The sequence below is a fragment of the Apteryx mantelli genome, chromosome 3 (assembly GCF_036417845.1).
Source record: "Apteryx mantelli isolate bAptMan1 chromosome 3, bAptMan1.hap1, whole genome shotgun sequence".
NCBI classification, from domain to species: Eukaryota; Metazoa; Chordata; class Aves; order Apterygiformes; family Apterygidae; genus Apteryx; species Apteryx mantelli.
This window is the reverse complement of record NC_089980.1, coordinates 50809018-51055895: the sequence shown is the minus strand read 5'-3', so window position 1 is coordinate 51055895 and position 246878 is coordinate 50809018. Positions and strand designations below refer to the sequence as shown.

The following is a 246878-nucleotide window of genomic DNA, read 5'->3' as shown; positions in this document are numbered from 1 at the left end:
AGAATAGTGCTGGGCTTTTTCTCTGCCTTCATCTAAGCAAATGTGTCGGAGATTTCCTGGATCTGTGTGGTTCCAGCATAGCATGCTGCTAGGAAAGCCTAATAGAGGAGAATGCGAAGACATGTGAAGAAACTGGTGAGCCTCAGGTCACCGTGCTGAGATGTGGTGCATCAGCACCTGGAACAAACACAGACCAAAGGCTCTGGCATTCTTGGAGCACCTGACTTGACAAGTGCTGGCCCAGACTTTAGCATATAACCCGAGGAACCACTGTCACTTGTGGCCAGACAGACTGGGCACAGGGAGGAGAGCAAGCTTGCGTAAACCTTGTCTCTGCCCTATCACTGTGCACAGGTGTAGGGAGTGGAACCAGACCACTTCTTGGACAGAGTTGTGGGAAGGGGATTATACCTCTGTCTTCTTCAGTTTATTTGCCTGAAAAGGAGTCAAGTGCAGCTGTGGAACAGATCTGTCTGTGGAAACATGTTCGAGCTTGCAAAGGTCTAAGATGCCATTTCTTCTGCTTGTACTCAAGGCTGCTCTGCAGTGAATGAGCATGCTTTGCATTAAAGCAAATAGTTGATATCTGTAACAATGCAAAACAACTGAGTCAAACTGAGCAATTTCACAGCTGTTTCAACACATTTTTTCTCTGAAAAGCTCAAGCCTCTTTTTCAGTATAGAAGAAATCAGCTTTCCTTGATGAGAAAAACAAAAGCTTTGAGCTAATCTAAAATAAAGACTTCTTTTTAATTAGTTAAAGATCATCCTGAACTAGCTGAACAACTGCCCAGTGTGCCCATTACATGAGGAGGATATGTAAATACAGTCTGTGAACGACCAGATCACATGTGTGCATGTGCCTATTAGATGACAGTGTAATCCTGCTCAAAATGTGCCTGCTGTGGCAGGTCCTTAGAGGGTGGGAATCTATTTCACAGGCTGGCTAAGGGCTCTATTTTTTCACTTCAACAAAAAGTGTTCATGTTTGTAGCACTGTTTAAACCAGCAAGGTTTTAGCTTTCTCACCATGTCCCCCACATAATTCTCAAGACACTATTTACATGATATAAATACAAAAATTCTCTGTATACCAGCTTATAGCTTCCTGGAGGATGCCAGCAAATTTTCTACCTCCTTCTTCAAATTTCAGTCCTACCTACTTTCCCTCTGCCTTTTTTGAAAATAAATACATTAAGCTATTGGGAAATGCTAAGACCCTGTACATTCCTTCAAGCGCCTTCATACTCTGATCTAGCTTTTAGACCATGCCTGAAATATGAAATTAGCTTTAGCTGATGTGTTTTAAGTAGTTGTAATTTCCCCTTTTAAAATGGATTTAATGTAGGTGTTTAAGAACACTTATTTATTGAGGTCAACAGTTTTCTATAAAGGATTGTTCTTCCTTGATACTTTCCCTAGAGGTGAGCAGCATGATTGTGCAGAGCAGAATTCCTCCTCAAAACACATTCAGCCACGTACTGACACTATATCAGGGAAAGGATCCCCCCAAACATGTCAGACCTTTCTGAATGTGTAATTCTGCCATGAATCAGAGGCTCAGGCATCTTTACAGCTTCTCTGGGCATGCTTCTGTCAAGACAGCAAGGTTCAGCTGCTCCTGCAATTCTCATGGCTTAGTTTTTACACCTGTGCTAAGGGATATTTATTTCTTCATTTTCCACATATCGGAAAGCAGGAGGCAGCAGAAAGCTAACTGGAACAAACTAAATCTTCTGTTCACTTGGAGGCTGAAACTCTGCAAGCAGACAAGGCAAGCAATAGATGATGTAACTGCAACATTTTTCCATCTGGAAAAATAGATAGTGTTGGTGTCTGTTCAGGCAAAGGTGAAGCTGTTGGCTCAATTAAGACCTGCAAAATCATGAAAACTACAATGCTGAGCATCACTGCCAGCTATTTTAACTGCAGAAGCAGACTGGAGAAGTGAAAGCTATTTTTAACGGAGTCCAGTACAAATAGCATGACTCTGACCACAGTGACTCATGCAGCCCTGGAGGTTTCTCACCTGCAGCCCAGGAGTTCAGGAGAACTCCTAAACTCACTTAAACAGGTGCCAACATGAGGATCCATTTCTGCTTTAAATGTAGAGGAAACCCAATGTCTGACCCTCAAGTACTGACCTTTTACAAGGTGATGACGTAATACTGTCTCTGTCTTCAGTGGAAATAGGAGTAAGACTGCTGTGTGACTGTCTTTTCTGCTTCTGTTCAATTAATCTCACTGGCAATACTTATTACTAGACTTTTTTATTTTATGTAATTTCTCAGGGTATTAAAGCATTCAAGTAAATATTATAAAGTAATGCTGAAGCATAACTTTCAGTAAACAGCACAGGTTCAATGTTCAAATTTATCAAGTTAGACAGTGAGATGACAATCTTTTACAGAAATTAAATATATGGTCAAGAGTGGCTGTAAATTAGCAGCCATTCATCTTTATTCTTCAGTACACTTTGCAATCATCTGTATAAAATTAGAAGACTTGTCTTTCAGAGAGATCCAACCATTTGATTTATTTAATGAAATGGTGCAAAAGAGACATAATTTACAATGTTTCACCATGATTTTTGTTTCAATCAAGGAAAAAAAAGCATTATGTTGGGAGTATATAATATTTATTTCATTATATATATTGCTTGGTTGGGTCTGGCAAGAAAAGATCTCTATAAATCAACAATAAAAAAGTGACATTTAGAAACTGCAAATCTGAAGGAGAAATATGTTGCTGTTCTATTAAGGAGCTATGCTAGCTGCCAAATCTTGCAAAATCTGGAAAGTTGCCACTCCACACACTTTAGTGTCATACAAGCATTGAAATAATTTATATTGCTGTTAAAAAGATCACTGAAAGTCTCTTCTGTCTGTCTTGTGTAGAAGACCAATAAGACCCTTAGATAACAAATGAGAATACACTAATCCCTTCAGAACCTTTAGGAAATGCAAAACAAACTATCAAAGATGAAAACTGAAAGGAATGAACAAATCGTGTAGGTGAAAGGCACCCAAAGAAACTAGGAAGTGCAATCCTGAACCAAATGGCAAAATTTCCTGAATGAATAGGCTGGTCAAGTCAAGATGAATGCCCCTGCTTTCATCTGTCACTGGAATAATTTCACTTTTCATTCATTCTGCTGTACGTTCAAACTAGAAAAGGCAATCGTGGCCTTGTCATAGAGTAGTAGAATTCTCATTATGAGCAATGCTTCTGTTCTCTAAGCATTTCATAAATATATGGTTTGTATTTATCATATTGGGCAACTCTTTTATGTACCATATATATTAAAAACTCAACCTCACAATTAAATAGATGGCTATGTAAAGCAAAATTAAACAGGCAGGAAAATAATCTATAACTCTCTCACTGCTCTCACCTTCCAGTTTTCCATTCCCCATGGTGCTTGAGAAAATGACTCGGAGCCAAATATTTCTTTGGGCTTTGTTGCTGATCAGACTGTTCCTATCTAAGGAATCCAAACTTGACAGCTGTTTTTGATGCTATCCCTTCATTTGCTTTCTTGGCAATCTGGTCTGCTTTGTAATATCCTGTAGAAGAAAGAAGGAAGGAAACAAGAAATTACTCATGACTGTGGGCTAGAAAAGAGATAGCAGGTGCAAAGTGCTTTTGCATGATCAGTCTGTTAGATGCTACTGTTAACAGATTTCACCTGATTGAAGGTCCATTTGGGTCAGTTTTGCTACCAGCCAGCCTTGTGAAACTCTTCATGAGACAATAAGGATGTAGAGATGTGATTCTGAACAGAAGGGAGGCCTTTCTTTCTTGACTGTGAGCTGTTCTTATTACCTCCCTTAGTCCTTATGTTGCTGAAGTTTGTTTTGAAAAATAATTTACACAGTTACTTTCAAACATGCAGTGATGCTACACAGACCTCTTGTTCACTATGGTTTTTTTCCTCACGAGCATCAGTCAGAGTGTGAAAATTCTGTTTCATGACAAATGTAAAGGTTTTGATGCTAGTGTGAAACCAAAAGATCTGCTTGAAGAGATGTTTGGAATATTTGGGGAGGTGGGAGGAGAAAGGCAGACAAGATAGTGAGCATGACCATTAGTGCTCTCTGAAGAAATTCATTAGCCTTGAAAGTAGAGAAATCCCTTGGATATCAGATTCAGAATTCAGCGTAAAAAAATTAACAGAGCTCTCTTGTGTATGGAAGGGGAGAAAGGGACATGCCTGCTCTCACCATGGGACATTGATTTATTGCCTCCTCCTGGTCGTAGCCTCATCCTAACCATGCCAACTCATATCCCTATCACTCTCCTGCTCCCCCCAGAGAAACCTTCTCTCCAGAAAGTTTCGTTGAAAACTCCCTGTCTTTTCTAGTTGTTCTGATGTAATTCCTTCCATGCCTTATTCTGATCTAGCATTTGCAGGGGTGTTGTCAGGTCATTTTTTTGTCAACAGGGGAGTATAAACATAGTCTTATAAAATCTAAGCACAACATTATATTGGTTATTTTTAGCTCTGCTATATAAGAAAAGCATGAAGGAGCCCATGCTGTCACTTCTGTGAAATTCGTGCATGGTCACCAGTTTAACAACTTTATTTTTACCTACCCAGGGAATCAAATAATGAAATCATTTTTCTTCCCTCACTTTTTGTTATTTAGAGGAGAGAACTATGCACTCAACAGATTTATTAACAGGGGAGAGGAAAGATAGAAAGAGTGGGGAAGGGTGTTCTCTAAAGAGTATAACCTCATGGACACTGTTCTATATGAAACTTCTGCTTCTCGTCATATGACACAGGAGTGTTCCTGCAGCTGTCCTGGTGCCTTACCCCTCCAACACTGCCTGGATCCACATCTACCCAGATGAAGTTCATTTTTAAAGTAACCCTGCCTGATTTTCACTTACACAGAGGTCATATGTCACTGTTCTCTCTGGTACTCTGGCAATATAAAAGGGCCTTGAAGTGTGTGTGAATGTAAATAACGCCCTTTAAGGCCACTTTATGCTATGCAAAAGTACTTACATATAAATTAGAATCAGATGTAACTGTTTTCAAACAGATATAATATGACTAGCAGTAATGAAAAGTGGAAACTCATTCCATTGATTTTTATTGCCTGGGTTCAGAGTAGTGGAAAAAAACATGATGAAAGTGAGGGTTTTATGTTTCTTTAATGCTTAATAATTTACAGAAAGATGTGCTTAGTGCAATTCAAGGAAGCTTCTTGATTATAATAATTCAAGCTACCTATCTTTATGTCTTCCAGGCTATCATTCTATTAACGTGAGGTTAGCACCCTAGCAAGACTCTTTGTTGTAGGCACAAATTCTGTTCAAAATAAACGTACTTCCCTTCTAGGATGTGAAGATAAGTCAAACAATGCTGCAGAGGAACAGTCTGGCCCCTGACCTGCACAGCCTCTGTCACATGGATTCAGGACTCCCTTTCCATCCTCCATAGTAGCATTTCCTTGGGGATTCCCAAGATAAAAGGTCATTAACACAAGCTGCCCATTCCTATTGCTAAGAAACAACTCCCCAGCAGTGTGTACTCAGTATTTTTCACCTGGCTGGGATATTCAGCAACAGGGTATTACCACCTGTTTGGCATTTACAAGAGGGTTTGCCTGTGTGCTACCCTGGCAACGTTTCTGTGGAAGCCTCTGGTGTGCTGCTGCTGCTCCCCACCTGGAGAGTCTGTCTTCAGTCTAGTTCCTGGGGCTCCATTGATTTATTACTCTGTGTTTTAGGAATGCCTCTTATAACAGATTCTCATCTCAGAACCCAGCTTTCATGCATTCTTGCTACAAAACTTCCTACTGTGGTGTATGGACAATTGTTGTTGCTGTGTTCCTCTTGTGTGTGTTCTTCCTTGAAGTTTCTTTCCACTAAGGTATTTTCTGAAATTGTCTGGGTTATTAATCTGACTCTATTCCAGTTCAGTGATAATATACTTTCCTGGAAAGAGAGATACTTTTCTAAAATGTCTCTCTCAGAGATTTCTTTTTGTCCATGTCAAGTAGCCCTGGGTAGCATTTACCTTTTCCCCAGCTGGAAGACAACTAACTGCTATCAGCTTTCTGTTCTAGCTGTTTTACTTTGGTTCAGATGGATTCTACATTTGCTTCCTCAAAATTCACTTTTGTATCTTCTCTTCCAGTATACTGATCTTCCCAGCCTTGAGCATGGAAATGAAATTCCAGATAAAAATAACCTACCAGGTTCCCTCTGAAGCTTTTTCACAGTAATTTGAAAACTCGATTTCTGCAGATTTTCTTCTAAAACCGCTCTGTATCTTTGCCAAATTAGCTTGCTTTGCAGTGTCTTTATAGGCTTTATCTGTCACTAAGTCCTTCTGCTTATCTGATTCAGCAGCTCTGACCTCAAAATGCTGTACTTGGCTTCAGATCCATAAGCTCTATGCACAAGGTAAACAGTCAAACGTGCAGCACCTTCCCCAATAAATTAGGTAGCCTCAGTGGTAATCGTTTTACACCTACACAATTAAACTGAATGGTTTTTTTGCTCACTCTGTATCCTTGATGGAACTAGGTTTGAGCTGAACATTTGGAAGCAGTGTGATCATTTAGGAGATTAAAAATCCCATTTCCAAAGTAAACCATAAGTCTCACCAAGTCCTGACTTCTTAAGCTGTTTTTGAGAATTGGCTTAAAGTCTCCCAAGCCACCTGTTGGGCAAACCCACTGGATCCTAGTGTGCATTGCTGTCTAGAGATCCCAAGCTATTTCAGAGACTGAAAAAAATAAAGCTTTTATACTGCGGTATTCCATCTCAGCTAATTTAGAAGGCCAGATGTAGGTGGGCCACCGTACATATGGCTTAACTACATCCAGTCTTTGTGCCAGTTTGGATATTTCTACACTACACTGCTGTAAGGAAACACTTCTGATTACACTCTTCTGAAAAGCTGACCCTTGATCTTCAACTCTCAAGTTAGAAGCTACAAGCTTTCATTTTTTAACTTCCTGTGGCACATTGATGAATTTGGATGCCTGTTCCCACCCTGTGCTAGAAACTATGCCAAAGCCCTTCAGTCTGCTCATGTCTGTCTTTACTCTCTCTCTGCTATGTTGCTTTCTCTGAAAAAAATCTGTAGTTCTATCTTATAAGGGAAAAACAGAGGGGTTTAGTAGTCTCAGATTGGTTGTGTAATCATCTGTGGCAGTGTCCTTTCTTTATGAAACAGCACGTTCGTCTCACTGAACAGCATTTTGGAAAATAAACAGCCTTTCTGGGCCAAGAGAACTAAAGATTTCTAACTGTGTGAAAAGCAGCTCTCCTTTTCTCTACTGGACCTTTGTAATTTCATTGGTCATATTAGAAATTCCTTAATTGTTGAAATACATATATACTTCAGGAGATTCATGAGATCATTGCCTTTTTATTTACATCCTAGATAGGTTTCCAGGGTATTTTGTTACATAGTAAAGCAATGCTTTTGTGTGTCTGGCTCCCAGTTTTTAGACAGGACATCTTGAGGGGTGTATTCTATTGAATGAGAATGACAGGTATCTAGTAGAATTATCTGATTAATTTATGATTCTCTTTGAATGAGTAGTTTTTATTGATTGATACCCATTGGTATCCATTGACATCCAATGAGACTTAGGTAGTAGCCCCTTTTTTTTTTACTGTATTCATCATGAACATTTTCATTTGGCTACTTTTCCAGTCATGGAAAGAAAATTGTATATAGGAAGGTACATGCAAACCTTCTCTCCAGTTTGCCTTGGGAGGAAACAAAATCTTCTTCCTACCACTGATCTGTTTTTAATAATTCTGTACTGTTTTCCACCTAAATGATTGCAGTGAGTTCAAGGCAGTACACCTAATCCAAAACCAAACATCATTTTGTCTACTAATACATCTACTCACATGTCTCCTCACAGAATAAGGTTAGCTTGCTCCCACTGATCCTATTTATTTTATTTTGCTGATCCTTCCACCTATTAGCTGCTGAATATTCTGCATGGCATTTTGATTCCCTGACACTGAATTACAAAAAAAGGGGGCAGACAGGATTAGGGGAGGAGGAGACAGATTTTCAGCTGTGTCAGATAGATGTTCTCAAAGAGAACAGTAAGTAACCCTCCTGATCCTAGTGCTGTTTTTTCTTTTCTTTAAATTCTTTTTATGCCAGCTGGTTTGGGAATCCAGAACAATTGAATTTAGAGAGCAATCTGAGGGGGTTTCTGAACTACATTGGCTTACTACATTGGCCCCACAAAGCACTTCTGTCAGCCCAAGAACCAGGAGAGCAGGGGCTCTGTACCTGAGCTCCAAGGCACCCTAAATAAGATGCTAAGTGAGGGAGAAGAAAACTGGCTATATCAGCTCTACACAGGCTGGGTGCTACCCTTTCCTGGAGGAATCACTGACAGGGAAGGCCCAGCAGCTCTTCAATCTCTGCACAAGCAACATCCCAGAGGTTTGCACCAAGAACCTGGCATCACATTAGCACTTGGACTCAGGGATGCTCATCCTTCATTCTTTCCTCATGCTGGCTATTCCCAAATTTCCTTCCTCTGGAATTAGAATTTAAAGTAAACACATATATACATAAATTGAAAGGGTTATTGAACAAGATGCAAGAATGGAAAATCAGCAACAGTGTGTTCCTCAGCCCTCTTCTTGAGCTTTTCCTTCCCCCTTACTCTGAGGCGCTCCTCTGCCCTGCTAGATGCATCCAGAGGATAGTGGCAGCTGGCCAGAAGGGCAACTGGGGAGCAAGCACCTGTGAACGCACTGCACAAGTACAGGCTTATTACAACTGTGTAATTTTAAATAGATGCTGATGGGCAGAAATCTTAATAAAGAAGAATTTATTCAATTTCATCCTCTTCTCACCCTCTGTAAAACCATAAACTGCAGCTGATTAGGTAGCAAAAAAAGCAAGAAACAGAAGGACTACACTCCAAAGAGAAATACTGAAAAATTGCATATTTTAGTTTTCAAGATTATACAAAATAAAGGACATGGTTACTGTCAGATCTAGCCACAGCATAATGTTTGCTATTTTTTCTAGTGACATAGTGGTATTTAACACAGTCCAAATTATGAAGAGGTCTGCAGGCAGAAATCATAGGGCATAAGAAAACACAGTCTAGAACACCTTGGCATTTTAAAAATACATATTGCAGTATATCAATAAGTATTTTTATCCCCACCCCATCATGAAGAGAAGACTTCCTGTTCCTCTGCATGACATCTCTAGGAGCTGGCTTTTGTCTGTGAAAGAATTCACTTCTCCGTCAGGTGCAGGACATTGCTGAAGGAAACCAGTGGACCCTGAACAATACTCACTGTCTAGCTTCCTGTTCAAAAACACTTTTACCTCTTTGACATTTGCCCACATTTCTAATCTGAACTGGAATAAAGGTAATTGGACAAGAAAAGCTGGTCAGCATTCAAGCCACATGTTCATGCAAGCAAGGCGGTGACTGGAAAAGGTTTTCTTGAGGAACTTTTGTTCATGAGCCAAAACGATGAGTATAATAGTGTGTTTGATACAATACAAGCTTGGTAAACAGCACCCTAGCTCAGTTGTATGGAAGAACAAGCAGATATCTAATAAAAAAGCAAAACTGTGATCTACGTGGTTTTCATATGCAATGTAATTCATTAGTCCATCAGCTGTAGTTTAATATTTCTCTATAATTCCTTTAGCCTAACCAGTGAATAGGTGGCTTGCACCTCCAAAAGGCTGGACCTACAGCTCTCTTCAAGCTCCTACTCCATACTGATAGTGTTCACCCTGTAATCTGTACAGTACACAGTTTGTTTTTCTGTACTGTAAATTAGCCTTGGAGATGTTCACCATGAATCACAAGTAGGGAAGCAGTTAGTAGTTAGCAAAAAAAGTTATCATCCCCTTTGTGATCTAACCTGTTTTTGAACATGGTGAAACTAATCACTGGTCACATACTGGCATGAATCCCCTATCCAAATAAATATATTGCAGAGGGGAGGGGAGCGGAGAAGGAGAAAGGGGTGATGAGAAAATGTTTGTAACAAAGGCCAATTTAGAAGTAATTTATTATTTAGTTCACTCATGGTATGTCTTGTTTTTGAAGTAGATGCATGCTGTACACTCAGACTAACAGGCACCTGCCTCAGGCCTTTACTTACGTGGGCATTCAGTTCTGTCACCTCCATCAAAAGACTTTCTCATTAGTTTTTTGATCCCCTGTTGGCTTAGATTCTGACCACACAGCTGTCAGTGAGGGAAATGCAGACATCTCCTAAGAGCTTTTAGGAGTTTAATGCATTTTTAATCTAAAGAACATGTATGTTATCAAAAGCAGTGATTAGCATTTTCAGGTTTCAAAACATCAATTCTGATATAAAATACCTAACACAGTATGGTAGTTCAACAGATACAACTCCTTAACTAAGGGTCATGTTCTACACCATCAGTTTCCCTTTGCTCTGTATATGTGTACATGTGTTTCTCCCTTCTTTCTGCACATATACACATGCTCATAGGCACATAGTACTATTTACTGTGTCCTCTGAAACTGGGCCATATCAAAAACTACGGAAATTTTTAATAGTATGGTTATCCAGATCAGCATGCATTAGAGTATTTTGCGAACTGTTCTGAACTCTCTGCATGAAACATTCCATGAGAGGGCTATGATTACTACTATTGCTAAGTAAACTGAAGATTTCATGAATGATATTCAGGCTATATGTGCCACTAGAAGGCATTTAAACTCTATGTGGCTTCACAATTAAAACACTTTTGGCACAATGTGGCTACAATGTGCAGCTGATGGCAATAAAGCAAAAATCAAAGATTTCTGCAAAACTGGACATTTTCATCTCCTGTTGGGAATATTATTATGCCTTTTCAATATGCTAATCTGACTCACACAAAGTTAGTCCTGCCAAAGGCTTTTAACAAGCTGCTTTAGTCATTTAGAAATGTGCTTTGTTAGTTCTGCTTAAGATATGCAAAAGCAACCTATATATTTTTTTAAAGCTTTTACTTGAGAGGTATTTGTTGTCATTTCTATTTTTAAACAAGTTGATCAAACTGAAATAGTATTAGAAGTATTGCCTACCAATCAAATAGATGTTTGGGACAAAATCTTGCTTAACCTTTTGTATCCCTTTACTGTTCAAATGGTCCCAGCCTCTGTTATTTTCTATCTGTTATTTTCTAATTCTGTCCATTTGCATCATTTTTTTCCCTTAAAAATCACATTGCTTCAGTTTTTTCCTCATTTTCCTCCTTTATCTGGATATTCTTCTCTTATCGACCGTTTTGTTCTATTCTTTTCCCTTTTACTTTTTCTGCAGCTTGTTCTCCCTTTCCCCACACTGTTTACTAGAATCAAGACATATATTCCCTACAAAGAACCAGAATTATTTGTGAGGTGGGAGAAAAGGGTTTCATATGAAAAGGAAGTGGGAAAAGTGGAGATCTACTCTTATTTTCTCTTTCCATTTCTCTTCCAATTTCTACTCAAAAAATGGTGCCAGAAGAACCCCAGAAACAGACCAGTCTATTCAAAAAAATGTTTGCCAGTCAACCTGTACAACCATTTGTTAGTTGTCAAAATGGGAAGTGCAGCCTTCTGAGGATTTGATTGAAGTCTTCCAGCAATGACCTAGAACTGAAGGAAGTCTGATCCTTCTCCTCCTTTGAAATCCACAAGCAAGATCATTACAGTTTGCTATAATTTTTTAATTTATTTCTCTCCTATCCTCTGATTCTCTAGCTTTCACACTTGCCCTTTTCTCTGACCCCTGCTTCTCTCCTTTTATCTTTATTGTGAATTTGCCTTCAAGGCTCTTTCATTCCTCAGTGATTACTGAAGCAAATTCCTTTTTCCTCCTATTGCCTACTGAAAGTCACTTTTGTGACTGAAAGTCACACAGCTAAGGAAGTGATTCAGACAGTGCAACTGTATCCCTTATACGGGTTTGACATGACTGGTGCTCACCACAGTAAGTGTGGTCTTCCTCCAGGGACAGTAAGGGAAGGTCCACAAAACCCCACTCAAGCTCAATCTGGTAAAAACAGTAGTGAGGATATGACTTCTGAGCCCAGAGCACGCTTCTGTAATGCAACCTAAAGATTAGAATAACACATGTTCAATGCAATTAATAGCTTAGGCTATTCCAGGTGACAGTGCTGTAGATAAAAATCCTGGTGGATGTCCGTTTTGGAATATGAATAGGTTTGCAATAAGAGACACCTGCTAAGCAACAGACTTCTTAATGGCTTTATTTGACTGGTCTCTCTGTAACAAGTCTTACAGCTGTCCTGTCTCCAGGATACAAAAACAAGGCCACAGCCTTTTGTAAAACCAGTAAGAAAGTTTGGGATCACATGCTTGAGTTTAAAAAGGGAAACCTGTCATATTAGGTACCAAAGGCATCTAACCCATTGGGGAAAACATTCAGCACACCAACTGTGATAGTTAACAGAGTTCCTGGTACTGCTATTTTTAAAGGCTACTTTTGCGATTGCATATTGCTTTTGTATTTCCTATGAATTTCAGTTTGATGTGCATTACTGCACAGATTACTTCTATAGGGCAACCTTCATCAAAAACAAGCAGAACCATCAGCTTGTACATATGCCACTTTCTTACCTGGCATTACAAGTACAAGTGTTTTTAATTTTACAGTGGTTATTTAGCACATCAGGGATTATAAAGAGGTTTTTGAATCAAAGTATTGCTATGAAAAAAGCATTCTGTTTCTGAAGTTCAAGTCAACTTTTCTTGATGTAATTACAAGGAGGGACTGGGATCCTAAATTAGACACACAGTGCCCAAGAGTCTTAGCATTTTAGTATAATCAAGAGCATTTCTTTTGGGCTACAGGAATGTATACCAGTTTATGGTGCCATCACTGATGTACATACAGAGGTATATTTACTTTAATTAAAAGTCCTCCTCAGAAAAGTTTGGCTCAATGTCTGTTGTTTCCCAGTTACTGTGCCAGTGTATCAAACAGCTACAACTTTAGAGATGGCTTATCTTAAACAGAAGGAATCAGTTACACTGTGCAAATTGCATACCAGTTATATCTCATATGTATGGGAATACTAGATACATTTTTTCTGTTAAAAGGATAATAGGCACTCCAGCCCTCTTTGTTTATTCACTAGCGCTCAGCAAAGCTCTTGAAATCTGTTTGAAGCAGGCCTGGGAAGACACAGAGGAACTGAGTTTTTCATGGGAATCTGTCCTCAGCCAACTCTCACCATGGATGCAAAGGAAAAGGAGAGAGTGTACCCAAAAGTGCCGAGTTATGCTGTGCTTGCCTGTGGCCAAACTGGAGTAAGTGCCCAGCTGCTGGCTCAGGACCCCTCATTGATCTACATGTGTGGGAGCCTCTCCAACATCTAAAAAGAAGCTGCACATGCTTCAGGACAAGATGCATCCGTGACTAAAGTGACCATGCCTGTATGGCTTGGGAGGATACTATGGGAGCTGTGGGGGCAAGTGGGGCAGGAGCAGGAATGCTCTGAGCACAGGCTTGAAGATCATGCTTTCCAACATTAGCTTGGGCATAGATTTTCTCTCTGGCTTCAAGCAAGCAAGCTGACCTTGCTGGCTCAGTATCTGCGCTGCTCTCTTTCCCAGATGATGAAATTAGCTCTTTGTAAAGCACTTCAGAGATTTAAAGTGCCCCATAAGCGCTATGCACTGAATTTCTGGTTATATCAAGGCCCCTTTTTAATGCTTCAAGGCCCCTTTATGCAGCCAGTGATGTAAAGGTCTTTCATCAAAGTGACAGTTGGTGTCTATATATCTGGGATACCCTGTTGTATCACTGAATCCTGTTATTTGATAACTGTTATCATCAGGGATTCAGCTTTCTTCTAATACAAGGGTCCCTCAGCTTCTCTGGTGTTGGTGTGGCCCAATTACTGAGTGTGTTCTTTTCTCACTGACATTTGTTCTGTGAGAAATACAATAACACAATCCATCTTCAAAGCCAAAGCTTAATAAATGAAAATGGCTCAAGCTTCCAGTCATGGACTTGAAAACGTTCAGCTCAGAGTGTCCATTTCCACCTCCTACTGTAAAAACAGCATCATTTTTTTTCCAGTGATTAGTTCTGCTACCATGGTTACAGCTTCACACAGAGTAGGGTCACCTTTCCTTTCAAGAAAAATCAATGAAAGATTTCATTTTCACTAGCTCCATTATTCCCAATATCTGTTACTTTTTGCACCGTTTTTTACTGCCTTAATGTTAAATTCTCAGAAATGAAAAAGTAGACATGATGTCAACAAACAGTGGGATGGAGACAAGGGAAGCAGCTGTCAGGTTGTTAAATAGACACATGTACTGATTTATTAAACAGCTCTGCATATTAATAAAACCTTCAAGCAGCATTTCCTGTTCTCTTCTTCCTTTCCCTTTCACTAGTAAGCTTGCAGCTATCATGGAGTTTAGTATTTCTAAGGGGAGGAACTTTTCTAATAATTACACTGGAAGTCTTGTGCTGCGAGAAACCTTTCAATTCTGTCACTGAAATCTACCTTTCATGTCCTTGACAGCTCTATGCCTTCCAACATGCTCAATTACAGAAGACAAGCACGTGTAAGTCAAAAAGCTCCCTCTCTTTTTCTAGCTCTTCTTCCTGAAACTTATTTTCCTGACTCACCAAGTTCACCCACAAAAGTGAAGACCACAGAACCAGTTTTTGTGGAACATGCCTCTGATTCAGGGAAAAGAAGAGGGGAAAATGTGGAAGTGACTGAGCAGTCATGTTTTAAAACATGTCTGCACATGTTATTAAATTGAGGATGCCATTAATGACTTCCCATGTCCTTGAGGCTGTGCTAGCTTTCTTTCATCTAGGAATTCATTAATGAAGTGGGATCCTTTCACTACAGGTCTAAGGTGGATTTATGTCACCCCAGTCATGCAGAATGACTGGAATTAGGACCTGACTGTTCACCTGACTTCACTTAGTGGCTCTATTCCCAAGATGAAATTTCTGAGTAAACGTTTGTATCATTAAGGCAGTCACCAGTCAATGCACATATGCTGCAAAGGAGCTTGTTCCTCTGGGACAGGCTGCAAGGTATTGGACATTTTGGTAAAAGTGTCTGTTTTTAAGTATGTATTGGAGCTCATGGAAGCTGCCAAACAGGCATAAGCAGGCTCCTTCTGCAACAGAGCAGAGTTAGCAGTTCCCTCATGTTATCAATGCAGGGCTGCGTTGAGGCCTAAGGTAACAGGGAAGATGGCAGAACTGCTGAAAAGCCGGGCTTGCCGCCAAGGGCAGGTACCACTTACCACCAAAGGGTAATGTAGGACATGAGCTACTGCTGAGGACAGGGATGGGGGGTGGAGGAGGAGGAAGAGAGGGAACCCAAGTCCCCCTGGTTGCTGCTGATCCTCCCAGTCTCCTGGCAGCAGCAGAAAAAGCGAAGTGGTTTCTCCGCACCTTTCCTCTGGCTCTGGATCCTAGCTCTGTCTCTTCTATTGCCTTCTCTTCCCATAACATGAGCAATCAGGCCTCTGCCTACAATGCTTCAAGCTTAGGATTTCAAAATTTAGTTTTAGCCATGCTGCTGAGTGTGGAGGGTCATGACAGGGTTAAACTGGTGGAAAGTTGCAAGTAGCAAGCAACAGGAGTCTCAGACAAACGTACCCAAGGACACTGGTGCAGCTGGAAATGATACATCCTGAGAAAGTATAGATAAACTAGCAGAAGCCAGTGGGAACCAAGGTTAAGGGTAAGATAGCTTTGCTAAATAAGTAGCAAGGTACAAGGCATGACCGCTGCGTGCGTGATCGGTGCCGTGATTGGCTCCCTGTGACATAATCTGTATGAACCACCAATCAAAGAGACCAAGGCGCCGCGTGCCTGCACCTATAATATGGGTAAATTGCCGAATAAAGTTGGAATTGAATCTGCATTCTGTGAGTGCGTATGATTCTTTCCCGTCACTCCCACGGACCGCAACAGCTGAGCAGCATTGTGTTCCACCTGTGCCAGGGAGGAAAGTTCAATCTGCAGGCCACTTCAATTCATGACATCTCTGATGTGGCTGCCAGCAAAATGCTACCTGTGAAGGCTTTATAACATCTCTCCACTGAGAGCTGACAACCCATTCATCAGGGTTTAACTGCCACACATCTGCTTGATAGAAAAGAGTTGAGGGAATACCACCCTACCTCTGACTTAAGACATTAAAAACTGAAAAAACAGTTTCTCAATACTATTACCCAGAGTCAGCCAACATTTTTTCCCCACAGGATACTTTCACAGTTGGGAGCAGAGAAACATGCTAACACTTCCGGTTGTTTTGTCACCAAAACTGAACACATTTCCTGCAACAAAATGCTGGCATCCTCATCAGTCTTTTGTAGTTGAAGATAACCCTAACAAAGCACAATCCAGAGTGACTGTAAATTGACTTTGACATGAAGAACATAATACCCTCAGACTTGAAGGATCAGATGTATTGATTGATCTTCCAGGACACATTTTTTAAATACTGGATTCAGCACTGGTGTGTCTTTAAAGACCTGCATCAGGTACAAGCCTGCCCAATTTTCACTTCTGCAAAGGCCATCCCTGTATTCCACTCAGAAGAATATATTCTCATGTATAACAAGCTGAAATCTCAGCAAGAGCTCAAAAGGGAAACCTGGCCTTAAAGGCAATATGTTTCATTTCGGCTTTTGCAGGTAGAAAGAGACAATCAGGACTGCAAAAAGTTATTAAAGTTTCCTAACTGAAGACACTCCTCACTTATTTTCCTTTTCAGCTTAAACCTTCCATGCTTTGTCTCTGTCTAAGGGAACTATGGTGTGAGAGTAAAGTCTTTTCTGACATTTGCAGTTTGAGAAGGAAGCTCAGGAGCAGGGTACACTAGTCCTAGGGCAAAAGAGAAAGTGTTGACATGGAGATAAATGCAGACAGGAAGGGAGTTAGTGGAATGAGTTGGGGAGATGTCATTACAGCACCCAAGAGCTACAAACCAACTGTGCACCTTTCATCATGTGTTACAAACGGCATATGCCAGGAAAGTGTGACCCTGTTGCTAAGGATTACGGTATTTGCCATTGCTAATAACAGACCACAGGCTTTGTATTGAATTTGCAAGGACTCGGGACTGAGGCTTGTCAGGCTGACTCTGTCTGAACTTGTCTTGACCTGCCTGCAGCTTTGCTTTTACTTGGTTTAGCTGTAACAGTAATTTTTCTAATGGTCAGGTGACTGTGGCTCATTTGTTTTATTTTTGCTTAACTTTGTATGGTACAACCAAAATTCTTATATAGATAATAGTAACAAGTAACAAATAACAACCTGCAATGCCAGATTTGGGTGAAGACAAAGGAAGCAGGGCACCACTGCACACCTTAGCAGGGCTGCTTAACTACCACCTCTCTCAGCCTGGCAGGTCCTCTGCTGATTTTGCCTGTGTACACGACTGGCCCTGGTTCTGCACTCCAGCCCATTAACTTCTAGAAGTTTCTGATTCAGCCTGAGGAGATTTGCTCACAGCAATTTGCTCTCTTCATTGAGCAAGAAACAGGCTAGAAGGAAATGCAAGGTTCATTTGTCTATTTCCCCAAAACTCTCTTCCTTCAGATCTCAGATACTGCAGGCCCAGTCATGCAAATGTATTACTTTGTTCAGAGGAAACCCCACAGGACCAAGATGCCTGTGCACGTAACTGCTGATTTCTTGATAGGAAAAAAAAAATTGCCAGGTTCACTACTGCCTAAGGAGTATGAGCATGAAAGGAAAGGAAATAAAATGTTCATGTACAAAGCCAGAAGCCAACATGGAGCATTGATAGTTTTGCATTTCCTTGTGGGTGAATTACACACCCTGCTGAGAAGGCTTATGGCCCATGACAGCTGGAAAACTGTTGACACTTGCTGTTTTTCTTCTGTCTCCTGTGTCGTCGTAGTCTGGCAGCAATTTAGCATTTTCAAGTGAGATTGTTGCATCAAAATTAGGCCTGGGGTTGTCCTGTGCCCAGATTGGCTCAGCACTAGAAGGAGCAGGAAAGGGCAGCTGGGGAGCAGCCTAATTCTCCTTAATGCTAATGCAAAATTATGCCAACTTGGGTCAGAGCTTGGTGTTACAGATTGCTTTGAGGAGTTTAATCTCAGTTTAATTTGTTCTACTGAGAGTGTCACAGCCAGCCCACCGTATTTCATACACCTGTCTCTCACTGGGTCTTCTTGTTGCTACTGTTGTGTTTAAATCTCCAAATTTCATTCAGCTGAAATATATGTGGCTCCAAAATATGTGGGTTTCACGGTTCATGATGTAATTTTTCTGCCCTTGATTCTGGTGCTTCTTTGTGATATCCCAGCATATTTATGTACTAGTTTGAAACTCATACTAACTGCTTTTCAGTGCTTGTGCAAACCAAAGATAGTAGCAGAAGTGAAGCTCTGATTCTGTGGCTTGATAAGGCCTTGATTTACCTCCCAGTTACCCTTAATAGAAAGTGGCAGTAGCTGAGAAGAAAAAGCCATGAACCTTGACAGCCTATGCACAATGCTGTCTGTTTATAGACAACTGCTACATAGTAGCTGACCTTGAGGAACTCTACTGGGTCTATAGCCTAGCTTCTTTCTTAACACTTCCTATAAACAACAGCAGCTGTCAAACCCAATGCAAAGAAAGGGAGGAGGAATGGTATAGATTGATTTAAAAAAGAAGAAAAACCACGGATAATTAAGGCAATATCGGTTGTTAAAGAATTATTCTTAACTCTAAAGAGCACTGCCTACCCCCACCTCCCACTGACTTTAACCTCGTCTGCTCTGAGCAAGCATTGCTGTTATCAACAAACTGGCCTCTGAGATTTATTCTCCTCTGACTGAGCAAACTCAATTGTAACAACTAATTGTCATTCAGCCCATGTTAAATAGAGTTTCTTATCTCTTTTTGGTAGAGATTTCAGGTTTTTTGAGTCACATCTCTGGAATATCAGCCTCTGAAATACTGTTTCTGTATTTCATCAGCAGAAGAGCTACACTATAAGTAGCTGTCCTATCTTTCAGGGGGATTGCCTGAGAAAAAGACAGTTCTTTCTACAGATATCAGATTCCTGCCAAATTCTTTAAGTTTCCTGTGCACCTTCTGTCCAGATCTCTGCCATAGACCTTTCTCCCCAATTTCTGGGTTGCACCTTCATTGTAATGTCCCTTTTGCCCTGCCCTAGCTACAGCCCTGATGCCTCCTAACTCACTGCCAATCAATGGCTTTGTCCAGGCCAAAACCTTCCTTACAGCTACAGTGAGATTTTGCTCTCTCATCCTCTTTTCTCTGTGTTGTGTTTCATCCAAGTGTCTACAACACATAGCTTCAAACTACACTTACTTCCTTAGTTAATTACACACTTACTTGCATATCCACCCTGCGTGGGCTGAAGCATTGCTCCTAGCATTGCCCACAAGGCTTTTCACAGTGAAGTTCATGTCCTTGCAGCATGACATGATGTTTTATTATCCAAAGTCACTTCTAGAGCATCTGAAGAATGTCTGTGATTATCCATTTTGTCCATTTGGAGCTATGACTCCATGCACCAAAATTTGCTCCATCTGGAATTCTTGCATAGAAGATTATGAGAGTGCAAACACTGTTCCTTCCCACATGAGACATCAAGGTTCGTAATGTAAGCTGTCATATGGTTAGGGTCACTACTGGCCAGGAGAGGCACATCATGAACACAAAACAAAAAGTTCAGCCCCAGACAACTTAAATTTGTCATCTTGCTAATAATTTTCCCCATTTTACTGCTGTTAGAGGTGCAGTATAATACAGATGGCCAAGTGCAAGAATGACTGTAGGGAAACCTGACAAATGATGAAGTCTGACTAAGACTATGAGCTGGGAAGGCACTCAGACTCTGTGCTCTGTTTTCACAAAATTAAGGGAATGTCTGTCTCCAGGAGAGACAAAGCTAGCTCTTATCTGTTCAGAATTTTAAAGGATTAAACTTCTAATAATGACTTATTTTGTGCTTCACTATGGAAAAAGACAGCCACTATGTTTGCCAGTGTCCCCTGAAACTAAGTCATTAGCTGATAAAAAGAAATGTCTAGCATTGCTATTACTGTTAAAAGGATTTTTTTATCAACTCAGTGATCACACTAAGCTACAGAAAATGTCTACAAAATCATTATGCCCTATGAGGTTCATGTTTACCAGGATAGTAGGAGTAAAAACATATTTGGGGATACTTAATCCATATTACTGTCATAACATTTTTACTCATTCTAGCAACAGCCAATGAAAGGCAGTGACCTGGGAAATTTACAGTTGGCATTTTGTGACCTTTATTTCAATGGCCTTTTAAAATGAAGATTAAAAAAATAATTAGACACTAGAATTAAATGTAACTTTCAAATGTTCTTGACTCCCAAAATAGCTGCTAAGAAAAGCAGTGCTGAAGGTTGGGATTGCAGATTATTTAATGAAAGACAATTACTTTCACCACCAGAAAAATCACCCTCCTGTGACTCTCTGCGCAGGAACTGCTTTCTTCTCCTTCCTTGTTAGCAGCAGTAAATATATCTTCTTCCCAGGCAGGAAAAGCCGTTCAAATCTCTGTTGGAAGGGTTGTCTTTCCAAGAGTAAGAGAGACCAGAGAGCACTAACCTACAGGAAAACATTCCTTCTGCAGCTGCAGACTTTCCTGTGTGACCTTTTTGTACCTTGGTTACTTGGATGATACTGTCCTACTGCAGAGAAATGTGAGGATGATTTGGGGGTGATCGGGCAGTATGGTGATGGAGGATCCATATGAAGATGTCCACTGTTTCAGATCTCAAGGTAGATTCTGTTGGAAAAGTTTTATGCTGGAGTCCCTTTTGCCTTGCATCTCATGCAGTCAGTTTCCCCAGAATGCCAAATGTATGCAAATCCCTGCTATCTTGATTTGGCAGCATTTTGCTTCTCCTTGCCACTGGTCACCAATGAACTGATAAAAACAAGTTGAAAACTATTTTATATTCAGGTCACTGCTAAAAGTCTGAAGGAACAGACAGCATTGGACTGAAAGATTCTCAGGAATAGTAAGTTTGTCAATTGACAGTGCCTCACTCCTTTTTCAGAAGTCAAAGTTGTCTTTTTCAGACTAATGATCTGTTCCTAAGGAAAGTGATATATCTTAGAACATGGCTTTCAGAGCTAATATTTTCAACAGTTTCACTCTATCTCTTCTGCTGCTTTTATAGTAGCATTAACTGTCTCTGGATCAAGCCCATAATACTTCAGCAGCTGCTCACTTTGAAATGACAAAAACCCTTACAGACTTAGGATGACATAAATATGTTTAAAGACAGGCACTTTTTATTTATAGAAAAGACTGAAAGACCTTTCTTTGCCTCATTCCTCTCAAGTAGCACTAGCCAAAAATATTTCAATAGAATGCTTTTCAGTCAGAAAGCATGATTCCAAGAAGATCATGCTGTTTAGTGGAATTGTGTTCATTAGTGTCAAACTCTTTTATGAGAAATTAGCAATGATCATGATACACAGAGCACGCTCCAGACAACAGTTTGCCTCAAGCTGCCAGTCATCTGACATAATCATAAAGAATTGGGCCATATCATGCATCTGGATAAAGCATTATTACATCTGACAGCCTGAATGTTAGGTGATTAGCTGCCATGGAACTAAGCAGTCCAGAAAAAGTTCAGAGTATTCCGATCAAGAGGGAAAGGAAGAGATAACGAAGGAAGAGAGAAAGGGGAAGGAAACAAGAATCCTCAGCCTGACTGACTTACAAAGCAAAGTGACAGAGTCTTTCTGCTTAAGAACCAAGAGGGGGAAGATTCACATCCAGATTCAGAAATCTCTATTTGAGTATATAAAATGTAGATATCTATGTGTGAACTAAATGTTTTATTATCTGACAACAGCTTCCGCTGTAGTCAGTGGAGGTCTAGACCTCCATACTTTTACACCCGCATAGGTGTCTACTGCCATCTGAGATGCCCTAGAGTATTAAAGACATCCACAGGTGGATGATAAATTTGATGTAGGTCCAACAGGAGACCTTGTAGAGCAGCAACTTCAGGCCAGGCAGTTGTGATGAGCAGGGATCACAGTCAATACAGTTCTCAGTTGATACAGACAGAGGGAACCAGAGAACTTGTCATTTGATCAGATGCATAAATCTGCTTCAAGATGAGCTGAATAACTCTCTAGACTCCAAAAATCATGAAATATCCTATTAAAAGTTAGTTAGGGTAGGTCCATGCGCACACATGGCTATCAATGGCTTAATGATGGCCATGGCAGCCTCAGCTGCTGTTTGAAGAAGCATTCCTGTTTCAGAAATGTGTTAGACAACTCTGTAGGGATGAGCCTGTTCACTCAGCAACATAACTCAGGCGAGGCTGGAAAAGTGAATGCCCATTCTAGCAGCAACCCCTGATTTCTCAGCACTAACTAGGCAGTAACTTGTTGGCCATGGGGTATAAGATCTAAGCAACCAGTTACCTGGAGATAGAAAAACATTGTTACCCACTTTATGGAACAGTGTCTTTGAGGTACAGTGTTGAGATAGGCCCCCAATTTATTCTCATTCCCCATCTTCAGGTAATCCCATAGTTATGGTTCTTGATTTTGGTGAAGGAACTGAGGATAGATAGGCCCACTTCACTCTGACATTTCAAATTGTTATGAGGTCCAAAGGCCATAGGACCACATTGTAACCCCATGGACATTGCTGGCCACAAATTAATCCAGATTAGTAACCATGGAGCTCCTGTGCACCAGTGTTGGAACCTGTATCTTTAGTGATACCCTCTTGCTTTCTGTGAGCAGCCCCGTAAAACAGCACAGAAACAGGCCTCTTCCAGCTAACACTTGCTCTGGACTGTCCATCCCTAGGGGTCAGTTAGATGCTGGTTTTCACACTCTCTAGCCAGTGTTTCAGACCATTTGTCTGCCTTGTTCAGACCCAGCTGCACTGACCCCTTGTTCACAGTCTACTCTTGAACAAAAAGCTGTCCCCTTGGCTCCTCAGCCCCACTCAGCTTCATAAGCCCAGGTCTTGGTGATTCTGCTCTTGGCAACCCGCACCAATGCTGCAATGTCTACCTGAACCTCCTTTGCCAAAGACTCTGATTCTGTCTCATGCCTGCTACATCTTCCCCCTGCAGTGATTGTGGAGCTCTGGTTTGTCTGGGCATTACCTGGCCAGCCAGTTGGCTCCTTCCAATCAGTCCTATGGCTTTGGTGAAGATAAACCTTACCTCCAGTTTCACTCTGTCCATATTTTAGTGCAATGTTAAAAATTCTAGCTATAACCTTCTAGGTCAGAAAAGAGGATGACCATTCATTCAGCAACCTGAATTGTCTGAATTGGCAAGTGATTGACTATTGATAATAGTGCAGATAGATAGATTTATAAATACACTTGCACTGAGATTACCAATGGCAGAAAAGAATAAAGACCAAGCAAAAGCAGTTCATCACTTCATCCTGCAATACCTATGGTATGATGAGAAGATAAATACGGTGGGAAACGTAGTATGAATGCCATCTATAGCTATACCACCTGTATCTACCCATTTGCCTGGGAGAGACCAGAGAAGAGTCTATAGAAATCAGTGCAAAACCTGAACTCAGTACTTGGTCAGTGCATTTTGGACAGTCAGGCTACAGGCATGATACTAAACCACCTTTATGTAACATACTGCAAAATGTGCCTACGAATCAAGTCTGAGATTGCTAGTGCCCAATCTGTAGAGAGGGTGACTGGTTTACTTGGCAAAAGTCATGAGGTTCCCTTCTAGCCTCTTCAGAGAAAGCTCTGAAACCTGCTAACAACTACAAACACCAGGGCAGTCTTTGACAGTAGCTGTACCACAGGGACCATGGCTGCAACTGAGGAAATACCTGTGTGTTGTGCTGATATTACAGAGGACGTTATTTTACAGAGGATTAGGCTTTTTTAAGGAGTACATTGTAGAGAGGAAGTGAGCCAATACTTCTGTTTAGTAATCTTGCTGCTTTACAAGAATGCTATGTAGATGGTCAATACCTGAAGCCTCAGGTGAGAACTAAGTATCATCAGAGCTTTGCAGATTCTTGCTGTAGGCCTCCTGGACAGCAATGGACTGACATTGTCCATACTAAGTATGTTTGCCTGAACACTAATGTGAGATCATACAAGTCAGGGAATGTTACAATTTGCTTCTACTTGGCAGATCTGTCAGAAGAATATTTCTGTATCTTCAGGACTTCCAGACATGCAGTAGAAAGGACTGTCATTAACGGACACATATGGAAGTCTCCAAGACAAACAGACTTACCTTGTTTGGGGATATTTTGTCCAAGGCCACTAACAATAGCAATGAGATGTCTCTGAGCTAAAGAAACATATGAGGACTGAGGAAAAACAACAAAACAAAACAAAAAAACAACCAGAGTGCTATCATGGAGTTTTATAGGAGTGTGAATTTGTTGTGAAAGATGTCCATGTTTTCACAGTGAATTGGAGTATAGTACAAGGAGTATGTACTGTATTGAATCCATCAAAGATGTGGAACAAGGTTTACTTAGCCTTTATGAATTATTAATTTTAACTGGGGCAGAAAGTGACCTAGTAGAGAAAAGGAGGCAGGAGAAGTGTGTGTTTTGCAGGATGGGAGGGGAATAAAGAGAATAATTTGCAGCAGGGATACTGCTTCCTGGTCTCCCCATCCTACTGATATTTTCTTCTCTCCCAGCACACTTTCCAGAACTCCAATGAATATACTACAGCTTGGGAAAATATTAACAATATGTCCTTAATTTTAAGCAAGACAGATTTGGGATACTGTTGGTGGGGAAGATGCTATCAGCTAATAAGTCTTATTATGACTAGGCCAAACTTTAGCCACATTTGAAAACTTTGGGCTGAAAATACAACCTGTTGGGGAAAAAACAGTGGAACATAAACATGCTCCCCTCTCCTGTAGGAGAGAAGAATGCAACAGAGAGACAGCTCTCCAATATTATCTAAACTGGAGTGTAGAAGAGCTAGTGGAGAGCTATTTCAAAAAGGATGTGGCAAGAAGACTTTAGGAAGACTGGGAAAGAATGGCAAGGATAAGCCAGCAAGCATAGGAAATAGTTTTCTGGGCAAAATAAAGTTACAATAGACTAAAGCATCTAATGTCTGGACCTGTGAAAGAATTGAGGCTCTCCTTGGACTCACACTGACACCACAAAAGATACTGTGACCCTCTGTAATAACACATGAAGTCCTGCAGATCACAGATACATGCTGCTCAAGGTTGCTAAATGGCTCCAGAAACAAGGGAAAGGTTTCATGGACAACTAGGAAGTGGGCTTCAATGGGTAAAGTGAAAATTACTCAATGTCTTCTTCAGACTTATACTGTTCTGAAATGAGTGGAGTTCCTAATTTGGTGATACATTTACTAATGAAGAAAGCAGAGTAACTACCTTAACTGACAGTGAGAGGTGGGATGTTCACTTACAAGCAGTATGATGCTCTAGCCTAAAATATCTCTCAAAGCTCTATTTGCAATTAAAAACATCTTAGAATAGATTTATCTCTTCCAATTGAATCAAAATATAATATAAATGGAACAGCATTAATTTTCCAAGAGGAATTGTCAGTCTGATATAATCACAATTCAGCAGGTATCTACAGCCAACCTCCGAGACAATGGCGGGCACAGTCACCTCAGCAGATTGGCAAAGAATCAGCAGGGTAGCAGCTCTCCAGTTTTGGGGAAGTCTAGCAATGTACAAAATACACACTAATACAATAGTAAAGTATAATTAAAACCAGAAACAGCAACAAATAAAATTCTGTAAGTGAAAACCTGCTTGTCTTTCTGCATGTTACAACAGACTGTCCCTGGTGGTAAGTGCCTTCTTTCCCATGAAAGTAACTCGATTCTCATTTCCTCTTTCACAGCAGAATGCTGCTCTCATTTGCACGGATCACTGTACACCCAGTTCTGATGTCTGAGCAGTTTGTACCTTGTGAGATCCACTGCATCTTACACAGATTAAGTATTGTCCTTGGTACTTTGGAACTGAGTACCAACTCTGGTAGGATGGACCTCTTTTCCTATCCTGTTTCACTGCAGAGAAAGCAGTAAGCATGAAATTGCCATCCTTAGAAAGGACATACGGTTTAAGAGATGGGCTTCTGCAAAATGTAGCAAAGTCAACAGAAAACTAAAACCATAAGCATTTGTGCAAGTTCACTATACAAAAGAAAAAAACACAAAAACACAAAAAAACACAAAAAAAGCCAAAGTTCAACAATAAAAATACCATAGTTATGTTCGGCTTGATAACCCAATGGCTCCTTCTGCAGGGTGACACCTTATTCAGATAAAAAGGTTCTTGCTATTTAATTGATGTACCTCTCAAGCTGTTTCCAGAAAAGAAAACTGACATATTCTTAGGACCAATGAATTCCTTATATTTGGACATAAATGTGAATTATGTGCAAAATGAATACATGGATACACTGGATTTAAAGTACTTACCAGTGCTGTCTCACTACATCACTCTCTAAACTTTCTGTAGATCTCAGTTCAGTCCCCTTCCCCACTGCCAAGTTGATGGCTATCTTCACATGCCTCCTTAAAATAAGGTAGAGATCTCACATATGTAGTGCTTCCCTCTTTACTCACCAGAATTCATTTATTTGAGTTTTTTTGTTTGTCAAGAGTTCATTATTTTCTAGAGAATATTCTGACTGGTTGAATAATAGAAAAATAGGAACACAGAAGGACCTTCAGTCAGAAAAAAATAATGCCTTGTTAGTCTAAAAATTCAATTCCAAAAAAGAATAAGTGAGTATATAAAGGAAGAAATTGTTACTGACTCTTCCTATATTTGAAATGTTAGAATACAATTTTTGTTGTTGTTCATTATCTTTCTGAGAAAGATAAGAGCATTTATATTCTTCTTTGTAAAGTCTCAAGGACCAGTCATTAGGAGATGGTGTTTAAAAGGTAAAACTTGGGACATACTGTTCCTGGGAAAGATTCTACCCACTGGAAGCAGCAATATGTCCATTTCTAATTACTGATTTCTCACTTCACCTTGGAAATTGGCAGCATCTGTTCACTCAAATTCCTTTTAAAAGCCAAGTGTCTTTTACAACAGTACGCTGATCTGGATGTTTAAAACATAGTTAGAGAAAACTCAGAGTAAATATGAATATTATTCTATCACACATTATGGTAACATCGGTACCAATAAGCTGTTTCAATACAGTTATTGAAGCAATTGTTCCCAACTGTCAGTACAATTCATAGCAATTCTCTGGAAACCAGACATGCTATTAACTTTAATGGAAGTAGCATCAGTCCAGGAGGAAGACAGTTATATCTAAGCTTTTAGTTAAAATTTTAAACACATCTAAAATTCATGAGTTGGACTATTTTGTGTAGCCATAAATAGCTATATTAGTGGAACTATTTATTTACTGAGCATTTTTAGATGCTATTTTACACTCCAAACATCCTAAATATGTACTAGTCATATGGCTACCACCTTCTCATCACACTAGAAGAAACATGTCAGGCTTTATTCTAGTATTTATGTAAAGGAAAGAATGCTTTTCTCTATCTTTCTTTGCCTTCTCTTTTCTCCTTTTTCATATCCCTCTCCCGTCCTACTATCCCCTCATATACAAGCTTTCAGACAACTGGAAAACTGTAAAATAAACATATTTCCATGATTTGTACAGTCATTTTCATTGTTTTCTAAGTAGTTCACAGAAAACATTTATTTGCCAACTATCTGTACAAATGGTTGAGTTATGATTAACAGAAGCTGCCATGGGAATCAGAGGTGTAGAATGGTGTTGTGTGTCATGATGCAGGATATGTAGATACTGTCCCAACACTGTCTAACCAAAAGACAATATGAACTCAGTGCTGAAAGAGAGCTCAGAAGTGGACAGAAACCTCCTCTAAATTTTACCCCATGGAGGATAATCAGAATTCAGATTCAGCAGCCCATGAAACATACTTTAAGCTCTCCTCAGACCCAACTGTCAGATATGTATTACTGAAACTGTAATGAAACAGGTTTTATTATCTAGGCAGTGTATTTACTGCATATCTGGCATATGGAAGGAAAATGTTGCCTGATTTTGTAAGTAAGTGCCTCTTTCTGGAGCTTTCAGCAGGCCTTAGAAAAAGATAACTGCAAATGGAATTAGCATAGATACAGTTCATGATATCAGTCATGGCCTACCCCATGTACTCAGTACCCAACTCACACTAGCAGAGCAAGCCAAACAAAAGGCCCAGTGTAGTGAGTGTGTATTGCTGCTAGTCATTTAGATAAGCCGTGAAGACAATGGCATATGTAAAGATGAAGAGTACTTTCTCATTTCTGGTCTGAAATCCATTCATCATAGAAACAGAATTCAATTTTATCTACCCTGGAAGCTTGCTAAAGTAACAGAAATTTTGTGAACATGAAGAAGAAGATGGCAACAAGTGTCACTTCAGTTACATAACAGGCCTATTAAACAGAGTTTAGTAATTTTACAGAATATCCTGGCCTCAGGCTCAATTATGTACAAAGAAAGACTAGTGAAAAACTAGTATGGCTAATTGGTGTATATCCAATTTTTTTCTTCCTCGCAGCAGACCTCAAACTGCTTTGAGAAGTACCACATGGAATTTTACCTTCAGTTGGAGAAAGTTTCAACAACTCAGAAAATGGATTTAGAAGTACTCTCATACACTGCTCCAGCAGCATAGCTATATATCTATATAAACCAACATTCTGTCTGGATGTATTTTCCAGAATATGCACATAAGCTCCTGGAATTATAACAGTAATAGTTGCTAGATTTCCTATATAATTCCATATATATATTATCCCATAATTTGTCAAACACAGAAGTATGTGCAATATAAATAAAATACAATCAGACATGAAACAGCGAATCTTCCCACATGCAGCAGAAATGTGTAATGAAAAAAGGCTTTTATGAAACCATGCTCTCCTGTCAGTAGGCTTTGGGGGCAGAACTAGCCACAAGAGGGAGCTCAAACACTATTGAAAAAAACAGTGAAATGCGACTGATAGAAGAGCCAGATCGGAGGAAGAATTTGATATTGAATCTGTAGCTAATAACCTGCATTCTGATTCGTAGTGAAAATCAGTTTCATTTCCCGTTCAGCTTTAATTCAATACACGTAATTCTTCAATACTAACCTGGTAAATGAGAGAGAAAGAGGAAGCATTCATAATGTTCAGCTTTGGTTGGATAAATTACATGCAGCGCCAGGTCAAAGCAGTGAGCAAAGTGGCCTCTGGTGTCAGACAATTGGGAATGAAAGGCTGCTCTATTTGCCTTTGTCAGAAGAAAGGCAGATGAGCTATTGCAATTTAAACAGCTGCATCTACTCCCACTTTTGACCCTGTTATTGCTGCCACGGAGGGAAGGCATGTGGAAGTACCAGTCCAATTCGAAAGGGGCAGCTAGCTCTCAACCTTTAATAACAGCAGAACAGTCATCCCTGCCATCTGGGACTCTTCTCAGTTTCAGCCTAACTCCTCCTCCTCCTCTTTCCCTTCATGAGAGTCAAAAAATCAGTGTTGTATTGTATGGGCTCCTTAACTGCAGTGAAATAGGCTACATTACTTCTCAGTACAGTTTACATTAATGCCATAGAATACCATTAATGCAAGTTGTATTGTGCAAGCTGTCCATTTGTCTTCTAGTTTCAACCTAGTACATACGTTTTGCTGCTCAGGATTCATATAATTCTCAGATGCTTCAGTGCTCTGCCCTTCTGTCCACACCATGTAGGCCTCCAAAACTGTTGCTCTGCTTTATATTCTTGAGCCTTTTCCATTAAGGTATTAATTTATACTTTTCTTACCTGAAAAGAACATATTTTCTCTAATTTTCTGCAAAGACAGATACCAAAAGCTCTATACTGTTTATCACTTCTTCCATTGCTGTTCTATTCACCACCATCTGAAAAAACTAGCCAATTGCTTTTCTGGCTTCCACTTTGTGGTACCTTCCAAAATATTTTGTCAAATTTTTGGGTCTTGATTTTTCAAAATCTTTTCTTCTAACAGCTGGATACACTGTTCTTCGATTTTACAGAAGAGACTTTCCAAAGCACATTGGCAGCAATGGATACTATTCTTGATGAAATTACTGAATGTTTGTATTGCCAAACATAAAGGCACCAGCACTTTCCAGCCTTGTGTTTCAAGCACAGGAGAAAGAATACCTCTACTCCTTCTCCTCTTTCTTCACACCTTCAGTCCCCCAAACCACAAACCTCATTTTATGCTCCCATCCCCTATCTGCCTCAGCATCCCAAACTGGACCTCCCAATTCCCTGCCTCCCAAACTCCACACCATGCTTTCTACTTCATCAGCCTTGACACTGCTTTTCTGTCTAGAACAGACGTGCAAGTTCCAGCACAGGCTGAGTTTCTGCAGATGCCTTTTACTCCTTGAAAGAGATTCATAATATCTAACAACCAATATTTTCAAACTAAGCCGGTATATGTGGGTCAAATAGAAGTTCCTGAAATCTTCCATCATCACTATTAGATTTTTTTTTTGTTCCTTTTACCTCTGAATGCTATACAGTCAAATTTTGTTCTTGAGCTGAAGGCTGTTTATATAAGCCAAGGGTAAGTGTATTATTAAAGACTGATCTTTCTGGATTGTTTAGCACAATACAGTGCTTGAATATACACTTCACTTAGCTGTTGCTGTGAGGTATTTTAGCAGGACACAACATCCTCTAATACTGCAGTTATGCAAAGGACAGGAGCACTAATGGATAATGCTTGTGATAACTGATTTCATGACTGATGTAATCATTGTTACAAAAGGTTATGTCTCAGCAGTATAAAACCTGTCTCTTCTGAATAAATTCAGGTAAATTCAGCATAGATCTAGCTTCCTCTGGGAGCTGAAAAAGGAGAAAGGCCATAAGCCTGTGGAGCAGATCTGCACCACAGATCCATTGGTTTCTAGCCTCCTTGAAAACCAGGGCACTGTGCTGGCAGGAGTATAGAAATGCACTGTCAGGTTTCAGGGTTGCCTCAGAAGTACAGGACGGGAGGGGACCCCTTCTGCAGCATGCAGGACATGCGGAGATGCCTCCCAACAGAGTCCTGATGCATGAGCTGCAGAGAGTCAATTTTACTGTCTGAGGCTCCTGCATTTGCAGGGTTACCGATAGTTTTCTAGCTAAATTGTCAGATGTATTTTTCCAGTAATGCTCAAATCAATGAAACAACGTTGTTAAAAGAATGGAGTTGGCTCCGAGGCTGTCACGTACTCACCATTCCTGTCACTTTCCTTTGAAGGAAGGGATCAGGAAAGTTCTTATCAACTAGTGTATTTAAAACCTCTATCTGTAGTGTACCCTTCTCATCTCTTCTCATCTTTTTGCCTTTCACACTTTGTCCTTCTCCCTTCCCTCTTTCTTTGTCTGTACTTCTGTTACCTTAGGTATAGCTAATTGTCCAAATGTACCACATGCTAAGCATCTTCCTATTCCATTGCCTGTAAAGGAAGAGAAAGGTTCCAGATAAGCATCTGCATCTCCACTGGAACGTATTAACCAGTTATGACTCATCCCCAAAATAGACTGAAAAAAACTTGAGATTAAGAAAGAAGACAAATCTGTAAATAACCTCGTGATACACTAAAACTGACAATTACAATTCCTAAATTCTGTAGCTGGCTCCGAATTTTGCATCAGTGCTGCAGTTAACCACAGAAACTAATCTATCTTAAAAGATGGGCAAATGGGACAGCAGTATGCTAACTGCACATGGCCAAGGAATTAGAATGCCCACACTTTTAAAGCTAGTGACACTTTACAGGGCTATAAGAACAAATTACTTTAAACTGGTTATAAAATTTATCATTTCAGGCCACTGATTTAGACAAAGTAGCTAAAATAACCAATTTGCAATAATTATTACTGTTTGATTTTCCCATATTATTACATAGTTGTAATTGTGCTGTGTATTGCAGTAAATGTCATGTATGACATCAACTATAAAATGTTTTCATATAATGTCATTATTAATTACTAAAATTTTACCTTCAGAAAATCTGAACAGCAGACAGTTTCTCTTTAAGGGAGATTCACTGTATGCTCATTCTTTACAAAAATTAACTGGAATCTTGAAATGCTTTTGTTTTCCCAGTACCTAATGATACCCTCCTCCAAGCTGTCTCCAACAGGTGCTGATACTAAATCATCTCCCTCTCAGTGGGAAAAAATATTTCCCTGAAAACACATCAATATAAATAAAGTAAATGTAATCTCTCATCAAAGGGCCAATATACAGAAAATGCTAAAATATCAATCACACAATTTGTTAAAAGGATGCAGTGTTACATGGAACTACATGGTTACATGGTACATCCTTCTCCCTTTGGTAAATATAAATGTGCATAGATGTAGTGATAAATGGCTGCAGATGCAGTCCTTGACATTGAAATGAATAAGCTTTGTAAGGGCAGATCTTTGAAATTATAGACAATTTATTTATGCATCTGTAGCAAAACAAAAATAACATGAAACATAAACAAAACATAGCAAAAAACATGAAAGAAACACAGACAAGTATTTATCTTCTGTTTTCTCTCAGATGATTTAATTCAATCTAGAAAACAGAGTGGACTCTGTATGTGTTTTTAAACATGACACACGGAGCCAGGTTACCAGCGCTGATGCTATAGACAGGTGCATGTATTAGGAATCAGCCTCTTCAAAAGCACAGGCACAAACACAGTCAGTCACTTGTTCTGAGCTGAAGTCACTCACTACTCCCAGGAACTAGCTGAAAGCTTCTGTATTTGGACTGTTAATTTTTTTAATTTTTATTCTTGGCCACGATGTCAATTGTTGTTGGTGCTGATAGTTATTCAGCCTGTCCCCCTGTATCTCTTTGCTTCCTCTGGAAGCAAACCATTTTTAGTTGCTTTTCTCACAGTTTTCACCAAGATGGAAAAGCTGCATGTTAAAGGGCACACTGCCCTTTTAGCAGACTGAGGCAGAAGAATAACATCAGTGTAATGGATGTGGTGGAGAATCAAACCCCATAATTCAAAGTAGATCTCTAACTCACTAATCCAACACTGGCAGGTAGCTGTGTTTGGGGCAAAATTGTGTTGCCATTTTCTACCAGCAACACTTACAAAGGTGAGAAAAACTTCTGTAACTGTTCTATCTACTGAGCTCCAAGTAGGACAATTATTACTCATACTGCAACTTAGGAAAAAGCTACCTTGCTTTTCTCTGTTACATTTGCTGAAGTGCCACAGCAGGTTCAATATACCCATGATTAGTATCAGACAAGGCTCCTGCTCCATGTACAGAAAAAAAAGATGTAAGAGGAAGATGCATAAAGCACTATATTGTAATATAAAACTTCTGATTCTCCCTTTTCACTGACCTTTTTTCATTGGTGCTTTGATTTGTATGATTGTCCTCACAACATAGCTGAGGGTTGCCACCAGGTAGCACCAAGATAATGGCTTGCAGAGCACACAGGGGCAGCTTTCTGGTGGCTTCTGGTTTTAACCACAACCCCAGTCATTGTGGACATCACTTTTTTTTCTGTAAAGCTCAGACTGAGGCCAACAAAACCCCAGGCAACTTTAAACATTCCTGCCTCTTTCCTAGTAACTCTGTGCACTGGGAGTGCTTGCAGATCAGAGAATCATAGGATAACTCAGGTTGGAAGGGGCCTCAGGAAATCTCTAGTCTAACCCATTCCTCAAAATAGGGTCAGCTCTGAGGTCAGCCCAGGGTGCTCAAGGCTTTATGCAGTCAGGTCTTGAAACTCTACAAGGATGGAGATGGTGCAACATCCCTGGGCAGTTCCACTGCTTGGCTGTCCTCAGGGTGAAAAGGCTTTTCCTTATATCCTGTCTGAACTTCTCTTGTTTCAGTTTATGCCTGTTGTCTCTCGTCCTTCCACCATGCATCGCCCCCAAGAGCCTGGCTCCATCATCTTAAAATCTCTTCATAGGTATTGGAAGGCTGCTATTAGGTTCCTCTGAAGGCTTTTCTTCTCCACGCTGACCAAGCCCAGCTCCCCCAGCCTCTTCTCACAGGGCAAGTGCTCCAGCCCCCAATCATCTTGGTGGCCCTCTGCTGAACTCACTCCAGTTTATAAATGTCTGTTTTGTACTGGGGAGCCCAACACTGGATGCACTATCTAGATGTGGTCTAACAAGCGCTGAGTCAAAGTAGATAATCACTTCTCTCACTCTGCTGGCTACACTCCTGTTAGTGCAGCCCAGGATGCTGTTGCCCTTCTTTGCTGCCAGGGCGCACTGTGGGCTCATGCCCAGCTCCCTGCCCAACATGACCTGGGGTCCTTTTCTGCAGAGCTGCCCCCAGGCAGTCAGGCCCCAGCCTATATTTTTGCACATGCTGCTTCCTTCCCAGGGGCAAGACTTCACACTTGTCCTTGTTGAATTTCATAAGGTTTACGTTGGCCCATTCATGTTGGTCCAGATTCTTCTGAACAGCAGCCCTGCCCTCCAGCCTACCAATTGGTCCCTCCCAGTTTGGTGTCATCTTCAAACTTGACAATAGTGCACTGTCAGCTTCTTCAGGTCATTGATAAAGATGTTAAATAGGACAGATCTCAGGATAGACCGCTGTGGTACTCCACTTGTTACTGGCCTCCAGACAGAGTACAACCCATTAACCACTATGATACGTTTTCAGAAAATTCAGAGTAAAAACATCCACCAACAAGTTAGGTACAGATGTAAAGATTTCAGTACTGTGACCACAACTGAACTGCCTGCAGGGCTTCAGATGAAGAATTTCTTCAATACTTCTCAGCTTACAAATATGGTTTCCTTTGGTAGCCCACAGACACTATCACTGAAACCAGTTTTAGTCCAAACAGTCCACTGGCTGAAGACCATCAGAGTCTAATGTCTCTTTAGTTCATCCCTATAGTGGCTTTACTTGGATGACATTTACTTTTGTCCCACTGTGTTTACTGTTGTCATCTATTTGCTGAGTGTCATCACTGGTGATAATAAAAATGATAGAGGAGGAGCTGAAAGTTACTTTCTTCTTTGGCCTGTCCCCTACTTTCTGAGACATAACTATTGGTCTTATTGGTTTGTCATTCCCTGTTGCTGGTTTCTCTTTCACAGCCCTTTGGAATCTCATCAGGCGAAAGCACAGGAGTTGCAAAAGGCATCGTCGAAACTGCAGAACAGAATACATAGAATCAAGTTAAAGTTACAACTTCTGATCACTATCATGTGTGATCCAGTGAAGACAGCGATACAGAAAATACCTAAAAATAACCAATTTCTGTATATCTCCAACTTGTTCTGAGTTATCCTCAGTGCTGTAATGAATGTGCTGGCTTTTTTTTTTAGTGAGTGATTTTTTTCCCCACACTGGAGAGTTCAATAGGGTCACCTGACCAGTAGAGGGCACTAAAATGCAATTTTAATATTTTATCAAGAGCAGGTTCTGCAATCTCCAAGGACAAGAGATTAGCCTCCAGAATGTGCCATAGTATTGTTGCTACCTTAAAGTATTAAAATATCACAAGTTTTATCTAGGAGGGGAAGAATATTCTCAGAACCACTTCATAGGAGGATGCAGAGGGAAGGAAGAAAGGGGGGAAAAAAAGAAAATGACTTTTTCTTCCATTAATATAACTCCAGGAGGTGGTATTTTAACAAAAGCATTGAATGTCATAGGTGTAAAATAAAATTTCAGAAGTGGGCAACACAGAACTAAAATGTTCCCTTTGAATAAGAATAAGGAAGGAATGGAAGTCTTTCAGCTAACTAGAAGTCACTTATGATACAGGCAGTTCTGTTCTACTTTGTGGTTCAGTAACGCAAGGTATTCAGTGACAGGTCTAACCAGTAGACAGAATAAAAATTCCAGCAGCAGAGCAGTGTTAAATGCTCCAATTACGGTCTGACATTCACAAAGCAAAGTACTCAAGTGTGAGGGTTAAAGGATGCACTCATTCAGTGGTTCTACGTCTGTGCATATCTAAAGTTCAGATATGATCCTTTGGGGAAATGTTCTGGTTTATAAGAAATAAATAATCGGTAGACTTCCTTCTCTTTTACTAACCCATAACAAGATAAGCCTGAAATGCTTGGAGAGCACTTCAAAAACAAACAAACAGGAAAAAAAAAACACTTTTACCTGAGAAGGTTGTAGAACACCTTTCTCAACAGTCTGCCATTTAGTGATTTTAAGGATTACTTTGTATTACCCCACATGGTCACTGTTTTTTCTAGCTATTATGCAAGAAGCTCTGGCATACCAGTTTGGACAAAGTAGGTTTTGTTATAGCAAATCAGTCCTACTCTGACAGGGGGGAGGCAGCAGATCCAGTTGGAAGGGGACCTAGAAAGTTACAGGATGATAGAGAAAGGTCATCTGATGCTAAGTGAAAACACAAGAGAATGGTCAAGTGGAGGCCTTGAAGATTTCAGAGATAACGTGGTACTTCTGAGTAGCACGAAGGTGAGAAAGCACAAGCATGCTGGAATAGGCTAGAGATAGAAGCATGATATTATAGGGAAGAACAGGCTTTAGGATTCCTTCTGAGGACAAAATAACCCAGAAGACAGGCAAAAATATTAATGTTTTGGTCTTCATCTGGAATAAGCGGTGAGTGAAAAGTACTTCATGATGCACCTCCAATAAGCATATTTAGCTGATCCATTCCTATCATGGGTATGGCTTTACTGACCTTGTGCCTGATACCAGTTCAATTTGCTTCTGGGTATCAGAACCTACAAAACCTTTTTCAGATTAAGCTAATCAGTCTGACATCTAGAGACAAAGTCAGAGCCACTATATCAAAATTACTCTGTTGAAAAATACACTTTTTGAATATGATCATTATCAAGGCCCTAATTGAGGTGCAGAGGCTCTGCAACCTCTTCCTTCCCCCTCCATCCCTGGGGTTTAGCTCCCCATATTCAGGGCCAGCTCTGATATGGCACAGCTGTATAACTGGATCAGGCTGCTGTGAAATGAGCTGCCTGAGAAAAAGCTGTGAGAAGGCATGCTGGTGGCCTCCTGCCTTCCCTCAGGACCAGCATTTAAGCTCAGACCCTTGTGCTTGGTCCTTGCCTGAGCTACGCTGCAACAATGCTTGTGCCTGGCCATGCACCCCACTGATCCGGACCCACTGACTTGGCTGCCTGGCTCAGCTCCAGTCCTGCCTTGTCACTACAGATGGTTGGCTGGTTCTGGCTGTTCCCTGATAATTGTAAACCAGTGTAGGAAGTCACAGAAAATTCCACTTCTATAATGACCTCAAAGGTAATGAAAATACAAGGAGATCCTTCTAGAAATCATTCATATTTCTTTATCCTTTCTCAAGTGATTCTATTATACTGACACTCCAGATTACTGCTACACAATCTTGGTTTCAGAGGTTTACAATATGCATGCTACATTTCCAATTAATGTTTTGTGTTATGGTGAAGCAATTTTAATGTCTAAATGAATTCACCAGTACAGCTGAACTGCATTTAGTGTTTGTCTTCATAGTACTAATGATTTACAGAAAGATGCACACTTTTCTAGCTTTCACATCTTTATTGACATGTTTTGCTCTGTAAACATTGAGATGAGCTGGTAACTACCATTAAATGAGCAGTCTACTTCTCATAAAGAAGACTACAAAAGTAAAACCTAAAAGAGATATTTATCTGTGAGAAAATTCTTAATTTTATGTAGTTTATCTCCAAAATACATTTTACTGTCAATCACATGAGATTCTAGCTTATAGTAAAATAAAGCTTTGAGAAATGTTATTGGTGCAGTATTTTTTTACCCAAAGTTGCAAATTCATTAAGATGGAAACGGTCCACAAGAATGCACCAAGGTTTTTAAAATGTTCATTTAAAAAAATTTAAATGACATTTTAAAAATACATTTAAGTTTTCTACTTTAAAATGAGTTTTTTAGTATTTTACACTTTAACATTTTTAAATTCACAAAAAGATACATGTCTGTCTCCATTTGAGATTAAACAAAATTTCAAAATGTCACTTTTCTTTTTAATCTTTCTTCGAGATGCCTACTGATTAGACACACACTTTTGCTTGCAATGTTCTTTCTTTTTCATGGCTGAGCTCCTGGGAGTTAACATATCAGGAATGCGTCTTCCCATAATCTTTCTAGGCTTAAGTAGAACTAGAGTATGTATACAACAGTTTCATTCCTTGCTGTTATTTCACCATACTGAAACATCCTACTTATATCTTTTCCTAGCAAAACCCTAGTCTTTCTGAAATCCTAAACAGGTTGTCTCCTATGTATTTTGTAAGCAAAACATACTTATTTCAAACACTATGCTGAGTTGTACAGTCCTCGTGTTGCCATAATGGAAAAATCAGAGGCAAGGTTTTATGGAAAACAGATGTAGGATAGTCTGAATTTCATCTGATGGACTTCTCCTGTAGTATGGGGGTGATTCAGATCAGATTTTCCAGTTGTAACCCACTTCACTGGTAAACTGTCAAAATTGGATGCTTAAAATTTCAACACTCTGTCCCCTCCTTTTCACATGAGTACTCATGCATATATTCAGACACCTAAAAGCCGATTTCTGATAGTGTAGTACTTTAACCACTGTATGGGATTTTAATTCTACTAAATCCTTCCCCTTTATCCTTGCTGTTCAAATAAAAAATCTGGGCATTACAGATTAAAGTAAATCAGATCTAAACTCCAAAACTGTGCCATAGGCACAGTTCAAATATAATTGTTCATTAAGAAAGTCTGTGATGTACCTACCTTTCTACTCATGAAGACGTAGATGACTGGATTATAAGCAGTGCTTGATTTGGCAAAGAAAGATGGGATGATAGCTACTGTTGGAGTTACAAGGTTGCCATAGCCGTATGTTACCAGCAGGGAGACCACTGCATAAGGCATCCAACAAATAAGGAATGTGAAAATCATTAAGAAACACATTTTAGCCACCTTCTTTTCATATTTTAGAAGTTTGATCACTTGAACAGTCTGAAAATCTTCTACACAGCGAAGCTGTACAAGAAAAGGAAAAAAAGGTAAAGTAAAAGCATCAAACAATTTTACATTTATTTGTAAACAACTAACTCCCTAACTTAGTTTTAGGCACAGAGACCATGCACCTTATTTTAAGAACCATAGTTCTTCTGAAAGCTTGTATCATGCTTCCCAAACTTTTATTGTGTATAGTAAATAACATAAAAATGTAATCTCAGGAGAAACAGAGAAGTAAATTCACTAGAAAACGGCCAATCCAATGGTGTATCAAAATATATTGCACTTTCATTCCAAGTATTTTAGAAAACTAATTTGCCCTTATCCATCAATATAAATAAGTTCAATCTATATCTAGTGGTCCCTATTTTCCCAATCTTTGTCTGAATGTGTAGACAATCTCGGAGATTTGTTTCTTCCCTCTAAAGATTGCTGATGACAATTTGATAAATACAGATTTCTCTGTATTGCTCTACCAATTAGTTTGTAACCCTGAAATTATGAAATCTTGGTTTGAAGCAGAATTCTGTGCAGCAGATTCCAAAATTCATCTGAGTGAATCTGATCAAATGGGAAAAGATGGGATGTGTATGTCAATGTTCTCCCTAATTGCTATCTGTTGTGCTGATACTGTTGACTACAAACTTAAATGGCTCCATCAGACTGATTATCCATAGGTTATGAAGCATTAACACTTTCTAAAACTTAAGATCTGGACTGAATTAGAACGGGTTGACTCAGGGTGGAAAACCGTTTTCACTGGACTTAATCTCCCTTTGGAAGAGTTTTACAGGGTTATTGTCTCAAGAGTGACATTCACAAAATACACACAGTATACAGAATAAATGCTTAACTATTCAGTGTCTTCCTATTGTTCTAAAAAACTGTAGACCTGACATTTTATATTATCACGATACTTTTCAGGTCGCATGAGGCATTTTTCATATTGCCTTTTTGCCACTGAAAAAAGTAGAATCACAGTGTGAATCACTACAGAATGAGTATGACCAAAATAATTTCTCCAAGGAACATCTTTCTCCTAGAGATACTGAAGTAAAAGTGAGTCACATAAATGGAAAACATGATATTGCATTAATAAAGATAACTAATTTGGGCTGAAATAGTAAGTAGTACCCGAGGGATTTTGATGTCCAATTTTCATCAAAAGTCAGTGGGAGCCAGCCAAGAAGCTCTTAGCCTTTCCAGATTAGTTCAAGGATATAATATCAGTACGATCTTTACAAGTCTGACTGTATTTACATTAGGCACTGTTTTTTGGCCTAACAGGCCAACTGATGACTGCTGTCGTGTCCATGGGGAAGCCTACATCTCAGCAAGGCAAACAGCAATGCCCCCCAGCTGAAATGGAGCCTGACTAAAGAGTTTTCTGTGTTCCTCTTTGCTCACATCACATCGGGGTGCTGTTAGATGCCACTGCTCAGATGTGAGAAAATCCTGCTTCTCAGGAAGGAGAGGAGTTCTTTTCCAGTGACAACTACAACCAGTTTTCTTTTTCCCCTGTTTTAAGGAAGGCTCTGCTCCCTGTTGAGCAGTGGGTAGGAGCAGCTCCCCAACCTGCCTTTTATCTGTGACTCACCTCCCAGGAAAACTACACAATAAATAGATCTTGGTAGCTCTACGTTGCTTCACCTCCAAGCCTACATCCTTTCTAGTGTTTCCAGACACAGATGAACATTAAAGGTTGAAAAGTTTGAACAGAAAGTGAGGGTGCAAATTTAGGCTCTGATCCACGCTTAATATACAACATTGGCCTATCTTGTGTCAACATTCAACGACTATTATGCATTTTATTTTTCACTGAAAATATTCATTAAGGGTAGTCTTTTACTTGCATCAACTTACCATCCTCACTGCATATAGAATATGGCCATAGCAATAGGCCATGATCCCAACAGGTGCTACTAGACAGCCAAGGAAGAAAAGGAGCACAAAGGAGGTATCATTGGGGTCTTTTGACTTCCAGTCCACTGAACAACCTAATCCATGAATTTCCAGTGTGTATCTGTTCCAGCCCAAAAGAGGTGCTCCAGTCCAGGCTAATGAATAGAGCCAGATATATGTGATAGCTCGCCAAGACCAAGAGAAGTCAATCACTTTTGCATGGACTACTCGAATGTAGCGCTCATAAGCAAGAACAGTGAAAGTCATAATTGAAACAATTCCTGCAAGGAAAATAAAGAAAATCAATTTAATAATTCACAAACATTGCAAATTGGACTGAAGTCCTCTTAATAACTTGTCAGCAGAGGAAACATCTCAAAATCAGCTAGTGCACATTATGAATCTAACATTGATGAGCTTCCCAGGTGACATCTCACTACTCACTAAGTACTAACTCAAACGGTACTACTAACTTCAGAACTACTCAGGGTAGGGTACTGGAATCTGACCCATGGTGTATGATGGCCAAAAAGTAGGACAAGAAAGAAGAACGACCCAGTTAATACTTCTTCCTAAACATAACTCAGTTAAGTGAGAGTTTGTGTTCCAAGGTTTTTTAAAGAAAAAGTTGCCATATAAAGATGAGATGGTTCACAATAACAAAATCTGTTAGGGAACCTAAGGGATTCAGAGTAAAGACTGAGGTGAAAGAAAGCCTTCAACAATTGAAAGTGCAGAAATGCACCTTTAATGAGAACACAACGACTAGTAGAATTCTGACTTCTCTTACAATTTACTGAAAGGTTTGTGCTCCAAATAACGACCTATAAAGCAACGTGTTATATTGCTGAACAAATCCCAGCCGGAAGAGATCGGCTTATTTTGACTGTCCTTTTTAATCTTGCTGCTACCATATAAATACCATAGTCTTCAATTCAATTATTTATGTATTTTCTTTCTTTCCTGTCTGTCTCAACCCCACTTCACACTTATTATTAATATGTCATGACAGAAATTTCAGGTTATTGTCAGCTCTCAGCACTGCCCTAGCCAGATACTTTTGTAATTTAATGAAGTCAAGGCGATTCTGTCTTAATTAGGATATAAGGATTTTGGTTTCAATGGTCTGTGAAAGTTAATGATCAAGAACTAATCTGCCCATCATGCATGTGTCAGTCAACTAAAATCTCTGCTATGATTCAGTAATCAAGCTTGTATACATTGTCTCTTAAACAACACATCCTAAATACAAATGGATTTATTTCTCAGCACTCTATGAGGTTATGCAAATATCTGTCTCTATATTAGTGTATATTATTTCTAATAAGAAGCATAGGTATTTTAGCATACATACATATGTTATTTCATTTCTTCAAGTAGATAAATATTTTTCATAACCTGCATTTCTACAGCTGTGAGAAGGTGAAACATGCAGATCTTACTGTTAAAAAGAAAATACCCATTATACCTGGCAGATACCTTCAAAGGATATCACAGATATTTGAAGCTCTGTTTCACTTTGAAAAAGGATAAGCATCAAGGAAGACAAATTAACAATACCATCCTCAAGCACCAGTAACAAGAATTTTAGGAAGACAACTGAGAATAACAAAATCTAGAGAATCACTTAACCTCAATACTTGAGTCTCTGTGTCAATGTATCCATCAGCAAAGCCAGTATATTATTAACAGAGTACTTCACAGGGGGATATGCTTTAAGATCACTGCAAGAATGTTGCTTCATCTGGCAAGTATTAGAAGAGCATCTTCTTTGAAGGTGATGAGTTTATAAAGCTTTCTTGATTAATTTTATTGAACAGAAAGATTTCTCACTCTGAAGGACAAAGTGCCACGTTGTTGTCATGGCTCTTTGAAATGAAACAATGAACTTTTTTTTAATACGTACATTTTTGGCATCTGTTATCTTTAAAAGTTCATCACAAAGAGAAGTGGATATTGCTAGATATGCAGAAAGTAAGGCATACTGTTTTCACTATGAGTTTTGTATAGTTTACTCTTTTTGTGGATAAGTCACTGCTGTAAGACTTTCTTTTTCATGGCCTGAGGGAGAAACTGGACTAGCAAATATGGGCTTGAGGGTTTCCAAAAGACTTGAGGGTTTTTTTATACCAAGCCGACAGGAAGCCCTTCATGGCAGCATCCTTTTTAAGGACCTAATATGCTGAAATTACATTGAAGAGCTTGGATCTAAGCAAGATCTTAGCAGGAAAGAGAAGAGGATTACAGAATTATATATATAATATTCTATGCTGTTATACTAGCTCATCTAAATGTTTTGTGCAATCGAATGCAATCTACTTCCTGAACACTGGGTAAGTCAAGAAATTTACCTCTTGTTTCTCTGTACACACAAACAAGTGATTACAAAATTTTACTTGATGGGTACTAAAGTCATCCACAGACGTGTTTATGGGGCATATTCACATCACTCAGTTCTAGGCTCAGTTTGCTTACGTAGTGCACTGAGGCTTTGTGATCAGTGGAGAGAAAGAAGAGCTCCTCAGCAAAGTGGTCAAAATTCCTATATTAATCCCTTGCTCTTATCACCCTCTGGATAATTCTTTCTTTCCTACCAGAAGCCCAGGGAGACTAACTGGATAAATAAGGTTCTACAGTTGTATTTAAAGAATAACATCTCCATGTACTCTTAGTATTTCCCATCTATTTTTTACATGAGTATGGAGTTCTGGCTGTACAAAATAATCAAAAGCACACATGCTTGGTTGAATAGTCTGAAAGTACAGGTGTGCAGAAGCCATAGTTTACTGAGCCGTTGGCATTCTCAGGAAAGTCAGTGAGAGCACGGTACCTCTAAATATTGGCACTTACGCACTGATAGATCAGTTTTAGACCAAGCCCCTTGCAGTCTGAAACAAACACTCTTAAATGAGATACTTGAGTTTTCTACTTGAATCATAAAAGGGACCTTGGTCAGCCTGTTGGGCAGTTCGTATTGAAATGCAAATACTTGTTCTGTCGGAAATCAGGAAATGCCTGGTAGCAAGCAGGCATGAGGCAAGAAATGCAGGTCACAGATCGCATATTACGCTGAATTCCTCTCTTAGATGTAGGATCTCTGCTGTAACTAGGTTGTAGCTATACGAGGAGAGGTTGAAGTAGTTAACTGTAGAAATACAGAAGTTTGAAACAACACGCATTTGCAGGATGATACAAAATGTGTCTTTGTGGGGGTGTCCAAAAAAGCCCCTTACGTGCTGTGGAGCCATGGCTGCCTGCCTATTTGTGGTAGACAGCACGCAGAAGTACCTGTAAGAACAGGAATAATGAGATCTGTCCTAGGGGAGTGAGTTTTAACATACATATTAGAAAGATAAAGCCCACAACTCCTGGGGGAAAAAAAAAACATCAATTCTGGTGGAGGGTGCTGTAGATAGCGCTGTTCAGGAGTCATTTGGGTTTTGCTGTTCTTGTTATTTCTGTGATGAGTTACATTACAGATGAGTTTGTAAGAAAACAAACTTTCAGTGTGTTCAAAGGGCAGAAGCTACCTTGAGAGCGTGCATTGTATCTAAGTAAATGAGTTTTTAAACAGAAAAAAAAGCAGCTTTTAACTCTCAGGTGAGGGATACCAATAAACTAGTTCCACCGAATGAGCTGAACTGAACTACAGGCAGCCTCTCTCAACAGTAAGACACTGCTGAGTGGAACAAAAACAGCCACAGGGACAACTTCTGGGTAATATCATGAGCATTTCAGAAGCAATTTAACTCACAGGAACCTTTTTACAATTGTATTGCCTTTTTGCTCTCCCCCTTTTTAATGTTACAAAAAAGATATTCTTTTAACTTCACTGAAAATTTTCCATTTTTCATTAAGAGCAGTAGATGAACAGGGGTGGGTGGGTGTCAGCACAACTTAAAATAAACAAGTAAACATAATTAGGAGCAGCTGCCATCTGGAAGGCCAAAATGAAAAACTGTGAGTTAGCCACTGCCCACCTCAGCTAGTGGAACTTAAAGGAGAAAGAGCACAGTTATAAACAGAATTCAGAGTAATACATAAGGCACGTTTTGAACATGATTATCTTCTTTACCTTCTTAATATTAAGCTTATGCAATGTTTGCTATATTTGTAATATAAATCACATCAGACTGGAGAAGATTATAAATGTACGAAACACTATTGTACTCACATCAAATGCACACAACTTCATTACACTTGTAAAGTTGCTTGCCCATATTTTTGTATAAAAATACTATAGAGTAACTCTTTTGTGACCTAAGTTAAATAGCGATTACTCTATAAGGATCTATTTGTTCTTTTTTTAGAACTGTTCCAATGTACTTCATGTTAATAAGTTAATTAGTCTATTTTCACTAGAGAAGAGAAATAAAGCTTACAAAAATCTGTATAAAACACAATTTATTTTGTTTTTGCCATTTAAAGTCTATGCAATTTTAAGTGTAGGCCTGTGATTTCAAGTTTTCAAATATTATTACCACAAGCTCTTTAATTCTTCAAAATACAAGCAGCTGTACAACTCACAGTTACACCACAAACTGGGGAGTTCTTGCTTTTGATAGGAATAATGACTAATTCTTGGCAATAGTTTTCCAGCTTGTAAACATTTCAAATATTTATTTTACAGCTAACTCTAAAGCATAAATAATGCTCAGTGGGTACAATTTTGAAAAGTATCAAAACTATTTTGGAGCTTATGTTCCACTCAAAGCCAGTGAAGCATAAGGTCCGAACTGTTTTGCGTTTTTGCATTTTGTGAGTTTTTTCCTTATTATTAAATAGGACTTCAGTACAGGTAAGGGCAAGAGTAGAATGGAAAAAAATTTAAAGTTTTCACCATCTTGCATTTTTTCCCATTCTGCATCAATATGGAACCAAAACATGCTCAATGTCATTAACACAAACTTTGAGAAAGAGAGAGCCTAGAAAAGCTCATGTAACTCTAGAATAGCCTTGTGGATAGACCATTAAAGTGGATATCAACTGAAGGTCTTATCTGTGACTGATCTTAAGCAAAGACTGGAAATCTTGTATCTTATTTGACTGTCCTAACTATTGGGAATGTCAGCTATTCTGCATGTGCAACTTCTTCTCAAATGAGGAAATTATAATTAAATTGAAGAGGGTAAGGGAAAATCCACACATTTTGGTAAGTGAAATTAATACAATCGGAAATTAGCTCTGATGTCAAGGGAAGGTTTCAAGCACCTGCTATGGTATATTCAACATTCTAGAAAGAAAGCACTGCCGAGACTTCTACAGCTCTTGATTATGATTAACAAATGAGAAAGTTGTATTTCCCTTTGAGATTTTAAGTTACTGTTAAGTTACTGTTGAGATTTTAAATTACTGACTTCTTTTTCATGCTTTTTCAGGCCACTTGGGAGGAATACAGGAACGTTGTCAGAGCATGCAGGGATGCGACGAGGAAGGCTAAGGCCCATTTGGAATCAAATCTGGCAAGAGATGTCAAGGACAACAAGAAGGGCTTCTTCAAATACATCAGCAGCAAGAAGAAGACTAGGGAAAATGTGGGGCCTTTGCTGAATGGGGTGGGTGCCCTGGTGACGAAGGATGCAGAGAAGGCAGAGTTACTGAATGCCTTCTTTGCTTGAGTCTTTACTGCTCAGGCCAGCCCTCAGGAACCCCAAACCCTGGAGGCAAGAGAGAAAGTCTGGAGAAAGGAAGACTTTCCCTTGGTGGAGGAGGATCAGGTTAGAGATCATTTAAAGCAAACTTGACACCCACAAATCCATGGGCCCGGATGGGATGCACCCACGAGTGCTGAGGGAGCTGGCGGATGTCATTGCTAAGCCACTCTCCATCATCTTTGAAAGGTCATGGAGAACAGGAGAGGTGCCTGAGGACTGGAAGAAAGCCAATGTCACCCCAGTCTTCAAAAAGGGCAAGAAGGAGGACCCAGGGAGCTACAGGCCAGTCAGCCTCACCTCCATCCCTGGAAAGGTGATGGAGCAGCTCATCCTGGAGGCCATCTCCAAGCATGTGGAGGACAAGAAAGTGATCAGGAGTAGTCAGCATGGCTTCACCAAGGGCAAATCATGCTTAACCAACCTGATAGCCTTCTATGATGGAATGACTGGCTGGGCAGATGAGGGGAGAGCCGTGGATGTTGTCTACCTTGACTTCAGCAAGGTTTTTGACACTGTCTCCCATAACATCCTCAGAGACAAGCTCAGGAAGTGTGGGTTAGATGAGTGGACAGTGAGGTGGACTGAGAACTAGCTGAATGGCAGAGCTCAGAGAGTTGTGATCAGCGGTGCAGAGTCTAGTTGGAGGCCTGTAGCTAGTGGTATCCCCCAGGGGTCAGTCCTGGGTCCAGTCTTGTTCAACTTCTTCATCAATGACCTGGATGAAGGCACAGAGTGCACCCTCAGCAGGTTTGCTGACGATACAAAACTGGGAGGAGTGGCTGATACGCCAGAGGGCTGTGCTGCCATTCGGAGAGACCTGGACAGGCTGGAGAGGTGGGCGGAGAGGAACCGCATGAAGTTCAACAAAGGCAAGTGCAGGGTCCTGCACCTAGGGAGGACTAACCCCATGCACCAGTACAGGTTGGGGGTTGACCCGCTGGAAAGCAGCTCTGCGGAGAAGGACCTGGGAGTGCTGGTGGACACCAAGTTAAGCATGAGGCAGCAATGTGCCCTTGTGGCCAAAAAGGCCAATGGTATCCTGGGGTGCATCAGGAAGAGTGTTGCCAGCAGGTCGAGGGAGGTGATCCTCCTCCTTTACTCAGCCCTCGTGAGGCCACATCTGGAGTACTGCATCCAGTTCTGGGCTCCTCAGTACAAGAGGGATGTGGAGCTACTGGAGCAAGTCCAGCAAAGGGCTACAAAGATGATTAGGGGACTGGAGCATCTCTCTTATGAGGAAAGGCTGAGAGAGCTGGGACTGTTTAGCCTAGAGAAGAGAAGGCTGAGAGGAGATCTTATTAATGTGTACAAGTATCTGAAGGGAGGGTGTCAAGAGGATGGGACCAGACTCTTTTCAGTGGTGCCCAGCAACAGGACGCGAGGAAATGGGCACAAACTGAAACACAGACAGTTCCATCTGAACGTGAGGAAAAACTTCTTCACTGTGAGGGTGACAGAGCACTGGAAGAGGTTGCCCAGAGGGGTTGTGGAGTCTCCTTCTCTGGAGATATTCAAAACCCGCCTGGATGCGATGCTGTGCAACGTGCTCTAGGTGACCCTCCTTGAGCAGGGGGGTTGGACTAGATAACCTCCAGAAGTCCCTTCCAACCTCAACCGTTCTGTAATTCTGTAATCTAGGATCCTATTAATCTACTCTATTAACCTATTAATGCAAAGAATAAGATAACCGGAAAATATGACATCTAAAGATGCAGCTAAAGAGTAATTGCTAATTCTGCATATATACAAAAAAAGTCATAGCTTTTGTCAAATAGACCAGAGTTTTTCTCAAGAACTGTCTAGTTGTATAGTTCAAAGGGTTCAGTAAGAAGTCATTCATTTTGAAAGAGCTCACAAATGGATTCAAGCTCTCACTTTATTAAGGGAGCTGCTTCCAATGAATTCCTGTCCAAAACAGACATACTCGCAGAGGTCTACAAGTCAGTCTGTAATCAGACAGCATGCTTTCCATCTTTAGAGAAAACAATTTTTCAATCAATAGCTATCAATTAATCTTGCAATGTACACACTTAAGAGTTTGCCCTTGAATACAGAGCTGTTAAATCAAAATAATTTCTATAAATGTTAATCCTCTCTTCTTTTTTTTCTGCGAGATAATTAACTGAAGTGTAAAAGTGGTTTCAGATATACAGTTAAAACTTGAAACAAATATATAACTCTTCTGAAGATTCTGAAATGGCAATTTTTAAAACGTTGTCTGAAAGAGTTATCTTGCATCCTAAGAGGTCATTCTTTATGGCCAGTTCACAGTTCTGTATCTTTGCCCAATATTACCACTAAATCCTTATGTCAGGAAGGATGGATGGAGGGGATGGAAGGTCACAGCTAAGAAGCTTAAATACAGGATTGTGTATGAAGCAATGAAAGACATTTGTTATTTGTAGTTCAGAGAAACCTGCTAAATTCATTGCAAAGAGAAATGAAGTACCTCTGAAATATGATGCTGAACTAACTAGTGGAACCATCAAATAACTATACACATGCTGGATCTAATGGGAAATCCACCCTGGGCATTAAAGATCCTCTGCTTTTTTTGTGGTCATTAAACCTTCTTGGCATAACCCCTATTTAAAAACAGTTAAGGATAATATAATTAATTGTTAATTGTAGCCACCTTGATTTTTAAACAGAATGCAAACCTCCACAAGGATCACAATCTAGTTTAGATGCTGTTTGAATTTTTAAGTTAGAGAAAAATTGGCATAGCCTGCTATATCTGGAAGCCAAAACAAAACACTTAAAAGCAGCACCACTTACTTTACCCAGCAGTTTATAAACAAATCCTACTATTGTCTCCTCATTAATTCAATTCTAGGCAAATTTGAGCAGTAGTGGTATGGTATTAATTACTCTACTTCCAGTCACAGTTGCATATTCAGATCCAAGCATTACAGGGAGACTTGAAAGTTTGCTTCTACTGTAAAACTTATAATGAATTCAGGATGGCTAATCTCAGTTAGCTAATTCATATTAAAATAGAAGCGAGGACAAGGTTTCAATTTGTATTATCAGCTTGAATTCCATACTACAGAGAAGCCAAGGGCTGAAAAAAACTTGTTAACAGGAGTTAAAACATAACCTCCTCATTATGGATCTCACAGAGCAAAACATAGTATTTTTTGTAGTAGGGATTACTTAATACTAATACTGATAGGGATACTTAATATTGATTCCTTTGTGTTGAATACAGCTGTGGTGTCAATCTTCAAAAAGATCTCAGTTCTTGAATACTAAAGAACAAGGTTGGAGGTAAAGGTTTGTTCTTTATCTGCTCATATGCTGAAACACAGAGACTGGTAATCATGTAACTGGTGACACTGTGGATACTATTCCTAGTACTGATGGTCTCATGTTATGAAATTAAGCAAATTATGAGCCTTCATATCCTGTGAGGTTGAGGTCTTCTGATTTTCTGAGGAGGAGGGTAGGGATGTTTAAGTGTTCTCCTCGACATTATCTCTTTATGAATGGCTGCATGCAGCAGGTATTTAACTTTGTGGTGGCTAATCATCACCTTTTCATAGATTCTTTTGCATATGTGATAACATAGTGTGGATCATCTCTTTGCAATGCTAGATCCTGGGCATTTCATATGTCAAGTAAACAGAATATTCTTCAGCTATGTAGTGTGCCTCTTCTGATGCTATAATTTCCTCATAAGCACTGAGCTGGCAGTTTCTGAGTGGAACAATACCTCTGTTGAGCAGCAGGAGTTGACAATTGACTCCTAAAATTTTGAGATAGTACTGCAGATAAAAAGGAACCTTAGACTTGGAGTACCTCAAACTAGACAAAAAAAAATCATAAAAAGTGAATTTGTCAGATTCTCAAAGATTCTCCAGAGTCTGTTCTCAGAGCTGTCCCTGTCCTGTTTCCACACTTCAACATATGTAGCCTGGCTCGTCTTCTGAATTCCCCATCTTCTGTGTTTCTTTTCCATCCTGCTGCCTATGAACACATTCTTTCATATTACACATTTTGCAGGGGAAGGATGACATGGAAATACATGGCAGTAGGAAATGTACATCTGCTAATTTTCTTCTTTGCATGCTCAGAAATCAAATTGGAAGGCAAATCTAGGATCAAAAGGGTCTTAAGTCACAGTTTTTTCCGTGTTTTGTCCTGCTGTTAAAAATGCAAGAATACAGCCCATTTGGCCAAGGATAAAGAATCCCCAAAGCATCTACATAATAATACATATGCTGATTGACACATCTCTATCACAACTCTATCACTATGCCTAAATGCCACTTTCTGGTGCCAGTCCTTTCAATAAATCCATCTATTACAGCCTCTATGAAGTAACCATGAATCTTTGGTTTCAAGCGATTTTAAGGTAAACAGAGGCTTCTACCTTCCTCCCTTCTTCCACCATCAAAATACATAGATTTTTGGGTCAGGTTTGGTTGGCTGGTGAACAGCAGGTTAGAACAACCATACTCAGGGACTAGAGTTAAGCTGAGTCTTGATGGAGATTTGCCAAGGACCTTCTATAAGCACAGAGATGTGAGGTTTCTTGTGCTGTCCCCAGAGAAATGCAGTGCTTTGTATAATGCCAGACTTTGGTTGGGAACAACAGTGGCAGTTCTAACCTGCAAAAAACCTGCCTGCTTTAGCCAGTAGGTATGCACATCATCTGTGTTCTTGGGCTGCTTCCAAAAACCTTATATATGGTTTCGGTATGTGAATGACTCCATTCATCTTCCAGGTATGATTCAGTCTTGTGTGGCTTAGGGCAGAGGAAAGCACATTTTGCATATTTTTTGTTTTTTTCTGTAAGCAGCTTTTTTAGAAATGATATAAATTTCACCCTGAATGAGTTGCATGTTTTAATATGATGAAATATGTGCAGCTTTTAAAAATACCAGTTACAGAAATCCATTATGGTTATTTTCTGGGTATTAGCCTCTGGTACGACAAACTATATTTTTCTATCCATAAATGTGAGGCAAATAAGGGAATTCATTACTTTGACTCTCTTAGCAAAAATACGCATTTCAAAAGAATTTTTTGGTATTTTATCTGAAATGAATTTTGCTAAGCTTAAAGCTATTTATTCTTGAGATCCATGTATTTTGATTCAAGAATAAGGCCCAAAGTTTTGAGGCCTGCTTTAACCTATTACCAGATCAAAGACTTCCAAACTCCCTTTGAAAGACTTGATTGCTCCGTGTTTACAGATAATGCTCATCTGATCTATAGGTTTTCATCTCAGAGAATCTTTTTTTTCAAGAGTACTGATTATAAATGCTCTTCAGGCTTCCACTGTTTAGGAAATACAGATGATAATTTTAGCTCTGATTTAAGCCTTGGCAATTATGCTGGCATGAATGGGGTCATTCCCAATTAAACTGTGTAGGTCAAGTGTACCAAAATAAAAAATGTCTTCTGTTTGAGCCTGTAGCATACAATATCTATGTTGCGGTTCTTTCTCTCCCCCTGCTGACAACCACTCAATATTAGAGAAGAACGGATAACTATTATTTGATGAAGAAATTTCTTAATTTTTTTAACAGAAAGATCTCATTTTTGTCATTTTTATTACTTTCCTATTGAAATACTTTAATTGGGGTAGGTTTGATTACGTCTCATGTGTGGCACTATTTCTTCTGTACCTTGTGTTTTTTCAGAGAAGTCACGAGTGTTGATATATCATGAAATACTTCCAGCTACACAATGTAGGTCAACAGGGAGGACAGCACAAGACACATCTGAACCGCAGTGTATTGTCCCATTCAATACGTGTACATTCTGACTTTATAATCCCTAATTAGAACAACATATTGCAAAGCCTTCAGAACACTGTTAGTTTTCAACCAGTCCTAACAATAACAACTACAATTGTTTCTGTCCTCTCTATGCAATATATAACTTAGTTGGCTTCTATCTGCCACACTGTCCCCAAAATGTGGCTTATAATTTGGACAGGTGAAGATATGAGATATGTTTTCCTGAAGACTGAATATCTCTACAGAGAAACTGCAACATAGTGTAGCAAATAGGATTCAACTCTGAGACAGACCAAGATTTCCACCAAAGGGCATATAATTCTTTATATCAATTGATCCTTGACCTGTGTCCAAGTGCTGTAACAGTATTTTGCATATCTAATCACAGAGGGGGAAAGAACCTCTTCTGCAATCCCTCATCGCCTCCCTCCACATTTGAAAAGCTAAGTAAAAAACATTTAGTAGAAGCAACTTCTTGTCAATGGCAAAAGAACAAGGTGCCACTATACTCTGTTTTATATTACCTTAGTAATATATAACCAGTCCATTTGAATTCAGCAATGAAGGGTTATAATATACTTAAGACGACAGCTATGTATCACTTCTAATTTTGCAACAAATTTTAGCATCTGCAGCCAAATCTAGAGAGGTGAAAATCACTTTTACTAGACACAACAAACTTTAAATATATAAACACTGTTCTACTCTAAAGCTACATAGGATTAAGTATCTCTTACAAGTTCAACCCTGCAAGTGATTAATTCATTTCAAATAAATTGCTAAAGCTGAAAGCATACTGACTGAGTCTCCTGCTCTCTGTAAGACAAGATCCTAAAACTGTCTGATGGGTAACCTTATCAAATGCTCTTAGTGAGATTAAACCAATGTATATAACATACACTTGTAGTGCAAGAGGATGGTATAGGGCATCATTCTTTCACAGTGTGTGGAAAAGAGCTTTAGATGAAGTAGCTAATAATTATATACGGTTAAATGTTTGGGGAGGGGGGGTTCCTAGACTGTAACTGAAGCCAGTACCACAGAATAATCTTTGGCAACTAATACTTACTTTAGCATTGTTGGGAAAAATTCAGCTTGTTTAAAAACAAGAACAACAAAAAACACCTCTGTGAATTTTTTCCCCTCAGCACTGAATGAACCTCTTCCGTTGCAAACAGATGCTCTATCAGTTGTGCACTCCAAAGCTTTCTACAGGAAATTAAAGTCTGTAAAACAGCCTAAAAATTCTCCCTTTCTCCAGTTCATACTACTGGAAGGAGTCTCAGGTCTCTGGATCTTAACATTTACTAGGTAGTTCATCAAGATCTAGCTGTTGCATACAGATTGTGACTTGTTCAAAAGTGTCATTATACTTGTGATCAATTTGACATTAACAGTTGGTGTAGTTTATTTACCTCTACAAGAACAGCTTACAGTTAAGAAAGACAGAGGTCTCTAATCACAGTTTAGTAATGCCATTCCTTCAATCACAAACAATTAAGGTTCAATAATGTAAAGCCTACCCCAGACTACACCCTTTCTAGGCAACCTCTTGTCAAGAGATGGCCTCAGATGTACAATTTTGGCTCCTCTTCTTCAAGACCATTCCTGTTATCAACCACTTCTTCATTCCTTTTATCCCTTGCTTAATTAAGTGTATCAAAAAACATTAGGAGAACACAACTGGCAGATGGTAGAATTGCCATTACTTGTGGCTGAAGTGATTTATGCTTAAAGGGTACGGGGGTCAGATGAACTTACTTCTGAACCCTTGGGACCTATTCCCATATACAGAAGGCATTAAAGCAGACAGCTACGGATCTGCCTATGGATGGTCAAGGACACATGCTTCTTTTGCACATGTCAAACTCTGTGACAGTCACTGTAATTTAAAAATCTTGTTCCTCTGTGAAAAGCTAGCAGATGCACATATGGGTTATTATGTTCTGAGCCTGTAGTCCGTCAAACAAATCCTTGTTTCAGATAAGTTTATCTCTCTCTTTCTCTCTTATCTTTAACTGTTAATAAAGATAGTTGGGTGTGTTTAGCTGTCAGGCATCTTCTCTAGCACTTGTAACCAAAATCTATGCTCCAAGTGATAGACAGAAAACCTTCCAGGTATAAGTTGTATTACTAAATCAGATAAAGGGATCACACAGTTATCTTTATTACCTGCAGCCAGATCAACTACTACAGACAGGAAAAGAGGTACAACCTGTTACATAAAGAATGGGTGGCAGGCTCAGAGGGACCAATACAGAGTCGACCTCACAGCTCCATGGAAATGTAACCCCAAAGCTTAAATACCTCTTAACTGAAGTAATTATTTTATTCCATCAGGATAGAGCACCTATTAGTCCACTGAGTTCTGGTATTTATTCATTAAATTAGAGGGGGGTTACAGTCCAAGACACACAACAATATCATAGAAACGTAAACATTTGTCAGTAGTCACTAAGTCCATGCTGTTTTCCCCATGCTAGTATATGATGTGCTGAGAATGGCTTTGTAATGGCATATAGAAGCTCTTTCCATAGCCTCTGTTGTGAAAACATACGCATCTAAACTATATCTGACTTCAAAATCCAATCGGAAAAAGAAAATTGGGATTATTACTTGTGTGACAAGGATAAATATTCAACAGTCTAAATGGTTATACACTTTTGCATTCTAGCAGGCAGACTATCTCCACTCTGTCCCAATGCCTGTGTATTTTAAAGACTAAATGCAAAATTTTTAAGTCTCAGAGAAAACAGCCAGCAGTAGTATGAACAGTAAGTCCTGAGGAGTACAACTTTGAGAATTTACTCAAAACTTCTGAGAACTTTTGAGAACAATTGTTGAGAATTTACTCTGATTAAAAATAAAAATCAAATTTGTTTAAAGCAGCTTTTATCAGGTGTCCCAAACTTGCTCACCATCAGTGAAAACTGCAGCTTAAATCACTACAAAGCTATCTTGGCCAAGAGTGAAGTGCTCAGAAGATATCAAGGATGAATATAATTCCACTGTTTAAAATGGTCTCCATCCATCTTTCACATGCAGGCAGTCTGAGTTCATGACAGGAATATATTTGTGAACTAAAGCAGTGGAACAGATCTGGGAGAGGGTCTGCAACTCAGTAGGAAATCAAGTTCTTGGCATAAGCTGCAGTGCAGGCACAAAGCAGGGTGGTGCTTTTCAACCTCATACACCTCAAAATCAGAAGATTTGCTCTGATATCTCATTTTTATGTCAACTCAGGACAAAGGTTAACAACTGAGGAAGGTAGCTGATGTTGTACACTGGGGCTTGGGGGTTGTTCTTCTATTAAAAAGTGCATTGGGATCATCATACTTGAACTCAAAGTTGAACAGCCTTCAGTGCTGAAGGGCCAGTACTGAAAGGCCACAGAGCAATGTCCGAGTTCATACTCAAGAATGTAATTATATAGCTGTAACTAAACAAGTTTTGGTCATTCAGTACAAAATGAGTTGGACTGAGTCTGATTCCAGCCGACAAATATCCACAGTAGTAAATGCTAGGATTCAACAGACTCCACATCCATGGCAACAGAACTACGCCCACTTTATTCTAGAAATATCTTTATTAGGTTACTGTGTTATACTGAGAGACTGAGGTCTGCACAGCTGTACCTATTCTGCAGGGTTAATGAGGAGCTTACTTTCAAGAGATGTCCATTTTGTATTTCTTCTGATTGCTGAATGCATTTTTTATTCCCCAAAGTTCTCAAAGGATAAGTGAGAGCTACGAGTTAAGAGTCACTACCAAGCAACGTGCATATGAGACTTCATTACACAGTCCATATTTTTTCTGCCCGAGATTGCTGACATCAGCTTTTATAATATAAGAGAAGTGTATTTGTGAATATAATATCTGATTACTCTGAATAAAATCTCAATCAGTGGTCTCTTACCCCCATCCCCCTCTCAAAAAAAAAAAAGAAAAAAACCCACTGAGGTCACTGGTCTCTTCATAGACATTAAAAAATCAAAATAGAAACCAACGTGGCAATGGCCCAGACGGCAAAGAGCAAGTATGATGCTGTCTGCAGGCCACTATTTTTTCCAGTACCAGTGTGCCCTGGCAGGGAAATACTTATCCTCACATGCAGAAAAAAGAACAATCTTTTTATTTCCTATTGAGAATGTGGAAACAACAGTCTGTGCAAAAGGAAAGCTTAAAAATTAGAAGTAACTTTATTAGGTTAGCTTCAAACTATAATATCCAAGTGAAATATTTTCAATTACTTTCTGTAGCAGCTGAACAAAGTAAATTCAGGCATCAGATATTCCTGAACAGTAGGGTGGTTTATTTGAACCTCTACATCCATGTGACATCCTGTACATACAAACACGTACTCTTCTAGTACCTCATGGAAAATTCTTCCCACTGAAACATACTGTGGAATAGGAAAATAATGGCAGCAAGAATCTGAGGATGCAATTTTGCGAACCAGTGATGCTATCTGGAGATTGGACCATTTCACAGATAAGGCTCATGAATTGCCTACATTTCTTTGGAAATAAATTATATTTAATAAAGAGATGCAGAAAAGTGTCAACACTGAACATATCTACAATGACTAAGTATGCAGCACACCCAAAGCAAGAAATGAAAATTGTGTGTGATCATGCATTTTGCTTGCCAATTTATATCTCATTGTTTCCATTTGTTTCATCTTTGGAACATGATAAAAGATGATTATAGTCTGTTTTTCACATGACCCCTACTGTGCATCATATTTTTTGACCCCATATATAAAACACCTTCTTCAAAGAAGGTATCTTCAAATCATAACATATAAGGGAAAACAGGAGCAGAACCACACCTAGAAAAAACTTCTCCTATGTAAGCTTAATGTTCAACTGTCCAGAAGAATCTGGGTGCAAGACAGATGTTGGCAGATGCTTGAGTTTCTTAAGTATTTGACATGTCTGACTGACACAGACAGTGTTATGTTAGATCACTTCTCTAGTACTGCAGACACTAGGAAATTAGAGAACTGTGCACCATAAATGCAATACCAAACCTTGCACAAAAGTCTAAATGTATCCTGCATCCACCATGCCTTCCAAGACCCAAGATTTTTGCTGCACCATCCAGCAGCAGCCAAATCTATCATGAGGAACCATGCACCTTTCTACCAGCGGCCCAAAAGCATATTATAGTGCCACGTAAAACAAAAATGATGCAGGAAAGCTGCAAAGCTTACAAAGGTCTTACCTTAAATTACCTTAGCAGAGACAACTTCTAGAGTACACACATTGTTTGCATGTGCACAGTGATCCATTTGTCTCTAATTTATAAGCCTGTGCCAGAAAAAAAGATCTGATACAAACTTTAAGTTTGGTTATTGACCTGCCAAACACTTACTTTCACCATTAAAATCATAATAACATTTTTACAACATGATTTGTCATTAAAAATATATCTATATTCGCTTCAACAGACTGCATGCATATAGCTGGACTGCATACGGTTCTTTTGCAGACTTCTGTAAAGGGTATGTAAGAATTTCAGAAGAGCAAACATTAAAGATTTTGTAGTTTTTTAAAAGTGGAAACAGTGGAAGCACTCCTGCATTGCTTAAAAAAAAAAAAAAAAAAAATCACAAGACACAGTGGTTTCCTAAATGTCAGCTGTGAAACTGTCGTGCCTGAAAGCTAATACTTGAATTTCATTTATGGATAAAGAAATTCACGATACTTCCACGTTTTGGATGACTTTCTCGGTAGAAATCTGACTGCTTACGGCAGGAGTGCTCTCCTGCAGCAAGAGCAATGCAGCCTCCCCACTCATCAGACTCAGAAATCTACGTTCCACGATGAGGGGCACTTTTGATCGTACAACTGAAGTAGTACGGATTCCTTATCCATAGGTTTTAGCATTTCCTTATATCAAATACGATCTTTTATGCTTATGAAATCTGTACAATACTCAATAAACCCAGGAGCCCCTTTAAAAAAACGCTCCTGTGTTTTCCCAGGTAAATTTACTGTTTGCTCCGGCTGGTTTCCGCAGCACTGTTGATTTGCTTACGAGAAGTCTGTCATGGGGCGCTACGCGGGAGCACCCCGCCACCGAGGCGGCTCGTTGCCGGGCCGCGCGGCCGTTACGTGGCCGTTACCCCGCCGCCTCCCCACGGCGCCGCGGCGGGAAGCGCCTCCTCCCCCGCAAGGACCCCAAGCACCAGGACCCCTAAGAGGGAGGGCGAGTAGCAGAAACGAGGTTGAAGCTCTCCGGACGGCGGAGGACTCGTTGATAAAGGGAAGAATCTAGCGGGGCGAGGTCGCGAGGGACACGGCGGCGGCGGTGGGCCTGAGGGGACGGGGCGGCTTGGGGGGGGGGGGGGACAGGGTGTGGGACTCCGGGAAAAGGGGGCGAGGAGGCTGCGGGGAGCGCAGAGGAGGGACCTAACGGGAAGCGGTTGGCTGAGAGGGGACAGGAAGGGAAGGGAGAGCCACCCTGGGGGCCGCGCCCCCGGCACCCACCGAAGAGGCTGTTGCTGAAGCCGTCCCAGACGCAGCCGGCCGCGTCCCACACCCAGCGGCTCCTCAGGCAGGACATGAAGGTGAGGCTCACGCCGAAGACGGACACCAGCAGGTCGCTGAGGCTGATGTTGACGAGGAAGAGGTTGGTGGGCGTGCGGAGCCGCTTGAACTTGTAGTAGAGCACGAGCACCAGCAAGTTGTTGCACAAGCCCAGCATGCCGATGGTGGCGATGAGCAGCGCCAGCAGCTCGTAGGTGCTGGCGCTGAAGAGGGGCCGCTCGCCCGGCGCCTCCTGCTCGGCCGCCGCGGGCTCCAGGCGGCTTGTCGTGCCCGTGCTGTTCCCGGAGTGCATGGCTCACGGCTCGCCGCTCCTAGCCTGGCGGCGTCCGGCCGGAGCGGGGCTAAGCCTCTCCCCTCGCTCCTAACCCCATCGCAGCCCGCGGAGGAGGACGGGAGGAGGAGCCGCCCGCCTCCTTCCCGCCCAGGGAGGGCGCGCCGCGGGCGGCTTCGCCCCCGTCTCCGCTGAGGTGCTTCCTTGTCCTGCCGGACACTCCGGCCGTTTATGCCGCTGGGGAAAACCCTTCGAGTGCTTTTTCACCGCCACCCAACGCCTGCGTGATTGCTGCATGGCCCCTTCTCAAAAAATACCTCAACTTGCCCTGTCGCTCCCTGTGGTGAACAGCCGGGTCGTGTTCGGGATGTGTCTCTCCGTGGCTGTCTTCTCGTCCTTAAAATCCTCGGTGTGTTTTGGCTCGGTGAAGCTGCCTTCATCAGCATTTCCAGCCAGGTAGCCCCGTTCAGGGCAGGCGTCCGTTGTGCCGTGCTTCAGGAAGGGATAGAAACTGCTAAATCAATAGTTAGCCTTTTTCGTCCTGGCAATGAAAGCTCTTGCTTTGGAGCTAGTTTCTTCTAAGATTGATTTTTATATTTTGGGGGGGGGGGGGGTTGTTTGTTTTGTTTTGTTTTTTCCAGTGAATTTGAGAGAGTAGTTACCAGTCTTGCACATGTTTAGAGGAGCAGCCTTTTTTCTTCCAAAGGAGTAAGGTGTTTCCCTACAGTGCTCTGAGGTGACTCTTTTTGTTTCATCCTCACAAAACAACTGGCAGCATCCAGTCCCAGGTAAATTTGCGGTGCAAGTGAACACTTTTTTTGTCAGACAAGGAGCAAATAAGTCATGTCAGACACTAAAGCTCACACTATGAAGTCATCTATGTTTACACCTTTGTCTCCAGTACATGGAATGGTACAGGGACATGCAAGCTGGCTCTGCACAGCTCTAGCTGGTGTTAGTCAGGATGTTGCACTGATCCTTGGCTGTGCCGGGGTAGCTGTACTGTCTCCAAACCTAACCTGTCCCTGAATATATGCCCGTGATTTTTGCATAGCATGGCTTTGGGCCTGATACACCTTGCCATGCCACCCATGAATCTTCCTCACAGGAAGACCTCTAGTTTTTGTTCTTAGAATGCATGCCCAGGCAGGTAGCAGTTTGGAGGGTGCACAGAGGACACTGTACATGCCGATGTGTGACAGCCTTCACAGGGGCCAAGTAAAACCACTCTCAGTTTAGGTCTTCTCTTAGGTAAGGTGAAAAAATTATTTCAGGTATGTCAGCTATGGAAGCAGCAGAATTTTCTTGAAAATGTCGCCTGTCAAACAAACAATACCTGGGATTTTTTTCATCTTTTAATATAAAGAGTGGAATGAAGAGGGCTGGTCTAAAAGTGTGATTCCTTGTGGACTGAGAATGGAAACATGGGTAGTTAAACCTGTTTTGATGTTTTTCAAAATACATATCTGTATACAAATTATGGGCTTGCTGTGGGAATTATATGACAAACTACTGTCGGGAAACAGGTTAGGAGCAGAGAAAGTCATAAGTCAGGAAAATAAAACACTGCTTAAAGTAACTATTTTCATCAACAGAAACTTTATTTACAAATAATGTTTTCAAATCCATCAAATATGATTTAGTAAGTAACTGAAAGCTACTTAAAACATCCAGTTCAGTCTGTTTCTTCATCACTGGTCTTCTGTCTTTCCTGTTTACAAAGGCAGCAGGAGCAGCTGCCTTTCTCAAATCAGTTATATTTTTTCCCCCTAAAAGCTGGATTAATAGAAAAATGCATGACCTCCTTCCAAATTTTCCAGTAACAGACCAGTAGCACTTCAGCATGGCCTTTAGGGTCAGTAGAAGTGATTTACTTGTGCATGCAGACCATGTGCAAAAATACTTCAATACACAACCATAGGTTACTTTAGGACCAGTTGCTGCCTGGTGAGAGTCTAACAATAGTATTAAGACATGGCTGGGCCAAATTAATGCTACGCCTCATTGAGAAGAAGGCATCTCTAGCTTCTGCCCTTGAAGGAAAATGTTAAACTAGTGTGTACCTCTTATTTTCCTGCAAAATTAAAAGAGAGAAAAGCTGGTAAGGAGGAACTGGAGAGAGATGCAACTTAGTGAGCAAAACAGTACATGTAAGACAAGGCACTGTCCAGTGGCAAATTCTGTGATATACTTGGGATTTCTAAGTAGTTTTTCACTACAGCACCTGACCAAAAGAGCTCTCTCTAGACACCTGGCTTTCTAGAAAATAAGAGAAAGAGAAACTGTAAGTTATATTTGACAAAGATCATGTCTCGGAATTCCTGATTTTGTATTTTCATTGCAAAATTAAATAGATCGATAAAGAGGCAGTCTGCTCACTGCTTGATTTGAAAGTGACCACATTATTAATATAGTCAAACTACTAACCTTATTTAAGTGATCTTGAATACTTCACAAAGAGATTTCTACATGCCCTTTGGGGAAATGCAGAATCACTATTCATGTGAGGCACAATAAAAAGAAACGCTATGTTTCTGTGTCATACCAGGTCGAAGGCAAAGTTAGAAACAGAACCCAGACTCCTAACTCCCAGTCCAGCGCCTGTCTTACCTAACAGAGTCTAGAGCCAATGCGGTTTGGATCTTCTAATTAATTCATTAGCCAATCCTTTTCTAAATTTTCAGCCTATTAAAAAGCTGCAATATTTATTAAGAAACACAGGCATCTACTTTGCAATGTTTCATGTTTGCACTATTTTATATTTGGATCAGACCCTGCTCATCAAACATGCATGTATATTAATGGTAATGCTGCAAAAAGGATTTTACCTTTACTTTTGTAGTTGCATGAAAGGAGAAACCACAACCCATTATTTGCATTTCTGGAAGCGTATGTGTGTGGATTACTGGAAGTGTATCTAAACTCAGAGGACTAAATATATGCGTAGCTGAGTTTATGGGATTAAAACAGTGGAACAACAAGCTAGAATACAAGTTCCCTAGGCCTCTATTATAAAAACAGTCTTTGAAACTCCCTAGCACTCCCTGGATCACTTCTGCAACTGTCCTTTAAATAGGTTGTTAGTTATGCACAATGTCCATGGGATGGCAGAATCCCTTGGCTGTAAATTTTAAGGAGGCTTGACAAGTATGTGTGTATATATATACTCATATATGTATTAAGAAAAAAAAACCTTAAAAAGCCAGCTATGGAAACAATATTTCAAAACTGGAACGTCTGCAGATGATTTGCTATACTTGGCCTTTCGCAATGTTTCAGGACATCAGAGCATTGAGCATTGCACCTATTTTATAGGTGAGGAATCTGAAGCAGAGTAATAAAGTGCCAAAGTCTCTGCTACTCTCTAACCTTGTGTAGAATTAGAAATACAAGCCAGAATCCATGGCTCTCTGTTCTAACTATACCATCAAAAATGTCAGGGCTCCTGCAGTGAGAATAGTTTGCAGTGGAAGAAAGAGTTTTTTAAGGCACTTAGACCTATTTTCCCATTTGTTCTTTCTCTTACACTTTGCTTTCACTCATTTTCTCTCTCTTCTCTTCTTTATTTTCTTCAAGCATGCCTTTCAATTCACAGGCTGTCTCCCATCTTAAGGTGCATTTCTCAGTCTCTTTACCAGCAGAAGAGTAACCAGAGACTTGTGTCCGTACTCGATACATTAATTTCAGGAATTAGATGATACCAACACCATCAAATTGTTTTGAACTCTGGAAAACAAGAGGCCTCATATTTCAAAGGGTGTGTTAGACAGCCAGACTGCAATACTCTTTCAAAAAAAAAAAATTACCTGGCTTCAGTGTTTTAATTAGGATTTTTACAGCCTTCTCCTGGCATTTATTACCTGCTGTCTTTGACATCCTGTAGCCTTAGAGGCTGATGAAAGCCAAGTGATTATTCACTGTATCTATATATAGCTACAGCATATATAGAGAGAGCAAAGGAAAGTTTATGGACAGAAGAAACCTTTCATCTGTTCCCAACCACTGGGCATTAAAAAAAAGCTTTTAAAATAGATGTAAACCTGTTGATAATGCAGTATAAAATATCCATGAGCCTAATGGCAAAGATCAAAATTAGGGCTTGATGCTGCAGAATTTGTAATCCTAGGTATATAATGTAGTCCGTATTGGGATATGAACTTTAAGGTAGAAAAGTTGAAAAAACCTGAGAATGCTCTGAGTTGAGAAAAGAGTTTGGCTCAAACCCAATTCATTGAAGTAAGCACAAATATTTGCAGCAGGGAGGGAACCCAAATGGGCAATGCTGGGAGGTGGTGAGATGTTGTGGGAACATCTGTGCTGCAGTTGGAAGTTGACTGCAACATGTTCAGTGCCATCTGAGATAGCTCTAGTATACCTGGCGTGTGTACAAGTAACTGTACCAGCTTCAGGTGTGATTCATCTCACCTAAATTACGTATTTAAAAGTTAATCACCTAAGACCAGGAAGATGAATCACTCTCCAAAAATGCTTATTTTTGTCACCATGGACTGGAGTATAAGGTGACTTGGATGATTAATTTTTAGATGCCTAGGTTAGGTGAGATGAACTTCATCTTGACTATACAAACCTGTGTGGGACTGTGGTGCCTGCTCAGGTGGCAGATGCGTATTGATGCCTGCGTGGTGCCTTCTTTCTTGATAAACAGATTAAAGCAAGTGATGCATACCTGTAACCTGCTATCATCAGACCTCCCTCTGGTCTATAAACACAGCTCTTAGGGAAGCTTGAATCCTAAACACCAGCTTTGTAAAACCAAGCCAGACCAGTAGCACCAGGTATTGTAACAGTGACCCTGTGCATTTCAATTGTGATATAAATTGTTTATTTTAAAGGAATAGCCTTCCATAGGAGCTAATCCCCATGCTGTAGCTTCTTGTTAGTGTGACAAGCAGAAAGTGAAGTGATTTCAAACTGACTAACCTATTTTCATTGTCCAGAGTCCAACATATAAATGAATAAATAGTACATAGGAAACACAATTTTTAAAATTCTCACTTCATCATTCCAGCTTTTGTTAGTGACAAAGGAGCAAATGCACTTCATAGCAGGGAGTGTGATACTGCTTCTGTGGCAATAATATGGCAAAAGCAAGTGGAGGGGGAAGTGAGTAGAAAAGGTAGATATGAGCTTGGTAGCACCCCTTCAACACTGTTTCATGTGAGAACCTCAATTTTTGCATTTCTACAGTTTGGTAAGATTTGACTTACCCAATTCCATGCTGGCCAGAAAAGAGTTCAGCTGCACTGAACTGAAGCGATTCAGTGCTGATTGATCTGCAAAGGTGGTCAGGCTTAAGGAAATGCTTAAAAGGATGAAATAGCAAAGAAGTTAGGAGCTTAGTTCATCAAGAGAAGGCAGCTTTAGGCTCTGGTTATTTTGTGGCTGGGCTTGCTCTGGACCAAAAACAAAGTCTGCTATGTGCCAGGGCCTCCTTCAGGACAGCTGGGGCCATTTTAGGACTACTGTGTTTTCTCGGGCTCTTCTGGACCATCATTTTACTTGGGGCCAATTTGTCTTGAATGAGACTACCAAAAGAGGTGGCTGGCAACCCAGTAGAAGGCAGGGAGTAATATCTATTACCCTTTGCTGATTTGTCTTCTGCAGTAGCCTAGGGTTATTTGTTATGAGCTGTCAAGCTACATGGTCAGAATTTAAAAAATAACATAGAATCTCACAGAGTTATGATAGTTCTTGAGAAATAGATTGAAAATGATTGATTTTTCAAATAAGCTGCCAATCCTGCAATGAGTTTGCTGTGGCTGTTCTTCTCATCTGTATAGAGCATCATTAACTTTGCACTGATCCAAGAATTTATCAATAATTAAGCCTAATATGATTATGTATTAAGAAGATAAGAGTTAGGAGATTCAGGCTGACACTTCTGAACAGATATTAACTCTGCCATATTCCATTCAAATGCTTTTCATGGTATCAGTAAGGGAGACAGGAAAGAAAATGCTTTTCATTCAGTTAATGCTACTGCAGACTTCCTAATGCAAGGACTTCCTGGCTGTTGCCCATCAATTTAATATTGAATTTCCATTTTAGCCTTTGCTTATCTTCTAATGCAATTCCTGTCTTCTCTGCTTTGTTTGTCATACCACTCAGTTATCACATCTTATTTTTAATTTGGATTGTACATGTTTTGGAGTTTAAACATCCAAGACAACAGTCTTCCCGCCACTGAAAACAATGGGTCCTTACTGGGGCTTCTGTGCATTTTCGTTTTGCTATATAGCAAGAAGTCTCTTCATGGGTGAATGCAAGAAAACAAAACTCAGCTTTCTATTATTAACCTTTCCATTCTAAGGATGTTAATTTATTTTATAAAGGTAAACACCTTAAAACACTGTTGCTAATGGGGAAATGAGAATATAGCCTCATGTCACATAAGATTAGGTGACACAAACTGTTTAAAATTAGTCAGTAGGGCAGAGAGGTCATATTGTAGTTAAAATGTTTTGTGCATGTTCTCTCTCTTACGTGGTCTTTAAGAACAACAGGATACTAAGCAGTTTTAAATACTTCCCCTTTATGAAATAACTATTATGTTTAGTCAATTTGAACAAGGTTAGAAGTAGTAGGAAAGGTGTGTGAAACTTGAATTAGTCAGCTCTGTAGTATAATAAATGCTCTTCAACTGAAGCAGTGTACAGAGTATTCAGTATTTTGCAGAAGAAAACCTACAGCTACAAGCTACGGTGAATAAAGTTGAGAAAATTTCAGTTTGAGTTCAGGAGGCAAAACCTATGTGATCTCACTGAAAGTAGTTGGAATACTCATGTGAGTAAATGAGGTAGAAACACCACTTTTCCCAAAGACTGGCTATTTCATGCAGACTTACATGCATTATTTTTAGTAACTTTGTTTATTATCAAATTTTTGTTTTCTCAGTATATCTCAAAACTATTGCTCAGCTGGTTTTTCCAAGCATATGTGATGCCTATGGTCTTTATTTGTTTTTTTGAAGAAACAGTTTTGATAATCTTGAAAAATGCCTGGTCAGTGTCAAGCCTTTAGATAGCCACAAAAGATATAAAATATAATTTCTCATTTTTGTTCAGTCACAGTACCTCCACAGAGTAGAGATTCTATACACAGCAATTCAAGTAAGTCTTGACCAATGAGCTTGTCATCAGTCTGGGGTGAAGTAGTAGTAAAGCTGATCTGGAAATCAATAGCTATATAAACAATACAAAGAAATTGTTCAATATGGTCTAAAGAAAAGTGGGTTTAACAAACTGAAGTTCATTACTTGATCAGAGTACCAATTTGCTTATTATGGTATTGCACAACTATGTGGTATCAGCATTTTTAAAGATACTGAAAAGCTGAAAATTCAGAAAAGAATCACAAACATTCTTTTGATGCCTGAAGAAAAACCTTGCCATTGGAGGCATAGAGTTCAATCTGCTTTAATAAACAAGGGAAAAAAATGGAGAAGTAATTCAGGTAGAAAGGCCCTTAGTGGGAGAATATACCTAGTATTACTCTCTACATTAGTGAAGACATTCCAAGTACTGCTGAATGGAAGCTGAAGCCATACAAATTCAAATGAGAGGCTTAAATTTTAACAGTGCGAACAATTAACCTTTGGAACTAACATGATGGATTCTCCATCTCTCAGTGTCTGCAAATCAAAACTCACCTTTCTGCAAGTTATGCTGTAGAACAAATTGTTGGGCTCATTATAGTGATAAATGGCTGGAATTTAATGATCTGCAGAGGAGGTTAAAGTAGAAGATCTAATGGTCTCTTCTGGATTTAAGCGCTATGAATTCATGGTGCTTCTGTTAAATTTGGGAACAAGAACATGAATTAGGGTCAAAGGTGATCTTGTAGATGTTTTTGGCCTGCCTGTTCTCGTTGGATTTTCTCGTCCATAATTTAGTCACCAGATAAAGCAGTAATGTCTGTACTGGAATAAGAAGTGAAAAGAATCTAGGATTATGCAAGTTAGCTGGGGAAAAGGGAATAAAAAGTGGGACACTAAAACTTCTTGTGACTTCTCTAAAAGCTCTATTTTCTTCTGGGTTTTTTTGGAATGACGAGAGATACCAGCCCCTAATCATTATCACTAATGTACCTCTCTGAAGTACTTTGGAATTTGGTTGATCACGGAAATACCTGACTGTGTTACTGAATGTGAATTAATGACTTCACTAACTGAAAGATCAGTGAACAAATGAACATGCATGTTTGTTTAAGCACAACTAATGCCATGAACAGTTTTGTTCACCTTCAGTTATAGTTTAGTAATGTTTATTATGCCAATAATATTCATGTAAATGTACAGCAGACATGGGAGAAGTGTAGTAATGGGAAAGGCACCAGAATTTAATGTCAGCATATTGTATGATATGAAAGGAACTGTGGATATGGCACACATTATAAAATATGGAGATTAATGAATATGGATTAGTAGTACTTTAATGCAAATAATTCAGGGTTGGGTGTGTTATTCCTGTTTTACAGGTATATTTTAGTAACTTGCTATGGTCACCAAAAAAAAAAAAAGTGGCAAAACCAACAAAAGAGCAGAGCTTTTTAGATTAGACAGTAGAACATGCTGCCTCACTCTGCCATGTCAGCAAATGGTAAGTCTTTACAATTTACAAAAATATAGTCAAGCATAAGGAGTCAGATTCAGTAAATGGTCATAGAAGCTGAAAGTTGAACATCTGAGGTGTAGAGTAGAATCCATAACCTTGAGCAAGATAACTAGTTTCCATATACAAAGAATCTATGATCATAACATGATCCAAAGTAATTAACAAACTAATTAGTGACACTCATAGCCATTTTTTTTAACTGTAGATGTCTAGTCAATAGAAAACTACTGATCACAGGGGCAAATTTTAAACCTCCTCTTTCAAACACGTTATTTTTTCAGGAAAATGCTTCCAGCCACTTAAAATTCACAATACTGAACCATAGTTTGAAGACAGCTTTTTACACCATTCCTGTCCAAAGAATAAATGAAGCTTCACCCTTTAGAATATTCCCACAAGAAGTGGTACTTGCCCCTTCTTCAGTAGTCACTGTGGTATTCATTCAGGAAACAGATTTAGATTTAATTCTGTTTCAAAGAGAGGAAAGTAAATTCACTTCTCCAGCACTCCAGTAGGATACCCTAGGGTACCACAATTCAGTAAAGAATTTAAGATGTGGTGGAGTAGAAAGGAAACACAGGTATTACACAGGGACTGGTGCTCTCACAAGGCAATTTTTTTTTCTGATCTCAAGACATTGGTTAGCTTATCAAACAATTTTGGTAAGTCAGTAAGTGTTCTGGGCTGCCACTTTTAAAATAAAGTGGTACCTGCAATTTTGTTTTCTGAACAGCCAGTCCTGCTGGTATTTAAGTATGCTCTCAGAACAACTATGGACTGAGGTTCTTGGAGTACTTTGGTATAGGAATATCTGACTTTAAGGTCATGACTGAACCTGGTGTAAGTTAAATGCTGACCCTTTTCACAGCAGGAACCGTTAAAGAGACACACAAAGATAGCTGGCTTTTTCCCAGACCACCACTTAATCTCTGAGACTAAAGCTCTTTACTTGTCTGGCTCTGGAGGTGAAAAAGTTCATGCCTGTTTGACTGCCAGTCATACCAGACACAAAGAGCAAGTCTCATTTGCCAGGTTATCGCTGATCCTGGTTTGTAACCTGGGCCTGCTCAGCAGCAAGCTAGGATTCCCTGATGTAACGCGGGGGTTGTGACATCGACAGTTCCCTGGAAGGTTTGCCAGTTGGAGATGCTAAACAAGAGTGACCTCCCTCTTATTATGTAGCACCTGGTGTTCCTGTCATGCAGTTGCATCTCATACAAACTCATGTGGGAGTTTAAGATTTAGGGCAGAAAACAAGGCTTGGACTAGGCTATAAGAAGAAGAGCACTCCCTCTTACCTTGTTGTTCCTCTGTTAATGAAGGATGTCTGATAAGGATTGTGATAAAGGGAGTTGCTCTGCTCTTGATGTGGCACACTTCAAGAATGCTTTGAAGCAGTTCCAGAAACTAGTTGAAAAAAAAGTAACCCAGAAGACAGAGGAGAGATTAGGACTGTACGTTAAAGATGATGGTAAGAGGTACTCTGTCAGATTGGAAGGATGTGTAATTTTCAAATTGAGAGAAGGTGTCATGGAGACAAGACTTTAAGAAAGACCTCAAATTAATGTTCAAACAAGGCAGTGACTTCTTGACTTTTACAAGAAATAGGTAAATTGCTCTGTGAGAGTGCTTTTTACCTCCTGCTAGGACTTCTGGTCAAATTATAATGCTATGCTAATTGTTCACAAAATCATGGTTAGCAGAGTTGCCACGTATACAAGTTATCACTTCTAGGATGCTTTATGCTTCTAGTGATCTGAAAAAGCACAAAGCCAATGAATTATGTAAATCCAGCTTCTTTATTGTAAATAATCAGGCTAGGTTTTGCTCTTTTTAATACAAGTGGCTGTTACTGCATGAAAGGATCAGCTTTATCCCAGGACATCTTTTGGCTTCAGATCAACAAACGAGAGTTGTGGGATGGGAGTAAGGGAAGAAGGAAGAGCTGAAAATTTTCCAGCTTTTGTTTTATCTCTGTTTCTTGCCATTCATTGCAAATCAGGTGATTCTGAAAGTAAGACTGAATAATTTTTTGGCAAAGTACTTTAATGAATACAGCATGAGGAGATGGAACTTTCATGCTATTGATGTAGAAGGAGAAATAGAACAGGAGCTAGGGGAGATTAAGAAAGAAGCTATAGCTTGCCAGTTTTTGACTCTGTGGATATTGTTCCTTCCATACAGATGAGATAGACTATGATAAGTTCTGTGAAACCGTACAAGCGCTTTTTGGTCCAGAAATAAAGGATTATAATGTTAAGGCCTTTTTCAGGAAGATTAGCAGCAACCTTGATGCAAAGACAGAATGGTGTGAGGTAAGGATTTATTTTATTTTATTTTATTTTATTTTATTTTATTAAATATAAGCAATTAGTTAGAATCTTAAAAGGTAGCAGTATTTAGCTGTTGGTTATGCATGTTGTATATGAGTCTGTTATCTTTCCATGGCACAATGGGGCACTCATGTTATTCTTTATTCTGTCCATCATTTTTCTGCTAAAAGCCAAGTGATATGGAAGATAGATCTGCCTTTGAGGTTAGAAAATTACATTAAAAGTATTGTTTTGGTTGATCTAGACAAAAAGTAAATTAAAGAACTGGCTTAGAGTATCTTACTTGTTACTGTGTTGTGCTATTTAAAAAGCAATGTTCAATTTTAACAAGCTGAGAAAGAAGGGGGCTCCATGTTTATTTTTAGTCTGATAGTGAACAATTTAAAAACTTGCATGCATCCACTTATTGATTAAATGTAAGTTTCTATCGAAGAAAATTGAAGAGAGGAGGGTAAAATCTGTCCATTGGAATTTTTCATGTGAAATATAAATGGTGATATCCATTCTGGTAAGTGCTGATGTGCTTTCATCAGTGAGTTGAGAGCTGAAGGAGTTAACATTGTAAAATTTAGCTCTTTCTAGATATTATTAATGTTGTTTTATATAAGAAAAACCCTGTGCTCCTAGTGAAGAAATCTGGAATGTGAAGCTTGAGCATTGAGATGTGTCTTCAGTATAGGTGGAACTTGTAAATATGAAAATGTCCCCAGAGGTGTCCCTACCCTATTTCACTAGTTCATCCAGGCCATCATGTCAGTGAAAGATTAAGTATGGCAGAGTTTTGCTGAGCCCTGCCTTTCCTCTCTTCCTTCATGTGAGTAAATAGATGGGTATTTTGGAAATGACAGAGTTATCTCTACAAGCTTCCTGTACTGGATTTTCTGCTGACTATCCCTGGCTAATTTCAGACTTCTAAATGTATCATGTAAAACGGCTTAACACATAGGAGAATCCATGCTGCTAATTCTAGCAGGTTTTTAAGAGCAAGATTTGCTCATACTGTGCTGGTAAAATACATTTTTATTTGTAGAGGAACTCCCTTCCTACCCCTATCTGTGCAGTACATCAGCTGAGCTTGCAAATCAAAAGTCTTAAACATTTAATTTTGCTACACTGATTTATGTGAGTTGAGGAACTTGGCCCTTGTTCTCTCTGAACCAAGTTCCATGAGCCTATTATGTGGATGCACATGAATTCATATTAAAGAACATCACAACTGAACAAAATTATATTTTTCCTGCTTGTTTTGTGAAAGAGCACTGAGCTGTCTACCAGAACTGCTTATCCTCAAGCAAAGTTTGATATATTAGATTACTGACAAGGCAGCTGGATCTGGGGGATGGAGTCTGAGGGCCAAAGTCAGTATGTCCAGGTCTTCTCCTGAATTGTTTCACTGATACACATTGGCCTCAGGCATCTTGACAAAATGCAAAGTCTCTTATGACTGCGGTATGCAGTTTGTGCCTTGAGGATGAGTCTATCTTTATCTAGGCTATGAGAAATTCTTTCTTTCTTTAGATATGTATCAAGGATAAATTTGTCTTTTAAATGCAAAACATTATAGGCATGGCAACATTTCAGTAGAGTTTTGTTACCAGGGAATTACATGGGTATTCTTTGACTCTGTAGCTGGGTGAGATCCATGTAATCCATTTTTCTGTCTCTAACAATGATAAATAGCAAATCTTTGGGAAAAGTGTACAAGAATGAGGCAACTATGAAATTGTAAATCTCTCTGGTTTACCCCTCTCAGCTTCTGGTAATATATAGAATTGTGCAGAATTGTACAGACAAGACATAACTTCTAGCACACAGTGACTTCCCTGTGACAGCATAGGTGGCATTGCATATATGGAAAGTCCTTGGTGAACTCACCATATAGCCAAAAGGCAAGGTATTACCAAGTGACATGAACTATAAATTCTTTAGCATATTTCCATTTTACTTTATAGTGGAACATCATGTTGCTTTTGTGAAGCTTGAAGACACCTATCTCCTGTTATTTACACATTATCAAGGTTAATATCAAGTAAATTCCTACCACCATGAGAGCAGTGTGTTCAAGCCATTCAATTTAATAAGCTTCTGTATGGTAGCATTTCTCGTTAATACCTCTCTTAACATTGTTTTTACCTGTGATGTCATATTGCCCCCAAACTCACTTAGATCAGACATTAAAGATTTTCTTCTAAGAGGGCTTGGGGGAAATCTGTGAAATATTTAGCTGAAGAGGGCTTAAACATCACATAACTATCTGCTAGTGAATTTGCCTATAAAGTCTCTTTATCAGATAAAACTTTAGGCCACATCCAATCCCTTTGTTACTAAATTCACCTACTGAGAGCTGTATTTGAAATCTGTATCTTTGCATGTCACCTACTTGCATGTAGACCTTTCTTCCTTACTTCCTCTTTCAAAATGAGAGGATACTTAAATATGAAGTCCTGTTGTTACCAGGCTTTGCTCAACTTTTCTTTGAAACTCTCTAAAAAAATAGAAAAAAGTCCTTTCCAGAACTGCTGGTACATGATGCTCAAGCTTAGTTCTTGGGAAACAGCCAGCTGCCATCAAATGTGCTGATGTTCTGGCTTCATTGTAACACTAGTCAAATTCTTGTACGATTCAAAATCCTCTACTTCATTTCAAAGTTCTTGCTGCTCTTTGTATGGGAGAGGAGAGAGAGATGGCATAATCTCTTGTGTAGATGTGGCAAGCTCAATACATATCCTGTAGAGAGTAAGATATGCTCTGTGGGTATGAAGAAGAGACCCATTGGGAAAACTGCTTCTGAATTCATGGTGACTGTTAGACTGAGCCAACCCCTCATTCAGGAAAGTAGAGCAGTAGCAAGGTATCTTTAGATCCCTTAGCTAATAGGATAACTGAAGGAAGGTCTGTTTATTAGTGGAGTGAATATCTTTCACTCTAAAACCTTACCTGAGTTTCCAATGCAATCAGACTAGTTACCTGGGTTTGAAGATTATTTCTAATTTCTGGAAACATTGTCTGAGTTAATCATATGCTTAAGTAATGTTATAAAAGACTGCATGAAAAACAGAAATGTCAACTACTGTTACAGTTTTATTTAACATCCATGAGTAAAATGCTCAGTCTCTTGTGCACTCTGCCTTTATGACAGCTGGGAGAAATATGATTTGAGGTACAATAATTTTAGTATTATTAAGCACCAGAATGGGTAGTAACAGCTAATGTACTCAGCATCTTTATGAACAGGGAAACTAAAGGAACTAAAGAAGCAAAGAAACTTGGAAATGTCATAGAAAGTTTCTTCATTAGCCAGTCCTTGTTCAGGATAGTAAAATGATCAAGACCATCAACTGATTGCATACTGCTATAGCAGTATGATGTTTTTAGGAAGAAACACCTGCAGGAAACAAGCTCAGAATGAAAAAGAAAACTATTCAGTTGATACAATTGAAATACTTTTGTCAAACTGCTTCATCCATCCCCAAAAATAGGTTTTAGACCAAACAAAAATTTCACAGAAAGTATTTCATTTTCTTTCTGTTTTTCTTTCTGTTTTCAATTGTTACACTCTGAATTTGCTTTCATTTTAAGGATTTTTAATCAAAACATCTTCAGGGAAATCAAAAATTTCATTCTAAGCTGTCCAGAAAGTATAGCCTTTTTGTTTAAAGCATCTGTAACTGCAAATAGTTCTATCAAAGTTCTCTCTGAAATTCCTGGAAGAATTATGATGACCAGTAAGAGAGCAAAACCCCAATATCAAAAGGCAAAGAGGACCCTTAACCTGCTGCATGCAGTCAGGCATTTCAGTTCACAAGGATATGGAGCTCAGTGTGGTATAGCACTCTGCATATGTCCCTAGGATGGAGAAGAGAACCATTGAGAGCAGTAGAGAGAGTCCTGGAAAACTCCTGCTCCCTGAAACATAGCACCTACTGTTTGAGTGTTCTCCTGCAGTCCATGTCTAGCACAAATCTGAGCAGATCGATTCTCCTCAAGAAAGGACTGTGTTATACAGAAATACTAGTCTGGATAATCATATTTCAGCATGTATAGAACAATATACATGTTCTATGATAAAGCTGTTCAATGACAAGTCACATCCCTAGCCTTTTCACCAGTGTGGGCGGTGGCCCACAGAAATCGAGAATGGGTATCGACTGTGACATGTACATATTTGAGGCGACCAAATTCCAAAATATGCGTAACGTCTGTTTGCCACAATTCATTAGCCTTCAAACCTCTAGGGTTTGCCCCTTCCTTCGAAGGCATTGGGGCGAACTGCTCACAGTCCGGACAAGACAGAATAATATCTCTGGCCTGCTGGATGGGTAGTTGAAACTGCCTCTTCAGCGAGCGGGCGTTTTTGATGAAAGAAGGAGTGAGACAGCCTGGCTTGTTCCAGAAGGTTGGGTACCACCACTGGCATGGCTGCAACATCAGCGCATCGATTTCCCTCAGTGATGGGTCCAGCCAGGTCCGTGTGTGAGCGTACATGCAAAACATAAGTGTCATGCTTTCTGCAATTAATAAGAGTCCAAAGAGCATAAAGTTCTGCAAAGAGCAAGGGATTAGAGACCTCGCAAAGATAGGAGGCCTCTAACCTTTTCACAAGGCCCGCGGCATAACAGAAATCCCAGTTCTTGCCCAGTTCTCCATTTCCTTAAATTATTTTGAAATTGCGGAGTTTGCAATTGCAGACTATTTATTTATGCAGTTCTTTTTTGCCTTTCTCTATTGTTCTTAAATATTGTAGAAAGGTGTAGATGATGTATAACTGCATTGGTGACCTCCTGTAAGAGTTGTGGTTGGCTAGTAGGCATCAGAATATCATCCATATAAAGATATATGATAGCATCTGGAAACTGTTGCCGGGCTGATTGCAGAGCCCTTGCCACTGTTAGCTGACATATTGTAGGGCTATTTTTCATTCCTTGCGGTAAAACCACCCAATGATATCGTAACATCAGCGCAGCATGATTTATAGAAGGTACAGAAAAGGCAAACCGGGGGGCATCCTCAGGATGCAGGGGAATGGAGAAAAAGCAATCCTTAATGTCAATTATTGTCAAAGGCCAATTGGCAGGTAACATAGTTGGGGATGGCAATCCTGGTTGTAACACACCCATCGGTTCAATTACAGCATTAAGAGCTCTAAGATCATGTAGCATTCGCAATTTACCACTCTTTTTCGGTATACAAAAAGCAGGGGTATTCCAGGGGCTAGTAGTTGGTACTACATGCCCCATTTGTAACTGTTCTTTCACTAACTGTTGTAATTGGTCCAGCCGTTCCTTCTTTAGAGGCCATTGATCAACCCACACGGGGACGTCCGTTTTCCAATTGAGTCTCAGAGGTTGCAGTACAGTTTGTCGGAAGGGCAGATCCAGCACCTGGATCTGCTCGTGCTTAGCCAGAGCCCCAGCGGCCGCCATCTCGCTCGCTCGCTCGCTACCGCAGGAGGAGGAGGGGGGGGAGGAGGAGCGGGAGGGGGAGGCGGGTCGGTGCTGGTGCTGAGGGGCGGCCGCCGCGTCGCACCCCCCTCCCGCCCCGCACGGTGCTGCCCCACAACGGAAACATCCTTTTTTCTTTCTGTTCCCCCTTGACTCTCCTGCACATACAACTGAGCTGCCAGCGCAGTAGCCAGAGATTCAGTGTGATGGTGTACAGAACCTATGTTTTGACAAGCCCGTACCATATCAACAATAGTACAATTCGATCGATTCTCAATTGTCTGCAAGGCTCTTACAATCCGCATTTGCATTCTCAAAAGCAAGCTGCTTCAACAATAACGCTCGAGCGTCCCCATTCTCAATCTGCCGCTCGGTTACCGCAAATAATCGATCAACAAATGCGGAGTATGATTCCATAGGACCTTGCATTACTTTCACAAAGGACAAACTTGAGTTGGCGCTTACACCCGGCACCTTGTGCAAAGCTTGTAAAGCGAATTTAGCAATCCTGTCATATGTCTCTCTATCACAATCCACTTGGGTTGCCGGGAGTGCATGCTGCCCTTCTCCTGCCGATCGGTGGTAATCTACTCCCTGTCGGTTTTGCACATTGTTGAAAGCATGAATAGTACACTTTTCTCAAAAGTCTGAAAGCCATACAGTGTACTGAGTGGGAGTCAAGACCATTTTGAATAACATTCTCCAGTCATAGGGAGTCAGCTCATACGAAGTAGGAAGTGCCTCCAAAAAGGTAACAGTATGACTGGACTGGACTCTGCTCTCCTTTGCCAATTTCCGCAATTCTTTAACTGTCTCATAACTGAAAGTCTGATGAGTCGGACGTGCCCCTGGGTTATAGACGACTGGAAATGCAGTGACAGTTTGTAAATCCCCTGCCTGTAAGGCTTCCCGGTGGCGTATCTCCCATCCATCTTTCCCTTGTTCCGCCCGCAACTCCCGTCCGTTAGTGGGGGGCATAAGTTGGGCTCCTGCTCTGAAGCTATAATCCCCGGATCGGAGGGGTTAATTTCGTCACTGCCATCGGCTTCTCCAGGAAGAGCTTTGAAACGTGAGTCGCCAGAGGACGGGGCCGTGTTACAAGCACCTTTCTCGCCTTCCTCATTCCCCAATTCAGGGGTCAATTGGGCAGGATCCAGGTCGTGGGGGGATGCCACGACTACCGGGGGTGGCTCCTCAAGGGAAGGTGCTGAGGGTAAAGACGTATCAGAGGCGGGGGTGGGAGGGGGGGGCAGAAGGCAAACTTTTTTGCATGCCTTTAAGAGTACTCATAATCGTCCCCCATGTAGCCAGATGTTTACATACAGCAACATTTCCAGTCCCTACTTCTTCATGTAATCTTTGACCTACTTTCACCCATTCATCAAGTTGAAATATCCCATTTACAGGGAAGTCAGGTACATTTCTCATAATCCAGTCCAAAAATGTTAGTAATTTGCTGTCTGAAAGGACCCGATTCTGTCTGTCCAGAAGCCGTCTCAATACGTCGAGACTTTGTTTCTGTTCTAGGGATAACCTTCCCCCCATGATTCCCGACAGCTCACCTTCATCGAGGTGATGGACGTGTCACACTGGTAAGGCCCTGGGTCCTGGTTTTGTTTCTGGTCCAGTCTCCTGGTCCAGTCCCCGTACGGGTCTCCTGGTTCAGTCGGGTTTCGCTACCGGATTGGCGTCGTCTTCTTACGCCACACTGAGTCCGGATCAACGTCTTCTGCTTATGTTGAATCAGGTCCCTGTTCAGGCGCCATTTGTAGCGAATGATGGCACAGACTCAAGAAGTGGTGCATCTTGAGACCTTTATTGTTTGTTTCTGAGCATATTTATACTAAGAAGTTAGCTGCTTCAGTGGTTTCACAGATACACTTTGCTAAGCCAATCACCATGCTGATTATGTCACAGGTAGCCAATCATTACACCGATCACGCACGCAGTGATCATGCCTTGTACCTGCTACTTGTTTAGAAAAGCTGTCTTGCTCTTAACCTTGGTTCCCACTGGCTTCTGCTGGTTTATCTGTACTTTCTCAGGATGTATCATTCCCAGCTGCACCAGTGTCCTCGAGTATGTTTGTCTGAGGCTCCTGTTGCTTGCTACTTGCAACTTTCCACCAGTTTAACCCTGTCATGACCCTCCACAAGGAAGAGGGAATTTTGTTGTATAGCATGAAAAACATCAAACTAGAAAAAAAGAGCAAAGTTTTCTTTTGCAACCAATTGGTCTTTGTTTTCAGAACTTAAGAGAGAAAGTGAATATTTATAATGTCCACAATATGAGAGAGGAGAAGAAAAAATATCTGTTCAGCTGAGTGGGATTGAACTCATTTCCTGAGGAAATGGCTATCCTACTCTTGGGCCCAGAGCTTGAAGACTGAAGAGCATTTTAGTTAAAGTATTTCAACACCCTAGAATAGAAATGAGCTGCCCATCTGAATCCGCTATCTTGAGATCATAAAGTATAAATGAGACATTTCAAGGCTTAGAGAGAGAGTTGAAAAAGAATTTTAAGAATGGAATTTTTCTTCTTTTTTTTTTCAGGCAAAAAGAAATCTAGGTACCTTAAAGGAAAAGGTCTTCTGCTGTATAGGCTAACCACTATGCTACTTTGAATCTCTCGGTTTATAAACATAGTGAAATCTGCTTTGTCTGCCTTTTACTGTTTTTCCTTCTAGCTAAGGTCCTTAATAAGAAGCACAAATAGGTAAAACTGTAAAAAAGAAATTCAAGAGGATTGTTTATAAACAGTGATGACCAACCAAAGTTGTACTAGCAGCTTTATGAGTTAGATTTTTTTTATTTCTAGTACCCCCTGTGTATGCTGGCTTCTTTCCAAACACTGAGGGAAGATTGTGCCTGACCAGCAGATCTCTGCAATCTAAAGTCATATTGATAGCTAGTGATTAAGGGAAATAACACTAGGAAATTTATACAAAGAATATGAAATAATAATAAAAATGTCAGATAAATATTTGATTTAATGCATGTAAACATATATTCCAGAAGTAGTTTTGTTGTAAGTTTTGCTCTGTTCTGTTTTGTCTTATTTAGATTTTTGGCTATTTCATAGTAGAAAGTGATGCCATTTCTTCCCAGCTGAATGAAGAAAACACAGTTTTCCTTGTATCCCAAAAACAGCAGATCACTCATGAAGGTGACATACTTCATCTCATATCTAAAACAACAATTTCAATCTGTTTAATGCTTTGTGATGCACACTTTATTGAAAGCGCAGTGATAAGATCACGTAGCTGCCTTTGTTTATTATTCATGATACTTCTTCCTATGTGTTCCATAGGATATCTTTTTTACTAACCTCATTGTGTCTGAACATTCCACTGCTGCCTTGCCCAGTTCTCCATTTCCTTAAATTATTTTGAAATTGCGGAGTTTGCAATTGCAGACTATTTATTTATGCAGTTCTTTTTTGCCTTTCTCTGTTGTTCTTAAATATTGTAGAAAGAACCAGCACATCCACAGTGTATTAATTATATTTAAAAATGAAGTATGATTATTTAAATCAAGTATAGGATATTCTACGACACTATGCATTACTGCCTTGAACTTGGTACCAATACATATTTCAGGAAGAGAAACCATTCTTGGCATTTTGGTTTTGTTTGTTTATTTTTTCTATATTTGTGAGATGAACAGTAATATTGTGTCATTGACAGGTGTCAAGAGGCGAGATGTGATTAAGGGTATAGTGAAGGTGCCCCATCTGGATTTCACAGTAATATCATCTCAGAAAGGAGTGCTAACTATTTTTAACAACCAGGTAATTCTGACTCATACTAACTTTTTCATTATTCCACTAGGTAGTACATTTGTGAAGTGAGTGAATAGAGATCTAGAGTGCAAACTTTACCTTATTAAAAATATATTTGTATATATAGCTTTTTCTTTAAATGGGTAACTAACTATATTTTTAGGTATGGAGAGAAATATATATGTTATTTTAAATTATAAACCTATTGAACAGTCCATAAAATTTGCCTGATAAATAGGAAAAAAAATCTTATTAAAAAAAGAAATTCTTATTAGAAGCCTCTTTAATAGAAAATATCAATATTTCTTTTTCTAAAAACTTTTCTTTAATACAAAATATGCTTTTGGCCTGTGGAATTAACTTGTGCATAAAGGTGGAAACTAGAGAATTAACTATTTTATACAGTTACTGAGGACATCTAGAATGGAAAAAAAATATTTTTCAGAGGTTTGCAAAAAACAATTATTTAATACAATAAAATCATAAAGCTTGCTGATCTCAAATTTTTTGGCCGGTCTGCACGACTGCTTCAGAATCACTCCTCTCATCAATGAACTGTAAGGAGAGCTGTACTGTTTTAAGTAGGAGTTCAGACACAAGATGCTATTAAAGTAGAATTTGTATATGAGTCTCCCAGATTTTTATACTACTGTTTAGAGGAATATACTTCTAGATATGATGTGAGGTACATCACACATCTATGCTCATTGGCACTTTAAGTTTCTACAATTTTAATGCAGCCAGTTTATTAAAATTTTTTTAAACAATGCAGTAAAGCTTTAAAGGAGCAATAATGCTCACCAGGGGTTTAAACTAATTAGTACATAACGCTCATGACAGGAGTGTATAAGGCAATAAAGGACTCCTGTGGATGATTAAAAAAAACAACAATGCTGAGGCTTTGGTAACAACTGAAATAATTTATTTGAAAGCCTAGTTCTCTGTCCTCCAGAGCGTTATCCCTCTTAGGTAGCTAGGAAAAATAATTCCATAAAGTATAATGTTAAAAATAGCTCTCCACCCTGCCCCCTGCCATTTTGAAGTTCTGAGCTGCTGCCTCGTCATAGCCCAGACTGGTGTCACTCTGACATCAGTGACTGCAGTGTAAGTGATTCCACACCCAGCTGCTTAAAGCAGTACATTAGAGACCTCAAATCCCACTGCTAAAATGGTATGTTCTGAAAATGACTAAGGTGTTACAGCAGTCATTTAGTCATGATGTGACCCTCTGATCTCAGCTGGTCTTAGCAAAGGGCCTTTGACTTCATTAGAGTCGCTCTGATGTACCCTGGTGCAAGCAAGAGAAAAATCTCATTCTTTAGCATTGCAGTCACTTGAATCCTGTTACTAGAAGATGACTTCACCTCACAAAGCCAAATATAGAGCTGACATCTTTTACATCATTCTTCTCCCAGAGCCCAAGGATTTAAAGAGACCTGGCCTTAAAATTTCAGTGTGAGTTGTTTCCTCTAGTTCAGCTTTGCAGCATATTGGTAAGGGATTATGAAGATGCTTGCCCTGAAGTTGATTCTTGGTGGGACTTATGCACTAGCTAGAGGGGCCAGAATATGAGTTCATGAGTAGTGTATTGACAACTAGACAGAGAGGCTTATTTCTGTATATTTCTTGCATTTTTAAAGCACAGATTGTTGAACATACGGTGTTCTTGGATGCACGTATATCACACAGAAGTCAGTGTGTTCCATTTACATGAATGGATAATATTTTTTCTGATATAATTAGTAAATCTAGTATAATACAGATTTTAATTTTGCCTCTTCTGGGACATTTGGCTACTGAAAAGCATATATGTGGGGGAAGAGAGTGGGGCAAATTCTGTTCATTCACCCTCGTGTAAATTGCATGTCCAGTTTGACCAAGCTTTCCACAAGATCAACTGGGTATTCTCTTTGGAAAGCAAATACAACTTGACAGTCTTCTTAATGGTTTTATTATATCTCTGAAATCATCCCAGTTGACTACTTTCATAAGGTGTGGGGTTTTTTGGTTTTTTTTGATACAGGGTTACATTGCACTAGAAACTGAGAATAATTAAAAACTGTAAAAAAAAAAGGCCCTATTTTACAAATAAGAATAGGAACAATAAAGAGGATGCAAGCCATCACACAGCTTAACTATTATACTTCAGTTAAATAAGAGTTAATCAGATTATTTACAGCAAATAATTAGTATCCGTCATGTTAGCTGGCATTCGGAATGCTTGCTTTAGACTGGGTACATCAAGATAGCTTTCAAGATAGTCTCTTAGTTCACCTCTGACAGTCTTCCGTCAACCACTATGTGAATTACTATTGAATCTAATTATTGCCTAAAGGAGGGCTTGCAGGCTTTTGCAAACCTTGATTGCTGTGACAGGAACTCCCGTGTTCTCTTGCAGCTATTGGAAGTTGAAGTGAAGGCAAAGAAATAATTATTTATTTCTAAACCAGTGGATTCTTTATTTGAGGGCCAAACATTGCCTTCTGCAATAAATGTGGATCTAATGTGCTTCAATACCTGTATGAAGCGCTCTGCATTACCAACCATTTCCTGCTTATTCTAGAACATGAGCCAGATAGTTATCCCCCTCAGGACCTCAGGCAAGGACTCTGCCTTCGTCCGCTCAAAAGAGCTTTCGGAGTAGGCAGCCTTAAGAAAAATTCTCTGTGCAGGTACTAGTTAATATTGCTATAGATAATGTTATTTATTTAACAGTGCTCTGCTTTAAAGACTCTCCATGATGGACACTGGATATCACACTTACATGGGAACGAAGACTTTGGCCCCAGCTTCTCAGTTTATGAAATGTGGAATTGCTGGGATGTGACTGAGAACCACTGATATATTATTACTGATGATAGGTAGTTGCGAGAGGAGGTGAAAAAGCAGCTGTGGGAGCTTCAGGGGGGAAAAATTTTAAACATATTAGTTCTAGTGGTATGTGCTATGCTGTCCACCAATTATTAAACTTTGGTGAAACTTGAGCTACCAACATAGGTATTCCTCTTTTGAACCTAAGATGTTGCCTGTACCTGGTATTTTGCTGGCACTAGTTGACAGGGCATTTTGGCCAGCATTAGCTTGGGTTTGTTTATACCACATCCTAACTCTCACACGATGTGGAGCTGTTCTAGCTATGAAGAACTATTAGAAACACACTTCCATCAGGAGAACTCTGATCCTGTACTCCACTATAAAAATGGGTATTTTGTACTTACTTTGCTTACTCCAACATCTCCAAATTAAAAAAAAAAAAAGAAACAGCAACCGTGAGAGAATGAAATGGTTAAAGTTCCTCATTTTACCTCTAGGACAACAGAAATAGGGGAACATACGGTCGGCAGGCTAAAAGATGAACTCTAACCCAAAACTGGTGCTATCTCCTCTTGAAGAGTTGAAACTGTTGCTTTCTGGAATATCTTTCCTGGAAGATCTCAACAGCCAACTCTCTCTGTTGCTTATTATTGTTCTGTTCTGGTGGTGATAAAGGAGAGCTGACTGTGTTCAGACTTTTAAATTAATTAATTAAAATAATAAAAATAATTAAATTAATTGCCAACTAGTTATTGCTACAACTTTTTATTTTTTTTGCAGATGAGGGTTCTGGCAACCACCCATTTTAAAGTAAGTTCATTTTCCTCCTTCTATTAAATGGTTTGAATTAAAAATCAGCAGGTACTAAAGTGAATTAATTAGAAACTGAACATTATTCTAATGTTACTTCCATCCTTGAGACTGCTGCATAATTTTGCATAGAGTGCAATAAGTCAGACAGGTTCAATTGTTTCCTTTCAATTATAGAAACATTTCGGTAACTTGATTTCTTTCCTCTGGTAAATGTTGTCCTTCACCCATCACCCTTCAAGGATTTTTTTCTTCTAGGTAGGATCTAAGACTTAATTTGTGACTGTAAAATTTAAATAAGGAAAAAAAGATTGTAAGTTCTCTAGTGGAAAAACAGTTCTACATGTTGCTGGTTAGATTGGCCAGCTACACGGTATATACTTTTAAAGTTCATCTTTACCCTGGGAGTATCACTGCAGGTTTTAGGTAGCAAGCTTTCTTCAGACAACCTGCAGACAAGAGAACTGTCATAAGTCTTAAAAAATGATGTGGCCTATTGCCCTAAAAGTCAGTGCTTGCGTCTTGTGCTGGGGCAGTGCATTTTGCTGACTGATATCTCAGATGTTATGGATGCTCTAAAAGGAGATGGAAATACTCCAAGACACAGGCCCAATGACTTCAACTTAAAAAGAGTTTGCATTTACGGTATTGCAAGGGCTAGTATGACCTCTGGAATCAATGCAGAGAGGTACCTAAGAAGTGAACTAACTATGTGACTGAAGGATAAGTAAGAACGATCTGACCTCTGCAACCTGGTTAGATTAAACTGTGGAAAACCACTGATGGTTTGCACCATCTGCTACTTTGAACTCTGGCACTGTCCTAACTTCATATACTGTATTCCTATGTTGTTTCCCATTTTGTGCAGGTATTAAAGTAAGCTCAGCCAAGAAGTGGTCACACTGTTTATAGCACATCTGTCAGTAAGTGACTGACCAAATACTTGCCTGTGTCAAGTATCAGATGGGTGTCATACTCAAAACAAGGCTTTTTAAAATTATTTCCTTAGTTTGGCATGTGCCGCAAAATCCTTTTGGCCCAAGTGTTGTGCTGAATGATGCAGTAAAACTAAATCTAAATGTGATTTGGTAAAATATCCAGTGCACAGTAAGTAGGAATAACAAGTTATTTGACTCTTTATTAGATGTAGCACTTCTGGAAAATATTGTTTAGGAAAGGGTAGTCTGTATCAAATCATTACCTGAAATTACACCCATGTTTTTCCTAAGGTAATGCAGTAAGTTTTCTGTATTGTTAGTAACCTGTAGGAAGATTTGCTTCTGGTTAGAAAAATGTTAGCATGGAAATGAACATGTAAGCCTATGAGGAGGGAACAAGTCATTTCCAAGTGGTACAGCTGATAGTTCTCTCTGGCACTCCCTACAAGGAGTGAACTGAGAGAAATGTTCTTGGGACCTACTGATTTTTGGAAACTTTGACTAGAATCAGGTTAGAGCTTCTCCAACTGCTGTGTCACAAGAGTGGATTTTAATAGTTTGCTGCTGCCTCACTTGCAGGAACAACTGACCGAGTCCAAATGTGCAAAGGTAGGATCAGAGCAAGGTTTGATGGTTGTCCTTGGAAACACCAAGGGGAAGAAGGCCAGACACCAGCCTGACTGCAGTGGTCAGTAGGTGGCTGAAGGTTCCTCTTCTTCTTCTGGGCACTGGCACTAAGCACTAATCTTAGAATGATTCGTTGGTGGGTGTGGAGTTCCTTTCACTGTGGCAGCCATGGCAGCATTAGGAATGTTCAAGGACATCTGAGCACCTCTGCCCTAAAAAGTGTGAAAGGAGGATCTGTTTAATATAATGATATCCCTCAGTATTATGGTAGGATCATGATTCCAAAAGGATACAATACCAAAACTGGTACACTGTTGCAGTATCTGCCAGCGCAGACTTCTGTTCAGCTCTGTACCAGTCTGTGTGGCCAAGTCTGGTCTGCTGTCTCTTTTGTAATGTGCAGTCCTCTTTCCCCCATCCCTCCCTCTCATCCTTTCCCAGCTGAGGTGCTTTCACTTACTCAGCCTTCTCTCTGGCAAAGGGAAAAGGAGGTTAGAAATAGTTTACATTCCTCCTCCTTCACTGAAGGTTGGGATCATTGCTGCTGTGTGTGACAGTCTCCACCACAGGGTAAAGTCTTTCAGGGGAAAATCCTTGGCCTCCCAGAAACATTTAATTGACTGGAGAGCTGAGGGTTAATGAAGAGAAAAGAGAAACCCATGCCACAACGCTATGAAATCCTTTTGGCCCCGTGTCTGAAAGACTTAATGGAATTTGGCGATGTCGTGTTACTTTTTTTTTTTTTTTTTTGGTATCAGAATTATGAAATTTTCAGATAGTCTAGTTAAAAACATCCCTCTTGTGGTTACTGCTCTACCTCATCTTAGGAAACGTAACCACAAGCTGGACAAGAGAGGGTCGGATACCAGTGGAGAGAGACACTCAAGGTTCATAAGGGGTTAAACAGGATAGATTTAATGAAGGACTTGCACTCCAAGCTGCATGGGGAGCCCCGGGAACCACACAGAGGGGTCACTGATGGGAGGCTGCTGGAGGTATGGGTCAGACGCACGGGTCGGACACCCAGGCGGGACTCGACTCGTTCTTAAGGGCCCCTTAAATGTACTAGAACTATTTCCTTATCTCAGCTGGGCTAACCTTGAGAGACTACTGCCTGGAAAGCAGCTAGGCGTTGTTGGCAAAACAGAATATACATGCCTGGCCCTGATGGGAATTCGGTCAGTGTGTAGTTTCACATGCTGGGACTGCTACCATGTACTCTGCCAGTCGCTGGCTCCTTGCCAGATCTTCCGCAGGTGTTCTCACTACAGGAGATAGGCTATTTTATTTAGCATTTTTATTTAGGTGTTTGTACTGAACAGTCCTCTCATTAGCTCCCTCTCATCCTTCCCCTAATTATTGCACTGAATATATAATTTAAATGGCTGTTACTGGACTTGAGGTTCCTGAACTTTTTGACTGTTGTTAAAACATTTTGATATTTACAGAACAGACTTTTAAGCTGTTCTTTTCTGCAAAAAAATGAAATTCCATCTCCTTATCCTCAATTACAATGAAATAAAATTCTGAATTGTTTTGAGAGAATGAATTCCATTTTCCAGGCAGCTGAAATGTAAGATGCCATTAAATTTATTAACTTGGACATTCTTTGCAGGATATATCTCTAAAATTGGCCTTTGTTTTTTTAAGTATGCTTATTAAAACTGCAGGTTTTCATTTCAGTAGCTTTTGTCTAAACACTTATTAAAAATCAAGGGCCAGTATCTTAAGTGGATGTAAATCATCATCATTGACTTATTAAAGCTATGGTGAACTACACTAGTTGAAAACTTAAGCACTAAATATTATAATGTAGAACTACAAATAATGCATTCCTCTACCTCATGATTAATTTCAGAATAGTTAGAGAGAGAAGACTGCCTTTGCCTTGCCGGGCTTACATTTCTTACATTTCTCTTCCCCAGATCTGTAGATATAGCAGTCCATTTTTTGCTCACTGCAGTAATCAGCCATTTTCATCTGCTTCAATATCATCATCAGTTCTGGCATTAGCTAATCGATCAAGCTGTCTATTTTTATGCAAATGAAGTAGGATACTGAATTCAGGGAGAAGTTTTCAGGCTCCAGACCTTCTGTCTATTGATTGACAATTATCCACAATGAAGCAAGTGGCTAAGGAATTGCAGAACAATCCTTAGGTTCCTCTACCTTCCTTCATTCAGTGTTCTCATTCTTAAGGTGGTAAAGAACAGAGACTTACTCAACCAGGGTGACAGAGGTCTTGGCCCTTTATCGAGGTGTTGAGCCAGAAAGGCTGTGAAATACAGTAATTTTAGGAATAAAAAACAGTCAATTTGAGCCATCAGAATTTCCCAGACTCATGATGGTGTAAACAGAACATGAACTATGAGTACAGATCATTTCCTATTTTGTTCCAGGGATTTTATGGAAAACAGGTCCCCTGATTTCATTCCATGATGAGATTATGTGACTGAGTGAAAAGAATAGAAGCATAAAAATAATACACTTAAAATCTCTGTGCAGTATTTGACTTAGTACCATATGACTTTCTGATTTAAAATACGACCACTGCACTATATAGAGTGCATGTTAAATGAATTAAGCACTGTCCAACTGACGGATCGCAAAATATTAGTCAGCGTGGAATCAGCACTTGAATGGGGATACCAGTAGCAAACAAGTCACTTCTTCTGGAGAATGGAAATGTCTTTTAAATATGGCAAAGAATAGCTTCCATCCCTTGGTTCTGTTTATGCTTGAGCCAAACAAGCTGAAATCAGAAACTGTACTGGAAATGAGGGAGTGAAGAGAGGGCCCATGAACAGGAGGATGGAACAAGGAAATAATAAAAAGGGTTGAACTGGTATAGCTGCCTGGTTTGTTTGTCCATCAAATGCTGCAGTGCTAAGAGGAAGAAGGCTTATGGCCTTTGCTCTAAAGCTGGAGTCAGACAGCACATTCTGCTTATAGCCTCTGGCAGACTGTTCCCTGCATGAGCCACTTCTCAGTGTGTCAAACTAATCTGTTAATTTGCACATTACTCTCTTCAGGACTCCATGCTATTAGTTTCTGAGCACTCTCAAGCCCCACTAGGAGTTTACTTTGGTGAAGAGCTTTCGTTTTGGATATTAAGGATGGAGTACCATGCTCTGCTGTTTACACAGCCCTTTTACTCCAGAGGCTGAGGTCCTTGAACATAAAACCTTCCTTGAAGGTAATGTTAGCTAACTTTAACAATCTCCCTGTATCTATTAGGCTGTGAACATCTCTGTGGACATTTTCTGGAACATTCTATCCAGGAAGTCAGATTGGGTTATTACAGTGGTCTCTCCTGGCCTTTTTATTCACCGATCTTTGGTGTAATTCAAATAATTTCACTGGAATTATCAAAGACAAATTCAGTACAATCTGTCTTAAGAGGTCACTCTTTCTGTTATATACATGAAAACAATTCTATTGCTGCCTGTTCCAGAAAACTTTAATTTTTCTGTGCTGGACTTTTCCCTGAATGACAACTGCTAATAAACTGGTGTGGAGGAATGGTTAAGCGAGAGAGGGCATGATCTGATTGGGATGAGCAATCCCGTCTTCGGGGTAGAGGAAGGAATCTAGGCCAAGGCAAGCGAACCTGCTGAGGCCTGCTGAACTGGCCGTATAGCGGCCTTGAGCACTACAAAAGAAGGTATTCATGAAACTGGTAAACAAGTCTGGACGGAACTCGGTTCCATAAATGTCGATGGAGCACAATCAGCAACTTTGCACCAATCATGTATCCGCTTTATACGTATGGACAGAGACTGTAACCAATCATGTAACTATTGCTAACGCATGCGTATTGCTTGATGATATATATACTTTGTGTAAGCTCTAATAAAGGGAGAACGACCATACTCATATTGAGACTCATCGTTACTCCGGGGTCCCCTCCCTCACTCCAACATCTGGTAGCAGAGGATGGTTCGCCGCGTCTACCAAGAGGCTTGACCTCGGCTGATGGTCCGTGACTGCGGTAAGCAGCGAGAGGACTGGGAGTGGGGGATAGAAGGGGCTGGGGGAAGTGCTGGCAAAAAAAAGGCTGCCGCCAGACACGGTCCGGGGTCGCGCCCCGTCTCCCAGACAGCGGCATGGAAGCAGATGCCGCGGCCACCTTGCTAGCCGGTATACTCTCCAAGAGAGGAATTGACGCACCGGTGAAGCAGTTACAGAGGTTGATTAAACTGGGGCAGCAATGGGAACCTTTTTCGGATACACACTTGTTATTTTCCGTATCGGAATGGCGAGATTTCGGAGAAACAATGTGGCATAAGACCATCGAGGGTGGAGGCAAGGACAAGAAGGAGGTTAAGGTGGTGCGAGCTCAACCGTCGGTCCCTCCGCCACCGCCCCCCCCCGCAGCCCTTGCCTCCGTCCGCTCCTGAGGGAGCCGGCAGTGCGCCGTGCCCAGGGCCCCCGTCACCGCCCGTACCAGGGGAGGGCAGCACAGCCCCGCCAAGGTCATGGCGGGAGCCCCTGACGTTGTTATCTCCGGAGTCGTCAGGCACAGCCTCGCCTACCACCCCCGTGGGGACAAAGCCGTTCACGGCTCAACTATTAAAAATGTTTGAGCAGCTGTCAGTAAAACTGGAAAAGCTGGAACTGAGGGACGGGAAAGCTGTTCGCGCACTTTGCAACACCGTACTAGAGACTTTAACGGCAGTGAGCCGGTCTGTCAGGGAGGCACTGCAAAGGGCGCGGGAGAACTCCGAGGGGGGGGCATCGTCAGCGCCGTCACCCGCTGCGTCCCAGAAAGCGGAGGTTTCCCCAGAGCCGGCTGGTCCGAGCTCTGAGGCAAACGCGGAAGTGCGCCCGGAGGAGGCTCAAAGAGGGGCGGTGGCCGCGCCCCTTGCTGACCTCAGAGACTCGGGCGGAAAGGAGTGCCGACCCCCTCCTAGTGCTCCCCCCCCGCCGCTGCCTAGCAACAGTCCCCTGCATCCACCGTTGCCGCTGCCTATGCCACCTCAGCGGCCGCCTCTACCCTCCTTCAACGAGACCACCCGCTCACGCCAGACTCCATCAGAGCACCCCCCACTGCTTTCGTCCAGCGAGTCTTCGGGGGACAACACGCCTGGCACCAGAAATAAAGTACCACCGTCACCAGAAGAAACCGTAAGAGTGCTACAGGAGCTATCGGAACGCCTGAAAAAAGTGGAGCTGCAGGCGCAAGAGAAAAGAGGGAGGAGTACCTCCCTGCTTAATAAATCCCCTCGCCGGACTTCCAAGGGAGTCCCGCTGGAGTGGCTTTATCAAGGACGCTATAAAAGAAGGTGAACAATGGAAACAGCACGTTATGGAGGGACAGCCTCAGGATTCCCTTCAGACTTTGGAATTAAGTGCGGTAGTTTGGGCTCTAACTCATTGGTTAAATACCCCTCTAAACGTAGTGACTGACTCCATGTATGTAGCAGGGGTAGTACCACGACTGGAGAATGCCTTAATAAGGGAAACATCCAACCCGAGGTTGGGAAGTCTGTTCATTACCTTGCGCTCTGTGCTGGGTCAACGAACAGCAGCTTGTTGTGTTATCCACATTCGTAGTCACCAGCTAGACGTGGGGCTAGGCCAAGGCAATCAGCTCGCTGACAGCCTGGTTAGCTCAGCGTGTCATCTACCCCCTATGGACAAGTTTCAACAGGCTAGACAAAGTCACGACATGTTTCATCACAATGCCAAGGGCTTAAAAAGGCAATTTGGCCTAACAGAGAGTGAGGCCCGAGGTATTGTGCAGGCTTGCCCAAGGTGTGGGAACCACGGCCCGGGTATTGGGCTTGGGGTAAATCCAAGAGGGTTAAAAGCCCTAGAATTATGGCAGATGGACGTCACACATATTCCCGAGTTCGGCCGATTAAGGTATGTGCATGTAACCATTGATACCTTTTCGAAAATGATATGGGCAACTGCATTACCCGGAGAAAAGGCACAGCATGTGTGCAAGCATCTGTTGGCCTGCTTTGCCATATTGGGCGTGCCTGAGCGCATAAAAACGGATAATGGACCTGCCTATGTCAGTCAAAAGCTTAGGACGTTTCTCTCTCGATGGGGGGTTGAGCATGTCACCGGAATTCCACATTCACCGACCGGGCAAGGGTTAATAGAACGTACCCACCAAGTATTAAAAGACTATCTCAGAAAACAAAAAGGTGAGGAGACGGACGCACAGCAGAGGCTGCACCGCGCACTCTTCACCCTGAATTATCTCTGTCTCATGGGCGACCGTGAGGAGCCCCCGGTGATCATTCACCATCAACAGCTTAAATTCAATAGTACAACAACGTTACCCCAGTTTAAAGTAATGTATAGGGACCCAGCCTCCGGAATATGGACTGGGCCCGCCCCTGTTATTTTTAATGGTCGAGGTTATATGTGTGTTTCCACAGATCGTGGTCCAGTGTGGGTACCCAGCAAGAACGTGAAGCCTGTCTTGACTCGCCATGACTCATCAACCGAACAAGAGGGCGAAAAGCCTGATTCTGGGGATACTGTTCCCAGTGGTAATGGCGCTCTACAAGATTGAGCCCAGACACAACATGTGGGTTACCTGGGCGAATAAGACAGGGCAACACGCTTTCTGTTTGTCTCTAGCTTCTGCTACCCAACCTTTTCGAACCTGTCTAATAGGGATCCCCAGCTATAATGTCAACAGCTTCCAGGAATACAGCACGGCAAGCTGCAGTAGCAGTCTGTCAACTGCTAACTGCAGTGCCACCCTCATTGCAGGCCTAAACAGAACACTGCCATGGGACCCACAGGAGCTAAACCTGCTGGGGTCCATGAGAATTGGGAACACATCAGGCAATTGGACTCAAACCTGTATCTATTTTGGGGAACGCGTACAGCCTTACCGGTTATTTAACTGGACAGGGTGGACAAACGTCACCCCAGCAGCAGTCTATTATGATTATCAAAACCGTGATTCCTTCTGTGGCACCAATGGCACCAGCCGTCAGAGGCTGGGAGCCCTTGGGGCTGAGGCAAAGAAAGGGCACTTAATTTGGAACAATGGTACCCCAAAGGCCTTGCCACCAGACGTCTTTTTGATATGTGGTGACAGGGCCTGGCAGGGAATCCCGAAAAGGGTAATGGGTGGTCCCTGTTATCTTGGTAAGCTGACATTACTGGCACCGGATCAAAATTGGTGGAAACATATCACGAAGAATGCGACCGCCGTCCGCAGTAAACGAGCAGCCATAGGGCTCTCACCTGATTGTAATGATCAAGTTTCCCTACGTAGTCCCACTGAAAGAGTGTTTTTGTCCTTCTTCGTGCCTGGAGCAGCGGCAGGCAACGCCCTGAATCAGATCGGCCGGTTAGCGTGCTGGGCTGAGAAGCAAGCTAACGTCACCACTGAGATAATAGAGAACCTCTTAGAGGATCAAGGTAGTTTGCGACATGCTATTCTACAAAATAGAGCTGCAATTGATTTTTTGCTATTAGCTCAAGGCCACGGTTGTGAGGATTTTGAAGGTATGTGTTGCATGAATTTGTCTAATCATGGTGAATCAATTCACAAACAATTGCAGTGGTTGAAGGAACATACCGGCAAGATCCGTCAGCACCATGGGCTATTCGATGACTGGCTAACTAACCTGTTTGGAACTCTACCACAATGGCTAACGAGCTTACTTACTGAAGGCTTACGCATTTTACTAATCCTTATAGTTGTCGGTTTGTGCTTATGCGTAGTCCTGAGCTGCTTTAAGAACGCTCTGCTAAAGGTAGTGAACCAAGCCTGGATTGCTCACAAACAAGAAGGGGGAATTGTGGAGGAATGGTTAAGCGAGAGAGGGCATGATCTGATTGGGATGAGCAATCCCGTCTTCGGGGTAGAGGAAGGAATCTAGGCCAAGGCAAGCGAACCTGCTGAGGCCTGCTGAACTGGCCGTATAGCGGCCTTGAGCACTACAAAAGAAGGTATTCATGAAACTGGTAAACAAGTCTGGACGGAACTCGGTTCCATAAATGTCGATGGAGCACAATCAGCAACTTTGCACCAATCATGTATCCGCTTTATACGTATGGACAGAGACTGTAACCAATCATGTAACTATTGCTAACGCATGCGTATTGCTTGATGATATATATACTTTGTGTAAGCTCTAATAAAGGGAGAACGACCATACTCATATTGAGACTCATCGTTACTCCGGGGTCCCCTCCCTCACTCCAACAAACTGGTGCAATATTTATCTTTTATTTCTACTTTTGCAGTTGTACTGTGCAATATGACTGTGCCTATAAATAATGCTAAAGGAAATAAGAGGATAAATCAGGAGTTTGTTTTATTTATTCTTGCTTTCCGCTGTTGCATACAAATAGCAGATGTCATGTGTTGCAACCTGATTTTTTCAGATACTTTTTTTATTCTGTCAGTCTGTAGTCTGCAGTCTGTCACTGCTAATTCTTTAGAGGGATTGATAGTCCTCGACCTTATGAGAGAAATGTTTTCACTGAGAACATACTAAACATTAGGGTCCCTTTACACAGCAATGTATGGGTGCACATTCCTTGTTTCATTTACCTAGAGAGTAACCGCTGACAAGTTCTCATCTGACAGTCTGATTTTCTAGTCACAGATACTGTGATGAGAGAGGGAAGCTGAAACCTATGCTCAGAGCCTATTTGGTGGCTCAGCACCACACGGAGAGAACAAGGAGGGAGAAACCAATACCCAGAATTGCCTAATAAAAATGAAACTAAAGTTATTCCATAGATTGGTGGGAAGAAGACACTTAAGGCCCTGTAAAATATAAATATATAGGCTCCAATGTAATTAAGACACTAACTTGCTAAAAAGCTCAATTGTTTAGCTGTGGAAACTTAAATGTTTTCCTTTTTTTTCTGAATGTGAAAGGCTGAATCTCATTTATATGTGCCTATGAAAATCTAAAAATAAATTCACTGACTCCAGTGACTGTATCAGATTTTCAAAGGAGAAAATGAGAGTAAAATTCATTCATAAATTACTTACAGCAAGATTTTGCATTCTTGCTTCTGAAAAGTTTGAAGTGTTAAACTTACAAAGCTCAGTTATATCTATTAAAAAATCCTATTAATTTCATCATCAGTTTAATTCTGTAGCAACAATGCTTTCTGGATTTGAATGATATATATGTATGTATGTATGCAAGAGATATTCAGGATTTTTTTCCCCTAAGGTTTTTGCAAATGTGGTGCTTGGCTATTAATGTTAGGTTTACACAGAGATAATATTTTGAGGTTTTCACTTATCTTTTTCCTGTAACACAGACCAGTTAGAAAGAGGGAAGAAAAATATCTCCCCTAACTGGGTTAATATTATTTTCCATCTCTGTTGGCTTTTTATAAAGCCTGTGTCATACTGCCTGTCATGATCTGTAGATTGAAACACAGAAGAACATGAGTGTAACAGTTCTGCTTTTACCAGTGGTGTTGGTGTTGAAATACCAACTTGAGAACTATCTACTACAAAACAGAGATTGCCATGTAAATGTGCTCCCGTTGCATCTAAGAAAGAAAATCTTCAAGGTAAAACATAAAATGTTGTTATTCTTGGCTTACATTTTAAGTTCATTGCAACTTACTGGGAGTTCCTGTATAATTTAGTCTATACCCCTTGCCTGGCCCCACTTGCTGTTTTCGATTTACAGGATAACCCTGGAGGCAATGTCTTTGTGCTTTATCCCTCAGATTTCTGATTGCATAGACACTACCTTGCCATTACTTTGTCTTCTTCTGACTGAATGGGATATTCCACCTCCCTTGACCACTTGCTGATCTTACAAGCAATTGAGCTAGCAAAATTCAGTATTTACACCTAGTCCAGACTCTTTTGAGACTTCTGCAACCTTAATACCTTCTACAATCAACATAGAATAACTCCTTAAAAGATAATAAAGGATAAAGCTATGTTTTGTAGCATAATTATAATGCCACCTGATAATAGGACTAGTGTGGTATCTTTGCAGCTCATAAAATATATAAAATGCAGTTACATATGTCACTTCATTACACTCACCATTAATCTGGATTTCCCAGCCTAGCCTTCTCATTCTTCTTATTTGATGATGCAGAACTTTTGCACATCCTGGGAACATTTGGTGCTAATCCCTCAAACCAAGCATGTTCATAAGACTACTCTGATAATCTAAATCAGTATAGTCAGATCCCAGATAATGAATATAACAGTTCTAGGGCACTGGGTTTTCCTTCCCTGAAATAGTTTTCCAGGAGAAAGGACATTAGGTACTTCTATAGTATCTGTCGATTTATGTATGGCTATTAACAATGTAACATTTGCTTATCTTTTACCAAAGGTTTTATGGCCTTTGACAGTGGTATGTTACAAAAAAAATCTGCAAATGAACAGAATCTTGGATAAAACTATAGCCACCTGTTGGTGCATTCACTCATTTCCACTAGATTCTTTGTACAATATGAATATTTCTTGCTGTAGCTAATGAATTGTTTTTCAGTAATATCTATCATTCTTCTGCTCCAGTCTCCACACATCTCCTTTCCATAAAATTTTTATATCAAATCAGACTGTGGAACTTTTCTTTCATTTAGCTCAGCTGAGTTCCCTTCCAGATCTAGCTGTTAGTTTGCCTCTTGCTTTCAGCTGAGAACTACACAAAGCAGAAGAGGTTCAGTCAAATCTTTTTCTATATCATTTTCCAAAGAGTGCAGCCTGAGGTAAATTTTCAGGCAGGCAATAACAATTGAAACAAGATTTTACTAGAGAAACTCTTTCATAAATTCCTCTGTTTACTGCTTCTATCTGTCATTGAGTCCTTTGGTAATTGTGCAGAAGCCTGTATCTGTTCATGAAAATTGTTTCTTCATGAAAACACACGGGCACACAGACAGACACACACACACACACACATATGTGTATGTATGTACATATGTGTGTATACATATGTCTTAAATATCTCATATAACAATTCAAAACAAATCTAAATTTCCTTTAAAGTAATTAGTCCACTCAGTCCACACAGATTTTTCTAAAGACTATTCTAAAAATCAAGCTGTTTTGGGGTAGTTGGTCTTTCTGTTCATGTTGTTACTCTTGTTTTGTCTTTTTATGATATTTCCAAGGTGAAAATTCTCATCTCCTGATGAGCATTTCTCGGTTTTCCTGTGTGGTTTTGTTCAGGAATACTTTTGATGAACCTGATTCCTCTAGAGATGTGCTTCCAATATCTTCAAGAAGTGGGTTCTGGAAGCTCATCTGAATTCAGTCTAAATACTGCTTGCAGCTGTTGGCTCAGAGAGTGGTTTTCATGCAGAATATGTTCATGTTGCTTAAGTTTTATTTCAGCATCTTGTTTTGAAATTTGCTTCAGGTCAGACCACTTAAAATTTAAGTTGTATCTGTGCCACAGGAAGAGATAACTTTCTTCTACCAGCCTTTAGAAGTTTCTTAGGTGAAAGTTAGAGATAAATGTCAGCCAGCAGGCCAAAAAATACTATGTCAGAGTACAAATTTTTATTTATTTATCTATCTATTTATTTATTTATTTATTGCAAAGGTCTTTAAGTAGACATTGCATTTTGTACTTTCGCATTGGCTTAGATATAATGGGGACTACTGGAATGATGTTAAAATTTAAGCTCTGTGCAAATGCTAAAAATGTCTAATAGGCACATGATTTGGAAGAACTTCAGGAACTCTGTATCTTGCAAATCCATGAGATAGTTGTGATTGTTTAAGAAAAGTAGTATATTTGCCTACCTCATGTCAGTAGGTAGAAAGGCATCTGAAATTTGCCTAAATCTAATGGAGAATGGAAAGTGGAATTTCACATGTTTTTACTATTTACTAGATTGATAATGTCTTGCATAACTAATGTTTTGTGTACCAGAAAAATAACCTTCAGATTTATTGTGCCAGTTTAAATATTTATGAGCAGTGACAAACAGAATATGTGCATACCATTTTTTGTATTACTAAGCATGTTCCATTTCTGCATAAACAAAAGAAAAGATAGAATTTGAATGTTTTATGATCTTTTTTATTGCAGGAGGGAATGATTTCTGGCTGTCCAAAGTCCATAGCATTCCAGCAAATACTAGAAACACATATGAAATCATCTATAAGACTGAAAAGTTACGTTGATTTTAGAACTTGTTCTGCTATGTCATTTGTGTAGGTTTGAAAATTTCTCTCCAGAACTAATTAACATATATGAGGATGTACAAAGAAGTAACCAAGGGACATGTTTGTTTATCTCCACATGGAATAGGGAGAGCTGATCTTTCACAAGCCAAGAGACCTGGGAATTGGATCTAGCTTTCTCTCTTCAGTTACTCTATGCTGTGAAAAGGGCTCAGATCTCAGCTGAAAGAAAAACTTAAATTCTCTGAGTGTCAGGTGCCAGGACCTGGTAAATACCTTCACAGAATGTCGAAGAGGTGACCCATAACTCCATTAGAGGAAGGCTTCAGGAGAGTAGACTTCAGATAGTAGGCCTTGAGGCAGAGAGATTAAAGGGAAATGTTTGCCTTATGAGACATTTAAGGAAAAAATGATTGGAAACGGTAGCTAACTGTTGAAGACATAAACAACATTATTCTGACACTGCTTAGTTCCTGTCAGAATTAGTAAATTGTGCCCTGAGAGAAGATCCCGCGCACACCCAGAATGATACAACAATTTTCATTCTGTCGTATGCTCTAAAAGTATTTGAATTTGATCCTCAGTATGGGAAATCAGAATAGTAGCCCACTGCTAATATGCCTAAAAGAAGTTTAAGTATCATGAAGGCATTTCCCTTGAGCTGCCAAGCTTAGTCCCTAGCCTTTCCCATTCGTTCTTCCTTAACTGTTAACAGACATCTTGCTATCTTCTACCCTACAACCTTATCCTGTTCTTGTACTTTAACTGAGTTGCTTCTCCTAACCAGGTTAGGAGAACTGAGAAATACTTGACATTCAGTTGTCACCTTGAGAGGTAAGTCACCTCTCAAGGCATATACTGACTGATTTGGGAAGATTCAGTTACCATGAGAGCATCTATGGGGGATAGAACTTCTCAAGGGAGCAAGACATTTAATATGTAAATAATGGCTAGCTGTGTCTTCCCAAATCACTGTCCTGTAATGTGATTTGTTTTGTTTTACTGTTTCAAACTAATACCTGAGATTCTTGGCTGTATTTCTAGGTAAAGATATGAAATGAAGCCTTAGATACCAATGTTTAGAGTCCTTTCATCAGGGCTTGTTTTATTGTCTAGTATTCAACTACAACATAAAAAAGAAAGCAAGTGGATATCTATCACTTAGACTGCCTCTGTGAGCAGTCAGGAATTGCTAAGATTCTTCTTTCTGCTTGGTTTTGGTCTTCCTTTTGCCTCCATACCATCTCACTATGTGTGATATCCTGTTAAACCTTTGCAAGATGCAGCTCCTTTACTTTGACTATGTAATCACAAACCAGCACTACAAAATAGTAATTTAATTTCAAATGTAAAACCAGCTTTTTCACACTGGTTAGTCATTGTTCTGGCATTATTGTAAGAATCCTAAAAAGCCATAGATAAAAACATCTTCTGTAAGAATTTCTGAGCAATCCCAATAGCCTCTGCAGGACTGACATTTTCCACTTGTCTACCATAGAAAGCAACACAAGAAATCCTTATAAATGGATTAATGCTTGCCCACAGGCCATTAGGAAGGAATGAAGTTTTCTCCTGCAATAAAGAGTGTTGACATCACTCTGTCAGGATTTCAGATCCTTTAAACTAATGGCAAAATCAATATTGTGTACAACAATGGAAATAAAAGTAGGAGCATCAGCAGCTGCCTTCTGTTCACCGTGGTCTTAATCTTCTGCTTTTTGCTTCCTAACTCCTGTCATGGATGAAGATTATTTCTTTGGCAACATAGATCCCTGTTTTAGCTGCTTACCAAATACTTCTACTGGAACTACTATTTTTTAGAGGTTGTAGGTAGGTAGAGCATGCTTGAAGAACTATGAAAACTGTGTTGTTTAAGTCTGTGTCAGACAGTTTCTTTTGTAAATTTATGTTAGAAGAAAAGATAAGGTGTTTTACTCAGTGCTATTTTATAGATGTTCTGAATTATTTTAAAATAATAGATAATTGTGCCATTGCAGGTATAGCAGAAAATATCCTGTATTTCAATACATGAACCTAATACAGTAATATGAAAAAAGTATGAAACTCTATATAATAACCTGTGAAATGAGATTTCTGAAATGAGATTTGAAAAATTTTCAGAAATGGCAATCCCACTCTCCTTTTAGGACTGTCCATTACATTTTGGGAAAAAAAAAATCAAACAGCCATTTATGTTTCAACAGAAAACAAATTTCTGGCCAGCATGGTGGTGAAGTTGAGTCCTTAACCTTACACTTTGCAAAAAAATATATTTTACATTAAGGCTTGTATAATAGTAGGTATACTTGACATATGGGTGAATATGGACAAAGGCACCATATATATTTGTAAATATTTGATCTATCTATTGGGAGTATGTGCTTAAATTATTTCATGCAAGAGGTGAATTATTTATCTTCGTTAACATTCATTTCAAAAGGGTTCATACTATCATAGCTGAAATTTTTACTGCCTTGACCTTTCTTTTATTTTGAACCAAAGTATACCCGTGTAGCAATTTAATTTGCTTCACCGTGGATGTACAAGCTAATACCTTTTAGCTTAAAAGTTTGCTGTTCTCTGTCAGAGTGCTTATTCAGAGGTTCATCACAGTTCAGCTAACAGTATATATGTTTTGTGTCCTCTCCTAAGCAACACCCATGTATCTGAGGTGAGCCACTGATAACAGAGGTTGAACCTGGGACCTCTGTAACTTCAGGTATGAGCTACTCCTGGAGTTACAACACTTGATTCCATTAGCTAGGGCTGGAGCAAGTGGATCATTCGTCTTAACTGGGGATTGAGCAGCCACTAATGAAGAATACATGGAATTCTGTGTGGAAATGGTTTATAATATGTATTTTAATAACAGAGAAGGGTATACATTTACACAGAAAAGCCTTCTTTAGCTAGCCTTTTTTATTTTCCATCAGGATACTGCTTGGGTCACTGGATGTGACTTCCTAACTCAGCTGAAACGCGTCATGGCTGTCACTGAAAGGACAGTCATCGTCTGGGACTATAAATCAAAAGGGAGTCAGGTAGTATGTTGGATCAGGCAAAGGTTAAAGAAGAAAAAATATTTCTCTGTTTTCAGCGTACATTGTATTCCTTTTGTCCAATGGGATGAAGTCCTTAAATTTGTCTTTATAGGAACTCAGTGAAACAGTGGAATTCATACTATGAAAGGAGTACCCCTTCCACACCAAATGTTTTTTTTTAGACTGTCTAAAAACTTTCAAGAAAGATGAAAAGCTTGTCCTATTCTGCAAAAAAACCCTCCAAAGCATGTATATCTAATGCGCATGTGTGAGCACATGTATCTAATGTGTGTGCGTCCATATACGTATATCGGAATCTATTGTTTAAGAATCAGGGGACAGGTCTTTAAAAGGAATATAACATACACTCCTTTCGGATAACTTCCCAATTTAAAGAAAATCTTTCTTCACATCCTGCATTTTGTTCAGGGCTTTCCAAGAGCAAAAGCATCTTGATGTTTGTAATGTATGTTCTAACATTTGAAGTTTTCTTGAATGCCAAGAATTTCTGATCCATTCCTTTGCTTTTTTCTCCTATTCTGGGGGCTTCTCTCAGCAATTATGAGTTGGCTGAGAAGATGAGATGAAGCAAAGTAAATATTTTTAGGATAAGATCAAGCCTTAGGATTTTTTCTTTGTTCTCTTAAAATTCAAAGACCTGTTCCCAAGCTCATACAAATCAGTGGATGTCTTTCTGTTAATTCTGTGGGACTCCTCAGAAGGAAGGCTCAAAAATGCATTCTCATGGAGGTTTCTCCCGGTCATTATATCAATGAGAGTTGAACCTGTCCTGTGGCTGAATAGGAGCAGTTATCTTTCAAGACAACAGGAATAATATACATACAGTCCTATATCTGTGCTGTTTCTCTTCACCATTTCTGTGCTACCTGCTCCCCTGCATCCCTGTTGTTGTTTTACTTCCTGAGTTGTGGTATCCAGAGAACCATGTGGTACACAGAGAACCATGAAGCAGTTAATTCCTGTGGCATGTGGAAAGTTGCCAATTTAGATTGGCAAGGATGCTTTAGTCAAATAACACATAGAGTCAAGAAGTAGAAGCAATACAGTGGAATACGAATGACCCCAAATTCCATTTCCAGGCCTTCTCAGTCTAGCACAATACCACAATGACTTGCACTTGTATTCATTCCCTCTATCTCGATTCCTGAAAACCTAGACACCTGCCCATGTAAGTACACTTGGTATTCCCAGGCTATAATGCTAACCAGGACTCTAGTATAATTTCTGGACGTGTGTTTCTGCTGCATTTTATGGCTTGAACAATTCTATAATTCTGCTATTTCACATTTTCTTGGTAGACAGCATTTTATTTTGAGCAGGATGCCTTGTAATGTCTTACTAAACATACCATACCACTTAGTATGGTGAAATCTTCCCTAAAATTTGTAATTAATTTTTCCTCACTCAAATTGCAACAGGCTGTGTATGAAATAAAGCCTCACTTAAATCTTTGAAGTTAAAAGTTTCCTTTTAACTTCACTCAGTGATCTTCTTCCATGAGTTTCTAATACCAGAAAACAGCTATCACAGAGGAACTTTGAAAAGCCAAAGAAAAGATTTGGATGCTGATTTAAGTAGATAAGCATGATATGTTCAGTCTATTTAAGGGCTCGTGCAATATCTGATAAACTATTTACTGTATTTCACAGAGTAATTGCTTTGTCATCAAACCAATGGAAAATGGTTTGCTCTGTGTTTGCACGGTGACTGCATCAGATCATCTGGCTAAGGATAACATCCTAATGGGAGATGATGGGGGTTATGTCAACCTACTTACAGTGACCAGTGATGACTTTGGATTGAAACAATCTAAAGACAAAAAAAAATCGCAATTTTATGTCTTGGACTCCAAAAATTTTAAGATGTAGGTTGCTTATGATAAAATATTGTAAGTCTGGCGGTTTTTGTTAATTTGGGGTTTTCTCTGGCTTGAATGGAGGATTAGCTTTTGTTTATAAATTAACCCCACCTAAAAAAAACAAAGAAAATAGTTTTTAAGACTGTGGTGAGTATGATTTGCTTGTTGTTGTGTGGAAGAAATGCATCATTTTTAGTGAGAGATTTTACTACAGAGAGACTGCAGAGTAGAACTCCAGGGAAGAATTCACAATTGCATTTGTCCAGTTTGACATAGGCACAGCTCTATTGTGCCCTTTTAAATGGAAGCATAATTGCTACTATAGCAGTGCATGAGTCAACCTTAACCTTAACTCTGCTCTAAGATCTGCTGACTTTTAAACTGGAAGAGCAGTTCTGCATCTGCCCTGGATATTAAATGCGATCATTTGTTGTGTATAATCTCACTGACAAAATCCCTATCCAGCTATGGGCATATTACACTAAATGCAAATATATCCTATTAACCTCTCAATTTATATCCCTAGTGTTAAACGCAAGCTACATGATGACTGGGTTATGAAGGTTAAGTATATTTCTGACCTGAAGTGTTTTGGATCCTGCTCTATAGACAGCATTCATTCATTTGTTTTGGGTGACATAAAGCGACTAGAGGACAACATGGCGCGTTCTGAAAAAACAACTTTTTGCTTTATAATGCTTCCTGAGATCAGTGCCTTGCAAATCCATCCTGTTGTATTGAAGCTGTCTTTTCTAAAGCATTGCTAATACAAACTAAGATACAACTACTTAAATACTACAATATATTTGTTCATTAGCTTTTGATGCAGGAAAGGACTGTCCATGTGTTCATTTCTCACAGCCCTTAAAAATAAATTATGCTGGCAGTGTTGTCTGCTTTACCTTCTCATCAGCAGGCAAATTTTAGTAAATATATTGCTTTCTTACATGTATATTATGTATACATTCATTTAAAATTTATATCCATATATGTTCAAATAAGTTTCAAGTTAAACAAACTTAAATCAATATAGCAACTTATCCTGAGGTCTGCAAAGTTGGATTTACCTTGCATCAGTCTGTGGCCTCCTTATCTGTGCCATATTCTTATTCATATGGCCCATCAGTGCTGTAGCTGACTCCAAGCCTTGCTAGCATGTGATTGTAGAAGAGTTTATAACCCAGTTAAAGAAATAAATAATACATACAAACACAATTTTATGTAAAAAGGAACTATAAATAACATTTATATAGCACTTTTCATTCAAAGATCTCAGAGCATTGTAAGCAGTAGATCAACTTCACAATTCCTCTGTGAGGTAGGCCCAGAAATTAATACATTTTTAAGGCTAGTGGCAACAATTATGATAATTTTTCTTATCTTTTGTATAACACAAGCCATAAATTTTCACATTGTAATTCTTGCATCAATCCAGGAACTTCAGATTTTATGAGTATTACATATCGTTGTGGACAGGTGAAGTGAAATATGAAATAGTTATAGCTTGGTCAAGGTCACTTACTGTGTCAGGAGAAAAGCTGAGAAATCCTATCTGAATTTGCTGGGGGATTTTGGAAGAACAGATTTAATCTGAGGAGAAGGAAAGCAAAGACCAGAGAGCTAAAATTACAGTCAAAAGGTTATGTGCTGCCACCACACACTGTTTGTTATACATTAATAACACACGGGGCTTCTTTGCAAGGCTGTGACTTGAGCAGGACTTCCCATTAATGGAACCCCTTATTCACACTGATATTGGAAGAGTATCAGGACCATTCATTAAGGAGCCAATGGAAAGTTATACAAAAGTATTTAATTTAAGAATTAAAGGAAAAAGATGGCAAATCCTGACAGAATCTGCCAGTCACACAGTTAAGTCAATTACTTGCTATTTTACACCATCAAAGGTATTAAGGTTCCTCTGTTAGAGCTCTGGAAAGAAAGCTTTGCCACCTCTTAATAATAGGGAGTGAACAGCCTTTTATTTACTCCTGCCTAGTAAGAGCGCAAGCCCTTTCATTTAAGCACTGAGGTCCCCCAAGTTTCCAGAGCCTTTTGTCAAATTTACCTTCATTCCCAGTTACAGTTTGCAAGATCCATGGTTAATCTCTAGCCCAGAATGAATGAAATACCTACTTGTCTGAATTTTAAAGAAGAAAAAATTAAATTTCCACCCATTTCATTTTGTATAACTTAAGTACACTGGCAGTCATTGTTTCCTGGCAGAGATGGGCCTTAGCCATGTAGGTGCTGAATCCAGAATTCAAGAAAATACTTACTATGTAGTAGCAGTATATGAAACATGGAGAGACAAGCAGAGACTGCACAAAGGATGAGTTTGGAAGGGCCACTGAGTCAATCTCAGTCCATGTTGGCTTAGTTTGAATGCTGGTTCTTTTGCAGCATTTTTCTGAATAATTCTGTTAAGCTGAGTTTCAGAAACATGCAGTCTCTTCATGTTATTATCCAACACAGAGTAGATAAAGACTATGCATTATACCGTATGTTATACAGAAGCAGCAGAAAAGTAATTGCATTTGTTTTTATCACAGAATCACAGAATCGCTGAGGTTGGAAGGGACCTCTGGAGATCATCTAGTCCAACCCCCCTGCTCAAGCAGGGTCACCTAGAGCACATTGCACAGGATTGCATCCAGGCGCGTTTTGAATATCTCCAGAGAAGGAGACTCCACAACCTCTCTGGGCAACCTCTTCCAGTGCTCTGTCACCCTCGCAGTGAAAAAGTTTTTCCTCATGTTCAGATGGAATTGTCTGTGTTTCAGTTTGTGCCCATTTCCTCGCGTCCTGTCGCTCGGCACCACTGAAAAGAGTCTGGTCCCATCCTCTTGACACCCTCTCTTCAGATACTTGTACACGTTGATAAGATCTCCTCTCAGCCTTCTCTTCTCCAAGCTAAACAGGCCCAGCTCTCTCAGTCTTTCCTCATAAGAGAGATGCTCCAGTCCCCTAACCATCTTTGTAGCCCTTTGCTGGACTTGCTCCAGTAGCTCCACATCCCTCTTGTACTGAGGAGCCCAGAACTGGATGCAGTACTCCAGATGTGGCCTCACGAGGGCTGAGTAAAGGAGGAGGATCACTTCCCTCGACCTGCTGGCAACACTCTTCCTGATGCACCCCAGGATACCATTGGCCTTTTTGGCCACAAGGGCACATTGCTGCCTCATGCTTAACTTGGTGTCCACCAGCACTCCCAGGTCCTTCTCCGCAGAGCTGCTTTCCAGCGGGTCAACCCCCAACCTGTACTGGTGCATGGGGTTATTCCTCCCTAGGTGCAGGACCCTGCACTTGCCTTTGTTGAACTTCATGCGGTTCCTCTCCGCCCACCTCTCCAGCCTGTCCAGGTCTCTCCGAATGGCAGCACAGCCCTCTGGCGTATCAGCCACTCCTCCCAGTTTTGTATCGTCAGCAAACCTGCTGAGGGTGCACTCTGTGCCTTCATCCAGGTCATTGATGAAGAAGTTGAACAAGACTGGACCCAGGACTGACCCCTGGGGGATACCACTAGCTACAGGCCTCCAACTAGACTCTGCACCGCTGATCACAACTCTCTGAGCTCTGCCATTCAGCTAGTTCTCAGTCCACCTCACTGTCCACTCATCTAACCCACACTTCCTGAGCTTGTCTCTGAGGATGTTATGGGAGATAGTGTCAAAAACCTTGCTGAAGTCAAGGTAGACAACATCCACGGCTCTCCCCTCATCTGCCCAGCCAGTCATTCCATCATAGAAGGCTATCAGGTTGGTTAAGCATGATTTGCCCTTGGTGAAGCCATGCTGACTACTCCTGATCACTTTCTTGTCCTCCACATGCTTGGAGATGGCCTCCAGGATGAGCTGCTCCATCACCTTTCCAGGGATGGAGGTGAGGCTGACTGGCCTGTAGCTCCCTGGGTCCTCCTTCTTGCCCTTTTTGAAGACTGGGGTGACATTGGCTTTCTTCCAGTCCTCAGGCACCTCTCCTGTTCTCCATGACCTTTCAAAGATGATGGAGAGTGGCTTAGCAATGACATCCGCCAGCTCCCTCAGCACTCGTGGGTGCATCCCATCCGGGCCCATGGATTTGTGGGTGTCAAGTTTGCTTAAATGATCTCTAACCCGATCCTCCTCGACCAAGGGAAAGTCTTCCTTTCTCCAGACTTTCTCTCTTGCCTCCAGGGTCTGGGGTTCCTGAGGGCTGGCCTGAGCAGTAAAGACTCAAGCAAAGAAGGCATTCAGTAACTCTGCCTTCTCTGCATCCTTTGTCACCAGGGCACCCACCCCATTCAGCAAAGGGCCCACATTTTCCCTAGTCTTCCTCTTGCTACTGATGTATTTGAAGAAGCCCTTCTTGCTGTCCTTGACATCTCTCACCAGATTTAATTCCAAATGGGCCTTAGCCTTCCTCGTCACATCCCTGCATACTCTGACAACGTTCCTATATTCCTCCCAAGTGGCCTGTCCCCCTTTCCACTTTCTGTATACTTCCTTCTTCTGGTTGAGTTTTGCCAGGAGCTCCTTGCTCATCCATGCAGGTCTCCTCCCTCCTTTGCTTGACTTCCCACTCCTAGGGATGCACTGCTCTTGAGCCTGGAGGAGGTGGTGTTTGAATATTAACCAGCCCTCTTGAGCACCCCTTCCTTCTAGGGCCCTAACCCATGGGATTCCTCCAAGTAGGTCCCTGAAGAGGCCAAAGTTTGCTCTCCTGAAGTCCAGGGTTGCGATCCTACTTGGTGCCCTGCTGCCTCCTCGCAGGATCCTGAACTCCACCATCTCATGGTCACTGCAGCCAAGGCTGCCCCCGACCTTGGCATCTTCCACCAGTCCTTCTTTGTTTGTTAGTGTGAGGTCCAGCAGCACACCTCTCCTTGTTGGCTCCTCCACCACCTGTGTCAAGAAGTTGTCACCAATGCTCTGCAGGAACCTCCAGGACTGTTTGTGCCTAGCTGTGTTGTCTTTCCAGCAGATATCGGGGTGGTTGAAGTCCCCCATGAGAACCAGGGCCTGGGATCGTGAGGCTACTTCCAGCTGTCTGTAGAAGGCCTCATCGACTTCCTCTTCCTGATCAGGTGGCCTGTAGTAAACACCCACAACAGTGTCACCCATGCTAGCCTGCCCTTGAATCCTTACCCATAAGCTCTCGACTCACTCTTCATCCACCCCTAGGCAGAGCTCAATACATTCCAGTTGCTCTCTCACATAAAGAGCAACTCCACCACCTCGCCTTCCTGGCCTGTCTTTCCTAAAAAGCACGTAGCCATCCATGACAGCACTCCAGTCATGCGAGCTATCCCACCATGTCTCTGTAATGGCAATGAGATCATTTATGTAAAACAGAGGCCACAATAGACTTCTGTGTCTGAAGTAGGCACAGGCATTTGGTTTTAATACTTCTGCTCAGTGATGAACTGCTTTACATGTGCATCAAATGACTTGTGTGAAGGCTTACTTTGACCACAGCTACAGTTTTAGGACTCTGTTTGGAGTATGACTGATAAAAGATTCATCTGTTCATATCAGAGATTTATTATTTTAATGGAAAGTGAACCATGTTCCATTTTTATTGATGCTAGTATCTAAGTCACTGTTATATATCAATTTGCTTTTAATAATATACTGTATATATTATACAAACATATATTCTAACATAACAGTATATATTCTATATATACATATGTATACAATATGTACATAACAGTATATATTCTATGTACTACAGAAAAGTAAAGTGGAAGGACTGTAGAGTATATCTTCCTAACACTTTCTACGTGGTTAACGCTTTTATTAATGATTACAGGCCTGTAAAGGAATTTTCAGTCCCTAAAGGGGTCAATGCCTTCACGTACTGTGGAAAATCAAATGTCATTGTCACTGGGGGTTACTACCAGGCTTATATAATCTATGAAGAAAGTTGTTTTTTTGCTAGAGATTGTTCTGTTGTGATTTTTTTTTTTCAGTTAAATAAGCTCAAATAAAAGCTGGGTTAGTACGTTAGCAATTTAATGGCTTCAGTCTTAAATGATAGGGAGCAGAGGTCTTGTTTATAGTGCTGGGAGCCTGGCTTTGAAGAGGTATAGCTCTTGACTGGAGTCTATCAACAATTTGTTTCTACTGTAGTCTGGGTCTGATTTAAGCATCACGGCATATGTATAATACACCAGGAGAAACAGGATGTTGGACTACTCTAAAGCACCTTTCCTAGCCATAGTGGTGACCATCTTTCACAGATTATTTCTTGTAGTGTCAGCAAGGTTCCCATCCCCTCCTACTACTACTCCTTGTCCTTCCTTTCCAGCCCAAAGGAATCCCATTGGCCCCTATTAATAATTTTTCTTCCTCTTCTCTCTGATCATGTATCCCCAAAGCTCTGACTGTTCTGTCTTTCCCCTAGCACAGACTGCAGAAATAGCACTCTTAAATTAATCTCTTCCCTGTTCTCCAATATTTTTATGAGCTTTTATATTGCTGTGGTCATACTTCATGTTGCAGAAAGGAGGCTAGAGTGTGGCAGCAGTCTTGTTTGTGTATTCTTTTTGACAGGGTGGTGCCCTAGGGTGACTACATTGATGCTGCCTATCTGTGAGCCTTCAGTACTGCAGTCTTGCTTAAAACTTTCTTTAAAAGGCTTTCTAACACATATATCACAGCAGTTCTTATATTTGTATCTAACAAGAAGAAAAAAATGACCTAGGCTCACTGTCCAGCCTTGAGAATATGCAAGACTGTAAAATAAATTTGGAGAAAAAAAAGAACCCTAGACATAGGCATTAATGTAAAACAAGTGGAAATGCAACAGTTTACAAAAGGGAAAACTGAGACAGATATCAAAATAATTATCCAACTAGATATCTATTTTGGAAGTTCTATTGATTTTCTAGACAGAAGGTTCAAAGGGAAATCAGTAGGGCTATAGGAAAGTTTTAAGTGAAAATCCTGAAGTTCAGCCTTGGGGGAGATCTTATTTACACTGATTACCATGGCACAAAAAGTACTCCTGTGAAATTTACTGATGACATGAGGTGGAGAGACACTATAAAACAGAATATGATCAGAATTTTCTGCAGGTAGAACTGGAGGATTTTCCTGTAATAATAAAAATAGGGTGAAATGTAACAGTACAAGACAGAAGGTCATGTACACAGGAACAAATAACTATTTCTGTTACACTCTGAAAATTCTTCATACAGAAATAGCAGGAGAGGAGAAAGATCTGAAAAAACTTCTTAAGAAAATAATAATAGCTATGATAGGTTAGACCAAAAGTCTGTCTAGCCTAGTATCTGCTCACTGACAGTGGTCAGCAATGAACACTTATGGCAGAGTATAGGGACAGAGCAATCATACAGCAATACTTCCCCCATGTATTTGTGTTAGTTGAAATATCTGTTGTGCAGAAAAGGAAGCATTAAATTCATTGTATATGACACTGTTTGTGATCAGCTGTGTTTAAGAAAGATTAGTTGAATATGGAAAAAGGAGCGAGAAGGAGCTTTAGAATTATATGGAGAATGGGAAACCTATCACACGAGAGAGACTAAGTGTATTTTCTGTAGCCTAGCAAATTGAAGGTTAACGAGGAATATCATTGCTATCTATAAAAATATCAAGAAGATGAACATTAGAGAAAAAATTAGAGTGGAGATGTTCTGGAAGACTCTTCCAAATAGTGGCAGTGGTGGTAAGAAATATCCTCCTGATTTTAAAATGGAGCTTGACATTTTTGAAAGGATATATTACATATTTGTCTGTGCTGGCTGGAAGCTAGACTTGGAAGATAGAACCTCTTGTTTTATCTAAACAGTTTGCTAATCAGATTATTTTATAAGGAGATGTACTTTCTCACCACTGCATTTTAATTTCAGTTTTTTCTTCAGCTGTACAAAAGCATGACAAAAAATGAATAATTTTGTGTTCAAGAATGAGTCTGCAATGATGACTTTGAAAATGTATAATAATTGTACTTAAAAAACTTTTATCAATCTTCCAGTCTATTCCTGAAGCATAACATTTACATTAACTAGATTTGGAATTCCAGGAATTTGGACTGGATTTCTGTCTGTCTTGTTCACCCACTGGCCTTCATCTTGACATTAAAAGGCATCCTCTTGCCTCTCACCCTCATTTCCACTGCTCAGTCCTGCTGCTTCCCTTGAACACAGAAGGAAATTATTCCTGAGCTGGATTGCAGGAGAGAGTGGGAATGCAGGGCCAAAGACTGTGAAAGGGTGGGATCGTCCCTTTCAAGATCACTGTGGAGTTTAGGTCAACCAATGACTTTCATGAAGTTGCACTGTGAATTAAGAATCTAATCTTTCAGCCTTTGAGAGACCCATCTTCTAAACTGGTAGGATTCAAACATATAACTTACATTAGCAGGATGCCAGTGACCAACTCTACACATTTCAAAAGTTTAGCTTTAGAGTTCACTGCTATATGAATAAAATATGCTGATCACAATGGCACAGCAGTCAGCAGGACAAGTGCAAACCGTGTTTGGCTCTGTATCTTAGAACCCATCCCTCTCTCTTGTCTAGCTGGTGATGATCCAGTCAATGAGAGAATTAAACTGTTTCAAATGATCATAGGCAGCTGAATCATTAAAGCCCTGCTAATTAGCAAACCTGCAGCTTTATCTGTAATATATACTAAAAATCAATGACCGGTGCAGGTAAGTGATCCAGGAATCATAATATGTAGATTTCTTGGTGACATGGGCAAACATTTGTAAAAACTGTGTTTATACATCACATTCTGCAATAAAGACAAAAAAAAATCCAGTCTTTAACTGCAGGACAGCTTCTTATGTATTCAGCAAGGATTAATTTGCTAACCGCTTGTTCTGAGCCCCAATATTTCTTATTTAGCCAAACGTTTATAGCACAAATGGTATGCAAAATACTGGGTCCTACAACATATTTTTACACTGGGAGCTGGCTATGAAAAAAGTCATGTTTCAACTCCCCTCCTCTTCCATCACATTTATTTAGTTGTATTTGAATAAACTCATGAGTTTCTGTCGGAACAGGAGACTGTAATACTGTGACACAGCTTAATTTTGCCTTCCAGACATCTGACATTTATAATCATGAATAAGAAGCAAACCTGAGCCAGAGTTCATTTTTCATGATGAAAGCTATACTTCTTTAACCGTTAAATGATATACGCCCTTTAGTGGCATAAAATTTGGAGCCCACTCATTTAGAGTAACTTTTCTGTGTAAAGTTTTGCAATAGTATTATACTCAATGTTAAAGTGATATGGTTATCCTCTTACTCTGTACCCGTTTGAATTCCAACTATATCTTAATCATCACTTCAGGGAATAGCTACATCTAGAAACAAATTATATATGCATATAAAAGCTGGGGATGATCAGTTTTAAATTATATAATAAATCAACTTCTGATATCATTAGTTTTTCAGATTCCAGCTATTGTTCTCTTGTGAGAAATAAAGAGGAAGCAAAACTATTAGCTATTTCTAAATCTAGCAGTAGCAGCTTAGGACTGATAAAAGCAAGTGCTTGTTCAGTAACCTTTGTGTAATCCTGGCATAAGTAAAGTAGCTGGTAAGGTCTCCGATTTTTATTTATTTATTCTTTTACTGGCACTATAAATTAGCAATGACATATTGGGGAGTTCCCAGGAATCCTAGTTTTAGAAGTCTCATCCAAGGACTCTGGTAATGCTAGCCCTGCACAAGCATAGGAGAAAGAGTCTTTTCTATAGTCCATACTAAATTTAAGAAGAACACATGAAGGCAGACAAGGGAGCCCAAAGAAAACAACAAAGAGACATTAGTCAATATGATAAAGACATAAACCTGTCTTAGCTTACCAGATGTCTAACTGTTCTTGAAGTGGTTTTGCAGACAGCATTACCAAAGAGTATTTAAAAGTCAGACTTGGAGGAATGACAGTGAAGTGGCTGTAAAGGATAAAGGTCCTCTTGTGTGTGAGAAGCAGCATGGAAAAAAAACAGGAGCTGTATTTTTCATTTTTAGCTTGTCAGTGAAGGCTGAGTTAAGCCTGAGTTTTCAGCTGAAAAATCCTGTTGTTCTGTATGGCGTTTTAACACCATGGAAATGCAGACATCTCAGTAGACTTGTAGTACCACACAAATTGCAAAACTGTATAAGCAAGGGAGACAATCTGACCAAGTGTGAAGGATCACACTTTCTAAGAAGGTTATGGAATCCTTAACATCTAGCTAGAGCAGAGCTGTGATCATAAAACTGGACTTTGAAAAAACCCAAAGTATATACTTTCATATTTATTTATCTTGGAAGGGAGTACACTGAATGGAGCCCACTGTGATTCAAAGCATTGGTTTCACAAAATCTTAAGTATTTACTGTCTGTTATTCAGACAGTTAATACATCTTCTTCAAGCTTTTCTTGAATGTGCTTAATGCCCATCTACGTCAGGATTTTCAATGCCGGAGGCATATTTGGAACACAGAGAGAATGAATGTTCCAGCACATGTTCCAGTGAAGCAGTAAAGCAGTGAATGTCTGTCTTAACTGCTCTTAGAGCAGTGCCAGGGCCAATCTGGCATTCGTTCAGACAGAAGAGAGAGAACACTCCAACTATAACCAACTACACTATTATCTCAACATCAGTAAAAGGAACAAACTAATCCGCCATTTCACAAAAGAAGCAAGCAGTATTTTTAACATAGGGAAAGGCAACAATATGGCCTGCCTTTTTAATCTGACTTTTGCTGCATTTTCCTTCCTAATGACAATTGTTCTTCATGTTTATATCTTAAGTAAATAACATGTATTAGTGATTCTCTTCTTAAAGAAAATCTCTGTGTCACAGTTAAAGGGCAATATTCTCCCCTCCCTTTATCTGCCATCATCTTGAGGACATAAAGAACAGACCAATTCGGAAGGCTAAGGGAGATCCTGTTCCTCAGGAACACAGCAAGTAGACAGTTAAATTGGTCAGACACAATCAACAGCTCCCAGGTCAGCATCATTTTAAGACATTACATTTTCCATTTGGAGCTGCTAAAGAGCGTGCTGTTGAGGCACTCTTTGTTCCCTCTGGCACTATAACTCATCTCACCAGTCTTACTGGAGGCTCCTGTCTGCCATATGTCTTCTCTTCATGTTGTCTTCCTGGAAGGTCTGCAAGCTGAATTTCACTCCCATGGTCTTGTTTCTCAGTAACGTATTCTAACCTGGTCACAAGGGTTCTGCTAACTTGCTGGGCATGTCTACAACAGCCTGACGCAACATCTGGGGAAGTGAGCAGGGACCCATTGTGCCCTGCGTTATGACCATCCAAAAGGGCTTCACAAACTCTTTGTGTGATTATGGCCTTTTAAAGAGAATTCCTCCCATACTAACAGCATAGACAGTTAATCTGAAATAGTTTTGCCTCAAAGTGCTCCTGAAGGCAATCGATTCCCTTTGAAGCTACTGCCCATCAGTTGCTTACTCCTGGGTCCCCTTTCCCTTGCAGGAGTTATCCATCCCTCCGTTGTGCCAGTACAACTGTTTGCATGGTCACATTCTCAGTCAGACCTGTAAAGTGATCTGGCATAAAACAAGATGGCTTTTTGTTGTAGCTATTTTAAGAGCAGATCATTTCTCCAATGTCATTTAGAGAGAGGCTACATAAACAACAGAATTAATTTAACTGAGAGGACAGTAATGGTTGATGGAGGAAAAGGGAGATGGGGCGATCCTAAGTGAATCACATCTTGCTGTATTAAGAGGGAAAGGACTAGATACATCTCTGTAGAGGGAGAGGGAGCGACTGACCCATTGTTTGAGCTTAGGTTGACAGTGGGTTGAGCAAGCCTAAGGAAGATCCCTGAAGAGCAGACTGAAAGAGCTGACCTTTAACTGTTCTTCTTGTTAATAAAACTGAGTTGAGCTTCACAGCCATGAGGCTGAGTGCTATGTGCTGTGAATGTTCTTCTTATGTGTGTACTTCCCAGTGTATGCATTTTTGGCTTCTGCACTTCACTTTAAGCTGAGAGCCTCAAAGCAAAATCTAGGTTAAATGTAGCTGTTTCATCTGTTGTGTGTCAAAGTAGTTAGATTTTAGACTGCTCAGCTAATGCAAGGCTGAACTTGTACAGTAGTTAAATATGAATTGCAATATTTGCCAGGAATCAGATGTTAAAATACCAGTGCACTAATGTTAAATTTAAAGTGGGCTCAGGTTCTCTTATAACATTTGTGAAAAACAGCAAATATTTCAGGATACCTGGTACAGTTGTGTTTGCATCAGTATGTGAGGAGTTTACTGATACATTTTTAACAACATTTTTGTTCTCAAATTTGAAAATTTATGAAAATTATTATGAAAATAGTACCAAAAGACTCCTCTATAATGCAATCAAAGGTGATGCCCTAAATTTTAAGAAATTTAATGTTTCAACATAAAAACAGATGTGAAAGACTGAATTCTTACTTGCATTAAGACACAAAATCTCTCATCAGCAGTTATTGTTTGCAGTCTGCCCTCAGCTTTCACGTGTGTTCCCCTTCCTGTTCTTCACACCCACCCCCTTCCATCCGAGGCTGTCATCCCTTCATTATCTGGTTGTGTGGACATCATTATTATTTTGATCTTTTTCTAAATCAAATCTTCGCAGGAAAAAAATCTGATCCCCAAATCTATGCTTAATAGAAGTATTCTGCCTTTATGGGAATAGTGCATGTTGTCATAGCCAGTGCCCTTAGGCACTCCTCTGATAAAGTCAAACGGTTTTGAAGTACAAATGAGTTATGTGGGGAATAAGCGGTGAAAAGGTCGAGCATTAGTTGAAATCCAGCCCTTAGAATGAAAAATTCTCATCCTTGTGTGGGAGTTGCCTACATAGTGAAAGTAGAGGCTCATGAGCACTAAGCTCTCCATTAAGAAGCTAATTTATATCAGTGACTATTCAGTCTCCTTCATCATAAAATATTTTTTCCTGTCAGGTGATGATAGACTCCTTCGTATGTGGCATCCTAATATTAATACTAAGCCTATAGGAAAGTTACCAGGACACCTACATAGTGTTGTGGAAATCGTGACAAATGAAAAAGATCAGCATGTCATCAACCTTTCCTCTGCAAAGGTAAAACACTTTATCCTTAACTTCATGGAAATCAATGCAGTAAATGCTAGTAACAATGTGTATTTGAGTTACAACTTTTGTTGGTGTCTGATCCTAATCTCATTGTTTATCAGTTAATTTCAATAAAAAAGGTGGTGTTATAGCTTAAAGGTTCCAAATCATTTTATACTGAGAAGCAAGAGTAGAATGAAACTATACATGTATCAGAATACTTTGACTTATTTTCTTTCTAAATGTAATGAAAGAATACTAACAATAGTAGATATTAACATTCTGATAATTTCTGTATTACTTTGACATCTCAGAATTAAGACATAACGTGTACCTCAATGCCTCATTCAGTAGTGATCATCTCCAGCTTCCTACAGCTTCATTTACCCTTCTCTGTACCTGTCAGTCTACTAAATCCATAGGTGGAGTTTTTCTTACACTGACCGCTCTATAGGCCATGTTCAAGTCTTGACCTCTGTATGAACAGTGTCTATTATGAGCATTGCTGATCCAAAACATTGTCCATGAACAAGAAAACTAATAAAATCAATAATAAATTTCTTCAAGAAAGTACTGCAAGATTCTTCTGGAAATGAATGGGTTTCCTTTAAGTTATGGGTGGAATCTTTACATCAGTGGTTTATCTCATTTCTCAAACTGAAACTACTCAAGAGAGAATAAAAACTTCTAAAAAAACTGTGCAAAAACAGTTGAGAAACAACCAAAGGAATAGTTCTTAAAGGCTATGGGGATCTTCCAAGAGTGGTCCTATGCAATATTTTCCATATGCAATAGTATTCAGTATTCTCATTAACATCTGCAATGATAATAATGTATAAAAATAAATAAAAGATAATTAAAAGAGTATACATACTAAATTAACCAGTTGACCCAAACTGGATAAGGGCTGCAGGCAGTGGGCAGAAGTATTAGAATTCAGAATGGTCATTAAAATTGGAGATATGATGTATGGAAAAAGTGAATTGCTTCTTATAAGGCAGTAAGGACCTAATCATAGTTATATACGTAGGTGGGAATAATCAGGTGAATGAGCCTATGATGAACAAAACTCCCTAAGCAACAGTGCTGCAGAGAAGAACCTGGGGGTTACCAAGGATCACAGCAGAGCATTAAAAATAGTCAGTCAGATTCTGGAGTGAGAAGGTAAATGCAATACTGGGAGGTACCAACAGAGGTATAGTCTACAAGATATACAGAGTGAGCTATAGAAGGATATAGAAATTGTGAACAGTTTCAGGCACTGCATTTGATGAAACAGGAGGGCAAACAGGAAAAATTTCAGATAAATATGAAAGAGCAGAAGTCTCAAAAATGCAGCCTCTGAGGTGGAAAGAGATAAATCTGTGTAGTCTAGCAAAGAGAAGACTGAGAAGCTGTGGGAAAGAAGAGAGATTCTTTATAGTTATGTGCAGTTCACAAAAAATTTTTGAAATTAGTCTACTGAGATAACCATCTGTCTCAAGATAACAGGTTTCCAGCTTTTTGTTTTGTTTTGTAAGAAGTATTATAAAACTCTCTATTTAACCTGTCCTTGCTGCTGCTCTGCCTGTAATTGCTTACTACTGCTGCTTTTGTTGCTAGTAAAGATTATATTTAACCCCATTTTTAAAATAGCCCACACCCTTCTAAAGGTACTACTAGCTGAAAAAAGTCATCATAAGTCTCACATCTTCAGATAATCCTAGAGCCATAACATTCCCCCTCCCTCCCTCCTGTAAATCTTTACCTGCACTTTTCCTGCAGGTGTGCATTACTGCTGAATTAAGGAGGTTTTTGACAGCCCGCAAGCTATGCATGTAGGAAAAATAGAATAAGACATAAAAATGACTTCAGGGGAATGAACATACATAAAGATATTTATAGAAAAATAACTAAGAATGAAGTGCCTGGGGCAGATAAATGACTATAAGATCTCTTGAGTACCTTGCTGAGCCTGTCTATGATTCAATATGCTAACTTAGGATGGAAACAAAATCTATTTTACAAGGCTACAAGCATGTGGACGCTCGTACCTGATCTTAACTAAAAGTTAAGTGGCATCAGTAAGATCACTTGTACGTGAAACTGAATCTGTGAAGATATCTTCTAATTAAAAGCTAACTATGTGTCTTTAAGCAGCACTGTGAGTTATAAGGCAGATATTAAAACATAAAAAGAAATAAAGAGATATGACAATAACAAATAAAAAATCTGATAAATGCCAAGGCTTTCAAAAGTCAGGTAAATTTTGTTGTCATAGTTGAAAGCTGTATGTAAAAAGAAGGGATCCCTCACAAAAATGTCTAGAGGACTTTATAAATAAAATAGAGATCACTCTGTGCCTCAAAGAATTTACAATTTATAGATGATATATGCAGTATACACAACAGTGAAGGAAGGTCAGCTGTAATGTGGTTGCTTCCAACACAGTTAAAACACATTTGCATTTGTCTGTATAGACAACTGTTATATGAAAGTGCATAACTTCCCAAGGCAACTTCCAACATAAGTTGAAAACATTCTTTGTTTCCACCTAAGTAACCAAGGTCAACTTGCTTTTTAAGCTACCTAGCATAAGGGAAATCAGAAGAGTTTCTCTATTACATTTCATCTTTCAATGGCTGTAGTGTAGAAGGTATAACAAGGAGAGACTATACATGTTGACTGAAAAGTTAGAGAGCCATCAATGTTTTCAAGGAAGAGTTGCAGCCAAGGGAAACAAAACCTCTTTGTGTTCAATGGATTTTGCTTCACCTATTTGATGGAATAGCAGAGCTAGGGAAATACTTAGGAAAATTAAATTAAAACATTTTCTGGATATTCCCCAAATTAAATATAACCTAAAATGTGTCAGATATTCATATTAAAAGATTTTTAATTATGCCATTTTTCAGCTAAAATACAGTTTTTTTTAATTAAGTTTTTTAATTGTTATATTACCACATTTGAAGGCTCAGACTGATTTTATATTTTATGGCTATTTTTCTTGAACTGTTTTAAAAATTTTCTTGACTTTGTATACAGATTTTTATGTTACATAAAAGTACCAAGCTTCAAAAGGGCATCATAAAGGCAAGCCTAAGACCAGTGCACTAGGGAAATATCTATTCCCTAAGTTTCTATGACAATGAATGGAACCAGAAGGAAGACTGTGGGATCTTCCCTGTCACTTCCAGGTTTAATACTATGTTCTTCAGATAAAGATACATACATTCACAGAAGGAGGTGTAGCTCACCCTAACTTTAGGTTAGGCATTCATTCTTACCTAGTGGTAAGGCTCCCTCTATGAATAATGGAAAGAGATACATACTTCTAGAGACTCTTACTTTACCCCGAGTTAGGAGGGAAAAGAAATCAGCCATTAGATGTTTCTGTTTCTTTCCACCAAGCATAGAGGGAGCCTATATGACTAAGACAAGACACCTGACTTTTACATATCTAAAATTTGATGAGCTAAATCTGACTCACAGTTCATATTAACCTATACTCTTGTGTAATCCTAGTGTATCCCATACTCTTGCAACCTCTTACAAATTAAATATGTATAATTTTGGTTGCAGTTCAAAATGTCCACCAACTCCAAGGGTGCTATCTTGGACTCACTGAAAAAGTCCAATTTTGTTCCTATGTGAGTGAGGCCAAGATTTCACACAAGCAATTTAAAAATAGTAGAATGCTGTTAACTGGTAGTATGTAAACCCATGGTGAAGAAGGCAAAGAGTGATTAACGTACCTATCAGAGTGCTCAAAGTGCCACATGTAGCAAACACTAGATGCAGTGGTGTCTACTTAGAGTAGGCAAAGCATATATAATGTTATAAAAATAAGATGCTAATGTTTAGAGTGTAGGTAGGGTCACCCCCAAGGAGAATGAATGAATAAAACACTAACAGGAATATAATTTTGAGTGGTAGAATTAATTGTTTTTCCAAAGAGGAAGAAAACTGCTACCTCCCTCATGAGGTCTGAAATTTCTCACATTTCATAGACTTCCCATCTTTACTTGTTGGAAAAAACGAATATCATCTGTTAGATCAAGTTCTGTCTGACTTCAGGTCATCTTCCTAAAAATCAACAGGAAACAAAGAACTGACCTTGCTCTCTCTGAAGTCAATGAGTAAAATCCCATAGAGCTCAATGACATCAGAGAGCAAAGCCAAGTCAAATACTGCTTACTTTCAGGATTCTAATAGCTTTTCTTTTATAAACTCAGTCATGTATAGTCAGTATATAGTATTAGACAAAAACAGTCTGTGTTTTTTTAATCGATATTTTGCTCCATTTGCCCAACTTAATTCCTTTAGATCTTTTGCTCAGAAAGTTTTCATCAAAGTTTTCTTTCATGCTTACTTTCTTTTTCTTTGTCTGCTAATTAATAGATCAATAATCAAAAGGAAAGAGTGAGAGTTGCTTAATTTTATGGGCTGGGCACCTGTGTGGACTTCAGAAGCATTGGAAACCATAAATGCCAGTTACTCTTTGTACTGTCAAGGCCTCTCAGAAATGCTATAAATTTCTGTGTGAGCATTGTTCATTTCCATTTGCTTCAGGAATTGAGATGTGAATGACAATAGGAGCTTCTTCTCAGACAAGTTCAGTTTCTTAATTCTCACCAGGCAAAAATTGTCTTTATTTTCTGAAATAAGTGATTGTAGTGAGAATGTTATAGTTGCACAGGTGGACAATCATAGGTTCCAGCAGAGGAGAAGCAAGGGCAAGATAAAGAAAGAAGGGAATTTTTTATATGTCATACAAGAACAGTACAAAAAAAATCTTTTGTATTACAGTAGATGGATGTCTCACTATTTTTAGCTGTTCTTTAAAGGATTTGAGAAATGGCTGCTACACAAATGATCTATTTGAAAAGATAAGCATCCATACCGAGAGCAGGAAAGCGGACATTATTTTCAGTGCAGTTTAAATATCTAAAAATACTATTAAGCCATTTTAGTATCTTTAAGGAAGTGAGTCAGACTTTTCTTTCTGTAACTTGTCTTCTGTACTTACCACTAAAACTACACTTACTTACCAGTTTAGTTTTACTTTACTGACATCCTGAAATAAAATGCAGTAATATCTTCAGTACAGCTTTTCTTTTACCACACAATTCTTGACTATAAAATAGCTGTTTTTAGATTACTCTTATGTTTTTTTTAATAGAACAGGACAAACTAAGAGTTGAAGAGAAAGGTTAAAAGTCTACAAGGGATCTTAGGAGATCACATAGCCCATTTTCTATACCCCACTGTAGGGTCAACTATACTTCCTTCCTTCCTGACAGATGTTTATCTAACCTACTCTTCATGATCCTCAGTGATAGACAACATATACTTCTTAAATGATCTATCCCAGAGCTCCATTATTTCCAATGTTAAAAAGCTTTTCAAAAGCTTTTCCTAACATCTTGCCTGAATTTCCCCAGCTGCAATTTTAAGGCCAATACTTCTTGTACTAGCCACAGTGAATGCGGAGAGCAGTTTGTTCCATTTCTCTTTGCAGGGAATAGTTTATTCCCTTCACTTCCTATATTTGGAAACTGTCAGCTTGTCTCTCTTTTCTTTTGTAGGCTGAATGACTGGGGTGCTTTCCTTATAGGTCATGGTTTTAGATCTCTGAGAGTTTCTATTTTTTTTCCTCAATTTCTTACAGTTTACCACATGGTTTCTTAAATGCATGGCCAAAAACTGTAGCCAGTACTCATTTGAGGTCTTGCAGATTCTGAGTAGAATGGAAAGAATTCCCATATCCTCTAGGCCATACTTCTTTTATTCATTGCTGTATGTTGTTTGGCTGTTTGTTTTTTTCATAAAACATAAATGCTTTCCAAGTCACAGTTCCAGCTTACTAATTGGGATCAGTAGCAAGGCAGTTTATGAATGGCTGAAGGAGAACCATGGAAAAAAGCTAACCTGAAGCTTTAGGATGTGTTTTGCATCCATTTCTATTTTTTCTACAGAGGTATAGTCAATAGATACTACAAATCCTATGCATTACATTCCAGTTTTAGTTGAGTGTCCTGGCTTAGGCTACTATTCTCTATAAAGCATAATTCTGTATTAAAGAGAGTAGTTTCACTCTCTTTTGTTTTATAAAAAATAGGTGCCTGTGTTCTAAGTATTGTTAACAAACCCTCAGTATGGCAATATTTGGGTATCCTAGAAATATCTTCAATAATAATACCAAGAAATAATACAAACAAGAAACTTTGCTTGTTTATTTTCCTTCATAAGGCTCTTTATGTCTCCGTGCCTACAGAATAAGAGTGTTATGAGAATGGTTTGGACTAAAGATACTTTTTGATAGCAGAGTTGGGATGCTGTTATATCCTCCTGAGAATGAACTGGAAGCAGTGTCTGATGTTGAAATTGTTCCTGACAATAAAAAGACGTATTTTTTTCTCACTGATTTTTTATGTCTACTATTTTCCTGGAATTGTGTCATCCACATAACTTAGCTACCCACTGAGCCCAAATTCAGCTGGGTGAATTAGTCCATCACCTCTTAACTTTAGGGAAATGAACAAGTCATCTTCCATGCAACACTGAAATAGTTTTAAATGTGATTTGATGTTCTCTGTCTATTGATGACTAAAATTCTGGGGATAATTTATCCTCCAGTGTAGTTAGAATGATGGTAAATTTCTCTTTTAGTCACTCTTTAAATAGATTTTGTATGTTTTAGCATGAAAGAGGTCTAAGGATTTGAGCAAGCAATTACCAACAAACAAAAACTTTAAGGCTATGGATATTCTTCAGTGTTACTAATAGAGTTTTGAGAGTTCAGCTAAGCACTAGCTCCTGTTACTCATTAGTCCATGAACATAAATGAAAAATAATGATATGGGAAATCTGAAAACATTATTGAAATTCCCCGTAATCAAAATAGAATTGAAATGGATATTAAGGTAATGTAACATACTAATTATCTTGACTCAAATGAGAAATGTTTGAGTCTTCACTCAAGCATTGGGCCAACTCAGTTCAGTTATATATACAGAAACTCTTAGGTATATATACAGATGTGCTTTCAGATAAATACACAAAATAGAGCTGAGGGAACAGTTCTATGGAGATAGCTCTTTTTCTTTGCTTTTCTTCCCATCCAATGACTGGAATGTGAGTTACTGCCACAAGTGCCCTGTGCTGGTATCCATCCACAGCCTTTCTTCACATTGTCATTATGAGGGTGGATGTCCTGTTGTTTTATGAATTAACAAATTTGATATTCCCATTTGTCCTGTTTCCCTTCTCTGTTTCTGTAATGTATGGGTGCAAGTGTTTGCCGTGATCCCAGTAAGAAAGCACTCTGTAAAGTATTGATTAAAATGCCATTTATTAGAACTAACACTAGAAGGAAAAATTGTCCCTTCAGATGATGAGAACCCTGAGTTTTGCACCATTGGACGGGCCTCCAGTCAGGTCATGGCATGAGGTGCAGACCCTGTCCATGGAGAGGTTCACCCGCATGGTGGTCTTTACAGTTTTTATAGGATTGTCTTAGAAGTAAACAATTCTATTCATCATTTTTACTGTCAAGTGAAAGGATGTTCACATGAGAATGTGCTGGTTCACTTAAAGAAAAGGGCACTCCTGTGGTGTCACTGTCAGGTGCCCAACGGGGCCACCTACAGGCTCCTCTGTTAGGATTAGCTAGCTAAGTTTGTCCTGTGGCCAAGGCATATGTACAGCACGGCACAGGCCTGAAGCCCAAATGATATGTACAGCACAGCAGAATAAAATGCATGTCAGAATTAAGAAACTATTCTGTATCTGTCTTTCTCTACCTTCATCATCTCTGTTGTGAGCAGGCACATGCTGATGATGTTCTGTACACACATCTCTCTGCTGCAAGCAGGAACCTTAATTGCTTAAGAGAAAGAGGTAGATTATGTCTACATTTGTTTTAAAAAGTTCTTAAAATGTTTTGAGATTAGGGCAATGTGTTAAATGTCCTCGTCTTTAATACTGGCCCAGGGTCAGACAAGGTGAACCTGAAATAGGGCATATTCCTGTGAAACAAAATTAGGAACCTTTCAGTGGAAAATATCCCCAAACTGTTTTATTGCAGAAGTTAGATTGCATGTATTGTAATTAACTTCCACCTTTCACTTCCTAAATCAGTAACATAATTTTCTATATTCCTTTACGTATTACTCTATAAAGAACAAGTAGAGTTTATCTTGGATAGATGGCTTTTAAGATATAATGTGAACTATATTCCTGGGGATTAATATCCAAGTAGGTATCAAGCTAGCAAGCATATTCTTCCTGTGTGTGTTTAAGAAAATCAATTAGTCAGTCTTCTGGTAGTCCATCTTATTTGGTATGTTTTGTGTATAGCATTCACTTTGTATATTAACAATTTGTAAAATGCTTTAAAACAAAGATCCAAACAAAGAATTTTCCTCAGTGCCTTGCATTGCCCTGATTTGACCTCAAAGGACTTTTAAGAATGAAAAGCTATACACACATGTACTCCCAAGAGTATTTCCCAGCCCACATATATAATTGATTTAAAATATAGAGTTCAACAGTAAGGGGCCAGACTGACTCTGGGTTTCAGGCCTGTGCAGCAACAGACATTTGCAGTCTGAAGAGGTGTTGGCTGAGTTAGCAGGTTTCAAAACTCCATTGAATGGTTTTAAAGATACCACAAATGTTACACATTAGTTACAATAATGCAATTTAGTGGATGTTATTAACCTTAGTTCCATAATATAGAGCATTAATGTATGCGGTAGTTTATATAGAAATGTAAAAATAAAGCACTGCTACACCATAGTTTCACAGCACTGATGAAAAAATTAGCAAACACGGGCGATTTGTATTACATTGGAAAAGCCAGCTTACAAGATTACTAACTGTAATAGTCTTAATATCCCAGAGCATGGAAACCAAGGAGTGGAGCCCAGGAGAGGGGAGGGAGGCATGGGGGTGTTAGTAAAGTATGAAAAGAAACATCTGAAGCAACACAGTGGCCAAGATGCAAATCAAATGTCTCTGTGAAGGGAACAGTATGATCGTGCTGACCTTAGATCAAAAACTAAAACTTCATAAAACAATGGGGTTCTCTCAGCTTCTGAAGTGCAAGGCTTTTTCAGAATTGGTTTTTACCAGAAAGTTACTGATAACTGCATGCTAGCTTAAAAGCAACATTGAAGTTTTCAGGAAGTTTAGGAAAACAGACAAAAATAAGCTATTTTGTATTGTGATTATTTTGAAGGCCTTCTCCTTAGCATCTGTCCAAAGTTTTAAACAGAAATAAGTGAAAGATTTTTAACACAAAGGTCATATCATGTACTGCCATAATTTAAATGCAGAACTACATTGTCACCTTTTTGATGTAAGGCCTTTTAGCATGTGTTTATTTGCACTTGTGTGCAGGCAAGCAGTTTGATCAGTGCCCGGTTTTTTGCAGCTACCATTTTTGTTTCTGAAGTCTGCTCTTCTCTTGAATTCCATAAGTTAGGCTTTTTATTATGACATATGACTCTACTACCATTTAACCTTCTTGACCTATAGTGATTTGCAATTAAAAAAAATAATCAATCTTGGATTATTTGGAAGTCCACTCGAATATGCCAAGGGGTGATTAGACCTACACAATCCTTGCTTTATTCACATTATTTTTCAGCTGTATGTGCTGTATTTTAGAGGACTGTTCTGCATGCTTTTCATGTGTTGCTGATCTGAGTGGATTTCAGATGACCTCTTCTGACATTGCCCCAGTCTGTTCACATGACTTGACTTTGTGAGTTAGACAGATGACTCCAAAAGTACAGATTACTCAGTTAGGTCACTTTTATCTGCAGGCAACTCTCATGTGTATGTGGTAGGGGAGGAAGGGAGGGAGGCAAAGGGTGGAGCAGAGCTCTGAAAGGGTAGAGATTATAGCATAGCTCTATACAGCCCACAGTAAACACAGATCTCCAGTATAAAGAAGCTTACTGTCTGTGACAATCTATTAAAAAAAAAAAAAAAAAAAAAAAAAAACCCCAGCTTTCTAGGTAGAAGAATAGCCTGCATTTGCAGTGGACCCATGCTCAGTCTCACTGAATGCAATACAAATTGAAAGTCTGAAATTCTATAAATTAGTAATCACATAAGCAAGGTTTAAAAATACTGTGGAAACTGCATGAGCTACTTGCATTCAGCAGAATATAGCTCAGCTTTTTTTTATTATAATAAATGTGCCATCCATCACCTGAATGAACTGGAGAATTCTTAATATGACAGGCAATTGTTTTAACGTGGGCCTTGCTACGCTGTATGTTGACATCACTTTGCCAAAAAGTAAAATGAGAGTACAATGTGGATTATTTTCTTTAGATCAGATTCTTATGCACCATAGTCTTTATTATGATAGCTGATAGTTTCAGGCCTCGTTTAAACTGTGAATCTCAAGCATACTGTCCACCTGTCTGATCCTGGTGCATAACCTGACTGAATCCCACTCAACGTCAGCTCAGGACCAATGCACAGACCATTTTCCTCACCCTGCATCCCACGACAGTTGTCTCTACTGAAGTAAACCTAGGTGTGGATAAAAGAGGGATTCAGAGCATAGTTTGTCCAGATTCCCATCCAGATTATCAGGGAGCAAGGATTCTGGGATGAACTCCAGCACACTGTTGTTTCAGTGTACTGTACAGTTCAGATATAATGATAAAATCTACGTGTACCATTGTGGTAGCTGACCTGCAGACTCCTATCAAGGTCAGCTATAGACATTGTATTCTCAACACTTTGGCTATAGTAATAAAAAAAACAAAACCCAAAGGTTAGGTCTAAAAGGCTCACATTTTAAATCAATTACTATTTTTTTCTGGCATTTCCCCCTGTATGTAAAGTAAGCTTACAGGAAATACTAATTATTTCTCTAGTGCTGTAATACAAGTTTAAAAATCAGAAGTACAACTCTACAATAATATCATTAAAGTAGCTTGGGTAGTAGATCACTTTGACCCCCCCCCTTCATTTTTAGCCAGTCAAACTGGTGTTATGCAATCTAATGCATAGACAGCTGTAGGCAAGTCTGTATCTTTCTACAACCTCTTCTAAAAGGAGGGGTAGTGGCAAAATCTGAAATGGATATGCATGGCTTCTTTGTTTGCAGGAAGGAGAAATATAGTTCTCTCCACTGTTACTGCCAGTGCTGAATTAGTCACTACCTCTTACATCTTTCTGGAATCATAGGATGATGTAAAATAAGCATCAAATGCATCCACTGAAAGAAAAGTGATATCAAAGGTTTGATCAGTTCTGCTTGATTTGTTAGTAATTATGTGAGACAGTTGCTGTATGAGCAGTACTGAGTTTCTTGTAGCACATTGGTTTCTTAATGGTTGCCCATAACAGATCTGCAGAGAGGATACACTTACCTGGGTGTCAAAAATCAATGCTATATTTGGTGGCAAATAAGACCAAAACAGGTTTCACTGAAACCTGGAATTCAAGTTAATTGTTTTGAGCAGACTTCTTTGTTTATAGTGGGGCATTCTGACCAGTGTGCAATAGAGCTTTGTGGAAAAACATTGGACAGATCTTCTGTGATATTTAATTTAACTGAAAAAGCTTTCCCTAAACTGAGCCAGTAATAACAAAACAAACATTATTATGATAGCAAATAAGAGACTATTTTGGAACTGAACACAAATGACAGTTCCATTCCAAAGGAGAACGAAGGTTCCTCAAGCCAGTCTATAACATGCACGCTTTATTTGCTTGAATATTGTAAGGACTTCTTGACTGAACAAATTACTAGTAAACTGCTGTAAGGTAGCTATTCAAAAATAATGTATATATCAAATTCTCTTATCACAAAAGTTAAACTTATTTTATTTTTTTTAATAACATAATATCTACAAATTAAGCAAAGCCATGGATTTGCAAATAATTTCTGTATGCCCATTAGTCTTATGAGTTAGTATCTCCATATTAGTTACACTGAGGAAGAGAAGATGGCACAGACTGGGATTGTCATAATTCTGTGTTGCTGGCCTTGCTTTACAATGTAATAAGCCTGGAAAGTTTGTTCCTGGTCGTCCAGGTTGGGAAGACCTTAAACACAACAGTAGGCATAGATGCAGATACAGTCGTAGTCCACAGCCATTTCTTTTTCGTCTACTGTTCAGCTCAGTGATTTTCCTAGGAGATCTGTTGACAGCCACTGAAATATCAGTGTCACATATTTGTTCCTAATCATTCTAGTGAAAATGCTGAGATTTCCCACAAATGCAAATTACTCCTTCTATTAAACTATATATCACAGACTGGTAGGAACCACATTCATCACAACTACTCTTACAGCGTGTCTGTGCCTTGACTTACGTTTTGGTTGAAAATATTACCAAAAAGAAAATACTGTTTAATTTGTTTGAAGGTACTAACTTGTATATGTGTCATTGCATCAAAATACAGACTCAGATTTTTGCATAATACATGACTCTCCATTTCTGATAAAGTGTCAGCACCTTGGACTCATAAATCAGTTTATTGGCGTGAGAGTGAAAGTATGTGTATTTAACTGCAAATATGATTGTATTTAATGCTCTGACTGAAATTATTCTGCAGAAGCCACTAACCCAGTTTGTTTGGAAGTGTTTTTTACAAAATGGCTGCAACAGTCTATTCTCTTGCTTTGTACAGGCTTACCTCGGAGATATTGCGGGTTCAGTTCCAGACCACCACAATAAAGCGAATATCGCAATAAAGCGAGTCACATGAATTTTTGGTTTCCAGTGCATATAAAAGTTATGTTTATACTATACTGTAGTCTATTAAGTGTGCAATAGCATTATGTCTAAGAAACCAATGTACCTACCTTAATTAAAAAATACTTTCTTGCTAAAAAATGTTAACCGTCATCTGAACCTTGAGCGAGTCGTAATCTTTTTGCTGATGGAGGGTCTTGCCTCAGTGTTGATGGCTGATGACTGATCAGGGTGGTGGTTGCTGAGGTTGTGGTGTCTGTGGCAATTTCTGAAAATAAGACAGCAAAGAAGTTTGCCGCATCAATTGACTCTTCCTTTCACGAAGGCTTTCTCTGTAGCATGCGATGCTGTTTGATAGCATTTTACCCACAATAGAACTTCTTTCAAAATTGGAGTCAATTCTCTCCAACCCTGCCGCTGCTTTATCAACTAAGTTTATGTAATATCCTAAATCCTTTGTTGTCATTTCAACAACATTCACAGCATCTTTACCAGGAGCAGATTCCGTCTCAAGAAACCACTTTCTTTGCTCCTCCATAAGAAGCAACTCCTCATCCGTTCAAGTTTTATCATGAGATTGCAGCAATTCAGTCGCATCTTCAGGTTCCACTTCTCATTCTAGTTCTCTTGTTATTTCCACCACATCTGCAGTTACTTTCTCTCCTGAAGTCTTAAACTCCTCAAAGTCATCCATGAGGGTTGGAATCAACTTCTTCCAAACTCCCGTTAATGTTGATATTTTGACATGCCTTCCTCATTAAGCTTAATCATCTCTAGCTTTTGATTGAAAGTGAGAGACGTGCAACTCTTCCTTTCACTTGAACACTTAGAGGCTGTTGCAGGGTTATTAATTGCCCTAATTTCAATATTGTTGTGTCTCAGGGAATAGGGAGGCCTAAGGAGAGGGAGAGAGAGGGGGGAATGGCCGGTCAGTGGAGCAGTCAGAACACACACAACATTTATCCATTAAGTTTGCCGTCTTATATGGGCACGATTCGTGGCGCCCCAAAACAATTACAATAGTAACATCAAAGATCACTGATTACAGATCACCGTAACAGATATAATAATAATGAAAAAGTTTTAAATATTGTGAGAATTACCAAAATGTGACACAGAGACATGAAGTGAGCACATGCTGTTGGAAAAATGGTGCCGATAGACTTGCTCGACACAGGGTTGCCACAAACCTTCAATTTGTAAAAAATGCAATATCTGCGAAGTGCAATAAAGTGAAGTGCAATAAAACGAGGTATGCCTGTACTTGGAATTTCACTGATATGTGTCATTTTGGAGTTGCAAAAACAGGAATGAATGAGGTATTTCCCACTGGTAAAAAGATTTTACACCTTTTCGCTTAGGTCTGAGAAAGTAAAAGTAAAACAGTATGGCTTATTCAAGCACAGGAGCAATATTTTTTTTTCTCTGAAGAGAAATGCTGACAGAACATATAAGTATTTAAAGAGTGCTACCCTTGGACTTAGAATTACAGCTAAGCAGTATCCTCAGATGCTTCAGGATATACACTAGGTAGATAATGAACCATGACGTGAGTTGGGCATCTCAAGCCAGGGAAGGCAAGAATGTCCTGTACAAAGGTCCTTGATCTGCCTGGTTTCTCTCAGTAGTACAGCATTTTTCTACAAATATCAGTGCTGTAATTTAATAGAAATTGCTGGCCTTTTTTTTTTAAATGGTCCCAATCCTTTAGCCTGTAAGTCTATCAGATATCACCCATGGACTTCAGTGACAGTCCGGTTGGACTGGAGAATACCTAGAGGAATGACACACTTGCCATCATTTGAGCTTAGATTCTGGAACGTATTTGGGTCTACCAGTCTATATGAAGCTTGAGGGAGGAGGAAGAAGAGCAAGCAAAGGGTCCCATAAAATTTGGTTTCCAGAAGCAAGGATTGTGACAAGTTTCAGAAAAGTTTTGGAAATCTGTGCAGAACCCCTGTTCATGCTACCTGCTGAGGCAAAGAAACAGGCTTACATACGCTGGAATGATGCCAAGACCATCCAGTTGACCTTTGAAGTAGCTGCATTTTAGCAGTCTCCCATTAGCCTGCCATGGGGACACCTGGCCATAAGAAGTGAATTTCCCTACCTGACCTGGCAATGCTCCTGCCCTTGGTACAGTCTGTGGTTCCCTACTGCAGTTGCCTCACTGCCTGCTGTGGCTCAGTCCCCCCATGTTTTCAGGAACAGACAGAAATTGCAAGTGGATATAGGAACAAATTTGTTTTCCAAAACTTGGACCATTAGTTCTAGGGAATGTAAGGTAATATGAGAGCAATTTACAGCGCAGAGAAACAAAGGAAAACTGAACTGACACCCCAGCCTAGACAGAAGAGTTTTTCCCCTCCTTCCTCTCATCTGGACCCTTCATTGCCCCTTCCTCACTATGGTTATTTTGCCCATTATTCTCTTCCTGCAGCTTGAAGCTGTCCTTCAGCATTTATTTTTTTAATTTTTCATATTACAGAGCTCCTCAAATGCATTCAGGAACCACTGAGAAAAAGAGCAGTCATAGGGATAGGGGCTATAAAGCTGGAGATGTGGTGGGAAGAAGATCGTTATCTGAGAGATGATCTTTCTCCCAGAATGCTCTATTTAAACAAGAAGATTAAGGCCAATGGCAGAGACCAGACTGCACAGCCCCTGTAGAGGCTTCAAAGGCTGTGAAGCAGTGACAACCACCCTCTCTCACTTAGTGTGGAGTGGATATTCAGGACTAGAACAGTGGAGGCTAAAACTTCTTGTCTTGCCTGAGTTGTTGATGGAAGTCAATAAGCCAAAATTTGCTGCACTAGTAGTTCCATGGTTTTTACTAGAACTACTCTAGTGGTGGTTTGGTTGAATCAGGCTGCTCAAGAGAGTCAGGTGAGCAAGATCTGATCTATGGGCTTGAATGCCTGAAAACAGTTGCAGTTTTGTTTGATCATCAGAGGGGACAAAGGCAAGGAGTATGTTCCCAGCCTTTATAACACTGTGCAGTATTGTTTGTAAGCAATACAAAACCGTGGTTCAGATCAGTGGAGAAAATGTTCTTTGGCCTTTCTCTTTTTCAAAGCAATGTCACTTTTGACAGCTAATAGTGAAAGAGGGATGGATACACGTACACGTGTTAGGAGAGTAGTGCAATAAATAGGTTGATTTCTTGCATCTCTGTTCTGGGGCATGGCAGAGTTTCATTTGATTCATAATTTCTTCAAAATCCAATGCAGGCATCTTGATGTAAGTACACAAACTCTTCCGTGTTGAAATCTGCCCATACTAAGTGGATGCTGTTACATATATTTGGTTTTTATTCTTATTGAACCCATGGAGAGAAACCAGAAAATGGGTTTCAGAGAGCACAGAAGGAGGTAAGATATGTCATTAATTTCTGTATTTTCTGCCTTTTGCAAATTTACTCAAACCTTAATGTTATCAGTCTCAGTCCTTTCTCTCCAGGTCTCCTGAACAGCAAGCTTGTTTTGTGATATTCCAGTGGGGAGTCATAAATGTCTCTTGCCTGTTCAGAACTGAATAGGTGACTGTGTGAACGTCTGTGTAGGTTAACAGGGATGTTTATCTAACGTATTTTGAAATCAAATGACACTGTTTTCAGGATGCATTTATAATGCAGTTAGTGGTCTTCCTGAAAAATGAGGGCAGATGAGCTGGAAGCACAATGTTTATTTTATGTCAAACCATTGCTAATCGGGGCTGTCACTGAAGTGTACTGTATATCAGCATCATAAAATTTAATCAAGATAATTTGAACAAAAGGCATTTGAGAAATCTGCTTCAGTCCTCCTTTCATAGAAGTTATGTGGCCACATATTTATCAGATATATTTTTCATATACTGCTTTGAAAGTCAATGTTAATCCTTCCCTTGCTGCTGAGTTCTTATAAGAGTTATTTACCCTATTCTGTTTATTTGCTTTTCCCAGATATTAAGAATTTTATTCTCTTCTTTTGTTACATGATCCTTCAAGAACACTGAATGTTCTTCTTTGGACTTTTAATGTAACTTACCCAATTTTCTGTTATTTCCTGTCCCCTTTTCCTTTATGCAAATTACCTAGTCCCTTGGGTAGTCTGCAAATAAAAACTGCAAAATGTAAAAGGGATTAGAACCAATTAAAAATATACTTTTCCAGCTCACACTTATACTTTCTTTCTCTAGGTCTTAGATTTATTGTAACAAACACGCGTGCATAGAGCCAATGGGTAGCTGGAGTGTTTGAAGGAAATCTCTGTCCTTGCCATATCGAGGTATTTTAGGAAAATATTTTTTTGTTTCTCAGCATAAATGACTGAAATGATCCAGTAGATATTCTGTTTCTGATCAAGTATTTGATGATTAAAGTATTAAATAATATGTATTCGCTGCAGATAGAAACAGACCTAGATCTATATTCAGCCCATGGTGGTTCCTATAGTGTTTCTACCAGAAAGCTGAGCTCTAGAGCATAAGCTATTTTAAAAATACATTTCCACACCAGTAGATTCCTGGTTACTGATTTTTCTACTAGGGAAGAAAGAAATAGGGAAGCTTCAAAATGTAAATGCAGAGTTGTATACCTGAAAATTACTTCAATTGCTATTTCTAAGGTGAGAGTAATGCACAGCCATATCATTCTAAGATTGCCTGAAGATTGATGGGAAGAACTTGACTGCTTTTCAAGCACTTCTGATGCAGGTGTTCATGGGCAGTCATCTCCTCCACCTCTAGCCTCCTGCTTCTCTCCCACACAGCATCTGACTCCTACTGAAACTGCTGCACACAAGCTGTTGAGGGTCACTTCATCTTTGCATTAGGGATCTTGTAGCTCTTTACTGTCAGTGTACTGAGCAGTCTAGAGCCTTTATACATGCTCAGTCATGGTATAGAGCCCAATACATATCTTGCAGGCTTATTACTATACTATTTGAGGATGTGATTTGAAATATGCATAATCTGGAACTTCGCCAAATTACTGTCTCATAAGGTACTAGCTATAGTGCCAGCTGCTGCACTACATTGCATTAATATGCTTAGAGCTAAATCCTCCTTGCTTTAGCCTCACAACTAATCTCATTGACATCAATTTGTTCCTAAGTCTTCTAATAACTATAGGGAGTTGCCATACCTCACAGGATCACCTTCAGGGATCACAAGACACACAACTGCACTCTCTGCAGATAACTTCTCTATTAAGTAACACAGTAAACAGAACTGATGTTTGACCTCTGCTTCATGCCTGGTGATTTTTGTCTTTGAGGGTTCAGACCTTCTGTATGAATTTGTAACTTTTTTTACTTAGAACATGGAGCCTTTGATGACACTTTGAAACAGTTGAGCAGTGTAGTAGATGGGGTCATAGAAACTAAGCACGTGAGCCTAAAATCAGCTTTAATTGTTGCTCACTCTTCCTGTCTCTGCTTACAGTGAATGTTGTGACTCATGCAACTTCTTTCTGTCTCAAGGGTGGCTGGATTTTGGTGAATCCTGCAGAAGTCCTTTTTCCATACAGTTGTTTTAAAGCCTTGCAGCATCAGTCATCCATAAAACTGGGGAAACTAGTCAGTCCGTTTCATAAAACGAACATTCCTTAACTTACAAAAACTATCAACAGAGATGTGAGAATTCACAAGCATTAAAAATAAATTATTGCATTCTCTTGAGAGTTTTTGAGATATTTTCTTCAGAGCAGTGTTTTACGTTCACTTCTTTATTCATTACTACCAATAATTTGAAGCAATATCTTTTTTTGATCAGCATCCCCTGGCCATCTTTAGTTCTTCTCTAACTAACTCAGTTAGTGACAGACAGAAAGGGACAGAAGAGGATTCAGTTCTCCCAGAGTCAAAACATGTTTCCACAGTGGCCTCCTCATGACAGCTCAGCAAGAGATATGGTGTTCCTGAGGCCTGAACTTTAATGGACTGAGAGCATGTAAAATATTTATTTACCAAATTTGTCTTGCCCAATTTGCCATTTTTGTCCTGTCTCTCCCTACTGCTACCATATTAGTTGGTAAGTGCTGTGATGGATCTTTTGTCTTTTATTTTGGTATTAAGAATAGAAGAGAGGGATGTTACAGATTCTTACATGTTCACAAAATACAGGCTTTAGATCAGATGGAGAAGATAGTTCTGGCTTTTTTCTATGAGGTTCTGAATTTTAGAGCTTGGAAGGTATATGATGCTTGAGAGAAAAGTGTTTATGTATGCAAATGTGCACATTTAAATTTTTAAAGGGATCTCAGAAGGCTTTGACATGAATTTCCGTTGACTTCTGGAGGAATTTGGCTCCCAGCTGTGCTTAGTGTCTTTGGAAAATTCATCTGTAACTATATGGTCTTACCATTGGGTTGAAAGACGAAAGACAGAAGAAAAGTACCCCAAAACTGAGGGGAATGATCCAGACTGTAGTCCTGAACAGGGTAACAAACTATTTTGCTAAAGCTTTTGCAGCCAAGATACAAAAGAAATGGAACTTGTGTTCCAGGAATGCTCCTCTGTGCCTGTCACCTACTATGTGAAGGAGGTTAGTCACAATGTGGGAACTCAGGCAAGAGTCCCTACACAGCAGATTTAATCTCAAGCATATACACAAGGTGTATCTGTGGGTCAAGGCCAATTCTGCTAGCACCCAAACTGAGCCAACCGGCTTTTCATTAACATAAGCCAGTGTTGTAGATACTTACTGTAACTGTAGACTAGCTTTTCCTGCTAGATGGAAACAGCTGGAAGAAGGAAAGAAGCTGTTTCCAAAAATAGTTAAAGCTCCTTCTCTTTGCAATCCCACTCTTTCCTAGTGTGTTTTGTTTGCTTGAATACAGTCTGCAGGTTTCAGAAGACACAGTCTAGAAGTATTTTACCATGAAGAATGTTTTCAGAGGGTCTCATGGATTCCTGGAATTAGTCAGGCTGCCATCGGAAATTCTTCCATAAATACGTAGCACAATAAAGTAACCATTAATGAAATATTCCTGAGGCAACTCCCACTAGTCACCTCCTAAGTTCAAAATAAGCATGCCTGTCATTGCCACTCTTTGTGCATGAATTCATGCACAGCCATGTGTGTTGATGCAGATGAACAGCAGTGACATTATATCTCACGGCCATGCTGGTGATGCCTTGTGTTACTCATGTGAAACAGTGGCTTGAGTAATCTCTCCATCCTGTGCCCACAGGCTAGAAAAGCAGGAAGAGAAAAGATTTATGAATGCTGTGATGTGTCCAGGTTTTTGCTGTCTCTTTAAGTGACTGCATTTTCTTAACGTGGTACTGAAATTAATGGCAGAACAAGCCACAAAGAATAGTAAAAGAGGTTCTGACTTCTATTCATTTGTGCTGTGAAATCTCTTGCTCTTCTTATTGCTTTGATAAAATAAAATCCATAGGATTATTAGAATTGTGTGTATTCAGTTTTGTTTTGTATTTTGTATTTTGTATTTTATGTTGTTCTACCAACTTTGTAACAGATGTAGATGATGTTCCTGGAAAAGTCATTATATCTCTGTTCAGTGACAGATTCTTTTCACCTTACTATAGTATTTCCCTAGAAACCTACTTCTCAGTATTCTTCGGTTCTTATAGTTACAGATATTAGATATTAGATAGCTATTAGATAGCACAGCCACTGTGCTGTCTAATATATCAGCCAGAAAAGCACAAGTCATTTCAAAATAACTCCCAGTCTCACTGTCCAGTGACTGGTGCTCTAATTCCACTAGTTCCTTTTTTTGTTACAATGCCCATCTGTTATGGACAGATGCTTAGGATTGTTTCAAGAGACTTACTGGATTGTCTTTCCACGATAGGCAAACTCATGTACCAATACAGCATCTTATGCTGCTTTTACCTCTGGGTGATGTAAGTATGTTTTCAGGAATACAATGCAAGAATCTGCACCTGAAGTGTCTACTGCAGATGTCTTTGGCCTTGGATTCACCTTTACCATAATGATTGCCACCATTCAGTAGATCCTTGGAAGAATCAAAGAAATGGATGTAAATTCCCTTAGGGTTTTTTTAAATTTTCCTCATCATACCTCCAAAAATTATTGTTCTGTTAGAGAAACAGAAGCCCAGCCCTGGTCATGGCTGGCTGGTTGTTTCCTGCTTCCTGGCCAAGACTACGAAGTTAGAAGTTGACTAATTGCTTCAAGATCATCTAAAAAAAGCCACTGAGATACCAATTGAGTGATAAGGTCAAGAATAAGGAACAGCTGAGAGAGGAAGACCTCCAGAGACTGTAGCACAGGAAGCAGTAGTATTTATGGGCTATTTCTGGCTGAGACACAGCTCAGCCACTAAATTCAGTTGAATATTTTGTGTGGTTTGTGCTGATGTGTTTTATAGACTAACATTTTGTGGAACATTTCATCCAAAGATTCAAGCACCTTGTCAAAGCCCAAACACTCCCAATATTGATGGGAGCATTATACCAACATGTGTCTCTGCATTAAAAACAGAGTGCAGCCTCGCCTTTTAACAACACAAATGAAAGAATACAAATAACTTGCACAAATGCCCATATAAAACTCACCACAGTTTTGGTAACTGAATGAGAGTTGAGCGTAGAAGTTATTGGTGATGACAGAATAATATTTGAGAGCATAGTAAGATTATCTTGCTGGGAAATTTACCACACTAAAAACCATGGGGTCTGAGAAATTACATCACGATTTCTTGCAGGATTGAGAGCAGTTTGCACAGGACAGCAGTAATTACAGTACCAGTTTTGACAGGGATAAATGAGTGTTGCTAACATATAATCACTGACCAGTAAGTTCTAGAGTTTAAGGTGGCTGCTGTGTTCTCTGTTGGAACTGAAAGTAAGAACAAACATATGGAACATGGTGTTCCTTATAGGGTAGCACCCTAATTGTGGTTGGTAGTAGTTGCTTATGGAGAGCATTAAGAGCTATGTGTGCATAGAAATGATCCTTCTGCAGTATGTCCTGATCCTGATTTGCTCCAGCACCTGCTGTCAGTCAAAGATTTTAGGAATTCCTGATCTGGAACCTTCTGAAATTAATTTTTGTATTGCCGGTAGTTCAGAGAGTGTATGCTCTGCTCAGTAGACCAGTTCAAAATACAAGCTTTTAAACTAGTTTCATTTATCTGTACATGACTGAGAAGCAGGATACAATGGAGTCATCTTGCCATTAAGGAGTAGAACTGATTCTCAGGAGATCTGGTTCTACTGTGGACTTGTCAGTTTATGGTTAAGAAACTCAGTCTTTTTGTGCCTTTTATCCTTAGTAAAATGGGGATAAAGATGCCTCTGTTATTTGCCATGCTGACTTGGGGAAGTACCACATGTAACCACATGATTTTCATTGGAGGCTATATTCCTATCATATAAATGAAAAGTATTTGAAAATCCGATCATGATATAGTACTAGATTTTTTTGCCTTTCTCTCCCTCTAGATTTTTAGAGTGTGGGATATACAGACCCTAACACTGCTACAGGTCTTCCATGATAATCAAGACAGTCCTGGAGAGATGGAGATCTTTGCCATGGTACTTGACAATAACCACCGCACGCTTATCACAGGTATGTTACTGCAACTAATGTGTGAGTGCATCTCCCTTGTTGAATTTGGTTTCGTTTGACCAAAGTTGAGGACAGGAAGAAGGTATATGGGATGCACCAAATTTTGGGAGGTAAGAGTATTTATACATGTTAAGATCATTTTGAAGTGATTCTTGCTATATATGGTGCTAGTTTCAATGTGGAATTATGCATGAAAATATGCATCAAGAGAACTAAAAGCAAAAACGAGAGTAAATGAGAAGTGCTTCTCTGAAGCCAAGGTGAGCCCTCTTCAGAAAAATTAAACTACACATACCTTCTGGAGCCTTGTCATTTGTTGAAAGCTACTCAGCTGCTGATCTTCCTGGACCCCCCTTCCTTTGGCCCTCTCCTCCCATTTGGAGGTTAAAGCAGCAAAGTATAGTCTCTATATAGCCCTTACGGGTGTATTCAGACTCCTTGTTTAACTGAATAGCTACAGAGGACCCCACAATCTGTGGTTGCAGCACAACTGCACTGTCAAATTTATCAGGAATTAAATATTGCAGGAGCTCATCCCACAGTTTCTGTGCTCTGCCTCTTGACTCTCTTGCAGGGAGCCTGGAAGCTCTGAGGGCCCAGAGCTTAGCAGGTGATTTTATTTTCTCTGGCTGTATTCCTAGGGACTGTAGTCTTCTGCGTCTAAGGCAGAGAATCTGGAGACTGGCAGGGTTTGTCTGCCTCAAAGATGTAGTCACTGATATCCTGGAGTCCTGAGCTTTAAACCTCTCCTCCTGGGGCCATAGAAGCCTGAGACATACCAGGCCAATAAGGTCATGGTCTTTGAAGAGAGTTTTTTCTGTCCTTGTTTCAGGAATAAAGGCACAAAGCTTGTCAAATCTGTTTTCAGTGACCTTGTGGTTTTTGCTGAATAAACCCCAGTTTGCCAATACACCCCAGTTTTAGAAGCCTAAATATATGCATTGGACTCCAAACCACAAATTGCTAAATGGATTTAGGCATTTCCTCAGTAGAGCAAAGCATAAGGAACTTCAGCTACTCGATCTTATTTAAAAATACCCAGAATACTAATCAGTCCAGTTTTTAAGGATATTTCATCACTCTTAAGATACAGATAGCATCTTCAGTTCAAATTTACATCAGTGAGATTTTCAAGGCTCAGTCATGTAGTTATTTTACATAGCTAAATCCTTGTGAAAATTAGGTGACTTTGCCCTTATAAACACTGATTGGAGCAGTGCCTAAATAGCTTCAAAAATCTGGGCCTGGACTCTGTTAACAATCCCATTAAAAAGCTAAATGAATGTCTCCTTGTCCCTGAAGAAGTGAGAGACTGAGGCTATATGTGGGAGAATTAATCCTCATAGCTATGTACCTGACTTTCCAGAGGAGATTTTCAATTAGTCTGCTACATTCATAAATCACAAGAGTCAGTGTTTATGGATGATTTCGGCTCACCTTCATGCTTCATTTGAATATTACCACAGCATTCCTTCTGCGTCTTTCTCCAAGCTGGCCTGTATGCCTGGACTCATGCCAAGTAGTAGGCAAATTCCTCCTTTGCTACAAATCTACTGCTGACTGCTGCTCCTCTGCTGGTAGAACTGCGGTATATTGGAATTGAAATAGGAGGCTGGATGCGTGCGCTGGCTTGTGAGCCTTTGTTGTGAAAACTTTGTCCTTTCCTTTGTCTTGTCTGCCCCATCTGCCTTCCTGTCTTTGTAATCCTTCTGATCAGGGACCACTGGAAGGTGTCTGCAAATGCCATTCAGACCTGCAGTGCTGTATAAAGGAAGCTACTGAAAAGCCCTCATTGCCTGCAGATAGAACTGCTTTATCTCTAAGAATGTGGATACCATAATTGTTTTTAGTGAGTTATCTGCCAGTCAGAGTCTCATATATTTATGTTCATTCCATTCCATGCCAACCCACACTGGGACTGGGGGATTTACAGCTCCTAATGACCTTTGAGTCAGGGTATCGGTCCCATAAAAGGTGGGAAGATGGTTGTTTAAGCCAGGGAAATACTTCACAGTTGCTTAATTGGTGCCTTGTTGGGGAGCATGTGTGAACATTTTCTGTTTTAGGGAACAGACATACTCAAGGAACAGCAGAGATTCCTTACCCTGTTCAGAAGAACTCAAATGAACTTTATGGCTTATATAAAATCTTTCTATATCCAGGGAATATAAGTGGTACTGTACATAAAATGCATATATTCTATCCCCTCTCACTATGTGCAGGTTCATCTGTCATTGATATTTATCCCCTGACTCATGTGATACAAGATACAAAACAGGTTCCACAGACACATGAGAAAAGCATCAATGTTCTGGTTTACAGCAGGGCTTTTCACCAAATTGTCACTGTCTGCTCTGAGTCAATACTGAAGGTGAGTGTAAGTTGTCAGCCTTTAAACTGAAAAAGAAAGTTTCAGCTATTTTCATTATATATAAGTTACCGGGCAATTAAATAAGAGTGTTTGTTGTTTATTTTTCAAAGTGTTGGGTTTGTGGCTATTTTGTGCTCTAATTCTTCAGGGAAGTGGTAAGCCATGATAAATAAGCTATTTGGCTTCAACATCATTACTTTTGTCAGAAAACTACTTCCCTGACCTTCACTGACATAATTAGTTTCTTTTATCACTGCAAGCACCAGTCAGATGGAGTAGATTTTAGAGGCACTGGATTTGGTTGTGATTTTATTTCCTCTAGCTATGTTTTGGTACACTTTACCTGTTACTGCAATGGATTCTTGCAAGTGTAACAGAAGCAGTGAAAGTCCATTGGCTGTATAGTAGCTACAAAGGAAAATTTTAAAGACATGATGACAGATTGTGCATCCAATCAATAATTTATGGAAGCACAATTACACGTTATTCCCCAATTCAGAAGACGTATCTGGTGAGCACCTCTTTAAAGTTCAGTAAGTGCTTGAGTCCCAGTCAACTCAGTGGAATATAAATGTGTATGTAAAACACTCTATGAATCAGTATAATGCAAAAAAAACCCCAACCCACTTTGTTTAAACGGTACTGTGTAAAAGATTCTGCTCTCAGATGAAAAGATTCCTTGACTAAAATTGAAAAGTTCCTCTAGTACATGCAGTGTGCCTAAACTACACAACCTGACTTTCATCCTACTGTTGTGTTTCCTGTTCTTTTTTCTGAATCTGTTTCTATTTGGCTAGCAGTTCTTGGAGCCAATCTGCTGACCTTCTGTAGATCCTTTTCTCTTTCAAATAATTTCTTAGAACACATTTTCCTGAGCCTTCAGGATTTCAAGTCCTACTGTGAGGGAGAAGTGTTAAAAATAATGGCCAAATAGCAAGAAAAATAAAGTGATAGAAACCTCTCTCAGTTATTGCTTTTTATCAACTCACTCCTGTCCCCTGACCACAGGCTTTGTTCAAATGAGCTTGTGAGGCATTTGGGACGGGGGGAGTGAGTGAAATGCATCTAAAAAACTCTCATTTTCCAAAGCACTTAGACTTAGATCACAAGAGTTTGTAGGTATCTAGCTCCCATTCAAGTCAATGAAAGTTAAAAACTTAAATACCTTTCAAGGATCTGGCTGCAGGATTCTCCATTCATTTCAATTTATTCATTTCATTTCAGCCTCAGCCTCTTAGAGACAGTTGTTTGGACACTGTTTTAGAAATGAACTCAGTCACTCAGTAGATTTTCCAAGAACTCCTAGATACCTAGTACCCACTGATTTCAATGGGATATTAGTATCTGAGTGATTTTAAATATTTCCTGGACATTTTCAGATACATAATGATAATGACCATAAAAATGTGGTCCTCACAAATGTTTGTTCTTCCTTGTCAAATTTTGAATTGTGTTGAATGACTTTCACATTCTTACTGGTCTATCAGCATCCATTGCCTCCAACATCTGCAACCTCTTCCCACCCTGCCAAGCTAGAGATTCATTCTCTGACCATATTTATTTGTGTTGAAACATTAATAAAAAAAATAAATGTGCCTATTAATTCTACTAGTTACATTTGAATCAACTGAAAAATAGTCACCATGCAAGTGTCATAAAACTCGCAGCAAACATAACCAGTCATTACAGGTGTAATTAACAGTGTGACACTGATTATCAGAGGTACTGAAGACCTGCACTAGTCATTAATTGCTGATGGAGTTAGGTGGCAGGATTTGTAGGAAGAGGTAGTATCCATTTTTGGGGCCAGCTGGTCATATATGCCATTCCTTTGGAGAAAGGCTTGTTTGTGTAAATGTTTGTGTATTTTATACACCTAATAAAGATGTTATTTCTCACTGTAAACCTTCCCTTCCATAGACCATGGTGGCCAGAAAACCATTACAATTGCAAAATAGTTGTGGGCATTCAGTGATGTAGAAATTCAGATTCAAACAGTGCATCTGATGTGAGTAGCTACTTCATAAATCCAGTTAAATCCAAGCTATTCCATTACAGAGGCCAGACTTTGTACTGGTATTTCATTATGAGGCACTGTTTAAAGTCCAAAAAGGCTTAGATGATCCAGAGATGTCCAAAATCCTTAGATCCTTAGATGTCCAAAAAGGCTTAGATGATCAGATATAGTCGTTCCTACACTTTCAGACCAAATATTTATGAAGACCCTCATTTGGATATTCAGCATAGAAATTATAGCTCTAACCATTCTTTCTAGTTAGATTTCCTTGATTTTTGCCTTGTAAAAACTCATATTTAACAACAATCTCTCTGACTTAACAAGGGTCTCTCTCATAACATATTAAATAGGCCTCTCCATGCTACAATGGCTTCACTGCAGAGTGGGACATTTTCAGAGAAATGACACATTTATTTCAGTGAAATAGCACAGTATTGTGATAGTGAATCTGATGAGCTATCAGAGAGCCTATTTCATGGGATGTGAAAATTTGCCCTTGGAAGTATTCATCTTTCTGCAATTACACTAGAACAGATTATGTGAGTTTTTTGGAGGATGGAGTGCAAATAATTAACATCTTTTTTTTTAGGTCTGGGAGCTAGTAACAGGGTATCAAATATATCAGATTGAAGATGCACATGGGCTGAATATTAAAGTGACCTGTGCAGCCATTGAAGAAAAAGGTTTTCATCTTGCTACTGGGACATGTGATGGTAAAGCAATTAAATAATTACCACCTTTTCATTAATGTTATTTAAAATTACGTATGGTATGAGCAGTCAGAACTATCTGGCTTGAAACACTCTGTCTCAGTGAGAGAAGGAAGTGATTTTTGGCCGTCCTCCAAAATGGAGAGGAGGTATGCACAGAAAGGAATACGCAGCTTAAAGTCTGGGGAAAAAGGGGTGGGTTTTTTTGGTCTTGTTTAGGGTTTATTTGATAGGTGATTCATTGAAAGGTGATTTTAGTTTGCTTGAACTCTGGTACTTCGCTAGTCTGTTGCTTTATGGAAGACTACCTGCATAGCTCGTGGTGTGAAAAAGTGTTTCCTCATAGGAATTAGGAGCTAGAGCTGGGTACCACTGTAATTAGATGATTCCAGATTCAGTAGACAAATTTCTGTTTTAATAACCATTCCAAAAGGCCTAGGATTAAACTGTGCATAGTAGCTGTGAGTATCCACCTTTGTTATGCAATCTCTAAAACACTTTGAGCTCTGCACTCCTTCTGAAATGATACCACTTAGATAATCCAATGTAAATTGAACTGTAAAAAGTATTGCATTTGTTTCCTGAGGAAAATATTCCATATATAAAAAATTTGGTTGTTAACTTTACATTGGAAACCATTTGCTAATTCCTTACAGTGGGTCTGCTAGAGTTAATATTGTAATGATGGTGTATTTTGGACTCTCAGCATCCCTATGTGGTCTTACTAAAATTGGCTTCCGCCTGAGATAATTTAACTCAGCTTTCATGAATTCATATTCAAGCTCAGATGCTCAGCTCAGGTATTTTTCACATTGTTTTCATTAGCATTTTATACCCCTGTAGCTCAAGAAAGTTGCATTAAATTGAAGGTAAATATGCCAAAATATGTGTCCTCTTCAAAGTTAAATGTTTGCCACTTCAAAAATACTGCATTAACATTATCCAAGTTTGCACTGTGTTTCATTCTTTGCTATAGTGAGACATGGTTTCCATTTTAGTTTAAAATGGTATTCATATAAAATAGATCCTTTTACAATGGGAACATAATGAGTATAGTGGCATTTATAAGACAAACATAGCAAAAGGACATTTTTTTCCAATTTGGAAAAACAGTTATTTTGAACTAGCCAAAGCATGGAAGTCTCAGGCAGAAAGACAGACAGACATTTTAATAATTTAGTTGTAAGATACTGGAGAAAAGTCATTTTTCAAATTTTATAGTGTCTCAGCTGAATTTTATAGTGTCTTGCAGACACTGAACACTAGAATATACATATATTTTGAATTTTTCCCCTGTGTTATTTAGGATGTATTAGTTTTAGATAATGTGACAAAACCTCTCCAATTTATTCACGAGGGCTACACTGTATTTTGCTGCAAACTTTAATAATTTTGTTATCTGTTAACATGGCTGAATAATTCTTGATTTCTTCTCATATTCAAATGTTCAGAAGTGCACGCCTGAAGTATTAAAATACGTGAAATATATGAAAGCTGCCCTCACACAAAGAGGAGATAGCCTTTTCCACACAGCATGGTGACTAATGTTTCTTATTTATGCTTGGGAGCAGAGAATGCATCCTTTATGGATCTTAAGAGCACAACAGAAAGTGAATGCTATCAAGCCTTACAAAAGTGGAGTCATATGTGATAATTGCTTCACATAAGATAATGTTCCAGTTCCTTCTCCTCACTAGTTCTGTGAGATAAGTCTAGTGATCGGGGTCACTCTGCTCCCTGCTGTAGCTCAGACCCTGAAGTCTTCTGTCAGACTGCCCACCACTCTGCTTATTCTCTGATGGCTTTAGTCCAGAAACAAAAATGAGATAGGCAGTGGACTTTCATCCTGGGCTGCAACATAAAACAGATGTGAAAAAAGAAGGAAAAATAGCAGGGCTATCAGTGAAGGTGTTTTCTGGTAAGGCTTGTCTCCCTAAGGGTGCTTTCCTAAGAAACACATACACAATAACATTACTTTTAAAAGATCAGTGACCTAGCTCTGAACCTTCAATTGGTTTTTATTTCTTTTCTCCCTCTTCCTGTCTGACCCATTTCAAGTTTCTGAATTTGAAACGTGTTATTCTTGAAAGGTCATTCCCTTTTGTACATTTTCTTCATTCCTGTTTAGGAACAGTGAAAGTTTGGGATTTTGGAAGTGGGCAGGAAATGAAAGCCTTGCCTTTGGCCCAGCACAGCAAAGATGATAGGCATCGTCTGCTTCAAGTAGTTTATCTGAAAGCTAGTCAGAGTCAACATGTGCTTCTTGTTTTGGAGCAGAGTGGGAAGATGAAAATCATTCAGGTTTTTCATATATATGTATACATATATGCATATGTATGTAATTTTTTTCTAATTTAATTTGGTAGCTCCTAATTTTAAAGGTAAATAGAGACTTTTTTTCCTTAATCAGTACGTAAACTCTTAGAAACTAACAAGGAACAATCCATTTTCTGCATATCATCAAATTAGTTTTCTGCATTTCTAGTTAAGTGTTAATATTAGTCTGTTGCTCTTTTTTCAGCATTCTGATCATTTCTTTCCATGCACTCCCTATAATGGAACATGAACATTTTTCTCTTTGTGATTGAGCTTTTGTGATTCAATTTCTGAATATGTTGTCACAGTTATCAAATTAACCTGTGGTTGCTGGAAAAGAGCCACAGGATCTTATGTACTTGTGCATGCGTATACTGTCACTCATTAAAGTTAATAGGAATGCTCAAATAAGTGAAGTTATATATGGTTGCAGAATCTGATTCCTATGTCTTAAAATTGTTTCCCTTCTTTTCTCCTTCATAAATTAACATTAAAGGCTGAGATGCTCCCTTCTGAATTATTGATGCAAAGGGACTACGATGGCCTGAATCATTTAGAGAAAGTTTGCAAAGCGACTCTGAGGCTTCATCATGTGCTGAAGCTGTGTAAACTCCCAGTCCTGGTATCCATTAGCTTTTAAAGAAAAAAACATTGACATAAATGTATTGTGGACTTGTGTATTTGATACATGTTGTTTTCCTAGCATGTATATTACATGACAAAATTGGATTTTGTATGCATTGGTAGAAACCAGGAACCTGACACTGAGCAGAGTCTGCACAGACTGAGTCATGGCTACCATGTGCAGAACTCCTCAGAGCCATTTATTCTTCTTGGCTTATATAGCCAAATGCTCCCTACCTTGTTTACCTAATATATACATGCTGGCAGTTCACAAAGGGAGATGAAGCACCACATTACTCCTAAAGATAATGTTTTAGTTATGAAAAAAATATCTGGTGCCTTGATTCCATTCCCTAGCACTGATGCAATGGGGATTTGCGTAAAGTAACACTGGCCACTCTGTGGCCACTCTGATCAGAATAGCTCCAGATCTGGCTGTTGTAATGATACCCCTTGGACTGGCTGTAACATTAAAAACTGCAGTATTTAAATGCTTTCCTTTGCATTAGAGAACTCATCTCAGTAATATTTACATGATTTACTAGAGTGGTGTAAGAAATAAGAATTAGCTCTGCTGTTTACGCAGCAGTGGCTTTCAGCTGTGAAGGAACCAGCATCCATTTGGGATGCTTCTTCAAGTGTATAGGAAGGATACACAATCTACACAAGAGGAGGAGGAATTTTGCTAAAATGAGCTGATCCTCACCTAAACATTTTCTCTTTTTAAATAGAAGAAGCCTTTTTTATAGGACACCATTGTTCTCAGGCCTCTTTTCTAGAACTCTACCCTGGGTCATAGATCAAGGGCAGCTGAACATCCTTAACCCCAAAACCAGAGACTCAGATCCCTCCCAAGTTCGGTCACTCAATCCACTCCTTCAGAGGGTTGCTAGGTTCATTGGAGAAGGACACCCCAAGCTTAGCCAAGGAATCACAAGTTAGTCACAAGAAGTTTACTTCTAAAGCATTGAGGTACTGATCTTTTACAGTAAAAGCTTTAAAATTTTGCCATTGTTATTATAGATGGAGTTTATCCTGTTTAAAGAGTTTTTAGTTCACTAGCAGCTGAGACAGACTAGAACTGTTCCTGCAAATCCTGCTTATGTACTCAGCCCCACTGCTCTGAATAAAGTCCTGCTCTTTAATAGTACCTCAGGCCTAGTGCCATGTTCTCATGAGGCAGCTGTACCTTTTCCTCTTCCACAGCTACCTCTCAGCCTCAGTGCACTCCTTGGGCCATGAAACAGCACAGATCATCTTCTTGGGGTTTTGATAACAATCCTGTGTAGAGAGACTGTCCCAATTCAGCCACCGAGCACTGAGACTGAGATACTTGCCATTCCATCCCAGCCATCTCTATGCCATAAGGGGTCCTTTTAATATTTACTGATAGTAAACTCTCATGACTCAGGATTCAATATCAGAAACCTCAAAGGCCTCAAGCCTGTAAACCTGTATGAATTTTAACCTCTCCAACTATAGCCCAGTATTCCTCTTGTTACGTTTTTCCTCTATGGGGAGTATGTGGCCATGGTATTATCCTGCAAGAAAACTCAGTATCAGAAAAGATTTTGATTAAAGGATTTTTTTCTACTAAAATCCTAAATTAAGAAAGTGGCTTCTTAAAAACTGATACAAAGTGACAAGGCAGTAATACATCATATTGACTTCCTGAACTTGGCTCAATTTCCAGTCTACCTTGTGTTCCTTTCAGCTAAAAATTAACGGGATGCATTTGAAGCTTACAATTGGGGCCTGATTTCTCAGACAAACTGTCTTTTTTAGGAATTATCTTCTTCAGATTGGAATGTTTTACTTACGACAAAATTCTCTGTATGAACCCTTAAATCCACTGTGTGAAAGGGAAGGAAGATCTATAGGGAGGAGTAATAAGACTTATTAGCCAGATGATACATTTAGGAAAAAACATACAAGCTTTTGTCTTGGTATATAATTTATTCCTTATGAGTCTCCTGCTAGTAAAAAGCTGGTTTTGCTTTTGATATTCAGATTTTTCTGAAATACTAAGCCCAACAAACGCCCCCCCAGTGTTATTAATGAAATTGTTAAATCATGCATGTGATGCAAATGTATACCTCAACAAACAGGTTGATGAAGAATAGTTGAATCTCCTCCAAGTCTATATGAATCTAAGTACATTAGCATTGTGGCATATAGTTGCAGAACTACTTTTTTTACACTAATCTTTCCAAGATAATGAGAAATACAGGTTATTATTATTGCCTTTTTAAAGAGGCTTTAAATGTGATAGGTAGCAAGGTAAACTTGAGTAGCATCCCCAAAAGAGTTTACTATTTGGAGGAATCTGCCATGCTGTTGCCAGGAATAGCAGATGCTCTGAAATAGCCTGCCTGTACAGCCTGTCCACATGAAGTTCATAGACTGATGAATGCATTTCTTGTTCCAATCTAACACCACGTCCATGAGGCACTAGCAAATCACATAGTAGCACTGTATATAAAAACATGCAACCTAAAACCAGCAAGATCATGAATAAGGTAACAGCTTTTTATAATTGTACATGGATTTATTCTCTCTAATACACAACATAGTACATTGTGGTAGACATGAAAATACCAAGCATCTGGAAGAACAAGCATTTCTGTAGAATGCTTTCTCCCCATGAAAATCACAGTGAAAGAGAGCCTCCTTATAGAGCAGCTCTGAAAACTCACGTCTCACAATATTAAAACTTGAAATAAATAATTAAATCTGGTATTTCTGAATTAGTAAAAGATGCTCTGTATTCAATTTACTAACAGCTTAGAAAGCAATTTAACCCAAATACTGCTGTGACTAAATTTTATTTCGGAAACTGCACAGAAATACTGATTAAAATTTTTAGTCCTTCTCCCAGGGTATTTCTTGTTTGATACATTTAATACTCATTCTGGAGTTCAAGGCATCTATGAAAACAGAACAAAACCCAAGGAGCTGATTTTTTTAACACTTCCCAAAACAGAAATATAGAGATATGAAGGTTAAAGCAGAAACTAGATACTGAAGTGGATTTGTTATAGGTGGAAAAACTATCATGATAACTCCCACTGGCTCTGCGCACAATGGGGAAAGATCAATAACTGAGAGCCATGGCTGAACCAAAGACCTTGAACTTTTCACACAAGTGGGACAATCAGCAGCTTTGCTGACATGTTAAATATGAACTGGTGATTACCAAAGTTGATAAAAAAAGCAGCTGTAACTGAAGTGACAGCTCACTTTAAGTGGGTAGTTAAACTGCAGACAATCAAAAAACTCCAAACTCCACAGCTAGTCAACTTCTAATATACCAGCAGGTAATTCAAAGTGAGCTGAAATATCTCTAACTGGTGCTTCCGTTTGCACAGCAGGCATATGCTAGGTGAAGTGTGTAATATTTTTTGTAGTTTGGCACAAAAAAACAAGGTTTTGGCACACACTTACAGATCTTTTACTTATGAATGCAAAAATGCTTTCCTTCCTCTTTCATTAAGTCAATTGTTTTAATAGGGTAACAAAGTTCAAACATATCTAAATGTTACATGGGTGCTTCCTGAGGCAGTGGTGTTTCCACGAAAGAATCCAGTTTTGTCTCTGTCACTGAAGCCTGACGCCTTACAAACACATGAATTTTTTCCAGACATTCAGCTGTTACCTGACACCAGTTCTCTAAGCAATGAAACAGAGGTGAGAAACACTTCAAATTTCAACATCATTTAGAAAAGATCAAAAAAAAGGTTTACTATGCAACTGAGAACTGCATGTTTTAACAACAGGATGAAAACCAAATAAGTATTCCAAACTTTTCAGTACACTAAAAGGTCTAAAATAAATCATGTAAGAGGGTAATTGTTTCTATGGAGTATATTTGCCTAATAACCCACTGCATGGTTGTCTCCAGGATTAAGCACTTCCCATTCCTGTACAAAATTATAAGTTGAGGTCCTTGTATGATGAGTCTTTTACAAAGGAAATGCATTTCAATAAACTGATCTTCAGTAATAGTGGCACATAAAGATTGGGCAGGCTGTTAATGTAATTTCTAGCCCTGTATGTAACTGGTGAAATATCTTTCCCATTTCAAATAACATTAAGCACTGACTTGCCAAATCTCTCTTCCCAGAGCAAATATTTTTTCACAGTGACTGTGACTAGTGCTGCAGACATCTGCAGAATGCTGCCTTTCACTGTGCTTTTTAAAAAAGTGCTTCTAGTTCTTGTTGCTGTATAAAACTGCCACAGTGAGTTGCAGATAATAAGGGCTCCTGGCTAATAGGAGATCATCTGCAAACATAACTCCTTTGTGAGCTCTACTATTTCTACTTCAGAATAGGTATGGAGAAAGCTGCTGCAGTTGATGCGCTAAACATTTATTTACCTTGGATGAGTGTAGAGAAGCCAAAGTGAGTGTAAATATCACAGCTCACTATTTATCCTTACTTCTGGTCATCTCCAGCTATACCTCTCCAGGACTCCTTCCTCCAGCAGTGTTATCATCTGCCTGGTATCCTTTTTACTTTCCAATCTAGTATTTTTCCTATATTCCTTCCGCATGGACTTTAGGAGAGAACCTTCACCGAACTTCATCTCAGAGAGATTTGAGAGGTGGTGGAGTCTCCTTCTCTGGAGATATTCAAAACGCGCCTGGATGCAATCCTGTGCAATGTGCTCTAGGTGACCCTGCTTGAGCAGGGGGGTTGGACTAGATGATCTCCAGAGGTCCCTTCCAACCTCAGCGATTCTGTGATTCTGTAAAGGACACAAAATATATCTGAGCAAACTGTTCATCATGTAACAGCCAAGTTCTTTAATTACTGCCACTCTGATCATTATAGCATATAACACAAGAAAAAGGGGATAGTCAATGAAATGGAACAGTGATGAATTCAGTCGATACACAGGGCAATTACTTTTACTTTACACATTACCAGATCACTGGCAGGAGCATAATCACATTTAAAGGAGAAATGGATGCTTATTTAGCTAACAGGAATACTCAGTGATACAATGGTTAATACTAGGAAGATATTTTTGGAAGGAATACAAAACTTGAAGCTTCAATTTTTAAATCAATCAAAATATTAGAGATTAATAAATAACCTTTCAGGATGCATTTTACCCTCCATCTAACTACTTTTTGATTTAGTCTCAGTCTAAATTGAGGTACTGAAGAGTACTGAACACATAACCCATAGTTCTGATCTGGTGTTGCAATTCCAATGCAATGCAAAGCACTGCCCACTTAATCTTGTTTTTAATTCCATTTGGATGTAGAAGACATGTTTATGTACTAGACATTACTAATAAGAGTGATCCCATATAATTAAGACAGTCTAATAATTGTAGAACACGAGTACAAATTATCTTTATTGCATTTGAGTGTACAGGGAAAGGTATAGAGTCATAGGTAGAAAGGACAGGTGAATGGATGGGCAGGCTGATAAGCAAACTGTTTTTAAAACACGAGAACAGAAAGCAAGGGATAAATTCTTCTGTGCTATTCCAAGAGCTTTATGAATGGTCTTGAACCATTGTCCCTATCAATAAAAAGTGATAGTCACTTAAAAAGTTAGGCTATGCTAGGGTTTACCATACAAAGTCTCTGAGACAGCAAGCTCTTAATACCAGTTCTCAATGCTTAATCAAAATCTAGTCCACTGATCTCCCCTTATCCAATGAACTAGTCATCTCAGAGAAGTCACAGAAGACTATCAGATTGGTCAGGCATGATTTCCCCTTCATAAATCCTTGCTGACTACTCCCACTAACCTTTCTGTCCTTCATGTGCCTCAAAATAGTTTCCAGGATTACTTGCTCCATCACCTTTCCAGGGTTCGAGGTAAAGCCAACTGGCCTGTAGTTCCCCAGATCCTCCTTCATGTCCTTCTTGAAGACAGAAGTGACATTTGCTTTATTCCAGTTCCCAGGAACCTTTCCCAGTCACCATGACCTTTCAAATTGAGAGTGGCCTCATAATGATATCAACCAGCTTTCTCAGCACTCATACGTGCATCCCATCAGAGCCCATGGACTTTTGTATGTCCAGTTTGTTTAAATGTTTCCTGATGTGATCCTCCTCCACTCAGGGTAGGTGTTCCTTGTGTCAGACTTTCCCACTGGTCTCAGAGACCTGAGATTCCTGAAGATAAGTCTTACCAGTAAAGACAGAGGCAAAGAAGGCATTGAGTACCTCAACATTTTCTGTGTCTTTTGTCACCAGGTCCTGTGCCCCCTTCAGCAGCAGACCCATATTTTCCCTCATGTTTCTTTTGCTGCTGATGTACCTGTAGAAGCCCTTCTTGCTGCCCTTCACATGCCTCGCCAGATTCAACTCCAGGTGGGCTTTGGCTTTTCTAACCCCATCCCTGCACACTCAGACTGTGTCTCTGTATTTCTCCTGGGTGACCAGACTCTGCTTCAGCCTCTTGTAGGCTTCCTTTTTATGCCTGAGTTTTGTCAGGAGCTCCTTGCTCATGCATGCTGGCCTCCTGCAACCTTTGCTTTATTTCCTGCTCATTGGGAGGAACCAGTCATGACCTGGAGGAGGTGATCCTAGAAAATCAGCCAGCTCTCCTCTGGACTCCTCTTCCCTCCAGGACTGTATCCCATGGGATTCTTCCAAGCAGGTCCCTGAACAGGCCAAAGTGTGCTCTCCTGAAGTCGAGGGATTTGATCCTGGTTTTTGCCTTGTTCCCTCCTCTCAGGATCATGAATGCCACCGTCTCACGGTCACCGCAGCCAAGGCTGCCCCCAGCCTTCACATCCCCAAGCAGTTCTTCCTCATTTGTAAATGTGAGGTCCATCAGAGCACCTCCCCTCATCAGCTCCTCTGTCACCTGTGTCAGGAAGTTATTATCAGTGCGCTGCAGAAATCTTGCTTGTGCTCTGCTGTGTTGTCCCTTCAGCAGATATTGGGATGGTTCATGTCTCCCATGAGGAGCAGAGCCTGCAAACATGAGGCTTCTTCCAGTTGTCTGAAGGTTTCATCTGCTTCCTCCTGATCAGGCAGTCTGTAGCAGACATTCACCACAACATTGCCCACATTGAACTGCCTGCTAATCCTGACCCATAAGCACTCGACTGGCAGCTCTCCATAAATTCCCGTTGCTCTCTCACATAAAGGGCAACTGCTTCTCCTCACCTTCCCAGTCTGTCTTTCCTCAAGAGCCTGTATGAATCCATTGCAGCACTACAGTCGTGTGATCTATCCCACCAGGTCTCTGTGATTCTAGTGAGATCATAGCCCTGCAACTGTATGCAGACTTCTAATTCCTCCTGTTTGTTCCCTGTGTTGAGTGCATTAGTGTACAGGTGCATCAGAGAGGTGCCCAATCATGCCGATTTCCCAGAAAAGGTAGGGGCGCTTCCCCCATAACGCTGTCCTGTAGACAACTTCCTTCCTTATGTGCATGTGCTTGAGCTGGGCCCCTTTCAGCCCTGTTTTGTTGATTATGAAGTCTCTCCTGCCTATGTCACCCTGCACCTTTTGTTTACCAGCCTGGTTCACCTCTTCCTCACATGATTGTTGGTCATCCTTTCCCTCCCCCATCATTCCTAGTTTAAAGCTTTCCTCACCAGGTTGGCCAGCCTGTTGGCAAAGATGCCTTTGCCCCACTTAGTCATGTGGATCCCATCTCTTCCTAGCAGTCCTCAATCCTCCAAGAGGGTCCCGTGGTCATAAAAACAAAAATCCAGTTGCTGACACCAGCTGCCCAACCAGTTTTTGACCTACAGAATCTGTCCACTCCTCCTCAAACTCTTCCTCCTCACTGGCAGAACTGAGAACACCACCTGGGCCCCAATGTCCTTGACCATCACCCTCAGAGCGAGCCATGCAGTCACACTTGATACATGCCGGGACTCCCCTAGCAGTGTCGTTGGCACCCACATGGAAGAGCAGCAGGGAGGCAAGTCTGAGGGCCAAACGAGCCTTGGCAGCCTCTTCACAGTGTCCTGGATCTGAGCCCTCAGCCAGCAGCAAACCTCCCTGGACGGCATATTGAGTTGACAGATGGGGGCTTCCAGCCCCCACAGCAGGGAATCTTCAACTATTAACATTCACTGCTTCCTCCTGGTGCTGCTGGATGTCTCAAATACAGTAGCATTTGAATAAAATGCACTGAATTTATGGTTGCTGTAGATACTGTCAATTTAGACATCTTGTTAAATTAATGGTTAAAACATTTAACTCTCTAGTGTCCCCATTACTGCTACTAAAACTCTTTTTTAATGCTTTTGTAGAATTTTGTACCTTCCAGGGAAATGAAGTGCTTTGATGTGTTAAAAGTAGAAGGATGCAGTTTATTAGCTACAGGAAGTGCAAACGGTGCAATAATTTTGTGGGGTTTTGAAGCTGCCTCTGTCAGATGTCTGTAAGTAATATTTGATCTCCAGTATTTCACTCTAACCTTTCAAACAACATATTGGAAATTCTAAGATAGATTTTTCAGTATTCTCTACTAGAAGTATCATTCCTGATGTGTGACCCATCTGTCAAGGGTGACTGAGAAGTAGGAGTTAAGAGTAGCAATTTATCTCCCCCCTACACCAACCTGCTTCAAGATTATTCTGTTAGCCAGTACGCTGGCCATTTGTGGAAGGGGTGATGTAATCAAGAATGGGGTTTTGACATAATTCAGCACCACCACTGAGGAAAACTGTCCCTAAGTCTCCCTGTCATTGATTAGTGGCTGCTACAGAGCTGTAGAACCATCCTTATTTTGGATGTTTCATATTTGGGAGGACATCTGGAAAGTAATGCTATTTCCGCTGATAATGGCAGAAGTGCTGCATTATCAGTGTTTGATGTGGTGGCAGTTCTGCTCCCTATTTTATCTTACTTCTTCATCTTTGTTTTGGAAATGAGTGTGCCTCAGAAAATAAAGTAAGTAGAGGTTCTTTCACCCAGACATATACAATCTTTGAGACACTTCTCCACATCCATATGAAAATTTCTGGCACAAAGTAGGAACAGGCAAGCAGCTTCAGTGTAGGCTCTTAAATGACACTTTCAAAAGCTTTGCACATTTCTTTTTTATCTTACAATGTGCCTTGAGAACAGACACTGCAGTGGATAGGCTGTTGGTTTGTTCTACTGTTCTTGTTTGGCTAGAGAGGTTTAGTCTGCATCCTTCCCTCACTGGTAAGGAGATGCCTTTTATGGATGTGTAGCTGAATATCCCAACCATTCATTGAAAAGGGAAATTGAAATGCCCACAAAACTCTGTTACAGCCATTGCTTACAGATTGGGATTTAATTATATTTAGATGTGCTTTCAGATGGGGAATTTGGCTGTCTTTCCATTAAAAGATCCCTTAACCTTGAATTTTGGGTGACAATGGCATTACCAAACTAACTTTTAAAAAATGAGACAGACAGAAATAAGCCTGTCACAGACTGCTGAGCTGGGGCTGTGGGATTAAGCAGTGATCTTGATCTTGAAAGTGATAAAGATGGAGTAATGGAAAGATGTTCCATTCCAAGAGGTGAAGGGGAAGGACAGCCATCACTGCTTGCCTGAAGGGGTAAGGTGTCAAAGAAGAAAAATGGATGATTCAATAAGCGACAAGAAAAAAGATATGACCAGTTAAAATCTACACAACCAGTTTTGTCTTAAATGAAAGAAATTAAATTCTTTTGCAGAGGAGAGTACTGTTTTGGCAACAGCTAATTTTTTTTAGGATTACTATTTTTTTGTATTATCCTCTGGTCTTTTTTTTTTAACTTTCATACTGTTCTAATAACTTGCCTTTCTCCAATTCTGTATTTTTCCCCTCATGCTCATTTTAATTGTCTTCTTATTCTTACCTTCAAGTCTGATGAAGATAATTTCCTTTTGAAATAGCTATTCTTTCTCATAGACAATTTAGGGAAATTCAGGCAATTTGAGGGGGCTGGGGAGAGACACAGCTCTGAGGAATGTTTTACCATACCCGCCCATCTCCTACCCACTAAGGAGTAGAGGCATTTTGTTGAAACACCTCTATGATTGCAGGTGACTAACTGCCCAGATCTGATTCGACATCAAATATCACTGACCAATTTTGCCTGGTTCTAGCAAAAACTTTTAACAAGACCAGTAGTAATTAATATAAAACCTTGTTGGTTAGTTTGGTTTTTGGGCAATCAAATTGAGGGGAGAAAAATATGTTTTAGATTGGTACAAGTTGAAAATTTATTTCATTTTCTTCACTTCAAAAGAGTACAAAAATTCATGTGGGAAAAACGTTTACTTCAGCTTGAAATGTTTAGCTGTCAGTCACTTGGAATAAAGAGGAAATGCTGAGAGTCCTCTCCACTCAAGAAGCCTATGATTAAGGTACTTCTCAGTACTTTGGAGACATGGGCTCAGTTCCTACTTACATTTGGATGGTTTTGAACCTACATCTCCCACAAGGGTCCTTTAACTATCATGTTACAGGATACAGTGCAGTGCAAATGGCAAAGGGGAATCTTCATTTTCTTTTCTTGGAACAATATCAGTTTGCATGGAGTTCTTAGCTATGTAGGGAACCACAAGATAGGAAAGAAAGATCCATACCTCCCAGGTCTAGTCAATTATATTTTCAAAGTGGAGCAGCGTCAACAGGAATGGTTGAGAACCTGCCTTTGCTTCATCATAATACATGGCAGCTCTTTGGCAGGTGGAAGATGTGCATTCCAGTGCCAGAGTCAATATTGGCATTAGTCTTTTCAATTATTACTTTTAGTTCAAAGTCGTCAGTAACAAAAAGAAAACCACAGATCACATGTCCAACAAGGAGAAATCTGAAGTGATTTTGGAAGTCTGGTAGAGATCTTCCTGTTTGCTCCTGGTTACACGTAATATGCTTCAGGAAATACAGCAGTTCACAGAAAGTGACAAAATGGTGCAGGATAATTCCAGAAATTCCCTTCTGGAGTAAGCTGCCACATCAGGAAAGTGAGCAATGACAACATATCAGGTTAGACTGAGTGGAAAGGCATGATGGTTGTTCTGTGTTGGTTATGGAATACAGGCCTTTTTAAGACCATCCAAAGTCAAGATTTAGCTATGCTATCCAATAGTTTCGCAGCATCCTTCATGTGTAAAACTGGCACGTCCGTGAGAAAGTGAGCTAAATTTATCTGCACAACAGGAAATAAAAGCTCGACTGGAGTTTTGGCGCTGTCTCCTCTTCCTTTGCTTTTGCTTCCCTGTATATCAGGAGGCCAATTCATGTGGATGCATGGAAGAAAGGGAAGTCAATACTTTGCAAGTAGGGTATTATGCCCAGGGGTTACATAACTGGATTGAATGCCAGGAACAAGATGTTTTTCTAATATTAACTTAGCTAGTTAATTTCAACATAAGTTATTTTACTTTTGTCTTAAATACTAATTCTCAAGGAAATACATGGTGGAATGAAATGTTCATCATTCCATCAGATTCCAGTTTTTTCTGGCACCAGCACATTCTGTACCTACTCTTCACTATCATTAATCTATCAATCATCACTGATTAACTGATTTTGGAAAACTGTGTCTAAAACTTTCAGCTGACATATGCTCTAGGAAACAAAATGTTTAATTTTTTAGATTACCAATAAAGTCTACAGCTTTTTCTGGGAACAATACACAGCCTACCTGACATATCCTGTGCAAACATATTTATTTTCAGGTATAAAATTAATGAAGACAGCCAGACTTCAGTTTCTCAAACACCTGGAGTCAATGCTGTGTTATTCCTTGTCCACAGTGCTTTCTGCTCCAGGTAACTGTATGCATTGTATCTTTTACCAGGGCAGGGGCATTCATTTGGAATTTTGCTGTGTAAAACTGATGTAATTTTTGTCCAGGACAGCTATTTAAAATTGGGGTTTTGTTTTGGTTTTGTGTTCGTATTTAATTAATTCAGTGTCAAGTCTAAGCAGTTAATTAGTTTTCCCATTCTTAAATTTTTGATATGTTTATCAATGCATGTTATATGGTCTTTTTTTTTTAACCACTCCACTAAGCTATCTTTTCATGATCAAAATGACCTCCGAAGTCTCAGTTCTGTTCCAGATGAAGTCAACTTTTGTCTGGTATTCATTCTCCTGTGTACTGTACCTTCTTGGACTCCTATCTCTGTCAGATGATTCTGAGAGTCCTCTGTGGCAGCAGGTTTTTTCTTTTTTCAAATGTGGTACAATCCTCAAGGCATTAGACACTCTCAGCAAACAGAGGGAAGCTCACTGAAGTGTGCAGCCTCAAATCTCATCTTAAAACAAACTAGAAGCTGCCATACACTGGTAGCGTTGCACGGGGAGCACAATTTCAGCCAAAGATGCCCATTTAAGGCAAGCTCAGGAAGTGCAGGCTAGATGAGTGGACAATGAGGTGGATTGAGAACTGACTGAAAGGCAGAGCTCAGAGGGTTGTGATCAGTGGCACATAGTTGGAGGCCTGTAGCTTGCGGTGTCCACCAGGGGTCAATATTGGGTCCAGTATTGTTCAACTTCTTCACCAATGACCTGGATGAAGGGACAGAGTGCACCCTCAGCAAGTTTGCCAATGATACAAAGCTGGGAAGAGTGGCTGACACACCAGAGGGCTGTGCTGCCATTCAGAAGGACCTCGACAGGCTGGAGAGATGGGCAGAGGGGAACTGCATGAAGTTCAACAAAGGCAAGTGCAGGGTCCTGCACCTAGGGAGGAATAACCCCATGCACCAGTACAGATTGGGGGTTGACCTGCTGGAAAGCAGCTCTGCGGAGAGGTACCTGGAAGTCCTGCTGGACAACAAGCTGACCATGAGTCAGCAACGTGCCCTTGTGGCCAAGAAGGCCAATGGTATCCTGGGGTGCATCAGGAAGAGTGTTGCCAGCAGGTCGAGCGAGATGATCCTCCCCTTCTACTCAGCCCTGGTGAGGCCACATCTGGAGTACTGTGTCCAGGGTTGGGCTCCCCAATACAAGAGACACGTGGAGCTACTGGAGCAAGTCCAGCAGAGGGCTACAAAGATGATTAAGGGACTGGAGCATCTCTCCTATGAGGAAAGGATGAGAGAGCTGGGACTGTTCAGCCTGAAGATGAGAAGACTAAGGGGGGGATCTTATCAATGTGTATAAGTATCTGAAGGGAGGGTGTAGAGAGGATGGGGCCAGACTCTTCTCAGTGGTGCCCAGCGATAGGACGAGAGGCAACAGGCACAAACTGAAACACAGGAAGTTCCATCTGAACATGAGGAAAAACTTTTTTACTGTGAGGGTGACAGAGCATTGGAACAGGTTGCGCAGAGAGGTTGTGGAGCCTCCTTCTCTGGAGATAGTCAAAAGCCATCTGAACACAATCCTGGGCAACGTGCTCTAGGTGACCCTGCTTGAGCAGAGGAATTGGATTAGATGATCTCCAGAAGTCTCTTCCAACCTCAACCATTCTGTAATTCTGTGATTTTGAGCGAAAGGGGTTGCATGCATATGTAACTTCAGAAGTGCTTATCTTCCAATGCATATGCAAAGGCAGTGGTAGCCAAAAGGACTCAATACGGTTTAAATGCCTATGCAGCTTTAAGGTCTTAAGCAATTAGACAACCTTTTTGCTCCCTTAAATCATAAGGATGGTTTATGCTCTAATGTTGCTTTAAAACCTTCAAGGAGCTTATGCATTTACTACACCCCTAAATGTGACATTGCCACTTAATTGAACATAGATCTGCTTTTTGACATTACAACTTAATGATTAATTTAAAAAATACTAGGTAAATTAAATGCAGTAATCATAATTCACAGATAGGTTTTTTATAGATCAAGAAAAATTCTGATAATGTTTAAGCAGGAGGTTCCCGCAATGACTTTGAATCATATAGATTTATGTTTTGTATGTTCTGTAAAGGTATCTGAGTGAATTTGATTCTGATCCCACGTACACATATGTTAAAGACTGGTAGTAAGTTCGTAAAACTAAGCCCTGAAAAACTACAAAATCAGGGCCACCTGTGCAAATCCAAGTGGGCTGTCTTGGCTGCTTACTTTCTGTATAGTCTTTACATTATCCCAGTTATTCAGATAGTCTTGTAGAAAACAGAACAATTGTGATATCAATGTAAGTTAAGTCTGTTGTCTGGTAGAACTTTTCTTGACTCAAAAATGCAAACATTGGAGACTACATCCAATTTTTTTTCTTGAGTTTCTTCCACACAATCCCATTTCTGAGCACTCTCTTAATAGATCGAAAGGAAGTTTCTATAATTAATTGAAAGCTATTTGCAGAGTAAAGCACTTTGTAAAATGAAAGGGAACAAGCCATTAGCAAGTGCTACATTCTTCCCCTTCACTTTTATACCAGCATGAAAACCAGCATTTTGATTTACTGTGGATTTAATTTGTTCACAGGTTCTGACAGGATAGGTTGGCTGTGTGATAAGCAAATCTTGCTTAGTGACTTGGATAAATTTCTAAAACATTAGCAATCCTTAGTCTAACCAGTCTAATCACTTCAGGTACTCTTTTTATTATGCTTTATTACACTGGACAATGTTGATTTCCAGATAGCAAACAGTATCTTCAAGAATGTTAGTGATCTCCGATACTCTATTTTGTACTGTCAGCCATCTCTCTCTGAATATTTTCTTTCACACAGGAAAATTGGTTCCCTGTCCTCTACTACTACTACTGTAAGGAGTGATATCAGCGCCATTCCAGGACAGGAGAACACTTATTTGAACCTAAATAAGGTAGGTATAGTGGCTTCATGAATTCTGTAGAATATCTGTTTTGTTTTTATTTTCAAATCTAGTAGCTTACTAAAAAAACTCCATACAGCCATGCAGAAAGCTAGAGGTAAAGGATAACACAGGAATGAACTTTGTTCTTCTAAGCTTGGGGTAAGAATGAGATGGGGAATTAAGAATATATTCTGTCAGGCAGCCAGCGCTCTGCTACATGGAATGGCTGACTACCAAAATTTTTGTCAGATGCTTATCACCAGCAGTTCTGACTTTCAAACAGCTGAGAACTAGAAGAAGAAGGTAAAACAGACAAATCATGAAGTGACTACATTGCAGCCAGACTGGCTTGGATGCCATGGATGTATTGGCTAAATTTAAAGCATTGTCAAAGAGCAGAAATGGTAACTTTTTTTTAATTTGCTATCAAGCTGCTAGTATCTCAATTTGTGTGTTTTTGCTAGGGATACCATTGTGATTTTTATGGTGCTTTTTCCTTTTCTGCCAGAAGGAGATGCCATATATGCAAAGCAATAAATGGCAAGTAGGAAAAAGGAGGAAAAAAACTGATCCTATCTCTCAGTTTCTTTCAAGCTTTTTTTTTTTTTTAAGCTGAGTATGGCACTTGAATAGATTCCCAAGTTGGCACAGGCCTAGTTTTGATCTGCAGACTAAAGCATACGATAGCCTGTGCTGTGTAGTTATTAGAATAACAAAATGCACAGCCATATGCAGCTCTTAAAAGGATCCCCAAAAGCCCGATACATCAAGCCTGGCAGATCAATAGGTAGGATGAAATTGAAGTGGTTTGTCCTATTCTAAGACACCTCAAACACTCATGGCTAGATAATTTTTCCTGCCTTCTTTGACTTCAATTTTTGAGGCTTGTGCTGATTACTGTCAGCCTTGGGGATCATCAGAAACGATATTATTGTTCGATATTATGTAATGATGCATAAATGAAGGACTGTCAGAATTTTCACACTGAGGATTTATATGCAAGTAAATGCTACTGCTACTCCCGAACTTTTCTCATCTTTGCTCAAGGTAATAACAAGATAATATACATGTTCTAAATAAAACACAGTAATCAAGAGATCTAGAGCACATTCATGTGACTGTAAGTGATCGACTTTGCTTGACCTAAGAAATCACTGCCTTCCAGCCAAATTTACCTTTTGCATGCTCCTGGCTTATTCCAAGTACTGTATCCTCAAACTGCAGACTGGTTGAAGCTGGTTGTTTTTACTAAGCTAGCATTACTGTATACCTGTGCTGTTCCTCTGCTTTTCCTGAGCATCCATCAGAATGCAGAGCTGGAAGAACCTTTGGCCTGAATTCACAGTAGACGAACTTACACTCTACCTAAAGTGGATTAACACAATGGCTGCATCTGACCATGGAAGTGATTTAAATTAACTATATTTTGCATTTGCAATGAGCTGGCATTGCTTTTGTGGTGCATTACAGCATCTCAGCTCAAATGTGACAACTATTCAGGTGTGCTAACTTGACTGCTTGCAGTCATGAGTACTTTTCTTTACAAAGGTGCCTAACTCCTGTTTATTTCTGATTTTGACACCTTCAGATTAAATGTTCCTTGTTTTCACTCATTATTCTCCCAGATAGAATGGAAATTGGGAGAATATTTGAATCCTCCAATTAAAATATTATGAGTTCCTAAAATAATTTCAAATACACAACTATTCTGTAGTCACACGAGTTCCATTTTCTAATTCTGTTACATTTTATTCCTTGCTTTTAGGAAAATACAAAAAATGATGAAATTAATACTCAAGTAACAGCAGGTATGGAAGTATGTTGTTTTTCATTCTCTTTGTTGTTGATCCATGAGTGTTCTGCTCAAATTCCCATTTGAACTGAGTCTGCCAGTTTGCCTGGCAAACTTCTTTTGAGTTTAGAATAACTGGGATACCAGTTGGCATGTGGACGACGCACTTCCATGTCTTTTGCTCACCCCAGTTTGCAGTTATTTCCCCAAAGCAAGCCCAAGATGCAGTCTTTACAAGGGCTCAAATACTGATTTTGCTAAATAGATGTGATGCTGAAAGCCTTGCGCAGTTTGGGAGCACCAATTACACAGCATCCCCTCCCACATAAATATTTGAGCAATAAATTACTGAAATGGTAAACCAAGAGCCAACTTAAGTCAAATGTGAATGAATGGCCTTACGGAGAAAATCTTCAAAAGCAGATGGAATTTTAGAAGGAAAAGTCTTGTCTGTAGTATGTATCCTTAAAACAACAGAAACAATAGAGAGCCCAGTGCTTAAGAGCTAAGGCACTAGACTGTAAACAGGGAGGGAGTCAATGAGTTTGCAGGAAGCAAAACTTGTAGATTCTTTTGAATCCTTTAGAAATCCTCTGCTGAAAAGCAGACTTTCCCAATAACAAGAAATTTGATAATTTGAAGTGTGGCTTTAAGTTGAATTTATTCCGCTAAAAAATCTGTGCCCAGATTTTTAGAAACCAGAATATCCCCAAGCCTTGTACCTGGTCAGTGAAATATACATTCATGTCAGGTCTTGCACCCACTGAATGCCCATTTCACTGAGCACTTTCATAAGACCCCAGGATCTCCAGCTCTAGGGAAGTCACAGCAGGAACTCAGAAGGGGCTTTCTGTGACCTCTGCTTTGGGTTTAGCAAAAGTTTTGAACCTGAGATGTAAGTATAGAAATCTATGATTTCAGAGTTGGTAAGTGTCATTTAGTTATTAAACTTTATTTCATTGCTAAATTTCCGGTCATCTCTAGAACCCTCACCCAGAGACTGCAGAATGGCCTCTCACCTGTCCTGGTGACTGCTGTCTTGCACTGCTCCTCCACTCTCACTGGTGCGTGCAGTTTCTGTAAAATCTGTTGCTATGCTCTGAATAAGGTTTCTCCGCCTCATGAAGGAATAGTGCTGGACGGTTTAGATGAGATCATGGAGACTGTTCTCATTTCTTTTCAATTTTTCTTTATCCATATTTGTAACACGTTTTCAAAGTGATGTCATCCTGCAAATGAAGTTTCTTTCCAAAGTTACTTTTTCCTAGTGTGATGTAATTTCTGTACATTCAAAACCAGTACAAAAAATTGTGTTGAGATGATGTATTATCATTTGTGTTCCAAAGCAGAAAAAGACACAACAACATATAAGAATGTGCAACAGTTGGAGAAAAAAGTATCATTATCCAAAGCTGTAATGGGATACTCACCAGTACTGGCTTCTGCTCATGAAAATGGCTATATCTATCTATGGAGTATTCAGGTAGCTATCTGAATGTCTTTGGGATGGGACTGGACCAAAGGAGAAGGTAATTCTGCCAATTTTCGTAACATGCTTTCTACTAACTAGCATTTGCAACAGCTTGCATTTTTTGGTTCATAGTTTCTTACATGGACACAAATTACTTCTGCTTTTACAACTGTAGCAGAGAGTAATCACAAATGGAAAATGAGGAAACACATGACTAGGAACAATTATGGCAAAAACTGACTGTGAAGTTGTGTGAAAGTCTAGTAGTCAATTTTCCACCCATTTAATTTACTTTCTAAGAAGGATGATAGGCAAGGCATAGTATCCTGCTCTCAGAACAGGAGAAATATGTCTCTCTAGCAGACTTTCTCCAAAATCATTTGGAGATAACAGACCCTGTGCCCTGTAATGAGAATTAGAGAAGACCTGCATCTGCGTCTGGGGAGGAGTAACCCCATGCACCAGTGTGTGCTGGGGACTGATCAGCTGGAAAGCAGCTTGGCAGAAAAGGATCTGTGGGTCCTGATAGACAACAAGTTGAGCCAGCAATGTGCCTTCACAACAAAGAAGGCCAACAGTATCCCAGACTGCATTAGGAAGAGCATTGCCAGCAAGTCAAGGGAGGTGATCCTTCCCCTCTACTCAGCATTGGTGAGACCACATCTGGAGTGCTGTGTCCAGTCCTGGGCTCCTCAGTACAAAAGAGACACGGACATTCACATCCAGCGAAGGGCCAAAGGGCCACAGAGATGATTAAGGGATTGGAGCATCTGTCGTATGAGGAGAGGCTGAGAGCTGGGAATGTTTAGCCTCAAGAAGAGAATGCTTGGGGGGACCTTATCAGTGTGTATAAATACCTATGGGAGGGAGTAAAGAAGACAGAGCCAGACTCTTCTCAGTGGTATCCAGTGACAGGACAAGAGGCAATGGGCGCAAACTGAAATACAGGAAATTCCATTTAAACATAAGAAAACACTTTTTTACTGTAAGGGTGACTGAGCACTGGTACAGGTTGCCCAGAGACGTTGTGGAGTTTCCATCCTTGGAGATATTCAAAACCCAACTGGACATGGTCCTGAACAACCTGATCAACCTGACTCTGCTCTGAGCAGGAGGGTTGGACTATATGATCTCCAGAGGTGCCTTCCAACTTCAACTACTCTGATTCTGTGATTCTATGAGTGCAGCACTGCACAAGTCAGTTAGCACTAGCAGGGTTACAAATCAGGAAAGAATAGTATCCTGACACATGGGATCTGTAGGTATAATCAGACTGTAAAGCCAGTCATACAACAGGCTGCCAATGGTTTAGGTGTTGTTATCACCTCAGGCTCTGCTTCAGAAAACATGTCATTCTAAACAAGAGGCCAAAAAGTAAATACAGAATGAGGATGGAGTACCATGACATGGTCAGATAATATTGGTCATCATGGTGGACAGTGATCATCATACCTCAGCCATGTCAGGCTTTAAAAGGTATCCCAGTAAAGGCAAGTCATAGGGAGAAACTTTCAGAAAGGTGATGAGGTAGCTTCGCAAATGTTTTGTGCAGAAATAGAATATGATGATAAATGTCCACAAGTACAGTGAGTGTGGAATATGTTCGGTTTTGTTGTCTTCATTATTGATATATTAGTGTGCTCAGATGCCTGTAGGAATTCCCAAGTTCAGACGGCAGTGATGTCATCATTGTCACAATCATCATCATCATCACTTGGATGACAGAGGCAAGAGTCCCCTTATCAGCAAGACATTTTTCCTCACCTTATCCAAAGGCTGAAGGGATAGAAAGGGAGAAAGTCCACTGGTGCTTGCTTGACTTGTGATCAGCGGTGCAGAGTCTAGCTGGAGGCCTGTAGCTAGCGGTGTCCCCCAGGGGTCAGTACTGGGTCCAGTCTTGGACCAACTTGTTCATCAGTGATCTGGATGAAGGGATAGAGTGCACCCTCAGCAAGTTTGCCAATGATACAAAGCTGGGAGGAGTGGCCGATACACCAGAGGGCTGTGCTGCCATTCAGAGAGACCTGGACAGGCTGGAGAGGTGGGCAGAGAGGAACCGCATGAAGTTCAACAAAGGCAAGTGCAGGGTCCTGCACCTAGGGAGGAATAAACCCATGCAGCAGTACAGGTTGGGGGTTGACCTGCTGGAAAGCAGCCCTGCGGAGAAGGACCTGGGAGTGCTGGTGGACACCAAGTTAAGCATGAGGCAGCAATGTGCCCTTGTGGCCAAGAAGGCCAATGGTATCCTGGGGTGCATCAGGAAGAGTGTTGCCAGCAGGTCGAGGGAGATGATCCTCCCCTTCTACTCAGCCCTGGTGAGGCCACATCTGGAGTACTGTGTCCAGGGTTGGGCTCCCCAATACAAGAGACACGTGGAGCTACTGGAGCAAGTCCAGCAGAGGGCTACAAAGATGATTAAGGGACTGGAGCATCTCTCCTATGAGGAAAGGATGAGAGAGCTGGGACTGTTCAGCCTGAAGATGAGAAGACTAAGGGGGGGATCTTATCAATGTGTATAAGTATCTGAAGGGAGGGTGTAGAGAGGATGGGGCCAGACTCTTCTCAGTGGTGCCCAGCGATAGGACGAGAGGCAACAGGCACAAACTGAAACACAGGAAGTTCCACCTGAACATGAGGAAAAACTTTTTTACTGTGAGGGTGACAGAGCATTGGAACAGGTTGTGCAGAGAGGTTGTGGAGCCTCCTTCTCTGGAGATAGTCAAAAGCCATCTGAACACAATCCTGGGCAACGTGCTCTAGGTGACCCTGCTTGAGCAGAGGAATTGGATTAGATGATCTCCAGAAGTCTCTTCCAACCTCAACCCTTCTGTGATTCTGTGATTTGTTTCAAATATTACTCAGCTGGGTTGTGTTCCTTTTGAGCTGAATGAAGTAAGGTTTCACAAGGGGCGTGTGTGTGTGTGTGTGTGTGTGTGTGTGTGTGTATTTACACACCTTGTGTGTGTATATATATATATATATATAGTATATATAGTGTATATATATAAAAATAAAATATCTTTGTTACCACATTCTCAGGAAGAAGCTAACAGGCACAGATCTTACTGAAAAAATTTCAGGCAAATACAGTAACCTTTGCACAGGAAGGGGATGCCAGAATCGTACTCAGAGTTATCTTTACTGGAATGTGATTCTAAGAACTGTGTTCACCCAGCAGGGAACAGTTAGGAACTGGGGCCAGCCGAGATGCTAACCCTCTGGAAATCAAGGTACACACAATTGTGATGCAGGAAATTAATATGGCTTCTCTTTTGTTCTGTTTTCTAGTACCGCAGTGGCTGAGATCTGAATGGCATTAGCAGTTTTGCAGACCTAGCTCGTAAGTGAGATACCATTCAAATCTTGTTCTTAGCCTGGACTGACTGAAGCAGACAGCAGTTACAATATTAACTAGATAATCCAGGTTTGTAATGACTTTACTAACATTGAGATATTTTCCAGATGAATGAAGAGCTTTTAAAAAACATTTCCTCTGCAACTAAATATAGTTTTAAGGGTGTCTTCCTCTATACTTCCCTCAAGTATGTGTAAGTGTGTATATGAGTTTGCTTGTGCATACGTATTAAAGCTTGGCTTCTTAGCTGAGCTAAAAAAAAAAAAAAAAAGCATGAAAATCCACTGTCCATAAATGCAAAGTTCAATAAAAGCACAGATCAAGGGTGCAGTAAATGTAACACTGCCACCTACCAGAGAGTAATCAAATTTTGCTTTTCTAACAAATTGATTAAATCGATTAAATGAACTGACAGTCATACTCTCTGAAATAAAATTATCAAATTCTAAGCAGTGCAGATATTATAATAGCAATAATAAAGAATTCCCTGAAATTCTGGAAAAACTAATACAAAACAGGAACCTGATCTACTATTTTCTGGTCTATGTTATTAAGTTACCACCATAGCTGATGATGTGACTAGGAGCTTCAGCAGAGTGCAAGATTTTGACTATTTTAATCTACCCCATGAAGACTATTCCAGAAGTACCAGACTTACTATATGGAAGGAAGTTTCTTAAAAGTCTATAAGAGGTCCTTGTCCATCCTGGTGCATAGTGGGGACAAAATTAATTTTGCTTTACCTTAGCTGTGCAAAGGTTAGTTGTATAAGTTCAGTGATCCCATTCCTTCTCTATGCACTCTGCTGAAGCACTTTCTACAAGTGAGCTAAATGACTCTAGAGGTGCCTTTTTCTCAACACTTGCACTTATCTTGGCCACCTATCCTATATTTCTATCAGGAGTCTACAGGGGTCTTTTTTAATTATAAAGAGCCTCCACTGAGATTCCACTGAGACTTTGACCATTCATTTTAATTCAGTGAAATGCACCCCATGCATTGTGCCATGCACCAAGGGAGCAGCGAGGAGGCTGTGTAGTCCCCTTGTCTGTGCGGTGGCCGTTCCCATTGTTGATTCTCAAAGCCAAGAGGGAGTCATTCTTGTGTGAATCCACCAATTGGGAACTGCCCTGCTTCTAGTCTTGCTGTAGGAGCCCCATGGGTGTAGAGAATTTCAGTCACTATCCCTGATAGTTTGGTAACATCTCCATAAATACCAAGCAAACAGGAGATGAACAAGGAAAGAGACATAAAGGTCCTGGGTTCCAGAAGTGGGATGTTTCTGGTATAAAAGCTAATGATTTCAGCAGGATAAGAGCACCCTGATGTTACTGAATTCAGTATGAGGCCATGACAATACAAAGACCTCCAAAACTGAAAGATCACATTGTTCACTTCAGCTACCGCTGCTGTACTTGCCGGAGGAATAGCAGATTGTAGCCCTTGCCAGGGCACACCCTAAATGCGCTCTCAAAAGTTAACAAAATCTTCCTCCTGATCAGCTTTGGGAAGCAGGGACTGGTTGGCAGAGAGTCAGGAGAAAGAGATGCAAGACTGGAGTTCCAGTACAATCTCAGCTATTGAAATCTTACTGTAATCTCAGAGAAGTGCCTGCCCCTGTAGGCTTCAGTTTGCTCATCTGTGGGAAGAGAATAATGATACATTCCTGCATTTAAGTGTGTCCTGCACTCATGAATGCAAACTGCTCTCAAAGAGCTAAGAATTATCAATGGTTTCTTTCATTTATCACGATATTCGAGTGACAGAGAAACTCAAGCTACAAGCTAGATACCAGACTTTAAACACTTATGATTGTTTTTCCACACATGAATTTCTTTCCCCAGTATCTATAAGCTCAGTAGCAGAAAACTTCAAATTGCAAATTACACAGTCAAAATCAAAGCAGACTTGGTGAATTAGAGGGGGAATTTAACTAATGCAGCCTGGGAAAAAAATGTACCTGCCAATCCATCGATAGTCCTGAAAAAGAAAGGGGATGATTATTTAGTTCCCATTTTCAAAATTCCTTTAGGATATAAACAGCTTATTAACAGCCCGGCGTACGAGCAACCTCTACTGTCTTCTCCAAAAGAAGAATGTCCTTTCTCATTTATAGTGCAGAATACCGTCAACTTGAAGTTCAAATGAAATGACTCTGTAAAGCTCTTCATTTCTTATTACATGATACAAAACAATCATAAAGGAATGTTTCTGCTCTACTTTCTATTTCCAGCTCTATTTGTAATGTATTCTGCCAGTCACCATTACAAAACTGCCCAAGGAAGTTAAATAAATACAACTGGGATTCGGTACAGTCATTTCTAGTCTTATTAAATCCTCCAGGCACACAAGCTACTTGCGCAAGGAAAGGTTTGTATATATTATTATAGTAAATAATGCATTATATTATAAGTCTTGCTCCTAACTACAAGGACATGCCACTTCCCTGCTTCAGTTGGTATTTACAGGAAATTATACAGGTATATTACAGTGTTCTTTAAAGGCAAGATATTAAATGCTTATAGAACATACTTACATGCTTACATGCTTATACCTACATGCTTTACTATTCTTTAAATAACTCACCAAAGTATTATAATCTTACTAATTCCTTCTAGGAGATATTGTTGAGCTTAAAGAGCAGTATCTTCAGCCTGTATTAGTCAAGATAACTCTGAAACCAACAAATCCTTTAACTCCTTGTATGTAACTTGATATTTCACAGAAATTATGAAATGTAATGAAAGATGTCACAGATAATTTGATTAAAGCCATTTGTTATAAACTGAATGTTAATGGATATCACAAATATATTATACTCTTTGAGACGTTTTTGTGAGAAAAATGTAAAAATGTGAACTTAATAGAATTTCTTTGCATGATTTATTTGTAGAGGACCCAAGACACAGAGGTCAGTTTGCATGACTGTGGTGACCTCAGATGCCCCACAAATCTACTGTAAAAGCTACTTACAGCTTTCAAAGATTTAATGTAAATCATGGCACATCTTCAATTCCAAGCTATCCGCCCTTCAAGAATAAGGAATTGAAGAGGAATATCTGAGCTGGGCAAGAATTTGGTGCTTCTGGCTTTCTTTAACGAAAGTTCCTTGGCTGCAGTGCTTCTCAGTCTGAGGTTCACCTTACAACTGTTTTTAATGTAATCTACACAAAATGGTCAAAAATGGATGTAATTGAATTGCACATGACATTTTAAATGATATTGATATATTATATTGTCTACCCTGGTTTTTGTTTTCACCATCAACAGAACAGTTTGAGGGAAAGAGAAATGTCAGAACTGATGTAAAAAAACATTTTTTTTAAGAGAAGTGATCATAATTCAAATGGAATTGTAATTGCAATTGAATTTAGAACTTCTGGAGCAAGTCAAATACAGACAGAATCATGCAGTGAAAAAAGATCAGTAAAGAGGAATTTAATCAACATTTTCAGCTTTAAAACCTCTTATGCTGTCACTCTCCCTAAATTATTTCTGCGCATTTCTCAATGCACACACACTTTTCTTAAGTTATAATTCAGATGTACTCTTTTCAAAATGTATTAAATTTAAGTCTTTGTTGTCCACTGTTTGGAAACATTGCTTTTTTGCCCTGCTGACTGAGTCATCTGTGTAACAAAATCAAAACATCGAAAGAGCTACACAGACTTCAAACTGGCAAACCATAAAACACACTGTTATCTGGTAGATATCAGCCTAGATATATTTTTCACTGTAGATTTCATTTTTAATTTAAGCAAGCATACCTTTATGTTAACTAGCAAGAAAAATAAGCTTTATAACATTTTTCAAATTCAAAAGTCTAGTCAATTTTTGATTATTTTACTTCAGACATCCTATTTCTCAGTTTTACCTTGAAATCTTTGCAGCAGAAGTGCAATACTAAGATTTCAGGATGGCTTGTGTTGTGGTTAACATGACTGGCACAGGCCCTGATGTGGGGAATATAAGTGTGCTCTGGCCAGCCCAGTGCTAGTATTATTCCTGTTTTCTTCATTCCCACAGCAGTTTGGACTCTATCGGAGTGACAGCAGGAGCTCACTAGGACACGTCAGACTCATCACCTGAGGATAAGCCAGTTTGATAGTTCCTACTTGTGGTGGGAAACAGAGGAAAAAAAATGAGAATGCTCTTCAAGGTACTCTAAAGTCAATTAAATGCTATTTCATGATGTCCTGGATGGACATCTACAATATGGATAGAAACACAGAAGACTGCATATGCAGTTTGCTGATTTTCATGTTGCTTAGGAATGGGAAGTCTTATACATAGAAAGGACCGATTTTCTGTTTGTAACTACAAATGAACCAAAAATTCAAACTATGTGAAATTTCAAGTAAAGAAAGTATTGTTTGATCCTTCTGTATCCCTATCACTTTTTCCTCCATTCCAAGACAGTCTCATGGTTTCTTAATCTCTTTTAAAGTGCAGACAACATGTCTGTACTCAGGATTCAATCACCAGCTTTGCAGACCTCTACTAACAGCAGCTGAATAAAGCAGTTAACGTTAATGCTTTTTTAAATTATTATTTCAGAAAATAAATAAATAAATAATTTATTCCAGTGCAGTGATAACTTCTATTCTAGAGTGCTGGCAAGACCTCTGGTCCAATGACCTCAATACTTACAGCTGGAAACATGCACACATTCCAGTAGCCTCCAGTCTTATCTGAATACCAGCTCAACAAATAAAATAGCCATGCAGGTTTTTGTAGGAGAACAGAGAAATTTTGCATAATTCAGTATTGTATACATGGTCTCTCCTTTGCTCTCTTGCTATATCTCTCCCCATTCTTTACCAAGTTTCTCATTAGCAAAGATATGAAGACACCTCCTGACGATAAGAAAAATCAGAACTAAGATCAGCCTAAGACTCCTCTAGGTTGCAGTATGTGTGTTACCAGTAGGAAGAAATTAAGGTTGGCACTGTAATGAGTCCCTTGTTGTCCTAGTCTGTGGTGCATGCAGTTGGCTACCAAACTACAGTTTACTGTGTTTTATGTGTCAAATAGGGAGCTCACTAGTAGCAGATAGCTAAATTACAACTTGATCCCATTCATGACATGCCCCAAAACAGTAACTATATCTGTGCAATAAAAACGTTACTTGTATACCTGTTTTGTGCAGACTGACTATTTTTTTAAAATCCTTTGTGCACCACTTCAAATTTCAGTATTTCTTATGGATGTTCAGGGCTTTTTTAATGAAAGGAATTATAAAAGCACATAAATACAGATTTAGAATTCTAACTTTGGACATCAATACTTATATTAACCACAGGGTTTCACTGCTGCAACATCTGTCCCTCACCTCTTCCTTTGCAGTCTCCCCGTCCTCATTCACTGGGTGATCTGCAGGACTAAGTGCTTTGCTGCGTCCTGCCAAAATTCTATGACACCTTTTGATTCCAGTATATTTTAATATTTATAATTTTCATGTTTATTGGTATATATATATCTGTCTTCAACAGCATATCATGGATACTTTGCTGTACTTGACTGATCAACTCTCTGGAGTAATCACTATGAAGAATAATTTCAGAAAAGGCTCATTCTATATCACTATTATCTCTTACTAACAATAGTACAGAACTGACAGTTATTTTATTTAAGTTCCCTATTCATATCTCTACTTAGATCTCCAGAACTTTTACTTACAGGTGTTTGGCCTCTTTACATGTAAGTACTGTAAAAGCAGCAAATTTAAATATATTCTTGCTCCTATGGTGGTTCTTCTGTTGTATTTTTTTTTAGTTCATAACTACCAGAAAAGCTTTTCTATACATCAGGGTACAGATGTGACCAGACAGCAAGGAAAAAAAGAAAGAACTGAAAATAAATGCTAAGTACAGTAATGACACAATCTTTCCGGAATGCTGACTATGATTTTCTTCACTAGCAACTCAGTGGTTATAGAGAATTCGCATTATGAAGTACTGCCAACACAAAACTTTCAAAAAGGCATGTATTAGCCTCAAGGTAAGGAAATGCTTTTAATTTTTTTCTGTATTTTGCCGAGAGACAGCAAGACTGAATTCAGCACATGACATATATTGATTCAATGCTACAGCACTGAATACATTTTAGTATATTAAACATATTTTAATACTTGTGCAGATGCTAGAATTAGCTGCACTTCCCTTGCTAACAGCACATTCAGTGGTTTACCTTTTAAAGTCATTTCCCCTCAGAGCGCAGGCCGCCTGCCTTACGCTCTGTCCTTAAACCCTTCCTCGTCCTTCCAGCATGGCTTCAAACGAAAGAGAAGCTTCCGGAAAGCTTCCGGTCCCCGCCACGGAAGCGATGCCGGATCTGTCGGGGCTTTCTGAGCGCGCCACGGCCGGGCGCGTCCCAGGCGCTGGAGCGGAGCCGGGTCGGGCCGGGCCGGGCCGCGCTGCGCCGCCGCCGCCGCCGCCGCCGCCCCGACCCTCCGGCAGCCCAGGCGGAGCCTAGGCAGAGCCCCACGCCCCGGCGGCAACCTCCAGCGCCGTTAACGGCCCGCGCCCTTCCGCCCCGCGGAGCATGCTGGGACTCGTAGTCCGCCGCGGGGGCGGGGCCAGAGCCGGAGCGCGCGCTGCTTGAAAGCGCTGAGCGGCTGCCGCGCGCCGCGGTCGAGGGGAGCGGAGCGGACGGGGGCCGGCGCCGGGGCTTCCCCTCCCCCCGCAGCGAGGTACTGGCGCGCGCGGGGCCCCGCGGCGGTTGGTGACCCTCGCGCCCCCCCCCCACCCCCCCCGGCTCGGCGGCGGCGGTTGTGGGCCCATGGAGGCAGCGGCCCGGAGCCGGGAGCGCCGCCTTAGAGCCCCTCGCCCCGGGCAGGTACACCGCCGTTGTGCTCCCTCCGCGGGGGCGGTTGCGGGAGTCGCTGGGGCCCCGCAGCCCCTGAGCACGCCGCGGGGAGCGAGGCCGGGGCCGCGCCCCGCGCCCCCCCCGCGCGGCCCGGCGGGTCCTGCCGCCCCCGGCTGGCTGCAGGCCCCGAGGCGGCGCCGGGGAGCCGGAGCCGCGTCCCTTCGGGCCGCGCGCACCGCTGGCGGCAGGTCTCGCATCTCGCCGGGCGGCGGAAAGGAGCCCGGCCCTGGCCTCGGCTGCGCAGGGTGCGTGGTGCTGTTCGCAGGGGCCTCGATGTCTCTGGCTGAGCCAAGAAACTCCTCTGCTGCCTGAGCTGGCCTTCCCTGTGCAGACTGAGGCTTAATGCTGTGCTAACGCTTTTCTTTTTCCGGACTCCAGTTTAAGCAACATCATGGGAATTCAGGGCCTACTTCAATTTATCAAAGAGGCTGCTGAGCCTACCCACGTGAAGAAATACAAAGGGCAGACAGTAGCTGTGGACACCTACTGTTGGCTGCACAAAGGAGCTTACGCTTGTGCTGAAAAACTAGCCAAAGGAGAGCCAACAGATCTGTAAGTCGTCATTAACATTTCTGTCTTGGCCCTTTTACAAATTAATTTTTTGTTAACTTGAGATTTCTTGAGCTAAAAACTAAGTTAAAACAGTTTCACATGTTAACTGTTGCCTCTGAATTCACCCTCCCAGTTGTTGTGCCATTTGGAAATGGAAATATTGGCTCTGCATAAATAAATTATTGACTGTGCAAAGTAAATATTAAATAAAATACTGGAAAAAGTCTACACTAAAATATTTTCCATTAAACTACCAATAGCTTGGCAAGCTAGGTTTTTTCCAGCATGTTGCTATGCCAATAATAATTAATAAATCTGATGAGATTCCATAGATGAAATTCATGTGTCCCAAATGTATTATTTTCAGCAACTGATTTGTACCTAGTGGTAGTCTATGAATACTGCTGTGCAACAGAAGCATGGAATGATACTGAGGCCTTCTGATACATGGTATTGTGGATAAGGTGTCCTGCACAGTTTTTTTTCATTGCTTAATGTATGATATTTCTTAGTAACAGTAGTTTTTTCTAAAGCAACCTCCAATTTCACTTAGCAATATTGTTATATCAGGAAGGAGATGAACACAAATTGTGGTCATATTTCACTTCCAGCTCTGGAGCTTAGGTAAGGCTTGTGTAAGTTCTTGCCCTGTCTTTGAAAATCCAATATGAGCTCTTGTTTAAGGTTGAAAATTGTTTTACGTGAAAATGAACCTTTTGCCTTTTTTTTCCTTCAGAAATAAAGCAACGCTGTTTAGTCTGGTCTAAGCTTCATTTGTATGAGATTTTGATTAAATCTTCCATTGGAGGCAAGAAAGAGTTGGTTTGCAAACTGATACAAACTTTTCATTCCTATTTCTATTGATATGAAAAAGGCTGAATTTCATGCAGCTCTGCCTTTAACTGTTTCCTCAGAATTCAGTGGATAGGGTACACTTCAGGCAAGAAAGAAATTGACCGACAGGAGAAACATTAACAGTCATAAGAAACTTTGAATCCTAAACCATGTAGCAAAGCCGAACTGAATTTTACTTGAGCTCTTAATTCATCTTGTGTAGAAGAAAAGAGTTGTCTGTCCAGTATTTGAAATGGGAAATGAAGCATTTCCTTCTTAAAAAAAAAAAAAATCATTCAGGTATTCTTATTCTTTTTGTGGTGCTGGGGCCAGCACCACGTAATAGAGCCCCTTAACATCCTCGAACAATAGTTATCCTGAGCTTACATTTGTCCTTTCCTGCAAATAGGAAATATGCAACAGACTTGAAAAATAAACCTTTTCGCTAAACACTTCTTACTTTTTGTTGTTGCTGATACAGTTATGTAGCTTTCTGCATGAAACTTGTTGATATGCTCCTGTCATTTGGAATTAAACCAATTTTGGTATTTGATGGATGCACCCTACCTTCTAAAAAGGAAGTGGAGAAGGCCCGAAGAGAGTAAGTACTGAAGTGTATTAATTTGCAAACAAAGCAGTGTGTTTAACATCTCAACTCATTTTCAAAATGTTGAAAAACTTGAAACTTCAGTTAGGCAGTAATCTTTGATAAACTTTCTTACAATGTAATACTATTTCATTTAATTTACATTTAAATCATACAAACCTGTTCTTAGAGGTTTTATTCCAAAAATAGAACAGTACTTCATAAATGAAAGCTCCCTTTATAGAGGAAGGAAGTAAACCTCTGAGTATTAGTTCCTGTAATGTGTAGAGTTAAAGGTTTTCAGCTGACATGTCCTCATGATCTTTCTGGACATAAAAGGTATTTCTTCCCAATGTAGTTTTAGTTAAAATTACACCACCTTCTTTGGATTTGGGTTCCTTTATAATGGGGCATCTCGTGAAGTTGTGATAGTTTTTCTTTAAAGTGTTTATTTATAATTCTCATGAGACTTGTACCTTCTTCAGCCTGTAGCGAACAAACAATCTCTGATATTTGAAATGAGGCAAAAAATGCCTTCTTACCTCCAAACCAATAAATATCTGATGTCAAATACTCCCAGATTCATTTAAATCTCTTTTCCTGTGTTCTGACAATATACATCTCTTCTTCTTTTTCACTGCTAATTTCAGTTCCTGAATTGTCACTCTTTTCTGATTATCTGTTGCAACATGTCAGTCCAGGCATTCTTCGGGACACAATGACTTGCAGTTATTCTAATGTTTGAAACATTAGGCAGTAGAATAAGTTTGGGAAGTGTTCACTGGTGAAACAATTCTTTTTTTCCTACCACTCTCTTAGTCCTTTCTAGCACTTCTGTGCTAGTGAAAGAAAATCTGAGATAGGATATTTTTGTTTATCTTGCAGGAAGCGTCAAGCCAGCCTTCTGAAAGGGAAACAGTTACTTCGGGAGGGAAAAGTGTCAGAAGCTAGGGAATGTTTTGGGCGCAGTGTAAATGTTACCCATGTTATGGCTCGTGAAGTTATTAAAGTAAGTTGCTAATGTTGTTCAGATCAACAGTTTAAAAAAAATCTACACAGTAAGTAGCATTTCTTCCTTTATGCCTTCAAAAAAGCAATATTTTCTCCACTTGCTTAGCCTTTAATTGTGTTGCATACCATGAATTATGTTAAGCATAGTTCACTAAATTTAACTTTTCTACAGATTTATTATGCCCAGTTGTGTAAATGATGGTCATTTGCCAACTAATGCCATAAACTGATTTTGATATCATCTGGGATTTTACTTTTGCCACATGAAGAATAAACACAGTACCTCTTTTCCACAAGGTGGTTCCTGAGAATAGACTAGAGAAAAATTATTGGCTACTTAAAAACCTTTCCGTCACTTTTCCCTACCCTTCTGCTGCAGTCAAAGGGTCTCTGTCAAAACAAAATTACATTTGTTCTAGTGTGATTTTTTTTTTTTTTTTTTTTTTCCTTTGTCCAGCATATAACTGACAGGAGTATGAAACTGGCAGTTGTAGTCGGATGTAGTGACCATAGTCTTACAGACCAACACAGGAAAGGTGTTTTAGTGAGCAGATCTATGTAGATCTAAACTACTACAAATTTTTGAGCCATGAATATGAAGTTGTTTAAGGGGAGCCATATTAACTTCATTGAGAATTGTGGTGAAAAGAGCAGGGTTTCAGTTTAAGTTTTTGAGGTAGGAGTTCTTTTCAGATTTCTTAAGATAATCACTAAAAAAAAGTTCCTATGCTTCTTGTTCATGTACAGGCTGCACGAACCCAAGGAGTTGATTGTATTGTTGCTCCTTATGAAGCTGATGCTCAGTTGGCTTATCTTAATAAGACTGGCATGGTTCAAGCCATAATTACAGAAGATTCTGATCTTTTAGCTTTTGGATGTAAAAAGGTATGGAAGAAAATACAAATATCCCTTACCTCCCACTGATATCTTAAAAGCAGAGTTCAAAGTTGCTAAAAGTGTTTGTGATGTATCAATTTATTCTTCTACAATAAATAGGTAAAACTGGGGAGATAAGATTGACACTTAGCCTCTGTTACCCCTGCAAAGTGCAACAAATTAACCCATGTATAAATGAAAAAATGAGTTTATAATATGGGTGAAAATTATTGTTTTCACTTCCTTTTCATTTCCAGGTGTTTCTGAAAATTGACAAGTTTGGAAATGGACTAGAGATTGATCAAGCTCGACTAGGAAACTGCAAGCATCTTGGAAATGTGTTTACAGAAGAGAAATTCCGCTACATGTGCATTCTCTCTGGTTGTGACTACCTCCCATCAATTCATGGAATTGGGTTAGCTAAAGCGTGCAAGTTATTAAAGTTAGCTAACAATCCAGATATTATAAAGGTAATCTTAATTCAGTCTAGTGCACTGGCTTTTTAGGAGCCTCTATCTATTAATCTAGCTGAGATTTAACACTTAGTTGAAAACATCTAGCAGTTCTTAACTTTCTCCATTTTGAGGAGATGCTTAAAGAAGTATTTTACTGTGCTTGAGAAAGATACTGAGCTAAATTTATCCATGTATTGAAGCTATTATATACTTAATGAAATACACCAAAGTAAGTTAGTTTACATAAACAATTTGACTAATCCTCCAAGGGCTATTCCTCCAAGGGCTATTTGATTTATTCAATGAGTTCAGTTACAATTCATGAAAGTAAAAAGGGAACTTAACTTTTTCTATTCTGATCATGTTTTTAGTTAACTTCTTTTTTTGAGCAAAACTTCAAGATTTCATCATTTGAAAAGCTTATCACTTAGTAATTGTCATGTGATTCATCATTGCTGTAAGTGTTGGAAAGTCGTAAGTGAGTCAAAAGGTACAAAGTAGTCCAATAGTGCCAGTCAGAATTCCTATTTCTTACTGAGAGGAGTAAATTATCTTGGAGGTAGGACACATTGCCGAAATAAAACATCAGTTGTATTTCGGAAAGAGGACAGATTGTGGCCTTCATCGGTATAGCAGACTTACTCCTCAAAATAGCATGATATGTCTTCTGTGAAACTGAAAAATGTATTAGGCAATTAATGAATTATAAGGAAACACTTTTAAAGCAGCTTAGCAACAATATATAGGAGGAGCTGCTGGATAAATCTGCGTTCTTTTTATGGCAATCAAAAATGTTGCTGGTTAGTTCAGTGTTTTTTCCTACCCTAAAAACACCTACATGTGACTTATGTGTTCCAGTAACGTAAAGGATAAGACTTGATAAACCTTAGTTCCAGTAAATATATGTTAATGGAGATGCTCCTTATTTCTATTCAGATTTTGTATTTATCTGTTGGACAAGAAGACCTTATGAAAAGTTGAATTGTACCTCTTATGTGATGTTAAACAACTTTAAGGTGGAAAAACAATGCACAGGACTTCTTTGCCTCCCCACTCCCCACCCCCCAAACCTAGGCTGCTTTTTCTAACAGGATGCACATTCTACATTTAATGACAAATAAAGATGCTTAAGAATTAAACAAAAGGGTAAACTTATTGTATATTGCCTTTTTGGGAAGGCTGTTGTGTATTCCTTCTCTTCACTCTTCCATATATTCTGCTAAAACCAAAATTTTGTATAATTAAAAATTTGAAGATTTTGGAGTAACGCTTCTGAAGACAGGCATGGAATTGTCTTACCTGTTTAAATGCAATAATTAAGTGTTTGGGTTTTTTTGTTTTTTGGTTTTTTTGGACAGGTTATTAAGAAAATGGGTCAGTACTTGAAGATGAATATAACAGTATCAGAAGAATACATAGAAGGTTTTACACGAGCCAATAATACCTTCCTTTATCAGTTAGTTTTTGATCCAGTCAACAGAAAACTAGTTCCTCTGAATGCCTATGGTGATGATATTGATCCAGAAACACTAATCTATGCAGGACGGTATCCTTTCTGTATTAAAATAATGGGGGAAAAACATGGGTGAGCAGTTGTAGTGTTTTATCCTATTTTGCATTCTATGCATCTTTGTTATTGGCTAAAATCTGGCTTTTCTGCAAACTAGACAGTCTTTTCCTCTGATTTTTTTTGATTTTTTTTTTTTTATTTTTTAGAAAACTCCTCAAATACAGGTTATATTTAATCTGTTGAGTTGTCTTAAACCTTCTTTTAAAACTTATGCCTATGTTGTGTGTGTCATGATCTCAGCCAGTTTAATTCTTACAGTCAGTGCTCAGCTCATTGCCTAATTTAAGCATTCCCTGTTTTACCAGAATTTTTTTCCAATAGAACAAGTAATGTTGCTCCATGTTTGTGTAGCCTAATTTCAGCATGGAAGATTAGGAAAATGAGGAAAAGGAGAGGATTGTTGAAATAGATACTCGTCTCTGTATGCTCTTCAAACTATGGCATTTTCACAAGTTAGGAAGGAGAAAGAGGGTAAACTTTCCTGCTGATGACTGAAGGTTTTCCTTCTGACTTACATGATCTGCCAAACCCTGCAAATCTAGTATAATTCTTCTTGCATCAGACTGAGCCGTGAATAGTAGTATGTATCTTTCTTTTCCTTTTGGTGGTTATTCTAGCAGTGCCTTTTAACACAAAAATGGGAAACAGCAGTTTTAATTTTTGTGCTACAGTTCTTGCAATTTAGTCTGTATTCAGATATTTTCCTTTAATATAATGGGGACAGACATTTCGGTGATGTTACTGCTTTTCAAATTGCTAACGGTAACCTTGATATCGACACAATGGAACAAATTGATAATTATAACCCTGACACTGCCCAGGTAAAATTTTTGTTCTAAAATAATATAGCAGGATACTGACATGTGTCTGAAGATTTATGGGAAAACAGGGTTGCGTGTTATCCACAGCTAACTTGGCAATGAAAGCTATTCTACTACTACAAAAACTGTGTATTCCCACAAATAAATATAAAGAAGTAAGGGTCAGAGAGCAACCCAAGGCAAAACCGTTTCTTTTTTTTTCCTTCTGATAATGAGTAAAAGATTAGTACTTCAAAAAACATTTTTGTATCCTGAAATATAAGTGATGTCTAGCCTACCAATTTCTGCAGCATCTTTAAGACTTTCTAAGTAGTAATTGAAACATTACTTTTTAAAAAATTGTTGTGACTTTTTGGTTTCTCCTTTCGCTAAAGAGAACGCCAGATGACGTTTCATTCTGGCAGTTTTGCAAGCTCCCATCCAGGAAAACATTCTTACATGAAGTGAATTGTCCCAATGGCACTTGAAAACTGAAATTTAAGTTTTTAACAGGTATAACCAATAAAGTCTTTTTTTTTTTTAGTTAAAAGATGCTGAAAAAGTAAATATAAGGGTGTGCTTTTAGAATCCATTGTTTTACGAACTATCAGAGTTTTGATTATACCTGCTTTTTAATTGCCTAGCTATGGTTCTGTGTTTTAAGTGTTAGTGAAATAATGGATGTTTATCTTTGGATTGCTATGCTCATTTTGACAGTAGGGCAAGACTGAGTACAGTAGCAATTGAATCCTGGTTCTTGTAGCTTTTCACTTTGCTTTAAATGCTCTGCAGTTTCTGAAAAATGTAGGCAGTTAAGCACTCTGACTTAAGTGATCCTTGAGCCCCAAGGAAAGGCTCCTTACATGTAAGTGATGAAGAAAAATAAATGATTTGGTAGTGATCAGAATAATCCTGATTACTTACTACTGACTGAACATGAGAAAATAATTTTTTTAGGTACATCAGGTGCACCACCTAGATTGGGCATTTATAGAATTAAATCTTCCATATTTTACCCGGTTTTGGAGGTTCATTTTTTTTTTTTGTTTTTTTGCTTTTCTTTGTTTTAATGGACACATTTGTGAAAGTAAAGTATGGACAGCAATAGGAAAAGTAAAACACTTTGGCAGTTATTCATAGAAAAACTTGCAATGTCCTTCTACTGTAACCTGAAACACACTCTTCCAGCGCTGAAAAAAACTGCTGCTGGAGATACTTGCATGATATAATATGAGGTTTGGGGTATTTCTTCCTTCCCTCCCTTGAACATGTTTGTTTACAGTAAAAGACTTGAACTTACATATCTTAGCTGAGTGTTGATATCTATATATCCAAAGAGGATGACTGTGTAAATTAGGTGACCTGTAGCTTACAAAACCATGCTTCTCGTTCTCTGCACAAGTAAAAATCTAACTTTTCAAGGCATTTGCCTTTAATGTTAGGTCACTTTCAGACCTTCTTGGTAAGTCCTTAAGACTATTTACAGAAATAACTAAAAATAAACAAAAACAATTCCTGAAGTGATTGAACATATACAGTTCTTGTCTATAACTGAAGAAAGTATTTCCCCAAATTAGGGGTTTTTTGAACAGATAAAAATTCAACTTTTTAATTTGTCTTGGATTAGCAGTTAATCATATTGGAATGAACTCATGGCAGAACAGAAGAAAAATAACTTGTATGGAAAGCATGAGAAATGTGGGAGCAAGAAGAAAATGTTCATGTGGAGTAGCCATATCAGCACTTGGTGTGCAAATGCCAAAATGTCCTTGCATGCTAAACTGTGTAACTATGTAGAAGGCAAATTATTCAACTGATGTTTTGCTTTTATTTCTTCTGTAGCTTATGCAGCAGAGAAGTCGTGGCTGGGATGATAGATCTGCTAACCACGTAAATAGCATTTGGAGCAGAGACTACAAATTTGGCCCTAATACAAATACTGTTCTACATACAACACATTTGCCAGAGAAAGCAACAACCAAAGGCATTGAGAAGATAATTAGTATCAAAGGGCTGAAATTTTCAGGCAAAGAGCTCTTAGCAAAAAGGCCAAGAAGTGGTATGTTTGTTTAAAGAAAAATTAACAGAGAAGAGGGTTGTGGGAAAGCAAAGCTTTTATCTTTGACTTGATAGAGGTCTAACTCTACTTTAGTCTTAAAAATCTCATTCTGAGTATCTGTGTATTCTGTTCTCAACAAGCTGCGAGTCTGCAGAGCCACAATATTAAAGCCTATGTAACAATTTCATGTTTGGCAGCAAACTTTCAGCAACATTTAATTGTTTGCTTTCTTTTATTTGTTACAAAAGCTTATCCTTTTCAATTGTTGTCATTTTTAATACAATTTGTTCTGGTTTTAGATATTTTTGGTTTTAATTTCTATTTTATAATGGCTTGTGAAGAACTGAAAATAGTCTGTCCTTTACAGAATGAGACTTGGACAGACAAATTTTCAAGAACACTTTCTGTACTCTTCTGCAGCCTATTTCCCTTGCCTGGGTACTCCTCAATCTGACTTTCTTGTGATCTATTAGATCTGTATTATCCTGTGTCTTCTACGTGATCTAAATTATATGTGCTGAAATAACACATAGGCTTCTAATGTAAGGGGCGTTTCTTTGTTCCCATTACGCTTTATCTGAGAAGTACTTTCTCTTCCTCTGCTTCCTTCTCTTTCCAATTATGCTACCAGGTTTCCCTTTTTGGCTTTGCTATTCTTGGTATCTTCCTAATCCTTGATTTATCAAAATTTGTATTTAATTTACTAATTACTCTTTTTTTTTTTTCTTCAAATTTAAGTTTGCTTTCAAAGTGTTGAAGCATGATTCTGCAATTTTTTTGTCTTTTTAAATCTCAGCTGTTATGTTTTCACTCCAACTACCTCTTCATAGAAAGTTACTTTAAGGCTATGTACTAGAAAAGAACTGTGTTAAAGATTCTGAGCTGTAACATCTAGAATGTCCCTACCAGATCTTACTGATATTTTTAAGCCTGTGAGAATAAGTATGAAATACTCAGTTCTCTCATAGCTAGTAATTAATTCTAGAGCATACTTCTAAGTGATGTTTAAATTGTCTTTAGATTTAGAAGAACTCTCAGATGGAGACCTGTTGAACCAATATTCATTTTCAAAAGCCAAAAAAGCCAAGGAGGAGTGTGTTGAAGACTGTGAACCACAGAAGATTGTCTCTGCGATACAAAGCATTGATTCCTCAGAGAATTCTCTCAGTAAAGAAAGCTCTAACTCCCTGCCCAGAGTTAGAAATAAATTTGCTTCCTTTTTGCAAAGGAAAAACAAAGAGCGAGATGCTGTAGTTGTTCCAGGAACAAGAAGCAGGTATGTTTGCATCACACTTTCTTATAAGTACCAAAATACTATTAAATACCGCAGCTGCAGAAATAACATTTTTCTCACTTTCAGTATTTTATTTTGGGCTTTATTATGCAACTTTATTAATGCATGTATAGTCCTGAGCTGAGATGCAAAACTCTGCGCTAGGCATATTATGTGTGAAGAGCTATTTTTGTGTCCTGAAGTCTTAAATTTAAATTCATTGTTAAAGGGTGAATAATAGAAACAGCTGAGGGGTGAAATCACTGGTCTAAAATCAGGCTACTGCTTGGTAATAGAACTTGATTCTTAATCCAGTGTCTTGTGAATTTGGGTTGGTCTTTTGGGGGAGGGGGGTGGAAATCATACTATCTAATTAACTGATGAGATATAATTTTTACACTTCCACTTGTCTATGAATCCCTTGATGTTTGATCTTTGGTAGAAGACTAGGAATGGTACAAAAGGCTTTAGTTCTAGTTTTGTATTAAAATGAAAAGTCTGTTTGGGTGGGGGGTAAATATATTTATACCTAGATGTGAGATGAATGAAGAATGTGTACAATAATTTAACTTTAATTTGCTAGTGGCTTGTAGTATAAAAGCATGTGATGGGACAACGAATCATTTGCAAAAGAATTTAAGTGATATTTTATCTTGTGACTGAACAGTTTGAGGTTTGATTTTTGCTTTGTTTTGTTTTCCCTGAGGCCAATCATTTCTCTTCATAAATGCAAGCTATGCACTGATTAAGCTTGTATTATTCGGCCGTTGCTGAGTTTGCTTAAGAAATACCTGTGGATACAGTTCCCATCTGAAAAGCGAGTGAAAAGTAGAAAGAAGACCTAATTTGCTGCTTATAGTCCTCATTTTTGCAATAAAAAAAAAAGAAAATTATCATTAACTGTGAGGTGGAATTTATTTCTACTTTAGTCTTCCTTTTTACAGTTCAGTATATGGATATCAAAATTAGTTAGGAATTGATGATGCTTCTTTTCCAGGAAAAGATCATATGAAGTCTCTGAAAAGAGTATCTGTTTTGTACCAAATTTGTAAGCAGTTACCATATTTGTGAAAATGCAACATTTACCCATTGTCTGACTTTGGCAGGTTTTGTTTGTTTCAGTTAAAGCCAGACCTTGATCATACAGTATGCCAAATACCTATTTTCTTATCCATCCCATTCAGTTTCTGCTCTTGATGTTTGCATCAGCACTTTGGGAAGCAGAATGTTGAACTTATCAAGACTACATAAGCAAGACTTTTTTGTGGCATTTGGCCGCAGCTAGTTAAATTAGTTTTACAAAGGATTATTATACTTCTTATGTCTTCTATTGTATACTTTTTATCATAAATAGCCTGAATATTAGAATTTTTTGAGAGCTACTGTTTTACAGGAAAGTCTTTGGTGTTGTTTAGCTCGGGAAGGTGTGAGTGAAAGCTGAGAGTTTTATGTTGCGTCAAAAATTAAGAGTTGTCAGTGATGGTTGCTTTTTCTGCAAAACAGTGCACAGTTTCATAAAAAGTTTTGGCTAGTAATTACTCCTAGGAGCTGCTGCTATAATGTGGAAAGAGCTGGATAGAGTCTAGCTTCCTTGATAAGAAGCACTGAAGGGTTCATTACAACTTAGCTTTTTGATAATTAGTGAATATACCTTTACATTTTGTAGGATTCCTAGATGCTTCTGTTTTCCAGATGAAGAACTTGTTAGTATTTTCAGTCAATGGCTGATGTGTTTACAGATGATTTTTCCCACTGAAATATAAAATAGTTTTACTGTTATATTTTAAAGTTAAATGCCTCCATGAGGGTCTAGAGGATTAAGACCTTACTGACCTGCCCATTGTCAAAATAATCTGCATCTGCAAGTGCAGTTCAAAAAATCAGACTGATGGGTACAGACCTACTATTGATTTTTGGAGATGAAATACTCATTTGCAATAACTTTCTTCTCCCTTGTCTTCATCTATATTATACTTTGGGTTTTTTTCTTCCTTTTTTTTTTAGGTTCTTCTGCAATGCTACAGATATGCTTGATTTTAGAGCAAAGACAGATGACAGCCAACTAACTCCAGGTGTGGAGAGGGATTGCCAGAAACAGGAAATAAAACATGTAGCAGAAAATATTTCTCAGTTTTCAGAAACTGAAAAACCTACAAGGACTACCTTATCACTTCCTGGAGAAACACAGAAAAGTTGCTTCCAGTGGTTTAGCAGCCTCGAAAATAGTTCAGGAAATCCTGGTCCATCTCATGCTGTATTGTCACAGCAGTTTCACCAACAGAAAAGCAACTACATGGCATCCCAGGAAGATGAGATCAATAAGCTGCAAACCGAGAGAGGGGCACTGTGTGGCGAATCAGATGAAGAGTCTTCTGCCTTAACAGAACTGGAATATTCCTCACAGTCTCAGGTGTCTTGTAAGATATCAGAAAGCAGTTTGGAGTCTTCAAGAGTGTCACAAGTGTCTAACAATTCTCCTGCAGAAGTAAGAAAATGACACTGTTTCAGCATTTGCTTTCACTATCTAACAAAATTAGGCATCACAGTCTCCTCTTTAAAATGATATCCTGCAGATAATATAACTTCTAACAAAACTTGGCTGTGCTTAATATAGCTGTGTAGCAAGGATTGACTTACTAGCTTAAAATCAAGTCTGTTCCTTGTTTTTAGTTTGTACTGACAGCAGTGGAAAGACTGAAAACGATGGGTTACATCAAAACTGGTAGCCTAACTCTTGTTCTCTGCTTTTGTTAGTCCCCGAAGAAGTCTTTTAGAAAAAAAATATATATATCAATGTAGTGTTGCTTGCTGAAAGTAAGCTCATGCTTTTGGATAAGTTTATAGAAATACTGAGAACACTATATTATAAATGTAAGGATATAAAAATATACATTGTATGAATTGGTTTTAAAACCAACTAACTTTTCTTCCTTGATTGAAGGAATCTGACTGCAGTCCAAAACTGGCTGATAATCCATGTACTTGGAGCTCTCCAGTATTTTCTGCTGTACACACTGACAAAAAGAATATGCTCTCAAAGACCAAGGTAAGAATTCCTTTAATTTTACTATGAGATCTATTGAACACTGAAAATCAGTGTGTGTGGGGGGGATTGTATGCTACTTCATTCTAAACCTATAATGGAAGAATCTTAAGCATATGCATATATTGGCAAGAGAAAATTACTTTCTTGTTCATCTGCATCAGAACCAAGACAGACTTTAACCCCCTATGATTGACGTGGTTGCAGCTTGCTTTGGGATTCATTCAGTGTAAATCAAGACGCCAAGCTAAAGCTAAAAACACCTTTTAATTTTCCTCAGGCATGCTAAATACGTAGGTTTTTGTAATGTAGATTAATGTAGTCATGTTCCTAATCCAGGAATAGTCACAAGATACAACATTATTTCATTGCTGGTGTGGATGAATCTACCTGTTCTACTGTCTCTTCCTCTTTGACTAGAAAAATGGCATTTAAACTTCTGAATTGGGAAAAGTTTTAACCAGTTTTTTAAGTTGCTCTAGTTAAAAGCCTTGTGAGACACTAGAGAACCGCATGGAAGAATAGTCAGTTTTGCTTTAGAGCTCACCTTTGAGTCAGATCCTTTTTCCTGTTGGTAGGGCTTGTCTTCTATGTGCTTTCTTAGATGTCTAAGAACAGTTGAACTCGTGTTATGTTCTCTGTCACTGTGACATTCATAAGAGCTTTACCCATCTGTCTAGTTTACAAAACTTCTAAGACCTTAACATCTGAAAGTCCTCTGACTTTTTAGGCATTTTCATTAGAATTGGCTAAAAGATTCATCTCTAAAGGAGGACACTATTCCTTGTATGTACACCCTTGTTAGCTTCCTTCTCTTAAAACAGGCTTAAAAAGCTCAAGCTTTCCTTTGCAGAATAGGAGAACTGTGTGTGTTCTGTAGAACAGTAGTGACATCTTGTGGTTATTTGTATTAACTTTTGTGTTAAGAAGCTGGAATTTTTATCTTTGTTCTTTAACACTTGAACTATTACCACCTGTTTATAAGGCTGTGCTTTTTCATTAGAATAACACTTTGTGTGGTTCTCCTCAACAAGACTAGGCAATGAAATTAAATCATCCTGGGATTCAGAATTGTATGACTTTCTTTTTAAGAAGTTGTTTAATATGTTTTGCTTAAAGAATAGTTTCTCACTTCAAATGTACATTGGGTGAAAGTATATACAAAATATAGGGGAATACACAATATAATGGTAATCATCTTATATAAACAAGCTTTCAGGATGCTTGGAGCTCTTCAGAGTATATAAATGTGCTGAAAATCCATTATGACAACAGGGTACATTTAAAGCAGGCTGCTTGTGGAAGGGTTTTCCACACTTATTTCTTTGGCCGTGCATTCCCTCTGATTCCTTTACGTGCTGACAATAATAATCATAATGAGTTGATCCAGAGAACTAACCTGGCTAAAAACTAATTCAGCAACAACAGCAAATACATCAACTATATCAGAACTTTGGCCTACCTGGACTCATGAGTTGTCTTAATTTTAGCACCGGAGAGACCATGGGAACAAGTAGCCAGTACTGAGGGGGCAAAGACAGGAGCATTGCTTTTGGCTCAGCTGTCCTTTGGGATAAGCTTACCACAAGTGTAAAACTTACTAGTGGAATGAGGAAAATCCTTGTTGCTGGTGGTAAGTACAGGAAAAGACACTGAAGGGAGTAGTGAGTTCATGATTTACGGAAGATGCAGTCAATCTCTTAAAAGGCCAATTGTTCCAATTTTGCCAAGTTGAGTAGCATAGCCAATCTGTACAGAAACTTAGCAGCAAGGGGAGGAAATCTGGAGAGGTTGTCAGCTGTTGTCATGGTTCCAGTTCAAAATGCATGTGCCTAGCTAGTCAATTCTAATATTAAAACTAATGCATGCATTTAATGAATGCCTATAAAATAATGAGCTCTAGAGGACCTTGAAGTCAACTAACTATAGGAGGTTACTACTCTGCAGGTTTTGTACCCTATTTAAATAATTATATTTTGGTACTTTGGACAGGCGAAAGCTAGAATAATGAGCTGGAAGTGAGTGATTGCTTAGAAACCAGCCATTGTCAGGTGCTGATGTTCTATAATCAATTAGTAGAAGAGCTGAAACAGAAAAATGTTGTTCCAGTGCCTCAAAATGGCTACCTCTCAAAGCTGAGGAAAGTTATAAGCATATGTAAGACAGAAGAAAATAAATGGAAAATATGAATAAGAGGCCATTTGTGGCCTTTTGTCATTTGTGAATTTCTAGTTTTAGACAAAGTTAAAATTTTCTTTGCCAGAGTAAATTACGTGCATTGAATTGGTATGCTATGATTATACCCACACATAGCACAAATGGAAAGAGATTAAATAGATAGCAATAGGTATAATTTCAAGCTAGACACAGGTAGGAAAAATAAATCCAGCTGACTTGTCTAAAGTGTATTTCTTTTGTTGTTAAGATAATATTATAAATGCATTACTTTCTGGCAAGGTAATTTTTTTAGTAAAGAAAAGATAAGCTTTAAGTGGTATTCTTATTTCTGTCCTGCATATGGGAAGAGATTGAAATAGTATGTGAAGGAGCTACAGTGGATTAACACTCTATCTAAACAGTCAGATTTGCTTGAATCCTCAGCTTTTGAGAGAACTGTCTGAGGCTTTACTGACTTGCTTACAATAATATTAACCAACAAAATGTGTGAAATTCCAGAAGGCAATAAAAATCAATGATGTATCAGTATTGGTAGGGGTGAGAACAGCGATCTGGGCAGCTATATGCCAGTTAGTCTGATATTGACCGTGGGGGGGGGGGGGGGGGGGAAGGATATAAGAGTTTCAGGTTAGGGATGAGAGCATGAAATATAAAAATCACATTGACGTGACCTAATCCCTGTAATTAATCTAGACAGCAAACCTCTGTGTGCTGTAAATGTCAAACAGACTCAGTGCTTTGAAACTTATGTGAATTGACATACACTTTTAATCATAGGGATAGTTAATAGCTGGAATAAATTATTTAGTGAAGCAATGTATTTTTTTTTTTTAATTGATGTCTTCAAATTTAAGACTGGTTGCCGTTCCAGAGATACATTCTGGCCAATCACAACTGCTTTGGCTTCCAGATAGAAAAACTGTGTGATAAGAAGGTCCAACTACAGATCCAATGATCCTTAGGGTAATTGTACTGTTATCTATCTTTGCTCTGCTTAGATTTTGTGAAAAATGGAGTCCTTTGCGTCATAGTGGCACCTCTTAAAATTCTGGAAACTGGCACTGAAGAGTTTGGTTTATTGTACTCTGTCATGTGAACAAATAAGGAAAAAATATTCAAGAGATTAAAAAATTACTTTTAAAAGAAAAGTGCTTTTGCAACCTCTTCTGGTTGCAAAGACAAACGGAAACTGGTTTGGTAATTCTTACAACTGAATTTTCTATAAAGTGTATGACAAGGAGCTTTTTAGACTAAAGGTACATAAATATACATTGTTGTAATATCAGATTGCATTGTCCCAACACAATGTAAAGAACTTTATTTTTGATTATAAAGTTTGCAGCAGCAGCATCTCTGTTGCTTGCAGGTTGTTGCTTTAACCAGTTTATAATGTAATATTAAAATCCCACAGGTTCCTGGTTTACGTAAATCCAGTTCTGTAGGGTCACATATTGTGACAAAGCTTAAGCCATTGATACCAGCTAAAGTAAGTGGATTAAACAAGAAACTATCACCTGTGCAGAAGAGAAATTACTGTGATGTTGAAAATAAGCTGGGACTGCAAGCCACCATTAGTGAACTCTGGAAAAACTTCCAATTTAAAAGGTGAGTTGCTTTAACCTCTTATTACATTAAACTGCTTCTCCCTCCTCCCCATTGCTTCTTCCCTCTTTTCTTTTTCTTCTAATTCCTGTGAGATGGAACCTCTTACTGATAGCTTGGTTTTGCGTTTTCCATATTCTGTGGTGCGCTAAGAGTCTCGCTGTGAAAACAATGAGGCTGTTCACATAATGTCCCACTTTCCTTCTGCCCCCACTGCTCTAAAACAATTTAATCTTATCACTAAAATGTTAAGCAGTGCACAGGTCCCCACTGCGTTGAAAACAGATGTGTGCATAATTCAGATCAGTAATGAATTACTGAATTATTCCATCTGGCCTGATGAATACTAGCACCCTGTAAACTTGAGTCTATTTCAAAGCAGGCTCTATACATATTTCTTGCACACAACTTAACAGAAAGAACAGCTTAAAAGATCTTTTCTTCTACACACCCTTCTTTAATTTCACAAGCAATTTCACTTTTTTCATTGCTTGACGTACCCATCAAGTATGATTAGTGGTAAATATACTCTTTACTACTAATTCCTTCTTTTTCCTTCTAACCAGGAAATATTCTGAGCTAAAATGCATTTAAGTGGTTCATTTAGTTTAACGTAGTTTATATAAAAATTATCATCATTACATTTAACATCAAATACAGGTTTTGTTTTTTCAACTTATGTGTCTTTTGCATTTTGGGGTGGCTGATTATCAAATATGTTCTGCTTTTGAAATAATGAGGGTGAATTGATGGAATATTAGGTAGTCTTTGATTAAGAGACCTTTTTGCACACCATAAAATGCCATTGTTTTCTATTGTGCCCACAAATTGGCTAACTTGAAGTTTTCTGAAAATCTTTTCAAGGTTTAAACTTGAAGGACAATGATCTGCTTTTTAATAAAAAGAAATATGTATATATGTATTTTTAACTTACACTACTTCCATTTGGACTCAGGTAAAAGCGCATAGTGGCAAAGCTTTCCCAGAGAAAAATGCTTTCAAAGAGCAAGTGACAGTACTTGAGTATGTCTCTCTTGTCGTCAAATTGGGAATGTCTGACCAGGATTGTTCACAGGGAGACCACCCATGTATTTTGATTTATCCAGGTACAGACATATAGGACAGTGTAGATAGTACCACATTCCTTTTCTCTGCTGATGACTGCAAGATTTTGCTCCCAACAACCACATTTTAGCCATCCAGTTTTTGCTGTGCTATAACTGTTGAACCTACCTAATTTAAGTAGCTGCTTATTACTTTTTAGGGGATTTTTCTTTTTCTTGATTTGTTTCACAGAAAGGTTTTTCCCATTGCCACGGCTTAGCTTTGAGTATTCTGGTGTGCATCCCCCACCTCCTGCAATTTTAAGCTGTTTCTAAACTAGCCTTATGTCTTAATTACATTCACTGGTGGCAAATAAATTGCATAGGACTTAATCTTTTCTGTCCTTCTGTCAAAACTCTCAGGATATGCATGAAACTACAGTTCTTCAAAAGACTTGTATCTTTACTCTGGGTGTTACACACTTCCTTGAATGTGGTACATACAGTGTTTCTGATGCAAAGCTAATAGTTAGCATTTGTTCACAGGTTAACCGGAACAGAATTGAAATAATTTTCAAAAAGTTATTCAGCAGTAGTGAAGCTGGATTTAGAACTCTCCATCATGAAATTTATTTTGGGCTTATTCAGAGGAGTGGGTAGTTGGGTGAGGTTTTTTTGTTTGTTTGTTTTAACCCATGTGTTCTTACAGATCTGTGATTAGAAACATAAAATGTTATAATATCCCTCTTTTTGTCTGTGTGTGCAGAGAGTATGAAAAACTCCCATCCTGTAAAAAGTCAGACCCGTTGTCTCCAATCAAAGATAACATTCAGCTCACTCCAGAAACAGAAGAAGAAATCTTTAATCATCTTGAATATAGTCATGTTCAGAGAGCTATATTCCAATGAACTGTATGCAGCTGTTTGCACAATAGGATGCATTTTTAATCAGTATCAAAATTTTCCTTCTGTATATCTCATCAATATAGGAAAGATACTTTGAAAATCACCTGTATATTTTAGTCTGACTATTGATTTGTCATTTTTTATAAAACTGTGAATTGAAAGGTACAGTTTTATACGGACTGGAATAAAAACCTTGAGATGTCTGCGTTCTGTCATTCAAAGTCCAATTCTAAACTTCTGTCCAAGCTTTTTTAAGTTGCCCCGACCATTTTATATAGGTTATATATGTAAAACAAACTTCATTACTATGGTTTTGCCTTTGCATAACAACACCAGAACAAGTTTTCAAGTGTCTTAACTGTTAAGAGCTTATTTTCCTGCCCCTTCCTTCTTCCCTCTTGAACTTGATCTTCTATCTCCAATGTTAACTCCAACACACAAGTAAACCTGCAGATGGCTGTTCCTGTCTTCACTATTCTTCCCATACTTTGGTAACAATTCATTTCTATAAGGTAAGATCTTCTCTCTCAACTGTTAGCTTTCTATTCCTTCCACATGACACAATTATGTTATTGGCAGGGACAATTCGGGAACTGCAGTAAGTATTCAATCCCCAAACCCTCACATCAACAGAATGGTCTCTGAACAAAGTTAATATGTTCTTCTGTTCTTCCTGCTCTTTTCATATTTTTCTTGTCCAAAAACATCCAAGCAAAATATCAGTCCTCAAGGCTGGGCATCATCCTCAGAACAAACCAAGCTTCAGCCTTCAAGGTCCAGTCAACAAAAGGGAAAGAACCAGGGAGTTTAGGGCCCTTGCTTGGATGACTGAATTATCATGAAATAATGTGACAGGATTTCAAACTCCCACCTTTAAAATCAGCATTTGAGTCTGTGTAAAGATACGTCTCAAACTTATTTTTCAAGAAAGGATGGTATCTTTTCTGCAGCAGACAAAGGTACAAAAGGATATCTAACTTATGAAATGTATCCTTGCCACTTTTGAGATAAATACTTTTCCTTCACCTCCGAGCTTTTTGCAAAAATAGAAGCTTTTAGATTGGCCTATGAGAGACAGTATATTTTTAATTGCAATATACTTTTTAAGAGAATTCCTTCAGGTGGATGGTGAAAATATGAAATAAAAATGTCTGGGAGAGAAGGAGACTTTGGAGAGAAAGAGGGAGAGTTTGATTGGTTAGAAAGTAGGAATCTGAAAGCTGGAGGATATGAGGGTGGTTGGGCACAAGGAGTGAGTGGGTAGGAGGAAAACAGCACACTGGAAGTATGTGTCTTTTGTGTTCTTTCAGTATAACATTCTTTTTACTATTTTAGTTCTGTATATATATTAATACTGTATCATTAATAATGCATATAATTAATACTCTAATTCTATCAACAAAATTTCAAAGAATTCTTACATGGCAGATGGCATTATTATAGCCTATTTTTAAAATGGTGAATCTACCCTGGAGAAGCTAATCCCACTAATAGTGATCTAATCAAGCTTCACTTTTGAAAGTGCTGACTAGACATTCCTCCAGGAAAAATATGATACGAGCTACAAATATTCCAAATCACAGAATGAATATCAGAGCCTAAGCATCCTAATCAACTGGTGTTACTGAAAGTAGGTAAGTAATTTGTTGAAATTCAGCTGAGTTGTCCTATTTGAATCTTTTTGTTCTTATTACAGCAAGCTGATACTATCCACATTTCCCTCTTGTGAAGCAATGTAGTAAGAATCATTTTTGTAGCACAGAAAAATATTTTAAAGACTATATGGTTTTGCAAACAGGCTGTGAACAAAGTTATATTTAAATAATAGTGTTTTTAATGCAATTTGCAATATTGTGGGGTTTTTATATAATATTAACTGATACTGTTATTTTATGAAGTATTAGATGATCATAGTATTCAGATTTTATGTAGCAATTAATGTTTGTTTGAAACTTTTTTTTAACAAAAGGTCACTGGATTCTGAGGTGGTGAAGCTATGGGACAGGTTTTTGCTCTTATTCTTAGTATCAAAGATCAGCTACCAGCTCCTTTTTCATTACATGGCATTCTTATCAGTATAGCTACATGCTTTTTTGATTTTAATTCTTTGTTGGGTTTTTTGTCCTTTTATCTTTGTATGATGATTTCTCCAACAATGCTTTTGCATAGGAGTGATATTGTACCAAATTTAAAATTATTGGTATAGGAGGGAGGAAAAGGAGGGAAATCTCTTTCTGAACAGTAGAGGTCACTTTTTACCGATAAGAGATCTGCATTTGGCTGCAGTAACCTAGAATTCGGTTGTAATAGTCTAGAAATGACTCTCCTATAGCTGTCCTGTGGCCTTTTTGTGTTATTGCATATCTTTGAGCCTTGAAATGAGAGGGTGTCTGAATGTTTTATGCCAGTTGGGTAAATATTGCAGAAACCAGATAATATAGTTTCAAGAGACTTCAAAAGAGCTTTAAGATGGTAGCAAGAGGGAGGAGAGAAGAAAGGGGGGAAGCGAGACTTAAAACAATCCCTGAATTTGTTAGCTCAAAAGTGCTATGCAGCTATTATAATAGCATGAACTCCTGTTGAATTACTACATTTCTTGCCAGAGTGGATAGATCTAAGTTCCCACAAAAAACAGCTTTCATAAATATACGTCTCAATCCTCTCTGTCATAAAATACTGGTGACTTGTTTTAGGAATTAAGGATTTGGCCCAAGATGGCGCAAAAAAATCATATCAAAGGTATTAGGAAACAACTCTAGATATTGAGGCACTAGGTCTGATGGAGGCCTCCATCTTATATTTTCCGTGGAATCTGGCAAGCCATACCAGCTTTCTCATCGAGAAGGTAGCCCATATGGCATAGAGCCTTTCAAAGCTATCGAATAGGGTGGGCAGGGTTGCAATGCAGGGCAGAGAGTATGCATGTGGGCTCTGCCAGAGGTAGGATGGATTGTGCACACAAGGCAAAGTAGCTCTGGATGATGAAAACTTAAAGGCAATAGAGAGGAGATAACTCTCCTTACTGTTTTTCTTTTTTAAGCCAAATTCTGCTAATAGCAAAATATAACTGTTCTGTGGAATGGGATTGAGGTAGTGGTGGAAATCAGATGAGGTGGAGAATATTCTTTCAAGCTCAGGTAGATAACTCTTCAGAAGTATTCAGAGGTTTAAGACTTGTTTCTTTTTGGACAGCCTGTTTAATATTTGCTTTGAATGAAAGACATACTTGCGAAAGGATTGCCCCTCCTTATGTGTTTGCACAGAAAGGTCGTAAGCGTAGGTAGGATTCCTATGCTACTAATGACAGAGGAATATTAAGTAAGTATTTTTCTTTGTTCACAAACATTCTAGTAGAGATGCAGGACTTCCATGCTTAAGATGAATTTAAAACACTGAGCTTTTTGTATGGAGAATGCCATACACTCTCTTCGCATTTGCAGAATTCATATTCTAGGCATGGAGTGAATTTTGTCAGGCTTTGCAAGAATATCAGTTGAATTAATCTGAAGTGTAACGAATGGCGCCTATTAGAAAATGATTGGGACATCTCTCTTGTGTATCCTGCATATCTTATGTAATGCAATAAATGTACATTTACAGCTCTGTCTAAAATCTGCTGCTTTATGGATACACTGCATCTAAATTACTGTTTTTATGATTTCTGATCTTCTTGGATCATTCCTTAAAACTCATTTTCACTTTCTCTGCAAATGGAAGAATAATGTTCTGTGGTGAATAACAAGAGTTACTACCCCTATTGGAATAGGATCTTCTCCCTTGTTTTCATTGTTGAGTTCAGCTTATGCATTCCCACAGTGGACAGTTCAAAAGTACTGTCGATCCCCAGTTCTTTTCAGTTGAAACTGGAACTACATGTATTTCCCTGCTTCGTTTAGGAGGCTGTAGAAAACATTAGGTCAGTAGGATGGAAATGCTTGTCACGGAAACTTTCCTTGTGCAAAGGATTAGTTTCTGTTCTAACAGCTCATTCTCCCCAGACTCTAGTGCTTCAGGCAAAATTTTACTTCTAACAGACATATGTCATGTTCCAAATGCAGGATTTTATATCTATGTGAGATCCTGTTTTGGGGAGGCTTCTTTAGTTCCTTCTACCTTACTCTGTTTAGTGTTACAAATATGCATACAAACTAGAACAGGAGCACTGTAAATGGTTTGAGACATATAGGGAGTATGCCACCAAAGACGGATAAGACTGTGTTTGAAAAGATTAGAAGCTTTATTCTTTGTTTCAATTAAAAAACAAAACAGGAGGAGTTATGAGCTACTCTAAATTCCTAGTTAACAGAGGCTGCAGCATTTCCTTTGACTTGTTTCAAGGCCAGTATCTGAGGGAGAACCAGAGTTTATTTTTCAGAAAACATGCAGTTAGTTTAAGGACTCCCAGTGATGGAGCATTCATCGCAACACTTGTAATAGCACAAGTGCTCAAATGACTCTTTAGTTTTAAGTACAGCTTGTCTTCCATCCACTGGCTTGTGTTATTTCTTTGTCTGCTGTATTAAAGGTCTGTCCCACAATATTTAAAAAAAAGAAAAAATCCACAGTGACTAGATGTTTCTTTTGTTAAGCTCATATTAACTGGATTTAATTATATTAACTTCTCTGAGGTGATGATTGTCTTTCCCCATTAATGATTTCTGTTAGTACTCAGCAGAACTCAAGATTAAACTCTGAGTGAGATTCCAGAAATACACTATAATTTATGTCTGTGAAGCCAAACTAATTTTTTTTTGGCAGTTCTTTACAGCTGAAAGTAGATTGGAGACTGTTGTTTGGCCACTTCAGATACTTTCAGAAGGTGTCAGTACTTTCATAGTAGCAAGAGAAAGAAACATAAATTAGATCTTACTATAATTCATTTTTTTCCATGGGTTGGTTTGTTTCTTTAAAACTAGAAACAAAAAAATTACACAATTTGCCCTTGGGTTTTTTCACTGTAAATGTCCATGCCAATTCAGAGCTGGTTTACACATGAGATTAACGGATCAATTCTTTTTACACAGACTACTAAATTTAGTGGCTGTCATCAGCAAAGAAAATTTCTACTTTCTCATTTTCAAATTAAACTTCCCAACAATCAAAAAAAAAACCAATTAAATATTTTGTTACCACATTCTTACTGGAAGCTTAACTGGCAATTTCCAAACAATTTAAAAATTTAAGTCAAAAGAAGCCAAAAAGTTGGATTTTACTTGAAAATGTATGTGATGTGCGCTCTTATTTTTAAGAGAGCTTTTAAATTTAAGACTAATTAGAATGTTTCTAGGAAACTTAGAAAGCCAGTTTGGGTTGTTTATGTGGGGGGGGTGTGGTTGGGTGTTTTGGGGGGGTTTTTTTGTTTTTTTTTTTTTCTTTTCTTCCTCTCTACAGTGTTTTTAGTTAACAGTTACAGCATTATGGTAGTAATTTCTAAAGAAGCAAAATGACCCTTCCTGTGCCCTGTGTTTAAAAAACCTTTGTTTCCTTTTATTCTTATTTTTAGATAAGGAGTTAAGTAAAGGCATTTTTTTCCCTCATAATCCAAGCTGAGAGAAATGCAAATAGTAGATAGAGATAATAAATTACCTTTTAACAGTATTTAACAGTTAATTATGCAAGCTGTCCTTTGTAGCATAGCCTAGGACACTTTTCAAATACATTTATCCAAATACTTGCTGCTCCTCTTCAAGCTGGGTAAATCAGAAGTTTTGTGTACCGGCATATTTAAGTCACTCACATGTCTACTGAAGTCTGTCTGACTTCCTGCTTTGCTGCAGTCACCTAAGTCACCTGTGCAAATTACTTCATTTCCCACACTTCACTTTGCAATTTGTGTAATGGGAATAAGAAATGTTCCAATCTTACTGTCTGGCTTTAAGGACAAGTCTGCAGAGCTTTGAAAATTGTTTGTGGCTAGAGAGACAGAAGAAGTTGAGGTCTTTCCAAATCCTATTCTGATTATTTAGGAAGTTACTTGTTTTGTAACTTTTTATTGTACTGAGCCTACTTTGTTATCCAAAAGTGAGCCAATTTTCAACTGAAGTAAGAATTGTTCTGGTAGATGGGTTTTCCTTGTTTACACTACAGGCAGTTGAGCTGACAGAATGCAAAAAAGAGAAGAGGAATCATTTTCATCCACAGGATTATTCTGATTTATCTAGCTCAAAAAGAAACTGAAAGAATTAGGATAAAAACTTATGAAATATGTTAAATGTACAAGTCATGTAACTGAAAGAGTAGCAGTTCAAGTCTGATGCGACAAAATACGAAATGATACTATTAGTTGTATGATTGTAGGCTGCAATGAGTTCTGTTAGAGTGCACAAAGTAAACTAATACGCCTAAACTTGTGTAGGGTAGGATACATTAGAACACACAAGACAGTTCAGTGTGGTCACTTAATGGAGAAGCCCATATTTCAGGAGGTCCTCTTACAATTGTCCACAAATTTCAGCCCAAGAATGATTCACTTTTCTCACTTTTTCCTCACTTTTTTTTTCTACCCAGCAGCTCATGAGTTAAGAGAGCCCACACGTAGTAAACCGATTATTCTTTTCTTCAATGAGCAAAGATGGAACCAAGTACTATATGGAGCCTTTTGACAGCATTATATTTATACAATAGTTAAGGATTTAAGTGCTTGTTTAGACCAGGGTAGCATTTCCCACATAACCAATATTATGTTAGTGCAAAGCCCAGTGGTAGACAGAGGAGATTCAGCCCTATTTATATTTGGATTGACATTTTTAATTCTCCTTGTCACTTCTGCATGAGTGCAAGTACTTAAACATAAGGAATTTGGAATCCTGCTACTCGGAGAAAGCTGAGAACTAGAAGCTCAGCATCTCAGGGAGGTTCAGCACCTTCTGGTATTGCTTGCCTACAATTCATTCAGCTGAAGATTGCACACCCATTTATTGTGTAATGATCATTCAATTGGTAATTGTGGGTTTTTTTCCTTGATTATAGAGATACTCTTACAGCACATCAAAGAAAGAGGGAACACTTCTGAACCCAAATTAATATACTTGTGTGTAGATGTGTAGTGCTTTGATTTAGGAAAATCTAGGAATCAAGAATGCAGTATTGAGTTCTTAATTTGGTTAACTGGCATCATTGTGTCACTTACGGAACTGCTGAAATAGTGTGGCAAGTTTGCTTTATTGCTATGTATGGGCTGGTAATATATACTAACAATAATATTGAATTTTAGTGCAAAAGGTCATGTGACTGAAAACCCAGACCATAGCTGTCCTGTTCATTATTCTTGTGTTTAGAATTTACGACCAAATTGGAAAAAATGCCATCTGTCATAGAAAGCAATCTTGTAACACAAATAGAAATAGTTTTAAGTAGAATAGTTGGCAAATATGCTTTCAGCTGATTGTTGTTCTTTCAGGGCATTCAGTGAATGCATGTGAATTTGGAGGCTTTGAGGTCAATTGGCAGCCAAGAAGGAGGCTTACATCATTAGCGCTTTTTTTTTTTTTTTTTTTTTTTTTTTTTTTTGGAACAACTAGCTATTTTGGCTAGGCATTTTTGCTTAGAAAGCGTGGAAACTATTATAATAAATAGATGCCATTGATTATAATAAATGAATGGCGTTGATTTTGGTTAGTTCCCCTCAACTTTTTTCTCCAGTCAAGACTTTTAAATTAGTTGATCATAATTTTAGTATATTAAAATAGTTTTTTATTAGCATATACAATGATCCTCAATGTTCACCTGAATCGCAATGGACCCTTTTAAAAACTTTCTACTTACAACTAAATAACATAACTTCAGTATTGATTTCTAAATTGCTTCTAGAATAAATATAGACACCACTAACTTCTAAAGCTGTGGTTGTTATGTACAAGAAACCAGGGAAGACTTTTTTGTTTCTTAAAAGGTAGTCAGTAAAGAAACTATTCCCTGATCTGGCATTGCTAGAAAAGTAGAGATTGGTTAATGGCCTAAAAAGTTAATCAAAACTCAGCTGGATTGTCCTGTGTCTAATATGTGAATGTTTAGAGACTTCAGAAAATAAACTAATATTTATATTGGCTTAACAATCTAGTTCTTGGAGGTCAGTCACAGTGAGAACATCCATCTTCTCACTAAACTATAAAAATGATATAATTTTGGAGGTTTCTGTGGTTTTTCTTATTTTCTCTTGGTTTCCTGTGTCTGGCATGCACATTTTGCCAATGCCAGAGTTCTGAAATGATATCATCCATAACTTACCATTGGAAGATCTATGCTTGCAGTAGGCTGAATTCTATTCTCTTTTACCCCTCTTTGACTGATTTCTTGCAGATGTGAGAGCAAAATTTGGTCTTGATGAGATCATTGCAACTTCAGTTTTTAATACAGAGAGGTTTGTATTAAACTGGAATGTAAAGAACAGGGGTCATTTTCAGTCTTTTGCAGAAGTGTGTCAGTGAAGTGAATGTTCTGGGGTTCACGGATTCATTGATTGCAGTTACAGTGTACACTGCAATTAAGTAACATTTACATAAATTTCTCAATCATAACATAAAAACAGAGTATAGTCAGAAAAAAAGATTTGGAATCTTGTATCTTTTACCTTTCAGGGACTATCAGAGCTGCCTACCATCTGCTGTGTTGAGAGGGAAGTACAATTTGATTTTTCTTTCTGCGCAGCCCACAATCCAGAAGAGCTTTCTTCAACAAAAAAAATAAAATAAAAACTAAAGCCTCAGGTGAAAAAAGATGTCAAATAGCAACATAGGTCTGACTCTTCCATTAATGCTGACTATTATCTTCAGTATTCTGATCAGGCCACCTCATTACCAGTGACTCAGTAGATTGTTTTCCTCTGACTTCTTAAGCACTGACAAAACATAGGAAGGAAGGGAAGGCCAGGGATAATTTCAGTGGATCAAACCATGGTCCCTGCAATGACATCAAGACCCACTTTCTTCTGCGTTGCTATCAAGATTACTCTAATTGTGATCCAGTCAAGGATGGATAGCTGAGAAATAAGAGGTGAAGGAAAACAGCAGCATTGTCAGGAAGAGCCTATTCTGTGGTAGAAAATGGAAAGCTTCTTTTCTCTTGCTTACAGTTTTAGAAAACCAGATGTCTGTGGACCTAAAGCTATTTTTTTCTTCTCCTGTAAATGAACAGGGTTCTTCGCAAAGATTGTGTCAGACATCTATGACACTCCAACCTTCTAACACTATCTAATGTTTATTTCAATGAGTTTTAGAGCTTTAGTCCCCCCCACCCCACCCCCTTTTTTTTGTACTTTATCTCCAGATGGTCTCAATTAGCTTAAGACCACATTATTTTTCAGGGCAGCTCAGTAATATCTTGTGGCTTGCTTCCCCCGCTCCCAGTCCTCTTTCTTTTGGAAGTCTGCTGTTATAGCCAAGGAGCATTCTGGAGGGGATTTCTGTGCCTCCTATAGACAGCTGGAATGCAATTCAGTGATTGCATTCCCTCTTTTGTCCATTTAGAAATTCCGACTGGAGCCTGCTAATCAAGTGACTAAAATTCTGTTTCACTATTTCATTAAAGGGCTGTTTGGCTGAAAGAGCAGAACCTGTTTCCAGAGAATTAATTTGAAATGGCTTTGAATTCCTGTACTCTCCCTCCTCAGTTACATTATATGCATCATCCTTTGTCAAAGTCAGTAAGGGTTAAATGCTACAAAGCCATACATGGAACAACCACAGTTTCTATTTCTGTGAGAGACAGGACTTTCTATGTCAAAGCAGTTTCAGGTTCAAAATACAGTACTCCATAGTTCTAAAGGCAGATGAATTTTTGTTTCAGAATGCATTGTGTTGGATTTTGATTGCTAATTCAACTTACCTATTCTAATGGCCAAGTACTCCCTCTTTTCTGCATTCCAGGGTAAATGAGCTGCAGTCTTTGCTGTTTTCCCAATGTAAATTTAGTGTAGAGCCGCATCATGACGAGAGAAGAATTTGAATGAAACAGGGCGCTTGTGACCTTTCCTCCAGGGGGAAGGTGCATGACCAGGAGACTGAAGCATGTGTTGTAGGCAGGTACTGCTGCTGGAATTTCAGAGGAAATGCATGTGCCCTCAATAGTGAACCATACGTTATGGATCATTGCAAACCTCCCTGTCAGAGCTGCATGACTAAACATGGGATTCTACCATGTGACTCCCACTGTTACATGCTCTATATCAACCAGCTGTCTTCTGTATGGTTTGAATCTCCTTCTAGAATTTGAATTATGAAGACCTAAAATGCCTAGAGGTAGTTAACTCACATAGACAAACTAATGTTTAAAATCTGTGCTCAGTTGTGAGGAGAGGTAAAATCACGTTTAGCTTAGTGAGGTACAGACTGCAAACTAAGGAGTGACAATAGCTGAACTGTGGTGTATTCTGCCTGGTTCACTTACAATTTTAATCTGAATTTGCTTATGTTACAATACTGAATGCACATTTTCATATATACATACATGTATATATCAAGTATACATACAAGTTTACATAAAAGGAACTAGTTGGAATTAAATGCAAAAAACCCCCTTTTTAGTGGTATTTGTACAAATTAAAACTTTGTGCAGGTAAATGGATTTGTGGGCACACACAAGACTGGCTTAATAGCAACTCTGTACGACCATGTGCTATAGCAGACTGAGGCTGTTTTCCTTCATCCTACAATGACTTTATTCAGGTGCATAAAGTGTAGGAACAAAAAAGGAAATAAACTATTATCAATATCCATTGTGATAAGATAAAAAGCAATGATTTTAAGCTGCAACAAGAATAATTTTCATTAGGGGCTAGGTAAAGCTCTTAGACTAAAAATAGAGGAAATGCCCAAATAGATGGTTTAGCCTCTGTTACGAAGTCGCCTATGATGGAGAGTGTATGAGCTTTCCTAGCCAACATCCTCCAGAAATCATTATTAGGCATAGTCCTGCCTCCATGATGTATTCTGGGTGACTTCCACAGCTCCCCTCCTGCCCTTTCATATTCCTCTGAAATATTTCAAACACAAAGAAGAAAATAAATGTGTGTTAATTTTCATGTTAACTCTCCTATTGTTGAAATACTGCATGTAATATTTAACACAGAATAGTTAACTATTTATTGCTGCTGCTTAGATATTATCTAGAGGTCAAAGCTCTATTACACTTGATACTGTACAAAGATAAAACAAATTCACCATGTTGGGCTAGTTTTTTTGGTTTTTTTTAAACACCTCTTTAGATTCACAAAAATCAGTGAGCCTTCAGTGAGATGGAACTTTCTTGGGCATCTATTTTCACTGCCTCTTAGTGCTTATTACAGCTGTATGGTTTTACATGACAAAATAAAACTGGGGCTGCAGGTCAAGTCTTGTTCTTCACTATAGCAGAGGAAAGCTTGGATAAGTGTATTTGAAATGATTATTCCACTTTGATACTGGTGATACTAAACAAATCTATGACTTTAAAAAAAAAAATAAATGAATGAAAATAGAAACTAAGAGATGTGGATTTCAATAGACAGTGTTTTTTGCCATGAAGACAAATAATAAAGTCAATGGGTAAATAAGATTAATAAACAAAAACCCTAGGGAATTACGGAAGTGTTCAATGCTATTTATCAAAGACATATCAAACAACCATTCATTTCAGGGAAACCACTACTACAAATTATCATAACTTTTTTTTTTTTAAATCATGAAATTCTTTTTTTCACCATTTGTCACTGTTGGCTTAAAAAGCACATGGGGGGGAACAAAATTGTTGTTCTAACACATAAATAAATAATGGGGGTTGGGGCAAAAAAGGGGAGCCTCACAGCAGCTTTTCTGCTGAGGAAATACCAGAATGGCAGCCAAATCATGAAATATTTTATCTGTACTTGTCTTAAAACTTTGGCTGCCACAACTTATTATCTGTGTTACCCAAAACTTTTATGTGTTTTAAACAATTGTTTAAAATAAATTGTTTTTCTGTAAATATGTGAAAGCTGCACTGGTATATATGCATGTGATAAAATATGGTGGAATTTATCTGAGTTTTGATTCAGATAAACATTGATGGTGTGTGTGTTTTTGAATTGATTTTTTTCTTCTTTTTTTAGACATATTAAAATTTGACTTGAGAAAACTAAACAGAAAAGAGGAAGCTGAGTATTTGTATTGCACCCCAAGAGCTAATAGTGCCTTGAAATCAGTGGTATAACCCACTTTGACATGAGGCTGACTGACAAAGTCTCTTCATCTTTCTATGTAGAAATTTGTCCAACAATAAACAGGAAAAAATGGTTTGCTTTGGGAGAACAAGAATGTTTTTCTGAAATAGCTCATGAAAAAGAAAGAGATACAGGATAGGTCACTTGCCCATGCCAGGCAAGAAGTCTGTGCTAGAATAAGCGGTAAGCCAAGTTAACTGGGAATTAGGACGTTTTTATTGCTGTTTGATATCCTTCCTACCTTGTCTTACCAAAGAACAATCCTCTAACTTTGTACTTTCACTACTTCTTTAGGAAAAAAATGTTTTGGTACACAAAAAACATCAAAATCTCTCCCAAATCTTCTTTTTAAGTGTTATGTAACTTAAGACAACAGAATGAAGTAATAATAGCTTATCAGTTTTTTAAATAAATATTTATACTATGTTAGTCTCTATAGTGCATTAGGTAAGACTATTCCACAAGACCTATTATAAATAGTAAACAATAAATTGTTACCTATAAGATCTTAAAGTTAATAGTGAAATCCAAATTAATGATAGTGTTGTCATTGTCTTTAATGAAGCCAGAGTTTCAACTTAAAGGTATAAAAAAGTAACTTAAGGCCTTACACTTTGTAGTAGTGTGAATATCTCAGAAGGTATCAGTGCTGTGATGTTCCTTGCAAACAAAGATCTTCCCAGATTCAACTCTCTACCTGCGTCTAGAATTCTGATAAGCTAGGTAATATTTGTTTTGTTATTTTAATAGTCCAGAAAATGTGGCAGACCAGCTCCGAAGAACACAAGTGACTACTAGAAAATCAGTAAAGGCTGAACATTCCGTAGAAAAATCAAAGCTAATTTCTGGTTTACTGGCATGTTCTGAAATGAATTCAAACAAATGTTTACAACTTTTTGGCCTTAAGACCCTGATTAAAAAAACTGACTGAACTGAGCTTTCATGAGGAAGGACTGTCTCTGAATATAAATTTTCATTTAATAAATAAAAATGCTACCTGCACATACCACATGGTGTACACAAGATGCACAAAGTAATTCTTCTTGACAGTGGTAAGGTTTGGAATACTGTTTTGGACACCCTCCTTCAAGAAAAATGTGGACATGCCGGAAAAAATCCAGGAGGGCATAAGAAGAATGAGCAATAGTCTAGATAGCATGAGGGAGGGTGGAAGGACTTGGCATTGTTTAGTCTAGAGAAGAATAAGGAAAGATGGGATGACAGCCTACAACTATGAAATATATTGCTGCAAAGAAAAGGTATAAACTATTGATTTGAAAAGAAGTGATGAAGATACTGCATCAAGGGAAATTCAATATAGTTGCTAAAAGAAACTTTTCTTGAATAGATTGGTCAAGGGCTTAGCAAAATTTTCTGGCTAAATATGGTTTCCAATTTCAAAATTAAATGTTAGTATCTGGCAAAGATGTGAGCTCTAATTTCTAGGGCTCATTCAAAAAAACCCCACAACTGTATGTAGAATCTCTTGAAGATTTTAATATATTGAACCTATTTCTGCAATTGTTCATGCCCATTTGGGATGATGGGATGCTAGTTCCTGAATGCAGAGTTGAAACTGAACATAATTTGTGCCAACATTAAAAGTGGCAGCATTCTATTTTTATTTGGGTTTTCATATCATTGTTCACACTGGCAAGAATAATGAGGTAATGGTTCAGTCTCAACTTTTGACCGAATTTTCTCTTTGTGTGGGCCACTGAACAGAAGTCTGAGTTATGCTCAAAAACATAGTTATTAATTCTGTGTAAGATCTGGGCCTCTTCCCATTCTATTAATATTTCCAGAATTGACATGTGGCTTTAGGGACTTTTGAACCCTAACTTTTCTCTTGTTCTGATTTTTTCTATATTTAACTAGAAAACTGATTTTTCTTTTTATATTCATCTTCATTAGGAAATCTTGAGTTTTGAAGTTGTTTTTTCAGCTTTGTTCTCCTGCTCTATTTTCACTGTTTTCTAGAGATGTAAAGAACAAATTCAGTGGGAACACCCCATTGTATGTATAAGTAAACTCCTGTCTAACCCAGGAGATTTGTGTGTGTGGATTTGCATATCATCAAGCAGAATCTGTTAAGGTGTAAATACCAGGGGGGGGAGAGATTAAAAGGACATTTTAGACTTACACCCTCCTGAACTGAAACTGTGGAACATTTCACTTCCTATGTAGAAAAGAGTTTATGGTATTTGTATTACTCACATTTACTTGGTTTATGCTTTTAGAGGCCTGATATCTAGAAAGAGACCATTTATCTGGAATGTAAAAATACATCCTGGTCAGAGAAGAAAAACAAGCTGGGCTTCCCTGTACAGAGCACTCATAGAAATCATCAGACGTGCCAGGTAGAGAAAGTTACCCGATCACAATCACATTTTACCTCGTGTGTTATATTGTACTGTACTTTCTTACCTCCCTAAGAATGCAAGTCTTTTGGAGTATTGACCTGCTGGACAGAATAGGCTAACCGTGATGCATACAATCACACAGAGGATAACTGCTGAGCAGCAGCAAAGTCTAGCCTTTATATAGAGAGCTTTCAGTGAGCAGCTGTCAAAGCAACAGAAGTCAGCAATACTGTCCTCATTTATAAAAAACAGAGAAATGGAGGCACTGGGGCTAGAAGGGTTAGCTACAGTTCTCCCATTGACCAGTGGCAGAGTCAAAAATACACTCAAGTACCTTGAATCTCAATCTTTCTCTGTAACCAGTAGACAACAATCCTGAAAGCACCATGGCAATTATATCAGTGCTGAAACTTGGTTGTAGCACAATCAGTGGGACCTCTCTGCAGTACGTCAGATACAGTCAGAGGGAAAGGGTGTATATACAAGCCCCAAAACTTTGCTTCACAAGAACAAAGTTCTTAATGAATTCATCATTGCTCACATTTTAGGAGGTCTAAAAAAATGATGGAAACTGCCTCTCCTGTTGTATTTTAGTTTCTACACAAGAAAAACTAAAAAGAGGGAAAAAGAATAAAACAGATGTGCAAAAGGAAGCAGGTGGGATGTCCAACCAAATAAAAAAACTCACCCCAAACCTAGACCTAACTACAGGAAGAAACATGCATCTCTTTACTCTCTTCTGCCCTGGACAGTTTTGTTTGTATGTAAGTTTGGGTGATAAAACAATGATGTTCTTGGAAAATAGTTGCATTTCAGCAAAAGACCAAAGATGCATGTTTATTCTGTACAATACTAAATGAATGGACGACACACAAGAATGCATCCATCCAGTGACTTTATATGTCTAAGCCTACATTGTCTGGAATATAACTTATAAAACTGTTTCTGCAACTGAGACATGTACCTAATGCTATCCTAATATGGCTATGGTCAAACTTGTCTGAACATTCCTCAGCCATGCCTGCAGGAGAACGAGCACAAAAAAAGCTCAGTCTCCCACATTTATATGTGTTGTGAAATGCTGGCACACTCTAGCAATCAGCATTAATACTTGATTTGGTTTTGTAGGGGTTTTTTAATGCTAGTAGTCAAAATTTGGAAACCGTATGTCTCCCATATCTGTATATATCTATTTTAGATGAGAATGTGTAGCTGTGTGTTGGAGTTGGAGAGGTTTAAACAGCCTTACGTGTCCTCTATATACTGTATTTTCTTAAGTACCTGTGGATCAACCTCTAAATATGAATATGAACAGCTATCTCCAGTGCTGCATTCCTGGACAGCTACATGAGTACCCAGGTGCAAAAGCAGAGTTGATTTCCAATGATTCCTATAATGCCACTGAAGTCACAGAAAATGAAATCTGAACATCAAGAAAAATACTACAGCTTAATTATAAAGAAAATGAAGATGACTTCTGAAGCGATGTAATGCAATATATTTTGATGAATGTGATAAACTATTTCAAAGAAATGACTAGCCAGTGAGCTCACTCAATTGGCTCCATTTTGTTGCTTTTCCAAAAATAGATGTGGCATTGTGCATTGAAAGGTCTATTCCAGTTGTGCTGCAGGAGAATCCATTACTTACAGATTTATTCTTAAAAAAAACCCCAAAAACACAATTCTCTTTTTTTTTCCCAGGACAGATGAAATGTTTGTGTTTCAGGACTGTGGAAGGTCAGACATCAGTTAGAGCAGCCAGCTGTTCTGCTTTCATCTAGGGACTGGCCTGTAACCTGAGCATCTGCAGCACCTGGGGACTTTGAATGTCGTTCCAAGCTACCTTGGCTTTGCCCATCAGGCTTGCCTTGAGCCTGGCTTGATTGGAGCAGAGATTCTGGCTTGGAAAGCATCTCTCACAACTACCTGCAGGCAAAGTAATCCTAGAGAAACATGGTAAGAATGATATTTAAGATTATTTAGCTAGTCTTTTTTTGTGTATATGCGTGGTCCACTGAAAGTAGACCCATTTGCTGGATCTGGCAAGTTTGTTTCCAGTCAGAAACAAATATATCTTTTTTTTCCTTAGTGATTATATTTTCATGCAAAATCTCAGTTTTTGTAATTGTGCCATGTTTGATATTCACAAGAGATTTTTGCTTTGAACAAATAGTATAACATCTGGACATTTCACAAAAGTTTAGGAAAGGTGGCATTTCTTGGATCACGTGACGAGGCAGGTAAATGTTTAACCAAATGCTATACAGCATGCATGGCATATGAGGGTGGGATCTAGAAAAATGACTTTGTTGCCTCAGCTTTACCAGGCTGTGAATGCCTGACCTTATTAATCCAGAGCTCTAGGTTAGCCTTTATTCTAAGCTCCCTATCCTACATAAGGAGAATTAAGCATCCCAGGCTGTTGTTGCATGGGCACTTCAACTGAGCAGATGACTGCACTGCTGCCAAAAAAGACGGGTCTTGGATTTTCTCCTCCCCTCCAGTATCTCACTGCTTTTTTCATGCCAGTTTCCACATCCTACCAATAGTGCCCACATAGTAACCCCTTTGAATCAGGCCAGAGGACATGATCTGTTTGAAAACTAATACCAAGGAAATGAAAAAATGTCAGTGCTCTTACAAGGGACCAGAAATGATTATCCAAGAGTGGAAAGGTGAATAGGACTCCCCCTTTAGGCAGCATTATAGATTTATACAGGACAAAAATGACCGCGTAACCATGCTCTCACAGAGGTGTTCGGAGAAGATGGCACCTAGAGCTGAAGACAGATCAGCTAAGCAGGAAATGGGAGGAGCTATCATAAATTCCAAGTTCTGCATGAAGATTGCTGATGACCCCTCTTTCAAGATTTCACAGGTAAAGTTGGAGATGGATACTTGTCATATATGGTATATCAATATTTAGAGCCCCCACAAAAGCTATAGGTTAGAATGCACATCTTCTACCTTTGCAGAAAGCACTTTCATCAGCAGCAAGTAGACCATCCTGAAGTCGGTGTAGGGGAGCTTTTCCTTGTGGCTGAAGGCACAGTAGCACCATGAAGGAAGCTGTTTCAGATGACTTGGGACAAAGAGCTGGATACAAAGGAGCATGATTCTCTTGCCAGCTGGTTTGGATGGGGCTTACCTAGGAACAGAGGCTGGAGTTCTGCTCCTAGGATATTTACATATTCTACAGTAAACAGGGCTGAGTGAGTGCAAGAATGAACAGTAGACATGAAGAGAATAGAAACCTATTTAAGCTGGCGCTGCCAAAGGTTAAGTGCATGTAAATGCATCCTTACTGCTAACTGCATCTGAGACGTTTTAAAATCCTAAGGAGGTAACATTAAAACTCCATAAGCTGTCTTAAGAAGAACCAGCCATCTATCTTGAGTGAGGGACTGAGATGAAGGTTTTATGATTATTCCCTTCCACACCAGCAAAATTGGCATTGGAGCAGGAAGAAAAACAACAGTATTTCAAAATATCGTAGAAGTCAGCAATTAAATCCGGAGATGTATATGACGCTGCTCCTGTAATAAATATGCAAAAAAACAGCCTAATTCTTGCTGTAATAGGTTAAAGATATCTCTTTCGTGTTTCTTAGGTAATCTAGGCTGTGAAAGCTCATTCCAAATCAGTTAGCATTTCTTTTAATTTGAGTCACTTTTTTTCTGTCACAGCAATGCACTACTGGCATATATGATTTTATTTATGCTATGTAACCAAGTTAATGTTCTTATTACCCTGCTCTATATCTCACAACACCTCTGCAGGGGATGATTCATCTTAACAGGCCTATCTAGTGAAACTTTTAAAATAACTATATGCTAAACATATGGTTCAAGATAGAGAACATTTTGAGAGTGGAATAAGGCCAGGAAAAGCAGCTGTTGCTAATACAGTATAGTGATATCTGATGCCTCATAGAGGGTAGACCAAAGCAAACTTTATTCTCCCAGCATCTTTGAGCTTACAGACTCTGGTTAAAAAATACAGTGCTACAAAACATTTATTATTTCTAGGTTACAAGTGACTTGCCTTTTCTACTGTGGCTCCATGAAAATGCTTTGCTTTGTAAGTAGGGTAAAGTTTCAGCCTGTGGGCAGGCAGAGACAGCTGGTTGTTATCTGGAAGATTCAGAAAAGAGGAAGCTGGCAGGGAGGAGTTGGGACATGACAATTCACCCAGTTTAGGGCTCAGAGGACAGGGCTTCTGCTGACTCACTGCTGGCTGGAGCTAGAGCAAGTGAGGCTGATGTCTGTGCCCTTCTGGTGAGCCAAACTTTCTGTGCTCCATTTGGGGCAATACAGTACTACTAAGGAGGGACATGTGTGTGAAAGTAGCAAGAATATTATAGAGGGAAATCTGTACTTAGGGACAACACAGATTTTAAAGTGAATATGTGAGAAATTACAGTGGTAGTTGAAAAGAGTTTACAGCATGAGGGGAAGGACAAGAGCTTCACTGGAGGATCTGTTAGAGAGGAAAGTTATTTTTTTCCAGGTCTACTTGTTTAAGGTTGAAATTCTCCCTACTGTGTTTTACTCTTTGTGTGGAAAACAACACCTTTACCACCTTTCACATTTGAGTAGTGACAGACTGTTAAGTAGGAGAAACATAAACCCTCTCCCCTGAATTTGTCTGTCCGACCCTGTAAACAGAAGCCTGCTTATCAAATGGACAATCTAAATTTGCAGTATTCATAGGTTTTCTTCCATGCCATGTCAGTCCCAGTCTCTGGAGCTGGAATGGGAAAACAGAAATGACAAATGACATATGCCCCAGTTCTGGATGACCCTAAGGTCATCTTGAAACATGAGGGGAAAACATCCTTCGTTTCTTCTCTAACTTTCAGATGTGAGAGTATCTGAGGAGTGGGAGGGTAATACTTTCAATAGATTGTTCTTGTGATGGTTACCTTCACCAAGCAAAAAAACCTCCCAATATGTCTAATCTTGCTTTGTTTAGTTCTAACCCTCACCTACTGGACCTTGTCATACCTTTGTCTGCTGAACTGAAGAACCCATTATCAATGCTTCCTGCCATCATTAAAGATTTAAAGAGAGTGGTTAAGCCATCCATTATCCATCTCCTAGAAAAGGTAAATAAGCTGAGTTCCTAGAATCTCTCCCTCCTTACAGGTTATTTTTTTTCCAATGCTTGAATCATTCTCCTGGTAATTCTCTGAATTTTCTCCAACTTGTAACATTAATCCTGAATTATACTCATTAGACTGGATGTAGCAGCAGTTATCTCAGTGCCAGGTGCAGAGGTAAGATTAAAATTCTTCTCCCTGTTTACATATCCAAGGATAGTATTAGCCTTTTTTTGGCCACTAGTGACACATGGCAGCTACCAACACATGATTATTTCTATGTTCTTATGCAAGATGAGGGCTAGTACTGTCTCCTGTAAATATAGCCTATGTTTAACTTTGCATGTGGCTTTTCTAAGACCACTGTATGTACTCACCTAGTCATCCACACTACCCAGTAGCAGTGGCCTACCCTTCAGTTTTTATCACTATTCTATTTTTTGGGACACAGGCAGGCTTTATCACTAATAAGTTAATGGTGGGGAAGATTTTTTTTGTTTTTCTCCTAGATTATTGATGAAAATGCTTAATAACACAGGCCCAGAAACATGGCCATATAGGACTGAATTAGAAACACAGTTACTTAAGGAATATAGGGATGATTTCCCTATTTTCAAGTGTTTATGGAGATTTGCTTATAGGCCAGTGTATTTTTCTAGCTTTTTTTAGTCAAAATACTGTGTCATGCCAAGTCAGACGTCTAAGAAATAAAATGGAAGTCTTACATGTTAATATCAATACCTGTTTAACCCTAAACTGTAATCTTACTGAAGAATTTGTTTGACAAGATCTATTTTCAATAAGCGCATATTAGCATCAGTATTCATCTCCTTTTAAACTCTTAGTCAGGTCCTCGATATGCCTTACCATTACTGATGTCAGGCTGGAAGGCTTGTCTTTACAATGCTAACTCATTTACGCTTTTAAAATACTGTCACAGTATTAGCTTTCAGCTAGTTCTCTGTGAGTTTTTAAGTGACTTAACTGATATCAAAAATGGGTGCCACCCCAAATACGGTCCACCAGTGATAATTGCCATATGTCTCTGGGAAAGTCAGATTGTATCTTTAGAATTCATCTTTGCTTCTGTAATATGGAAATAATACTTGACTCACTCTTAAGATGCACTTGTAGAGCAGCCAAGTGATCTAAGACCTTTCCCCCGTCCCAGGAGGCTCTGCTTTCACACTCCTTCCCTCATGCATTCACACAGTGACAGCACTCACACGCCATGGGGCCAATTTGCCAGGTTAGTTTCCAGCATTAACACTTTTAGTAGCAGCATGCATTAAATCATCTCACGCTGTTTTGAAACCACACTCATATCTTTGCATCAATACAAACTTTTTGAAAGCAGTCTTATAAAAGTAACTGCATAAAAGTAAGGTAGCCTGTTTGTCTCTTGTGTATGGCAAGTAGGTGACGTGTAAAGAAAAACTAGGTTTGGTTAACCTATGTGTTATCAGTCTAATGACTGTAAAGAAATTTTAGACATCTTGGAAGTGCACCCGCAGGCAAACACTCACAGCAATAAAACTTGACTCACAGTGGCTCTACTTTATGACAAGTAATAGAGGATGAAAACCCCCTTTGGGATAGAAATAGAAAAGTGGTAAAAAATGTTATGATATATAACATGGTCAAAATACTAACCAGACAGCAAACCAGAGACCAGATTGAAGGTTATGATTTTTTTGTTGGGGGGATTGGGGAGATGGAGATCATTTTTTCTGATGGAAGTGATGAAAGTAGTTTAGATAATCTGCAGTGTTCATTAATTCACTCCCTGTTTGTTGTCAGGTAGAATATTAAGAGTCTAGTATATCTCAGCCAATGTTATTCTGATTGCAGTTGTGTTTCTTTTTAAAGATGTTTAGAATTCAGACAAAGAGGTTCCATGTCTCAGATGAATCACAGTATGGGGAGGTGGGAAGGGACTAGGAAGCTCCTTACTAATAGGTGAGTCATCTCCAGCACGTTGTCATTGGCATTCAGTTTTAAAGCAGTTTCCTCAGTTTGGCATAAAGGGGCTGGACATGATGGAAGGAGTTGAGATCATGGTGTCATGAACACTTGCATACCTTCCACGAACTTCTGCTCCACACACACACATGCAAAGGTATTTGAGTGGGAAACTAGATTGGGGCACTGTTGCAAGTGAAAAATATCTTCTTTTTTTTTACTGACTAGTCCCCCGATTTCATTCTTTGTATAGCTGCACATGGTTGCGCCAGTGAAATAGAAAGGGTAACACAGAGGCAGAAAGGGTGAATCAGCGCGGCTAGAGCAGCTAAGCCCCTCCACCACCAACACTGAAGTCTCAGCTTAGGATGGTGGGGGTTGTTTGATGCTTGTCAGTACTGAAGAAGCTCTCCCAGAACAAAACTTCTCTTGTGCTAGACTGATCTCATGTGCTTATCTTTTTCTTCAAAGAAAAAAAACAATATAAGATGATCCCATATGCGCTATGCAATTCTGCATCCCTTCTATTGTGATTACACAAGGCTGTGTGGTTCAGCACTGTAATCTGAGAACTTTCAGTACCAAGAAAAATGTTCTCATACCTAAGAAACAAATATGTTTTAATAGAAAACATAGAATCAAAGGAAAACAGGACTGGAAAGGAACTCCATAAATCCTCCATAAATCCATAGGACCAAAAAAATCATAAATCCAAAAAACCATAAATCCAAAGGACCTCCATAAATCCATAAATCCTTTGCCTTATGGCAGGATTAATTTAGACTCATCTTCCACATGATGGACACTGCACAACTTTCCAGGCAAGTCATTCCACCATTTCACTACCTTTTTCTATTGAAAGTTTTCCTAGCTTTTTCTTGCTGCAATTTAAGCCCTTTATCCCTAGTAACAGCCAGCACAGACAGGAAGAACAGATTCTTCCCTTTCTATTTGCAAGAGCCTTTTGTTTGTGAGGAATACCATCATGTACCTTTTCCAGCCTTTTTTGTCAAGACTAAACCACCCCAATTCTTGCAGTCTTTCATCATAGGACATATTCTAGATCTCTGCTCATTGCCATCACTCTGAATTCTCAGTTATTTCATATTCTTCTTTCGGAGTGCAGTGCCTAAACAAGGCACAATATTTCAGCTAGAGTCTACACTCTTGAGTACAGCAGAAGGCTTATTTCACACATCTTGCAGTCTCTAGTCCTGTCTAGAAATCCCAATGTGGTGTTTGCTTTTTTCTCAACAGCACGGCAGTGTTGACTCACACTTGACTTGTGATCCAATTTATCCTATGGACTCTTTTAAGAAGAAATGCCACCAACCAGTTGTTTTCCATCCTGTATTTGTACAGCTGATTATTCCTGTACAAATGAATTATTCTGCATTTATCCCTCTTGAATAGTGATTAGGTTAGGATGGGAGCCCTCTTCACCCATCCTGTAGAACATCCGCCAACATTTTTGTATGTCTTATTGCAAAATCCACAACATACACAGGCCAGCTATTACATGGAATTTTTCAGACTTTGGATTTATGTCTTTAATTTTTTAGAAGACATAGGGAATAAGGGTGTTAGATGAGCACCAACTCTATTAGCAAATACTTCGTTTGTTATGCAGTCAAAGAGATAAGAGAAGAAACTCCTCAATTTGTGTTGTAAACTCCATAAATTCTGATTTGTTTAAACAGAGATTAAACCCAGATGTGAAGCAAGCAACATTAAGAAGAAAAAGACAGGCACTAACATTGGTAAAACCTTTGTAAAGTTCCATAACATCAGGCAAATGATTAAAATTTTAGTCAGGGGAAAGATCTGCAGCTTTTAAAGATTTACTTTGTCTTCTCTTGCAATGCAATCACAACTTCTGATGCAATGTTATAAAGGAGTTGTGAAGAAAACATCTCTTTCCAGTATTTTGTAAAAATAGGTCTTTATAAAGTGCTTAGCTCACACTTAATAACCAAAATTAAATAACCAGATTCTCAGCAATTTATTCTGGAGCCAAAACTGGTGCTGAGCACTCCTGAGAATATGAAAGAAATGTGAATATGTATATAAATAAAAGTATTGTTAAGTGTGATTCTAAGCACATTTTTATATCACTCACTCTTTTGCTGGTAGGCAGAAGTATTCAGCTGCAGTAGCAACCATGATGTAAGATGCTAGATTAATTAGATTTAGTATATTTGCATCAATTTAGAAACCCCCCAAAACACCAGAATTTGTTCTGAGCTCACTTTCATAAATACTGCATTTTTGGAATCGCTGTTCAACTATTCACTGTCTCAACTTAGTAAAACAGAAATTAGGCCAGATGCTTTAATTGGAAAGACAGTCTATATTTTGAGCATTTAGATCTGTCTCAGCCTTGAATTCTGGCCTGCTGTAGATGTTTTTTATTAATTTGATTTTGTTTCCTCTAAAGTCCCAGAACTAAACCAAAAATAACTTTGAAGGACCAATCTTTATTGCTTACAGAGGGTAAGTTTGCATTTACTTAGAATTCCATCTCTTTAAAATGAAATTTCCCTTGGAAATCAATAGTTTAAATTAAGGTGAAAGTCCTGTGAAATTCAACATTTCTCAAAAAATCTCAAACAGTTATTGATGGTGAAGGTTATGTTGCAGACTTCAAAGCAGCATTAGCTTCTTTGATAGCTACATAAGCACAACAAACAGTACTCATGGGCCTATTCAGAAGGGTCAGAAAATAAAAGTGTAGAGGAAAACCCTGTCCTGCCCAAAAGATTTTATTCATAAATGTCCTGAACATAGGTGCTTTCCCCGCTGTCTGTACTCCTCCTAGTATTAATCTCGCAAAAAAAGAGAAGTTTGTTAGCAGCATTGTGGAAGGGTAGGCCTTAACTCAAAACAAAGAAATACACATACACCGTCTGAAAGATTCTGTTTGCAGAATAGTTTGTCTGTAACATCTTCCTAAGCATTTATCAACAATAACTTACTGACCTTCACATTCCATGGGTAGGCAAGTTATGTTGTACTCTTTTTCTTCTTCTTACAAATGCACTGAAGATAAGCTTGATTTAGTTATTTCTTACTTCAGTGAAATTTTGCCGAGATTCATAGATAAATACACTGATGGGCAAAGTAATTCTCAAAACCATTTTCCGTTAAGCTACAAAATTGGCTAATCACTTCATGTCATGGCTTTTCCTAGTTTGCCCTTGCCAAAGTGCATTCAGAGAAACTATTCAAACCTTTCCTAATATTACAGTTTAAGCAATAGCTCTAATTACATAGAAAAGGTGGAGGAAAATATAGTTTCTGTATCTCTGTATGAGGAAAGCTAAGAGGTGGTTACTTATTAAGGAAGTATTTGATTTAACTACCAAATAGTAGACTGCTGCATCAAGAAAATAATCGCCAACAGCAGTCAAGTTGTATGGTTTCAGCTGTGCACACCCTTTTGGGATTGATTTTTCCTGTAATTGTGTTTCAGTCATTCAGCCTCATTCTCCTCAGTCCTACCTCGTGATAAAAGCCTTTGAAGGATTTCTTGAAACACTGTCTCGTTGCACTTTTCATAATTGAGAGCATCACTCCATTGCCATATATAACTTTCTTTCATCTTTATCCTTGTTGCCATATATAACTTTCTTTCATCTTTATCCTTTTGTTTTCCAAAATGTGCACTCGTTCACTTTCAGCTATTCCCCTTCCCTGCCTCACCTGAGGCTGTTTCAGCAGTACAGAGCATGTGTGTAGGTCTGTGTGTTTGGTAAATGAAGTGTTTCAGAAACAGTGTTGGAAGGAGCCTGACATGGGAGCTGTGGAACTTACTGCTAGAATCTTCTTTCAGAGTTTTTCCTGAATCACCAAATGAGGTAATCACCTAGTCCCTCAATAGGTGAGATAGCCAGGAAATGCAGGAAGTCAAGACTAAATTTAAGGCCTAATTCCTGTGAATAAGAACCCAAACATACTTCTTCAGCTCCATTCATGCACTAAGTCACAATACTAAAGACACTACTATTTCAAGACACACTCTGTGGGACTTACCTCTGTGTAGAGAAAGCTCTGAAAAAGACATTGCAGCTTCAGCCAGCAGGAACTCTGCTGACTTGTTTGCAGCACTTTCAGAGAGAGATTTTGATAAGGTACATCTTTTCTAACTGCTCATCTTCTTCAGTTTCTCGTTTCTCGTTCTGTTTGAAAATACTTGGAGAATGTCCACTCTGCAGGTGAATGTTGGCCAGTTCTGGCTTTTATGCATAAAAATTTTATGAATTATTATAGGTTCATTTCTTCCACATGCTGGCAAACTGCTCCCTGCTGCTCCTCCATGCTCTGTTTTTTATAACATGACTTATAGGTACTCTCCTATAGCTTGTTTTGCAGCACAGCAGTTAACAAATCACTCACTAGTAAAAGACAATAAAGCATAGGCTGACCAAAAGTGTGTGGAATGGTTTGTTTGTAACCAAAACACACAAAAAGAACCCAAAATACAAAACTTCCTATGTTGAGAGTTAGCAGAAAACCTCACCTTGTTTTAAAATGAGGAGATATGCCTAGCATAGAATAACCTGTTTTGGCTTTTCAGCCATACCCAAGTGCCTGTTCCCACATGTATTGCAAACTTTTGTGGCAGTTACACACATCTGTAACTGTACAGTCAACAAGTGTTTTCTTTAATTCTTTTTTTTCACTCACATAAAAATAAGTTGAGATGTGGGGTTTTCTCTCCTGACAAACCAGCAAAAAAGTAAATCTGATGGGGGAAAAACATAGCAGTCAGAATGGCGAAACAAAAAATTTGGCAAAAACATATTTTGAAGAAAAACTTTCCTGAAAATGAATATAAAACTTTTCATATCTGCCACAGTGTTTGACCTTTCCTCCTTCTCTCTGACTCCTGTGAATAAGTGCTTCCTCCCATGTATTCTAACATAGTAGCTTTAGCTCTGCAGCCTTTATGGTTCCAGGCAGTACATTCAGTGCATGCTCTAGCTTCTGCTGGAATTGTCTCATTTACTTTATAGGGTTTGGGATCAGGCCCTTCAAAATGGCCTAAATTTTCCGCTAGTAAAATGAAACCTCTCACAGATCTAACAGCTGGATAGTTATTTTCAGAAAGGAAAGATAGGCTAGAGGTCGAGTTTGGGAGCTGGGTTCAAGCCCCTTGGCCACACACCTCCTGTGTCATTCTGGGCTACATCTGTAAAGGACCTAGCTTCTAGCTGCAGCAAGTACATTTTCTCTGCTGGGTTCAGAGAGACAGGAGCTACCCACGGGTAAGCAGCAGGGACTGTGTGCCTCAGCCTCTTCAAGCAGAAGAGGGAATTCTAGTGAGGTCTCCCCCACTCTAGGTAATTGCTTTATCCACTGAGTTATCAGGGGTGCTTCTCTGTGGAGCACGTGGATACAGTAATCATGCTCAACAGTTGCCCAGTGGACTGGCTGCCTCAGATGGCAGAGATCCTGCCCTGGCTTAGCCTACAAACACACATCATCTTCAAGATCCACCTATACCTGTAGCAGTTCCCACCCTCAGTTCCCTCAGTTTCTTGTAGCATCCTCCCTCTGCATTGACCCTTTCCTGGAGATTGCCACCTGCCACCAGTCTGACACTGGAGCAGCTCATGTAAGGTAGCATCACTCTTCTGAGGCAAAATCAGCTGAATGACCTGAGCCATCAAATTAAACTGCTACATTAACCTACCTTGTTGTGCCTGAAGCAAAAGTAGTTCACATTAATGAGCAAGGCTAAAACATACAGCTGTTTGCAGATGATTCATGAAAGGATCAGACACTTTCTCTCAACCAAATCCACTGGAGGGGGGACCCACCTAAATGGTAGTGATAGCCTCAATCATCCCATTTAAACTGCTGCTCCAGATCTGCCTTAGAAGTCCGAGAGACTGAGGCAGATCCAAATTTTGTGGCTTCGACACAGGCTGAATTACAATAACAGAACAACTGTGAATTCTCATACAAGTTTGTTACATGGCAACTAAAGACATTATTTATGGTTTTTAGCAGCCTTGGAATCTGTACCTAGGTTCTGCAAACACAGAAGGTCTGGGTCCTTTCCAAAAAAAGAATGGGAACAAAAGTCAATGAGTATGAGGATGCCTGGGAAGAGCTGAGGGTTAAACCATATCCAGCTGCCTCCTAGGAAAATGCAGTATTTCTCCTGAGGCCCCTCTTGACGGTTTTGACAGGTTTATAACAGAACCAATATAGTTTTGAACAGCAAAATTATCTTCATAACCCCTGCAATAATTGGGTTACCCTGACAGTCTAGACAGCACAGATGTGTCTGGTGATCCTCCCCTCACCTGTAGTACAGCAGCTGTTTTTGCTATTGATGGCTGTTTTTTGTAGATGACTAATGCATCAAGCTGCTGAAAAATGAGTTACTCTTCCTCAGCCATTCAGTATTCAAATATGCAGCTCATATCACTATCTGACTGTTAATTTTTGATTACAGATGCAGCTTTTTAGGAGAGTTGGGTCAGACAGAGACCATATGCGCATCCATCATTTGACATTAAGTTTTTGAGTTCTCAGAGTAAGGGCCAAGTCTCCTTGTGAAGTAGTGCCAGCACTAAGAATAGAATTTCTTTACTCACCATATCTTCCTTTCAGCACCTTCTTGTGTGTTTTTTTCCATTGACAAAGTTCACTTTTTATTCAGGAAAGGGTATATCCACCCTCCATCTGTGAGCGCGTCTGTGCGTGTTTTCCTTCTTTTAACTTCTCTTTGTGAGCTAATGGCTGTAATAGTTGCCTTAGCGATGTCACACTGTGGCTCAGGCTTTCCATTCAGTCACATGCAATCTTGTGAAGAATACAGGGCTGCAGCTGCTTTGGGTGGAAGCACTGATACGCATGTTTAACCCCACTCCCTGTCTCTTTTCCTCACCCACTGGTTGGCTGACCTAAAGATTTCCCTGCAAATCCATCTGGCAGGTTGTTGAAGTCTTGGCTCTGTTCTTGGGAACTGGAAATAAGCCTCGGGTCTACCAGGGATCTCTTGATCGACAGCAGATTAACCTAGTTCTTTTTGCTTTGTCTCAAGGACAGTGGAGTCATAGCTTTCCCACCTTTCTCATACATAATGGGCTTGGGCCAAGGTCTGACTGTGATACAGACCATGCTGTTTCACACAGAAAGGAAGAAAGCAAAGCCAGGCTCTTGGAGTAGTTGCAAAAATAACCACCACCAGGCAAGCCCACCCTGCAACAAATCATGAGCAGCCTCGTAAAAGTTCTTTACAGTCCCTGCCGGACATGACGCAACTGTTGAGTGGTCTGAGCAGCCCCTCATCGCTCCCTTCCTGCCTGCTCTGGAAACTCCACGTGCACCCAGCAGAGCACACTCCCAAGGGAGTGAGGGTCTGCCGGCAGGGGAGGCGGGACAGGGCTGCTTTTCAAACTCTGGCCTTGGTACTTGCTGTATGTTCTTCAAAACCAGTCATCTGGACTACACTACTACTAAACAGTTGTGTGAAATAGGAACGTTACTGTCACAAACACCAGGTGGAAGTGATATGGTCACAACTTTCTAGAGGGAAGCCTTAAAGGCATCAGCTACCTTCATTAAAAATATATTAGTGTTCCTGTAAACTAGGGTCAGATTGTTATTTATTATACAGCCTAAGGAACCTAAGGAACTTGTGCTCTTTGTAAGCAACCTGCAAACTTCAGGGAAAAGAGCTCGGTAAAACAACCATTAAGAAGCATCCTAGGGAACACCACAGAAATGGAGCACCTATCTATATGTAGAACTCAATTATTTTTGCTAGACTAAAATATGATAGACTGATTTGAAACTCTGTGGATAGAGAATGGGATATTTTTAAGTCCAGAGGAGTTGTCTAGAAATGGTTCTAGAATAGTGATCCTTGAGGGAAATGTATGTTCCCTTAAATTTTGTACATAGACTGCACTGTAACATACATGAATTTGTATATCTTAATAACTTTTCTGATATCTCTTGGAAGTTGTCCAAAGAAACTCTCCCTCTCTCCCCCTCCACTTCATAGTCCATAAGTTAAAAAAGTGTTCTAAAAATAGTGTCTCTCCTGGTTAGGTTTTTTGGTTTTATCCATATAGTTTCTATAGCATTTTCTTAAAATGGGAATACAGCAATGCAATTTGATGATGAAGGTTATATTCTGTCCTATTATTTCATTTGACCTTCTTAACTTACTATATCATATATATATAAACAAACCAAAAAACTAATTTGAAGAAAAGGGAGATACAATCTGCCACTTAGTGTATTTAACAATTTATCTCTTTTAATATTTTTACCTTTAAGCTACCACTGTCTGGAAGCAGTTAGCAGGGAAAACAGGTTATGAAGAAAAACGCATCTAGATTTATATGACTTGTTGCCTGCAGTACTTAGAGAGAAGTGCAGTATTCCCATTCATTCATTTATTCTACCTACACAATGTTTTCAAGTAATTTTTAAATGAAAACAGTTTGGAAAGCTCCCGCTTTCCAAACTTGTGTGCCAAAGCCCAAGCTGAGGTTATCATGTCTGCCTTGCAGCAACAAATGACAGCTTGCACTCCATAAAGCTTTGCAGGCAGTTTGTAGCTGTGTTTGTACATGGCAATAGTATGTCAGCTGTGGCAAGGCAAGTACAGACAGCTGAACCTCTAGTCTTAGCAGGCACAGAAAGAAATGATTTCTAGCCTCTTGAAACCTCATATGAATTGGTGACATTCCTTTCCTTTTTTTTTTTTTGTTTGGACAAAACCCAGAGCTGAGGGTTGATTGTTTTTTGAATTGCTACTGTGTTCTCCTCCAGTTGCTCTGCTGACTATTCAGTGTCCATATAGCCCACAGCAGACACCCTGGAAGTCGAGCTTGCTCAGGACTTCTGAAAATAAGAAAACTCTACCCTGACCCCAAAGCAGCCACTGTGCATCCATACATTATAGACATGAATGGCATGTTTCATTAATAGATCGCTTTTTGTAGCAAAGCTGCAGCATCTGATTTTTGTTCTGGTTGATTTTGTATTTCCCTTTCAAGAACACCAGCAATGTCTGCAGCTATTATCATTAGCCCTTTCCCAGTACCCTACTGAAGCTAGGGCAAATCAAGCTTAATGCTTTTCCCTCTAATATTATTTGTCCAACTCCACTTCTCTACATTAAAAAAAAGTCACAACTCTCCCAGTACTTTATTTTATTCCATACAAAAAAAAAAATCACTCAACAGCAAGGACAATTTTAGCCTTCTTCCCACACTTTTCCCTAGAAGGTCTCAGTGTGCTTTCAACCAGATTGGTTTTACATTTGAAGATGGGACACAACGCTTGATACTGCCAGAAGCTGAGCACTCTGGACCCAATCTAACAAGTTGCTTCAGCAGAGCATGCACATACCCGAGTGCCTTGGAGTCATAGCACTGAACACCTTCCAGAATTCAACCTGTAGTCTACAGCAAAAGCAGAAGTATCCCTCCAACTGTTTTCTTTTCCCCTCACTGGATATTTTGGATCCCGAAAAACTCAAGGCTATACCACAACTCAGAAATAATGGTAGTTCTACAGGCATAAGCAGTATCTTTACCTTCCCCTTCTAACTGAGGGATACATAGAAAACAGCTATAAAATTTACTTATCATGGGCTTACAGTGGTGTCCTTCACTGCAATAACTATGTACCTGTCTCTGATCAATCAGTAATAGCTCAAGCAAATATTGGCTCTTCAAACAGCAGCTGTGTTGGAAGCAGCTGTGGTTATCTCAGTTGCTGATGTCAGTAGGTCAGGCAGCAGAGAACTTTTTTTCTGTTTGCTTCTTTTCTCATTGTTGTTCCCCACAGTTCAAGAGACATTTCGTTGAATCCAAAGTTTCTAGTCAAGCCAAGGCAACTCCACCAGCAGGATAACCGTGATTTATTTGGGCACTCAGCTCCTGACTTATTTTAAGACTTTTTGAAAATTCTGCCTTTGATAGTAATTCCTACCTGTTTAACACTGAGGAGGAGGGCAGGCCTGTTACTATTACCCAATAATGAAGCTTTCCCAGATCCTTTGTCTTCTCTCTAGGTTCAGCAAGCCAGTTTAAACATGTTTGCAATGATTTTTTTTTTTTTAACCTGCAACCAACCTTCTTACTGTATTTTTTTTGCAGGGAGCGGGGCTGAATCTGCAACTCAGTCTGTTAGACACCATACAGCCTAATGTCAATAAAAGCTGGAGGGATCAATATTTACACCTCAACCACTACATTACAAACCAAAGAAAATTGGCTGTCAGACATGATTGCTCCATCCAAGAACTTGGAGCACTTTCCTCTTTAAGTACCAAGTATCACACAAGACAGGAAAGACAAACACAGAGGAGCCAATGGAGCAAAATATTAGCCCAGCTCTTAGACTGGCAATAGAGCCTGAACATAGTAAGACTTCCCTTTGTTTCCACCCTCCCTCCAGAGGTTCCCACAGCTGTTCAGTATTGCAGTAATTACTCCTGCCAAACAGGTGTCTGTGCCTTCCCCAGGGCTTGTGACAAATTACTATTTCAGTTCAATTTGTGAAGTGGAAACTGTTTCTATTATGAGTATAAGCAAAGTCTACCCTAGTAACAGATTCTGGGATCCCAAAGCCTGCATGTTTTCATAACCTGTGCTCTAACATAGCCTTACCCTTTCCACTGAGTCAGTCAGGTCAATGATTTCTTTGTGTCTCCCCTCCAAGTTTTATGAGTTGGCAAATAACACCTTCAATAAGGCAGGTACCCCCTAACAGCCAAATACAGCAGCTTTTTAAGGTTTAGAGGCTTGAACCCACACATGCTCAGAGCTTCAAGTTCAAGAGATTACTAGTGCAAGAGAACTCTTGCAAAAGGCTGTTATGCACACACATTCCTTCCTTATGCATTATTTATTCAAATAATGTCAACACTTTGCAGTCTAACAGCTCCTACATTAATCTCTGCAAATATCAGTTTGGTACTGAACAGAGAAATTCCACCTTATGTAAAGATTTGGCCATCTTAAGCTGAGATTGCTGAAGGTTGATAATTAACTGCACACTGATAGATTTTAAATGACCTGGTGTTTTAAGTTGATTATGCATGACTAGAACATTTACAACTTTGATACCTACCTCACTTCTAGGAGAGCAGAAAGAGCTGGCTTGGGCTGCACTTCAGACTGAGCCTCCTCTCAGGAGCTCCTATAGTTCATGTTTAGGCAGCCAGTTTGTACATTAGATGAATCAGCATCTCACTACATGATAGTTTTGACATTTTCTAGAGACACTAGTACACTTAATTGCAAGGTACAACACATTATCCACCTTGGAGAGAAGGTCACTGAAGTTTTTCAGAGGAAGAGACATAAGTGTGCCTCTAAGGGAAGGACAGACTACCCACCTACCTAGACCACACTAGCAGAATTCAGCAGTGTGAGCAGACTCTTGAACAGTTGATTAAACTAGGATTCAAGTCATGCTATCTGCATTTTGGTTATGCTGACTACCAATCAGTTTTGCATATTTAAACCAGAATTTACCTTTATCATAAACATTCACAGCAGTTTCTGTAGCAGATGACAGTAGAAGTTTATCTAGGTGTTGATGTACACTGCATTTGAACTCTGCTTTAGCACTAGTAGGGTCTGCTTTTCAACCTGCAGCTCAGACACCAAGCTTGATGAACTGTTTATAAATATGGTTCTGCTCCTGTGTGACCAAACTTAAGCTTCGTTATCTCATTCAGAAATATGAAGAGATGCTGTGCAAGCAATCCTTCATTTAAGGCGCATTGAGCTCAGAAGATTACTGAGGAGAAGGTCCTAGAATAATTCTGGTAGTCTTCTACAGTCTTTCCCCAGATTAACACTAACATTCAACCCAATACTTAAAAGTGTCTTTATTTTACTCTTATGCTTTAAGGACATCTTAAAAAGCAGTTACAAAACAAAAAGATTGGTATTGCAAAGAAAAGTGGAGGTGCAGTTTCAAAAACCAATAGTGTCTTTAAATATAAAATATATATATCCAAACTATTATCTAGAAAGTGTACCACCATTTCTGCCTCAAGCTGGTCCTGCCAACCTCTGGGTCATTACTCTCCAGTACAGAGCTCAAGAACTCATATTAGAAGGAGCATCTCCAAGCTTCATGTCACAGGCATGATTCATAGCACAGCTGCTTAGTCACAGCAAGTAAACACCACTGCCTTAGGTTTTTTGAAGGCATTCCATAGTTCTCCCTTGAGCAGTGGGTAAGAAGCATCCAAACATCTCCTGGGAAGCATATGTCATATACACAAAGCCATCTTCATCTTTGTAGTCCCTGTACACTTCTGCCATTGTCAAAGACATACTGGCTAGGCTTTTGTTGTTCACCAGCAGGTAGAAAGCTTGTGTAGCAGTTAAAGCCATTCTGCTTCTAAGTTGGGGGGGGGGGGGAAATAGAGGATTAAGTGTTAGCAAATTCAAGAAGGTCTCATCTTTAGTCTTTGAAATAAATTATGCAGAGCAGTGACATGAACTATGTCTAAAAAATGCTGTATAAAGTCATTACATGGTTTAACATCTCATCAGCAGGAAGTTAACCGTATGTTTGGAAGCTGGAAGGCTTGTGCTCTGAGGAAGAGGCTTAAATCAAATTGTTAGACCATGACTACTACTGAGTCCAGCCTTTGTGTTCCCAATTACCAAAGAGAAGCGCTGAGTAGAAACCAAAAGCTTCTGTAGCATTGCTATAATGAAGGATTTCAGCATAGTCTGTTATACTTAATGTCTCAGTCTTTGAAAGAAGAGTCCTTCTCAGAGGTATTAAATACAAAGATCAGGACCCCAAGTTATGCATCCTTTATAGAAGTTATTAGATATCTAGAAAGCTCTTCTGTACTTTACAGAAACACCATATGAGAGCTATATGATTTTCAGTGCTTTACCAGAGACTTTCATTCTGAAGACTCTGGGAGACTTCTTCCCCATAGTGTTTTTGGGAAGAGTAATTTAGAAGCATTATATCTCACACAGCTCACACCTGTGAATTGTTATAAGCTTGAGCAAATTCAGTAAACTACAGTAAAAGAGCAAGCCAGCAACAGAGCTAGGGGCAGAACAGAACCACAGAGCCTCAGCACAACTTCTTTAAATTCTTCAAGTAGAGACAAAGCAAAACAGAAGTCTGATATAATCCTTATTCACTACAGTTAAGGGAGAAGAGGGAAGGCCTTATGCATCCAAAAGCACAGACCAGGTTCTTCCCCAAATCCACCTGAGAAAACATCTGTTGACTTTCTTCAAACTCTTGCAGGAGAAGGAACTCATTACAGAGACCTTTATGCTTTCCTCCCACACAAAGAAGTTAAATAAGTTTTTACAGCAGAGTGCTAGAAAATACCTGCTTGGAGACCTGCCACAGAGCCCAGCTGCAGCCCGCAGCCCCACCTACACAGTGCCACTTGCTACCCAGGTGTTCACAACCTACCTAATGATGGTTATAAACTGTGTCATGGTCAGCTCCTCAGGCACAAGAAACTTAGTTTTGTCCAAGAGAGGAAGGTATTTTTCTTTATGGTATCTTTCAACAATTACCTGTTTTAATTAGAGTCACACTTAGAAAAACCTAAAACATTTAGCTCCCTTTCCCCCTCCTCCCTACCCATCTTTAGACAAAAAAGGTCCCAGCATCTCTCTTTACAGAACAGCAACAACCTTCACTAGCAAAACAGAGAGATTTACCGGGATTTTGGTTGGGAACTTCGCCCGGATCCCAGCTACTTCTTCTAGCCTAGTCGCTGTGCAAGAGAGAAAAGGATCGTTACGCGTGTGCGCAGCCCCAGGCGCCCGCACCGGCCCCCGGCGCCCCCGCCCTACCGAAGCTCTTCCGCAGCTTGAAGGGCCGGGAGGCGGCCGGGCCCCCGGGCGCCGCCGCCTGCATCTCCGCGCCAGCCCCGCGCTCCCACCGGCAGCGGCGCGCTGCCCCGCCCCGCCCCGCGCCTCTTATGGGGCCGCGCGGGCCCGGCCCGCCCCCGGCCCCAGCCCCAGCCCGCCCCCGGCCCCCGCCCCGGCCCCGGCCCCGGCCCCGGCCCCAGCCCGCCCCCGGCCCCCGCCCCGGCCCCGGCCCCGGCCCCAGCCCGCCCCCGGCCCCCGGCCCGGCCCCAGCCCGCCCCCGGCCCCGGCCCTGGTCCCCCCGGTCCCGGTCCCGGCACCGGCCCCCGCCCCGGCACCGGCACCGGCCCCGGCCCCGGCCCCGGCCCCAGCCCGCCCCCGGCCCCCGCCCCGGCCCCGGCCCCGGCCCCAGCCCGCCCCCGGCCCCCGGCCCGGCCCCAGCCCGCCCCCGGCCCCGGCCCTGGTCCCCCCGGTCCCGGTCCCGGCACCGGCCCCCGCCCCGGCACCGGCCCCGGCCCCGGCCCCAGCCCGCCCCCGGCCCCCGCCCCGGTCCCCCCGGCCCCGGTCCCCCCGGCCCCCGCCCCGGCCCCGGCCCCGGTCCCGGCCCCGGCCCGCCCCCGGCCCCGCGGTCCCGGCCCCGGCCCCGGCCCCGGCCGGGCGGCGCGGCTGCCGAAGGGCTCCTCTTGCCGTGCTTTCGCTGCCCCCCCGTCTCTGCCGCACAGGCAGAGCGATGCCTCCTGCTGTCAGCCCCCTGAGCGAGAGTTTATAAAAGCAGCTTTCTTGCCAGGTTCTCAACACTCCCCAGTTATTTTGCCTCTTTCGGCACGTTTTCCTCTCCCGACTCCCCCGTGCGTTTCAGGCAAGCGCTGCAGCCCTTTCCTGAGCGAGGTGCGAAGTGAACGCCTCTAGGGAGCTCGCTAGGAACATCCAGTTTTCATCCTTGTGAGCCCCTCCATGTCTCATGTCCCTGTGACAGGCAGTTATGTGGGAGCTTCACTGGGGTGTCTCAGGACCTCAGTTCCTTTGACGGGAGCCGCATAACTGAAGAGCAGTGCTGTTGTGCTGTTTTTCTGTCCTTCACTATGAAACATCTTTGCCTACGGAAGGGAAAGCTGTCACCCTGCTATACAGTTCAGATGTACACCCGGAACTGCAAAAAGAGCTAGGTGCTAACCCCCTGCTGAAATGTGTTTGTGAATCGGCCTCTCCATTCTGTCATAGCAGCGTTTACTTATTCTTCACTTTCTTTGATGTAAACTACACAAACTGGAAGATAAGTTGCATACAAGACAACATGATGCTTTGTGAGGGGACTTTGACTACCTCACAGGAAGCCCACAGCTCAGGAGTGAACCATTTCTGTTCATTTTCCCTTTTCAGATGGCTGGTCTTCTGTCAGGTCAGTTACCTTCTTCATTCTTCCAAACTGCTTTGAAACTATTTCTTTGGGTTTAGATTGACATTTTTCATATCCTCAGGTTACCAAACTGCTTATTTTCTGAATAACTTGAGAGGTGACTTTTAAGATTGGTTTTGTCTCTACAGCATGATCATGATTTTAATGGCTTTCAAACAGACTTCAGGTCCATCTATTTGCTGAATATGATTGCACATTACCTGCTTTTTGGATTGCTTGCATACCTGCTATTATTTCAGCTGCCAAGATTGTTTCACAGCCAAACATGTACTCAAACATGGAGTAAAGTTAGCTGAAATTTGGTTGTTATCTATGTAAGTCATCTCAGTGAATGGTTGGGATTGATCCCCATTACTCAGTTTGCTTTGCTTATGCCTTTTTAATATAGTAGTTGCATTTTATTCAATCTAGCAAGCTAAGAGCAACCCAAAGTTGCCAAGGTTTATGAGTTACTGGGTCTGGCTGATTTTTCAAGGCAGAATCAGTAACTGTCACCTCTCACACTTTTATTTTCAGTCTTGCAATATTTCTTGCTATAACTAAATTTTCTGTTCCTAGAATTTTCTGATTATAGGAGAACCTCAGTTTTTATTTAATAATAAAACTAGGCTTGTAAATGCACAATCACAGTAAAAAGTGCTGTGCAACATTGAAGATGCCCTCAAGATTCAGCAACCAGAATATAATTTTGAAAAGGAACATCTTTATTAAAATGTGTGTTCACTATGTATTTATATGTCACCATTTTCAACCAGCCCTTTCAGAACCGTTTCCAGGGGCTGAAGTTGTTAGTGCTGCTGAGCTGCCCTTTTCTCCTGATCTAGAAGTGAAGGGCTTTAGTCACAGCACCAGCTCCCCCATGTGGCACTACGGATTTAATTGCACAGAGAAGACAAGGTCCTTGCTTTGAAGAGTTCATGAGCAAGAGCTCTGAACTTGGAGAGAGGTCTTGAGTCCACACTGGAATGGTCTGGAAACAACTGCTCCTCATGGGCAGACCTCTGCTTCTGTGCAGACAAGTTCAGGGATCTGCTTACAGAGTTGGGTCTGATTTCAGCTCTTTTGAGTAGAGGCCAGTGGGTGGGTGACAGGCTGAAGAAGCATGAGGGGAGGAGGGCATGTGCCACAGAAGTGACATGATGCCATAACTCAGCCTGGTGAGACAAAGTATTTAATGAGATCAGTGAACAGAAGAATAAGTAGAATGGTAAAGAAACAGAGTAAACTTACATATAGCACATGAACATGGAGGCTGAAAGATGTGAGGAGGCTGAAGAGTATGCCTTGGGAGATGTGGTCAGTACAGGGCTTCCCAAAGCTGATCAATAAGTGGACCAGCTCTTCCAAGCACTGGTATGGCTCTACTCAGTAATCTGCTTCTCAGCACTTGCCCATTCTGTCACCATATAAAGAAAAGTATTATCTTATTGCTCTGTTTCTTCACCAAGCAACTGTGTGAATTGCTCTCAAGTAGCGTAGTGAAGGAGTTGGCACCTCAGTGCCTTAGCAGTCTTTTTTTAAATCTTGCATTTCATTGTACTAAAAGGTTTTCAGTGTGTGCAGACAAGAAGGGACATACCACACCAGTGCTGTTTTCTGTGCTGCCTCTCACTGCACGTGAAGTAAAAAAAGTGGTTCTGTCCAGGCCTTGCTTCCAGTGAGAAGTAATCTCTTCCCATAACCATAAGCAACTGCTAGTGAGAAAACTGAATAGCTGATAAGAAGGGGAGCCAAAGATGGAGAATTTCTGCAGAAGCTGGTGAACACTTATGAATCTAACTTTTGTGACAGCTAAGAATGAACACAGATCGAGGCTTTAGGTAGCATGTGCCCTAAGTCACATTATCTGGAAGCAGAGAGCATGGGAGATCTAGGTGTGTTGACATGGTGGCTGCACTCAGTCTTGTATTGAATAATCCTGTTTCAGACCTAAATGTGGAATTTATTCCTCTTTCTCTGCTTTCCCCTGGAAGTTTTTCTCAGATGCACAAAATTAATGGACCGGTAGAGCAATTTTGCACAGAGGATGGAGTACTCAGAGGTCCATACTGGAGCAGAAACACAAGAAGGATCAAAGGACAGTGTTATTCTATTTTTATCTGCTTGAATGCCCAAAGACTACATTCATATGAGTCCTGTAAGTCCCTGAACATTAAAGCACAAGTTTGGATATGTGTATCTTATCTATTCTGGTTTCATTGCCACACTTACAGACTTTTCCTAAGTCCCAGGTTTGCGGCTGTGTAACTGAATTGTGATATATCCATTGTTTCTGTTTGTAATAAAGTGATCCCATCGTAGTGGATCTAATCATATATGCAGTCTGGCTGAAAATAAGTTTGCGTAAGAGCAGTAAGGAAACAGTAGGTCCTTTGCATTGTCCTATTCCAGCTGAAGACATTAAAAAACTTGCCGCATAGCAGGGATGTGATTTAGTTAAGGAATTACTTTCCCTGAGTGGGAGTGTGCAGGGTGTCAGACACTTGAGGATTCTGCAGAGTTTTACTTTCAGCACGAACCAGGGAGCTCCTGTGAAAGACAAAATTACAGTGTATGAAGAGAGGTTGAAATAAGGTGGTAGGAAAGGCTGAGCAATTTGGTGCGTCCCAGAGGTATTGCTGGAGTCTGAATATGTGGTACTGCCGGAGGGGAGAAGTGAGTCAGCTAATGACCAAGCAAATGACTGAGGGCTTTGCTTCCTGACCAAGTGAGGGGGTGCTTGTTTCATTGGCCTCCTAGCAAATGTGAGCTTTCTATCCTAAAATTTGACTGCTTTGCCTGCCAATTCAGTTCAGTGCTTTCACGTATTTTCACTGCTTACCTTGTTTCTTGTATTTTTTCATCCCAAATTCCTGAGTTTTTTGAAACCTGAGTAGGGAAGCAGAGTGAGAGTGATGAACGCACTCTAATGTACAGCCTTTTCCTTAGTCTGTGCTGTTTCGTTCATGTTTATGTTGTTCAGAAAAAGGTCTTTATTTGGGTTAGACAAAATCCCTGAAAAGTCAGAAAAAATACATTTCCCCAATTTTTTCTTGTTTGTTATCGATCTCTCATTCAAATCATATGGGCCCCTATGGATATGCAAGTCCCATTGTGCTAAGCAGAATATAAGCAGCTCAGAAGAAATGACCCCTCTCTAAAGAACTTGAAATCTGAATTTCCCAGACAAGATAAAATGGGATAGTAATAATTATGGCAGCTGCAAGAACCCAAGATGCAAAGAATGTGTGCAACAGTTTGCATACAATTTCATAAGAAGGCTGTGGCACAGCAGACACCCAGTTCTAGATTCTTGGAGTACAAATGCATTGAACTGATCACAGGACCACCCCGTCTTTTAGGGAATTAAAAAAAAATCACAGAAAAACAAGAAAAAAACAAATAAACTTCAAGGTTTTCTATTTGATTGTATTTAAAAACTATAAAATCCCTGACCAGCTGCCTTCACACATGCTGCATGTTAAAATCACACTTGAGCAGGAAGAGACAAGTTGCTTCTGAAAGGGTTTAGCCCTGAAACATCACAAAGCAGAGATTACACCACAACATCAACCTGTCAATTGTGGGTGCGTATATCACACAGTGGGTGTGAGGTATAATGACATACTCAGAAACAGGCATCTAATTTTCTCCAAATTCTGTGAGAGACAAGCAATAGCACTGGTTCTTTCAGGTAGGTCTGTGAGCTATTGTGGAACTGAAGATCAGGAGCTGCCCATGTTAACCAGAGGACTGAGATGCTCTGATCAGTCCGCCTGCTGAGGCAGTGGTTACAGCTCGGGTAGCATACATGAGTGCTAAGAGGCTCTAACCAAGATTTTGCCAGTTGTAGAAAGCATACAACTAAATTCTGCTTCTATAACCAAAAGCATTTTCACTTTGGAAGTCGCCACAGTGCTCACTGGTGCTTAGGTACCCTCGTGGTTAAAAGCCCTGTGAGCTTTGAGGGCTAGAGGTGATCAGAGGGCTCTGACTCCCGAGCTTGGGGGGATTTAAGCTGTGGTGGTTTAAAACTAACCACCTGGCTGTCTGCCCCTCCTCGTAGCATGAGGCTACTCCCCCCACAGGCGCAATCTGTGCCAGTGTGCGAGAGCTGATCCACTCCTTGCTTACGCTGCTGGGCTGGACAGTGTCCTCGGGCAGCCGAGGAGTCAGCACATGTCCACTTATGCCACTCCTGCCACCAGGGCAGTAATAGCCAGCACAGCAGCGGGATGGAGGCAGTAAGGGGTTTAAATTGCCAATGCTTAATCTCCCCAAGCTCAGGAGACAGAGGCACTCAGCCTGAAGTCAGACTGAATCTGATTAGTTTATTCTGCCAAGCTAGCTGAACAATTTGATGCCTAACGAAGGCAAACCCAGGGGTCAGATTTAGTCAAGAGAAAAAAACAATAAATGTTAAAACATGGACTGCATTGCTAGTGATTTGTGTTCCAGTGGAAAGGATTCGCTGCACTGTTATGTGGTGAAAAGTACTGTAGTTCACCATAAACTGAAATGAGCTTTTCTTCATAAGTCAGTATGCAGGTGCTGGTGAGTTAATTCCAGTGTAGCAAAAGTCAGATGACAAATGAGGCTTTGCTCTGGCTATAAATTCCATCCCACACTTAATAATCCTGAACGCAAGCTGATATGTAAGCAAGAGAGGCTGAGGGAATAACTGCACAAGGCAAAAAACAGTTATATGTAGACTAACAATTTGAATATGAATGATAGAGCACTAGAGAGACAGAGACTTATTTATTTAAGCAGCATCACTGAATCAGAAGAGAAACTGCAGCATGATGTTCTAGGGAAAAAATGTGGGTTGGCAAACATTATTTGTTGTGCTGTGAAAATCTGTGAAGGTTTACAGAGTTATGTATAGTTATCTTAAATACATGCTTTCACAAAGGTTGTCTGTAAGTGAAAATAAAATAGCTGAGTAAAGAGGGGTTTGAAAAGCCCTCAAGCAGTCAAACTCAGCCAACCAATTTAAAGGTTTTCAAAAGAGCCAGCCTGAATTCTTGTATGCTCCCTGAACGTTGCTAGTTGCAGATAAGGAATCCTTTGCCTCCCTCTTCCCTTCTGTAACTCTGAACCTGCCTATACTCCTTCTAGGGCACTGTAGTAAACCCACATTCTTTACTTCTTTCTCATAAACCTGCAAATAAATGTACGCCAGTAACTTACTTTCTCCCCAAATTCATATGCCCTCATACCAAAAAAATAGTCAGAGCATCCTTATATTTTAGTGGACGCTTAGTTTTGGGTCTCGGATTTATTGTCCAAAACCTGTCTGCTCATAAGACTCAAATTGTGAATTGAGCCCCTCTCAAAATACTGAGATAAGTTTAAAAGTCATCAGTAGTATTTCTGGGTTGATTGATTAGGTTTTATTTATAATTGTGGTTCTTTTTCTTTGACTTATAATTTTTTAACCTTTAGGCTGCACCTAGGTCATCTCTCTGATGGCTTTTTGGTGTAGCCAAGGTTTAGAAATTAGTTCTTTTACTTTTAAATGAGAGACTATGTAACTATCTTGCATCAGATCTTGGTATGCTAAGATAAAAATGTCACTTCTACAAAGGAAACTTCAGTTAGACTTATTTCATCTATTCTCTCTTTCTCACTTTTAGCTGTCCTGACCTGGTGTTCAGCTCATTTCTTTACTGGGCTGTACTTATCATCAGGTTAAAATACTGTTGTCTGCTGTGCACATAATGCACATACAAAAGTAACACCCTAAAGATGGCAAAACTCAAACAGTAGTTTATGGTGATGGAGTACTTTCTTTATGTTAGTTTTTGGTTTCAGGAACACCATTAAACATGTTTTTCCTTAATGTTGTATCTTTCATTTAAAGATTTTGGGACCTTTCCCAACATTATTTTGTTAAATTTTCCAACCACCTTCAGAGATGTGAGCAGGCTGAGGTACAGTGATGTAGCCTCAGTACTTTTTAAGTTGTTCCACATTTTAGCATTTTACTTTTGAGAAGCATAGATGTAGATTCTCAGTGATTTTCTGCAAGTGTTGCTCAAACTGGAGATTCTAACTAGGTGTAAAAAAATCAGTGACTGTTTTTGAGAAAAGATGGCATAAGTGAAATGTTGATCAAGGTCCCTATAAGTATATCTCTGGTTTTCAGTTTCCCAATATACCAGTGGATCACCAGCTTTCTGTCCCACAGGGGCTGAGCTCAACATCTAAAAAGATGCTGAAAAGGCTAAGAAGGGAACTGCTTCACTGGATTCTCTTTTCCAACCATCTGCTTTCTCATTGTCATTGCTCACTCATTATGTCTAGGATGCATGCTCTCCAAGATGCATGGTATTATATTTTCCACCTAGAGAAGAAACCAAATTAATGTTGATCTTGCTAGCCAATTTTCTTGGTCATCTTTTGAAAAATTGAAGAAATTTTCCTCTGTGTGGAGAAGACACTTATTTTCTCTTTGCACTATAGTGCTTCAGTTAATGGGTTTCCCTTTGTAAAACTTGGTAACCCTCTGTTGTCATTGCTGCTATATAGGCTAGCAATAAAAGAGCACATTGAATAACACTGTTCAGGGTTTCTTGATAACAAGTGCCTTCTGTGAGAGAGGGCCTAGTTAATGAGTGTTGCTGCTGAATCACTGGTGTTTTTAGGAGAGTGTGCATGTTTGTTTGTTCTTTACGAGGGACTGCTGGTACTTCCCATGCACACCAGCAACAGTTAATGAAAAAGCATGAGCTCCAAATTTGAATCTGATTAGAATTTACTGAGCATCTGTGTGAACAAATCTAATTTTTATGGATTTATATGTGGCTGGAGTTCTGGGAACACGATTTCCCTCTTCTGTTAATGTGTCTATTGTTTGACTTGGTAGCACATTTATATTCTGTCTTGTTGGTTTTAGTAATGTTACTTCTATGAGTAAAGATTTCAGTACCTGTGCCTTGGTGAGGGGAAGTAGCATTGTGTTCTGTAAAAATTAATTTAAAAGTTATGCTTTGTCCATATATGACAATACTCTTGTTTGAAGAGGTTTTCCTTGTCTACAAGTTTTTAAAGCATTTTTCTAGTATGGTTGAATTATTTTCAGATGGGACCTCAGTGGCTTTATGTCCAGCCTGTTCCTGGCCTCCCTGCTGAGACTGCTAGGAATGTGTCAGATGGTGCCAAAAGTAACTATTGGGTTTTGGGTTGTGCATGTTGGAATCTGTTTTCTATTTTAACCTTCAGAAAGGGTGTTATAACTGACAGAGAGCAGAAGATGTTAAAAATATCTTTAGCATGTCCCTATGAAACTGGCAGCTTTGTTGTCATTTGCTGGAATGTTAGACAGAAGGGCATTTTCTAGTTCTTGTCTGGGGTCAAAAGCACGCCTCTTCATGAGAGCAATGCACAGTTTCCAAGAGTGGCTGGGATTTTTGGATACCTCCTTTTTCAGGTGCTTGTTAAAGAGGTCTGATCCTACTGGGAAATTGCTCTGGATTTATTGAAAATTTGGACCCTTTAAGATGCCCACATTAGGTATTCAGAAACTGTGGCTCTCGGGATTTTAAGTCCCTTTCAAATGTTTTCAGCAGAAACTTCTAAAGTTTAGGTCTAAAATACAAAACTATAGAAAAAACTTCTCAGTGTGAAGGAAAGATTGAGATCTTCCTGTTGCAAATTCTACTATGTCATTTTATCTTAGAAATTCATATTTAGGGAATTTTTTAAGATGTTAGAAAAAACACCCAAATTAATGGGTGGAAGAGAGAGGGAAGTTACTTAATGTTCTGAGAAGTGGGACTCCTGGATTACTATTCCTAGTGTGAATTGCTGTGTGATCTTAAACAAGTCTTTAACTGTGGCCAACCCCTGAGCAATGCCATGTATTCAGCTGCATGACAACCGTGTTGTGGAGCTCAGTTAGTGTGCATGTGGCATGAATAAAATTCTATAGAAATGTCAGCAATTTATTGAATATGAACATACTGACAAGTGGTTTGAGCTGATACTGGATTTCTGAAAATCACAGCCCAAATATGTACGTTAGCAGATATTCAAAACTGTTTACTTTAGGAATCTAAATGGAGATGACAAATCCAGAGCTTAGTCTTTTGGGGTTCTGCCTACAGTGAATGCAGAGAGAGAGGTGCTCCTGCAGAGGATCCATTCAATGCAAGTGCTCTGAGTGATCTGCTGCCTGAGTCCTTCCCTTTACACTGGCCACCCTGAGCCACATTGAGCACCTGAAGTAGGTCCTGTGAATAATCTCCAAAGAGCTCAGCCTTTTAGGAGGGGGCTTGAATTGTGCTCTAAGTCACTTTCAGCAGAATTTCCTTTGCTTAACAACATTTAGGTTTGCTCAGTTCCTTAGTGCTATCAAGTGAAATTATCACAATAGGGTGTACCAATGAGATCCCACCTATCCATTTTGTGTCTTTAACCTGAGTTTTGTTTAAAACTCAGTTATAAAGAGTGTGCCTGTATAGTTTAGAGAGGATAGCCTTGTACAAATAATTAGTTATCAGAGGTGGGTTTATAGTGAAACACTGAGGAATAGCATGCATAAGATATAGGTGGGATGGGGAACACTTAACAAAGTGCAGACCTGTGAACCCGAAAGTGCAAAACATCACCCTGTTACACAATTCATAGGCTTTAGTTTGTGTGACTAACATGTAGGCAGTAGATAAGCCATTCTTACTGACCTTCACAGCACTGTGGTTGCAGTAGGCAATCTTTACAAAGGGATGAATTGTTCTTAAACCCCAAATTAAATATGCTGCACATGAAGGGACTGTTGACTATGTGAGACACGTGCCACCATCTTCTGCCTTTTGTCTTCTTGAGCAGACATAACTGTTTGGGAAAGCAGAAAGCTTTCATCATCTATTTGCTCTCAGGTTCCCTATCCTCTTTCAAACAGTATCTTGGAAAGTGCTACGATCCTAGTTTCGCATTGCTGTGGACAAGAGCTGAAGGCAGGAGTAGATCTGCAATTGTTATTGTTGGTGTCTGTAGCCATACAGCAGTTGCCAGCAGCAGAGTGGTCTTTCCCAGATGCCCCTGCAATTGTAAGGTGAGACGCTCACAAGAATCCTGCATAGTAAAGGCTCATGAAGAGGATTTTTCTCATGTTTTAAATGAAAGCTGAAGTAAAGCAATGATAGATGGCAATTGTTGAGTATTGAATAGCTCCTGTTGGTTACTTCAGGGAGCCCATACTTAAGGATCAAATGACTCACAGAATTGGTATCAGGGCTGTTCAGTACTAGCTTCCTGATATGGATCTTGCTCATTATCAATAACTCATATCAATTTGTATGTGATGAAGACTATGACTCCCCCCTACCCCCACCAAACTCTTGCACCAGCATGATAGAGGATTTGTCCTGCTACCTAACAATCTTGTAGACTCTGGGGTTCACTAGCCAGACATGCTCATCTTTAAAACTGTCTCTGCTTGCAGGCTTTGGCTTTTGCTACAAACCAAACAGCTCCAAAAAGTCTGTGATCAGAATCCAGTAGGGTACACTGAACTTTTAGAAAGAAAAAGCAAGAGTTGTTTCTCCTTATTCTGTTCCAATTTAAATATTTCACCAGGCACTTTTCTAGGTCATAATATTCTCTCCTGCAAATAGTTTTATCTTTTCCTTTAGTTCTTCATATGCTTGCTTACTTACATTTATTTTTGTGTGTGAGCAGTAAAACTATCATGCTACACTGAATTATGCTGAATATTATATTACAGATATACATGTAGATGTGTATTTACATATATTGCTAAGAGCTTTTTGGAAAATCTAGTTAGGTCTGTAATGGTTGAAGCATTCATTTGCATCATCTTTCTGAGTGTGGACAATCAAAACAAATTAATCAGGCTCACTCTTGCTAATTGTCGCTGTTACGTTCCTTATGTAGCATTAGCTCCATGTAACAAAAGCTCCATGTACTGCAGAAGCTGAAGAGAAATGTTTTATTAACATAAGAACTCTTCTGGCCTTTGAAATTTCATTGTCCTCAGTGAATTGAGTTAAAAATAAATTCTTTTCTTCTTGAATTTTCTTTAACTTAAGATGAGATGATGTATTTCATCAGACACTGTGGTGTGTGTGTATACTTACAAGTATATATACTTATATACAAGTATATACTTATACACACACACACATATATGTTATTTCTTCTTCTTTCCCACTGAAGGTTTGTAGCCAGATAAACACAGTGGGTCGAATAAGTTGCTATGGATGTAAATGATACTAAATGATTAAGCAGCCCAGCTGTCTGTGGTCAAATGCAGCATCTCACCAAATGCTTCTCCAAAATAAAAATTCTTCCAAGGAATGATTTATAATGTAGACCTGTAAAAAGGCTTCCTGGACAGTATTTGTTTCCCATGTGTAACGTGGTTTGAAATCTACTTTCTGATCCAACTCTCTGCAGTTGTCTCTGAAATGGGCTTGATGATGGATGGTGGCAAACCACCTAAAGATGACTAGATATTTTGCCTCTCTAACATATGTCTCCAGAGTGGTGAGTTAGTGTCTAGCATCATATTAATGTCACAAAGTAAAGGAAGTGGAGTGAGAGAGTCACTAATGAAAAATTACTTGAGCTGGATTCACAGAAGAAGAGCTAGGGAGCCAACTGCCCAGTCTGGGTCTTCTTCCATGAAGCCCTGAATCTCTTTGCAGAGATATCTTGATAAAGCAGAACAACTTCTGAGAATTTTTCCTCAACAGGCACAGAATTAACCCTTTTGAAAGCTTTGATGAAAACTGGTATGTAGTATCTGTTGAGCAAATCAAAATGGCAGGGTGAGTCAAAGTGAGGTAGGTCGTCAGTATGGTGGTGGGACACTTGGTCTAGGATGTAGAAGGCACTAGAGCAAGCCTCTGCCTCTGCTGAATGAAAGCAGAGACTTTTCATCCTTTATTACTTTAAGTGACCTTGTCTCCAGCACAATAGTTAAGTGCCACTCATCAGGATATAGATATGTGAAATGTCCTCTCCTCTCCCATGTCAACACAGCCTCCAGTGCAGTACAGTTTGGTAAGTTCTGGTGTCGCTATTTTTTCTGACTCCAACTATTAAACCCTGTGGAACTGGGCATCTTGCCACTTTTGTGTGGCTCCTTTCTTTTTTTCTTTCTCTTGACTGAAAGTTCAGCTAACTTACATGAGCCAGTCCCAGCCTTCTCTGTGTGAGCTGGCTAGCGTTCTGGCACTATACAGTGATTATTATATAAAAGTATTTTTTTTTCCCAGTGGAGAATCACTCTAAGATTGGCCTTCTCTTAAGGATCAACTCTGGAGCCCTGGATTAAATTCCTAGCTGTGGCACAGCCTTTCTGTGTGCCTTTGGAGCACACAATCTTTTGCTCTTCTAGTGGGATTTTCAACCTATCTAAGAGAGGGAGGCACCAAATTCCTCATTTGTACATTGTGCAGTTATTAGCAAAGTACTATCTTGTTCTCATTTGGAATATGCTTGATATGCTCTCTAATACAAATAATGGTAATTGACATGCATTTTGCTTTGTCCTGGAATAAGGTTCATCGGTCCCATATGAAAAATATTTTTATATGCTTTTCCATTAACATATTTGTTACTAGTCTTGAATTTTAGCTTGAGTGAGAGCTACAAATAAACTTACATGGATATTCATTAGAATACTGAGCTGCAATTGCTCTGAATCAACATTTTAGTAAATTTGAAGTAGTTTAGTAAATAACCCCAATTAAAATGATTAATGGAGGAGATCTGAGAACTCATTATTTTAGCTGTCTTATGATACTTGCACTTTCTTTAAAACTTCATCTCCTGCAATCCCATGAACATGTCTCAGGTTTCATTTAAAAATGGTAGTATATTTCTGCTCCTCACAGGAACAGAGAAGAGCTGAAAAATATAAACCCCAAAACTCTTGAAATCCAAACAGTAAAGAAATAGATAGTATCACTTAATATTTTTGAATGCATGTTTTTTAAACCAAAGTTTATGATTTGGTTTAAATTCCTAATTGCTAGTGCTTTATGTGCTTAGAGTTAGGGATATCCTGTGAATATTCTCTCTAGAAAACTGATTTTGAGAAGGATATTTCTCCACTAAAAAACAGAACTGCACATTGTGGCTTGTGCACGTATTTTTACATTACAAACTAGGGTAGTTTTTGTCCGATTGTTCTGAATAGTGAATAGATTCAAGGAAACTGAAACCCTTTCAGACACCTCGTAAAGATACAGGAGCAAAATTTGTAAAGTTAAAGGTTAACAATGCATCACTCTGTATGTTTCAACGCGCTGTTTCTTTTTACGTTCCCAGTAGCCAGAGAGTCTTCCACCCTGATGTGAGAACTCTGTGAATCAAAAACATCAGTGATGTTCCTGGCTGGCTTACATTCAGTTCAGTGGAGTTTGGCAGGTTTGTGTCTGTCTCCCTCCTCTCCTGCCGATGTGTTTGCTGGAGGCAGCAGCTGGTAGCCCTCACGCAGCAAGCCCTGAATGTCACTCCAGCCCTGTATCCTGTCTCCAGCAGTGGCCAGTATAAATAGCCATATGTCGCTAGCATAAACTCACTGTTCTTAAACTATGCGTCCATTATTGGCCAAACTTGAAAACACACTACGGGGCTAAATGGACCATTGGTCTGACCCAGTGTAGACTTTTTTGTCCTAAAATTACAGATGTGTAGGGAAGAATATGAGAACATGGAGTGATAATTCTCTGTCTTCTGCCATTCAAAGTGCAATAATTTTCTGAGCCAGGATTAGTATTTAATACTCTTAGATCCACTGTCTTCCATGAATTTGTCCAGTTGCTTTTGAATTGATGATGGTGTAAACAATATCCATTTGGTCATTTGGTCATTTGGATGACCAAATTAAGCAACAAGAAGTAGTCTGGCTTTTCACAGCATACCTTACTATTCTTCAGCTCTCACGTAACACTGTGTTGATTTAGGTACCAAGCACGGTCTCTGTTTTCTTAATTAAGAGTGCCCAAGTTAAAAGATTGTTTTGTCCACTCTTTAACTGGCCTTTCAGAGTTATTTTAAAAAAAGGGTTTGCCCGTAACGTTAGCAGCTCTGACTCAGACACACAAGCAGCACATCTGCAGAGGGAGAAGGTAGTTTTTCATACAATCTGTTTTCTCACTATAACGACGTTGTCACACACTGGAATGAAAACTCCAAAAACTTCAGTCAGCCTCTGGCTCTCTGCAGAAAGTCTTGCCCTGTGAAACCTGCAGGGGACAGTTTATGCATTTGCCTCATAGGCAGAAGATCATTCAGAGGCTGGAAGCTTATTCACTGTGGTCACTGCACCTACAAAAAGACAGGAAGAAAATGCTAATATGCTCCAGACTGATTTGTGCTCCAAACATGCTATAGTATTTTTTTCTCCCAGCTGATGGTAGAAAGTAGGGCTGTTAGAAGTCTGCCTAGCAGAGGATTGTATGAAGGTCTTTGAGAGATATAGCACCAAACAATTTTTGCACAATACAGTGAGGTGGAACAACCAGGATAGATGTGATGCAGACTTCTGAAGCCTATGTTTCAGGCATGAATTATTTACTATAATTGCCGCAGCAGGGCAGTTGTCCCTTTCCAGAGTGGACTGGAATATCCAACAGCGCTAGCAATTTCAGTGCGAGTTTGCATTAATTCTCGGTTTCTCTAGCAAGATAATGAAAACCTTTGATTTTCCCTGGCTTCATTTGTGTATTAAGGTAAGTCATCAATCTACCAGATTTGGTCCTTGTATTAAAGGATAACATGCTTAGCACAGAGCAGCTGGACTGCTAATTAAATGAAAATTCCTTACATCTCCAACAATAATATAGCTGAATATCCATCCATCTGTTAGAGGATTATATATTTTGGTAATGGATTTAACAGGAGGCTTATTATTTGTACTTTCTTCTTGTTTGTATTAGCTGAGTACCCATTCTGCTGGGTGCTGTACACACACTGTGCAAAAGGAGGATGTTGCCATGAAGAGTTTCTAGCCTGAGCAGTGGACAAGAGACTTGTGTTTGTAAGGGGTCAAAAGAAACAATAAGACTTTGCTGGGGAGTAGAGGGGGACAGCAGTTTTGGAGTGCTGCCAGCTGAAGATCAGCCACTGTAGACATCACACCTCACACCTGAAGAGAGACCAGAAAGAGGTTCCTGGTACTCACATATGTTATGGGAATTTCCATAAATTAAAAGGCTTAACATTCACATTATTCACACTGTTGTTAGTACTATTCCTACCGCACAAAATGTGGTCCTGTCTTTCTCCGTCATGTTGTGAAAATCAGTGGCCTAAAAGGAGCTTCCAGATGGAGAGTTTAGGTTGAAGTTTTTTTGGTGGAACAAGTTCTGTTTGAAAGATTCCAGATTTTGGAGACTGAACGTTTTGCACTCAGTGAACATTTGCTGAATTCTTCAAAGCAGAGGCCTGCGTTAAACCAGTCTCCCCACACACATCAGCCCATGGCAATCCCCTGATGGATCGGCCATGGAGCCAGGGAGTCTGGGAATGCCCTGCTTTCAGTGACATTGATACCTGATGTTGCTGTTGGTATTAGTCCTGAGGCAGCTCTGCTGAGCAGTCACAGAGTCTAATAGGCTTCCTGCTACGTGGAAGATTGTGAAGAAAACAAATTTTCATCTGATTCAAACTGAAACCAAATTTTGAAAAAAATGAAGTTTCCTGCTAACAGGAAACCCTCCTTCCTGGCTGTCCTCAGTTCTAACTTGGACCCTCTCATCAAAACTTGGGATGTGCTTCATGACTTCTGGAATTTCAGTACACAAAGGAGCTGTATAAATATAGTTGAGTATAATGATGGATGTTAATGGGAACTGCAGACAGGGATTATTATCTCCGTTCACTAATGTGTCTCCTAACACAGATTCTTACTAAAACACTGGGAAATTCACACTAGATTCTAACAGATGATGTTACATCATTCCAGAAACAAATCTGACTACTGTGATTGGAAGGGAATTTACTCTACCAAAGCTTAGACAGGTTTTAAGTCAGTAAAATATATGTGGCAATTTCATAGATTTATCTGTGTGTAGGCCAGAAACAATGGCTAGATCTTCCAGTCTGACATCATGTATAACAGACCACAGATTTTCACCTAGCGTCTCCTATCTTAAGCCTCTTTTTACATGACAGTAGAGTCTATCATATTTTTTTAAGTAGCTGTTTTGGCTTTAGGTCTGTCTCCTCCCTTACCAAACCATTCAGGTCTTGTTGCTTTCACCATGCATGTTTCAAATGTCATCACCACAGAGAATGCAGTATAATATTAGACAGTAAAAGTTTCAAAGAAATAATTCACTCATTCTTCCTACTGCCTCTAATAAGGGTATTAATGGATTTTCTCTTCCACCTCTGAACTTCAGACTGGCTGTCAGCTGTTGTACCATGCTTAGTTTGGTTCAAAAAAGTAATTGAGGCAGATTTTTGTAACTGTAACTTACAACTCTATTCTGTTGTGCCTCTTAAATAAGTGATGAAATGGTGTCTTTAGCATACTTTCCCATTAACATTTAGCATAAACAAATTTCAGAATAGTTAAATTGGTATCAATCATACTTGTTACACAGCTTTTAACTGCCTGGATGATGCTAATTTCCACTCATTTGGACTTTTGTCCCCTAAGTCCCAGGATGACCACATGGGAAAATCCAGAGGACAGCTGTCCCCCCAGTGGTCTTCCTGCACCACACGGAAGACCCCAGAAAGGGACTTATCCAGGGGCAGTTCTTCAGCCCACTCTCTGCCATGGCAGGCATCAACAGCTCCCTGTGCCAGCACTCCTGATCCCCAGCTCAGGTAAGCATGCTGCATTTTTATAAGCAACTTTGGGGTGGGACCTGGCAGCGATAAGTGAGACTTCTAATCGCATTAGGGCTCTTTATATCACCAGTCAGACCACAAGGGCTCCCAGACATACACAGGTGCTGGTGCTGGCTGAGTTTCAGTGCTGTTGGAAGGGAAGCAGGCTGCAGAGTGAGCTGTTATGGCACACAACAACAAAATGGGAACAAGTTAGCAGGTCTCCAGTCATCAGCACTAGTTGCTGGGCAGCTAGTCAGAAGTAAGTGTTTACGTGGAAGAACTTAATTCATGTCTCATGTTGAACCATTGGTAACTCCCTGAATGTGGAGGTCTTGGGAGTGATTCACATGCTTTTTGCCTTAGGGATATTTGTGACTTTCATAGATTCATAAATAAATTCATAAACACATGCCAGTAAATGAAAGCAGATACATGAGACTACTTTGGGACACTAACATTTTTTTTGAGTTAACAAAAACTTGATTTAAAAAATCCACAGGGTTAATCTTGATTTTATGCAGTGTAAATGTCTCCTTTGTTATGCACTTTACTGGAAACATAAATTGTCAATATAAAACTAATAAAAGGCCTCCTTTCACTTGTGCTTTTTCCTATTAGTTCCCTTTCAGAAGCAGCAGCTTTGCATGATCAGTAGATTTGTCAAAAGTATTCTTTTACCTCTTACTTGTTTGAAGATACCAAATTTCTATCCTTAACCCGTCATTTTGGCTCCCTCTACTCTTGTAATTCTGTTGTATTTTATTTATAAAGCCTTTCACTGATGTGTGTTCTATTTATTTGGAACCTAACAGCAGAGATAGCATACTGAAAAGGGCTCTTTATCCAGAGGCCTCTAAGAGACAGAAGCGAGTAACAGAAGGATTAGTGTTGGTCTTAATCTATCAGAAGCAAAGAAATCCTTGGTGATGGTCCCCTGACACTGCTTTGCTGCTCCTAGATGCCAGGAAAATAGTTCTTACCCAAGTACATACTGTTAGCCAGCAACTCAGTACCCTGCCTTCCCCTCACCCTTTCATACATACTGTGCATACTGGGATCCTCATCGCTCCTCTGAAAATGTGAAAAGCCAAATACTGAGCATAGTACATGAGGTGTCAGTGATTTGCCTTCCCCTGTCATGTATGTGATGTTTTTTCCCATGCTACCCATTTTCTTTTGAACTCCCTTGTTGTCCCAAGCTGATAAGATCCTAGACCTTAGTGACTTTCTGTCTTAGTCTCACCAAAATAGAATGGAGTCTTCTCTGGGTACCCTCCTCTGGGTACAAATTATCTCAGAATTAGAGATTATCAGAGTTAGGATGATCAGCACACTATTTCAAACCTTTCCAAGGAAAAGAAAAAAACAGGTAACGATCTTAAAACACTTTTTTGTTTCAATTATTTTTTTTCTGTCAGTATTTTCAGTTTCATCATCATGTGAGTGAAAATTAAGGACTCTTGTCCCTGTGATGCTTGCTGGAAGTCCCAAGGAATGGCACATGATTATATTTGCATTCAGCTCCTATGTATTTGGGAACTGAAACTAAGCCTAAAGAGTTTTGATGAAACAGTACCAGCAGCTAAAATTAATAATTGTACTGGATGACAAAAATTGGGTAAACAATATAGGTATCTGTTTTGTGTTACATTCTAGTTTCTAGATATTCATTTGTATGTGCCACTTATGATACATTATAATTCCCACTCCCCCTATCTCCATCTTCCACAGTCTTCAAATATCTGTCTTCCTCTTTCCCTCTGGGTGTAGCTTGCTTATGTTTCCCCTGCATCAGCAATCCCTTTACTGAATGAAAACCTACTATTTTTTTATCTCAGATCATCTAAATAATACATATTTAATCATAGCCTTAGCAATTGTTTTCACTTTGTATCCAACTTTGAAATATGGTGCTTGTCTATCTTTCTAAATATTCTAGGTAGCCTAATAACATCTATTATCCCTACTTATAAATCTTGTCTTGCATATAAAACAAAACATTTTGCACAGGTGTTCTCTTTAGCAAGAGACACTTGCATAGGAAGGGTGCTTCAAAAAGACTCAACACGTGTAGGTTGTTGTAATCTCTACATAAACTTAATGTTCATGAAAGGAACCTGCTTTACAGAAAGACAGAAATAAGGCACAATGAATTAAAGAAGATATAGAACCTTTTTATTCAGAATTCTTTCTCTCTGAGGGCTTAAAAATAAAGATCAAGATATCTATCTCAAAAATAGATTGGGAAAGGTGCTCGTATCACAGTTTATTGCAATAAAATGGTGAGAAATTATGAAAATAATATAGCAAAGCAGGACTATTTAACTGAAAATTGTC

The 246878-nt window shown here is 39.5% G+C and overlaps 4 protein-coding genes and 1 long non-coding RNA gene across 8 annotated transcripts; 2 read left to right on the top strand and 3 right to left on the bottom strand.

Annotated features, from left to right (window-relative positions):
- Positions 1-34723: 34723 nt before the first annotated feature.
- Positions 34724-59351, bottom strand: OPN3 (opsin 3). The gene is made up of 4 exons (XM_013943810.2): positions 58826-59351; positions 40889-41208; positions 38795-39046; positions 34724-35212 (listed from the first exon to the last, which is right to left on the bottom strand). Exons 1-4 carry the CDS (start codon positions 59175-59177, stop codon positions 34949-34951), a joined length of 1188 nt encoding a protein of 395 aa, XP_013799264.1. The 5' UTR covers positions 59178-59351; the 3' UTR covers positions 34724-34948.
- A 9761-nt stretch (positions 59352-69112) lies between these two features.
- Positions 69113-166466, top strand: WDR64 (WD repeat domain 64). The gene is made up of 21 exons (XM_013943968.2): positions 69113-69260; positions 69974-70104; positions 78626-78728; positions 79249-79352; positions 82938-82967; positions 99581-99688; positions 101359-101573; positions 102094-102226; positions 107359-107440; positions 114505-114644; positions 136768-136894; positions 139117-139265; positions 141872-141995; positions 144121-144293; positions 148443-148619; positions 153174-153304; positions 156572-156664; positions 159514-159607; positions 161364-161406; positions 162740-162919; positions 166150-166466. The coding sequence occupies exons 1-20, from the start codon at positions 69113-69115 to the stop codon at positions 162883-162885; spliced, it is 2451 nt and encodes an 816-aa protein (XP_013799422.2). The 3' UTR covers positions 162886-162919; positions 166150-166466.
- On the bottom strand, positions 158124-172630 carry LOC136991571 (uncharacterized). The gene is made up of 3 exons (XR_010883711.1): positions 172406-172630; positions 162410-162619; positions 158124-158250 (listed from the first exon to the last, which is right to left on the bottom strand). It is a non-coding gene; the product is annotated as an uncharacterized lncRNA (long non-coding RNA).
- EXO1 (exonuclease 1) lies at positions 172191-192073 on the top strand. 4 transcript variants are annotated; one of them, XM_013943903.2, is made up of 14 exons: positions 172191-172216; positions 173462-173635; positions 174951-175070; positions 175941-176064; positions 176814-176951; positions 177200-177412; positions 178756-178943; positions 179692-179788; positions 181610-181826; positions 182847-183102; positions 185104-185584; positions 186041-186145; positions 189732-189925; positions 191732-192073. In XM_013943903.2, exons 2-14 carry the CDS (start codon positions 173475-173477, stop codon positions 191871-191873), a joined length of 2436 nt encoding a protein of 811 aa, XP_013799357.2. In that variant the 5' UTR covers positions 172191-172216; positions 173462-173474; the 3' UTR covers positions 191874-192073. The 4 variants fall into 4 exon arrangements, with proteins under 4 accessions (XP_013799357.2, XP_067149456.1, XP_067149457.1 ...); XM_067293355.1 differs by lacking the exon at positions 172191-172216 and adding an exon at positions 172836-172907; XM_067293356.1 differs by lacking the exon at positions 172191-172216 and adding an exon at positions 173032-173053.
- Positions 192074-225330: 33257 nt separating this feature from the next.
- On the bottom strand, positions 225331-227419 carry MAP1LC3C (microtubule associated protein 1 light chain 3 gamma). The gene is made up of 4 exons (XM_013943745.2): positions 227309-227419; positions 227174-227229; positions 226920-227026; positions 225331-225866 (listed from the first exon to the last, which is right to left on the bottom strand). The coding sequence occupies exons 1-4, from the start codon at positions 227370-227372 to the stop codon at positions 225656-225658; spliced, it is 438 nt and encodes a 145-aa protein (XP_013799199.2). The 5' UTR covers positions 227373-227419; the 3' UTR covers positions 225331-225655.
- Between the last annotated feature and the right edge of the window lie 19459 nt (positions 227420-246878).

Coding starts and splice junctions, on each gene's coding strand:
- EXO1 (XM_013943903.2), top strand. CDS start 173,475: ATGGGAATTCAGGGCCTACTTCAATTTATCAAAGAGGCTGCTGAGCCT. Junction 173,636..174,950: donor AAAGGAGAGCCAACAGATCT/GTAAGTCGTCAT, acceptor TTGCTGATACAG/TTATGTAGCTTTCTGCATGA. Junction 176,952..177,199: donor TAGCTTTTGGATGTAAAAAG/GTATGGAAGAAA, acceptor TTTCATTTCCAG/GTGTTTCTGAAAATTGACAA.
- MAP1LC3C (XM_013943745.2), bottom strand. CDS start 227,372: ATGCAGGCGGCGGCGCCCGGGGGCCCGGCCGCCTCCCGGCCCTTCAAG. Junction 227,230..227,308: donor CAAGCTGCGGAAGAGCTTCG/GTAGGGCGGGGG, acceptor TCTCTTGCACAG/CGACTAGGCTAGAAGAAGTA. Junction 225,867..226,919: donor CAGTTTATAACCATCATTAG/GTAGGTTGTGAA, acceptor CCCCCAACTTAG/AAGCAGAATGGCTTTAACTG.
- OPN3 (XM_013943810.2), bottom strand. CDS start 59,177: ATGCACTCCGGGAACAGCACGGGCACGACAAGCCGCCTGGAGCCCGCG. Junction 41,209..58,825: donor CTTCAGCAACAGCCTCTTCG/GTGGGTGCCGGG, acceptor TTTTCCTTGCAG/GAATTGTTTCAATTATGACT. Junction 35,213..38,794: donor ACGTCTTCATGAGTAGAAAG/GTAGGTACATCA, acceptor TCTGTTCTGCAG/TTTCGACGATGCCTTTTGCA.
- WDR64 (XM_013943968.2), top strand. CDS start 69,113: ATGTCTGATAAGGATTGTGATAAAGGGAGTTGCTCTGCTCTTGATGTG. Junction 79,353..82,937: donor TAACTATTTTTAACAACCAG/GTAATTCTGACT, acceptor TTTTTTTTGCAG/ATGAGGGTTCTGGCAACCAC. Junction 148,620..153,173: donor CTCTAAGCAATGAAACAGAG/GTGAGAAACACT, acceptor ATGCTTTTGTAG/AATTTTGTACCTTCCAGGGA.